The sequence below is a fragment of the Grus americana genome, chromosome 6, assembly GCF_028858705.1.
Source record: "Grus americana isolate bGruAme1 chromosome 6, bGruAme1.mat, whole genome shotgun sequence".
NCBI classification, from domain to species: Eukaryota; Metazoa; Chordata; class Aves; order Gruiformes; family Gruidae; genus Grus; species Grus americana.
In genome coordinates this window covers 40,398,320-40,680,795 of record NC_072857.1, presented here as the reverse complement: position 1 = coordinate 40,680,795, position 282,476 = coordinate 40,398,320, and the positions used below count along the sequence as shown (strand labels likewise).

Here is a 282,476-nt window from a genome sequence, read left to right as displayed (position 1 = left end):
TTAATGGTCGTGCAAAGAGGCGCTGTGCGTTTGCTGCCGAAGGAGAAGGGTCCCTGGCCGGTGTTTTGGCTTTGCGGCTGTATGAAGCGTGGGGAGCCACGTAGCCGTTGGGCAATACGTTCTCCATACCTGTGTGTCCGATGCCGCAGTGCGATGTGACGGGGGGAATGAGGTGGGGGAGGTTAGAGAGGCTATAAAAGCTGGTGGCAATGGTTGAACTCTGCTTGTGCACTTCAAAGGGAACCGTGCTGTCCCTTTTGGGGGGTCGCCCCAGTCGGGGGGTGTGCAGATCTTCCCCCTTTGGCTCAGAGATGGTTTCTGTGGTTGGCAGCACTCTAAAATGGAGCTGTAAGTTTTTCATCAGACTCTACTTTCATTTTAACTCCTAAAGAAGAATGCTTGCTCTTGTCACACCTGTCATCTTTTTTTTTTTTTGTCCCCCTTATTTCCCCACTGAGTAAGTGGAAATACAAGGAATAACCTCCGTTCTTTCTGGCTCTTTCTCCAAGGGATACTTTCCTGTGTTTTTTATTTTGGGGGCAATGATCTAAATTTATAAACTGGCCTGCATGTATATACTTTTTTCCTGGTGTTGACACACAGTAATACCACAAAATTCAACACACTGTATTTATAGCTGGCCCCTTTTTTTCTAAAAGACAGATCAGACACCCAGAATCCATCGGCATCTAATTTAAATTGTTGGCAGATACGTAGCAGACTGTATATCCCCCTGTGCAAGTGCTTCATTTGAATTATCCATGGACAGTTTGAATCCATGGATAATTAAATGCACTGTACATAATTAATTTGTAATTGAAATTTTATTAGCTTTGCTGCATTCAACAATTTGTTGGAGTTGCCAGCAGATGGCTCCTTAACCCTTCTAATACCGCGCTGCAAACCGCGCTCCCATGGGTTACGCAGGTTTGATTTGCTCTTCAGGAAAACTGTGACGGGAGGGGGGGAAAAAAAAAAAGCCTTCTTGTCCTGCTGTCTAGCAATATTTATCAAAGATCAAATGGGATTTTTTGAAAGCCTTGGGTTAAAGTTTTCAAAGCTGAGAGCTAGAGTTGAATGGTTAAATGGCTACGCTGGAAAATACAGGAACTTGATTTTTTTGGAGGGGATGTGCACAAGGCTTCTCCAAACTTGAAGGCTTTGATGGAATTTTTTTAAAAGATCCAAGACTAAGATTTTTCTGGAAGCTCAATTTGTTGCTGAAAACTGCTCAATGCTCTGCAGTTTATATTCACGGAAATGCTCCAAAGCAGCAAGAAGCCAAACCCTGTCATTAGACCTTAAATGTGGGAGCCTCACCAGGCAAATATTCTAGTGCTACGGCAATGATGCCGCTGTATTCTGGCTTGCTAGGCAGACAATAACTATAAATACTGTCTCCAACAGGATGCATTTCATTTTTTGACATTAGAGTAACGCAGTGTAAAGCTGCTTTGTCACAGAAATAACACTGTATATTTGAGTACTGGCGATATTTGACGCTTCAAGGGTTTAGGCTTTTCTAGCAGGCTGGAGATAAAAGAATTGCTCTGGGATGCATGGAAGAAAGGCTGACTGTACTGTTCCCAAATTTCCATTGCAATGGAAGAGTCTTTTGTGGCACGGAAGTGCTGAATACACAGAGACTTCTGGCAATGTACTTGGGTAAACTGTACCTGGTTCTTCAGACTGCCAGAAAAATGACCTGAAGGGACAATACAGCAGTGGTTATGCATAAAGGAACCTGATTGAGTGGAAAAAATATTGCTGGTAAGACTTCACAGTTACGTCGCCCCGAAATGCTGGGATTATATCACTTAAACTCCATTGTATTCCTTTTTAGTGTAACACTTTCATAGTCCCCTCTGAGTTGCTAAATAGCACAACCAAATAGCCTGATAAGAGTCGCCCAGCAGCGACAGCGTCGAAATATTTCTGCAGCTTGCTGCTCTGTAGAGCTCCTTGTTCAGCGGGGCCGGCTGCGTGGCACACACTGAGCTGTTGATACACGTAGGTGTCTTCTCCGCTGGTATTTCCTCCCGGCCACCTCTCTCCCAACCTTTTAGCCTGGTCAGTGTTGCACTAATAACACTTTCCCATGTGTGGTTTCTCGTACAATGTGCTTTCTGTGCGCTGCTGCGGCCCCGGCGAAGGACCCGAGAGGGGTTGTCTCGCTCTGGTACTGATTAACCTGATGGCTGCCTTATGGTTCCTAATGGAGGGCCTTGTCATTTTTATTGCCTCGGAGTTAAGCCTTATGAACTACCTGCGTTTTTCCACCTCTGTGTCACGGAGTCGTGCCTTCTACCTTCTCCCCTCCATCCTTTCCGGATTCGCTTTTGTTTCTATGCGTCCTTCGTGATCTTTCTTTGCATCTCTTACGAAGCTGCTGTGCTGCGGCGGTGCTTTGTGCCTGGATGGCAAGAGGGGCGAGCCAAGCCATCGCCTGGTACACGCTGGCGGAGAGCTCGGCCGAGTTCGGGCTGGCTCAAGACATGGAAAATGTGGCTTAATTGAAATATTCCAGCGTGTTCTGGTTCACGCTTGAAAGATGAGTTTTTGTTCTGGGAACTGCTGGGAAATGTTTCTATATTAGAGACAGATCCTCTCGTTTTTGCTCCGAAGCAGAGCTGACCTGGCAGGCTTTGCTGTGTCTTTATGCAGAACACAAGTGCTCAGGCTTGGTGTTCGCAGCTTCTTTCAGTAGTCTTCCTATTTAATATTAATCTTCCTTACATTTCCTTTGAATAGGCAGATTGAAATGTCGGTGTTTTCCTGCTCTGGTATGAGAGAGAAGTCATTTCCTCCGTATGACATTTAAAGTGCCTGCTTTGAGTAACACACAAGCCTCTCTTTTCGGATCAGGGCTGGTATGTCTCTTGCAAGTCTCCTCCCTGAAATAAGGGAGGGGGGGGAAAAAAAGAATTTGGCTCTTGCATCTGAAACAAATTAAAGTTTCATTTTTTCCAATGCTATTCACTTGTTTAGGGTGTCTCCCACGAAACAACTGCCAGCAGCCAACACTTGGTTATGGACGGAAAGTTTCCTAATGGTCATTTTATGCTCTCCAGAGTTTCCTTTCATCACAGAAACTCGGCTGTCTGCAGATTCGATAGGTAATCGGAAGCGCAAGGTTACTTCACCTTTATCCCAGAGCACCATTAATTCTTATTTACTAATTCTTGGTGTTTCATGATGGTTACATGGATCATAAGACACCAGAAAAAGAACTGTCATGTTTCCTGTCATTCACTTACAACTCTAAGTGGAAGGTCTGTATTCTGCTTGAGTAACTCTATATAAAGGCGCTTTTGGAAAGCTAGAGTAGCGACTGTGACTGTCAAGCAAGCTTTCTGTTTGCAAAAAAAAAAAAAACCCACCAAAAAACAAAAACCCATGACCAGAAGTGTCTGATTCTGGAGATGTGGTGACTTTCAGTGATCATCTGCGTGCAAAGCACTTTAACGAGGTGTACGATGGTGTGTGAGATAGTAGAGTGAGAGCTGTGAATATTAAATATACATGTCAGCTGCAAGATACCACTTGCTTTCATGGCTTGTCTGCTCTATGTGCCACTGTATATTGTAGTTGTACCATAATCCAAATATGTTTACACCTGACTTTTTTTTTTTTACCGTGGTGAAAAATAAACTTTTTTGGGCAAATACCAGTGTTCAGCTTCCTCTGAAGGAATTTGTTTTCAATGTGTGTTGCCCTTGTGTTTGCTTCAGCTCGGGGAAACAGCAGATTCCTGCAAATCAGGATATAAAAGATTCCTTATTCTTTGATTCCTTGTGAAACTCTTTCCCTAACATAAACAATTTCCCTTGCTGCAGCTTGTGTCCGTTGCTTCTCGTCCTACCACCGCACAGCTCTGGGAGAAGTCTGGCTCCGTTCTCTGTATCATCCCCTGAAAACAGCAGTTAGACTCCCTCTCACTCCAGCCTTCTCTTGGGCTGAAACAACCGGATTTGTTCGGCTTCTCGTGCGCTCCAGCCACCTCATCTTCATGGCTCTCCGCTGGACCTGCTTGCTCGTCAATGCCTGTCTTGTAACAGGGTAGCGCGATATTGGACAGAGTGTCCAGCTGTGGTCTTAAGTGCCAAATAATGGGGAATAATTAATTGCTTTAAGAGGCTGGCTATACTCTTGCTGATACAGGCCAGTATTTGGCTGACTTTGCTGCGTGGACATGCCGACTTGTGTTCAATTTGTTGTCCTTCGAACCCCCAGCCCTTTCCTGTAAAGCCACTGTCTTGCTGGTGGGCTACAGCCTGGACCTCTTTGTGCTGCTGCGTGGAGTTACTCCATCCCGGCTGCAGGACTGGATGGGAGCATGGGATGTTGTGAAGAAGCAGCAATGGATCTGGCAGGAAAAATGGGGTTGGATGGTTGTGGCAGGGACTTGAGAGTGCCCAGAGACAGGGAAAGTGAGACACATTTGGCATTGTGAAGACCCAAACTGCAGAGCCTGTGTGGATGGAGGTTTGCTTCCAGCCTGGCTCTGAGAACCTACAGGATCTCGAGCTGAAATCATCAGCAGATTGGAGAAATCAGTGACTCGGCTGTGGGGAAAGAAGGTGTCAGGGCGAGGTGAAACCACCAAAGGAATTGGGAATGGAAACGGAATGTAGTTGATTTGACTGATGCTAAGACAGGCTGGTGCTATGTCAGTGAGAAATGAGCATGCAGATGATGTATCCCTTGGAAAGAGATCCTCTGTGCTGTGCCGTTTGCTGTTTAAGGAGCGGAGTTTGAAGCAGCACTGCTGTTGCAGTTGGAACAAGTCACCTTTTGATAAGTAAGTGCCCGGACAGCCCTTATTCCATGTGATCGCGAGCAACCTCCATCCTGGGAACTCATGGAGGTTCACCAGAGTGTCACTGCTGCTTTTGTAAGAGCTACAGCGGAGAAGTAAGCTTGGACCGCTCCCCGTAATTCTGGGGGAGGTGTTGGGTAACGTTTCCGTTTGTTCTTAAGTAACGTGGAAAAACGCAAGGGGTTTTAGATATCGATCTTATGTACGTATATACATGGTGCATGTGTATATATACTTATCTGATGTGCATAGATATGTATTTTATGTATGTTCCAGTTAGCGTATATTATATATGGTGTGTGTATGAACCCTCTTATCTTTAGCTGGAACCTTCTATAGGAGTAAAAAAGCCTGCCCTCCTTTCTCCTGTGTTTAAAGGCCTCGTGCCCTAGCAGGGACTGGATGATGGAAAGGACGGGGCGTGCGCTGCGCCTGCAGCCAGACGTGCGCCCTGCCACTCACGAGGGCGGAGGAACTAAGTGGAGAAGGGTGAAATGTACGGAGCGGAGGGAGGAGAAGGGAGTATTAGCTCAGTCTAACGGCACTAGCTTGTGTCAGGGAGTGCTAGACCCAGTGTTAGTGTTACGGCATCAAAGGTGCGTGATCACAGCGTCCTCGCTGTTCCTTAGGCGCTGCTCTGACCAGCAAGAAGCGGGGTCCTTGAGGATTGCTTTGCTTTTAACTGCGAAACCTGTCTTTTCTGGGGATGTGGAGGCACCTGTCACAAAACCTGCTATATAATACTGGATTTAATAAAATACATCTGATAAATCCCAGGGCGAGCCAATTTGAATTCAGTCTTTTAGTAGGCCTCTGGCACTGGAAAAATACTGTATTTGGCTTTTTCTCGTGCATGTGCTGTGTTTTTTTTTCTTTCTAAGAGTATTTTGTCTGGAACCGTTTACCAGCTTCCTTCCTTAGCAGAAATGCTGAGGACTTTAAAATGTGGAAGAAATCCTGCCAGGATAGTGTCTTTTTTTTAAAGAGGATTTGGGATATGTTCTTCACAGTTCATATGCCTTCTTTCATTTCCAGACTTCTCATACATTTCTGTTAATGCAATCCTGAGGTAGGATTCCCTCTTTTGAAAAGCTTGCTGATAGGTAAACAGAGAGCAGTATAGAGGAGAGCTGGTTTACAGCAACAGTCCCAGAGGAAATTTTTGACCACCCCCAGTCTAGTATTTGATTAAATGCTGCGTGGCAAGCATTCCTGACTGATGTGCATATAAACAGAGAACAGCGTTTTCTTTATCTGTGATGCTTTTCATACTCAAGGCAACACAAAGCTTGCACAAATGTTAATGTGAAAAATATGGCTACTACGAGTGATTTCTCGAGGGGCATTACATTCTCTACAGCGGTGCGCGCACTGGCTGTCAACAAGTGGTTTTGAACATTTGAAAGCAGGGAGGGAATTCCAAATTGGGTTGGCAGTCCTTTCGACCTTGGGCAGCTTTGCCCTCGTACAACTGGTGTGTGTGTCGCTCGGTCTGGAGGAACTACAATCTTAATTCCCTGTTTGTTCCACAAAAGATGCGATTAACTGAAACCAACTTTGAGGAGTACACAAAACGTAGTACCTTGAGAACCATGTGAAGCATCATTTGCAGGCCGTTCTTGCCTGGGTATTTCCCAGCGATGTTGGAAGCAGATAAGTTGAAGAGGTTGGCTCCTGTTTCTGTGCAGATGGCATGGACCAGCATTTTCTTTCCAACGCCAGCGGGTCCGGCTAGTAACAAGGCTTTCACCACAGGAGCCTTCTCGTGGACCGTTTGGGAACCTGTAAAAACCCATAAGGCACTATCATCGCTTTCATTTAAGTCTGCTATAAAGGTAACAGAATGATTCTAACTTTCTTTTTTTTTCCTTTGCCATAAATAATTTATAACATGAATTCATTGTTTCCTTAATACGGCACAAGTACTCGAGTTCAATTCTGTATAACCGGAGCTGTGGCCGCAGCACGTTTGAGTTAACATCCCTGTTTGTAACAAAGCTCACGCACCCTTGTTTGTACCTTCTGATGGGCAAACTTCAGCTCTAAATCTGTGAGCTAAAAGACAGCTAATTCATCGGTAAATTTTTGAGGACTGACCCAAGATAAGAGCACTGATGTGAAGCTGCTGCTGGCGGTGCACAGACAGGCTCTGCATGGGGACAACCGCCTTCCCCCAGCTGTCAGGCAGAGGTGGAGTTAGAGATGTACCCGTGGCTTTACGCTTTGCGTTTGCTGCCAGAGCAGGTCCTCGCTTTCTGCAACTGGACAAGGGCGTAGATTCATCTTGCACGTAGGACTAGCAGCAGAACTCCTTCCTCCTGCTGTCTGAAATGACGCCTTCCAGCTTCCCCATCTTTACAGAAAACAAACTAACGGGACTATCTGTTGGAGCTGTGTTTGTCAGTGATTTTGAAACCAGATGTTACCATAGGGGGTTTTTTTTCCCTCAACTTCTGCATGCACCTCCCTCTTTTTGGGTAATTTTTCCTCTTAAATGTTGTTGCTACGTGTGCCTGCTGAGCGTGGCGTTAGCTTATCTGCAGAGCAGCCAATGCTTTTCCCCAGTCTGGAACGTGGCAGCTGCACATTGCAGAGTGGGTATGATGTATCTGCTAGGAGAAGGAGGAGTCTTTTCTGTTCCCTTCATTTTATTCGGGTGAGCAAATGCCAGAGTTGCTATGCTTCACTTGCTCTGTCGGCAGCGACGACTGCTCAGCACTTCTAAATCCGTCTTTATGGCTGTGCCAGGTAAATACATTCTGGGCCGTAAGAAATACGCTCCGTCACCTGGGAAAGCCTAGCAGAAATGCCTGTGTTGTGGAAACAGAACCACAGAGAGGGATTTAGGTGGCTGATGGTGATAAACTTGTCTTCTCTGCAGCTCTGTCACTGTGTGAATTAGGTACAGGTGAACCTCCGGAGATGGAAGTAGCAGGAAAATGCCAAATGCTTTATCCATATCCCCTGGCAGGCCAGTAACATCGCTGCCTCGATGCCTAAAAACATCCTGGGTCAGTAGTGGTGGGTGTTAAAGTCAGATTTGACTCTAGGTGAGCATCCACTACTTCTGAAGGTCTTTGAGACCGGTGTCTATTGGACTGTGGGGGAAACCAGCCCCAAAAGTGACGGGCTGTGGAGGGAGCCTATGGCTTAGCCTGGAAAAGTTCTCTGGGTTAAGGGGGACAGCTAGGTAAGAATTGGATTTGCTTTTAAATACCATCAGGCTGCCTCTCTGTGTCCTAATGGTTTAAAGTGCCATTTATTTGGGAATGGACTGAGTGCTAAGATGAATGCCGTGATTTCAGCACTGTGCAGGATGTAGTGAAGTTGTCAGCCACCCAAGCTTTATTAATATTTGGTCGTTCCATACCGATCTATTATTATTACACATAGATTTATTATGAGGGGAGCAGCAGACTCCTCTGTGGTTAAAGATGAAGTATATCTTCTACTATTACTTCTCCTTTCAGCTGCTTATAATTTTCTCAGTGCCATTTAAGCTGGAGCTTTCCTTGCCATCAAGTGACTATTTTGAGAAAACCTTTCACTTCTGCAGGTACACAATTGTATAATGATGAACTGGTTCTGAGGCCAATTAAGGAAGGAAAATGTCATCCATAAGATCACCCAAAACCATTCCTGTGCCTTTTTTTTGGCTCATGCACTATATTTTTTTTTTTAATCAAAGGCATTTTTCAAACTGCTATTGCAAATACATTCTGTTTGTTTAACTAGTCCAAGGTCTCTTCTCCCTAGATTTTTAGCCAATTGTATAAATGGCAGAAAATTTATGGGTTCTCTTTCCTCTTGCCTTGGGGGTGTCTCAGGGCTTGATTTCACTAGATTAGATGGTGTTAAAACATAACCTTGGAGGAGTTATCTGATATGGGAAATAGCACATTGCAGTCAGTGCAGACAGGGATAACTGCTGAGCTTGGTCTCAGCTGATTGCAGTTCAACCTTGCAGCCAGCCCCTGGGGGTTTACCCAAAACCAGCTGAGAGTGTTTTAGATGGGAAAGAACCCCACCTAGGTTGAAGGCAGGGATGCTGGTTGTTAACCTGACTCTTCAGGTTGAGTGTAGGGCGGAAGGAGCACTCTTCTCTTCCTGAAACCCAAATGAAGCAGACTTGTGCACTATCGCACCGAGTTTTCTACAACGCATCCAGCCTGCTCTGGGGACGGGGGGAGCCAGGAGATGCCGGAGGAGAGCTGCAGAGAGCGCGTACGTACAGAATAGCCCGAGCGCTGGCCTTTCTGGAAGGCGTGCAAAGGGGAGGGAAAAGCAGAAGCTCCGCGTCGTCTCTGCTCCGTTTGTCAGAATGGGAGGCAGGGACGCATCAGTTATTTTTGCCCTATAAAGGGGATGAGCGGACAATGACACAGCCTGGGGGAGGATATGCCTAGTTAAAATCTCCCCGAAATCCACTCGGGAATGGAACAGGATGCAAGTGAAGTATGAGTAGAGGCCCTTGAGACAGGCACTTCTTGCAATCACAAGAGTTTGGCTTAATGCCATTCCCAAGTAAAATATGGGATAAATTTTTATATTAAAAGCAAACAACCTGAGCCAGCAAAGCCTTGCTGGATATTGGCTAAGTCTGGCATTAAAACTGCAAGGGCATTTAAAAAATGTTCTCTCTGATGTACAAAATGTATTCAGACTAATTCCTTAAACGATTGCATTGTTTAGTACTGAGTAACATTAGCCAGCTTGTAAAAGGTAAATGGCAACCTTAGCCCTTCCCTTAGCTTGATTAATTTTGATCACTGGAGCTTGTTTTAGCTATTATCTTTCCCAAGTGATTTCCTTTTATGTGCTGCCATTCACAAACTGTTAACATGCAAACAGAGACGGTATGGAAATGCAATACCTGACAATAGCATGTGCGAGCTCCTTTATGCACTATTAAAATGATACGGTCTTCACTCAGAAGGCTTAATTGAAAAACAATTATACTGCAAAATGCTTTAGATTACGATTAATCAAGCCCTGTCAAAGCCAGTAAAAACGCATGTTACTGACAGGAAGCAAAGCCATTGTAATTCTGCCCTCTAGTAATTTCTGCTGTGCTCTTACCTAATGGCAATATTCCGTACAGCGCTATTAGCTGTCTGACATCTGCGAGAGAGGGCATTGGCTCTATATCTACCTGACGAAGTGTGGTCCCCAGATAGCTGTACTCGCCTGTAGGGAGGAAGCACGGGCTTAATAAATGCGACACTGCATTGTTATAAAATGCATAACTCAAGTAATGAAAAACGACCATAGAATACCAATATAACGTGCTCTCAGCAAACCCAGTACCGTCAAGGGACGGGGATTCGAACGGGGCAGTGTTGTTGTGGAATGTGGCCCTGAGAAATTGGAAAGGTGAACTGTAAAGGAAAATGAAGTTAAACATGCTGTGGACTTTTCCCTTCCAGGCTGCGGAAGGCGTTCAGCAGAGCAGTCGGTCGCGAGTAACCTTTTAAAGAAACTTTGTGGAGAAGAGTCATTAGTAGCACCATAAATCACGCTGCTGGCAAAGGATTTCTAGATTTGGGATTTTGCAGGGCTGGAATCCCAGTGAACCACGCTCTATCAAAAGGATTTCAGAGAAAGGGGAAAAGATACTTTAACAAGCGTTTCCCCGGCTGCATCACATTGCAGCTTCTCGCCATGCTAGACATTTAAGCGTGTCACCTAATTTGGTGGGGCTTTTGCTTTGCAGGTCTTTTTTGTTCAAAAAAAAAAAAAAAAACCACCCTCTACAAAACAACCCAAGGAAACTAAAAATCCCTGACGTGAACTGAAACGATCTAATCTTTTCTCAGCTCTTGTTACAGAGCCACAATCACATGGCTTGCCCTGTCAAGGTCCATACACAAGACGTGTCGGAGCACAAAGATCCAGAAGGATGGGCCACAAGCAGGAAAACTAGTTGTGATGAGTTGATGATTTTTTTTAGCGTAAATTACATGTCATTATGGTGAATATTACTGAAAAATAATAGTATATTATGTTTTATTGGAGACAAAAAGAGAGAGCGTTGGAGCGCTCTGGAGCAGAGGTGAATTAGCAATGGTTAAGAGAAAAAGCGGAGTCGTAATTTGGGGGCAAAAAGGCAGACAAGCCCTAGTCGCAACTGCCCCTCTCCCCTCAGAAGACTAAAATTCATTTCAGGTTTTATCTTTTATTTAAGGAGAAATCAAAAGAACTGGATAGGAATTAATCTTCACAGATTTAATTAGAAGGCATCAAAGGGTTTAATTGCAACTGAACATAAATCACAGTGGATATTCTCTGACTAATTTAGATAAGGTCACCAAGAAAATTAGTTCAGCGATGCCGGTTTGTCATAGAGGGGGGACATTTCAGTGCCTTTACTCACTGTGTAGCACTCTTCTGCTCTTTGCCCTTTTCCCAGGAACCGGGAGTAAGTGACCTTCCTTAGACCTCAACCCTGTAAGAGCTGAGTAGATGAGGACTTATTTTTCTGCAGGCTTTGACTGTGTCCTTGGACCCTTAAAAGGGAGGGTTTGGGGTTGGGTTTTTGGGTTAAAACGAAAAGCGAGGTCCAGATCCTAGGCCAACTTTACCTTCTGTATCTTGCTCTGGCAGCTCAAGAATCATGACAGAGTACCGAGTACTCAGCCTGCTTCCAAGTTTGATGTTATCAGCTCTTAATTCTTGTCCGCTGGCTAAGATGTGCTTTCGAAACATCTGTGGTAGGGAATGTCTGTTGGACACCGGTGACCTTGATGGTACTGGCCAGGAGAATGAAGGAATAATGAAACCCTTCTATTACTTTGTGATTATTTAATGAGCATAAAATGGATGGAACACTTGTTAATTCAGCCTTCAACACAGTGGGCAAAGACTCTGAAGGCAATAACTGGTGCTTCTAGGAGTCTATATAAATGTGGCATTTGGAGGTGACGTACGATACGCACTGTACTAACAACCAGTGGCATGGTGGCTTCTGGATGTCTGCAAAGTCAAATAATGGTGGCCTTTGAAACAATGGAATTTTGGGGGTTTTGCTGCTAAGGTTGCTGTGACCTTACTGTGTGTCACCAAAAGCTTCTGGAGATGGTGTCAGACCCCTGTCCAGCCTGCAAGGGGGTGTGTGTTGGTTTTTTCCCCTCTGTGTAGAGCACGAGCAAGCATGTCTGACTGCAGCTGCAGGTAACAGGAACTGGGCGAGGGGACTATGAAATGCAGAACTAGGCAGAGCTACATCCGAGCCAAAGGACGGGCCAGACATGCCTCAAAGCACTGCTTGATGCGCAGGGGCAGTCAGGGAGGTGGCGGGTAGGGGGGGTGAGCGTTCTCTGCTGAATGAGCAGGTGGTAAAGGTATGTTGTTTGCTGTTTTCTGGGAAATATTCTGGATGGATTATGACCCCAGGTCTGTTAGATTTGCAGTGTCTGGCTAAGGCCTGGCCAGTGCTCCTTTAAAGGATGACCTGGTTTCTACCTCAGAGGGGCTTGTGACATCCAAAAACATTCAAGGCTTCCAGGTGTTGGTGCCTGGAGCCGAGCACCGGCTTCACAAACAGGTCCTGGTTTCAGCAGCAGAAGTGAAAGGCACTAAGCACCCTGCAGAAACAGACTCGATTTGCATACACGGCTCTAGATACTCAAGTTTGAAAGTCCTGCAAGTGTCATTACTCTTGAACTCACTCTTGACTGGAAACAGGGGTCAGTGAACATTGAATGGCTGGAGGTTTGGTTAGATTAACCACCACATTAGCTGTAAAATGTGTACTTTACCAACGTAATCGGAGAGATTCACGGTCTTGGCTTTTATTAGTAATCCTTCTTCCGCTAGTTCTTGGTACAGAGAATCGATGGTCCTATGGACAAGAGACATCACTCAGAAATTCTAGGGAACTGCAAGTAAAAGCTCACTCGTTCAATAACCAAACTAGCTTCAGAGTTATTTATGCTTCCTCAGCTTTATAAAATTATTTGGTAGCTCAGAGGTAAAGGTGATTAGCTCCATCAATATGAAATCAATAAGTACTGTTTTCCGTGTTATGGCAAGGAATCTCTTTTACTACCTCACACACCGCGTGGCTCCCTCTCACACCGATCCTGTTACCCGTTTCCAGGTGATGCAAGATCAGTTATGACTTGTGTAATAGACTCATTCATTAATATCAATTACTGGGAAATTATTTTTAAATTATATAACAGCAATCCTAACACTACTATATCTATTCACTTAGCTCTCCAATTAGTAGTAATTCATGAATTCTTCCTGGAATTTATTCTGTTTGCAACAGCCAGCCTCATCTCACAGGAACGTACTGGGAACGGCTCGATTGGAGCAACCAGTGGTCCGTCTGCAGTGTTAGGGTGATGTTGGCCAAAGCAGGATTTTGGAGAAAAAACATACAGTGGAAATGGGAATAACTTCTCCAGTGGAATGGTTTCTTCCTATCTCCATCAGCGGCTGGAAATAGCTCCCACTAAGTGAGGATTTAATACGCTTACGTTTGTATCTGGCTTTCTATTGCTGTGGATGCTCTACTTGGTCTGTCTTTTGGAGTTCTGTCTAAGTATTAATTGCAATGACATTTTTTGGCACTTGGTTCTACAGATTGATGCTGCTTCAAGGATTACACAAAATAAATAAGCCTGTTGGTAATTCTTGTTAATCATTAGTGTAAACGACACTGATATGAACCCTTCTAGGTTTTCTACTGTTTGTGCACTTTTCATGTCCTCTCCCTTCAATGTCTGAGCTTTTTTTTTTGTCTTTGTTGCCTATCTTAATTGGGACATTCTGGTATTGTTACAATAAAAATATTTAATAGTAACTCTCAGCTGGCTAATAAAACCATATATATATAATTGGAGGTCTGTAGCCTTTTTCCATTTCAGCTGGGAAGTTTTATGTTTATGCAGTGTTAGTGGCACAATTAATATAGGAGTAGTAATAAGGAAATAGAAAATTTAACGCACCTTCAACAGCGTTGATTTTGCCACTCTGACTTTTGCTTTCATTCTCAGCGATTTTTTTATGTTGAGCATGCATCATAAACCAAGCAGAAGGCAGAATGGGACTAACCTGACAGTTCTGTTGGGAGCATGACTTCTACTTCTCCTGTCTTATTATTTTTACTGTGCAAGCTTAATGATGCATGCCCGGAGTCTCCTCCAAGTAAGTGCAATGTGATCAGTCTCTGTTGACTAAAGCCCCCTGTGCCCCCTCTGCCATGCCAAAACAGAGATGAACCTGAGCTTTTCTTGGTTATTTCTGAAATATTTCTGAAATACTTCCTCCTTCCCTGCTCAGCAGGGCAGAGCAAAGCATTGGAGCCAAAATACCACATAAACTCTGATTTAAAAGCCAGCTACTATAAAAAGCTCGTGTTCTTAAATGGCTGTATGTTGTGTTAAGTTTATATATAAAGAAGCAGGTATGTGCAAGAGTAATTTTAAAAGCATAGAATATATGTGTCCTTGTTAGACTTTGGCACTGTTCTTGTAAGAGAGGTCATGCTCTGTTATAATTCATGACACATTGATTTTAAATATTTGCTCGGAGAGTGCTTTTTTATTTTTTATTTTTAAAGCAGGTAAAGAGATCGCTGATTGTGTAGCGTTAGCACCCAAATGATCTAGTCCAGGGCTTGCTGTGCGTGTCTCGTATAAGTGGATTTGTGGGGCGAATCCCTGGTGCTTCCTCCTGCAGTGATTGAGTGTGTTTGTCTTGGTGCCGTTCTCCAGCCCTGCTCTCTTGGGAGCTGGGTCTGCTCCTGCCCTGCTGCTGGGTCAGCACATCCCAGCAGTGATATCTCTGCGTAGGTGTCTGCACGATGTGTACAGGTGAAAAATGACCAGATTATCAGCGACTGCATCAGGAGCTCGCTGAAAATGTAATGTCAAAAGAAGAAATCCTCTCCAATCCTTCCTATAAAATAGGGGTGCTTAGAAGAGCAAGGGTACACAAGAAATTGCCAGATCTGCCAGAACTCTTAACGATAAATAAGACTGATTTATGACATGCATGTTATACCTCAGACATGAAGGGTGATTTATAGAGTACAGGGGCCTGTCTGCAGCCTCCCTTATCAGTTTAGCTGGGATGGAAAATCTGACAGTCAACAAAACTGCCAGGTGCTCCTGCACCTGCAGAGAGGATGGGAAAGGGGGAAATGGGGCCGATTGTCTGCCGAGATGTTACGTGTGCCTAGCTCTGCGTACTGGACTTAACCTGACCCCGAGTTAATGGAGACTGGGGATTTTAATTTGGATGCATCGTTGAAGATGGGGGGGCGAAAAACAAGGTCTGTGTCTGTAGCATAAAAGCAAGCACTGTTTTGTTGTCCTGTTATCAGTGGTGCTGGGAAGCCATCGGGTGGGGAGAGAGGCAGTGGGAAGGTTGTGGTGTTCACTGGGAATGCAAAAAAGACCTTTTAACTAAAGTGTAAGTGCCTCGAGTTTGTGAAAGATTTTATCATCTAGGCTTTTCATGGGTGTTTATAGCTGTTAATAAAGAGGGTTTATTTATTGTGGGGCTCCTGATGCTGGTAAGCACCGCAATGTTGAGATGCTCTGTGTGTAATTAAAAACTAAAAAGGGTTGATAAATGCAAAGAGGATGCAGTCTCATTGTCTGAATCTCGGGTGAACAGGTCTTCTCCTTACCTGTCAGGAGTTAGGTCTTCCTCCATCTCGGGTATCTTTTTCCTCATGGTTGTCTTCTTTTTCTGCAGACCACAAACCAGGCAGGAATTAGTGACCTTAGTACAGATATATATATATATTTTTGAATGTGCTGAAGCAAAGCGAGGGCTAGAACAGCAAACATTTTGGTGTCTGAATGTGGCCCTTGTTGCTGAAGAACCCAAAGGGGAAAATCCTATCCTTGAATGCCCTGAGGGAAGGAAGTCATGTCCCCATTTGTAAAGGCACAGGAGATGTTCCCATTGTTAAGTGCTTCACCAAGGCACAGGAGAGGTGAAGCACCCTGGGCTGAGGAGCTGTGTCCAGCCTACAAATCTCATGCAGATCCTGTGGCAGGTGCTCTTGAATTTGGAGTCTGCATGAAGCAAAACCTGCTGGTTTATTCTTTCTAGAACATATCTGCTCGGGGAGCCTCTAGACCTCACCTGTGTCTGCCACCTCCCTGATAAGTGCCCAGAGCATCATACTTCAAAGCAATCAGTCCTGCCCCTTCTGGTGGAGGCTGCATACAAAAGAATCCCAGGGTCATTTGCCCTAACAGAAAACTCTTTGCTCTTTCCTGTTTGGAGCAGGACTTTGTGGTTGAGTGGGTATGGTCCTTACCCAAGAGGGAAGCAGGAAGGAAAAGGGTGTGAGGTCCAAGTAGCTGCTCCAGAGCTTGTTCATGCCTTTTGCTTCCCCCCTCATTGGGGTAAAATATATAAGCAGTTTCCCTGAGGGTCACGCAGGGTGCTTACAGCTGGACCAGGACCTGAAACCAACCCTCCTGAGTTGCTGGCTGGCCTCCTAACCATGAGACATCCTTCTGCCTTCTCTCTCCTAGTGCCTCAGGGAAGAAGCTTGAAAAGGTCAGAAAAACATGACCTGCTCTTCTCTTGATACTTCCACTATGGGAAGATTTTTGACTTGTGTGACTAGTTTCTTTACATATTGCAATAAGCCCATGGAAAACACAAATGAGAGACATGTGAATCAGTAATGTCAAGCCCCTCCACTAATTACAGCTCACAAGCCATAAATATGGTTAGGGATAATTAGTAGTGGAGAAGGCATCATTAATCCACGTTAGTGCCCACCACTGGTGTCCGTGCTCTAGTTCTGCAAAGCACTTTAGAATTACTTCGGTGGAACTATTTACACAGCGACATTTGTGCACCATGGGATTTCTTCAACAGCTTAAATTTAAGCATGTGCTTAAATGCTTAGTTGATCAAGACAGCTTATTCTTTCCAAAAGTTTATGCTTGCTTTCCTGGGAATACAGTTGTTTATTTTTTTTAATAGCGAATACTTCTGCAGAGCTCTAGAGGCTATGTTGTTGAGTTAAAAAATCCTATCCAATTATCTGGAAAACACTGAGTTTTTTCCTAGAATGGATTAGCAGTGTTCAAAAATATATCAATTCTAAGTTTTCAAGGACAGTCGCAGTGTCAATCACCTATGGTTCAATCACCTGTTTCTGTTCACAATGCAACAAAGATACTCTAGCTAAAAATGTAAACTAAACTCAGAACTATATGGATAAGCAAACTGGGAAGAGGCGATAATGTGTGTTAAATTTTGGGTTAGAAGCATGCAAACAACTCTGTATCTGCAGAACTACACCTTGGATTTCTTTACTTAAATAAGCTTGGCAGCAAATACTTGTTAGAATGTGCCAGTGGGGTTTTCTTTTAAAGAAAAGGAACAGGAAGAACAAAGCATATGCCACGCTGTTTTAACAACTGAGGAAATACTGAGACTGTCAGTGGTTTATTTTTGGTGTTCCTCCAGCTTTGTCTCTTTAACCTTTCTTCCAACAAGCTAGAAATTACATATCATGGGGTCTGACTGGGAAGAAAAGCTCATTTCTACCTAGTAAAGACACTAAGCATATGTTGAATTTATTGCCCAACTGGTATTGTCCTCAAGGCAGCTTCACCAATAAAGTAACTCAAGAGCAAAACAAAAATGAACGATGCAGGGGAAAAATGTGTTTTCCTAATTAACATCAGCACTTATGGGAAATTTGGCAAACGCTGAGATGCGATAAGGGGAAATATGAATTGTAGACAGTGGCTTTCCTCCAAAATGTCTTATTGGGAACTGCTTTTATTTCGAAAATGATAATGTGTAATGAATGTGAACATGCTCATCATTTATAATGGAAATCTCCTTGTTTCTATCTCTGAAGTGTCAGTCTAGCTTCTGTGTAGCCATCCGTTTACTCAGTTATTTTCCGCTTTGCGAAGTCACGTGTAGTGAGCTGCGTTAGTCATTAGCTGGCGGATGACAGAAGACTGTCTTCATGCTCAGTGTGGCACCTTGTCTTACGGCGCGGGCTCATGGAAATGTTTTGAGTAGCTCAGAGGTTGCTACGAGCAGATTCCAGAGCAGAGTGTCTCTGGCACCAGAAGGGAGAGGGTAGCCAAAATCCCTCACTGAGGGAACTGTTCCACCTCGGAACCGCAGGATCCGCGTCACCCTTTGGCTGTGATCGTACAAGTCCTGCTGCCATCGGCTGTCTGCGGCTACTGCCACCAAGTACGTGGAAAAGTAAGGAGAGGAAAGTAATTCTGTGGTGTAAGGGAAGAGATGGTGTAAAAGCAGCAGTCTGTGAAGTGTCTGAGTGGACTCCTTGGATCGCGTGGGAGCCTGAGCAAGTGCGGATTTGCACTGTATGCGCATCTGCTCTGGACTGAGAAGTCTCTTCTGGCAATGTCAAGATAGAGAGCAGCTTCTGACACTTGCACTGAACAAGTCCTTAGACAAAGATGTTCCCACTGATTACTAAGCTCCTGCTAAACGAGGGGCTCTGATCCGTACTCCCTGTTGGGTTTAGCTACAGCATCCAAAGAGGTTACAGCCCCCGCAGCTGGTCGAGAGCGCTGGGTGCTCATCTCCATCAGCTACAGAAAATCCAGCAGGGACTGTGAATTGCTGTCCTCAAACCCAGCCTCTCCTCAGTTCTGACCCAGCCTGTCTCCTGCCCTTATTCACTATGCTCTGCTCCGAGCAAGTCTGGAGGCTGACGTCAATATTCTTGTCGTAGCCATCGCTATGGTTAACCTCTTGTGGTTTTCTTTGCTTCTGCCCGGCTGCATCAGAAAGGGATACCCAAAGCTGCGTGGAGATGCTAGCAAGGCCTGTTTCAGAAGCAACTTTTACACACTTGAGTTCTCATGTCCCCTTTTTCTGTTTTTTTCCGATTTCTGGCCGTGCCTTTGTGTACGCGTGGGTGTGTTCACTTGCAACGGGTTAGTTTTACCTGCAGTTGGATAGGAAACAAATTCTTGGGGGAGCGGAGCAGGAAAAGCAGCACAATGGGCTTGATAAGAAGTGCTCTAAGTACTCAAATGGAACTTCCAGGTCAGTAACTGCAGAGAGCTGATCTGTCGGCTCTTATGTTGGGTGGAAAGCCAGATTAAAGAAGCGAGGTCTGTGGTGGTTTACTTGGCTGCAGGTTCCGAAGAGAAATGCCCTTGGCTACTAAGACCTCTGGTACTGTGGTTGGGTACGTGGCATCCACCTAAAGACAGACTTGTAAAGCTGGTGGGTTGTGTTGAGCCACCCAAATCAGAAGCTTGGGCCGTCAGCAGAGAGGGGTGGGCTCTGAATAACAACGTTTCACTAAAAAAGTCAGTGCTGGCAGAAGGATTCTACCGCCTCTTTTAGAAATCAAATACTTTGGGAAATGCTAGCCCTTTCTCTTTCACTTCAGATGCTTTGTAACGGGCTCCTCTAGGCTGGGTGGGGACTTAGACCTTCTGACATCCCTTTGCCAGCCTTCCTAGACATCAAGGCTGTATCCCTCACTAGGAGGCAATCTTCCTTCAGATCTTTCTTCAGCCTGTTTTCACACGGGTGCTTACGATCCCAGCTTTTGGTGATCCACGGCTGGGCAGGTGACAAGCTGCCACTGCGCACAGTGAAGAAAAATGCAATTTGCAGCGGAGCTGAACCACGTTGCTTTGTTTCTGCGGTATTCTCATCCCCTCCCCTGTGACAGTTATCAGATCAGGAGCTGTCTGGAGCAATCAGAGTCCAGCGCAGTGTGTCTCTTAACGAGGACACTTGTGCTCTATACCCTACCAATGCTGGACCCTAAAGACAAGCAATAGTGGGACAGTGTGGGCTGAGATGCTTCTAACACGGATAGAGGCACAGGATGTGTGCCTCAAACAGCAGCGTGGCTTTTTGGTGTGTATTAGGTGCAATCTAACTAGTTTAGGTATTTTCAGACCAGCCTACTGGTCTGGAGACCCATTTGTAAGGGGAAGAACAATTTGCCTTTCCACCCAAGATCATTCTTCCACAGAGGTGGCAAATGGGCTTTTTATCTTCAGGGACAGTAAGAACAATTCTCGGTAGGGTTCAGTGTCAGCTCTTAGCATGAAGCGGTGTTTGAAGGTTTGGGAATCGGTGATAAAGTTCAGCCTAGAAAGTACAGTGCATGGCAATAAAGGAGCAGCCTGCCAGTATGCCCGGAGCTGCTGAATTTTGTTTACCTAAGACCTGAGCTATCCGAAACGCTGACCGGCACGGAGCAGTTAGCCTCCTTATGCCTTTACAGTCCAACTCCAAAATATCCTCGCTGAATTCCCCAGCAAAGGGACTTTCACACAGGATTTCAAATGCCAATTATTTTCTGTGGGTGGGGCAGGTTATTTTTTATTTGAATATGGACTTGACAGAAGTTTTTAGAGTTGTAAACTACTTATCCTAAAATGTGCTTGAAAAGGCAGAGGACGTCCGCTCCTGGGTAGCGACTATTCCCTGACAATCAAAAAAAAAAAAAAAAAAAAAGCCCACTGTGATGTCTTCCTGCAAAGAAACTAGAAGAAATCCCTCCTCACAACAGATGGGATGGCCAAACGTGGCATCGTGAGTTGGGGGGGGGGTAAGTGCCCCTAGACACAGAAAACTCCACTTAGAAGAGCTCGCTTAAAGAAATTACCCTTACTGCCCATTCCCTGCTGACAGAGTGCAGAAAAAGGTTTGTGTTCTCTGAAGAATGGTGAATTCTCCTGAGAATGCTTGTCTCTGCAGAATATCCCTTTTTAGGAGAGAGAACTGGTTTACATCGTGCTCCAGATGTGTTCGTGGGTACAATGAGAATCCAAACCCACTGTTACTTCATTGTATAGTTCAGAGGGCGGATGTATGGGACCCAGGATGTGGTAACACAAGCCCTGGAAATATTAGAGTTTTGCTGAATAACAAATTAATATGCTGCTTCCAAAACATTCGAGATCATTTTATCCTTCTCAGACAGGATAAAGCAGATCTGAAGTCTGTGTGCACAGGTATGCACACAGTGAGTTGGTTTATGAGCTATTTATGTAAATACTCATTAGAAAAAGCCTTTACCAATGCTGACTGGATATTTCAAATAGCTTTGCAAAGGGAAAGATGTGTTTTGACTAAAACTGGATACCTCCTTCCATTCCCCACCCCTAAAATAGAACTGATTTTTTTTTTTCCAGAGGAAAAAAATCTTTAGGGAATGTGTATTATTTAATTAGTAGTACTTTCCCCTCTACTCCCCTCCCTCTCATTCTCTCAGGCTACTGGCACAACTAGGGAAAACACAAGTTAAATAACTTTCCTCCACCCAAACCCATTCCAACACTATACAGAAGGAAAATGCCCAACCCTAACAGAAAGCTTTATCATTCCAACGTGACATTTTGAAACAGTTTTGACCAGCTGATCTAAATGCATCTGCCCGTGACATTTTTGGGAAGACTGTTGCACTATTTTGTCTGTGTATCTTAAACCTCCCTATTTTTGAAACAGATTTAGCAATCCAATTGGTATCAGTTTTCAGAGTCGCTCCAGTCTTGCGTTATTAAATTGCCCCTGCACCTCTGTCAGGTGAAAGAGCTTTTTTTAAAGATCATTTGAGTAGAAGTACTGCAAAGGCAAGTATTTGCGTGCTAAAGGGATTATAGAAATGAAATACAATGTGAGAGTAGCGTTGGCTATTTGCCCTGAGGATTTGAAGCGGGTCTGCTGATCGAATGGTAGGGTCTGTAAGCTTAGAGTTATTTTGCACTGACGTGATCTATAGTTTAAATGCTCGGGTAAGGAATTCAGGGAACCGCGAGCTGTGGAATTCTGCACATGGTAATGCTGTGAAATTAGATGTGAACATGACGTGGGCTGCGTTTCAGTGGGTAACGCACGTTAAAATAATGTACGGGTTTAACCTATTTTATATGCTTAAATAAACTTGGCTTAACTTGTGAGTACCCAAACCCTTCAACAGTAAGCAGTACCATAGTTAAACAACGTGTACCTGGCTGTACGTGATTTATGTGTTGATACAGATAAATGAGAGGTTACAGCAAAGACATTCAAAGCAAATTTTTTTTGGTGTACAGTTTTGAAACACATTAACCAGTGCTCATTTGGAAGAAAACCAGCCAGCAGTTGAACACACCCAGATCCATGCCTGCCTTGGAAAACTGTATTAATCTGAACCTGTCACCTTAGAGAGGGACTGCCTGGATTTTCCTGTTTGGCTGGATCAGAGGATTTCAAGAGGGTGTGTGTGTATCCCTCTTGCAAATCTGATCTTATCTTGTAGTGACTTATCTCTGGAATAGTTCAACTTGTCCTAAGCAATATTTATAAAGGGTAAGGAATAACAATAACTAAAAGAAAAGGCCTTGAAAAAAACCGCAGGTGAATAGATTTTTTTAAATGCTTCTGACTTAAGATTCAGTAAATGTTTAAAGTGGATGTTTTGACAGTGGTATCTGTGAGACTAGGGTTTGCACTGAATACCACTGTATCTAGGCAGCGATCTGATATTTACCCTGAAATCTCTCAACTGGCTGCTCTTACCTTTTCACTTTTTCTTCCTTTTTTCTGTTTGTCACTCTTCTCTCCATCCACAGCCAGTTTGAGATTCTGCAGTTTCTGTTGCATCAATTCATCGACCTATCCAGACACACACAGTTGAACTTTTCTCAGTCTTCTGTTCTGCCACTGCATCTTGGACAGATATTCAGCTAAACAAGCGTTAAAGCCAAGAACAGACAGTAGGGACTCTGGAAGGAGGTAAGGTCTATGCCAGCACCGCTTCTTAGAGCTGTAGAGAAATATATACAGGCAACGCACGTTATTAGTGTCCTCTTACTAGTGGAAGCACACCTGCGCTCTGATCTCTTCCTCCACTTCTCCCCGTTTCTCTTCTTTGATCAGCTCTGGGTCGTGATCCTGGAGAAAATCCCATCGCTCGTCTCTGTTCTGCCAAACGGCTGTTATCCAAAAGGAAGAAGAAAGGGGGGGGGGGAAAGTTACAGGAGCTATTGGTTTCTCCAACTGCTTCTGGAGACAAAAAATAGGTAGTTGTAGGCAGCTTTTATTAAATTATTAGCTGTATGAAAGTAGCAGGCTCTAGGGACCCTTACCAAGTTCAGAGCCCTGTTGTGCTAGGATCTGTAAATCCTGAGGTTAACTTTTCTTGGCCTTGGGCTGTCAATTGGTATCAGCTTTCAGGAGGATAGTGGGACATGGCAGTTATCATTTTCTGGTTGTAAAGCTGAATGCCTGGAGCGTTGCTCATCTTCGAGGGCAGGTAGTGCAGTATCGGTTGAACCATACTGTGCCTGATAGCGGTGTTCTTTCTCTCTCTGCTTAACAGCATCGTGTCTAAATATTTACTGTGAAGTCCAGAGACGACTCCTGTCTTGAGGAGCGTGCTCTCTATGCATGTCTCTTGGCTTGGGGACCAAAAGAAGGTGTTTAGTTTAAATTGGGAAGTTTTCCTCGTCTGCTGAGTTATCTAATGCTAAGTTAAAGCTGCCGCGACCTCGTGAGTTAAGTTAGCCTTTGTAATAATTCACGCGAGGCTGAAATCTGGGCCAGGAGCACTGGAATACGCATGAAAGCCTGCGTGGAGAATGTGGAAATGGAGGCGTTGAGGGGACAGCGAGTCTGAGCGATAACCTGTATCCAACCCACAAGTGACATATGGTCACACAGTTTTAACTCTATCTGGGGAGTTTTAAGCTCGATGTAGTAATTGGGAGGTAGTTGAAGTCTTTTTCCGAAAAGAGACAAGGCCCACCTGATGCAGCACCTTTATTTCTTCGCATCACGCAAAGGATAGGCAATAAGGAGACCAAACTCCAGGGAGAAAGCAAGCTTGCGCAAACTGATGATCAAAAAAACCCCGCAAAACCCATTGATGATAAAGTAGCTAATGATCCCAAAGTGCAGCTCTTTATTTTTGTTGAGGCAAACTGCAATTTGTTCTTCAGAAAGCAAAGTAAACGAAGTCTGGCAAGCTCAGTGCATATCTGCATTCTTTTCTATTAGCAAAAGGTGCTTTTTTTTTTTTGTGGAAACGCCTCTCTCCTTTCTACATTTTTGGAGTTAATTTAAAGGAGGACAATTACTGTATTTAATTTCCTTGCATTTTAAGCCCCATAGTATCTTTATAAATGACAGCTAATCTCCAGCAGTATGTGCTAATTCAATTTCCAGATGATTTAAAATGACAGCTTTCCACTTTTAAGACATGGGCTCCTTTATGAATCTGTTTTGTACAGGGTACTCTTTCCTGTACCCACTGCTGTTTCTAAGGCACTATAAATTCAGGAAGGTTTTCACAGTACCCATAGGAGATCATTCACGTTTTAGACCAGTTAATATAATACTGGCTGCTATTTCCATCCCCTACAAATTTTCAAAGTCCGATTACGTGCAGAGTATTTGTGGCTTTCCACATGGGGAATAGTTTTTGCAGGTGAGTAGTCTTAATTTCACAACTGAAAATGGTAGAGGTGGAGGAGGACAGTGGATTTTTTTTGGTAATGAGGAAAGAAACTCAAAGGTATAGGCATTAATTTCTTTAAATTACTTGCGAGTCATCGGATGGCGTGACAGATGTCACGTAATATTTCAAGAGGGAAAGCTGATTTGCCCTAGTTAAAAGGTACCTCCTCCAGGGTTACCAGCCTGGAATTTTAGCCCTGGGGAAAAGGGATATTACATGGGAGTTATGTGAATTTTTAAACACTTTCCTGACTGGGTCAACAGGTTGCGAGTGCTATGTTTTCATAGGAGCACCAGGTTTTAGATACTTATTTTTTTTCATAGAGGTGTCCATAGATATTTTTCGTTCTGTTATTTTCATGATAGTTTATTGTCATTTTGTAAATTGATTAGTGGTTAATAGCCACTGCGGGCAAACCAGTGACAATCCGCACAGCTCGGGCAGCCACCTTTGACATTACCTGGCAGCGAGTGTTCCGAGTGCTCTATTAGCCACTAGGTTAGAGGTCCCTGATTTTAGGAGAGAGATCAATAACTCATAGGTGTTAAATGCTATGTTGGGTTTTTATAGATCAACAAAATGTTTCAAAGTTATTTTTGAAGCAAGGTCAGGAGGCTAAGGATGTTATGTTTTCACTGGCTGGTCAAAAGAACTCGGTATTTTCTTACAGACAGGGTCACCCAGCCACAGGAGCTATTTTTGCACGTGTGTGTACGCAGCGCAATTTATATCACCTCTTCTAAAATAGTGCCTGCTTATTTTTGGATTATTTTATATGCATATCTCTAGCTCAGGACTGAAAAGACGGGCCAGGATGCTAATGTGACTGTTAACATCACTGTCACAGTGGTATTAGCTTTCACTCTGCAGACCAGTAGGTAATTCCAACATCCCTGAATTTCAGAGAACAGCTTGTGACTAATAATTGAAATATATTTATCTGAAGCATGAAGCTTTTTTTAAAATGACTGCTTTCAACCTTCTGGCAAAAGGATTTGAATCTCTTGATGTCTGGTTAAAACCACACAATATCACCTTAAGGTTTGGGCCATGGGGTATTTGGGTTGAATTATTTAAATATCCTCTGCAACACCGAGCAAGTCAAAAATATCAACTGGCCATCTGTATAATGGGAGAAATAACATGCTGCTGCCTCACAGTACAGGGGACTGCAAAAATAAAACCCAGGAAGATGGAGGTAAGGATTCAGACCGCTTACATTTTCCACATCAACTCTTGCTATTCCAGTGTAAAAGTGGGCGTCACACAGAAACTGCCTGTGTCCAACAACAGTTTATAAAATAAATGTTTTAGAACTTGGCAAATGTAGGTTGGCAGCTAGCAAAGCTGTCAAATGCTGCTTTAGGAGAATAAAAGCCTTCATGAATTCTAGTGAAGTTTAGGTAGTAGTTCTAGCTTGATACAGGCGGTGGGGGAATAAAATTGGGTGGAAAAATCTGTAACTGAAATGCTTAGGTCTCTGTGAAAACCCATCTACATCTTTTTAAATACTGAAGTAACCTAAAAACAAAGCAACCAGTTTCAGGGGATGGGAAAACTTTCTAAATCATGTTTGGGGGTGTGTGACTAAACAAAAATGTTTGTTGTTAGGCCATCCATCATTTGTAAGCTTTAGACACAATCATAAGGGTCTTCAATGGAATCATTTAAAGACACCTGATATAACTGTTTCTTAACCAAGCTCCCTTACTTCAGTGGTATTTTAAGCTTTATTCGCTAATAAATTTGAATTTCTCTGCAAATTGTGATAGTAACTGAGGTATTTCCACATAAGAATAGAAAAAAGTTCTTAGTGTAGAAAAACCAATCTCAAATATTTTTTTTTTTCCCCTGAACAATTCTACTACTGAAATGAAAGCAGGCTAAAATTAAAAATACAAGAAACTGCTTACACTGTTCTGGTTGGAAGTTGTTCTAGATTTGATTCTGGAGGCCTTGAAAAAAGAACCTTGTCCACGGCCAGATTAAAAGTAAAATTATTCTGAACAACCAGCAGGTAGTCACCATTGTGACAGTGTCCCGCAACAAAAAGCACTGAGTCCTTGTGAATGAGGCAGGGAAGGGTGCTGCATGGGGCACTTAGCAGCTGTTTACTAAAAATAAATATGATGTCAAATAGACTTGGTTCACTAGGAGGAAAAAAAAAAAAAACCCAACCCCAAACCCACCTGCAGTTTAACTGAGCAGCTATAGACTCTTACTGTGCGTAAGACAGAACCGCAGCTATTCTTTGAAGGTGGCAAGAGAACTCGTTGCGCTCTGAGGATTCCTGGTTGCGCTCTGTGCAGAAAATGGTTCCTCCTTCTGTGCCTTTAGAGCCAGGCCAGTAGCCATCAGCTCTGGCAGGACGGGTTGGAGATGAGCATCACTGTTTCACTCTGAATGCCGGGCTAGAGTCTTTATCTACCACAAAAAGGATGCTGCCCGTGCCTGACCTACCTGAGCACGTTATTGTAGCGTACTGGTGGCAAGCGCTGCCGGTACGTCATGGGAAGATGGAGGTACTCCTCACGCTGACTGGCTCTAGACATCCAGGTCAGGTGTCTGTGGAGCCTGCGCTCCTGGTCGGACAGTTAACAGGCTGCTGAGCTGCCCTTGGCAGACGTACAGGAACACAATGCCCCTGATTCAGTGCTCATCTTCCTGTAAAAGTTAGCGTGAGGAACCCCCAAAAGTTTTACGCTTGCAGAGCCCAAAGCAGGTATCTCGTTAACAATGGCACTGCTGGTGCTCAGACACACGTTGGGTGACAAGCATGTCCCCAGTCCTCTCATAAACCCCCTGACTTGTTACTACTTGAGATAACTGTGAAATTTGGGACTCTTTATTCCTATTAAACTAATCTATTGACCTCTGTGGTGTTTTTATTCTGAACGCTGGCATCTGCTGCCGCGCTGGGAAGCACCGTGGTGAGGTTACAGCCAAACGTGTTTCCTACAACCTGGAGGAGAGTTATTTGCACAAATCCAAGGAGGTAGTGAATTTTGTAGTTCAGCATTGCATTGAGGCTTCAGCAGGGGAACTGAGCAGGGGAAAGTACAGCTACTCTATCACCTACTGATTAGCGGAGTGCTGGATGAGCACACGTAGCACTGCAAAACCCTCCTGCCCTCTTTTTGTTACTTTGCAACACGTAAGGTCTCTACGCTGCTCCTTCGTTGCTCTTGGGACTTGCTGGATGGGAACCCTGGTCTTGCTATTGGTGGTTTTGAGTTAAAAGATGCCTTTTTGTCCTGAGCTCCTAGAAAAGCACAAGTAATGTTCTTGGCCGGTTAAGGAAAGAAGCATGGATGAATTTGATCCTTATCTAAAGCTCCTGCTGACTTCAACAGGGTTCTGATGTAGCTTTCAAGAGTAGAATCTGGAATGAAGAACTCCTCTTCAGCCATAAAACTGCTTTGTGATTTATCATTTGTAAGAAAATCCTAATTGTTAGAAGACAGAGAACAGGAGAAACTGTACTGATGCATATTTAGCAAGTAAGTTGTACACATCTTTCTCTGCAGCCAACCCAAATTGGGCAGAAAACTCGATGCCAGTAATTTGTCAGCAGGAGGGAGTAATGGAGGATTTTCATATGAGGAATTTTAGCAAGCCACTAACTTGGCAAAGTGGGGGAGCAGAAAAGATATTTTTAATAATTGAGAATAGAGCCTGCATGAAATATAGCAAAAATAATCGTGAAAGCTTTGGGCACGTTGTATGACCAAGGACTTCAGTTTGGCTTGTCTGGCTTTGGAGTCCTGTCGTGCCGTTCACTTCCAGTTCATGGGACAGAAGCTCCTTTCCATTCCAGACAAGTGTGGGACTTCCCTGCTCACTTCCAGGCCCGGCACAAGCGATTGCTAACTCCCTTGTGTACCTACAGTACGGTGTTTTTCAATTACTGCTATTCAGCTGCCATTTTTGTTGCACTTGGAAAATCTAAGCAAGCCCTTGCACGTACATTAAAGCACTCTGGTTCTAGCTTGGCCGCTGTCACTCGTGGAAATGTCCCTTCCTGTACGATTAGCTCAATGAATTTGAGAGACTCCTAGGAAGACTTGAGGTACTGAAAGGACCACCTTCCTAAATGGCATTTTTATCTAATGTCCTCATTTCTATAATGTTGCATAGTTTGGGCAGCTGCCCAGCTTGACCTTATAGGAATGACATTCAGATTAAGCTAAATGAGAAGAACATTCCAGCTGTAATTGTTATCTTTTCCTACTGACCTTTGTATTGACTGCTTCCTTCTTCCATTATTGAAAGGAAATTACTGGGACCCATTTTCCAGCCTTCATCCTCTTCCTGGATTGGGGGGAGTGCGTGAAAAGAAAAATCAGAATATTAATAGGTAGAAACTTCAAGTGTGAAAAAGTGTCATATTTGTAATTGAGTTTTTAAAGCTTTCTTTTAATTTGAGGAGTTAAGACAGCATTGTTTCATCAATTAAAATCTTCCAAGCGGGATATAAGGAAGTTTTATCCCCTTGAGAGAGGGGGTGTCAGTTCATCAGTTGGCCTACTGAGGCCACAAGAATTGAACGTAGGCTTGTCTGAACGTGTAATATAGGTAGGAGACTTGCAACGTGTAAATGCAATTACCTTGCTGTTTTTTCAGTTACTCTTATTGTAAGGTTTCTCCCCCCCACCCCCTCAAGGAGTTCCCAACTTGTGAGTAATTCCAAGATGTTGAAACCTCATTTTAATGTGTAATCAGAAAGAAAAATAGTGATCTTGGTGTATTTTGCAAAACAAAATACTTTGTTTCAGCTTTACCAAAACACTTTCCTGCTTTCCTGTCTAAAGTAAATGACACTGACATGTTCCTGAAAGAGTCTGATTTCACTTGAACCAGTATTTCTGATGGAAAAAAACCTTGTCAGTAAATTATCAAAGCTTCTTCATATTGTATCAGTCGTAAGCCTCAAAATGTTAGTAAGGTAATAGTTATCAGTGGGAAATCAGATCACTGTTTGGGGAAGAGGTGAACGTGGATTTATGTAAGACAGCACAAGGTGTATCAGGTTTTGCTAACCAAGGTGTAGTCTGGAAGCCACTGGTTATCAGCAAGATGGAAACCGCAGCTCCCGAAATAACTAAAACTAAACAAATCCCCTAAATTAGATGCCATTGCATACCTGCTATTGCCAGATGTAGTTGCAGCCAGGTCATGTGAACTATTAAATATCTGTTTTTAATGAAAGTGTTATTACAGTAATTAAAGTTTGGGCCCAGAAGGACATGCAAAATGTAAATACATTTATCGCTTCTTACCCTAAGCTCTACAGATACATTTGAAAGAGATCTAGGAGTTTCTTGACTTAAACATCAAGAACTGTTTGGTTAAAGTATAACAAGACTTTGAGACTTTGACACCCAGAGTTCAAATTGCCAATTACTCTAACGTATTCTCGGTTTTTGCAGGGTGCGGCATTTTGAGATTCATCCTTGGATCTTTTGCAGTAGGCAGAATCTATTCTTTTAATGTTTTTCCATGGTATTTTATAGAAAGTGATTTAAACATGGTGCTCTAAGAGGAAAGCAAGTGCTAAGTATTAAAAAACCCCAAACAACAAATCCCCCCCCTAAACCAACCTAAAAAAGGGTTATTCACTTTTAGCCTCTTAATGGCATAGGACACATTAAGGTTTCTTTTATTGTTACAAATAAGCCGCTACATCACTTTAATTACTAACTTCAATGATTTTATACACTGATATAAAGAATATTGTTGTATCAATTTAATGGATTTTAATCAAAACCCCTGCGTGTCTAAAGGACAGCGGCCGAACGCTGTTCTGTTTTCCCTCTTGCCTCTATTAACAGCGTAGGAGTCAATGTAATATAAAAAAAACTTCCTCTGAAGTCAGTTGATGTATTTTTTTTCCTATGTTCAGTTGATTGATTCCATGCTTGCTCTGTGGTAAGGCACCTTGAACCAACAATATACGTTTCAATCTAAGCAGAAATATGGAAAGAAGAGTTTGAACGTACTTCTGAAGCTCTCCAAAGCTTGGCCCCCACTAGGCGATTCTCATTCGACAGCAGGGAAAATTTTGAATGGAGTCCATTGTGCACTTCTGCTATGGAAATTTTTCTAATAGGTTTCAAGAAGGACAAAAAAAACCCCCAAAACATATCTCGTTGTTAAATTTCTGGATGAAATCTAGGGATGCACGCAGCCTTGCTCGTGTTTGGTGAGACAGGTTGCAGCATGTTACTGGGTGAAGCAGTCCAGACTGGTTTAACGCGTTCTCCAATTGAAAAGAGGGATCATATGGTGCTGAAATTTTTATTTTTTTTCTTAGGTGCCCAATGGGAAATCAAATCAGCACCTTGCAGAGAAAAGAAAACGGAGTTACTTTGATATCAAATATGCTTTTTTAAAGATTGCTATCAGGCTTTTCAGAAATATTTAAATTTCCTTCTGGGCTCAAACTTTTGTTTTCTTTAAGAACTGAAGTTAGGAACAGGGCTTTTTTCTGCCTGCATTGCTATGACTTACAGCCTATACTTATTTTAATAAGGGTCCTGCTGTTAGAAATTTTCCAAAAACTTCTCAACTGGTCTTAGATACTATTTTTTTCCCCTGTCAGTATTATAACCTTGGAGAGAATGTTCCCTTTGTTCTTTCTCAATGAACCATACAGAACCTGATACAATGGCTCAGAATTTTACTCGACAGGACTCGTGACGGCTGAAGAGATGAGAGCGATGTGAAGTTATAAAGACCTAGAGCTCTACATTGTTATTTTACCCCATTTCAAAACAACCTCGTAGAGACTGTGAGGGGATTGAGATTCATTTTTGGTATTGTTGGTTCTTATCTAATGAAACGTGCAAAACCAACAAGGAATCAAATTCATCCTGTCAGAGTCAGGTTTTTTAAGCAGATGAGTGAGTTGCCATCCAGTTTCAGAAGCTCGGGTTGGGTTTAGCATTTTTAGCGTGACTGAAGCGTCTGGAACAGCCTTTCTCCTTGCCTGTGCGAGACCAGAGGTATCACAGGGCTTTGTTCTGGGAAGGAGCAAGGACAAGGGCAAAGCCATTAGAGGACACCCTCCTGAATCCTCCCGAAAGGAACCGGTCTGTCTGAGATGCTACAGGGTTCTACGACTGTGAATGAATGACAATGCTCTTTGAAGTCTCTAATTTCAAAAGCTTTTCTAAGTAACTGCCTTTGTAGGTGTACTTTTATCTGATCTTTCTCACAGAGTTCTTCAGTGCACATGCCGATTTGAGGGGTCACAGCATGAGCTGGTCCCGCAGAGCTGAACTCAGCACTAATACAAGTCTTACAGACAACAAACAACTTGGGATCGGTATTACTTGGCTTCCGTCTGCAGGCATTGCACTCCTCTTTCTGCTCTCTTGCTGCCTTGGGTTTGGTTTGCTCTGCCACTAAGGTACGATGAAGTGGTACCAGTAATCACCTTCCACTACTTGGAGTATGAATCCTTCACTAGCGCTGTGACGGTGCGCTCTATGATTGCGTCACCCTGACAAATGAATGCCTGAAGATGTTCCAGGGTAAAACCCCCAAAACCTCTGTTTTATATGACCCAAAGAGTGTTTTCATGTAGCAAAGATGCTATCAAAGTTACAAATTAACACTTAGATGTCATCTGCCAACTAGATAGACTGATGCTTCCTAAGTTCATGTAGTTCGCGTTCTTGGCTAGCTGTTATGAGAGCTTTGGCCAGATTAATGGATGTTGTCCAAGAAAAGCATCTTTTTTTGTTATATGGTTGTTCCAGGGTTAGGACTTAAAATTAATTTGTGTAAAATTTGCAGTGAGGAGTCAGCTTTGCCCCAGAAAACTCACCCTTCTCCTCCACATACTTGGTGAGAGATTAATGACCCTTATTTAAAATAAAATAAATATACCGTTTCAGCTTTGTTTATACTATAAAGTAAATGAGAAACAAAATTTGCTGTTGCAGCACAAGCACACAATTTTTGTTGCATAGCTTGCTTCTGAAGATGCCCTCTGGTCACTATGCTGTTTCACAGGTGTTATCCTCAGCAAAGTTGCTCCTGAAATAATTTGGAAGCATTCCTTCTGTGAAACCAAGCCAGAGCATATCAAAGATTTCAGGGAGTATATCATATATTAAGTGGTGTTCACGGTGACTCGAAGCAAAAAATAGTTCATACCCTAAGAACATGGACTGAAAATGCATGACTGCTATTTACAGGCTTACAAAATATTGGCTTGCGGTACAAAAGACGCAGCTGGCCAATACAGAACTGTACTTATAAATTAGTTTGAAATCCACAGAAGCCCTGGGGTGGGTATCTGAGTGAGAATAAGGTTGTTGTGCGAAGGGGTGGCAGTAACTAACTTGTGTCCCCTGCGCTGAAAGCGGAAATGCTTGGTTAGACAGCTGGGCACAGCGTTATCTGCACAAAAAACAGCAACAGTGCTTTGAAAAGTATGTGCACACTGTCTTGGCAACAATGTCAAAGCCACAAAATGTGTCATTTCCCCCCCCCCCCATCTGTGCCTCTGGCAGTCTGCACCTCCATCAGGTCTTTTCACTGAGCTGAGTCATGGCCATGCAAATGGTCATTCCCTATAATGTGAGAGGTGAAATTCAGTTCCCCAGAGTCATCGAGGTAATTGAAAGGCTGAGAGGGACTGGCCTCAGCCAGTTCCTCTGTCTTCTGAACCCAAACCTGAAGCCTGGTGACCCCTCTAATGTAAATTTAATAGCCTCTGCCCACACGTGGCTGGATAAGCTGGACTTTGGCTCTATTTTTATAAACTAATTGTTTTTACTGTAGGAAGACTTACTTTCTTTCCAGTTTTCTGTGTTTTTTTCCCTTTTGTTTTTTCCTTCCCTTCTTCTTTTTCTTTTTTCTCCTTTTGGGCTTTTTTCTGCAAAGCCATCTCCTCTTTGGCAGCCAGTTCCGCAGCAACCTGAAAGAGACAAAAAGGAACATGAAGAGCTGGTCAAATACTTTCACGTGCAAGGTGTGTTGGATATGTGTTGGAGGAGTTATGAACCCATGTGTATTTTTCCTCTCTCGCTTTCAGCTTTTTCCAGTATTGAGTAAACATGATATCCAAGACATTGCTTGGTAGCCCTCTACAAACTCCAGAGCTGTTGATCATTACAGAGAAATCCTGTGAACGTATGCTGGTGGCACTCCTACCTGCAAATTTTGGCATAGGTGTTGACTTTCCCAAGACATCGTTGGGAAAGAGGCAATTTTTATGTCCCAAACAGCGAGGGCTTTTCTGGAGTGCAACCAATTCCCGAAACCGCCCAGAAGCACAATATTCTAATGACATACAACTTAAAGCTCCCTCTGGTCTTGGACTTGGCTTATGAATTTGTCCTAGCGTTTCTAAGGCAGGTAGATTTTTATAGAGATGGATTTTGAGAGTTTGCCCTGAGGCATGTCTAATTTCAATATGTGGCTGAAGACTGAAATTGTTCTAGTGAGCAGAGAGATTGTGACAAACTCTGGCAGATATACATGGTCTGCCCAGCATTTTTATCCCTGCAAGCCAGTAGCAGCTGATAACTGGGTACAGCTTCATCATTTTTTGTAATTTTAGTTCCTGGGTGTTTATACCTTATGAGAAAAAGGTGGAGGGTGAAATTTGTTGTTTCTACCCTTCTCTTGTTGCCGGGTGCCTTTCATTGTGTTCTTTTGTAAGATCATCCACTGATGAGTGTAAATCAGAAAATCTGTGGCCACTGAAGTTTATTAATGGACCATTAATATTGGCAGTACTGTGAAAGAGTAGAAAACAAAATTTTCAATTGTAAGACCTGTTTGCTGTAACAGTGAAAAATATTTGTTTTCTAAAGAATGCCTTTTAACGCATTGAAGATCGGACAGTGGAAGGGAGATGAAGACAAGGGCTATACTTTGCAGCCAGTGAAATTTCATTAGTAGATTTCCCCAAGCATTTCAGTATCTTACATTTAATTAAATATGGTAATTCAAACCCCAAGCACCATTCAGTCATATCTTGCGGTGATAAGCAGTGAAGCGTTTCATTCCCTGGGATAGATTAACAGATTGACTAGAGTTCAAAATAGGTTTTTAGTGTCCCGGCAGGCCCGTTGTATCCAAAACCAACAGAGCTACTCCAGACGTAGCCTTTACTATAGCACTAGTACCCTGCCAGAAATGCAACCTTGTCACCTCCGCCAGCCTACCAAAGGGTAACCGTAATGGTTTCCAGCAGCTCGGGGTGGGTTTATCCGGCAGGATACCTGTAAGCACACATGGGATGGACAAAAGGTTTTCATTTTAAGCAGTGTTTTTGAGTTCTACTGGTGATATTTTTAAGTACATCCAGACTCTGACTGAAATGATTTGCTTTGGTGTTTTTATACTAGATGGATGATAGTGGAAAGGGTTACGCAGAGTTCCTGTTCTCATGAACCTGCTATAACGGGACCAAATTGTGGAACTGTCCTTATCCTTCTGTCTTGGCTGCTTCTGTCTTGTAAGGTGGCAGAAAACAAAGTCTGTTTACTACTTTCTGAACTGCAGTGTGAGCCACGGTGCCAAGTCTTGAACTAACCCCTCATATAGGGAACAGAAAAACTGCAATTGCAGTCAGCACCGAGTGAAACGTACAGTCACGCAAGAAGCCAAGTCTAGACGCGCGCACAGTGACTGTGGGCAGAGGTTGTGCGCATCCTGGACAGTCACTCTCCTGCATGCGTTGGCAATGTATGTGCAGCCTGAGATGCCAAGAAGTTTTGGTGAAATGCTCTGAAGCAGCTGGCAAAGCTGTCAGCATGCAGAGCCTGACTTTTTCTGAAGTGGCTCTCTGCTTCCCAAAAGAGAATGAGAAAGCAAATAAAACTTTTCCTTTTCCCTGTCAGATGCACCTTCTCCTCCGTACTCCTTTGGTGCAGCTTCTCCAGCTCTGCTTTCACCTCTGCTCTAAGCAGCTCCATAATTGCAGAGGACTGGGAGCTGGGGTGAAGCTGGCTGTGTATCTAACCTCGGGTGGTTTGTACTCTTCTACACAGACCAATTTCCCTTCCAGCTACGAGATGCCTGAAGAATCTGACAAAAGAGGAGGAAAGAAAGGGAAGGGCAAGCGAAGGTTAGTTTGAGATATTAAGCAATTCACCCACATATTATAATACATTTTTTTTCCCCTGAAGAAAACTTCACAGTGGAAATGAAAGCAGATGTATTTCTAAATTATTTTTGGACCACCCTCTTCTTTGCTAGGTTGCCTCCTTTTGAAACGATGCTGAAAGCACTGAGAAAACTCTTAATATTGGGGAAGAGAATGTGCATCAGTAAGAACCGATGAATTTTAGTCTCCTTTTTTTCCAGTCTTGCTGTAGGACTCCTGTCGTGCTCATGATGACTCCTCTCCAGTAACATTTTCTTCTGAGGCCGAAAAGACATTTTTATCTAAACTGATATCCCAAAAAAATCAAATTAACTTTGCTGTTCATACATCAGTTCAAGTGTGTTTCCAAGCTCTTGTAGTGCAAATCCCCTTTTTTTGGGAAACAGAAGGGCATTAAAACAGAATGCAGCCTATGTATAGAAATACCTGATGTCGGTTTTTGAGCCAAGTACGTGAAAACCCCCAACTGCCAGTAGGACTCACTCGTGTTCGAAGTTCCTCAGCCATAGAAAGCTTGGTGGTCGCTCAGGCAAGCGGATACTCGAGGCAAATATTTTTCCTCAAGAATAAGCTCTTCCCTCTTCCCTTGAAAGAAAGACCTTACTCGAACTTCCCGTCTTTATTAGTGCTGTGGGCATAAATGGAATGCAGGGATAGAGTGAGTTTGGGAATTCTGGATCTCCAGCTGCAGCGGGTGAGAGACAGCCTCAGCCTTGTAAATCTGGCTCTGAAACCATTTTGAACAGAAACACTTTATACACAGGTAGCCTAGTGTTCCTGGAGAGAAAATGTGCTTTCTTTGAGTACTACCTCTACAGGAAGAAGCTATTTTGAAATCTAAGCAAAAAAAGAAGTTTCTTAAAGAGAACAGGACTGTTTGTGATGGGAAGAGATGCCATCCCCATGTCCTAGAGTAGCGTGCCAAACAGTGGATTGCTCATTTGCATCACTTGCATGTAATATGCAGTATAAATGTACTTCTCCCTGTCCTAACACCCCTAGCTTGCGGACTTAATTACAACTCTGATTATTCCCGTAAGGTGGTGGTGGTTTTTTTTATCAGTTGGAGGAGATCTTCCCTGGCAGTGTTCAAGGCCGGGTTGGATGGGGCTTTGGGCAACCTGGGCTAGTGGAGGGTGTTCCTGCCCATGGCAGGCGGGTGGAACTAGATAATCTTTGAGGTCCCTTCCAACCCAAACCATTCTATGATTCTATAATTCTATGTTATTTTCATCATGGTGGGCATGGGGCTCTGTCTCATCGAGCCAGCTGAGGGCCAGTGATCTGGATTCATTCCCTCATGCAGGCAAATCCATTTGTGTAGCTCTCAATAACGTAGCGTTCTCCTGGCAAGGCACTTCTGAGCCTTGTTTACTTTGGGTGTGCACCTGCAAGTAAAGCTTAAGCTGTTAGAAACAGCCCCGGTGATCTCTTCCTTGCAGGAAAGAATTCAAAATGTTGGGTGGGCTTTCATAGCTTTATGGGATCTTGCAAAATCTTATGGTGGACTTTAATAGACTCACACATTTCAGTCCATGATCGATCCATGCTCTAGGGTTGGGGTTTTTTTTGCCCATCTGCCAGATGTTTCCCAAATGTTAAACACTTGTGTTTATCTTCTGGCAAACACTTCAAAATGATAGTCTCCATTCAATGTGTTTGTGAAAATCTCTTGGCTTTGCTTGGCATAGGGTTTTTTTTTTTTTTTAAGAAAGGTGGGTGTTACAGGTGAAAAGGGGTTGTTGATCCTGCCTGGCTTTAGGTATTTGACCTAGGCTACTGGCTTCAGCCGACAGAGATCGTATTTGTAGGCAGTGGAGAGCTGCTGGACTAGGAGTCTGCCTGCGGAATGGCTTCGCTGCAGAGAATCATCTGGAGGTGAATACATCTGCCCCTGGTGTAGCTTAACAGAGACGGAGTGCCATTTCTGTCCTCCTGCCTGATTAACTGGAAATAATCCGATTATTTTTAAGGCTTTGAGATGCCCAGCTCCAGCTGATGGTACCATGCGTTTGGCACTTTTGAAAATCCAGCCTGATAATTTCTAAAAGGAGCATCCAGAATAGCGCGGAACAGAGGAAATAAAGGTGAGCGTGACTGTAGGCATCGGCTTCTGTTACTGAAAAGTACGCTCGGTGTATTTGCTGTCAGGACAAAAGCATATTTGCACAATGCTGGATACAAAAAAAGTACAACTCCAGAGAGCCTCCTGAGTCCTCCTCTGACACTTTAAAGCTATTTGTGATACATTCATTTGGTAGAATTGAGTAAGAAATTATATTTGTGTGTGTGTGTGAATATTGCGGTATTTGACTGCATAATTGCATTTTACTGTCCCTACCTGGGAAACAGTCAGGCTTACTAATTAAACACTAACTATTGGGGATCTCTTGCACTGCTGCTTACAATCAAAGTGATTACTGGGATTGGTGGGGATCTCTAGCTGTTGGTAATAATGAATACTAATTAGCAGGGTAGTATTGCACGGAGTGCCAAGCGAGGATCAGGAGCATATGTTTGCACAGCAGTTAACACGTACTTTTTCTCGCCCCTTCTCTAGATACTGTGATTACAGTAACGTGGAAATGACTTTGTCCTCCACGCAGCAATCGAATGTACAACCAAGATCTCAGTAAGTAAATATCTTTTCTGATAAGTTATTTAATATTGGAAACGAGGGGGAGCTGGGAGAGGGGGGATATGCCTGCTAAATGGCAACTCTCTTGGCTTGTTTTCATGGCGATGAGATTTAATGAACGACAGGAAGAGATCGTAATTTTGTTGGCAGCAGTATAAGGGCAAAGCTAAAAATTGTCACATCTGATGATTATCTTTGGAGCAAAACATAAAAAAAACCATTAGGGAGAGGCCTCTGGAACAGATGCCGGGAGATTACACTGATGTCCCAGAATCTTAAATTTCTCTTGAAGAGCGTGTGAAGTAAAGAAAAGCTTCTCTTCAGTCAAGGGACGGTACATATTTTTCTGACTAAACCACCACGTACTTTGCATCGGGACCTTCTTTGGCATATCTTTTTGAAAGGTATTTGTAAAATGTCGTGAAAGCAGTTTGTGCAGAAGGCCAGCTACGTTGCAAAGTCAGGTAAGGTCAGAGTTGTCAAAGGAGAAAGAAATATAGAATGTATAATAATGCAGCAATGGTTCGTGAAGTGATTAATTTGTATTTTATTTTCCCCAAAGTGTCTTTACCTAAGTCTTATAAAATGCTCGGGTTTTTAAATACAGTTCGGTCCTGATTTTTCATGGAGTTTAACTTGGGAGTAACCAACCCCTTCACAGCAGGTAATATATACAAGAGGTGAGATCCTGTCTCCCCTGAAGTCAAGGACGAAACTCCCATTAACTTCAATGGGGCCAGGATTTCATTTACTATGTTGCCCAGTAGACCAGTGTGGAACAAAACCAGTTGCCTTGGGGATTTTTAATGTGCAGCTGACTCGGTTGAACAAAAAATGTTTTACTTGTCTGACATTCAGGTAACATCGTGATCGTACTGAACTTTCTTTTGCCAACTGCATTCTGGATATCTGTTAAGGTTACGTGACATCTGTTCTCGGTTGTGCTGGCTAAAAAGGGAGAAAATCTTTGAAAATCAGATAATCGCTAGTGAAAATTTGTTAGGAAAACAGATGCAGCTTTTTTCTTCTATTTTTTTTTTTATGCAGGGGAAAACAGACAGTAAAACAATCTCTCTAGACTTTTGGTTTCCTCTAAATTTTTTTAAATGCGAAGAGAAAGCAGATGCCCAGGAAAGACAGCAAAATAGCTGAAGGTGGGAATTCAAAGCTGGGAGTAGGACAGGAAGAATGTATTTCTCCAGCATCTACTACCATATCCAGTTTTGCTTAGTAGAATTTTTTTTTTTTTTACTGAGTTGTGTTTATCCTTGTTGGTAGCAGGTCTAACTAGCATTGTTGTTCCTCGATGGCTTCTCCAGCAATAAGCCGTACTTTCTGGGTGGCTCTCCTGCTCAGAGCAGCCAACAAAGCCTTCTCGACTCTGGCATGTGTTTCTACTTTAGAAGCCGAAAACTTAACTGATGGGTCTCCTTCACTCTGTCCAGGACCGAACAACAGTGCGGCTTAGATACAGAGGCCAGCAGGGTTGACCTTTGGAGTACTCCAAACTTGGCTAAAACTAGGAGCATGCCCTAAGCTCAGTTTTAGTGAGGCATGGAGAGCTGTTTGTAGCAGCTTTCTTGTAAGTTTTTGTGAGCAAGCTTACTAAAGGTTAGAGTACTGTCCTTTATGGTGAGCTAGTTTGTATTTACATCCTCTCCAAACTATATAGATGCTGCTAGTGTGTTCCAGGAAGGACCGAATCCAAAATGTTATCTTACAATACTTGTGTTAAATCAGCTTTTGTTCCTAGCCTACTAGTAGCTGCCACATTTGGTTTACTCAGGGGCCAAATCCTGCTCCTGTGTGCAGGGCTTCCTATTTATAATGTCCCTCAACAGCCTCATCATCCTGCTAAGATTGTTGTGGTGGGTGGAAATGGCTCTGAGTGCCAGCCACTGTCTTCACTGCTTCAACTGGTCTTAATCCCTTTATGTGACTCCCAGGTAATCAGAGGAAGAGATTATTAACCAGAGAAGCCAGGAGAGGGTTTTTACCAGGAAAACCACGTGTTCATTACAAAGATACATAGGTAAACATAGATACCTCCTTCACTTGAACGTACCCCTTGTTCAAGCTCGCTTAATTGGCAGTAAATCAAGGCTTAGGCCTGCCTGCATAAGCACCTCTTCTCTGCTTAAGCTAGTTATCGCTAGACTGTGCTGATACTGAATGCAAACACACTGGAACCAATTTCAGCTTCTGGGGTAGCTTTGGATGCCTATTTTAAACTAAGGCTACTTTAAACTGTCTAATATATATTTCTGTTAGTAGCTGGCACCAGTCTAACTACATGGATTTTGCAAGAGGAGAGCAACTCTTTGTAGCTGAGCCCTTTCCTCTTAGCTCCCTCAGATATTTACTAATCTGTCTGTAACTTGCATGCCTGAGCACCTTGCACCGTGCCTAAGTGCCTGCCCATCCTGAAAGGGAACAAATTTTGGTACGTGACTTCAGTGGTTTATCTTGGAAGAAAGCAATCCTTTTACTTGCAGCAAAAACCTTCTTAGTGATAAGGTTTCTGTAGTGCTAGAGGCTGTTGCTATGAAAAATTGCTACTTAAATAGACAAGTTTTGTGGCAATTCCTTCCCCAATCCCATTAACCTTTTTCATTAGACAAGTGACAGTACCTGCTCCGGAGTTTTTTCAGAAAGAATAGCCATTGAACCTCCTGCTGCTTCAGTAGGGTAGTCAGGAAACTTGCCTATGATATGCCTGTGTGAGAAACAACAGCGGAAAAGAAATGAAAATCCATAAGTCTTTATCTGGTTGACAAAGATGTTAGATGGTGGGGATGCATCCTCTCCTTCACCTCCTATTAAAAAACAGAGAGCTGGACCGCTTCCTGTGACAGTGGCTTTTCGTCCAGGAAATTCATTAAAACCACTTATGTCTTTTGTCCCGTGGCCCATCAAACATTGAAAGATCTTAAGGAATTTCTCAAGACTGTAAATCACTTCCCAACCGAGAGACTTAGCTTAAAGCGTTTGCATTTATAGCTCTGCTCTCTGCTTTCAACATCCAGGTTTTTTTTTAAAAAATATTTCAATCAGGTTTTGATCTACAAATTCCAGATTGTATTTCTGTTTGAGGATCTCCACCCTCAGAAGTTTCCAAGGTTCTTGTGCAATTGGGTGGCGATAGAAGCTGGAGAGGGGGAATGAAGGGCTTTGTGGTAAGGCATCATGGATGGCCTGGATAACACAGGGTGCATTCAGAAAGAGATTGAAAGACATAAATAATAACTACAGTCCAAAGGCCATTTCTATATTGATAGGACACTCTAACTTCTTTTGTTTTTGTTGCATTTTGGGTTATAGCAGTAAGATTTTCTGTTTAGTAATATCAGGAAGATTTTCTGTTCCAAAGAAAATTCTGACACTTCAGAAAAATACTTGTGCTACTCTCAAATAGACTGGTAATGTTTCCTCTAAATGAAATTAAATTTCCCTTGAGAAGAAAATAGCTCAGAAAGGTCAATGTGATTCATAAAAATTGCTTTCATTTTTTTAAAACAACTGGTACCTTAAGGGATTTTCCTCATCTACTGTTAAGCAGTGGACTCAGTTTTAAGCTGAGATCCTTGGAACAGAGCATCAGTTACATTTCTATAGTACCATGTGTACGGTTTGGATCCCTAGCTGGTATTAATGTAATACCAATTACGAAAGAATAAACAAACATTCATCTGTGATTGTAAGCTCTGACTTGCGTGTGCAACAATTACTAGTTCTGTATGCAAACAGATGCAAAACTCTGGTCGCTGCATTCCCAGAAACCAGTTTGCATGAACAAAGGGCTGTCATGGTTAGGGCATTTTTTTTTTTTTTTTATAAAATCTAGTAAGAATGGGATTTGGGCCTCAAAAACCCGCATCATCTAGTTTATTTAATGTTAGATCATGTTTCATTTTTTACAAACAGCCAGAAAATAGCTCAATTTTCTGTTAAATGCAATCTTGTTTTAAATGCTGCTACAAGTCTGGCTTATGGCAACAAATTTCTCAAAATCCGATATTAAGGCTGTTGCTACTTTACTAATGCCAGCTGGGAGGAAGGAAAGGCAATATGCACTGCGGGTGAAGAATCAGTTTGGAGTCCACCGCCCACTGAATCAGTGGTATCAGTGCCAGCTTTCAATATTTATTAGTGTTAGGCTTGGTATTTGTATTAGCTTTTCACTTTTAAATCATTCACAGCTTTCAGAGACAGAAATATTTACCCTTTGGATGTGTATGACGAGTGTATATCTGAGTGTTGTAGAAATCCTATCAAATTCTCAAATTTGGAAGCGGGTTCCAGTTTGTTTATAATCTGCGTTATCTGAGTGATTTTTCTGCTCACAGCTGGTGCAGCTGTTCGGGATGATGTGGCTCATCTCATCTCTTTGCAGCAGCTACGGCAAGCGCTTACGTTGAAAAATAACTCAAGGGGAAGAGACGGTAATGCCGATCTTTTCACGCAAGCGCGTCAGCCGTCGACTAACCAGCCAGCTCTGTGGGCGCTGGGTCTTTGGTTGGGGGCAACGCAGGACGTGAGTTCCCATGGCTGTCGGTGACCCTGAGAGCAGACAGCTACCGCACGTTTCAGTCATGCTAATTCTTCAGCAGCATCTGGTTTTTTTTTCTTTTTCTTTCTTTCTGGATTTCATCCTTTCCTGTGTACTGTTGTTTAGCATATCAATCGTTGTCCGATGATCAGGGAGCAGTATTCTTAACTCTCATTCCCTATCTGAACTATTGTGGGTTTTCCTTTTTCTCTTCTAGGCTTAAATGATTACAACTTCAATCCTGTAATGCCTGGAAAGCATGCACATGCATGACCCCTATAGACAAATTCCTCTCTTTAGGAAACCCTCTGAGTTCAGAGGTTAAACCAGGGATTCATCTGGCCTGTAAATCTGCACAGAAAAATGCAGTGATTGATCTTCCTGGTCAAAAGTCCAATTTAAATGTAATAAATCTCAATTTTTATTCCCCGTTCGCTTCTTGGCAGTGTCCTACTCGGAACCATTGCAATGGGTCATCTTGTGCATTTATTGTAAGATGCTAATTTGGATTCAAGTGGACCTAAACTATTTTGTATAAGCTTGTTTTACCATTGTGGATAACGGCAAAACATGAGGATAAAATGAGCAGCCAGCGTGCCCTCCATGAACAGCCAAGGGTATTCCTATATCTCTGCTCCAGCAGATATGCTACACATCACCTATAGATCAAGAGGCTTTCACCAGGCATGTCCCATGTTGAACAGGTAACAGCTTGTGAATTAGGAGGATCTTCCAAACGTGTAGAATGATTCTGAGCTTGCTTTATGATAAGAACGGTTCAAATAATTTTAAACTGCCCTCCCCTTTTGCAACTTCCTAGAAACAATGAAGTATTCAAGATTAGAGCCAGTTCTAAGGCAGTAATACCAAAAGAAAATTAATCCAGATGATGTAAGAATTTGCTCCAAACTCGAGCCTGGAATGCTATTTTGTTTTGCTGGAGCCAGGAGTAGAGGGCGGCCTTACTGTGGGGCTCCTTGGTTCCACCTCTGGAACCAAGGGCACAGCCATGCTGTAAATCAAGACTTACAGAAGGTGGAGCTGCAGAGGTTCCCATCATCAGCAACTCGCCCGAAATGGCACTGGGGACTAGAGGAGCATTGTACCTGCACCTGCGTTGTTCATTGGCTCCAAAAGTTGAGCTGCAACTATAGTCACTGTAAGGTTTTAGCCCGTTAGAGATCACTGAGTGTGAATTTCAGACTGGTGTTGGTTGGATTGCTCTCTTGGTCAAGTGAAAAAAGAAAATTACTCGGTCTGCATTTCCTCTAATCTGCCCGGCGTTTATTTTCAATATTCGTAGTACTTTGACACTTCCTTTGCATGTCAGTCGCTACATCTAGCTGACAGCTCGCCCGCAAAGTTCACACACCCTGATGCTTTCTCTGCATCTCACTGAAAAGGGAGCGCTATGCAAAAACTAGACCGGTGGTCAGGCAAGTCTGAAAGTCTTGTTGCATGTTGATGGGGAGTGGAGAATGTAAAAAGCTTAAGCTCTTGGTACAAAGAGTACTGGAGCGTGTAATATATTTGAGAGACGTGGTACATGTCAGAAACACCTGGTTCCGAGGCAAGTCAAAGCTCAATGAATCTGTTACTTATTATTGTCTCAACATTTGCAGGGGGGAAAAAAAAATCCGATTGTGCTTTTCCAGCATCTCATAAAAACGTGCAAATGCCAGAACTGGAAGAAGCAACTCTTATTTTCAACGCGATTGCTTCATTGGTGAGTGCTGACAATGTGTAAAGGACTACAGGCAAAAGCAGAAACAAATTCTATTGGATTTCACACAGATGATGCGGTTCTGGTAAAACTTTGCCTGAATGAACAAATGGAACCTGTAAAAAGTACGGCTGCTCGGTAGGACTAGACTTGGCAGCTGCACAGAAGCAAACAAGGTGAGATGGAAGGGGCAGGGCTAGGAAGAAACCTTCACCTTGAGACAAACTTCAGCAGTAGCCTAGGGAAGTCCTTGTAAACTAAGGACCCCAAAGCCTGCCGCTTCCCAGTCTGCAGGCGAGGCTGAGGGTGGTTCTTGGGGGTGACCTGCTCCCCGTCGCGTATTCGCAGGCCACTGAACAGGAGCTTGTGTTTGGGAGCCTCGCTTGCGCTGCCGCAAAGCAAACCGATGAGCGCTGAAGAGTGCACAGTAGGCAAAATGTCTTTCTTTGGGTCCGAGCCACTGCTTTAACAGAACTACTAAATGGTTCCGTGCCACAGAGGATATTGCTGAAGAAGGGACCTTTAGAAGCTTGTGGTATGTGAGAAATCCATTATTTTTCTGCAAAGCAGTGAAATCCTGTCAACGGGAACCTAGCATGGGTTTGGTAAACAGCTTTACAGAAAAGCTATCTAACTGGAAGGAATGGGGGCCCTAAATCTGAATCAAACCAGCTCAACTGGAAGAGTAAGGGGATGAACAAAGATGGAGGGGTGAAGAGAGATGTTCTTCCACTCCCAGAGAAGAAAAGGATCTAATCAGATTCTTGTGCTGTTTCTTGAGTTACGTTATGTCCTCTGGTTCACTGTTACTGCTCTCCCCTTTTCCAAATTTATTCCTCTTATAGATCTGTCAAGTGTAATTGAAAAAGAATGATCTTTTATGGTCTGCAAAGCAAACCCTTTTGTCTCCGATTGCGTAGCACAGAGTTCTGGCTCTTCTGGGCTCAATTTTTGTTTTAGCGCACAACCCACGTAAGTGTCCGAGTTTTAACTAGGTTTGAATGGTTCTTTAACATCTCCAAATCACCACTAGACTCGGTGTGAGTTGGTACAGTCTCTGCTCAGCCCTGAAACCTGCAGCACCTCAATTCTGACCTATAAAATAAATTCTTTGCCTGGGAGATGACCCTATGCTGGGCTTGCTTCCTCCCCTCCTTATTTCAGGAGCATCACCATTTTTTCCCCCCAGTTTTTTCTCTCTATTCCATATTGCTCAGGGATGGTTATAGTTAAGGCTAAATATGGCTGTTGATTTATGAGAACACACCATTGATTTAAACGTTTTGTCTGGTAATAGACTCAACAAGTTACTACCTACTCTGTTCTCTGGCATGATTTTACATGTGGTGTTCTTTCTTTTTGGCCATGGCTTCTCTAGCTAATTGCATAAAAGGCCTTGTCAGGAAAAATAAAAAATTGTTCTTTGGAGGAAAAAGAGCGTTTAACTCTCAGGGTAAGAAAGGATGTGGGCTGTGTGCAGAAGAAAAGGCATGAATGATGGCTGTACGCTCTAGGCAGAGGGGCAGCAGAGTGTTCTGCACAGAAAAGGAACAAAACCGAAGGGTGTGGGGAACCCTTTAAAGAAATAAACCCCTTGTTGTTTTGTAGTTCTTGCCTGTTGCTGTAATCTCACCTGATATGAGTTCTCTCAAGCTACTTAAATAGCAGCAGCGGTTTATTTTAGGTGTCTTTGCTTGCGGCATTTTCTCTCCTTTTGTGTGTGCTTTCTTTAGCTCTTTGAAAATCACTTCCAGAAAAAAACAACCCATACAAATATAGAATTACTTATAAAGCAAGATTAATTTCCATAGGCTTCTTGTCATCTTTAATGGGTTTGGACACAGGCATATTACAACTTAGGTTTTATCTAAGGTCCTGATCCTCCAAACGTTCGCTCGTATGTCTGATCGTTATGCATGGAAGTAATTCAGTGGAGTGACTTGCAGGGAGATGTTTTTGGAGGATTGGAAACTTTATTGTTCTGGATAAATATTCGGCTTTAAAAGTTTTAAGATCAAGTGTTGTGAGACCAGCAATGTGCAAGACGAAACATTCCCATGGAGGAATGAGTGTGAAAGGTTTGTGGGGAAAGGTGATATCCTTCATTACGGTAACTACCATAATTAGAAACAATAGATGGTCTTTTGGGTACCTAGTGCCTGCCTTAGATCTGAAATGGTAGAAGTGAGCTTCAAAGCCAAGTAATAGTTGGGAACAGTTGTTGGGGGGGACAGACCTAAATGTGGAATGTGGTAATTCTCTCTGATAGTTTTATTGCATGGAGTATTATTGGCCAGGAAAGGTAGACCTTTGGCTGACCCAGTACAGTTGTTTTTAAGCTTCTTGTGTTCTTACAGTGAAATAGTCTGGTCTGCTTTGTCATAAAGTTATTTTACCTTTTCGGGGATCCTTCTGGTCTTTTAAGGATAGCATTAGGCAATTAGTGTATGGGAAAAAGGGAATCTCTGTTCCCCTTCAGACAGACTTGGGCATGAGTTTTCTCTGCCAGGACTCCTGGTTATCCTGCCTCCTGCTGTAAACTACAGGGGAAAAGGAATTTTTTTTTTAACTAATGTTTACTTCAAAGTTCTGACAAAAAAAAATATTCCTGGCTTAAAATGGCAATAGTTTTTCTTCCTGAAATGAATTAGAGATGTAGGAAGGCAGCACTGCAAATTACTGCTAAGTTTTTGAATAGAAATGAAAGGTAATATGGACATGAATAATGCCAAGGAGAAACAAATGGGTTTATCTTACAGTTCCAATATTAGCTTTAAAAAAAAAAATATTGGAAAAATCAGAACAAAAATTTGGCGACATCAGCACTGACAAAATGTTCTAGTACTGCTGAGTTTGCATGTCCCTCCCTACCCCTAAGAAAAGATTGCAAAAAGTTTTCTCAGGGCTCAAATCTGAATTAACTCCAGACTGGGAGAGGTGACGTGCTAACCTGAGTACCTGAACAACTTTGCAAGAGTTAATTACACCCAGCCCATACCGACAGCTTAGACAAACCTAGAGAGGATGAGTATTAAACTGACCCACCATGGTTGGAAATGGAAATAAGATTAAAGGGGCTGGAAAGCAGATTCCTGTAAGGTAGTTTGGTTTTTTTTGCTTGACTTCTGCCATGCAGAACAGTCTTGGGCAGAGCTGCTGGTAAGGCCAGTGTGAAGCTCTCTGCAGTAACAGTGAAGGCACCTCCTGGTAGACCCAAGGACAGCTGGATGTCCTTGAAGGACTGCTCTCCCTTTTTCACAGTCAGACTGTCCCCAGGCTTATTTCCAAGCATCAGCTTCCTGATGACTGTCTACAGCCTCTCCAGGAATGCGATCCTGTCAACCCGGCTGGAAGGAGAGTGGGTTTGAGCAATCCTTCCTGCGGAGGAAGAACTCCCCTCAGGGCTCAGCACCATGTCTGGGGGACTTGGCTGATGGGTGTACTCTGGAGCGCACCAGTCTCATTAAACTCTCATCTGTTTTTATCTTCTTCTATCTTCCCGTTCTCTTTAGAGCGAGGTCAACAATACAGAAGCTGGCTCAAAGAAATGCCAGGTCAAATTCCCCTTGCATTTACTGAATTCCTTACCTTTGGTCAGCTTATCCTGCCTTCACAGAATGCTGAATCCTGGCTCAAATTGGCAATATTTCCTGTGCTTAGTATTAAACTTAAGAGACTGAAACAATTATGGCCAGTTTTAAGCAAGATTACTTTAACTCAGACTAGAAGCTTTGCGAGAATAGCTCTCCTGCAGAGTCAGCCAGAGGGAATCAACAGTACTTTATTAACACAATATGAATTCTGTAAGGAGGAAAATAAAGCATGTGACTCTTGTAGCAAGGCCAGCCAAAAGAAATAACTTGCCCTCCTACATGACTTGTTTCTTTGGGATTTGGAGTGAAATGGAGTATAGAGAGCATTTTGTCTTATTGGATTTGTTTATGAGAAATTCAAGCAATGACTTTTGCTTCTTAGAAGTCAAGGTGTTAGCAAAACAAAATGCATCTCTACGGAAGGGAAAGAAGGCTGTAAACTGGGCATGGCTGCTTTAAATTGTTTTTCCATGGCCCATCACTTTAACCTGAAGATAATGCTTTGGGGAGGGTTGAGAAATGGTGGCCTGGACAGGTTGCCCACCTGGAGAAGTGCCACTTGCACCCAAGCTCTGTGTCAGCTCTCTCGGGACTTTGCCGTCCTCCTTGTTCTGAAATCTTTTTGCGTAGGTTGTATTTCTTCTGCCACTGCCTGACGGTGAAAGGTACCTGAAGTATTTCAAAGGTATTAAAAGCTCTTCGAAATGACGGCGCTCTCCCTGAACCTATTGCTCATATGCTGGATGGACAGTTGCGTGCATGCATAATAAATTCGACGCACTTGGGGCACATCAAACTCCCTGCATGTGCTATGCAGCATATGCACCCTTTGTATCTGTCCAGAAAATTGGGGACTAAGACCCTGAAAATGAACAGAGAAGCTTTGTGCTTTGATGTACTCGTATTTAAATACTGGAGTAAATACGGCACGGCATGTTAAGAGTAACGCGTAGACTGTGTCAGTGGTTAAAACAACCTAGCCTACCTGATGTAAATGTGATTTTTTTTTTTTTTTTTTTAACCGGGTTTGTAACTGCTTGCACCACTTCACTGTGAAGAGGATGGGTAAATCTGAGGCGATGGTGAAGGTGGCATCAGGCACATTTCAGTAGCAACATCTCCAAGTCTGCCTATGGTATCAGTGCAGAAATACAGTCCAGCCTGGCTTAACCTAAACTCGCCTCGTTTTTCGCCTCCCCGCATTAACATGATCTGTATGTGCATACTGTCCTCTTCGACCACTATATCACGGCTGTCCCACTCAAGGATCGCTGTCCCTCTGACCTGCTGCCTGCCCGTGATTTGACTTTAAGCATTTGTAAAGAACAATGGGTAATCAGCATCTGTCCAGCATCACATTACTGCTTGGGAGAGTGGCTCGCTACTTCATTTGAGACCAATATTAAGTGCTATGACAGGACTTGTAGCTAAGACTGCACCTCCTTGAAAAGCGCTTGTGATGCAGAAGGAAAACTTCAGTGGGGGAGTGAGAAGCTGAAAATGGCAATAGTATGTTCCGAAGTCTTAAAGGCAGCAACCAAAAATGCTGCTCTCGTTTCGCTGCTGCTATTGTTCTTGTCCCCTTCAAGAGATCCAGTTCTCTGTGGTTTGTAGGAATGTTTAAATGAACTATTTAATGATAAATCCGAGGCAATTTCATGCACATGAAAGCAGTCACAGTGCTTGATTTTTCATTGTTCATCCCAATTGGCTTGTGCAGCCTTATTTGAATAAATTGCAATCAGGTGTACGTACACAGAGCGTAAAACCAGGAAAAAACTGAGATGGCTATTGAAGAATAGTGGGGAGAATCCATATATGAAGTCAGAGATATTTACAGACTCCTGGTCAATGCTAATAATCAAATAGCTCAGCAGCAAGAAAAATAATTCAGAATCTCTGCTTTGGCAACTTAAAAAAAAGTGAGGAAAGAGAAGGAGAAACACTCCAGATGAGCTCAATTAGAAGCCAGTCTCAGGCTGGTGTTAAGAGCATCCATTTATCAACAGTGTTAATTGAAAAACCCAGTCATCTCTGCAGTCCAAGAAACACATTGTAATGCCTTGAGATGCCAAGTTCATTAACCCTCACCTTTTAGTTTTGTGAAAGAAAAACTGCAGCGCTGTAATTTTGTACCTGTTTGGTGCATCTCTCTTGTGTATATTCTGTAGTTTCATTAAATTGGCTGAAAACGTGGACAATCCTGGAGACTGATAAATAATTGAACGTGTTTGTAGAACTTTGGTATTGCCTCTCTAAATGACTGAGTTCTTCCCTGGAATGCACTTGAATCAATTAAAAGCACAAAATGGAGGGGTTTTTTGTTATTGTTTGTTTACATGATGGCTTAATAACGTGCTTTTTGAGCACCTCTTTGGTAGGTGAGGCCACTGCTGCAGAGTGTTGCTGTACATGTGGCAGAAGAGGCGGACACCTGGCTGGAGACCCAAGGACGGGCATGGAGATGTCCTCTGGGAATTTGGAACTGGACCTGCAGCCCACTCGTGGTAGAAGCGAAGTGCCCAGATGTTGGTAATTTCCTTCTACCAAAGCAGCGTAACAGGTAAATTGGTGTGGGAAGGTTCAGACTTGAAGGACAAGTTTACTCACTTACTAAATCTTAGGGCTCTTCTGCATATTTTTTTTTTTGTTTTCAGTAGTGGAGACCTAATGTATTGCTTCGTGGGCCCATATAGAGGATCAGTTGTCTGGAATGGCCTTATTATAGGATAGCGGAGCTCCCCGGGGCAAAGAATGTAAAGATTAGGTTTGGACAGGAATGAAATACAGGCACGTATGTGGGAGAGACTATGATCAGCTGCTCCCACTAGTTCCCAGGCCTCCCACAACTGCAAACCTTGCAATACATAAAGAATAAACCCATGCATTATACATGATTTCCCAGAAGAGAATGAAGGTGAAATGATATTTTGGGCATAGTGTTACCCCCTCTGCAGCAGGTCTCAGAGCTGAGCCAGTGATGGGAAGCACGTCTATGCAATACGAAAGATGGCAGAGCTCCGGCTCTGGAATTTGTTCCCTCGGAGCAATTGTATTTTGACTTGGAATACTTTGAGGACTCCTGCAGCTACACAGACTGTAGCCTTTAACTTATAGCCACGCTATAAACTGGTATCTTCAAAATTGGTTGCTGGATTAGATGCTTTCCAGAAAAATCTGCAGGAAAGAGCCAGCCTCCCTGTGTGATGGGGAATATAAAAGGAGAGAGTCAACTTCCTTTCCAAGCCACCGAAGGATTACTGCGTCAGTGAGATGCTCTAAGAAGAGAGAGGGGAGTATTTGAACAGGCTTTTAGTTAAGGGTAATGCAGTTTCCTGATATTACATAAATATCTCAGTAAATACTGAACCAGCTCTTTTATGGTTCTACGTTCTTTGCCCATGTCGAAAAATATTGTATTTGGTAGGGTACCTTACTGGATGGTACTATGTTGATATAGTTATTTTGTACAAGTAGAGTCTAATGAGAACTAGCAAGCTCCCTTATATGCGCTGTTAAATGTCTCTTATTCAGCCTAGGATGGCAACTCTTAATACTGCTCTTGCCTAAGTCCTAAAGATGCCTGATAGGGCAGACAAAATACATATAGCTAGTTTGTGATGCTAATAGCTGGGTGTGTTTAAAGTAAATTACTATAAATAATTAGATTTTCTGTTGTATCTGCACAGGATTGAAATGCAGCATGACTTAAAAGCCCTGGACTCTGACCTGGATAATAAAAACAACCTGTTTGATGGAATCTGACTAATCTCCCCTGTGCTGAAATTCTCAGTAAAACTGAAACATATTGACTCTGGAAGGAGCGGATGAGACTCAGGTTTCAGGCAAGTTCTTGTTCTGCCCACAGAAGTACTGTCTTCAGACCTTTTCAGTGTCAAATCAAGATTCAAGCCAAGTATAGGATTTGGATGGAGCAACTTTAACTCTAACTTTGCATTGGGAAGAGTTTACCTAGATGCTTGCCAAACCACGCAGCACGCTGCCCACCTAGCAAAGGGTTAGTTTGGGGCTCTCAAGGGAAATAATCAGCTCGGTGGAAAAAAGATGCCTTGCCTCACGTGCCCTTGAGATGCTTGCCAACACTGGGATTTGTAGTTAGTGTGCTGCTGTCTCCTGGAGCTGGACCAGCTAGTCCACTACGGAAATCTAGAGGCTGATGGGATAACCTGCTTCTGCCTGTGTCCTCCTCCCCCAACTCCCCATCATTTCTGCTTACCCCAAATTGAAGGGCATAAACTCATTCTATTTAAATGCCTCTGGGTGTTTTATTAACCACCGAAGAACCTACTTGGAAGCTGTGCTCTCAACCTTAGTGATACCTTATGGCAGCTGAGTCTAATTGTGTATTTGCTATTTGACTCCAGAAGAGATGAGCTGTTTTGTCCAAGGTACAGGCGAGGGATGGCAAGGAGAAACAAGACTGGAGGGGGAAGCGCTCTCAGCGGTGCGTAGATGTCACGCCGATTTCCAATATAAGCCTGGATTTTCTATGTGAGATGATACAAGTCTCCCGGGTGCGGACTTCACTTGAAATTCAGCACTTGAGTAACTTGTCAACAGTTAAATAAACATGCTGGCATACTGAAGCCGCAACGTCCTGAATCAGCCTCACATTACGTCAGGCACTCTGCTGCTAGTCCCCAGTATGTAAACTCCAAAAAAACCCCACTGCCAGTGAAAACAGTGAAACAACTGTATTTCAGAATTAAATATATTTCTCTTGTGAGAAAGAATAACAGGCTGTCGTTCCCAGCCATAACCTGCATGCCTTCATTGTCTCCATAGTCAAATCTGACTTTCTTTTTTTATACATCCACCTGAGCCTGCTTGCTGGCATACGTGTTTGAGGACTGCTCTTCTGTCTTTGCATTGGACACATTTAATATTTTGCTATCAGTTTTTGGTTCTAAGTGTCCCTATTTTTCAGATTGGTAACTTAGAGGGTTTTTTTTTTCCTTCCGGTTATACGCCTCTTTCATCCCTCTTCTGATTCTGCCTCTCCAGCTCCTCATGACTGCTTCTGCTACCCCTTTGCTCTGCTTGTGTCGGTCCATGCCATGTTTCCTTTTTTTTCCCCCCACCTGTCTCCTTTCTTCTTTGGATTCTACAGAGCCAAGGCTGAAAATGTCTTTTCTACCTCCTCTGCTTGCTTCTCCAAAGAGATCGTTCTGTGGAGCAAGGGCTGTAGCTTGGGAGCCACTGCTCTGTCCTTCATGTTCCTTTTTATTCTTCTTACTTCTAAGCTTTTCCTTGGTCTTTCTCTTCCCAGAATATCCCTCAAACACCTCTCCTTTACCAGCCACTGGCTCTTCAGTGCCTCTCTGTCCTTCCACCAGGCACCAGTGGGACTCCTGATTCTTTTTTCTCTGCCTGTTTCTTGTTCCTGTATCCCAATGTATCTTCATTCACTTTGCTGTTGGAAATGGGGAAGTGGGAAAATTGGTTCTTCCACCTGCTCTGTATTAACTTGCTGGAGAAGGTACCTCTCCCTGTCACAGTAGAGTGAGAAAATAGCTGGGCTGGGTCTCTTCCTCTTCCCCTTGGGATTCATTCCCTTCTTCCTTTCTCATTGATTAGGACTATGCTAAGGCGGTCAAACCAAGAATAGATCAGATGGTAGAGCCTTTGGGCCAAGCACAGCAGGTACCGAGCTGGGTTACTGGAACAGAAACCAGCTCCGAGGTAAAAATCATCCCCCAGCTATCAGTGTTAAAACACCCCATTTGTCTGTTCCTGCCTTCAGAAATCCCATCTGCTGCTTTAGGACTCTGCTTGAGAAAGGAATAAAGAAAACGCAGTGTGGGAGAACTGCAACCTACCATAGCCATTGAACGGGGCACACTACTGCAGCGTTTTCCAGAAAAAGCCCGATCCAGTGTTTAAAATGTGTAGAGCTGTATTGTAATAAGCTGCTGGCAAGTGTGAGTCCCTGAATGTAACTGATGTTTGTGTCTGTGTGAGTATCTATGACAACAAATAAATCTAATGTTTGGGAAGTGTCCTTGAGAATACCAGTGGGGGGTTTGTTGCATTCTGTTGGTAACACTTAACATTCTCAGACTTTTAATTCCTAAGTATTGCTATAGATGGGAATGAGTGCTTTAGGAAAATGAACTAATTAGTTACAAGATTTTTTTTCTTGTTTGCAAATGGGACCAACTCAGAGTAATGCTATTTATTTTAGCTGATTCCAGACTTTTTAGACATATAAAGGAGTGAATATTTTTAGGAGCTTTAATGCTAGGCAGGAGGCTTAGACTCAAGGTCAATGGACTGTGGGTATCTGTGGGTCACTTTCAGCCCTTTGAAGAAGGTAGAAAAGGGAATCTAACCTAAATTTGTTGTAACGGTCGGTGTTGCTTCTGTAGTGCTACAAATCAAAGAGTAGGAAGCAAATGAAGCTGGGAATTCATCCTACAGAACAGTTCTCAGGATGGGCATGCCTATAAGAACAGGGCTAGAAGTGGCGAGCAGGATAGGACAGAGCAACTTGCCCTTGTATTAAAAGATTGTGGTTTTGGTTCTCTAATTTTTTTTTCTTGCTGAATAGCAGCTGTATCGCCAAATAGACTGAGGTTTATTGCTTTGGCTTTACTTGTTGCATCTATTTTACACCCACGTCTCATCCTGTGCTCTTAGGAATGAGAGAGAGAGAGAGTAAAGAGCCGTCCTGTGTGTACGTGCAGAACGACACCTATGGCTAACACACCGTGCTAACTGGCTGGAACTGAGCCTGTCATGGGGACACTATGGATCCCTGTAACACCTCTGGAAAAGTTATGCACCAAAAATGGGACTCGGAAAGCCCGGTCATTGGCAGCGCTGTAGGGGAAGGTGGTGCAAGACCTGCTTCCTGTCATCGATCGGTGCCTTATCTGGGGCTTTGTGGGGGACGTCTGTCGTGTGCTCAAGAATCTGCCTGCTCTTGTTCCTCTTGCGTTCTAACCTGTGATGATTAACCTTATCCCGGCTCTTGTCTTGTGTGAACAGCTGTGCACTCTGCACTGGGCAGGGACTGACAGCACCAAAACAGCTGTACTAATTTTCCACTTCTGGTTTTAGCACTTTCTCAGTGTCACTGCCTGATGCTATCCGTTATAAAGCTCGGTTTCTCAGCTGATTGCAGATTTGTCAAGCTATTAACCATTTGGACTGAAAGTTTAGATGTTGAGCATTCAACTTACAATATACAGATCTGAAAATACTGGCTCAAATGATTCAGGTCTTTCCAAGATGGAGACTAAAGACGTCATTTTGCTTATGTTAAGTAAAGGAAAATGTTTAATTGGACCCATCCTCGTGCTCCCAAGATTTAGAACCAGGAGTTTCATCTTGCCCTTTGGAATAGAAATGTTTTTGCTGTCCCTGTAAAAATCCTCCCTCCATGGGCTGAGCTAGTAGGCTCTGGACAATTTTGCCTTTGGTCTACAGTCACCAGAGTGTTTAGAGCTTTACAGTTGAAAACTGCAGAGACAGAAACTGGGACTGTGAAATTGGGCAGTGAGAAGGTTAAGTCTTTCTGGGCAAAGTGATTTAGAAGCAAGCAGGTTGAGGAGAAAAGTGGAGGAGGAGAGACTGATCTGAAGAAGAACCATGCTCGTTATGGCTTTGCTAATGCATGACTGAATGAGCTTTTAATGTCGCTAATGCATAATTTATATGCAAGCACGGCAAGAGGTGTGCAATGCAAATCACGCCTGATGAAGAGACGAATATGTGCTTGCAGATACTTGAAGTTCTGAGCATTCCTGCAAGATACGGAGGAAAAGCTCCATCGCAGGCAGAAAGCTTATGATTGAGCTTTCCACCAGAAAAGCCCAAAGTGCACTGAAATAGTTTTCCCTGATCTTACGCTGGTGGGGAACTGCCTGGGGAGCATGAGTATGTGCTTCTACCTGTCTGTAACAGATGGAAAAAATCATGATTTTGATAAACTTGCTCAGAAACAAGTGTCCTATTCCATGAACCCCTCTGGAAGTTGATGGGAGTCTGCTTAGACTAAGGACTTAGCTGTGTTAAGTAGTATCAGGACCTGACCCTATTTCAGTAGCAGAAAGTCAGTAAGCAAACTGTCAGGGAAAAGGGAGATCATCCAGCTAACAGCTTTGTGATTTAAGATATCTGAATGTCTATCTGGAAGGGAATAGTAGCGTTTGGAAAGCTGGTGAAGATGTGCTTCTGTGTAGCGTTGGTGCACTTGGTGATGGAACCGTAGCTCGTGAGGATGTCTGTTGTTGAAAACCCCTTGGGAATCTTGATTTGCACCTGAGATTTTAAGAATGTTCTTTTTGTTCCTTACTTATTTCAAACTTTGGAGAGTTCAGGGAGCAAAATTAAGGATCAGCAGCAGTGTCCTTTGCATATGTTTTTAATCACCGCATAGGAGGCGGCAATCATAAATTGAAGTGTGAATTCAAGGAGCCTTACAAAACTGGAAAGGCAACATATTTCAGAGTTTGTGGTGATTTAGAAAGCAGAACTAGCGATGTTATCAATGCTTCTCTGGAGGCCTGACACCAAGGTTCAACTGGTCTTACTGTTTCAGATACCCGCCACCAAGATTTATTGGTGTTTCACCAAGTATGAGAAATATATGAATCCAGGGGCTTCTGGCTGATCCCCCCAAAAGCCATCAAGCCGCCTCCATTAATGTCAGCACACTCATAAATTGTTTAGCATGCACTGAAGTAGGCAACTTCTGCCACTGCACAGAAGCTTCCAGAGGTGTCCCCTGCCTCCTGTAAATCCATGGACACCCAATAAAGTAGATTAACTGCAGATGGACTTAATAACAGTTGTCCCTCCTTTGGAATTAGAGGGGTTCACACTTTTTAAAAGGACATTGTGGTGTTCCCATAAGCAAGAAAGGAGGACTGAAGGTTTATTCTTTTTTTTTTTTTTTTTTTTAGATGACTGTCAAAGCTAGATGGTTGATTCCAATCAACAGGAAAACAGTTTGCAGAACTGTGGGCGCTGCTCTCCCCCCGCCATACGCAAATAATCCTCTTGTTTAAGATAACTTATTTTTCCCTCTGTTCAAAGAAACCCGGTGGGCTGTTTGCTCTGGTACTCCTCCGGTAAGTCAGCGATGCATTTGCATTCCATTCCCTTGCTCCCTCCAGCCCTAAAGATGTCTGCCAAAATTAGTCAATAGATAACTACTCAGTGGAAGCTTTAAGAATGTGTTAGGAAAGGCTCGAACATTACCCATGAATGTTTACAGCTCCTAATTATGTTAATTAATCAGTCTTAGAGGTTGTCTCACTCGGGAGCCCAAAGGCAGGATTTTAGTTCCCACAGATGTACTTTAAACTCAGTGGCACGGCTGCTTGCAGCGAGGAGCTCAGCATGGTCTAGCTGCCAGAATATTTATGCGGGGCCCCGGACAGGTAGTGCTGTCAGATTCACGGCCGGGTTTGTTCCTGTCGGATTTTGAAGCTAGCTTTGACTGTCTACGCCACGTACAGGCAAACATCTGGGAGCAGGCTGAGCCGCGGTCGGGAAGACTGACGTGAAATGTAAGCTGTTCCTGCAGAACGGCCTTTCGGCTGGGGAGAAAGGCATTTGGAGAGCACTTTGTACCAGCACTAATTGTTGTTACGATACAGAGATGACCGCCTCTGCAAAATCTGAAGTTGTTAGCTCTGTCAAAAAAAGAGGTGAAACCATTGATAGAGAAAATGGACGTTGTCTCTTCTATCCCTTTCTTGGAGGCTTTGTAAAAGACAGGTTTTGTCCCAATGTGAAATATGCCAGCTATTCTGGGTCGGTTGATTTAGAGACCAACAGGAAAATCTCCTTTGTGGGAGAGAGATTTTGGCTCTTAACCCCCCCAAAAAAACCCAAACCAAAAAAACAACCCCCAAAACAAAAACCACACACCCCACCAAAACAAAACCAAAAAACCTCAAACAAATCTGCCAAAACTACTTTTTGTCTTTTCCTGAGCTTGCTTTCTTGTCTGCAGCAGGCCTGATGAAAGAACAACATAGAAGTTTTACTAATTAGCCAACATCTAGCAAGGTGCCCCCTTACTCTAGTAATGTTTCTGTAGTTTTGCAGGAAAACGAAATATCCGGGCAGAGGAGGACACCCAAGCCTGTGCCATCCTCTTTCAGAGCTTCATCTCCACAAATCACACTTTTCTTCATTTTTCCGAGAAAAACGACAAGATTGAGAAGATACCCAACCCAGACTGGTTGCAGAGGGATTCAGAAGAAGCTTCTACTGGTTTTGTGCTACTTCCTAAAGAATTTGGTTTGTGTAGGCTCTCAGCGTACAAAATACAAGAGGGTAGAAGATACAGTCAACCCCAGTGAACGGGTAAGGACAGGAGAAAACTGTTGTGCAGAATACAGATCTCTTTCTAATTTAGTTCAGCTCCTCATCCGGTGGAGTTAGCAGCAAATCCCTTATTTATCCCCATTTGCAGAATATCTTGATTTTTACATTGAGCTCATAGGTGCTTCTGGCTGGTAATTATGGCTCCTGAGTGGAATGTCGCATACGAGTGGCTTGTGAGTGTGTGACAACCCTTTAATGATGACAAGGAAAACAAGTAATGACAATACAGACTAGGTGAAAGAGAGCTGCTCATCACCCATCTATAAATGGCTCCTGTGGGCAGTAACTCCTGTCTGTGTTGGATATAAAGTACCAGGTAGCAGAGAGGCATTTTTTGGTAGGCTCCTACAGGAGAAATGGCCTTACGGGGGTGGCAGGCAAGGAGGGAACGCATTTTCCGGACTAACGGGGCATAGTATGGAAAGAGGACTGTGATTTAAGGGGCTGGTGATATCTCCGGTTGGTTGTGTTCCAAGGATTTCCAGACTGGAGCTTGCTCTCTAAGAGAACTGTCTGCCGTGGAGGTTTGTTGCACTAAAACTGGTTATTAAGCAATTTTCCTATCAGCTGTTTTGTGAACTGTTGCCATATTGCGTAGAGCCTGTGCTCCATACTCCTTGGTTACTTGGAAAGTGCTTCTGGCAGGCTGAGGGTACGGATGATGAGCCAGACAGGACTGAAAAACCACCGTGGGTCCAGATGGATTTAGAGCGCCGATCCCTTCGAACCAGAGGTTCGGTGGTACGGGGAGGGGATGTCACCGCTTGGCACTGCCGAGGTGTCATCTGTCTCTGTCCCGTTGGCGAGACTTCAGCTGCTGATGGATTGCCTGGCAGCTTTCACGCACGTTAACATGAACTTCATAAAAAGCAGTGTGTACAGAGTGTGAAATGCGATACGGGCAGTGCCTGACACAAATGAATACTTTCCCTATTCTGTGGAATTTCACTCCAAAACCTCTCTCTCCATTCATCTTCCTCCTGCCGCCTCCTTCCCCACCCCCTGCTACCTAGGGAGCCCCGCGAACAGGCGTATTGGCAGTAAACTCAGCTCAACAAAACGGCCTTGTGAAAAAGGGAAATATAACATGATCGCTTCCTATTTCTTTCTCCTTTCCTCTGTATCAAAGCCTGGGCTGGCTGTCAGGAATGTTCAAAATGAATAAATAAAGCGCAGGAACCCCCCGCTTCAGAAGAAGTCTCATTCACTCACCATGAAGCTCGGCCAATTCTTTTTCTGACAGTACTCAAGTCAGCAGGCAGAGCGAGAAGATCATTCAAAGCTAATCAGTAAAGTGTAAACCTATTATGAAAGCACATTTACCCCTCGCCGCCTCCTTCCTCCAGAAAACCAATCCCCAAATCTGTGGGAATAACGCATAGCGTAGATAAAAGTCGCTATTGCTTTAGATCCCCTGTTATTAGGTCAGCGATGCCACTGATGAAATGCTCCCCAGAGCGCTGAGCAGCGGCATATAAATCCTCCAAGAAATTCACAGCGTAATTTGTTACAGCTAGAGGGCATAAGACATGTTAGAGCAAAGCCCTGTGTGTTAGGCTCTCCCCTGTGATTCTTGAGGCTATCTGTGGTAATAAAAACCTCATCTTGATTTCTTATCCTTCGTATTGATTTCTGTCAGAGAAGACTTTTCTTAGACAAAGATACTACTGTATTTCTCTGTATAATATGGGGATGCTTTGCCCCTCTTCTCCCCACCCTTTTTTTTTTTTTTTTTTATTTTAAGGATGACTCCAAGGAAGATTGGTAATTTGGGAACTGTTGGTATGTACAGTGGGTAAAGAGCAGAGAAGACGATGATGACAGGTTTTGCATATGTAGTACAAAAACCTAAATGTGAAATTGGAGAAAAAAAATGTTTCTGGGCTGGAATAGTACAGGAAATTGAAAGTTAAATCCCCAGCTATGCAATTGTTATATTTTAATACAAAACTGTGTTATTAATGTAATGGCTGGAATCTGTGTGAGTCAAGCGATTAAAATCCAGACTCGGATGTATATAAGCATAGCAACTGTTAATTTTGGAACATTTGTACTCCTGTTCTATCAATCTTATAGCTATATTGAAAAAATGGAGGCCTGTAGGTATACTGCGTGATGCTTTTTAAAAAAGCTTTTTTTAAAAAAAAAAAAATCTATCTTTTTCTAGTATGGTGCACAAGGGCAAGGCCAAATAAAAATCTAGAAAGCTTTATGTGAATAATTGGCAAGCCGAAGAACAGCAGCTCCACTGAAGTCAATACAGCGAAGCAGAACGACGGATGGGTAAGGCTGCAAAATGGAGAATGTTAAATAAAAAATATTGTCTTCTCTGCAGTGGGATTGCTAGAATCAACTGCAACTTTTTCATTTAATCTGTTCCTTTGGGTTTTGCTTTATTTTGCCTTTTTTTTAGAACTTATCTTCGTAAGAAGCTGGTTTGGGTCTTGAAGTGACTGAAGCTATGCCTGTTCCCTTGTGCAAAGGAAGTGGTGAATATTTATAGCAGATCGTACGAGCGGAGAAATTTAATATGGGCTCATTGCTTTTGTAATCTAATAGCAGCTGTGCTGAAAGACAATACCTGCTAATTGTATCTCCTATCAGATCTTTTTCCAAGTGAAGGATAAAACGGGCCAGTTTGGGGTTTTTTAGTATGTTCAGCAAAAATTATTCAAAAGAATCTTTGTTCCCCTTTAGCTATCTGTTTATTTAATAGACTATGGAAAATTGTAAACTCTGTCAAAGAGTCTAGTTAAAGAATAATTTATAAGCTACATTTAGCTGTTGATTTTTGCAGCCTGGCTTAGTGGAGAGCCAAAATACATCCTGGCAGGTAATAATTAATGTAAACCTTGACGCTTCAGATCTGGCCACTGTTCAGCAGGCCAGGCAGAAGCAGGACACAACTCCTGCTAGTTCTGTGGTGTCTCTGGCACGCACCATGCGGAAAGCTTGGCTCTGCATGATGCACATGCTCCCCATGTGTAGAAATCTGCTGATTTTTTTTTTTTTTAACCTATTTTGGCTGCAAGCGAATATGTCTGTGGGGAAAATTATTTTGGTCACTTAAATAGAGGCCTCCTGTGAAGAGCAGGATGGCAGACAGCTCGCTCTGACCCCTCTCAGTCCCATAAATCACTGCATCACTCAGCCCAGATTGCAGTGGACTATAATATTGGGTGATGTCCAGCCTTTGCTGAAGGTGATGGCAGCTCTCCCGCTGGCTTCACTGGGGGCAGAATTTTATCTACTGCACTGCTAAATCACCAGAATATTTTTTTTTTTTATGAATGAGATTTGACTCTTCTTGGCTGAAACATGCCTTACTGATTTTTAGAGATGATGATGGATGGTTAATTTAAGAGAGTAAGGGGGAATATGAACAAACGCCCTGCTCTGCCTGCCCCAGGTCTGTCGCTACCCCTCTGCCATCAGAGGTGACCCCGCGCTCAAGCACACCACGTAACTGCACGTGCAGCGTCTCTTGAGTGCTCTATCAAAATGGTCTGATTTAGCTCAAAACCGCTTTTTGGTTAATTGTATTTAACACGGGACTGTTTCAGATGGGTGGGCAGAGAAGCAGCTCTGCCTGTGGATATTTTACAAGGTTGGAGGGGAGCTGTTTTCTCAGTCTCTCAGCTGCAGCAGAACAACACGTCTGACTAAAGGCTTATCTATAAGCAGTGGTGTCATTGATTAACTCTCTGGGGGGGTATATCTTAGTCCTGTTTGATATAATCACTTGCTCAGGAAAAGTATATCCATAAAGCTATCTAAGATCAGTTAATGTGGTGCTTATATTCAGACATCTGCTTTAATCTTTGTTCATTTTGAAGTCTAGATGGGATTCAAAGCTACTGAACCTGACTAGACCAGACCAGACACCTTAAAGGTTAGTTAAAGAACTCCTTAAACTTGTTTAATCACATATTTATATGCTGGGATACTGACTATGGCTGCCTACAGCCTTGAAGTCTCACCTAATGTTGGGCCCCCGGGCACGTCTGGGACATAAATGTAGCAATGAGGTCCCATTTCCCTTGTAAGGGCTACTGAATAAGAAAGCTCAGCATTTACATTCCACCTTACATCTTCAGAGTATTTCATGGATACACGAGACTGAGGTCGCTTATACATCAGGCAGCAAGGGTTTCGATGAACTCCTTGTTCAGCCATTCCTCTCCACCTCCCTTGATCGAACGATGGCTTTGGCTTCTTCCAAATGATCCCTTGGATTGGTTAAGTTCTTGGGTGGCTCTGCTGTTAAGTGTCTCCATGGAACCGATTTTACTTCTAATGATGTCTCGTAACTGTCTTTAAAGAGGTTTATGGCTCAGCCTTATTCTCTGGGAGATGGACTGTTCTCTGCTAATCTCCTACAGAAACACCGTTATTGGTTCACACAGTATTTCAGTTAGTTCTCCTCAAGCTCTAGAGTCAAGTTAATTGGACGTGACTGACCCGTGTTAGAGAATTACTAGTAGATGAGTAATATTAAGCAAAGGAAATAAGGAGTTTCTGTACTTCGGAAAGCGCTGGGAGTTGTGGGGAGCGGCAGGAAATGGCAGCTCAAGAAGTGTGCAGACCCGGGCCCTGGAACAGGGTTGATTTAGGGAGCGGGGAAGTGCTTTGTAATAACTGAGGTTTGTAAAGCCCGCAGTCCTTTCTAAAGGAGAGCTAGATGGGGTAAAAATATATTTGAGTCTGGAGTGGCCACAAGAGGCAGAAGTACAAGAAAGAAGAGAAACAGGTTGTGGCAGACCTGTGAGAATGCTATTTTTATAATTGCTTTTTTCTTTTAACGCTGTCATATAGCTAAGAAAACCTGATTAAAAGTAGTCAAGGAATAAATAGAGCAGGATTTCATCAGAACGCATTTGTGTTTCCAACTGGAAACTGCAGGTGGAAGGCAGGTCCAGGACACTGAAAAAACGCCGAGTGATTAATGGCCATGATACTAGTCCACAAGACAAATAGGAGTCCTGTAACATCCCCGAGCAGCTCAGGGCACAAAACCACTGGCAGTGTTTTTGCAGAGCAGCTGAAACCTCGCTGATAAATCTTGGAACTCTTGGGCACTGTTTCCCAATTTGCTTTTACACACGAACCTACTGGATGGGGGTAAACCCAGGAAAAACTTACCTGTATCATAAAACCAGCCTATATTCTGTAGTACAAGGCTTTACAGTATTGCCGTATTAAAATTGCCAGTCTCAAAACTTCTTCAGCTAAAGTAAACTTCCTGAGAGAACTATAGGTGTCAGCACTCAGTTTAAAAACGTGTAAGTACGTGCTTAACTCTACTGAGACGTGAAGTTTCACTGAGATCAGCAGCACTACTTCAGTCAAGTTACATCTGGGGGAGTGTCTTGAAGGTCAGGCCTCAAGTACGGCGGACGTACTTCAGATTCATGTCGGCTGCTGGATAATACCAGCAGCGGGCACCTGGGTTGCAGCACCGGTGACGTGATGTGATTTGCTATAGCAAATAATTATACTTCTGTCTCATGGAAGACTGCATTCTCTCTCTTAAACCTTATGTATTCGGGCAGGGGAAAAAAAAGTCAGCGTGCCTAAACTTTAAGCCTGCTTCTAATTAGAAAGCTGGAGCTCAAGCTAATATGCAATCTGAATGTGTCCTTGTTTTAATCTCTGTGGACCTGATTCTGCAGTCAGTCTTTCAAGGCGCACCCCTGATCCCTGCTGGACTGTGCAAGCAGCGATGCACTATTCCAGTTTCCCCAATTTGAAGCCCTGCTGTTCAGGAACTTAGTTCTGCAGCTGGGACCGGGATCCCTACTGTAAGATGGATTTTGCAATTTGTAAGAACTGCAAAATCTGGCTCCTTGGGGCAAACGGACTTTGTAAGGGGCAAGTGTTTATCCCCGCTCACCGGCACTCGATGAAACACTGGCCAATCTGATCCTGGAGAGTCTCCTTGATGTTGAGCCCTTCCATTTCTCTCAGCTTGTCCTTGATGTCCTCCTCGTGTCTCTCCTGGGCCTCACTTCGCAGGGCATTTACTTGCCCAGCATACATCTGCGAAACACTTGTTGCCTTTAAGTGAGGAGGCAGGCTCTGAAAATGACAAGAGGAGAAAACAAAAGGTATGAATGAAAAGAAGCTTAATATAAATTGGAATGCCAGGTTGACAGTGAATCTGAGCTTAAGCCTTAATTTATTTGCGGGAAGCCAGGAAAAAAACCCCCTGTGCTCATAAAAAGTGCCTGGATGCACACAATGGTCTATTGTTAGTGTTTCAGCATTAATTAACAACATTGCAATGTACAAAAACAACCCTTCCAGCGTGGGATCCTGGGATCTCAGTGAGACAGGTGAGAAAGCTGCTGTTCTGCAAATGCCAACTTTATCCATGTCAGAAGGGTGCCAGAGATTTTTTTAATTGAATTTTCAAATGTTTGGACTTCCCATTGGTACTTTTTAATTAGCCTGTATTGTTTTTAATTTGTTCGCTTGAATTTTTATATGCACTGCTTGGTCAGTGGTTTCCTGGTATTTTGTTGCAGCTGGTCATATTCCTTTAGGAAATCAACTTCCCTTGAGGAACAACAACAACAAAAGAATAAACAACCCTCCAAACGCTGTAATAAAAATTATAGCTCCCCAAGTTTCCCATAATTTGATAACCTTGGCAAGAAGGACTTCTAAGCCAGTTTAAAGTCTTACAATAACTTCTGCTTTGATTGATTTTACATGTGTACTTTGAGAGAGAAAAATGAAAGTCTTTCTGGTATGCAAATACAGAAGCATGAAAAATACCATCTGCGTGGGTGGTCTGAAAGTTTGCATTTCTTAGTTTGCAATGGTTGATAAGGTTAAGATGTTCTCAGTGTTTTATGAGCTATTTCTCCCTTGCAAGTGTAGAGAAAAGGTATATTTTAAAAATGAAGTTGTAAATTAGCGTTGGTTTTTTCGCAATTCTAGAACGAAGTATTTTCCATGTCCTCGGGAAGTAGTAATTATTGTCTGATAGTGTACGCCAAATTTAAGGATGGAAAAGAGGAGAAAACACGATGATTGGTTTTTGTAATATGATGTGGTTTACTCTTCAAAGGTAGTGACTATCTGACATATAGGTGGCAGCATATGTGAACAAAAGCCTGGGACTGTTGGTTTGCATGAAAAAACCCCCCACCCTATGCTATTCCGCTCTGGCCTTCCACCCTCAGAATGTATAGAAATTGTTCTTAAATCAGCATGACCAATTTAGTAACACATTCTCCTTGCTCTGGTGATGTATTTTCTAGTGTGCTCCAAGTCCTAATTCCAGAGGTCTCCCGCAAAGACAAAAAAAGCTTCTATCAAAGGTTTGGCCAGTTTATATTTAAGATCCGTTATTCGGTGTTCTTCTATGCTTCGACCAGGTTCCAAAAATCACTAACAAGTGCCAAGCAATATTTGGTTTCAGAAAGTACACAGCAGGATTGCAGACTATCCAAAATAAGCGCAGAGGCCCCGTTCAGGAAAGCAATTTACTGCCTTCCCTGCATCTGCAATGTGTGACTCGCACTGTGCAAAAGGAATCGGTCAAGGCCACCAGTGAGAAAATATTCAGGAGGAAACAAGAGCAGCAGCGTGCTTTTGAAAGGCGGCTGCACATGCTCTCATCCTGAATATACGACCCAAAATGTTGCCTTTCACCCCGAGATGTTACCTTCACTCAATTCTTGGTTTCCATGGAAGTCGAGCGTTTCCAATCTTCACCTCCACCGGCACCTATCAGCACAACTAATATTAACGCTATGTATTTGGATTCCACCATTGTCTGCCTTACTAATATTAAATGAATCTCAGGACAGATGTGACGATGCTTTCTCAGGGTGGCTCATTTGGAAACCAGAGGAGGACCCAGGAGGCCTGCTTCCCAGATTGAGATCCGGAAACCAGATCCACGTCCCTCAGGCAGTTTCCCCCTCAACTTTTGCTTCCCTACAACGACGCTCAAGGGAACTGCTTTTGAGAAGTTCCCATCAGAGCACTACTGCCTCGAGGTATTGGTAGCAGGGCTGCTGCCAAAGAGATGAGCCAGCTAGAGCCCACCCAACTCTTCCATTTCTTTGTATACTGCTGCACCATGGTCTGAACAGTGCAGAGGACAACCAACAGATTTCCTAACTAGATAAGTCACCAAAGGAAGCTGGGGAAGGGCTGTTTGATGTAGAAGTATGTTTTCCAGTGTTTCCTGCTGAAGATATGCGAGAAGAAAAGGGATAAAAGAAATCTAGGGACTGAATGAGTATTTCCATGATCAAAGACAGCTGTGGCGAATGCTGAAGATGTCCTGCTGGGTGGCCAGAAGGACTGCCCCCCTCCTGCCTCCTTTGGGAAGCGACAAAATCGACGTTCAGGCCTAGGCAACTCGGTGCGAGGGGCACAAGGATATCTCCAGCTTTCTCCGTCGGCTGCGGATCAGCCTCACTAAAGACAGGCTCCTCTACAGCAGGCTTGGGGGTGGACTGTCATGAGATGGCTCACCAGATGAACAGTGCTTTGGTGCTGGGAAGGGGCAGCTCCCCCTCCACCCTAACTGCTGGACGTGTGGTCCCTTCTCCTGCGCAGGCTCTGCTGGTGAACCAGTTCTGATCTCAAAGTGGAAAATAATCCCTTTTGTCTTTTCTTCCTCCCTCTCACCCCCTCAGGTTAATTGTCTCCTGGTATAATGAGGTGAATCAGCGAGCAAAGGAGGCAGCTGAGGGCCGGAGCCATAGCAAGGGAAGTGGTGGGTGGGCATGGGACCAAGGTGGAGAGGAGGATTGCCTGTGCAGCAGCACAGACAGGAGAGCTCCTCTTTGCCCTCTCTGAACCTTTCCTCTGCTCAGCTCCTCTGAACTGCTCTCCACCATGTCCGGAGAGAGCTGTTGACCAGCTACTTGTCACTGTGAATTTACTGTCAGCATGTCTTTCATCAGCACCAAAGCCAGACGAGGTAAGAACTGTTTGAACTGGCAAGAACGTGCCCACATGAGCAAGACCAGAAGTAGGAGTTTCTTATCTTTAAATGAATTAATACAGACCATATCTGTGCTTGAGTCCAGAGTCAGAAGCTGGTGTGGACACAGTCCAGGTAGCTCTAAACCAGCTGGCACGGATGCTGATAGCAATAAGGCTACAGAACACGGTCTGGTCAGCAAACTCCAGCCAAGCCCTGAGTAAATGTTTGTGCAGCTACCTGTCTGAGCACCACACAGTTATCAATATATCTGCTGGTACTAGTTTCTGAGCTGCACTCAAAGCCCTAAGGCTGAAGTACAAATATAACCTTGTAGAACAGCTTAGGAAAAGAAGCTCTGTTGTATTTGCCCTTCATATTTTTTCTTTCTCTTTTCAAAGACTGTTTTACTACAAGAAAACAAAAGAAACAGAAACCAATTCTACCAACAAGAGTTTAGCTACCCACCTTTGGTAACCCACTAAAGAAAGGAATGAAAGAGAAAGGGAAAGCCGGTAAGACCATATGCTCGTTTGACTGTCTTTTTTTTTTTTTTTCACCCAATCTTATTGATTTCTGGTTATTAATATTTTCTAAATATGAATAACATGGAAAAGAGTCTATGTGGAGGAAAAGGCCATTGCTGATGTGCAACGTGCTGTTGCTTGATGGTTTCCATCGCTGGGGAAGTGGTGCTGGCTCAGACCTAGATGGCCAGATAAGCTGGGGAGGAGGGTTAGGTGTTGGAGAGGAGACAATGAGATAGGATGACATGGCAGGTACGGAAAGATGCTTGATCCGAGCCGGAGTCGGTGCTGCCAGGCAAGCTGTTGCGATGAGGAGATACGTTATTAACAAATGACATCCTTTGAAGTTGGGCTAACGATGGACAGACGGTTGCCAAACCAGGGGCTCCTGCTACAGTGCAACAGCTTTGGCAGCAACACGCTCTAGCTCGGGTGGGTGAGGAAGAGCATGAAATGAAGAGCAGAGCTGGGTGTGACAAATGGGTCCCGAAGGGTTCACGGCTGTCTAATGTGGAACATACGCAGCGTGCCCTGTTTGAGTGAAGACCTGGAGGCCGGCACGTGTCAGGAACTGAAGGCTGGCTTCTGTTCTGGGGGAGGAGGAGGAGGAGGCGAGCTCTGAATGGCAGTGGGGAAATCATGCCACAGTTGTTTGATTTTTAGGTAAAACATTACAGGTGAATGTACAACTGGCCCGACTTTCCGTTCTGTTACTTTGAAATCAATGCATTTATGTCAATAAAAAAGGAATTGCACACCAGGAAAACAAGGATGAGGAAGTACCAAAAGAACTTATGTGTACGTGGGCTAACAAGTAAAACAGAGAATATCTTATAAAACTGCTTCCCTGGCATGTAAGAACTGATCCAAGTGTACTTAAGGGCACAAATGATCAAGAAAAGCCATCGGTTGGTAGAGCATAGGTAGAAAGTGAAAGATGAACTAGATGAAAGTTGAGTGTGGAAGCAGTCTGGGGTCTTCAAAGGGAGAGGGAGTCTATGTGAGAGCCTTGAGAGTTTGTGTTCCCTTGTCAAGGAGCAGACTTCAGAAGAAAGTACATCTGGAAAAGCTTTGGCCGTGTGAGGATGCAAGCTGCTTTTATAGCCCTCTACACTTAATGTAGGAAGACAAAAGCCAATTTATTTCTAACATCGCTTCTCTCAGCGCCTCTAATGTTTCTGCTTCTGAATCAAAGGGAGGCATTCTACAGTAAGACACTAATAAATAGCTTTTCCTTGGGGGAAGAAGCATTTTCCCATCTTCAAGAAATTTCTTTGGCCATGTGAAATTCAAATTTGTTAACGTGCCCTACAAACAGCAACTCATTTAGAAACAAATTACAAATATTAGATGGAGACAGTGAACTTGATAATGCAATGCTGCCACATCAGTTGTAGAATAATGCATCTTAATGAAGGCTTCCCATGTGAATAAACCATTATATTTACAAGCTTTTCACAGTTAATGACCCAGAACTGGATAACGAAACTCACATTTTTAGTGTGGTCCTCTGTCAGCAAAAGTATACATATTAATAATTGATGTTGCTGTAAAAATAGGACATAATATGAAGATTCCGGAGTTTGTGGGAAAATAGGACTACATGGTCCATTAACTTAAAATGCTTATCTAATGTTTGATGGGCTTTGTCTTTAAAATCCTTGTTTAAATTAATAAGGCAAAATGGACATTTGTCTAAAAGAGAATTTTATTCCAACTCATCAGTCACAAGTATGCTGATGAGAGCATCCTTTACTCCTTCTCCCCTTATCCTCCCCAAAGAGAATTTAGGTTTTGTGAAAGTGGAAGACCCACCAGTAGAAGGAAAGAAGTTCCTTGCATCTCCCAGGTAAGCCAACGCGATGAAAATTTCTGAAGTTTTTCCCTTTTTTACTGAAGAACTCAATTGCGCAGATGACTCTTTCCTAGCCTGCCTTTCTGCTTAGTCAGCTCGAGAGCTTTTTCCACCGCAGACTGCTTTATTGTTCATTATAAAACACTTAGAGGTGTGCAGGCTGGCTGAACATGCTTAAGGCTACAGCTCTACATATAGGAGGCCCCGTGCTGTGGAACTAACTGCTCTTCAATTGTTCCATTACGACTACGCTTACAAGGAAAGATAGTCTTCATTTCGGTGAAATAAATACATTTCATTTTACTTCACGTTGTAAGGCTAACATTCGTATTAGGCCTGAAAGGTAGATTTACTGCAGCTTTTATTACTGGGTACTTAATTTAGGACGGCTTCCTTTCTTGGACCTGAAACAGCCCAGCTGAACCACACACTGAATGGTTTTATGGGACTTCTTCAGTACAATGTTCTGCTACAGACAGTATTGTCCGTAATTGTAATCTTTTGATAGGTGTAGTAGTTGGGTAGCGTTTTGCTGTAGACTGCTCGTTTTAGGAAGTAGTATGGCTTGCTTCTCTGAAGGGCTTAATTTCCAAAGTAAGTGTTTTTAACGGTCATTTATTTTCACCAGTAGTGAAACCGAGAATTTTTTATTTTGTATTTGGACTAGACAGACAAGTAACTCCTTACCAGTAGACTAAAGGAGTCTACCGCTTAAGCAACCGAGGTCCTGTACTTTACTCATGACTCTTATTCTATTGAATTTCAAATGGTGATCCAAATTCTCCTTAAAAGTTTGCTATTGCAGTTCTTGCTTTCTCATTTCCTCAATGTACTTTGTCTGGCTGCAGGAAGAATGTATTTTAAAGATGTCTCTCGTCTTACAAAGATTGTATTCGTATACGTTCCGTGGTACACAAACGGTGATAGCTACATCAATTATATGGCTGCATTCCTAAATTAGGCACAAAAAAGGAACTACTAAGCAAAATATATTGCATTCATTAAAGCTTCCCTACTATACGATTCACTTCAATGGCTTTGCCAATTAAAGTAATTGTCAAACGCATTCAAACAAAGCAGTTGCAGTAAGAGGCCTTGTTAGAAAAATATTGAAAATGTCCGGTTTATAGATTTGTGTTACATATATATATTAAAAAATATTTACATGCAACACTTTTTAAAAGAGGAAAGAAAAATTAAAGCAGAGAAAACACTTATATTTGTGACCATATAAGTTTATATAAATTTGGTTATGTTTATTTCTGATATTATACCTGGGCACGCTGTCAAACTTCTACTAAAAATGGCAAGTATGTTTTGGACTCTGAAAGGCAGTGATTTCATTGTTAGTGTGACTCTAGCCAATGAAAGCCAAATTATTTAACGGGCTTCTTGCTTCCCAGCGTCCTTCTATTTCAAGAATAAGCAGGTTTAAAAATCCTATTGAAAACAGAACAGATTAGTTATCAGCGTTTAGATGTATATGTATGCCAGGTGAAATAACACACAACTTTGTGCTGACATCTAAACATCACCTAGGTTGCAAGGAAAACAAAAGTAATTTTAATGCTTGATAAAAACAGACCTGGTGTGTGCCACCACTGTAACTGTTTACCTCTTTTTCAAGAGCTGAAGAAATATTTTCAGTTTCACTTATGAAGGAGTTTCCAGTTTATTAAATCCCATACAATATTTATTTAGCCATAGCCTATAATGTTTACAGAGAAGGCTATTCTGGGAAATGCTAATTTTTTCTTTTCTTTTTCTGACTGGATGGAAATGAATTATATTTATCAGGAATTCAAAGAACAAGGAATGTTTGGCAGAGTGTTTTCTCAGATATAAATAAAAGCATTATCCAAGACAACATGCCTAAATTAGGGTATATTTAAAAGAGGTAAGGAGAGAACTGTGTTTTTATTTAAGACAACACAGATCCTTTCATGTGAAAAGGATTCAGAAGAGGGAAGAATGGCGGAAATACTATATGAGAAAATTGCAGATCAGCACGTATTGTGCCACTAACCCTTTCGTAAGGGCTGGAATTATGGAATAGAACAGCGTGAGAGCGTAGATCCACGGCTAGGCTTGGGCCAGTTCACACACCCGGTTACACCAGACTGATAGCTAGTTTGCGCTGCAGCAAGATGAAACGATCACGGCAACCTCCAACTGTGGTGTTTAATGACAGGGAACTTAAAAATGCCGGAAACAGACAAGTGGAATTACGCACCAGTTTAAAAAACTGGAAAAAAAGTACGTTATAATTGGGCTGTAATGGTAAAATAGAGTACGAAAATGCAGGTTTGTTTGGACAACGCGTGCATGTTTTCAAGACAATCTAATGTGTTTTCTTGCAACGTCAGTGTGGTCGGTGTGGCTCAAACAGACCTGTGCCTGGAACACTGGTTATAATGGTCACGATGGAGCTGGTAGCAAACAGGGTCGTGGCAGCAATATGAGGAAGATCAGGAAACAGGTCAGGATACAGTTATCAAGATATATGTGCTCTTAGTGAGGCTTGCTTCTCTTTACAAATTAAACCGGTATTGCAAATTGTGATTTATCAGAGATTGAGAAAAACATGTGCTAAGGGAATCATGCTGTTTCTGCAATTAAGTTTAATAAATAATAATGAGCCTTTACTTTTGAGCCAAGAAAAATCTCTGGAACATAGGCTTCTACTCTGTCATCAAGCAAAAGATGAAACAATTGAATTCCGGAAAAGATACATAAATTTTTTCTGAAGTAAGTAAAGAAAATAATACTGAACTAAGTAAGAGACTGGACACTTCCTGGTCTTTGCACACATTTCGGGTTGTTTTTTTTTTTAGGCCAACACAACCGAATTAAAAAAAATAATCATTATTCAGAACTTCAAATGGACTATCTCTTTTTGCAAAGCAGCCTTTATATGAAAATAACATAGGCATTTTTAAAATAGCTATAATTGTAAGAGAAGTTCTATTTACTGCAGTAAAAGTCAAGTCTCCTTTGGGATGGACTTGGAGTAATGGATGGCTAGGTCTTCTAATTTATCTAAGTCGTGCAGCATTAGAAAAGCAAATTAAACATATTTACACATGAAGATCAGTGGTCATTTTTTAGAGGGCTGACGTGATCATACATCAAAGGGACTTGACCTTTGGAGCTCGCTGCCTATCTATCAGTTTGAACCAATGTCTGCTGGCCACTTGCTTCCTTTGGAGACTGCGGAAGGGAATGCAGCATGAAAAGTAAAAGGGAAACACAAATGGGGAATATAAAAACACTAGAAAGATGAACAGAATTTTGGGTTTTATTTAGAGGTATCCATCTTTTTCCTGCATCCTTTGATTATATACTTGATAGAGTAATGAGTCTGAGTGCAGAGTTGCAAACATCAATTCTCTTGCTCCTAAATGGAGGTCAGGAAACGAATACACCGTATGTGTTTGGCTTTAATTCCCTTCATCCCTGTGATCATATAGATTTCCTCCCCATAAACTAAGCTATTTACATCCTAGTTATCAGTTACTCCTACCACTGGCCACCATGAAAAGAGTCCTTGGCTGTGAACCTTCTGTGAACTGATACCAGCCTTAGATTTCCTTCCCAAGACTCTAGTTTTAAGATTTGACAGAAACTGTCATGGGATTTGATAGGAAATGATGCCTTGTTTTGCAAAAGGTATAATTTCTAATTCATTTTCAGTACATCCCAAATACTCACCATTTTAGGTTTGCACTAGTTAAAATCTCTGGGAATTGCCCCTGTCTTAAACAGAGGCACAATCGGCCCCCGAAGCTCTGTTTAGCTATGCTGGCTGCAATTACTGTTAATGACCAGCAGTTATTAAAGACAATAATTCATAGGGTGTTACTGTATTTAACATGGCAAAACTTTTGGTAAATGTACATGTTACTTCCTAAAGATGAGATTTTTAAGGTGGTTCTTAACTGATGATACATGTTAGTCAGGGGTACGCTAGAGGCACAATTAGTTTTCATAAACCTGTAACATAGCTAAGGACAACTCCATTGCTGGGTAAGAAAATCATCCAAATTGGGATAAGAAGGTGACATGTTTTAACTCAAACTTAAATGATGAGTTTACAAATTATCTTTCTCGGGTACTGGCTAGGAAGGAAGATGATGGTGGGAGGAGATGATGTACCTTCTCTGACTGAGGTTCCTCCTTCTGGAAGGGGTGTTGTCATTTTTTTGTTCTTTCACCCCACACAATCTAACTGATCCTGGAGAGCTGTTCATTTTCCTGTACTACTGCAGTATGATGTGAGGAATGTTTTGCTTATTTCCATATGGAAATATTGATATGGCAGTTCTAATGTCCCTTTTCCCTACTCTTGACATACATATGCACTGGCTTGCAAAGGGGTGGGAGAAGACTTTGCTGCTTTAATTCTACTTCAGGAATGAGGCAGCTCAAGTGTCTTGGAATTACGAATTAAAAACTGATTAATAAAATTTCCTTGCTCTATCGTGCCTGGGTCAAATTCCCTAGAACCTGGGGCAAGTTCTACACCGCCTGTTTCCACATCTGCCGTATACATCGGACTATGTATGTATAGCACAAAGGCATGCGGCATAAGACAGATTGTGCTACTCCTGTGCCATCTATCATTCCAGTTTAGTTCTGTATTCCTTAGAGACTCCTTTTAAAATAGGAAGAATCTTAGAAATTAATTTCTCATCTGCTGCTAAATTACAAAAGACTGAAGAACAAACAGATCTGTGGCATTTTACATTCTCTAGGCAGCACTACTTACCATCCCCAGAAATATCATTTCTTCTTCTCTCATTTTTACTGTTTTCTTGCGCTGGATATATCCACGCCAAACCTGAATTGTAAACAAAACTCTAATGAGATAAATGGGCCTTGTTACAGCTTCCTTTACTGTGGCAGACACAGGAAAAAACAAATAGAGGAAGGAAAGGCACAATATACAATTGAAACTATTACTCTTTAACAGGTTGCCATCTGCTATTTTTAAAAGAAAGAAAATTCTGAGGTTTGTTATCCCCTCACACTGGTATATCTAGCTTCTAAAACACAACTTCATCAGGGTTTAAAAAGCGTTTAGACTTAAGATTTAGACTGAGCTGCTGTTCTCATCAGCCTGAATTGTCCGAATATTTCATGTGCGAGGACTTTTGCTGGAATTTAGCAGTGGTGTCCCTTTCTCATCTTTTTCAAGATCTGGAATGAACTCTTTCCCTGGAGATCACAGGAAAAGGCATGAATTCCCTGAGATGCACTGGATTCCAAGGGAATGCCACAAAGAGCAACTGAGGTCATGAAAAATCAGAATGGAAAAACATCATGTAGGTTATAAAGTCACCCTGCAGTGCCAGTGCAGGACTGTTTCCGTTGATCTCACATCTAGGGTCCTGTCTCATTTTGTGAAGTGATTTAAATGACGTATTTCACCTCGCTAGACACCCTGAAAGCTATCATTTAGGAATGCTTCCCTTCCTATGAGCTGTGTTTCTGTCTACTGCTGTTTTTCTGTACAAAGCATTGTTATTTGGTCCTGCCAGAACTGTTGTTAAATCAGAGATCTCACCTTTTGAATGCGAGTAGCAGCAGCATCTGGATTTGGACCCATCTGGACCTGAAGTTTAGTTTGTCTTTCTCTCTTCTCTTCAAGGTAAATTTGCTTCATGAATGCTGCTCGACAACGGCCTTGGCGAGCTCGTTCGGCAACCTGGATTGCTTTAATGGCTTCTTCAAATGTCATGGCCTTGAGAGGTTTCTTCAATGGTACAGCCAAAGCAAAAAGGAATGGACAAAGCAAAGTATTAGTTATGTGTTTTGTTAATTGCCTACCTCAGCAAACAAAACAACCAATGAACTTCTTGTGGAAACTGAGACAAAAAATCCCCGTCACAAGCAGTAGAGGCTCCTGGTTCAGTGCTATCTTGGAAGTTTGATATCTTGCTTTTTCTGAGGACCTTCAGGAGAAAGGGAACCTGAGGTGTTGATGCGTGCCAAGGAAAGCCTGATGCTACAGTGAGGAAACAACAGCAGCTCTGTATGGATTATGCGTCCTGCTGAACTTTATCCATTTGAGAAAAAAAGACAAAAAGAACCACAGGGCTTTGTCCTATTAAAAGGAGGATTTCTTAAGCTATGGAATGTCTTCCTCTTACATTTCTGGACATGCTGCTGGGCCACCAGCTCTCTTGCTGAATGGAAGGGACAGGCTGTTCTGAGCCAGCCCAGGCCTGGTCAGCCCAGCCTAAGTAGAAGAAGCTTGGGAAAAAACATGTCAGAACAGTGCAGCTGGAGAGAGGGACTCCCCCTTCTCACTCCTGAGAACTCTTGTTAACCCCTCGTGCTCCCCGTGGAAAAGCTGAATTATTGTGCTTTCTCGATGTTAATCCCCCTATTGGAGACAGTTCATATTTGATGCGCTTTATATATATATATATATTTATATATTGCGTGGAGCTCGCTATGCTGCACTTTCAGCAGGGCTTTCTATAACAGAATTACATAGAAGGACAAATGATCTGCAGAGCAGACTCCTCTGATTAACTCTGCTGTTTTTGATTTACGTTAGACCGCTTGTAACTGCACTGCCACGGAGGAATACAGCGGTCTGTTACGCAGCAGTTAGGATTTCCTGAGCGTACGTGGCTTGGAGGATGCATGTGGAAGTGCTGACAACCCTCAAGCAATCCCAGCGGTGATTGAACTGGAAGTGCAGCGCAGGGCACCGGATTCATACTGTGTGAGATTATTTTATTCATGCTTATTGAATCCTGTGCCTCTCTTGTGGCATCCTGGCAAGGGAGACCCGGACCCTGCCAGGGTCCGGAGTGCAAGAGCCTGGCGCTCCCAGGTGAGCGGGCTGCACACCAGATAATCTCATCTGTTACGGATGCCACATTGAAAAGGGGTGAGAGCAGAACTGTGGGAAACAAAAAGGCTTCAAGATGTAATGTGCCGAAACAGAAGATCTCTGCAGGCCGACACCAGGCCGCTAGAAGAGCAGGGAATTTACCCAGAGATTTACTGCGGAGGCCGAGAGGACTGCAGCTGCCCATTACAGTAATCTAGCGGAGAGCCTGCAGACTGCCTCTGCCTGACTGCTGCCGCTTCTGTCCCTGGGAACCTTCCCTCGTTGCCTTCTGGGATCCAGACCTCCCCCACCAGCGCAATCACCGGTGGAGAATTCAACGGTTGGGGCGGTGCAGCACTTTGACTAAGCGGTCTGTTCGGGACTGTCTCTTACGGCTATACCATCTATGAATCTAAGTCGTCCAGATGCATAGGCACAGTTGTTTATTTCAAGAGGTTAGCTACAACTGCTTGTAGGCAATGCTCCATTTCCAAAAGGTCAAAAGTATATCAAGTCCAGAACAGTCTTCACTGGAGCACTCACGTATCGACTCTGTAATGACTTCTGCTCTGCCAAAACTCAATTTTCTACTCCTCCTAGCAGCTGCAGCTCTATAGCTGTAGAGAAGAGACTGCAGTCATTGTTCAGAGGTTATGAACAACTGAATGCTAACAGTTGTGCTGACCTGAACTCTGAGTTTTGCCTATTCCAGTTAGGAATCCCGGTTCAGTAAAACTAAAGCTTGACTTGATTTCAGTAGGACTAATTATGTGATGAGAGTTAGCTAGGCAAATAAAGCACCTACTAAACTTGGCCAGTGCTGCCCTTTCTCTGACATTCTCACACACATAAAGCAGAGTCCATTCATTTTGGGCTTAAGCAGGCTCAAGATGTGACTGGATAGTGTTAGACAGGAAAACTTAATGTTACTTTCTATTTGTGCCTCATTTATAAACAGACTTTTACTTCCTAACCGCTATAAAAGTACTTTTCACTTCAGTGGCTCGTGTGTTCAGACACGTGTGGCTATAAACTAAAAAAGTTAAGCATGTTATTACGTAGGTATGTGGTATGCTTACCTGTATTTGCAATCCAGTATTAAGCAAAATCTGATCGAGGATTTTCTCCCTCTGCTGCAGGACTTCCAGCTTCTCTTTAATGAAATACCTTGGGATAGGTACTTCTATGTCTTCCTAGAGGAAGAAATAGTCACAAGATGCCGTTTAGAACTGCATTAAAATCACATTGTTTATTGAACACCTTCACAAAGCAATTAAATTGGACTGAGACTGTTGAATATTTTGGAGTGTTGGGGAATTTGACCTCTGTAACAGCTGCTGAGCTGTTGCTTTGCAATTACTTAAGGCCTAATTCAACAAAAACAAATAAATCAACCCAGTTTCTGAACCATGGCAGCCCAGAAATTTTTCTTTTTATAATGGCTCAATTATATTATCAAACTGTTAAAATATTTGGCAGGGTTGCTGGAAATCTAAACATGATTTCCACCAAACTGAATACCTCTGGTTGTATGATCATCCCACTTTTTTTTTTTAATCAACATGAAAAATAGATCTGTTCTCTTGCATTTTTTTTAACCATTACAAGGAACCAAAGCACAATTCTGTTTGTCTACAGGTAGAAATACCTGCAGTCACAAGACAGTGCCGGTTAGTCTACAATATCTCGGTCACTTCTCAAAATCAGGTGGGATTAGAAGTGGCTGCCTTTACTTGTTTCTATCATTAAAAAGATGTAACCGATTCACATTTCTACTGATTTTTCTCCTGTAGAATTTCACTCTTGTTGAGAAATCAAAGAGACACAGGCAGACAAAAAAAAAAAACCCCACCCCAAAAGTTAAGATGCTGTGGAGTGGCATAACTAGTTCTTTGTATCTATTGAAGACTAGAGATAATCCTCCAAGAACATTTACTGGCAAGTGTATATATATATATATATTAATTTTTTGGGGGGCTGGGGAGGGGAGGTGGGGGGAACGTGTCTTTGTAGGTCTGGTTCATACTGGTGCCATGTTCCCTATAGGCTGTTTCAGGAACACCTTAGAATATCTCCTCAAACAAATGGTTTACCCAGAAGGAGGGATGGGGGAGACAGGCAGTAGTTACCCTGTGGTGCTGCTCCTGAGGAGTTGCACGATCGAGTTACACAACAGTTTGTCCCCAGGTATATGTGAACACTTGGTCCTTTTCCCCAGGGAGCCTGTGGCAAGTACCAGACTTGATGCTGTGTTACTACTGCTCTCTTTTCTGTTTGCTATGGAAACTTGGTGGGCTTTGACCTGCTCGGGGAGACCTTTGATTCGATCCTTTGCAGCCTTGATGCCACCTCTGGTGCGGACAGATGCGGAGGAGAAAAGTGCTGGCTGTAAAGAACAAGCACTGCTCCTGCCCTGTCGTAGGCGTGTGGTAAATGTGCTGCTTGTGAGCCTTCCAATATCTAGAGCAAGAATTTGCAGGGAGAGCTGTGGCCAATGCAAACAGCCCCTGTGAACTGCCAACTTTAAGATTTCATTGCTAATTCCCTCGGTTGCACGCTGTGCGGACCGGGACGTCCCTATTATGGCAGCATAAGAAAGCTTCCAAGTAGGACTGTGTTTATCCCTATTGATTTTATCAATGCAGAGGTCTGGTCTGCTAAAGTTTCTAAATATTTGTCTTGTTAAGCTCCCTGTTTGCACCTTCTAACATCCTTGACTGTTGATGGAAATGATTATACGTTGTACTTCAAGAGTGCAAATTGCTTGAGGCTGGATTACAAATCTGGCTGGTTTCAGGTATAAGAAATCAAGCGGTTTCTCTGGACACCCTTGCACAGGATGAGAGGGCTTTTACACTGTCGCGTAGCAGTGCAAGTCAGCGTAGGGGTGGTGAGTGTATCTGATGCCTAATCTGGGCTTTAATTACAATTCATTCTGGACTCTGACTTTTACTGACTGTAAAGGTGAGATCAGAGCCTGAACACTGGGACTGGAAGGGGTGGGGAGGAGGGAGCCTGCTCCTCTTCATCATCTCTTTTTGGGGCTCAGCATGGAAAAGTTAGGCTTGTGATGTTTATCCTCAAGTCAAATTTGCAGCTTTTTAGCTACTCCTGGCTCCAGATGGGATTTCTGTATCCAAATACCTTTACAATTACCCCAGGAAATAGAGTGACTGAGTGTTGGAAAGCAACCGTACAAAAACATGAGGCAGAGAACTAAAGACAGACGAAGCTTGGCCTTACAGTGACATAGCAAAAAGTATGCAATATTATTGCGTAAGATATAAAATGGGACTACTCTGCTGTGTTCTCTGCCTGCAATCATGCTGGATTTTAGCCCATAAATAATATGAAAAGAAAGACTAGAGAGATTCTTTGTGGACAGATTCTTTAAGAAACAGAAGTCATTTGTCAAGTACTGGCCAGTAATTTTGTTTTGGATCTAAGAACATGTGACTATTCTATTAAAAAAACCCCAACAACCCGAACCATAAATCTGTATTCTTATCTACTATGGAAAACAAAGTTTGCTTGAAAAAAGCCTGAAATCTCTTCAGTACTTTTTTTTTTTTTTTGTGGTAGGTATGTCATGCCTCCTTAAAATTAAGGTGTGGTGCTGGAATCTGAATTTATGCTTGTTTTTTAATAGATGTCAAGCATGACTTTTCAGGCTTGCCAACTTTTTGCTGCAAGTGGATTTACTGATAAGTCATGAAAACAGCACTGCTTAATAATTTTAAAATAGGATTTGAAGGATCAATTTTCCTGGAGATGTCTTTATGCTCTCCAGTTTGCCTTCTCATAGTTTAAAATAGTTTTCTGCTATGACTAATGTCAGAAGGTGAAGAGCTGGTGAAAACTCATGGCAATTACTATCCTAAATTTGCAGAGTGAAATACACATGCAATTGCAAACAGAAACATGTTTGCAGACCTCAAAATAATGCTATAAAGACATTAGGCAATTTATCCTGTGTTGTAACTGGGATCCTGAAAACAGCAGTAATTTAAGCTCCAACTTTTTTCTTTAGAAAAGCTGTCAGCAGCGGTACCTAAATTTGACAATAGGTGGAGCTGTCTGCGAGAGAAGTAACCACTTTTTGGCAGCTAATTTTTCATACTGCTTTTAGAGCACAGCTTCAAGACTTTGCCTTGTTGTCATATTCATGTGATTTAGTGAGCTGTCTGTCAGGGGGCTGCTTTGACATCAGGAAATCCTCAACCCTGGATGTTGAATACGCTCCCAGCTCCCGCCTCCTTTGCAATATGAGACTTGTCTCAGATTTCTCATTTTAGTTTAGAACTAATAGACCAGGCCATGCAGCTTTTAGCATTACCTGTAATCTCTGGAAGATTACAAAGGGCAGACTGAAGCGGACTGTACTTTCAGTTGCCTGTTTTCTGTCTAATCCCACAGTGAAATCAGGCAGAGTCAAGCTGCTGTCATTAATAGCGAAGCTGTCTAAGCTAATGTGACTTCACGTTAGGACATGTGCAAGTGAAAGACCTACAGAGCCTATGCTGCTATGGAGAGGCAGAAATGCAACATATTGATCAAGTAGATCAGCTTTAAAATCTTACTCTTGATCTATGATGAGCATTAGGTATTAATATACTCTGATCTCTAATAAAAGTGCTATAATTAGTTCACTAGTATACTAGTGAACGTGCAGGAAGTGAAATCACTTGGTGGGACTTCACAGGCTGCGAGTAAATGTGGTTATCCTTAAAATACAGGATAGGCAAAATTCCTATGAATTTGCTCATAGTAGAGGTAGACCTACCGGGAGAAGCTTTAGATCTTCCAGGATATTATCAATGTAATGAAACTCTGAGTTCTCTAGCTCCACCATTTCTTTTTTCACCTCCAGGATCCGGCCAATCACGCCATCTAGTACTTGCCGAATGACCGCCCGTTTCTGCCGGTGAACGAGTTGGTCGTGGGCCGTCTCCAAGTTACGGAAGATTTGCATGTATTTGATGTAGGAAGTGGCTAACATCTTGAATACTTTCACGCGGTCCTTCTCTGGCTGGAGGAACTCTTCTCTTTCTCTCCGGAGCTGGATGTCGAGGTCTTTCTGGGCATCTGTCCACATCTTATTGTAAGTGCTAATTGAAAAGAGAAGACTGTGTTAACCTGACATGAAAGCAAGAGTTAGAGCCCTGGCGTCATTGTGTGCTATGTGTGGATTTCTCAAAAGAGCAAGCCTGGAAATGTGAGCCATTATCTTTTTATAAAGAGATTGTAACTACAGCGTATTTTAAAAACCATTAGCAAAAGTTTCTCTTTTTCATTATTTTAAAAATAGGAATCTTAAAATGCTGTTTTAATAACGAAAGCTTAGAAAGCTAAAAACTTTTCAACTTTACCCTTAACACGCCTGAAGCATCCTTCAACTGCTTGAAGCTACAAACCCCAACAGTGCCATGAGTTTCACTCGATTGTGCTAATTGAGAAAATGGTCTAATAGAAAAGGTGTCTCTCCCCAAAGCCCTTACGATGGGCAAAGGTCTCTTTTAGGTCTCTTCGTGTTTGGGATGAGGCCAAATCCACGTTTCTAAAGTGCGTGTTGCTTTTCTGCCTTTCTGAAGTGGTTGCTCAGAGCTAATTGTGCAGGGTAAAGGCTGTGTCGGTGCCAATGCTAAAGCGTAGCTGTGGCTGCTATTTAGAATGTGAAGCGAGGAAAATAATTTGATTCATGTCTATGGCAGCAACTGAGCTCCAAGCAATTGCTAAATGTCTGCTCTAGTGGCTAGAGGACTATGTGACGTGGAAGACGTCACCTAAGGCCAGGTTAATTTCCAGAAGTGATAATGCTGTTTACTTGGTAGGTTTGGTAGGAATAGGTGGAGCTTTGATGCGAGCATGGGCTGGCTGTCAGTGGTAAAAGCAGATCAGTGCAGCAAATCATGGGAAATCATCCTAAAGGAGCAGGAAAAGGACTCTGGGCAGTGAGGCTTTTATTCGGAACAGCAGGTTTGTCACTGACAGGTGCTAACATTTGTGGTAGTGAAAGACCCTTTTAGGTCCTGTTCTACTTTGTGACCTCTCTTTGCCAGGTGGAGACACTCTCTTGGGAGTGACAGGTGTCAAAATCTTACATCTTTGAAAATACTTCTCTACCAGCAGCAGAGCTAAGAAATTTCTGCTGCATGGAGATTTGGTTATGCTGGGAGAAAAACAGTTTCTTGACACGCGTTGTCAGGTTTGCAGGAGGAGAGGAAAACGGCGGGCTAAGGTAACAGAGAAAGCTGGCTTTTTTGTTTCTTAGACCTAGAAAGAAAGGCTGTTGGCCTCGATGGTGCAGTCTAGACCGATCCGCGTGCTGAACCTTGCTCTGGCTTGCTGTTCCTAGAGCCTCTCGAAGGATGAAGACAGTAAAAGGCCCTGCCACCATTAGGTGAGCTTTCAGAGGAGACCTGAAGACTCCACAGGGAGTGCTTGTGTATTAATTCTGACAAGAAAGCTGGGCAGCTGTTAAGGTTGCTTGTGCTTGGTAATAAAAGCCTAAACTGGAGCTCTGTCAGTTGATCTTATCATTCCCTATCTCGGAGTACAGACTGATTGCAGGCTTGTGCTGCAAGAGGGACCAGTGGGGTTGACAGGACAAACTCCAGCCCGCTAGTGCCTCGAGCGCGGGGCGTGTGCTGCAGGTCCAGGATGCTGCTGGGACTCCCTGCAGCCGTCAGCAAAAACACCAACAATCTGAACCCTGCTATTGAATTTGCACCATTAGCTTTTTAAAGTGCATATTATACTTTTCAGCTGACCTGGGTTTCTGCAGGATGCAGCTGGTCTTGCTTTTCCTAACGCCTCTGCAGCCCACCCAGGTCTTTCCCTTTCCTTTTTTCCAACTTCATTTACATCCCATTGCACCACCCGAATCCCTCAATTGCAGCAATTAACCCGGGTGCAGGAGATAAACAAAATAAAACCAGCAGAGTGGAGAAGATTGGTGCGAACAAGACCAGCGTTAGCTTTGACCTAACAGCTCTGCTGGCTGATGGATGGGAATTTTGCACGCTTCTGCTGAAGTCAGGACACGGAAGAACGTATACTGATGTGAGGTTCACGGGGTTTTCCAGCACAGGAGGAAACAAGGCAGTATTGTACTTACTTAGCTGTGCCTACTCAGACTATTTGATAGTAGAGAGGTTATAAACCTCAGAGGAAGCCTGGTTCTGTAGGTTGTCCCCAAAACCATACCGTTGATTTATGAACAGCGGGTATCCTCGGGCTAAAGCGTTTCGAATGCAGGTTATTGCATGGAGACAACAGATTGTACCGCAACGAGAACCGACTCCACGATTGTCCACTCCAATTTACAATAATCTCCCTTTTTCCCTCCTCTGACTGAGGAATGTCAAGTGGTTCCTCCTGCTGAGCCAGCTAATATCCAGTTTCTTTTTATATTTTGAATGACTTTTTGAGGGAGGAAGGGGGACAGAGTGCTTTAGCCCTTCAGAGTACGTTAACATAAGGTAATAGAGATGGAACGTAATTGCTTCCATAAAGCATTAGTTTATCAGATAAGCATTAAGATGATTGCAAGCATGTTGCTGTGGGTCAGATGTTAAGACTATGGATATTATGGTATGTTTGTAGCTTTTGCAGCAGCGATGGTCTGTGCAAAAGAAGGGACAGGCCCGCTGGAAAATGAAGTGTTGAAGCAGAAGATTGATGTGGAACTGCTAAATTTTTAGCTGTGGTAAGCTGATAGTTCCTGCGTCCCCGTTGCGGTCAGGGTGACGGACACCCTGGGGGGACCTGGCCCTAGCGCTTCAGTTCGTTAGGGATGTGATGGGGAACAGCAGATACTTGATAACTGGATAGTGCCAGCAGAAGTGCGATTTGAGTGTCTCTCTGCTTCACCCTGATTAAAAACTGCAGAACACACGCACAGCCATTTGTTTCCCTTCCCCAAAACAGGATTAAAATAATTATTTCGGGTTTTACTAGTGTCCAAATGGGAGCCCTTCTGGACTAGTTTGAAGGATCAGATGTGCTTGGTGTTTATAGCCCTTTCTGGGGGACTTGGCAGGGCTGCTATAATCCTGAGGAGCCCTTCAGCTTTGGAGACAAACACGTTCAAGGGTAGTCAGGAGGAGTGATGCATGTCTTCAAGGTTACGCATTAAAAGCAAAGGACAGGACTGATTGTCCTTGCCTGTTAATCAGACAGCACGCAACCCCTAAGTCCCTATTTGAATTTTTGCCTATTTACTCAGTCTCCCTTTGCATTAAGTTGTAAAGTCCCTCAAAATTGCTTGCATGACGCAGCTCTGGGTGCGCTGGCTTTTAATTTACTGTTACTGGTTCAATTTGTAGGCTTGTTTCTGTTCTGTAACAGGAAGGCTGCGAGCTGTATCCCTGCCCGAGGATGATATTGTATCGGAGATGGATTAGAGCATCTGACTTAAGGGACTAGTGGTGGTAACCAGCAGGACAGAGCATAATTTTCCTACTCAAGGTATGAGGTTATTAAACGATGGAAAAGAAAGAAGTCTGTCTCTTGATCTTTGCGAGTGTATAGCAATATAAGGAATGCTGCAAATTGTCATAGCAACTACAAAATAGGAGTGTTATGGGGAAAATAAGCAACGCTGTAATGGGATGAGGAAAAAAAAAAACACATAAAGTGACTTAACTCCAGAGCCCCGAGAGGGCTTTCTGGCAGCTTATAGCTTGGAGGGAAGGTCAGGGTTTTACTGTCTAACCGATGTCCCTTCTCTTTGCTCCCACAAAGTAGAAACGGAGTCTAAAACAAGGGCTTAAGATGACTCTTCTGCCATAGCATGACTTCTAGTCCGAGTCTCACTTTTACTGCTCAAAATAAAGCCTGATCTGCTTATTTAGTGAAGCTTAGAAATATGTTTTTCTGCTCAAGTTATAAAGAGATGTTTAAAACCCTGCCAAATTATGCATCACCTCATTTTAATATTCCAGGGTCCTCTAACTCTGCCTGTTTGCTTGACCCATCTCTTCTTGGAAAAACGTGTAGGTTTTGAGTACAGCTGGGATTAGCCTGCTTACTTGTGTTGAATTGGTTTGGAGACTTAAGCATGCCCTTCTTGGAAGGATTTGTGCTGAGCATGCAAACTGTCCCTCAGTAGTGGAATCTGGCATCAGTGGGGTTACCTTTGTGTGGTTTTTCCTTTTTTTTTTTTCCCCCTCCCCTCCCCAAAGTGTCTTGGTGTTTTTGCTTAGCTGCCAAAGGGAACACTATTTCTCTTATTCCAGGACATGGCACAGTTTGTACTCCAAGCTGTGGCTGTTTCTGGATTTGTATATGGGTGGCTTTGATGCCTGGTTTTTCTGGGCTGTCCTCCGAGGACAGAAATATCTCACACTTTCACGTGCCAACCGTGCAAATGCAGAGTGTAGTACTGCATGGGCCCTGCTGGTTTTTCTGATGGATGGGCACATGTGAAGAGATGGACAGGACAATATTTGATTCTGACTTGGCCCAGGTCCCTTCACCTAATAGGGAAACTCCTGTTTGATTAAATGAGTGCTAAATTCTGCGTGTTTTCAAACATTTCTGAAGCATCTATGCCGTCATTGTAAACTACCTGCATTTTTCCTTTCTCAGAAGATGAAACCGCGCTGTGTTGGGCTAACAGGGAATGGAAAAAGCACCGGCAGGGCTTGTGAGAGCGAGGGGATGCGGAGGGCATCGACAAGGAGCCCAGCATGTATCCACCACCGCGCAGATCGAGCCAAGAGTCACGGAGCAGAGGAGAGGCGGCCGAGACTTGGGTCTAGCGACAAGGAAGTGCGTGCAGGGGCCAGTCCTCAGGGTCTCCTCTAGATAGTTGGGGCTTGACAGGTCAGCCATTGTGCTAAGCCCTGGGCAAACACGGGGGGAGGGAAACCCTGCCCTGCAGCCTCTGTAAAATAAAGAAACAAGAGACAAAGGTTGGGAGGGGAAAGTGAGGCCCTGAGAGGAAAAAAGGGGCTTGCACAAATACTGCTGCTTTTCTTTTTTTTTTCTTTTTTCCCCTTCTCTCTCTCTTTCTACAAATCACCAGACTTAAACTGACTGCTGGCTTATTCAGGTCAGCGGTTACCTGCTCCCTTGCTACAACCTGCTCGGATATTGCGTGGAGACTGCAGGGCTAAATATGTTATAGGAGTAGCCCTTTTCTTTTTTCTTTTTTCTTTTGTCGTCTTATAGACAAAACACTTTTGGGGGTGGAGAGGTGCAGACAGAAACAGAGATCAGCGTGGCCTTATGACACAACCAGATTGACTGAAAGGTTGTCTGATTCAATTCCTGATTTAACAGCCTTTAGCCTGCAGTCTGGAGCAGCGTGGAATTGTGGTTCTGAGCTTGGTCGGATCTGCCTTGCTCCTAAAATACAACTAGCCTTACAATTAGGCCAAACTTCTTAGCTGCAGGTGAACATAATTCTGCCAGATGACTTCTTTTAAGTGTACTTGCTCTAGCCGTGATGTTTTACAGGGTTTGGGAGCATTTGGGGAGAAGAAAGGATAAACATCAATAGGCTTTGGTTTGCGATGGGGGAAGAAAACATATACAGCCTGCTGGCGTTGTTAACCTGAACAGCTCTGTGCTTCTGTCGTCTCCAATTGCAGCCTTTGGTACTATGACAGAAAGTGAATAGGGGATAAAAGATTTTTGTGGTGTAGACATAATGGGAAACTTGCAGGGCAGGCGAGGAAGCCTGCTTCGCTAGGCACTGGTGGCAACGCTGTGCCTCAGCAGGTCTCGAGCACGCCTGCTCCAGCCAAATTCACGAGGCTGATTGGAAAAATGGCTGTTTTCTTACAGGAGGATGTTAAGAAGTGATTAAGGTAGAGGAGACACTACTCTAGGCTGAACTCTGCTGTAGCACGCTCCAAGGGCTGTCCTTCTGTCTGTCAGGCTGCAATCCCGCCTGGGCTGGAGGCTGCCCTTCGCTTTGAGAGGTGAGGAGGAGAACATCAGCCTCCTCTCCTCTTGCAAGCAGTGTTCCTCCTGGCCAGGGAAGCATGAAAGGAAGGGGAAGGAGAGCGTTGGTAACGTATATCCAATTACTGTGCAGCATCGCTGCAGCAGATGCTATAGCGAGCTCTTTGTTGAGAGATGGATGGCCAGAGCCGAGAAGACCCTACCTACTCAAGCTCCAAGCAGCATTTGCTTATACCATGCTTTACTGGGTGTGGTAATGAAGTTTATTTCAGCGTTAGCCATCCTATGTGTGTCATGTTCTTTTTTTTTTTTTTTTTAAATTCCTTAGAAAAGGAAAGAGCAATTGCCTGTCCAGCTGCCTAGTTGATGCATAAAGGGCAAGTGCTATGTCCGGCTGCTGCTCTACCCTTGCTAGGTTCAGGAGGCTTTAAGCTCAAAACTAACATGGTCTGCTCAGCTTCTTGAGAATCATAGCTGCTTCTTTCACTGCTTCCTAGCAGAAGTGCTGCTGGGATATTTCCACTGATGATGCTTTTCCCAAAGGAGACAAGGTATGAGTAATGCACGAGATCTTTCCCTACCTGCTCATTAAGAATGGAGGCATGGGAAGGAGCTGCAGCTTTGAGTCTTAGCTGTGATCACTTTGATTCTGTTTTCCTCCTTTAATATAAGCAGGATGACATGCTAATGCTCACCAGGGGTGGAAAGAGGGGCAAAGATGAATCTGTGAACGCTTGGGAGATGTATGAGAGAGAGAACATGCTAGGAATGCCCAGGAGGAAGCTAATAATTGTGGTGTTTGGATGGAATTTGAAGAATATGGCCTGGGGCCACACGCTGAATGAGGGGATAAGAAGAAATATTCAACAACAGCCCAATCGCTGAATGGGGCTGGGGCCCGGTGGGAAGAAAGTAGGATGTGATCACAACATAAGAAACTGCATCGTAACGCAGCCATGTGAAGTGGGGGAGAGAAGAGAGATTCCAAGTTGCCCTGACATTTTCTTATATTTTGGTTTTGCAACCTTAATTTTCTTTTAACTGAGCTTTGGGGATGTAATATAAAATACACAGCTCTCCTTTGGTTGCTTCTGTCGGAAGCAGAAGGGGAGATCCTAAAGATCTTGTCTTAGATTAATGTTTAACTACTGACTTCATATAAATTCTATTTGTGACATGAGATTAAGTTTTAAAGCTTTTTGATTGTTTAAAGCTCCTTGGTGGCAGTGGCAAATGTCTTGTAGCTGATTAAAACCTGGTACAAATGGTAGCAGTGCCAAGACTCAGCTTTGAACGTGTCTGGACTAGGGCTGTTAGGGCAAGTTAAGAAATTACTGGTCAAGATCCTATAGGCCAAGTAAATGGTAAAGTCATAAAAGAGGAGGAAACACAGCAGGAAAACATAAATGCAAAAACATCTATGTAAATCTCCTGTTTAAGGTCTGGAACAAAATGTACATCTGTGTGGAAATGCTGGGGTTTGAGTAGTTTAGGAAGTGCAACATGTCCAGCACTTCTTCATCAACCCTACAGCAAACGTAATGTGCTCTCTCATGAGCGCTGCAACTGTCCTCAGAAAATGTCAAATGTGTCTGGACAAGCTGAGGGTGTGTGTTATTGTTTTGTTGGGTTTTTTTTTTTTTGCTGGCTGCTGGAGCTTACTGACCCAAACGAGAATATAGTTGAGTGCTTTCTCTACCCTCATACAAAGCTTACTAAAGCTTCTGTGAGCTTTACCCCCACATATCCATTAAAATCACGAGGCCTTGAGGATGGTGAACATGCCTCATAAACTGGAAATACCAAAATCCCAGCCACGTAAATTGTGTGCAGCGCGACTGCGCTGCAAATGTTGCTGGTCTGACCGCTCCGACTTGCAGTGCATTGCCAGACAACTGCCCTGCGTGCATGCTTTACTACAGCTAGCACATCCAACTGGCCGCATGGGACGTGTGCAATTTTTGTGTGTGTAGCAGCTGTTCTTCCAGATGTCTAAAAAGCAGCTGTTTACCTCAAGCTCCAAAAAAAAAAAAAAAGCTATGCACTGTGTAGCATTTCTATACAGGACACAGGATGTGACTGTACAGTATGGAAAAATCAGTATTATAGACTCGGCTGTCGCTTTACTGGTGTGCCTACTTCTCTGTAGGATGGAGTTTGTTTTCTGTGTGATTTGGCAAGATAGGCAGCCATCCCCATTCCCAGGCAAATAAGGTCATGTCCCCTAAAATACTTTTGCCCAAAGTATTTTTGCAGGGGTTTTCCCAAAAAACCCTGCATTATTAGCTCTTTGCTTCACTGCCTTCAAGTTAAGGTAGTCTGTTGTAAGATATTTATATATACTTTTAATTTAGCATGGTTTAGGGTATACAGCCGGGATAACCTCGCTACATAAAATCGTGTAACAGTAGCCTCGGTAACTTACTTGAGAATTAACTTAGCTGAACCTTGGAAAACAAGATAGGCTAGGACAAAAGGAAAGCATGCTCTGATTTCCTAACTACTGGCATTGATTGCAACTCAGCTCTGTGCTGGGGAGGAATGCACAAGGCTGTCAACAGTAAACATTAAAATAAAATTTTTATGGATTTGCCAGCAGCACGGTCAGCCCCAACCACTTAAAAATCATGAAATTAAACCTCTAAAGCCACATATATTTAGGTAAGAATTTAGTACTCTTTATTCTCCTGATGGTTTAGGAGCATTGTTGATTCACACTTCTGGTTGGATTTTTTAAATTATTATTACTTATTTTTTTTAAAACAAATGCTGAGATTCTCAGATTATAACCTGAATCCAGTTGCTGGGGCAATAAAGAAAAGCACAAACAATCCAGAAAAACTTGGTACATTCACCGAGGTGTAGAATAAAACTCTCCAGCCTGTTACTTAACTCAAGGTTGATGAACTGGTGTATATTCAGACTTGTGTTTACGAAGGCCTGGATTAGCCCAGCTGTAAATGCTGTGCACACCTATAGGGTGATTACGAGCCAAGTAGCATCAACATCAAACCGGAGTCCCTTACCACCACCTCCTCTTTCGGAAAGAGAACCGTATTTATTTTTGTCATGTGGTGTGGAGATGTGTATCGTGTTTATGTGGATTTGCTGTTCCGTGCTGGCAATGCGATAGGAAATGCTAAGGAGCCCTGTCTCTGTTAAAATTAAACTGAGTTAAGCCAAACAGCTGAAGCACAAGTATCTTCCAACTATACTCGACTTAATTCCTTTGGTGTTAATCTAGTTTAAATAGCAGCAGCCATGGTTCAGGCACTCAGGAGGAATGACAGATTCTGAGGGCGCACGCTCGGGAAGAGGTCAAACAATATTTTTGTGGGGTTTTTTCCTTATTTTTTTTTCCTTTTACACAGTGCAATTTAGCTAACTATCCATTACTTTGTGAACTTCCCTTACCTGAGTCAGCATGCTAGTGCAAGGCACACTTAGTGCTGTTAGAAGCCAAGCTCTGCACTGGATTAGCCAGGGATCTGAGCAAGCTTTCCTCAAACTTAGCGCTGCTGGAGGCTGTGCTGGGTCTGCGTCCTTGGACAGAGCCCCCAGACAGTCTCTGCTGTGTCCTTGGTGGTGATTTTCTTTATTCCTCTCAGCTCATCCTTCTCTCCTGAGCCAAGGAGCAAGGAAAAGGAAGCTACAAAGCCAGGAGTTGGCGGTGGTGTGTCGCTGGGACTGCAAGTCTGTTGAGGCAGGAGGCTGGGCTAGGGGAAAGCCGATGTGGAGGTGACAAGGAGAGCTGCTCTAGTTCTGAGGCTGGAAGGGTGTTTTAGAGTCTGAGGGGGTTCTACCTGGTAAAGAGTTGGAGTTCAGAAAGATGATACTGAGCAAAAGAAACAGGAGGTGCTGAGGCTGGTACTGCTGACATGGAGAAGATCATGGGTAGGAAGACAGCAGTTTTTTCTTTTTTTTACTTTTCTTTTTTTTCTTTTTCTCTTTTTTTTTTTTTTAAAATCCCTAATGTACTATTATTTATTGAACTTGAGCAAGCCCCATCCAGCTCAGCCCTGGGAACAAGAGCTACCCCAACCCTTGGCTGTGCCCAGGGTTTCATGCTGCTGGGCCCGGAGGCAGCAAAGAGCAAAATACTGAGGGGTAATGTCACAAATGACGCTCACAGCTGGTTCCCAACTTTGTAGCAGAGCAATAATAACACTTTCTTAATGTCCGGGCTTGGTATCTTAGTAATGTTTCTGGAGAAATGAGCACGGCTCCTTGCAGGCACTTTGATCCAATGCCATCATCAGTGTCTGGTTATTGCAAATAAACTTTTAAAGGTTTGTATTGTGCTGAAGGCATGAGGAGCTCATTAGAGGGGGGGGGGGGAAAAAACCCCATTATGGTGCACATTTTTGTCTGTAGGAGAGGAAAAAGTGGTTTTTTGCAAGCAGAAAAGAGCCTGGTGTCTGAGCAGGAATAATATTAACATTGGCTAAGCGCTGCTGAGGTGAGCTGGTTACTCTGGGGGCCGCATCCTGCCCTGCCCACAGCACCCCTGCGGCTGCCTGCCCTCCGCCGCCGCCTCAGGGGCCCGGGCCGGCGGACGAGGCCCAGCGGAACCGGTTGCACCGCGTTGGTAGCGGCAGGTGTTTTGCTCGGGAGGTACGTGCTGGATTTTAGCCACCCACCCCCCCTCCCCTTAAACGCGGTTTCCTCCTGGGCACCTGCGGCCCCTCGCCCCGCCGGGCCCCCCCAGCGCTACTTACGCCTGAGACATGGTTCGCCGCCGCGGGGGCTGCTGCTGCTCCGCCGCGGGGCTGGGCCGCACGGTACGGCGCCCTGATACCGAGCCCCGGCCCGGCCTGTCCTGCCCCGGCTGGCGGTGTGTCCGCGGCCCGGGCAACCGTGCGCCCTGCGCGGGCCCTGCCGTTACCGCGGAGACGGGGCGGGGGAGGCGGCTGCGGGCCCGGTGCGGCTTCAGGACCGGTCCTGGCAACAAAGTGAGGTTCCGTCTCTTCTCCCCCCCCCTTTCTCCCCCCCCCTTTCTCCCCCCCCCTTTCTCCCCCCCCCTTTCTCCCCCCCCCTTTCTCCCCCCCCCTTTCTCCCCCCCCCTTTCTCCCCCCCCCTTTCTCCCCCCCCCTTTCTCCCCCCCCCTTTCTCCCCCCCCCCTTTCTCCCCCCCCCCTTTCTCCCCCCCCCTTTCTCCCCCCCCCCTTTCTCCCCCCCCCTCCCCCCCCCCCTTTCTCCCCCCCCCCTTTCTCCCCCCCCCCTTTCTCCCCCCCCCTTTCTCCCCCCCCCTTTCTCCCCCCCCCCCTTTCTCCCCCCCCCCCTTTCTCCCCCCCCCTTTCTCCCCCCCCCTTTCTCCCCCCCCCTTTCTCCCCCCCCCTTTCTCCCCCCCCCTTTCTCCCCCCCCCTTTCTCCCCCCCCTTCTCCCCCCCCTTCTCCCCCCCCCTTTCTCCCCCCCCCTTTCTCCCCCCCCCTTTCTCCCCCCCCCTTTCTCCCCCCCCCTTTCTCCCCCCCCCTTTCTCCCCCCCCCTTTCTCCCCCCCCCTTTCTCCCCCCCCCTTTCTCCCCCCCCCTTTCTCCCCCCCCCTTTCTCCCCCCCCCCCCCCCTTTCTCCCCCCCCCTTTCTCCCCCCCCCTTTCTCCCCCCCCCTTTCTCCCCCCCCCCCTTTCTGCCCCCCCCTTTCTCCCCCCCCCCCTTTCTGCCCCCCCCTTTCTGCCCCCCCCTTTCTGCCCCCCCCTTTCTGCCCCCCCCTTTCTGCCCCCCCCTTTCTGCCCCCCCTTCCTGCCCCCCCCTTTCTGCGCGCCCCCTTCTGCCCCCCCCTTTCTGCGCGCCCCCCCCCCCTTTCTTCCCAAGTTGTTCTTCCAGTTGCATTGGCATTTTTCCTCTATTCCCCCTGTTTTGTTTCTTTCCCCGAGTACCTATTAATCAAGTGTCTAGTGGCTTCCCATTCCCTTACCACTTAAAAACCAGTTTATTATTTTTTCCCTTGCAACAGCTGGAAACCTGTCTCATGCTGTTGTATTTCTTCCATTGGTTGCATCCACAAACCGAGCACATCTGTACACCAAGGGCAGCTGGGGACATCTGTCTCCATCCCACCTATTTGGCATTTCATCACTCCTAGCAGGATTTGCTTTTTTGCTTTCTTCCCCCCCCCCCCCCTTTTAAATTTTAAAGCAAAAAAGTAAGCCATGAGGGAAACGGGAGCACATTGTGACGCAGCCCGTAAAATCGTAATTTCTGAGCCCTGTTTGGTAGGAAGCTGGTTTCAAGAGTGATACAGCTGTTTTGACTCCTTGTAAATGATGTCTAGCTGGTAGTGAAGCTGGAGTTTTTAAAGAATAATTGTTTTAATTTATTGCCTGTGTGCAGAATGAGAAGCATCTGTTGCAGAACATTCAAAGGTTCCTTCTTAAAAGGGGGAAAATCAAAGCTAGAGAGACAGGATTGCAGCACGTCACATTTTTTTGGGGAGTGGGTGAGGAAGGGAAAAACCAGCAAGTTTGGGACATTGAGTGTTTCGCCAGCAGTTGCGATTTTTTGCCATAAATCTCGGTATCTAGGTTCCTTTGCTCCCCCTGCTTCAAGCCCTAGCTCATGTAATTAGGTGAGACTCTTGGCTATCAAGCGTTCAAAATAAAGTTCTTAGCCCCCATGGTTTTGGAGAAAAAGCTTGAAGACGTGAACCTTGAAGGATCAAGACCGTAACAAAAAGCACCTAAGGTGTATTATTTCTCGAGCCGTTACGCTGGCTGTGCCCGTCGTGTGATTTCTTTTGGTGTATTGGATCGGTGGGTTTGAGCCGTGCAAGTAGGCAATCTGAGTACCTGTTGCTTTTTTCTTTGGTGGAGGTGTCAGAAAATGGTGTAAAATCGGCTTGTAATTGGCCGTGCTAATCTGAAAGTGGTTCTTCAAGCTGATGCAGTTGACATGGGAAATTTGTCTCCTTCCTTTCAGCGCCTGATTCTCATCCGTCTGCGGGTCAGGGAGCTCTCAAAAGCACTAACTAACTTGTATTTTGTTCTTATTTAATACCTTAACTGAGTCTTTGCAGCCCGGATGGGACCCTCCTATTTTTATTTCCATTAATGTGAGCGTTTGTACATCAGTTTTTTGCTGAACTATTTTTTTTAGCCAAGATTTTTACCTGCAGAGTCGCAGCAGTGCTGTCTCTATCAGCGTGTGTGGTTTTAAGGACCGATTTGGCCGTAACCCCTAAGCAATATACCTTTTCCCGTAGACTTCAAGGTGCCGTTCCCAAATCTCCAAGAGAAAGGGAGTAACGCTTGCAATTCAATAAGTAAATTCAAGAATTGGAGCCAGAATAGAAAATTACTTTAGTTCTTTTAACTTGCAATGCATTGCTCAAATAGCTTCTAAAATTAATAGCTAAGTAACCCATTGCACGTGTTTGGGATAAAGAAATAGGAAGTTTTCTGAAGGAATTGAAGTGAGAGCAACAAGGTTGCCTGATATGATGCGGATGTTAATTATTAATCTGAATTTTTTGCCCTCTGTTAGCACCTCAGTGCCACGGTGCAAAGGATGGTCTTTATTGTGTCGGAAACTATATTAAAGTAATGCCCATTGCTCACTTCCTCTCCTCCTTCTCCACCCCTCAAAAAAAAAAAAAAAAGTTGGAGGAAAGCAAACATCTTCCTTTTAAAAATGGGAAATTAAGCCACAAGAAAGCGACGTGCATGAGAGCATGCAGGGAGCCTGTGTGCGAGCTGAGGGGCTTTTTATTTTCAGCAGTTTGTAGGGAACTTGAAGAAAAGAAATAATCACGTTGCTGGGAAAAAGTCATGCAGCAAAATTAATTATGAAATAAGCAGAGTTGATATTTTTTTATGGGAAAAGAGCCTGCTTTGTAGCTGAAATGGGAGTAGCATACAACTGAGAATAAGTAATTGGTTTAGCCTAAGGAAATGGACGTTTATAAACAAGCTGGGGAGTCTGAGATGTTCTGGTTTGCTGTAGGTTTCCGGTTGAATCCTTGAGCTTTCAAGTAACTTGAATTGAGAGGACGCAGGTTTGCCTGGGCTGTTTGGACAGTGCTATCCTCAAAGGACTGCCCTGTGATATATTTTTCTGCTGTGGCTGCATCTACGCTTTGAGTTCGTCACAGCCACTCTCCATCCCTATCTCCAGCTTTCTTCTCCTTTTCTTTCCTTTACCTCCCTTCTCGTCTTTTCCCCGGCGCACTACAGCCCGAATTGCAGCTGAGGTCCAGCAGACCATTGACAGTCAACGCCACGAAGTATCTCGCTTTTTCCAGCCCAGGATCACACGTCTCCAATAATCCCTACAGGCACCAAACCATCTGAGATCTCTAGATACCTCCAGAGATTAAAGGGACTTGTAGTTGCTACTCCGCGTATTGTATATTACAGAGCATCGATAGCAGTTTCCTCATCCAGATCACGTTGCGTTAAAAATTAAACCGTGTTATTTACTCTATCCAGCAGGAATAGGTGATGGTTTTTATACAGCGTGTCCCTTTTGGCATCGGTAATTCCTTAGGTTCTTGCAAATACAAGCTTAAAAATTCTACTGCCTTGGAAACTAGGTGCCATCATTTTTTCAAAAAAAGTCTTTTATTACGAGCTTAAGAGGCGACTAGTGAGCTTACAAGGGGGTAACGTATAAAACTGGAGGGCCTTGTTCCTCTAAACGCAGGTCCTTGGCAAAGAGCTTAGTGCACCTGTCCCTTATTGCGTAGGGGCTTAAGTAAAGCAAGGAACAGAACAGGAAAAACGTTTTGCCTTTGCAACTCGTATTTCAAAGCGCTTAAAGGCCTGGATTGTCCCTCATGGCACAGGACGGAAGGAGGAGTAGGGTTTTTTTTGCGTGTTGCTGGCCCAAAGAGCGTGCGGAGGCTGTGGGTCGGGGCTTCCTCCATCATGCGGGATGGATGAGCTGAGGCTTTGGTCCGCTGCTTGGGAGTCACGGATCCTGTTGCTTGCTTGGCCGTGGGGACAGGCGTGAGATATCTGCGTCTGCCTGGGGTGTGGGATGCAATGTCTCTCGTTGACATCAGAGGTTGTCGAAGGGGCCTGTCTGTGTGCTGCGAACGAGCTGGATGAAGCTGGGGTTGTGAAGAAATGTCAGGAGGGTGCATTTTGCTGCGCTTTGCTCCACAGCCCTACCCCAGAGCGTTGGTGTGTCTCATCCTGGAGGACTCGATAGAGGATCTCTCCTGCAAGGGACAGCAGCTGTGACGGCACTTAGAGCAGGACAGCTGTCCCCAAACAGGGACCCGGTTGCAATCGAGATGCACAGCAGACCTGTGAGGCCAGGGACGTGAGAAGCAGGACCTCCAATGAACAAGCTTGGGGAGATGTTGCTCAGGGCTTCCTTGCCGGTGGGCGTTTAATTTTCCTTTAGGCTTGGATCAAAGTGTGTAAAGGAGCTCTGGGTGGCTTTTTGCTGTAAACTTGGGGACTTAGGTCTGCCTTGCGCCTTCAGTGGTGGCTTCCAGCTCAGGCTGAGACCCAGGAGGGACAGCTCTGCCAGCTGGGATGCGCTGGTCAGTTCACGGAGCCTTGCAATCGGTCACTGGGCTATTTTGCCAGTTAACTACTGGATCTACGGGAGGTCTGCTGCTTACTTCAAGGCTAAGCGAAGGGGATTTGTTGGCAGTCAGGTCTGTTAGACTTTGACACAGCACCAGCATGTTCATCAAGCCTGAGCGTGGTACATGGAGGAGGAGGATTGGAGCAGAATTAGAAGGTATAAAGTTCAAATCTAATTTAAAGAATTTTCCTCTATCACTTAAATGTGGGAAACGTTCCTGTGGTTTCAGGTATAAAATGTCACACTTCATAAGGAGTGTGCGTTTTAAATCTCAGCCAGATATTAAATGCCATGCTACACTCCACTTCTCTCTTTGTCAAAAAGTAAAACCCCAGATCATCTCTCCTGAAATAATGTTGTTCGATAAAATTAAAGCTTTCAAAAGAAGCCGGTTCAAATAGGATCAGCTCTCTGTCATTAGGAAACATTGGGGAGCGTATTGATTTTATTCTGTATTGACAATTGCTCGTCGGTGTTCGGCCATTTAATTATCTGGGATGCTGTTCTTAAAGATGCCTACCAGCATAAATCTTGCAGTCGATACAGATTGACAATTAACATGCACCAGATTTTTGGTTTTTGATTATTTTCGTGTGTGAAAAAGAAAGAGAAAAAGAGATCAGACTTGGGCTTCTGGCAATTATCCAAGTAATTTGTTAGCAGAGATTTTAGAAAACTGGTTGGCTTGAATGTTTGGCTTCAGCTAGCAAATTTTTAATAAATTAATGCAAACACTGTGTCAAGCTTTAGTCACTTAGGGCAAAGGTTGCTTCTACATTATTCTGCAAAACAAATATTGTAAATAAATAGCATTTTTTTTTGGTTGTGTAATGCGAAGATGTATTCAGCATCATATGTGAAATGGCACTTCTGGATGGACCCATGTCAGTTCTTTTAAGATATACGGACCCTCTAACCATTTATTCACTTTATAGACTCACCAGTCAGCAATTTAAAATGTTGTATATGCTTCTTGCTTATGGTTTTGATGGAAAAATGACAAGAAGTTTGATCGTTAACGCTGGCTACATGTACATTAATCACTGAAAACTTCAAAAATTCTCACTTTTCAAGCAAATGAGGAGAAAATGCTACATGACGTAAGCTGCTATCTGTGCCTTTCGATTGTGGTGGGATTTTAGCTGAGCTGAGCCCCCATGTCTCATGCCGTGGTGAACGGGCAGGAGGTTTGGTGGGACCAGCGCCGGGTTGGCGAGAACTCAGAACAGCAAAGCGCCGCTTGTGTTCCATGGCGGAAGGAGGATGAAGATGCTGGTCTCCGATGTGGTCAGTTTATACATGTGCTGTTTGGTGTTTCTGTTCATGGAAAAAAAATAGCTGTGAGGTGTTATCATGAATTTATGGGGCAACAGTTTTGGCTTCAGCTGTCCTACTTGATGCATAAGATAGAGAGGTTGTTGGAAAGTCCTTTGCTCTCTGGCTGGGGAGCTGGTGTTTCTGAGGATGACCAGGGTAGAGAAGACGATGAGCAGGGGGCAGGGGAGGCAGCTCAACGCTTCAGGGCTCAAGTCTGGATTAGGAAGATCTTCCAGTCCCACTGCCTGGTCAAAGGGAAGAGTTTGAGCTCTGGGACGCGATGTCTGTAAAGCTAGCAACTGCGAGTGGCTTGGGTCTAAAGGAGAAGGGGATGTTAACCATCTGCTTTAGCAGTTCATTGCCCAGAAGAGGAGGAATTCATCTGTTACTCGTGCACGTAGGCTGTCGTTTCATTGTGTTTTGTTTTGTTTTCCCTCCTGCTGTCCAGAAAAGCACCTGTTGATTTAATCCTCTTTGATTCAACTCAGAAGCAAGGAAGTCGAACTCCTTGAGAGGCCAAGCAGCTCAGCTCTCGTTTCCCCACGTTTCTGGGGGAGGGCTCTAGCTGGCGTGTTCTGAAGGCTTCCAGAAGCGAAACTATCAAAGCAGGGAAGGGAGGATATCAAGGGGAGGGAATACTTAATTTTGCTGGACATAAGGATGACTTGAGTCAAGAAACGTTAGCCTGGGAGGGAGGGATACTTTGGAGCTTCCCAAGTTGTTCTTGAGGATGGTGAGAAATGTTCTAGAGGTTCCACTGACAACTAATTTGATTTAAAAACCAAGCAAACAAAACAGTCTCTGACTAAATTGGATGCATCCTGCATTTTTGTGTGTTGAAAAGCAAGAAGCAAGCAGAGCAAAATGTTGCAGAAAGTAACCCGAACATACAGTGATTTTTTTGTAGGGAGCCACAAGCCGTCAGCAGCTGAAATTTGGTGGCAACCTTTGGTTCTGCAGATGTGCTTGGTGCAGGGGAAGAGATTCCTCCCGAGGGTGTCTTGGGAAGGGACCCTCTATGTCTTCTCTAAGGTCTGGAAGAGCTTCTCCCCTGGCCATCAGGATCCAACCTTAAGAGCTGAAGGCTAAGGTGGATGAGGAATTTCCTCGATCCCTCCCCATAACTGCCCCTCTCTTTGTGTTTAGGCTCTAGGGACATAATATCCAGTATCTGGTGACTCAGTTTCCATCTGGAGTGCCCCAGAATGAGTTAGGTTTAACTAACATGGTTGTATTAACAAAGCAAAACCAACCACTTATGCCCAGCTAATTCATTAGTGACAGCAAGAGCTCAAGGGTTAAAAAGTCCCACCTAGAGCTTAAGGAACAATACAAGCCGTCCGTCCCTTCCACGTTGCACGTGCGTCACTTCTGCGTGGAAATGAGTGTGAAACAACTTTTTTTTTTTTTCTTTTTTTTTCTTCCCTCCTCCAGGTTCAACTTCTCGCGCTATAAATAAACGGCGCAGTGTGAGAGAAAAATGAATAACAAGGGGCTGTAGTTTTTTAGGTGCCTGTGGCAGGATGTTTTCTTGATTATCCTGTTTCTTGTAAACACTGGCGATGGCTTTTGTAGCCCAGATGTAGAAGCAGCCTGCGTTCATTGTTTGAACACCTGCTGTCCTTTCAAATGGACCCAGTGCCAGCCCATTGATAAAATTCAGACTCAGAAACCTGCAGCACCAGGCTGAGCTCCTGTAGATAGCTCCAAAAAAAAAAAAAAAAAAAAAAATCCTTGAGGATCTGACATCCGCCCTGGGTTTTGTTGTTGTATTTTTTTTTTCCCATTATATGTGATTGGGAGGGGAAGGGAAGCTCAAGATTATTTTTTTCCCCTGCTCTCGTTCTCACAATAGCAATAAAAACAATACTTGCTGGCTTCGAGGTGCTCAACGGTGAGAAATAACAACAATAGTTCACTATGCAAGGGCGCAGCCAAATTTATGAATGAAACTGGCGGCTGCAGTTTTAGTTTCCAGGCCTGTCTCTGCTTTTGGTATGATGAGATGAAATAAAAAGGCCAGAGAGAAAACAGCTCGTAGCTATCACAACGTTGTAGCTGGGAGTGAGCACAGGGAAAGATTTTATCTCTGTTTGAAGGGTAGCACGGGGTCTTTCTGCTTCCTGCATCGAGATCAAAGCATGAAACAGGTGAATTTGCTCAGTTAAACAGAGGCTTTGCAGCATTTTCTTTATCTGGCACTAGCCCACGGTGGTGTAATGCCTTTGAGACTGCAGTCTCAGCTCTTCCCTACGTAGGGTAAATGAAGTCAGGTAGACCCTTGCTGGGACAGGTCTGCTTTACAAGGTGCACGATAATGCCACCAGCCCTTGGAAGAAAGGGGACCGAAGGCACCGAGTACGCCTGTTTCTGCAGGTATAGGTCAGTTATGCACCTTCTGCACACCTGAATGTTTCGTTGGTTGGGACTTGAGGGCTAAAAGCTGCTTTTTGGGGAGAGGAGACCCTCCCAGGCTCTGGAGTGAGAGGTCGGAGGGATGAGGTGGTCAGTGAGGGCAACATGTGGTTTAGCAGCCCCTTCTCGGATAGGAGACTTGTTTTCCACAGCGTTGTTCAGAGCAGGAGAGATTTTTCTGGTGTTGAGGTCTCTTCTGTACTTCCCCGCTCTTCCTGCGTCCCCCACCTGTGCCTTTGGCTGCACGAGCAGATGAGACGTGCTGCGATTTATTTACTGCTGCTTTGAGCGGGGGAATTGGACCAGATGGCCTCCAAAGGTCCCTTCCATCCTCAACGACTGTATATTTATCTTGCCGAGAGAGTCAGATGCCAACAGCGAGTCCTTTACAAAAGCGCTTAATGGGTCAAAGGCTTTCTCTCCCCACCCCTAAAAATGAGATCTGGGATTAGAAAGAAAGCAGTCCAGCTCCAAAATAATAATTTTTGTCTGAGACAGGTGAAATCGGGAGCCAGACCTGCGTGTGCCGTGGCTTCATGCTGCTCGAACAGATGTGGCCAGCCCCAGATGTTGTGCAGAGCGGAGGGCAGGGTTTGAAGGACTCCTCGCTCCGATCATCCCGCGTGTCCTCCTGCACTCCCTGGGCTCTTAGGGGTGTCCTAGGAGAGAGGACACCGCTCCATCTGCAGGGTGAAGCCATGGAGAGACCCGTAATCTGTTGGGGAGGGAGCCCACCCTCCTGCTCTCGCTCCTCGGCCCCCAGCCTGCGAGCGGGGTCCCAGGGAGGAAAGCACCTAAAGATAAACATCCGTGCAAACCGCCCTTTGCATCTGCCTTTCATTAAGCCACATGTTAAAAAAAACCAACAAAAAACCCCAATGTGCAAAGCGTTGTGTTGGCGTGTGTGAACGTCCACATGCGAGAAGAGCACACGCTGTCCCTGGACCGCGGAGCAAGCGGCACGTAGCGTGCCTGTTGTTATTTGACTGCTGGAGGATGCCACCCCACAGGCATCGCGGGCAGGAGAGCTGCCACGAGCCAACCTTTGCTGGAGCACGGGGGGCACAGGGACCCTCCTGGGGTGGAGGTGGGACACGATAACCTCTCAATAACCAGCACATGGGAGGAATTTGTGTCTTAAATCCACTTGTAGCTGCAGAGCGAACTCTTTTGTATTCCTTTCAGGATGTGGCTCTGTCCTTGCGAAGTCCTGCGTGTGCAAGCCTTTCCTTTTTACCCGGCGTTTTGGTTGGTTTGAACCGTCTTTTTACTGGTCATGTTTAAGAACAAGATAGCAAGGGGTTGGAAGGTGCTTAAATGTCCTCAGCTTGCTTATGCACGTGCTTTCTGAGCAAAATGCCTGTTTGCTGATATCATCTCGCACGGCTCCATGTCAGAGCTCTGCTACATTTACTAAAAAAGCTGCACTAAGCGCATGAAATGCTTACGTGAATTTTTCGAGCTTGCAGAGGGAGGTGTCCTTGATGACCTTTCGCAGTAATTACAGCAGTTAGGAGATGTTTGCCCCAGGCAAACCTCTCTTTAGCTCTTCAGCTTGTGCATTTAGAGACTTGGTTTGGATTTCCCCTTCCACGTTCTTCTGCAAAACTGCATCCTGGCCGCTGATGTCTTAGTTTTCCCCTAAAAATCTATCAGTTGCTGTTGGGAGGCAGTGAAAGCTGCTAGGTATTTTTACAAAGAAACCCAATATGGTTTTAAGGAAGCGTTTATATTTCCTCTTTGTGTTTTGCTTTTAGACCCTGCCTTCCAGAAACCCTTTTTGCCCAAGAAAAATGGAGACAATCAGACTAGTATTTCTTTTAAAATGAGTAAGAGATGGAAGATGAACATCCGTGAGCAGCAAGTTTCCTTTCAAGCGATTCTGAGCAAAACCAAAGCCTTTTTGAAGTGGTTTGCTGCAATCGTAGCTTGCCTTGCTTCCTGCTTATGCTTTTGGCAGTTCATTTCTTGGGCACACCTCCCGGCACGTTGTGTGTGGTTACGGGCGGTTGGGGGAAGTTGGAAGGCCAACAAGAGGCGAGGGGGCTTTAAAACCTTATTTATTTCCTTTTCTGTGTAGAATGCTGCTAACGAGACATTGGCGTTTTATTCCTTCCTACCATCAAGGCGCAATATCTCCCCCAGCGTCAGCACCGATGGAGGCAGGGAGGGGTATGAAAGAAATGGGAATAGGAGATTTCATGCTGGATGAGCCTCCAGTTAGGGGTCCAGACTGTGGGCAGTGTCAAAAAAGCTTTGTTTAGTCTGCAGTCGGTAGCTGGTGGTCGCTCGTAGCGTGAGCCCTGGGAAGCGAGGTGTCCTCCTTCTCAAGCTGGTGTGATTTACAGTGTTGGGTTACAGCTCCAGCGCAGCTGCGGGATCGACGGAGCCAAAGCAGAGGGGAAACGTGTGCTGGAGAGCTTGTCTTGGTGCCAGAAGGTGAGGTGTGAGGACAGAGCTGCTCCTTCCCTGCGCCCACGCTTGCAGGGACATTTCTCTTGATGGCCAGTTCTTTCCTTCCCGCCGCCCTCTGCGATATCTGGTCCTTGTGCCGCCCCGTGGTTGTGCTGGTGGAGCTGTCTGTGGGGCCTCGGGATGCACCGGCTGAGGATGAAGGAAGATGAAGATGGCTTTGGAGCCGCAGCCTGGGGCGCTGCTGCATGGTGGGGATGTAGCAAGTGATGAAGGCTGAAGACATCGCTGCCCCACCAGCCGTCCAGCCGTCTCTGCGAGAGCAGGAAGCACCTACGGAGCCCCTCCTGGCCTAATTTCTTCAATAAATGTGTTCTCAGAGCAGGATTCCACCAGCTTGGTGAAAAGCTGTGACTTGAAGCAAGGTTGTGGCTTTGTATCACCATGGTCATGCCAGCTCCTCCAGTGGTGCAAACGATGTTTTTGCCTGTGCCTGCCGTGCTCCATCCCTCTACACCAGCGGAGCTGCTGAACGCCTGAATTCTGCTTGGCAGCTGTTTCAGAGCAAGATGCTGTTCTCTTTGCTTGATCAGCGTGCATGTTAAAGTGTCTGATTATGTTAATGCAATCTGATGCTGGGCTCTTGCAAAGACCTCCTCCTGCTGTTGACGATGGTGATGGAGACCCTCACTGGAACGAGTGATGAAGCAGCGTATGTGGGATCAGAGGGTGGGTGGGAGATCTGGGTGCATCCAAGCCATGTGAAACATGCTGGATGGTGAAGATCTGTCAGCTTTCTGATGTCCTTGTGTGCGTGTGGAGTCATGTCAGCGGTGATGGTCTCATACTGACCTCGCATCGCCTTGCGTGGCTGCAGCTGGGAAACGTACCTTCTGGCAAGGCTCCTCATCCAGGTCTTCACCATCCCGTAGCAGAGTACCTTGGTCCTGGCCACGTGTGTTGTGTGGACAGGCTGTGGACCATTTCATTCCTGCACTGGTGAGGAGGAGTTCCCATAACAAGAGGAGAGGGGACCACAAGAAATGGTAAATGCATAAATGTTGGGTGCTGCGTCACAGAGAAGGGATACTAGGCTGAGGCGGCCGCGTCTCCCTCTTGATGTGTGAAATGCGGCAGGTTTGTATCAGTAGTGTGGGTTCCTGGCTCTTCTGAGCTATGCCTTGGTTAGATGTGGTTCCTTCCCCGAGTCTCCTGTCTCATGGGCAAGGTCTCTGGGTTTAATTAGAGCCTTATTTTCTTTTTGGATCATTTAAAATGCACTGATAAAGAAGAGCAGCCTTGATGCTATTTTTCTCATTGGCTCGTGGTGTTGTACACTATTTCCGTGCAGATGGTACCTCCAGGCTCCGGTGTTGGCGCAAGGTGCTCTCCCGTCCCAGCACGAAAGGACCACTGGGCTCACAAGTTAAGCAAACAGGCTTTTGCTCCGAATCCGGAGGTTAGCAAAGAGCATCCCTAAGAGATGCAGCTTGCATTGCTAAAAATGCCTGGAAAACTGGATAGCAGCCTTTGCCTCTTACTGGTACCTGGCCTGAGGAGGAGCAGGATTTAAGCACGTACTTAAATTTCAGCACGTGCTTAAGTGTTGTCCTGAACGGAGACCCTCTCGAGCTTTTGCTGAAATGCTTTTCTGAAGCGGGGCCAGCAGGCTGTGAAAGTCATCTCTTGTTTCTACCCCACTGCGTAGATGCTTATTGCGGCTCACCGGCTACTTAGGCGAGGAGAGAAATCACTTTATTTAGTTGCAGCTAGCTAAGTAACTGAGAGCAGGCAGGTTAGGAGAGTTGTACGTGAGCCGGGGCGAGACATCTGACCTTGTCTCTTGTCTGTCTTGTTTCTATGATCCTGATTCTGCTCTAAATTAATTCTTTTGTTTAGCTGCTGGGTTGTTGTGTTTTGTTTTGGGGTTTTTTTTTTTCCTCCTTTTTGTTTTCGCATGAATGCTTGTCTCTATATTTAGGTCTGCTGGGGCGGGATGTTATGAATAATTGTTGATTGATATTATTAAACACTAACACGCTTGGCTGTGTTGCACTAATGGTGGGGCTTTGGGGATATGCAAATCAATTAATTGCAGTAATTGCTGTAATAGCTGTTTTGGAGGATGCTGTTGAAGAGCCCTTGGGAGGGCGGACAAAGAGGGAGATATTTGGAAGTGTGAAGAAAGGGGTGCTTGAGAGTCACTGGGGATGGCTCATTCAAGCTGCTGATTTGTAAAGTTGGGTTTGTTTTGCTCTCCAAAACCCATTCACACCAAATCTTGTTTCAGAGTTACCCCAGCGTGGCTACTCCTGGACTTTTCCCAGGGCCGCTTCTGCTGAGGTGGAGCTGAAGAAGCTCACAGATGTGACAGAGCCTTTTCCAGGTAACCTCTCGACTTAGAAATGTGGGACACCTCCTCGGAAAACACTCAAGGAAAAGAAATGTTTCCAATATTAGAGCTCTGCATTGCTTCGCACTGAGCGGTTTTGGTTTGCTGGCTGATTCCCATTCACGACAAGGCTTTTTCCCCTTCCATGGCAGCACCACGGGGCCTCGCAGTGGGCACAGAAGGGACGTGAGATGCCTCAGGAACCATTGTGGGACCGCTGCGGAGGGAATGGGATTTGGGTATTGCGAGGATGGGGAGGAAAACATCTCTTCTGGCTTCTTCCCCATCCTATATGTGCTCTCCCCTGCCTTTGTGTATTATTGTATATTCTTTTGTCTGGGTTTCTATATGCAACGTGCTTTAGTCTCCGTGCTCTGGGGCGAACGTTCAATGTGGTGCACAGATGGTGCTCCCAGAAATCCCGTATTTGCTAATGGGATTTTGTGCAAAGCGTTTCCACTGTTCTTTTCAACAGTCTGCGTGTTTGTGTAAATATGCCCAGACCCTCATCTTGCTGAGACACCCTCTCCCATGCAGCTGAGAAACACGGCTTTATTTTTCTGTTTATCTGGATTTTTTTTTTTTAATCCCCGAGAAGGATGTCAGACCAGCTTCTGTGGCAGGCAGTGGATGTAGGACGTGAGCGGCGCTGAGGTCTGTACCTGCACGATGTCACGGATGTCACAACCCTGCCAGGTGGCCTGGCCAGATTGGTTGAGGCACTCCGCTCTCGTGCCCTTGTTACCTTGCTGGTGGTCCCGTCCTTACATTTTTGCACTGATGTATGGTTGAGATAAGCTTATCTACTCAGCAGCTTCCCCCCGGGTCCTGCAACATTCCTGTAATGCAACGTTCAGCTATTATGCTGCCATTCCCCTCTGCTCCCTCCATTCTTCAAGTAGTGCTCAAAATCATGATATAAATAGCAAAAGCCTAGAATACGTTGCTTTTATCACCAGAGGCCTTTCAGAATAGGTTAGACGTGTGCCTGATGGGGATAATACAGCGCTGACTCTTCCATGGGGCACAGAGCTGGACTAGCTGACCTCCCGAGGTCTTTTCCAACCCTTATTTTTTCCGTCGCTGCGTGACATTCGCCGCTAGTGTTGAAATCGGTAAGTGGAGCTTTGTTTTGCATCACGCTCGCTGGAGGGGAGGTCAGGGCTCGGCGGCCGTCGTGACTAACAGACAGTTACAGGGTGTGTGTCAGGAAGTTCCCTGTCCGTTTGCGTACTCGTATGCTCCTCATCCTGCAAAAGGCTCTTCCCCTAAATGCTTCTCAGGCTCTTCTGCCATGGGAAGGTGAGTCATACAAGGGCAGAGGTTCTCCTTTAGCTGGCCAAGGACTCCAGGTGGTTCCTCTAGAGCTGAAAAATCTCACTGCACCCCTGGTTTGGAAAGTACAAGCAGCCCAAGGCAGGAAACCTGCCAAGGACCGTCCCGGGATCAGGGGCTGGCGATGGCTTGCCGACCAGGCAAAGGAGAACCAGCTGTGGGATACTGCTATACGTAGATATAGGATTGATGCTTACAGCCCCGCTGTGCTTTTCTGAACGTCCAGGAATGCATTGTCCTGTGAAGTGGGGTCCCGGTCGCAGGAAACCTTCATCTCCAGCTGTGTGCCTCTGCCAGGGTCCAGCCTGGAGCTGGGGAGGTGTGTGAAGAAAATAAGAGCTGCAGTCACCTCCGCAGCACCTGGATCGGTCTCCGTGTTTTGTTTGGACATCATCGCACCTATTAAGTGTCTGGCCAATGCGGTGTCTGTCCAAAATTTAGGAGCCACAGGGGATTCTGGAACACAGCCCTCTGCATCTTGAACCCCTCTTTCAGCAGCAGCATTTGGGAAAAAATGTTTTTTAGGTCTGCAAAAGATGCCAGAGAACCTGCACAGACACTGATCTTCAGCAACGTCCCACTGTGATCTGATGTCCTCTGTGGGGTGGGATCTCTACGGGGGAAACAGCTCTTGAGAGGTGTTGCCTTTCTGTGCCCATCATGAAATACCTCCCCGGCTTGTGTTTTTGTAGCCTCTCAATTTTGCTGATTTTATTGCCCTTCTGATAAGGGTGATTAGATCTGATTTGTTTCAATTATAGCCTGACGGCTTTCAGCTCTCACAGACACAACACTGCCGTGCTGGGTTCATACCAGCTTGTGTATGGGGGGAGAGCCTTTCTCCTCCTCGGATAATAGCTAGCAGATGCGATATCGTTACCAGGTCAAGGATCTGAGAGCATCAAGCAGCAGGAAAAAAGCCGTGCTCGGATGGCACTTTAAAGCTGGAAAGGGGAGGATGTGGCAGAGGCTGAGTCATCCCGTGCTCAGCAGCACATCTGAGCGCTGCTCTGCAAGGTTTCACAAGCTGTGGTATATTTAAGTAGTCCTGGTTTGGTGGTTTGGCCCCAGGAGCTATTTCTTTAGGTCTGTACTAAACCGTTACCGATTTCTTCTTAAAAGTCAAGTCTGCCCATGGCTCGTTTATGTCTTGGGATCTGCGTGCAGTCAGTTTGTTAGTGTGTCTTGTTTTTCTGGAGGTGCGATGCCCCATTTTTTCTTTTTTTAGAGGCTCCTGGGCCACTAGAAAGATTTTCCCCCTCTAACCTGGTTTTGTCTGAGGTTGGTGAGCCAGGCCACGATGCACAATGTATTAAAACCTGGCTCTTCTGTGTTATTGGGAGGGTTTTGCTTTTTTTTCCTAAAGCCCTTGCAGTAGCTTTCCAGTGTAGTTCAAAAAATCTGGGGCAGGTCAGGCTGCAGCTTACTACTGTGCCCTTGTGCCTTTGTCCTGTGATCTCGTGGCTGCGAAAGCCTGAAAAAAGACACGATTCAGCCACGCTTTTGGGGCCGTTTGGGGCTCTGGGAGGGAGGCTGAGTTCTGTAGGTGCATCTTCTCTGCAGGGCCTGGCCAGGTGCACCCCTGGGTCTTGCCCTCCTCATCCGCCCCCCCAATCTCCTCTGCCAGGTGATGTGAGTTGTGGCAGCAGATCCTCCTAGGATTGGTATTTAGAAAACAGGCTCTGCTTTAACTCTGGCTAGCGGTCTCGGTGAAAGCAATATGCTTTAAAAGCTGTGTTGCAGTCCTGGGCTCCATACATCCCTTGGAAAAAGAGCTTCCCAGGTTTTGGCCGAGTGTGGTCATCAAAGAGAAAGCGGTTGTTCCTAGTGTGAGGCCGGAGAGCTGCAGGAGCTTTAAGGAGAGAACTGAGTGTGCCTGCAGCATGGCGACAAAGAACAAAATACCTAAAAGTACAGGGAAAAAGTCTTGAAGAGCTGCTCTGGGTAGGACTGAGCCTTACTTGAAGGTGGGTGACTTGCATCTTTGAGGGCTTCCATGGGGAGGAGGTATGGGAGTGGGCTGGAAGGGAGGATGTGGCAGCTTCATCTTAACACGGAGGTGTGTTTTGGGGAGGAACAGCTTGACCTAGGCTATCTTTCCATTACTGCTATGGGTGGCTGTTACGTGCTGTAGTGGTGGCTTCATGGTGAAAAACGTGTCCCTTTCTCATTCCTCGGTTTTTTTTTTTTCCCCCACTGCTCCCCTCACCTCCAGCAAGGTGCCCTCCAAGTGAACTTGAGGATAAGAGAAGCAAAGTCCACGCGTTTAACTTAATGCCCAGGTTCAGTCCATGCTGTGTGAATGCAAAGCAGGGGTTGTAAGTGCAGCCAAGAAAACGCCGTGGGGACGCAAATGTGTTGGGAGAGGTTTATAAATGGGTGTACAGATATGCACTATATTAGATTGTAGCTTGCTTTTCTCTTGTGCCGGTGGCATGTTTTCTGGCAGGGTAGATGGCAAGCCCTCCGATCTGGTATTTGCCAATATCGAGAGCTCTTGGGAACTCTTATGCCGCTGCTATTTGCCATCGAACGGACACGTGAAGAAAACTGCAATGCTTCCAGTGCGCTTGCTCTCTCCCACCTCCCCCCTACATCTTCTTCCCCAGCTGATTTGACCAGGTCACTCCCCATCTTTGATTCTTTCCTCTTATTTAAAGACCTCCCGTGGCTGCATTGTCTGGAACAGCTCCGGTAGAGGCTTCAGAGCCGTACTTCCCCCTAACTAGAGAACACGCTCTCATTAACAGCCCTCGAGGAGGGTGAATATCGCCGCTGCCTTCAAAGGGAGAGATGGAGGTGCAGAGCAAACTCCTGGCCCTCAGTCGGATGGAGCTCTGCCGAAGACATCAGCAAGATCAAAACGTCAGCTGGTGAGAACAGAAGTGATGCAGGTATTCCTCTATGATGCAGGAGCTGCGGTGGCTTTGTGGTTCCTGGAGACACGAGGTGAACTGGCTTTAACTAGCTTTGGTACCGATAAAAGTGCAGCAGCCGCTTGGGCGAACGGCCCAACTACTTGCTTAGCCTCTCGGGAGGGTTTCAACGCACGCGCTGAACTCTGCTGCCGCTGTCAGCAGGGACAGCTAGTTATCTCAAAGCTAGCTTAGGACTGCCCGCGCCATCTGCAGAAGAGATGTACCCTCAGTTGCTGTCAAGTGAAACCGTGCTGAAGCTTGGGAGCCAAAACCCTCTTCCCAGCTGTTGTCTGAACACCTTTGCCAGGCGCTCAGTCTCCTTCCTCAAAGTTGCACCTCGATGGATGAGCTCCAGATGGTTGAGTGGGATCCTTGCCAAGCATGGAGGGCTATCAGCAGTGTTATGGATGACTGTAGGCTTCCTGCTAGGAAGTATGTAAAGATCGGCTGGCTTCTTATTTTAGTCCCCTAAAACAGCGCGCTCATAACTACTTTTGGCTTTCCTTTTAGCCTAATGAGTTCTTCTCCCTTTTCCAAAAAGTCTGAGGTGAGTCAGTCCTAAACTATCCACAGCATCTATTTGTCTGATTTCCCCCTTCTCTGCAAGCGTATCAGATAAGCGCGGTGGGGTGGAGGTAGGTTGGACTTTGGCCATCCTTTGGCTCCCGCCACGACTGCATAGACTTTTATCTTTTCAATGTGACCATTAAGGAGGGGGGGGAAAAAAAAAAGGAAATTAAACCACAAACAACTGCATTAAAATAATAATCAAAGCCTCATGAAAGCACACAAAAACCCAGTAAACTCTCTGTTCTTTGAAACTTGAATCTTATCTCCCTCTGTTAAGGTTAATTGTTGCTGGGTTCAAACCATGGACAAGCTTTCATTATGGCTGGAGATCTGAGCTGTGGCTGGGCTAGGTTCATCTGCTGGGTGGTTTGTAGCGGGGTTGAATTTGGTCCAGTCCGTTAAGGAAGAAGTTTCATCTGTAGCTGCTCATTTCATTATATTTGTGGATTTAAATCTGACCTTTAATGTTTCTTGAGTGTCTTCTCCCAGGGTTATAACCTGCGGAGCTATTTTAAAGGTAGTCACTTTATTTCTTTCCATATTACGTTGAAGACTACAGTACAGCAGCGTGGTGAGATCTGGAGGGCTTAGGAACATAAGACGTCCTTCTTGTTTATGTGGTGAGGAGCAAATAGCCTGTCCTGGGAAGCAAGTCCTCCTTGTTTCTCAGTTAATTAACCTACCAAGAGCTGAAGCCTGATTTTTTTTTTTTTTTTTCTCTCTTCTGGTTGTGGTTTTTGCTCCTGCAGCTCATGTTCTTCTGAAGGGGGTGCTTGGAGGACATGGGCTATTAAGAGCATTCGCAATGAAAAAATACTAAATTACATCACAGTATTAAAAATACATTAATGAAATGGGCATAATGAGTATCGGAAATAGTTTTATACCCCCTTGAGCGAGGAAATATACGTATACTAAATGACAGTTCCCCCCTGCCCCCCACAGAGTCATATTTTCAACAGGCTACGTTAATTTGGGAGACTATTTCACATGCAAATAAGTTGGGATTATGGTTCTGCTTGGGTAAATCACAGAAACTGTTCGATGCCTCAATTTACTCAACCTTAAAAGGGGGTTATCGGTGTTCTCGTCACCTCTGCACTGTCTGCTGAGATCCACGAGCACAAAAGGAGGCGGAGGAGATATTAGAAGAAAAGAAAATGAACTTATTTTCTCGCTTTCAGCCATTTTTATGAGGTGGTTGAGAGTTGCTTGTGTCAGTGCTGGAATCTTCACTGGTGTTTGTTAGAACTAGCCGTGGGGAAAGCAAGCTTGTTTTCGACATAGTTTTGGGTTTGTGGTTTTTTTCTTCAGGAATTTTCATGACTTTTACCAGGACTTTCCAATTTCTTAATACCAAACAAAATGAATTCATTCCTATCCAAACTCCTTTCCCAGAATTGCATAGCAACTTTGTGAAGCATCTTTGAAAGCGTTGATTTTACAGGACTGAGCCGTCGGTGGTTTGTAGGTTCTCCTGGTGCAAAGCCACGGAGCTATGGGACGTGTGGCCGCTGGATGCCGATGCCTCGAAGGAGCCTGTGCCCAAGAAAAGAGCCCAAAGTGCTGCAGGACTGAGCATGCTGGATTCTTCCTTTCCTACAGAGATGCAATTTTGACACGAGGAACCCTCAAACACGGCTAAGAGGATGTGTCCGGCCATGACTTGACATGGTTGCTTAGCATTACATCTCCATCTTTTCCCCCAGCCCGCTTCTTTCCTGTGGCCTGTTTTCATTTCCCTGCTAATTCAAGCGTGTCTAATCTTAGCACGAAGACTTTTTGTATGGTGCAGATAGGTCAGGGAGACCTGACCGAGGCTGTGTTTTACAGGTGACGTTCATATATACGTGGTGGGGGAGTAGGACAACAGAAAGGTCATGGAGATGGGACCTGTGAGAAATGCTATTGCAGGTGGCGGGGAAGTCTCCGAAGTTGAAATGCATAAGGATAACTTGCAGCGATGGGTGAAATGAGGTTAAAACACTTGCAGATGGGTGCAATCCTTGGGGATTTGTATTACTTTCAGCTGTCAGAGAAACAGGAGTGCCTGCTCCCTGTCTTGGGGCACCAGCCTCTGGCACGGCGTGCCATCACGCGCTGTCCTTGGCCGCCGCAGAAGTGCTGGTGATAAGCAGGTGTCCCTCGCCGGCGTGTGGAAAGAAGAGTCAGCTTGCCTTCCAAATGCCTTCCCCAAAGACAGCTTTGCTCGTCACGTTCGTGGGGCTTAGCCCGTTCGCTCTTGCTGTGAATTACAGAAACCAGACCTCTCCTTTTTGTGTGGACTGTATCCACTAGCAACCAGCTGGTGCTGGTATTTTATATCAGCTGGGAACCCACTCAGGAAGCTTTGATTTTCTTTTTTTTTTTTTTTTTTTTTTTTTTAAATTTCCACCATCTTCTCAGCCTCGGTCTGTCTGGTTCATCCACTTACGCGTGCCCCAGCAGTACGCCTTGGGGTAGGTGTGAGCTCTCCTGGCACGGGGACCTACGCGGTGCCAAGCTATAGGAACTTCCCTGATGAGTCTCGCTTTGGGCAGTCTGAACTCAGCATCATTTCTGTGGAGCTGGAGAAAAAGGCTGCGTAGCTCTGAAACAGTTTGGTGGTGGGGTGTTTGGTTTTTTTTTTCAGACTAGAGCATTTCCCTGTCTGAAAACGGGTAGATATAGAATTTATTGGAAATAATGCTTAGAAAGCTAAGGGCTGTAGCTTTTAAATGTCTTGTGTGTTTATTTTTATGGAAAAAAAATCCCATGTTTTCTCCATCAGTGAATAGTGTTTATTTTAGGAACAGCAGCAATCTGATGTTGAGTTTCAAATTAAGTAAATCTCCATTTATGAAAACCCTAAGTGCCTCTGTTTCCAGATCTCTTCACGATGCATTTAGGCTCCGTGTTGGAGACTTAAAGCTCAAGTCTGAGCTCGGATCTTTCAGGAAGGGATCTAAACATCAGTCTGACCTTTAGGCTGTATAAAAGGCTGGTGCCATAGAGGGGTGTGAAAAGCCTTTCATGTGGCCGGAGGACGACCCTCCAGAGGCCAGCCTTGGTGGAGGAAAGTCTAGGAGCAAGGTGAAGACAGGAATCCAGCCGGTTAGAGGCACAAGATAAGGTTTCACTTCTGGGGGTTGGTTCCTTTTGCTCTAAAGCAAACAAAACCTTGGTTTTGACTTTGCTCGTTTGGTTTTTCTTTTGCTGGAAATGTATCGCTTCATCAAGCGGTGCAGGAAGCCTCCAAAAACTTGGTTTGCAGTAGGACGCTCGAGCAATTTCTTCTCCTTTTAGATGATTTCTGTGTGTCAGATCCAGTCAGCTGAGGACCGACCGCTGGACCCTCTTACAGATTTAGCAATTGAGGCACTGAGTGTCACCAACAGCGTCATCCTGCAATACGTTCTGCGCGGCGGCCGTCGCTTTACCCATGAGAAAGCTGTTTGACGTGTACGCTTGCTGGGTCAGGACTGGAACACTGGGCATTTTGCAGGATGGGGTATGAACGTGCTGCTCTCTGGTTTATTAGCAGTCTCTGGGTAATGAAGTTTAAAGGAGAGCTGGCACCTCTCTCCAGCGCCCACCACTGTTGTGCTTTCTAAGCGGTGTGTCCAGCTCCGTGTGACTGTGTGCCTTGCAGCAAGGATCGTTAGCAGATAATTGTCCCCTTCGGAAATCAGGTGAAGCCTTTGGACTTGTTTTTGATTTGTCCAGTGTCAGAGCACTGTAAGATCTCCCTCCTGTCCGGAGGTGATTAGTTCCCAAGGATCTCAGGATAAGAACTGTGAAAATCTGTCCTTTCTCTTTTTCCAGCGCTTGATGCTGTATTAGGGTGGATGCACCGCTTTTAGAAGAGAGGAAAGCAGTTGCTCTCTACTTGCACAAGCAGATTCATCTGCTGTACCCTTCTGCGGTATTCTAGTGCTGGTCTTACATTAACTAGAGCTGGTATTAATAAAACTGCTGCTGTTAGGCTGTGCAGGGTCTTGCGTCCCGATGCCACGGGTGATGGTCGTGAGGAGCTCTGCCCTCGGTTCTCCTGTGTGGAAGCCTCCCCGCAGCCGTCTTCCCGTCCTGGAATAACGAGGCACGTTCTTGCACCTAAACAAATCATGTTAAATATCACAGCTTCTCCCCATCTTCTCTGCCAGGCAAAACCCACCCCAAAGTGACAGGCATTCGTGTAAGCAAAGCTAATTCACTAACTTATCTCCAGTGTACCGTATAATTCATTTTATCAAATAAAATCTGTGTAATAAAGGTTTGGAATTTAAGGGAAGGCTATAACTTAATTGTAGTTCAACCAGGAATTAATTTCTTGTTTTGACAAGAAAACAATTTCTGCTTGTTGGTAAGGGCCAGAAAGGCTGGAGATTTTACAGATGTCGATATCATCTCTATCACTGGCATTTCATATCCAGATGAAAAATGAAAGGAAAGTTTTGCAGGTATTTTTTTACTTGGGTCAAAATAATTGTCTAGCAATGAAGAGCTTTAGCCCTGCATAAAGCTAAAGGTGTTTTTTTAATCTGCAAATTTTTGTTCCAGTTCTCTCTGTAGCTTCCCCTGAGCACAGAGTTAGGGAAGAAATGGATTAAGGCTAGCTTTTTTTATGGCGTCTCCATTTCAGAGATGCAATAAAAATTTAAAGCACAATGAGAAGTTAAAACGCCAGCCCTATTTTACTGAGTGAAGATGTTTAGGAAATGTTTTGGATAAAACCTCTGCAGTGAAACCCTGCAGTTATTCTAGCTGATAGATATTTAGCTTTTCTTTGTTTTCAGTTCAGAATAAATGCCATATCCAGGAGGAAAAAGGAGGGATTGGACCACATTTTCTGGGATGCCTGGGTAGCTGGGGGAGTGATGGATGCTCTAGGTGAAGGGCTGTTGCAGAGGCATAAATTCCCTGTGAAATATATGCTGGGGGAGTCCAGTCCATCCAAAATGCAACGTGGAGGTTTTTCTCTAGATGGAACTGTTTGCCTTCCGGGTGATTCCTTTAGGAATGGCTTGGATCCAGCCAGTGGGTATGTCAGCTGTGACTTCGGAAAGCTTTACAAGGCTGGTTCTTTCAAAAAACCCTTGATTCTACTCCATCCTCAATTTGTTGCTGCTTTTCACGATTGGAGCAAATGCAAGATATGTTTTGGCTACGTAATAAGCCTTAGGCTTTTCAGAGGAAGATGCTGAGGGGAGTGATGAAGCGAGAACTGGCGTCTCCTCTCCCTAATCTCGTTAGCCGTGGGATTTCAACATGGGCCGAGTAAGAGGTGGCTGCTTAAATGGAAACATCATCTCAGTTCAGACAGTATGTCTTGCTGGAGCACTAGCTCCTGTCCAGGTAGGTTGAACGTGCCAGATGCAGCAGCCTGGCTTCAGTAAGGATTTTTTTTTTTTTTTTAAAAGCAGTCGTTTCATTGCAGGCTTCTTATTTTAGGGATGCCCCCTGTTTGTTCTGCAAGCTGAGAGATTGCACAGATCAGGAATGGAAGGAGCAGGAAAAATGAGCGTGCTATCCAGAGGCTTAAATTTCCCTCATCGACCATCCACCTTGTTCTTGAGCTGACCTCCAGCCCACGTGCTGCAGAGCTGGGCTTCGCAGAGATACTTCTCCTTACTCGCTTTGCTTACACAGCTGGTTTTTAAGTACGCTCTTGAAAAACATACATTCAGTACAAATATTATCCCTATATGTCCTCCCCCTGTTATTTCTTGCGTGCAGGATCAGCAGTTTGCAGTGTGTACCTTGAATCCCATAAGATGCTAGAGCTACCCTGAGAAACATCGCCTTAAAAAAAATAAAAAAAATCTTTTACTAGGCCAGTGAAGAGGAAAATGGAAATGGTGAGTGAAAGGTACAGCGTCCCTGGGCTGGGCGGTGTTCAGCCAGGTTGTGAAAAGGCGGTGGATCCTGAGAGAGGTTTTGGTCTGTGTGAAGAAATGGGGAGGTGTGAGATGGCTGGCTTTGTGCAGCTCGTTACACTCCCGTTGCCGATTTCTAAATGGAGTCCCGTCGCTGAGAGAGACGGGGTTTGCTTTTACTAAAAACATAGGGGTGGGTTTTTTATTTTTCTTGTACCGAGGTATGTAACTTTAGATGGCCATCTCTGTGCCTGGTCACCTCTGAGGTTTTTTTCCCCACTGACATTCACCTTGACGAGCTACAAAGAGGTAAAAACTACAGTGGCTTGCCGCGCCTTGACTAGTGTCTTGCTTTGATATAAATCCTCAGGGTAAAAAAATAAAACCACCTTGTGCAACGAAAGCAAAGGCTGAAGTAGCTTTCATGAGGCAGGCTTAGTTCCCCCGGAGGACTGACATCCGCATTTTTGAGGCTTAATTGCGTGAAGTCTCCTGTGATAATTTCTTAGACAGCGAGGAAAAGCGGCCGGAGCCAGCCTCCGGCATCGCGTGGTTCAAGCCCAGCGGGTCGGTGTAGTGTCTTATAGGGAGCGAGGAGATCCAAAGACTTGAACAACGGTGATCCTGTTGGATATGGTTAAAGTTTTTTTTTTTTTTTTTTTTTTTTTATTCATTGCTAACACAGATTCCTCGGATTGATCAATATTAAAATGCTTCACTTCAAGGACCGTTTCCTTTGCAACTTGTAATGATGTTTTCATGATAAAGGCGTGCTCTTGTATTAAGTGATTTGAGCGGAGGCATTGCTTGTAAGAGTCGTCGGTCTGACACCGGGCCGATGATGTCAGCTCGGTCACGCAGGGTTTATTGCAAATACCCACCAGCAGCGCGTGCCTTTGTGCCAGCCCGCAGGGACGGCAGCCCAGGCTCCCCGGCGCTACCCAGACCTGCAGCAGTAACCTGGAGGTGCCGTGTTAGCAGCTCTCCTCCTTTGCTCTGGGTTGCGGGAATAACCAACGCGTTATCCCGTGCCGAGGGGAGACCAGCTGCGCCTGGGGCCACCAACATATCCCTTCGTTCTCTGCTTTGTCAGTGAATATAATGCTACAACCCCCTGGCTCAGCTTGTGGCGGTGCGTGGGGCATTGACTTCTGTTTCACAGAACGATGGCCTTCAAAGGATGGCTGGGCATAATGAGTTGGGCAGCTGCCGATAGCTCTGTGTCCCCAAAAGTCTATAGCTCTCCATGTGTTAAAGCTTTCCTGCTCCTCAGTAGTTCAGATGGCTTTGTGTCTGTAAGAGCAGGCACAATTTCTCAGGTTCTTGGGGTGCGCCTACATCTTCTGAACCCTTTTTGAAGCTATTTCTGCATTTGATTTGACAGCCTGAAGCCCACGGAAGAGAAGAACATAGCTGGTTTGTAGGCATGCAACTCCCACGTTTAACTCGGACATCACAGCCCGCTCATAGACCTGAAGTAACAGCTGTTTTGAAAGCCCTCTGCAGTATTGATTTATATTTTTCTGCAGCATCACTTTACAGGACAAGGGATTTTGTAATGCAGTTGTAAATTATTCCTATAAGTATCTTAAGTACTTCATGGGAGTGCATGATCACTCAAGATGTTTTGTAATTTATTTCTTGTTATGTTTTTCAGCTGTGCAATAAAACATTTGTAAAGACCCAGGAAGGAGGGTCCTTACAGATGGCACTGACATGCACCAGGCTCGCATGAAAACCCTTGTGTCATCTGTGGGAAGAAAAGGAAGATAGAAATGGTAAGTCTAAAATTTTCCTGAACTTTTGTGGCACTGAAGCTCCTGATAAAGGTTATAAACGTGGCAGTTTTGCTTCCTGGATCCTCTTCCTGGGGTTCCCACTGGAATCTCTCCTTGCTGCGTTGTGGCTCATGCTCTGAAGTTAGCTGCTCTCCTGACCTGGTGAAAATCTCAGCAGGTGCAAGCCAAACTGTTAAGACTAATTAGCATCAGCACTTACATCCCCCCAACGTGTGCTCATCTGTGCCCTGGTGATGAGGTACAGGTGAAAGACTTAATGGCCCTGCTGCTCCTCTGAGAAGCAGAGGGCTTTGTGGAGAGGACTGTCTCTGCCAAGTACAGCTGCTGCTGGTGGGACTCTCAGCCACAGAAGCAAAGAGCAGCTGAGTGTTTTTCCCTGCAAACCTTGGTGAGCAATTCCTTTTCTCAGAGTGTCGTTCTCTGTGGATGAGATATCACTAGGGAATAAAAGTGTGTTTGTCCAGGTCTAACCTTGGATGGCTTGGGCAATAACTTGTGTTATCTTCAGCCTGTTTTGACTCTCAGTAACGTTGCTAGATGCTGTGATAGAATCACAGACTGGTTTGGGTTGGGAGGAACCTCACAGCCCATCCAGTTCCACCCCCCTGCCATGGGCAGGGACACCCTCCACTAGCCCAGGTTGCCCAAAGCCCCATCCAACCTGGCTTTGAACACTGCCAGGGAGGGAATCCTCTTTCTGATTAAGTACTTGATGGGCTGTTTCGTGATGGATTGGTAGCATCAGGTCCTAAAGGATGTCAACAGCGACTGTCCCAAAGTGTGAAGTTTCAGGTGTGACTCAGAGAAGACCTCAGTGAACAAATGTATGCCAGGGATGAAAAGCCGCAGTTGCCTCTTGCTGGTGAGGGAGGCTTATGTCACCCTCAGATAACTTCTGAGGGTAAATAAATGGCTTTTTTCCATTATTTGAGAGAAGCCCGGCATGAAATTTCCTGGAAGAGTGCTCCGTTGACTTCTAAAATGACAGGGGCTTTGCTGTGCCAGAGTCTCGAAGCTCGGCAGCCCTGTGTAACAGCTCCCCGCGTTACCGACCATCTGAGGCTTTGAACGAGAGCATCAGATGCGCTGTTTTGTCTTCAGTTCTTTCTCTAAACTGCCGCTTTCCTTTTCTCAGTGCTCCTTATCTTTATTATGTAGCTTTTAATCATAATTTAATCACCTTGAAAACACTCATTGCCACTTAATCTTGCTGCATTCCCCTGTTGAAGTTCTGTGTTAGTCTGGGTGCATTTGTTATGGGGATGTAAATGCTGGTGGAAATCTTAGAAGGGCATGTTTTTCTTCAGTGGGGAGGCCAAGAGATTGCTGGTCAGTAAGTAAACAAAGAGAAATAATCTTTATTTCTGGCTTGACATTGGGATTTCTAGCTAACCGCTCTTCCAGGCGTGCTTAATGAATGCCAGCAAATTCTTGCAGGTAGGGCAGGGCATGGCGGTCCTTTGACAAAACAAATTTCAAGGGGTCTGAGATATCATCGGCATCCTCCCCCCCGTCTACTTATATTAACTGATGCAGAACTGGTAATGGTTGTATCACCCGCGGCATAAGGTAAATACCCGTCACGGCAGAACGTTGATCTCTGCAGCAAAGGAATTGTTCATGGCATGTTGACCTGCCCTGAACTCCTGGGCAGTCACAAAGCGTTGTGGATGGTTACAGCACAAACGTGGTAAGCAGTACCTTTTGCTCTGTGTTTGTGAGACCAATTATGAGTCCCAGGGAGTGAAATTCGCTTCTTGTTTTGCTTTCGACCTCCCAGTGTGTCCTCGCTTGTGCAAGAATTTGTTCTGAAGTGACTGGTCGTGGGCTCCAGATGTTTGCCCCGCCGTGGCTGGCTGTCCCTGCTAACCAAACACCTGTCTGTGCTAATAAATACTTCATGCCCAAATCTTGAAGAATAAAACAAAATGCTTGCCCTGAAAAACCAGGAAAGCTCCAAAAGCGTGTGTAACGTCTGTTTCGCAAGACCAATCATCCTTGATGTGTGGGCCTCTTGCCTTGAAGAATTAACTGCTCGGTGAAGATCTTGCAGACCTATTGGAAGTGCCTTTTGACCCTGCTTTCATCCATCTGGCCATTAATAGCTTGTTCGGGGATCCAGAGGATTTAGACGGACCGGCAGAAATTGCAGCTGGCCTGGTAGCAATCCTGCTGCTCGCAGCTCTGTCTCCTGGCTTCGTGTAATAATTCATGAGTAACCCTCCCTTGCTTCTGGAGCCAGTCGTGGGTGTGTGCCGATTACACTGCTGTGGTTGACATCAGCATCTTAACTCTCATCGTTGCAGCCTGGCTTAAAAAACAAACGTATTTCTTCTTTTTTGTGTCAAGAACTTGATTAACTCTTCCTGTTTGTGTGCAAGAAACACGATGGGCTCATGCAAGAAAAAAGTAATCCACTTGGAGCAGCTGTCTCCATTCTCCTCCGGCCGGACTGTGTTTCTCAAGATACAGGAGGGATGCCAATGAAGCAATGTCTCTCCTGGGAGAGAGTTGGATGAATTATGCTGACGGAGCTCCAGCAGAAAGCTTCACCCGCAAAGGGTGGGGAGTAGCAGTTGATCTAGACCAAATGATGACTTAACCTTGCCTGAAAATTAAGATGTCGTTCCTTCAAATTTTTTTTTTATTTATTTTTTTTTTTCCTGCTGGAAAACTGAAATATTTCCATGAAACCCAACACAAAAACTTCAGTGGATTTTGGGTTTTGTTGGTTTTTGGGGTTGTTTTTCCTGTTCTTTTTTCTCTCTGTGCAAAGCCTGCCTGTTGGAATGCTCCCCGCCAGCTCTATTGGTGGGCCAGGGAATTTTCCAGGGCTAGCCTGAAGTTTCCATTAGGCAATGCAAGGTGTTGTTGGGGTTTTTTGTTTGTTTGTTTGAAGACAGCCAAGCAAAACAACTGCTGGTGAGAACTTTAGTACCTGATTCATCCTTGTAAAATTATCTGCAAAGCAAGAAGACGTTTTCCAGAGCCATCTGCAACTTGCTTTTAAAACTGAATTTCCTCTAATGCCGTAAATAGGAGTTCAAACACGGCTTAGGTGTTTGTTTCATTTTGGGTGCCCAATCGGTTTGCAATTTGTTTCAGATGAGACATATTATATTTTACAGGGTCACGGGATAAATTTGATCTTTTTTTCCATCCCTTAAATAGCCACCCTCTCCTTTCAAACATTACTTTTTGTTCACCTTCCTGGCGTTCAGTTTTAAGTAAATATTTTAAATTCAGAGGAGCGTGGTTCTCTGCTTTCTGCTCGCCTGGCTTCCTTGAGGACGGCAAGGGCTTGCACCGATTTATCTGATGGACTCGAAATCAGCTCCTTGCATTTGAAAGCTCTTCTGGTGGAGAACCAACTTTTTTTTGCTATTCAGAGAGTGGAAAGGAGCCTCTGGGAGCCTGTTTTTTCTCTTTGACAAGCGCCAGTAACATCACACTTGGAAAACAATTACTTTTCTTTTTCTTTTCTGCCTCGTGAACTTGGTGCCAGCTGAAAGGTGATGGAGCAGACCCTGGAAATGAAAGGTCCTGCAGAAGGAGGAGAAGATGGACCAGCCTGCCTGCAAAGGGTGGAGCGAGGTGGCTTCTTTGGCTCTCCGGTAAATCGTATGTAATGCCACCCATCAGATTCTGTGGATGACTTCAGACGGGCTTGGGGATGAAACACCACCAAGGGGGATGATGTTTTACTTGCGTTTTTAAAGCTCTAGGCAGAGTCTCTGGTCCAAGTCCGGTTGGTAGCACGTCAGCACGCAAGGGAAGGCTCGTAACTGAGCTCGTAACTTTTTATGTTTTTAAGAGGGAATGCTTGGCTTTCACTGCTTCACTGGGGGTTTCTTCGTGTGCTTTGAAATGTGACTATCCGTGAGGTAGCACCGGGGTTTTTTTTCCAGCCCCTTTTCCTTAGGGACTTCCCTTCTTTGCATTTCTTGTCCTGGTTCAGGCTTAATTACACCGGTCAGGAGAGATGGAGTTGAAATGACCACAGCTTTAAGTTGGAGACTGTTTGTTCTGTTAAAAGAACCCCCTATCATAAGTTTGTTGGAGAAGGAGTTATTAAAATCAATAATTCTCTCCCTCTTCCAATTAGTTTTATTGGTGCTGGGCACCATGCCGTGCAGAAAGGGCTCAGATACTTTGACTGTAGTGTGCTTGGTACCTGGGCAGGTAATGGATAAAAAAAGACTCTGCAGGTCCCCTCCTCACTGTGACTTCTGCTGATGGGTGGAAAAACTCCAGGATTGGTTTTCCTCATGTTTTTGCTGTTGTAGGTGGAACTGACTGTTAAAAAGGAGGGTTAAGTTGGTCCTGCAGACAGACATCTTACAGGGATTGAGAAATAGAGGGGCTGTGGTAATAGATGTTTTTTGTGAAGGAAAAAAAATGCTTGTGCTTCCATGTGTATAACCCCTCGACCCGTCCTCAGCAGAGCAATCCCCACTGCACTGCAGGTTAGATGAGAAGCGATCGTCCCGGAGCTCCCCGAGATGACCAGTAAAGCCACTGTGGGGAGACTGGCCCGTGCCTTTCTTCTCTCATTCCTGATCTGGAGGAGACACGTATGCCTGGAACGGCTGTACCAGAAAGCTGCTGTTAGATGGCATTGGTTGGCTGTGAATATTCATGTGCGACTTGTTTTTGGAGCAAAAACACGAGGAGTGCTGTGGTACTGCTAATTGCAATTGAAAGTGTTAATTTTCACACGGCGGTTAAAAGAAATCCTATTTTGCGACGATTTCACTTGAGTCAGGGGTGAAGTTCCTGACGCTTTTAGTGGGTGCAGATGTGAAATGCTGAGTCTGAATATTTGAGCCCCTCTTAAAATACTTTATTTCATCTGAAAGATTCCCAGGCGCTCTCAGTGTGTTACTTTGTTAAACTCACCTTTTTTTTTTCCTGGAGAGGTTGGAGTCTTGACTTACTATTCAACTTTCTATTGCAGCTTTGTTTAGTGGAGTTTATGCATTCTTAGATCAAACATTATACAATCTGACCAGGAATCGTGCAATCACAGTGGGAGATGGGAAGAAGCAGCATAATTTATTCTATAAACAAAGGGCTCATCTACATTAGAGCGCAAGTTGGTTAATAAAATGGGGTTTAGTGAAATAAAAAAAATAAATACGCAGCTTCCCCTGGGCTGTGTTTAGAAATAGTTGCACTCAGATGGGGAACGTGGCGTTCATGTCTTACAGGGAGATGAAGCCAATCTCTGTGGTTAAGCAGCTACCCTGGTCAGACTGGTCTGGAATGAGATGAGTTTTGTCTTGTCTGGGTTGATGCGTCCTTGGTGAAGCTCCCGCCCTCTCCATCTTGCCAGGGCTCCTGGGCACAACCTCGTGTATCTCTGTCCTGCAGTGAACTGAGCTGCTCTGCGTCTTCCTTGGCGAAGGGCAGGCAGAAGGTGTCTTGGTCCCTTTGCATGCTTGAGAGAAGGGGATGATGGAAAGGCGCTGGAAAATCTAGAGGGGTTTGATCAGATCCTTATTGCAAAATAGGGTGGATAATGAATGCCAGCGGAAGGACCAAACTACATTTAATTTTAATCCTGAGATGAGCCAGCTGTTCTAGGTTGGAAATGTGTGCAAGCTTGAGCTGGGGATAGCTCTGAGGACGCTCATCAGGCACAATAAAAGGTAACCACTAGACCTAAATTCAAGGACCACTAAACCTTGTTACTATCCCTGACTCGTTCTGGGGTTGTATGCGTTGGATTCACGTAGGACAGCTTTGCAATCAAAGTATTAACTTTGGTAAAATTACCAAATTACTGTGGTTTGACTGCTGGGTGGATAGAGGATCCCTCCTGAGCGTTTGCTGGACCGCCAGCAGCTCCATCCATGTTGAGAAGGTGGAAAACTTAATGAGTGGGGTATGTGTTAGAGGTCTGGGCAAAGGGCTGGTGAGTCCAACTGCTGCTTCTGGAGCTGCGGTCTGGGGTGGAGGAGAGTCGGAGGAGATGTGCTACTTTTTTCTGAGGATGTATTGCAGCGTGGGTATGGAGCATCTCTCAGGCTCCCTGCGGTACAGACCTGGGATGTATCAGCTGGTGGAAAAATTGCTTCAGTCAACAAACGTAAAAATAAAAAAAAGCTGCTGGAAGAAGAGAAAAATCTAGCTTAAGTGAAGTTAATGGTACAACTTCCCTTAGCACGAGCCAGGAGCAGGATTTCTTCTTGGAGCTCCAATGAGTACAACCGGCTTTTCTCCTGGACCGTAAACCGAAAGTTGCTGAGAGTTATTACGCACACGTGCACACAATAGTGCTCAGAGCCCGTCGCTGGGATCTTTCCTTGGGGATCCATATAAAATACCTCTCACAAAAGCTGCCCTGTGTGCGAGCAGAGGAACTCCATCTAGTGACGTTAAAAAAGGAAAAAAAAAAAAGCCCACAAAACCTTTTTCACACACATACACAGTCGCGTACCTCTTATCTTACTGCCAGTCTGTTGAAGATATCAGCACAGCTAAGCAGCACGCACTTACCATATGGACGCTAAAAATGCTGCTGGGGAAGCGATTTCAGTCCCTGCTCTGAATTCTGCCAGTGCAAAAAATGTCCCCTTTGTCATGGTGGTGAATGAATTTTCTTGTTCTCCTTTCTCCTTGGATTTATGTTAACCCTGGGTTTCAGCCGAGTTTGATCTCCTCGCTTTATTGTATTGCAAACAGTAGTCAATAGCTCTTCAGCTTGAGATCGCCTGGATTTATTTTCAGGTCAAGTCAACTCTCCTTGACCCAAGTCTGAACCAAAATACATTCCCAGAAGATTCCCCCACAGGATATCGCATCCAAAGACAGAGTGACATTGTAATGAGTTCAAGGTTTCAGCTCAGTACAACGGAGTCCCTGTTGGCGTGCGGAAGGCGACCAAGCCATCCCTCTTATTTCAGCGCTGGGTCCTCTCCTGGGGCGCCTCCCAGCAGATTTTGTCATCCACCGGTCCACTTCTCGTCATCGAACAAGGTCATCGATTGCATTCGTGGTGTTCGTGGTCTGAAGGGAAAAGCCGGTCCCAGCTCTGTGTGTATGTGTTTGCACGGCTCTAACATGCGTGCGTGGAATTGGTGTGCAGGCTTTAAGCAACTGATGAGATGATCTGCATTTGTGCTCTCCTCTTTTTTTTTTTTTTTTTTTTCTTTTTTGAAGGAAAAGCGGGATATCTTGTGGGGACTGCCTGGTGCAGAGGCAGAACCGACTGATACTGCATCATAATGTAAAAACACTGCTTTGAAAACCGGAATGAACTCATGAATTTATCCTGGATGATAAATCTTCCTTCAAAAGAAGGCAGCCTTAGTTTAGTACAAAAGACTGTTTATTTCTTCTATGGAGAAAAAAAAAAAAGTAGTAGTGTAATTGGATAGGATTAACTTTCCAGGGGCCCTGGACAGAAGCTAGAGCACAGGCTGCCCTCCTCCTTGTGCTCGCATTGGATAATTTGAGTAGTCTAAGACCTCTCGGGCTTCCTACGGCGTTGGGCCATGAGCTGCCGCCAACGTGCCTTGCGCCTAAAGCCTATATTAAAGACCCCAGCAACAAGGATTTCTACAGAAGGTAAAATCGTCCAAGTGTTTGACTAGTATAAACTGCTTGTCTCAACTGGGAACCTGGCCCAGGTATGGAGAAAAATACAGCCTTATTAGTGCTTTTCATCTCGAGCAGGTAGTTGAATACATTTCTGGCAAATACATAAATAACGTACAACGGGCTTAATGTTGCATTAAGAGTCTTCGTGGTTTGTGCGTGCTGACTTTGTCGTTTTGACTGTTCACGGTTAATGTTGCATCAGCCCTTTTTATTTTATCTAGTCATTTAATTACCTAGGAACAGTCCTGTGTGCGCTTTTGTCGGTGGGAGCAATGATGCTTCAAATTTCACACCTCATTGGGATGGATGGGAAAGTTTTTAGCGAGATAGCTGGGTTGGCAAAAGGAAGGAGAAAAGTGAGAGTCCGAGTCCTGCAGGTGTTTGTAAATATACGTGTGCCCTCTGACTTGTGCAGAGAGTCCCACGCAATTCAGGTTGATAAGCAAATCCCTTCTTTTCTGATGGGCCAAGTTGAGTTTCCTGTGCCTGAGCTGGTTAAGAGCGTGACGTGATCGAACTGGCACGAATTTATGGTGCGAGAGCTGCTCAACGGTCACTGTTGTTTTGTGCAGTAGAATCACAGAATATCTCAAGTTGGAAGGGACCTACAAGGATCATCGAGTCCAACTCTCTGCTCCTCGCGGGACTACCTAAAACTAAGCTGTATGACTAAGTGTCGTCCAGATGCTCCTTGAACTCTGACAAGCTCTGACTACTTCCCTGGGGACCCTGTTCCAGTGACCGACCACCCTTGGTGAAGGAAGCTTAAACTATGTGCTCGCCTTGTTCTCTGGAATAAGCTACTTCAGTGAGTTGTCACAGAGGAAGGACGTGGTCATGTATGGTAACTTCTACGTGTGATGAAGACTTTCCCGTAGCTATTATGAGAGCAGCCACGTGGCAGAAGAACGATGCTTGGGAGCGTGCTTACGGTGCTGTGTGAATCTGATCTGAGCTCAGGTCTGCGCGTGTTTTTCCTTCTGTGATCCACAGCTCTCTCATGAGAGGAGATGTGGTCCAAGAGATAGCTGGGCTCGTCGGGCACTTGAGTGTCTGGAGAACATGCACTGCGGGCAGGAGTCCTGTCCCAGTGTTTTCCACGCCTGGAGCCAAGCTGGAGGAGATTGGAACCTAGATTGCCTGTGGGGCTGCGCTAACCACCACGCTAAAGGTACGGATGGAGAAAGATGGGGAGGGATGCTCCCATTTGAAAGGAATACACAATTTGTGGGGTCAGGAGAGAGGTGGCGAGCCCAAGGTGGAGCGTGACTATGGCTGCGAGACCAGTCCCATCTACTTGTTGCAAGGAGATGTCATCCGTGCGCTGTGGCTGGCTGTGTGCAGGGTGCTCCTAAAATGCCTGTCAGACCTCAGGGGAGGGAGGTGTTTACTGGCCTCCATCTAATTGCAGTGTAGGCAGGAGATAGGTGTCCATCCGCTGCAGGTGCTTCTGGGCATGTGCCACAGTAGGACTGGAGCCTCCTGGAGAACAGAGACCAGGGTGGCACGTAGGGAGCTTAGACCAGGCAGGAGCTGAAGCAGGGCTTTGGCAAGCCCTTGTTTTGCAGCTGGCTGTCTGGTTCTACCCAAATCCTGAGTGTCTGGCTGGACTGGGAGCCAGGAGAGCCCAGCAATTTCTAGTGCTGAGCCAGAAGCAATCCAGGAGGAGATGGCCAGATAGCTCCCAACCAACAGACACCAAATTCGTGGGGAACGCAGCTGTAACATTTTCGTCTTCTCACCTGCCATTGGTGTTTGCTAGCGGGCTAGACAGTGACCGTTCACAACGGGCCCAGTAAAAAAATGACCTTTGTGTTCATTTACTTAACGTTTTCAAGGAGTTGTGGCTAAGTGGGGATGACCTTCGTTCTCAGCTCCCATGCATGGGCTTAGTTCCAACAACTCCAGTCAAGCTATGCTGACTTTCGGCAGCTGGGACTTGGGCCCTGCTTTTAATGTCCCTTAGTCGGTGCTCATGGAGTCGGTTTTCCTTGCCAAGATTATATTTGCTTTCCTTCCTAAAGGACCGCTCTAAATATCATACTTTAAAACAATATGTCTTTTCCCCCCGCAGAGAACAATACGATATGCCACCGTTGAATTAATATGTCCATGAAAAGCGAATATAATCTCCCCAGTAGATCCCCTTTCCAAAAGATTTATGATTTAATGAATTTTTTTATTTCTTACCGGCATGGAGTATTTAGTCATTTTACACCTAGCAGGATTCTTTCCTATGGACGCAAGCGAAGGCAGGGGGGGAATCCCATCATCCCAATTCAAACTCCTTTCCTCCCTCTCCGTCCCTGGCGTGCCACTTGTAACCCTTGCTGCCGATGCAAAGTTATTCCGGTTTTCCGTAGCATGGCTTCTGTCAAAACCTACCCCCGGCACATTAATGTCACCTTGCTAATTTGAGACAGCGCTGTGCGGAGAGGAGAAGTTTATGAATGGTGTTTATGTAAAAATCAATGCCTCTGAAAAATCTTTGCTGCTGGCTGCTTAGCTACTCCAGGCAGGATTTCTGGCTCGGGGTCCTATTTTATCTTTCCCGTGGTCACGCTCCGGCACGCTCCCAAATAAATGGCAATAATGCCTACGACAGCGGATTATGAAGCCGCAAATAACATCCGTAGGTAACACCTTCATTTAGTTGAAGGGTGAGATGGAAATGAACTGTGAAGGAGAGAGCCATCTTCGATAATTATTAGCTACACGGGTAATATTCCTAATTACACCACCAATTGATTTCTCCTAAAAGCTCTCATCGCCTTGAAAATGGTAAATTGATTGCTCTGCCAGCCCTTTGCTCGACAGATCCTGCTGGGATGCGTGCCGTACCGGTGCTTGGCTTTTTGGGAAGCTCACTGGGAACGACGGCTGCAATTCCCTCTGGGATTGATGGAAAGAGCCCTGCTGGGTGGCTGGACAGGAGCGTTCACGTCTCCTGCTGCATCTTTTGGGAAGAAAAAGTCAAAGAATGGTTAAAATCCTGGGTGGCCCAGCTGATCGAGACCCACGTGAAGTGCTGCGTGCTTTGCGCTGTCTCTGGATCGGCGCTGTTCACCATCACTTGTCAAGAGGTAAATGCTGACGGCAGCATCCCCGGGCTCAAAAACTCTACTGGCAGGTTTTCCGAAAGCCTTTTGGTGTGCGGTGCTTCAAACCGTAGGTGCTGGAGGCCTGTGACATCCCAAGGAGCTCAGCGTTCGTGCTCTAAAATCTTCCTTTTAAATTTGGTTCTTATTGTTGCGGTGGAGAAGTTGAAAATAGAGCTTTGGAGCTGCAGCGTAGATGGAAATCAGCCCATGAGGGGCTTTCTGGGGAGGAAACAAAACCAAAAAAAAATCTCATGAACCTTTAAACTAATGGCTGGGTGGTATGGAGGAGAAAGGGAAGTGTCCCACACTACGATTTCTCTTTAATTGCTTGGTGTGGTCATTTAGGTTAGGGGAAGCTGGAGCCTTGCGCAGGATGGGTTGCGATTTGCCCTGGCAGCCTCTGCCTGCACATCTCTTCCCTTGCTCTCCAGTTTTAAGAGGTTGATTTCTTTCTGCTGCAGTATCCCCAGCCTTAAAACAGGGTAGCGCCGTGTGTTTGCAAGCATCGGCCCAGCATCCCACCCAGCACCGCCACTGTACCCCTTGCCTTTGCTTTCCCACCCTCCTTGGCTCCTTCAGTTTGGGGCACCCCGGCGCTCTCCATCCTTCGTGGAGGAGGACATTGATCTCCTCGGGACTGCCCGCGAGTACGAATGCCTTTCCCCGCGCTGCCGCAAGCACGAGTAGCACCTTTCCGTGGTGCAGCAACAAGGGGAGGGTGCTTCTCCCTGCTCTCTTCCCCTTGGTTTCTTCATCTTGTGTCCCTTCCAGACCGGACAGGACGGAGCTGGACAGGAGACCAGCTCTGCAGCTTTCCTGACGGCTGCCCGGGGCTGCTGACGCTGCTTTAGGCATGGTTTGGTGTTAAATGACTTGATTGTTTTCTGTTGGTAGGGGAAATGGAGCTGGGCAGTACCGCAGTTGCTGCCTGCTGGAAATTTGCCGCTCGTTTCCTTTCTGCTTGCGATTTCAGAGGTGACTCCTGATGTAGTCATCTATTTATCCCTTTTGTTAGTCCGGTGGCTCGTTCCTCCATCCATCATCCAACCGATGCAGCGAGGAACGTGACCGGGAGAGGACAGAGAACTAGCTGTCTTGGAAGAGGGAGGAAATGAGCGCTGCGTTTTCATCCAGCAGCCCGCTGGCACTGGCTCCCAGGACTGCAGGAAGCTCTTTTTTACCTTCGTACACTTCACGGATCACAGCCTGATTTCCTCCAGGGCTCTCCCCGGCTTTATCGTCTTGATGTGGGTGTTTGCAATCCCGGCCGGCACGTTGTTCTCCGCCTGCGTGTGAAGCTGCTGCTTTTGGACACCCGGTCGGTGATGCTGCTCCCGCCCCGCTCTTGCTGCACGCAAATCCTCTCTTGTGCAATGAGGAACGGTTTCCCTTTGTCCCTTTTTGATATTTACTGTGCTGTTGAAACGCTCCCCCACCCAACACATATATGCACTTTGCCTTACTGGCTTTCTCTCTCACCCCCCAAAAAAAATCAAAAATCTTTCTAGTACTTAAAGCTGCCAACTTGCATTTTTTTCTCTTTAATTTCTCTGTTGACTTGAGCTAACACCCAAGGGCTGGGTGTTAGCTCCCATCTGCCTCCCAGTTGGAAAGGGAAGCCTTAAGGGGAAATGAGGATGCTTTCAGCCCATGTTCCCAGTGCCAGCAGGGAGAGGCTGCGGGGACTGTGAGCAATTCCTCCTTTTCCCTCCCACCATGTTAGTAAAAACTTGTGCTTTTGGAGAAAAAAAAAAAAAAGATCTGTAGTTCAGGCAGTTAAACAAAATATAAATGCAAAACAATTGGGTAAGCAGTTAAACTAATAATAATCTGGCTTTCAGTGCCACGTTTTGCCCAGCACCCGGTGCCTGCCCCTGCTGCCGTACCTATCTCCGCGGGTCAGAGCTCGCCCTCACGTGTGTTTATCTGCAGCGCTGAACGCGGTGGAGCCTTGACCTCGTGCAGGGCCCCCCGTGGTCCAGGGAAAGCAGAGGCTCCTCGTGGAAGGACCCCAAGAAAAACCCAGCGAGGCAAATCCGGTGCCCCGTCTTTCCCCGGCGCGTTGCCACAGACTCCTCCGTAGCAAGGCAAAGAACTGCCAAGCTTTGCTTCCGCCCTTTCCCGAATATCTGGAGACAACTTGGTTTCAAGGAGCGATGGATCGCCTCGCCTGGATAGCTGCATCTACAAGGAGTTTCTGGTCTGAGATCACATCTCTTGGGACACCTGCTTGGACTGGCCGCAGATACCAACTAATCACGGCAAGCAGGTAGCATCTCGACCTTCTGCTGATCTTATCTGGGGTGCCCAGCTTCTCCCCAGCTCTTCTTGCTGTGTTTTAGGGAGGTGGTTTCATATCATGTGGGTTTTTTTTTTTTTTTTTTTTTTCCCCAGATCGTGTTGTTTTGCTTACCGCCCAAGTGTTTCATCCCTGAGCGCTGAGCAAAATCTGGCTTTCATAACGGAAAGGGAACGGGCTCCGTCTCTCCTGCGTGAGGAACGTGCTCGCTATAAAAAGATAGCTGGAGGGAGGAACCTGGAAAGGGCAACGAGGGCTCTGCTCTCGGTAAATGCGGGAGAGGGGAGGTTGCCTGCGACTCCCGGACAGCCAGCAGCTTTGTGGTTGCAGATGCTGGCCGGTATTTTTGGAGAGCTGTGGAAGAGATTGTCCTACTTAATGTTATTTTCTGGCGCGCCAAGTAAGGAAAAACCGTTCCGCTTGCTTTTTTGGCTAAGCAACTCTGGAGTTCTGCTAGAGTGCCTTTATTTTTTTTTTTTTTTTCCCCAGGATTTTCAGAGCCTGATTTAGCCAAGTGCTTCAGTACATGCTTATTTTTAAACCTAATCCTGTCGTCGTCTGAACTCATCGTGCTTCAATTCTGCCAACGTCCACGGCCTTGGGCGGGCGCTCAGAATTTAAGCGGATGCCAAAACGCTTTGCTCACTGACAGCTGTGAAGTTTGGAGGACCTCATTCAGGGAGAGGGGAGATGAGGTACCTGACATCTCACCCTCTCCATCCATGGGATGGCGAGACTCATCCCGCTGTTCTCCTCCTTCCCCAGCAGCGTTGCGAGCGTGGTGGTGGATGGGATGGTCCAGGTGGCCTCTTGCGGTCTTGCTGCAGGGTGACGCTTGGAGCCGGTGGCAGCCCAGATCTCGGTGGTGACAGAGGTACCACCAAATGCCTAACCGGTCGGGCCTTTCTCCAGCATGTTTCCCTCCCCGGTGCGGTGTCGGATGTTGGAGGTCTCTGGGAACGCGCGGGGCCGAGCTGGGAGGCAGCACGGGGTGAGCACCGGGAAGCTTCAGCGTTGTGCGTGGCGCTGCGGGAGGTGCAATATCTACAGCTTGATCCTCCCTTTGCTGGTGGAAAAGCTGAAGCTAATTGTGCTTCCGCTTGCAGGGGTGTAAATTTGATGTATTTGACTCTGCTCCTCCATGGGGGCAGAATTAAGGCATTGTGGGCTGAGAAATGAAGCACAGTTAAAATAGCAATCTCTTTTTATTTTATTCAGAATTAAGACTGCTCTGCTGGCAACTAAGAGTCCTTTTAACCCGCACCCTCGCTCTTTTTAAACGAGTCCCTTCTGCCACGGAATAAAATATCTTGTTTTGCCGCATCCCTGACTTGCTTTAAGCTTGAGAACTTGAGCTAGGCGCTTTCATAGGAAAACATGTTCTCTTTTTAAGTATGCCGTTTGCCAGCAGGTTTTAATGCAAGCTTTTAATTGCCTGTGACAACAGGATTAAGCATCTTTGGGGAAAACAAAATACGTGCTTTCTGGGGGTGTTGAAGCTCTCGGGTTGCAAGTGCTAAAATGTCTTGAATCTTCCAAAAAGTGCTGGTTAAAATGTGTTAGCGAACCTGTTTTCTCCTGGCTGGACAGTGGCTCAGGAACGACGGGGTGACTTGGGGGCTCGGAGCCGTATGCGTCGGGGTGCACCCCAGCACCAGGGTTTGGGCAGGGGGGAGCCAAGCCCCCCACTCCGGGTTATCGGGTGTTTTCGGAGCAGCCTGGTGGTACGTGCGTCAGATCCCTCGGAGCTGTCAGTGCCGCTGTCGGGCTTCAGCGAGTGGTATTGTGTGGCTGTTGTGCTGGCGGGTAGATTATCATCTAATCCTCACATCTTCCCCGGGACAGACAGACAGGCTGACCCCGCTGGAGCTGAGTACAGACCTACCTCCTTCCTCTCCACGGGCCATTTTAGTCACCGGCCTGTCCCGTGCTGAGGACAAGTGCGAAGGAATGGATTTTCAGTCTTAGTTAGCGAGTTTCTGGCTTCCTGTTGCTTTTCCGTGGCGTTAATTTTTATTGCCCTGGGTGAGGGAGTAGAGGTGAGACTCCACTGCCTCCCCTTGCCTTGTCTTCTCAGTATTTTATAGGGGCCAGGGAAAAAACAAAACAGAAAACAACTATATGTAAACCTACTTTTCTTTTTTCTTTTTTACTTTTTCTTTTTATCTTTTTAATATTTTTATTTTTTTATATTTTAAAATATTTTCCCCTTTTAAATTTTTTCTCTTTTTTAAATTTTTTCTTTTCCCTTTTTTAAATTTTTTCTTTTCCCTTTTTTAAATTTTTTTCTTTTCCCTGTTTGTAAATTTTTTTCTTTTCCCTGTTTGTAAATTTTTTTCTTTTCCCTGTTTGTAAATTTTTTTCTTTTCCCTTTTTTAAAAATCTTTTCCCTTCTCTTTCTCTTTTTCTTCCCGTCCCGGTGTCAGTCCCCTTTCCCTCCCTCCTGCCCCCGTGTCCCAGACCTTCTCTCCCCCCAACCCTCGAGCCCTCCTGTTAAATCCTGGCGGAGACACCCCCCCCCACCCCCCCCGCTCCCCGTTCCCCTCCGGGGGTGCAGCGAGGGCCGCCCCGTCCCCTCTCCCTCCCCGCGCTCCCCCCCCCGCGGGGGCCGGCCGGGGCCGGGGCCGGTGCCGCCCCCGAGAGGCGGTTCCCCGCCGCGGATATAAGGGGGCTGCGGGCGGCCCCGCTCAGTCGCTCGGCCGGCGCGCAGGCTGCGGGAGGTAAGGGCGGGCGAAGCGGAGCGTCCCCCTGGCCGGGTGTGGAAGGGGAGCGGGGCGGGGGGGTGCCCGCCGCGGGTGTCCGTGTTCCCCCCCCATCCCCGGGCCGAGCAGGGTGACAGCCGCCGGAGGCTGGAGCAGCGCGGCCGCCGCAGCCACGCTCCCTCGGGCCGAGCTCCCCGCCTGCTCCCTGGGTTGCGTCCCACGCTGTCTCGGGGTCGCATTTGGGGGGGGGAGGGAGCCTCCTCTTCTCGCACCCCACTTGGTTTTCCCGTGGCCGGGGTCGCGGGCTGGCACGCCTGGCCGTGGCGGAGCTGGGTGGCGTGCTGGGAGGGTCTGAGACTTCGGAGTCACCTGCGTCGGGCCACTGCAGCATCCCGGCAGCGAGCCCGCTCGCCTCTGGGTGCTGCTTTCCCCTGCCTGCCTGGGTGGGACCCAGGGCTGTGCAGGGCCCTTGTTTCTCCAATTATTACTATTTTTTTTTATTTATTCCCATCTCAGAACTGTAGAAGAGAGTTTAAATGTGCTGGGCTCAGTTTGCAAAGCCCCTTGAGGGCATGGGTGGCCTGGAAGGGCTGTCCTGCCCACCTCCCCATGCTGGAGAACCAGGGTGGTCCTTTAACACGGGAGGGGTGCAGGTGTGTAGGTGACAACCTGACCAGCTGCCCCAGCTTTTCCTGGCATAGCTCATTTTCTCCTCCACTTGGGAAGGGCAAAGTCCAGGTTGCCTGCACCCCGAGCTGCCTGGAGGCAGGTCTGAGTGCAGGCAGGACCGGGCTGCAAGAGGCTCTGGGTGGAAGAGGGGGTGCTGAGAAGTTCCCCAAAGTGTTGAGGGCTTGCATGCTGCCACGCAGTGCTGGGCTGCCCTGGGGATGCTCGTGCCTGTTTGCTTGCTTCACAGCCTGCATCTGGTCCCGGGCGGGAGGTGGGATGGGGAGGGTGCAGTCCTGTGGGCTGCGTCGGCTCCGGGGACACCTCTGGGCATCTGGAGCAGGATTTCAGGTGCAGCTCCTTTCCTTTGTGCCGTAACTCCTGCAAACTAGCAGGGACCGGCCACGACACACGTGCCTGCTGGGCAGAGAATGATGGCCTGCGAGAGCTTTGCAGTGCGGCGGACACAAAATGCAATTCCAGCTGCCTTCGTGAGTTTTTAGGATATTGTGCTGTCTGCAGAGAGCGCTAAAGGTATTTTTTTAGGACCACAGAGCGGCTTTATTGAGTTTGTCTGGTGGGTTCCCCCCACACCTCCCAGCTAATCTGGGTGGGAATCGGAGCTTGGGTTACAGCAGCTAATCCCAGACTACAGAGAGCCCGGCCTTGTAAGGCTGTAATCTCTGAATATAGCCATCCTCCTCGGCGGGGCTTTGAGCCTGGGAGGCCGTATCGCTTTCAGATTTTTATTACCGTGCTGGGGATGCAAAAGCGCAGAGGCATGCGGGCGGCCCCGGACAGATGGATGCACGTGCACGCAGCAGACCTGCTCGTGGAGTGGATGCAGGCTGAGGTTCGGGCTGAGCATCGTTTGTGTTCAGTAAGATCCCCGGGGTGGTTGTGAGTTGAGCAGCTGGGATGGTGGTGCCCTCTGCTAGCTGCTGTCCTCGACTGGTGGCCATGGTGTCCCCAGCATTGGTGTGAGCCCCAACTTCATGGGATTTTTGCTGCCCTGTTGCTTGCCTCCTTGCTCACCCTCGCTGCCTCAGATCTGACACCCTGCAGCCAGGTCTGAGTTTCTCCTCCGTTAGGGGATGTGCTGGAGGCTTGGTGGTGGATTGTCACGGCCCCGTCCTGGAGGTTGGCTTGACTTGGGGTCTTGAGATGTGGAATGAGCCCCACTCTCCTTGTTGGACCACGTGCCTTCCCAGAAGATGCTGAGGCCCACCAGTGTGACTTCTGTGGGGTGGTACGGGGGCAGCCTGGTGTTCCTCCCACTCTGCTTGCCTCGCTGTCCACAAATACCAGCAGGAGATGGTGGCCTGTGCTGCAGGGCCAGGAGTTCTGTGTTTTTTAGGGAGTTTGCTTTAGTTTTGAGATACAGGGACTTGGGGACGGTGCTGCCTCTCCCCGTGCTTGAGAGGCCTTGAAAAGTGTTTGCGCTGGGGACGCGGCGGCAGTGGTGGGACCCTGGATGAGGTCTGTCAGGAGACTCATCCCTCTCTCCCACCTGCAGCCCTGGGCTGAAGCAAGCATCCTGGGGAGCTGTGCCTGGGCAGCGCGCGTCCCTGCTGCCCGCGCCAACCGGGTGGTACGGACAGCTTGAGGGTGGGCTGCGTCTCTGCGGGGGGCAGGATCAACCCTTCTGCCCTGCGCAGACCGGGGTTAGATCACCCACGATGATACCAGGAGACGGGGTATCATCTGTCCCAGGACAGAAAGCTGCCGCTCTTTAGCCAGCGTTTTAGCAGAATCCACACTTAGCTTGGTTTGAATCTCAACTCTGTCTTTCAGCAGGCCGGCGGGATGAAAGCCTGGAAGGCTGCGTAGGTTTGAAGTGAGAGGTTAGATCTCCTCGTGGGGCCGATTTGGGCTCTGTTTGCGGAGAGATTTGATCTCCCCTGGATGCGTGCACAGCCCCCCTCATTGTTAGTGCCACCAGCTTCCCCTCCACTGGGACAATAGTGCCTAATTCCCCCCCGGTAATCTCCCCCCTTATCTCCCTTCTCTTCCGTAGCCTGTGTCCCGGGGAGGGTGGGAGGTTTGGGAAGAGCCAATTATGCAGATGGAGGAGCGAGAGGTGCTGTATCAACCAACATCCCTTTTTGGGAAGCGAGGGAGAGAAGGGGATGCTCAGCGCGGGAGCGTGTCCGAGCTCTTCACTGCTCGCTGTCCCCTCTGTGCTCCTGTAATCCCCACCAAGAGGTCCTACGGTGGGGTCGGGGATGTTCAGCGATACAGGTGGCTGTGGGAGTTGTTCGCCCCGGTTGCTCTCTCCAGCTGCTCTCCCCGGGGCTGGGGTGGCATCAGGGGGTACCTCTCGTGGCTGGGGTCATGGGGAAGAACAAGGTGGCCACCACCGAGGATGCTAGAAGCGTCCGTGGTGGGGACTATGGGTGGGCTGGCTGACCCGATGCTCCACCTCAAGCGAAGCCATGGGTGATAGGGGGTCCATCTCTCAGAAACCCACCTCTCCATCTTTATTTTGGCATGCCCCAAGCCAGAGCCCGCAGACACGGGGCTCCAAAACTTGCTTGGCTGAAGCATGGTGGTCACGAGCCAAGGCGGCCGGCTGCTGCTGTGGGTGGTACTGTTGGCCCTGCGGGGTGGGAGGGTCCCAGCGGGGGAGGCAGCGTTTTTGTGCCACCCCAAAAGCACAACGGTAATTAGCAGCCTGGCCTCGGATTTTGCGTAAGCCGTGTGGGTCTGCTGGTGAGGAAGTTAATGAGGAGCCCCTTGCTTTGTCTGCTGCGTGCTGATGGAAGAAGGCGATGAAGAGGCAAGAAAAGTAGATGTAGAAAAGCAAAAGGGTGGGGAGGAAGCAGTTGTTGTGGAGCCAGCTGTGATGGGGGAGTGTTTTGTAAATCAAAGCGCTCTCCTAAAAAGAAAACTTAAGCCCAGCAGATCTGCTCAGCGGTCAAGCTCCGACTTTTTTTTCTTTTTTTCTTTTCTCAAAGCTACGTGATAATCGTTAAACGCAGGGGACGCTTTGTAAAATAGAATTCAAGGGAAAAGGGGAGGATAGAGCAGGATTTAAATTTAAAATTGGACAAGGGTACAAAGCCCCTTAGTTCCCCATTTCTGTTTAACGCAGCTGGAGCTGGGCTCGACAAGATGCTGACCAGAGCTCGTGGTAAATGTTTTACGGTACCGTGTATCAGCCAGATCAATTCTACTACGCTTGAGGGAGTGCAGATAAAATAGCTTAAAGATTCCCCTGCTGAAAGCGATAGTATCATCATTTATGCTGGAGAAGACAGATTTAGTCGCCTGACATTTATTTGGCCACGGTGTACTTTGCGGATTTCACACCCGGGGACGATAGCCAACCTGATGATGTCAGACGTGAGCTGCAAGAAAAAAAAAATCACACACAAAAAAATCTAGTTCCTCTCTTGTCGACCAGATGAGCTGCTTTATGTGTCTGTTTTGGTCGTTTTACTTCGCGAGTCTCTTTAATGGAAAGTGCTTTACAAGAATAGGACATCACTAAACCAGCCTGTCCTGTGTGTGCTTTATGGTATGACGATGGCAGCAGAACCATCTCTGTTAACTTAAATCGATTCTTTTGATCCTATTTTGCCTGTAGGTCACTCGAACTCTGAACTGAGCAAACATGAGCGCACTTGATTTGACTTCCATCCTTGATTTTCTGGAAACGGCCAACTTGACTGAGATCAACTGGACGTGCAACAACGGTGACTGCATCACGGTTGATGCGACAACATGCCCTGGCACGCTCAACAAAAGCGCCCTGCTATACACCCTGTCCTTCTTCTACATTTTCATCTTTGTCATAGGGCTGGTGGCCAACTCGGTTGTGGTGTGGGTCAACCTCCAAGCCAAAATGACTGGCTATGAAACCCACCTCTACATCTTCAATTTGGCTATTGCCGATCTGTGCGTCGTCATCACCCTTCCGGTGTGGGTCGTCTCCCTCGTCCAGCACAACCAGTGGTACATGGGAGAAATCACATGCAAGATAACTCACCTTATATTTTCCATCAACTTGTATGGCAGCATCTTCTTCCTGGCATGCATGAGTGTGGACCGCTACCTCTCAGTTGCCTATTTCACCAATTCCAGCAATCGCAAGAAGAAGATAATCCGTCGCTGCATCTGCATCTTAGTGTGGTTCCTTGCCTTCTCCGCGTCTCTCCCAGACACCTATTATCTCAAGACCGTCACTTCCAACAACGAAACCTATTGCCGTCCTGTCTATCCAGAGGAGAGCTTCAAAGAGTGGTTGATTGGCATGGAGCTCATCTCCGTCGTGCTGGGCTTTCTTATCCCTTTTCCCATCATTGCTCTCTTTTATTTCCTCCTGGCGAAGACCATCTCCGCCTCCAGTGACCAAGAGAGGAAGAGCAACGGGAAGATCATTTTCTCCTACGTGGTCGTGTTTCTCGTCTGCTGGCTACCCTACCACATAGCTGTCCTTCTTGACATCTTCTATAGCCTCCACTTCATACCTTTCAGTTGTCAGATGGAGAACTTCTTGTACGCCACCCTTCACATCACTCAGTGTTTCTCTCTAGTCCATTGCTGCGTCAACCCCATCCTGTACAGCTTCATTAACCGCAACTACAGATACGAGCTCATGAAAGCTTTTATTTTCAAGTACTCTGCCAAAACTGGTCTCACTAAACTTATCGATGCTTCCAGAGTGTCGGAAGCAGAATACTCTGCTCTGGAGCAAAATGCCAAATGACTCCAACCCCGTAAAGAAACCTCCTTGACTGTTTGACTCGGGGTTTTTGTGTTGGTTTGTTGTTTTTTTTTTTTTTTTTTTTTTAATCCCCCTTTTCCCTGTGCTTGTTATGAACGGGGCGTGAATTCCAGCCTACAAAAGAGAAATAGCAAACTATAACTTGAGAGTTAGAATCAGGGGCAAAATGGAAGTGGTACCAAAATTACGCCTTTTGGTGGTGTGTTGTTTGATCTCCTCCTGCCCCAGCCTGGACTTCTCGACAACGCTATGCAAGTGGAAAGGACTTTCTAGCAGACAAAGCCATTGTGTACCGTAGATAACATGCATTTCCAGGATAAGCTTTTTCTTCCACGTGTAGATTCCCCTCTCGTCTCCTTGTATATGTTATATATATATAGTGTGTTGTATTTAAAAGCTCGAGACTTTATTTTCTGGCTCTTGGTGTACCTTATACAATTGTATTTGAAAGTTAAATATATTTTTATCATGTATTTGGAGTATATTGCTGATGAGTGTATCCAGAGTGCTGTAGTCTGAGTGTTAGATTGCCGTTTGGTTTAAACTATCGTAGGTGAGAGGATGCCGATAGTTAGCAGTATGGAAATGATCTCTTAGGTGCATCCTCCCTGGCCGGCACACTTTATCGACTGTAGCTTCATGTGGTGGTCATACCCGCGTGTCTGGAGCATGAAATGTATGTCCTGTAATATAGTTACCGTCATGTTAAAATTATCAGTATTGTAAGAGTTGGTAACTCCTACGCCCGTATTTCACAAAGCTGTATCCTTATGCACAGAATGAATGATCTTACTTCTGAGAGTTGTCTCTATTTGTAAGTTATTTTTGTAAAATAAAGATCTGGGGAGAAAAAAAAAAAAAATTATCTATGCCTGCCAGTGATTTCACTTGCCGTCCTCCTCCTCCTTAGGAGAAAAAGCCAAAAAAGAAGAAATCCCAAAGCTGCCTTCTCTCTTTTGGTGCGGGAGCAAAGGGGTCAGTCTGTATTTTCCTGGTGTTTGTTGACGGTGGGCAGAAAAACCCTCGAAGGGAGGAATGTGAGAGAGCACCGGTGCGTGGCGAGAGGGGAAGGGGTGGGAGGAGCGGGTCTGGGGAGGGCTGTGCTGTTTGGGGAGGTAGAGCTGATGGATTTATAAGGGGAAAGCTGTTGGGAGCGATGAAAGGCCGAGTCTGTAGCTTAGGAATAAACGCGTGGAAGGAAAATATGGAAGCAGGCAGATGGAGCGGATATTTGGACTAATCCAGGTTCAGTCCCTGCGGTGTTCGCTCGCGCTGGAATTTGGGGGTTAGCGGTCCTGACAGCATTAAATCCCTCTTTATCTCTTCTTCTCTTTGTTATGGCTTACGTTAAATTTGCAATGTCGTATTGCCGAAGCGTGGGGCAGGATTCGGCCGCTGCAGGATGTACGAAGTCGCTCTTTAAGCCAGCGAATTGTGGTCGCCTTCGTCTCGGGACAAGGTAACTAAGGATAAATCAATGTCTCGCAGCCATCGCTGACGCGCTGGTTTGCGTGTTTTGCCGCTCCGGCGCGGTGCTAACTGCTTTGCCTTGAAGGCTACGCTTAAATTCCTGTTAAATCAAAGCGTGCCGTTATCCCTCCCGGATCCCAACAGCCAAACGATTTTGTCATGACTGTATTTTGTTTCTTTCTGCACGTCGCTTTACTGCCTTCTCCGAGGTGATCTTACAAAAACGGATGTTTGCCAGCTTAGCGAAGTCTGCTGTGCCCTCCTTGTATTTCTGACGTTTCTCCTGGGTTTCTGAAAAAGCGCCGATCTGTCCCCAAACGGAGGAGCCGGTTGCAGAGGAGGGCTGCCAGAGTAACTGTCTCAGCGCCGCCGCGCGAGTATAGCGTTTTGTGCGGAGATGGTTATTTTGAAATTCCCGTGAGCCTTCCTTAAGGTCCTGCCGAACGGTGAGGAAAGTGCCGAGAGCTGAAATCGGAGGTGGTGCATTAATACCGAGAAAGTCACTGTTCCCGATTTAGCAGGGCGTTGCTTCCCGTGCCCCAGCACCCGTGCGCGTAGCTGTGTCCACCCCAGAGGTGCTGGGTGCGGCTCTGGCATCCCGCTCCCCTGTGCTGGGGTGTGCCTGCAGGGTATTTCTGAGTTTGTAGCACCGTAACTATTTCAGTTTGGGTCCCGTCTCGGGCAGCGTGATGTTCTCGTGCCGTGCTGTAGCTGGTTTGACTTGGCAGATGCTCACAATTTTTTTTTTTTTTTTCCTTCTCTCTGCAGTTGAGTACCTGCAGCATGGTCAGGACCGCAACCCTCGCCGTCTGCAGCTGCGGCATCACACGCGCGGGTCCTTTCCGGCTCCTCGGGTGGGAAAACCTGGGGCTGAGCACCCACCTCGTCTCCTTGTTCTTGAAGGGGCAGGTGGAGGATGCTGCCTGCTGGTTCCCTTTCCAGCAGCGCCGGGGCTCGGGAAGGGCGTGCCATGTCCTCTCCGGGGATCGGCTCTGCTTGTGTGGACGTGGGCAGCCCCGAGGTGGCCATGACTCTGGGAGAAGGGCGGTAGCGGGCACGTGATGGGAAATCAGTGGAGGGCAAAACATTAGAGGGACAGGAGGATGGAGTTTTGTCTGTTACTGTTGCGTGTTTTTCATTAGGACTTGTTTTTGCGCAGAAAATTCTGACAAATCGAGCTTTGGCAGAGGTATAATAGGAAAAACCCCACACGCGTATGTTCTAGGAGGCTTTCCCCGTGGCTGTGTGTGCCGCAGTACCCCAGTTTGTATTTGCACTGATGCCGAAAAAGGGGGTTTGGCCCCCTTGGAGTCTGATGGGAGGGAATGTATCAGCAGATACAGGTCCTCAGGTAGATGTGACAGTGACCTACACCTTGTTTGGCCAAATGTCCCCATCCTGGGAGCTGGGGATGTTACGAAGGGTCCCTGCTTCTTCCCGCTGCAGGGCTGTGGCTTTGGGGCTGGCTGCCCGTTCCTGGGGATCTCCCTTGTTCCTCAGACTCCTACAGATGTACGTAGCCGTTCAGATCTTGCCTTTGCACGAGGTCAAATTCACTGTGTAAAGGCCTCGGTGGAAAAATGAGTAAAAATCGACCGTAATCTGTGCTGGAGCAAGTTCTCCTGCTTAACTCTTGGACTTTACGGCTTGAAAGCATCCCAGCGCTGTCAGACTCCACGTGCCTCAGAGGCAGGCGCTGAGCAAATAAAAATACATCTGCTCCCTGAGAAAGGATTTTTTTTTTTTTTTTTTTTTAAATATATATAGAAAGTGCAGTCCTGCTTTATTGTTACTTAACCACAGATTTCCTTTTATGAGCCATAAACGACATTCAGGTGTAGCACAGTGACTTTAAATCACCTCCTCTGGCAACCATCTAAATAACGTATCGTAAGAAGCGCCTAACCGGCCCGTTTCTCCTTCGGCTAATTCACGGTTTCAGCGCTGCTGCCTTTAGATACTAGCCTTTGATGAGCTCACTGAGTGTGAAAGCCATTTAAAGTTCCCGAGAAGCAAGAAATAACTCAGCGGTGAGCAATATTTTAAGCACGTGGCGGCGGTGCCAAAGCTGGTGCTTTGGGACGGGCTGCGGGGCCGAGCAGGGCATGATGCAACGGGGATGGATTTTCGGGGGGGGAACTGATGTGTACGGAGCCCAGGGTTTGGTTTTAGCCCCTCCGCTCCGTTACGGTGCACGGGTGGAAGAGTATCTGAGCCAGGGTCCGCTCTGATTTACACCCAGGATTTGCAGCAGGATGGTGCTGCTGATTTCAAGGGAGCTAGCCAGGATTTATAGGGCTTTTTATAAGTAGGATCAGGAATTTTAGCCGTAATCCTGTGCAAATGTATGTGTGTTAGGTGCAGATGTGCGCATCTGCATCGCTAATGCAGTGTAATACCCACGTACAGCCGTAACGCAAAGACATGATAATAGCGACAAAACAGATAATAACGACGCGAGTTTGTTTTTGCAGGAGTACTTGCGTGACAGGGTTATAATATCATTCTTACCAGGCTCACAAAGATCCTGCGTGATGGATAATCCGGCTGTAACCCTAAAGCATGCGGCTGACTCTTCTAACACCCTCTGTCACGAGAAAAAAAAAATAAAAAATCAGTCTGCCTTCATTTTGGTAGTTGCTGTTTGAAAACAGTTTGCTTTTTTCATGTAGGTTTTGACCTGTTTTGTTTTCTGGGGTTGTGTGGAATGCGTCCAAGGTCTTAGCTAAAGGTCTCTAGCCTGGAAACGTCGTAACTTGGTAGTACCGAAGAGATACCAACATCCCGGTGATGCTGTGAATCCAGGGCGACCGCTCAATCCTACGGCTAAAATATTGAGTAGGGTGCTCTTGGTCACTGGAGTAAGAGCATCAGAATAAGGCCCCTCGGGGTATTTACCTTGCCGAGAAGGTATATATCTTTACGGGAAAGCGCTCTATGGAAACCCACCGGACCCTCTGAAGATGTCAGCTTTGACGTAAAGTATGAGATCAGCGCAACTCAACGGGTCCGCTTCAGCCGAGGGTCTGGGCCGCTGTACGTCGTAACGCTTCTTGACATCATCTGGTTTTAAGCCAGCTCGGATGACAGATGGGTTTTACCTCTCGCCTCTAGGTTAGGGGGGGAAAAAAAAAACAAACCCCAAACCCCTATCGCGTTTGCTGTCTGTACAGTGCTATTTCCAGACTACAGAAAAAGAGTTAAATTACATTTTAACAGAACAATACCGACAACAGCAAAGGTCAGGAAACTTTTAAGTAAGGTCACCCTATCAGTTGCAACAGTGAAAGGACAGACATCAAATACTTTGCCGTGAAAGGCTGAAAAGAAGTAAATTCAGCATGATGTATTGAAACCCAAGCCTCTTTCATATGTTGCAGAGCCTCTGACATAGCAGGTTTACTGTTCAAGCTGAGATATGTTGCCTTGCCAACATATATTCTGAGTTACCCAAGCAGATTTAATGTTTTTGCAGTAGTGACTTTTCCCTTTTTTTTTTTTTTTTTTATTTTTCTGGGGAGGGGGACACGCACTTTTCTTTCTCTTTTCAAAAAATTGTTGCAGAAGATTTCAAACCTACCTAGGAAATGACCTTAATCAATTTAGTTCCACCGACGAGTATAAAAACTCAGATCTCTCTTTTTGCTTTCTCTAAACATTGTCTTGCTTGCATTGAGTAGGGTGACCGAGTCACAGCTTGATAGAAAAGTGTGTTTTGTTTTTCAGGGTTTTTTTTACCCATCCAAGTGGCAGCTCTGTTTTGTCCAGAAGGATTGACGTGACTGACAAGTGTTTTGAATTTCTAAGCGCCAAGGTCTCCAAATGCGTGAAAAGCGAATGACACATGCACAAAAATGTAAATCTTTGGAAAACAAGCACCAACTACACACAAAAAATAACAATTCTGCGAAAGGATGACAGACGCTGCATTCATTCTTTTTTTTCTTTTTTTCTTTTTAAGAAGTCAGTGTTTCTGGGCCACCTACGGGCACATTTATGTCTTCTGCGGCGGGGAATCGGGATGCACAATAAGTCAAAGTCACGGTCGTCGTGCGTCAGGGTGGGTCTGTCTGCTCCCATCGCCACCAGCTCGCCGGGATCTGTTCCCATCAGCTCCTTATCGATCGGGGCGATGTCACGGGTCTCACTCCGATGGGCACGCGACGCTCCGATATCCTCGTTATTTAGGGCTGGGGTTGCAGGAGTCCCGAGAGAGCGAACCCATCGCGCCGGGCTGTGCAAACACCGCCGGAGGCAGTGCCCGTCCCACGGACCTCGCGTCCCAGCCCTGTTGACGACGGGTAAGGTGGGCTCTGAGGTGGGGGAGCCCCGCTGGTCCCAGCACTTGCCTGGTGCGTGCAGATCTGCGGGGAGGGGGGGGGGGGTGTCCCAGTCTGCGACTAAGGCGTCCCCTGGGCTGTCCCCAAAGAGGCTCTGCTGTAGGCTGTTTGGTTTTGGGTCTGCGGGATGCTGTTTTCCAGCGAGCAGAAGATGTGAGAGGGAAGGAAAGTCTGACTTCTGGTCTCCTGACCAGCGAGCTGGTATCTCCCTTCTTCCAAGCACCCCGTGGCAACCTTCTGTCACTCGCTGTCCTGGGCGGTGACTGGGGCAAAGTGGATTTGCTCAGTTCGGGGTTATCCGTGGCAGCCACATGAACCTCCTCTGGAGGGCATCGTCATCGTTTTTGCTTCCTTTCGTCAAATACCTGAGACCCCACCACCTGAACGCAGGACGCGACTTCACGAAGCAGCCCGTGAGCCCTCTGCGGCACGGCCGCGCGCCCTCCTGGCTCTCTTTTTCCGCGTGGCCTCGCTCTAAAACCAACGCAGGATGAAAGGTATGGGAATCCTGCGCTGTGCGGAGGATGCTGAGCCCTTGAAGACGTGGTCCGGAGCTCTCGTCTCTAAGCCGGCCAACTTGTTCCAATGGCTGGCTTGAATGTCAAGGTTGCCTTGTTGCTTTGGTGAGAGACGGGGGTGGCGGTTTTATAAAGAGAGCGGTGATGGAGAGAAAGTTGTTTTTTCTTCTCATTTCCCGTCCCGTCTGGCCCGGTGAATGCGGCGTTTGTGGTTGAGGAGTTGGAAGGAGCGCGGGAGGCAGTCAGTCGGAAACGCCGATTCTGCAAGCTCCCGAGAGCCACCGGCTGCTGCTTCCTCTTGGTTCGGCTCGACCGGTTCATCATGGGCCCGAGGTGGCTGCTTTAATGGGAAGTTGGCCAGTGAAGGAGAATCTATACCTTCTCTTTGCAGTGAATCAAAAAGCTGGGAGCGTTTCGGATTCCTCCTTCCAGGAGAGAATAGCCCCCATTGTAAGTCTGGAGAATCAAATAGCGCGGAGGGAGGGAGGGAGGGAGGGAGGGAGGGAGGCTCTTCCCCGTGCACGCTCCAGCTCTCCTGGCCGAGAGGCAGCTTCGCTCCGCACGTTTGGTTTTGGCATTACTTGAGGCTTCCTAAACCTCGCCCGAGAGTCGTGTCGACGCCGGGCGTTGTTTGTTCAATCTAGTTATGGGACGAGGGCGATGGAGCCTCGGACGTCCCTGGGAAAGGATGAAAAGCGGGTGTTTAGCGAGAAAAGCATGAGCAGCCCCGACGGCTTGCTGTCACGAGCTGTTCTCTGGGCACCGTCTCAGCCCTGTCAGCCCCGTTACTCCTTTGCACCCGGTGATCTCTTGGTCCTGCTTCTGCAAAAGACGGTTCAGGATGCGAGCCTGTATTTTGGGTTGGAAACTCTCTGACAGGTGAACGTCCTGAGCTTCTGAGAGGGGTAGCTGCTTGGCTCAGCCCCTGAAAGTCTGGATGCAAACCCAAAGTTCATTAAATCTTCTCCAGGGAGGGGAGTTTCACACTTGGAAAGCTTTGCGAGGTTTCCAGCGTTTGCTGCTTCCAGTCAGGCTGGAATCCAAAAGCGCAAAGGCCCGTGAAAATTATTAATAAAGAACAAAATCCGGACCCCGAGACAGGTTCAGCTCCGCGACTCCTCTGAAGTTGTAGGCTTGCAGAAGCCTCGCGCTTTACTGGGGTGGACTTGCTCTTGTAAAGCATTGGATTACGTCCCCGTCGCTCAGGAGCTAAAACTGTTTCAACATGCATGGTGATGGAAAAGGGAACTTTGAATGAACTGCAAGTCGTCAGATTTGTGTTACGCAAACGGTGCCTTCCTGCGGGGAGTCGTTAGCCGATTTAATCACCTTCTCCCCCTTCCATTGACAGCTGGAAGACGGCGAGGGAGACAGCTTCAAAACAAGACTCCGAAGTCACGCATCATCCCACGCCTCCTAGGAGGAGAAGGTTGGAGACAACTGCTGGAGGAAGAGCAGGGGGTGAAGACGAGAGCGTGGGTTCGGGAGGGCCAAGGAGCCCACGTTGACGTGGTAGGGCTTTGCACCATTTTTAGTATCTCTATCTGCTCGTTAACCAGCCTTGCGTTCGTCAGGATGGATAAAACTCCTCTGAGGTGTTCTGCTGCCTTGGCTTGACTGTGCTCTTCCTCTGCCTCGCGTGGTGGCAAGGGGCCACCTTCTCCTTCGCGTTCTCCCGCAAACCTGGGGTTGATTTGTGCCCTGCGTTTCCCCCTGTCCCGGGCGCCTTATCTCTGCCTTGCACCCAGGAGCAGGACCGTGTCCCGTCTCTGGCGCTGCAGGCGTTCTCCGCTCACCTTTTCCCTTGCAGGTCCCTTCCTGTTGAGGGTGGTGATGCTTTCTAAAAGCCCTTCTGGAGCCGTACCGTACGTGTGTTTCCAGCCAGCTTCCTCCCTGGCGCACTGATGGTCCTGCTGCCCGCAGTGCTCCCAGAAGCGAGGCAAGATTCATAGGAAGTCATATCTCTTGTTAGATTAGCCGATAGGTTTGGGGAAAAAAAACCCCGGACGAGCCATCCTTCGGGCTAAAAGCACATCTGTTTTTCCCCGGTTGTACCAGCGCTGTTTTTTCCGACGGTATCTGTGCATCGTGTACAGCCAGCTGATAACAGACACACGCCGCGGGTCCCGGCGTCGCAGGAGTTGTACGCCTCTTACCGGCAGCGACCTGTGATCTGGTAGAGTCCGGCTGTGATGGGTTTTGGTCCAAAAGCCCCTCGGTAGATGATGCCTGCTCGGCCAGGGGCTTCCCAGCCACGCTCCGTTATTCGGTCGCTTACGGAGACGCGAGGGTCTCGTCTCTCGGTAGAAAGCATCCCTGGAAGCGCGTTCCCCAGGCAGCCCCCTTCCGAATCCACGTTTGATGGACTGAACCGGCTTTTTATGTGACTCCTCTGAGACACTACCGTAGCTATTTGAAGTCACTTTTGTTTTATAGTGCAATTCGCTTCCCTCCCCCCGGCTCCAGTTGCAACAGCAGCCAGTTGTTTCCGTGCGAGCCTGATACGGGTTAGCAATATATCAGGGGGTAACGTTATAGGGTTTTCTTTAGTGCCAGACGTTTGGGAGCATCTGGTTAGATAGAGAAGTACTCGGCATGGATAAATCATGGTTAAAAAGCTTGTAATTTTTTTTTTTTTTTACTGCTTTTTGGTTTTTTTAATTTTATTTTTTGTGTGCTTGCACCTCCTGGGGCATCTCCCCAGCTGGAGGAATGATTGTCAGGGCAAACCCAGCCCAGCGGATGCTCTGCTGGAAAGACAAGAAAGCAGTGGAAATGCTCTGAATTCAGTTTTATACCTCATTTACTAGGGATTGCCTTTAAAAACTGATTCTTCAGCTAAAGCGGCTTTCCTTTCGCTCTTGGCAAAAGAAACATTTTGCGCAGGGCTTTTCTCGGACCATCTGTTCCCTTCGTTTAAAAACTGGCTTTTTAAGCTACGCTTTGTAAGTACGTGCTTCTGTAGTAATTCCCTGCTCCTCCTCCTGGTGGGATGCCCTTCTCAGTGGCACGTACCTTTGCCTGTCGAGACTGGAGGTTTCCACCTGAGGTGTCTGCCTTGGACTGAGTTCTTCTGGGGAAACACCAGCTTGGAGTCAAACAGTAATTTCTGAGAATAAGACTGTGGAAAACCAAATAATTGAGTCCACGTTGAGGCAAGCATGGCTCTTTCTTGTGGAAAAGGCAAGGGGAAAAGAAGAGAAAGACGTACGAGAGCTTTTCAGTTAATTCCCTGAATACGCCTGTGTGCGGACCACGTTTTATCTCACCAACGTCTTCCTCTGCACCCAGGAACAGGTGGCAGAATTGTCTTTATGTTTGTGTTCGTGCAAGCCCGAGGGCTTTGGCCTGAAAGAGATGGGTGGCCTGTCCTTTGGGAACTTGATCTCCAGGTGGTGGCTTCCAGCAGGATGAAAAGCAGCAGTTGAACTGGCTGGAAATGTGAGCAGTTTGCTTTCATCATATTTGAGACCTTTTTATTTTTAAAGACAGACCATATCACAAAATGGAAGAAGTTACATGGTTTCCAGAACACATAAAAATCTGGACGAGCTAATCACGCTGGGATGTGCCTGGGCCAGTCCATCATCCTAAAACCACCGGGGGTGCAAAGTTTCCCACCAGAAGGATGGAGCTGGCTTCGTTCAGGACCTGCGGTGGTCCCGCCTGTGTTTCGGGCAAGGAGCAGCACCAGTGAAGAACTGGTGGAGGTCCAAGCGCAGCAGATGATGGGCAGCTTGGACTGCTGGGCCACCTCCAGCCCGGGACTTGCAGTTTGGAGAGGAGAGGGATGAGCCAGGCTGTCCAACGTTTGCAGGTGGAAAGATCAGCTCCGTCAGCGTCTGCCTTTTGGGTTCATTTTCCTTGGTATTGTAGCAGGGGAGTCAAACCGTTGCTTATTAGAGACTCCACCCCAAACCGCAGAGATCCTGCGGCAACGCTGGTGTCTTTGCAAGCAAAATGACCGCGAATCGGTCAAATGCAAGGTCAGAGATGAACGGCGTGGGAGTCAGACCGTAGGTCCAGGTCTACTCTGTTTGGCCAGAGCCGAGATGCAAACCGCGAGCTCGCCCGGCAGCGAGCTTGGCTCCGGATTGCGGGCGAGCAGCCAGGCAAAACCCAGCCGCGCTGCTCTCCTGTCGCGTTCGGAGAAGGCGCCGAAGGGGGCAGCGGCCGTGGGACGCGTCCCTCAAGCAGCCCTGTCGCCCCGCGAATGGGTGCCAGCTGGAATCGTGCACCGCGTTTCCCAGCCTCCGATAGCAGCGATGGGGCGGTCGGGGCGGGGGGGCACAAACAGCTTTGGGGGTGCAGCGAGCTGGCTGCTATCCGAAAAAGACAACCGCGGTGTTTTTCTCTCTGGGATAGCCCTGAAAGTAAAGATATTCAAAGCTAAACAAAAAAAAAAAAAAAAAAGAAAATTACGTTTACTGAGCTAGAGCCTCGGCCTGTTGTCTGTCGGCTGACGGGCAATTAAACAGGTTGTGTGTCTGTGGGTGATAAGACAGGAGGGTGCGAGTGGGGTATTATTGATAGTTTCTGGACGCACCGTGACCTGGGGATTTACGCTGGGGAATGATGGAAGGGGGACATCTGCCCTGGAACACCCTTTATGTTCAGTTCCCAACCGGTTTGCTTTGAACAAATGAAGCCGTGCGTCACCTGTGTGAGAAAAGCTTGCAGAGGGACGGGGCACCCGACTTCAGCTTCGAGATCCGATCTGGTACCGTACGTGTGCGCAGGGCAACGGGGCGGGCCGGGAAAAAGGCTTTCTGGGTGGCAGCCCAGCTTCCAGGGAAGCCCCGCAGGGGGGCTGAGGACTGAAAACTTGCTGCATTAGTGGGTCCTGCGGGTCCGACTCGCTAGGCGAAATTTGAGCTGATATCTGCAGGGCTTGGTCTCAGAATGTGTGTGTCTTGAAGCAAAGAGCAGGCGAAGCCTGCAAAAGGCATCGTTATCGCTAGGCGTAAAAAGGGAAGTCGAGCTTCTGCAGCGCTGACCTTCCTGGGACAAAGGCAGGAGCGGTGGTTTGGTGGCACGGAGGATGGGGGGGAAATTCCTGAAGTTTGCAGAAAGGCACAGAAAACACGTGAGGCTGCGTGCACAGCACCCGAGCCATGGGCTTTCCTTGGGACAGGCGCGTGCCCCCGCCAGCCCCGAGGGTGCTGCCACCTCCCTTTGTCACGCACGTGGCTTTGGCGGGACGAGTTTGTGTGCTGAGCTGCCCGCAGCGCTTCTCGGGGTGTGTGTGGGGTGTGTGTGGATTGAATTAATCTTAGGGAGCGAGGTTTGGCCTTCCCTGCCTTAGGGATGGAGATGGAGGAGGAGGAGGAGGAGGGGAGCTTGGAGGGTCTTGCTCCCCTTGAGAGGAGACGGACAGAGGACGGGGGGGGCTCTGACCACTCTCCCCAGCTTTTGTTATTCTATCCCTTTCCATCCCAGCACCGACCGGGCGCTGATGATGCTGGCAGAAGAGGTTGGTACCCCAGCCGTGGTTGCCTCTGGCAACCTGTCGCCCTTGGCAACGTCTTCTCCTGCCCTTACGCTTGTGCCCTTCGAACCTGAGTTTGGTGGTGCAGCAGAGCGAAAGGCAGGTGTTCTGCTGGGGTTACTTTCCTTCTGTTTGAGCTGACTTTTCCCAGTTGTCTCTTAATTAACCCGTCCCCTGGAAATCTGTACGTACAAGGGCATTACTCAGCAGAGTACTTAGCCCAAGTACATTAGGGAGAGGCAGGAAGAGCTTCTGATTGTGCTGTATCTGTAGCATAGGTGTTAAAGATGTATTTGTGAGCCAGTCAGAGAAGAATGCTGAGGAAATCCTGTTTGGGTTATCTTGTTTAATTTTATAATAAAAACCAGATGGCTGGCCATCTGGTGCTTCTTGCAATCAAATATCTCACAATTAACAGTAATTTACTTGCCCTGAGACTTCCATGATCTTCATGTGCTTTTTTTTTTTTTTTCCTTCAACCTGAGTATGTGTGGTCCCTTCCTAGGGCAGTGCTGAGCGTAAGCCTCGAGCTGAGCCTAAGCCTGGAGCTCACGAAAGTCATGATGGACAGCGGTGCGGGGCTTCGGGGGGGCATCTGCTTTTCTCCTGGATCTTCCATTTACAGCCCCGAAAATAAAGGTAGGCAACATATCTCCTGCTTTGCTGACCCCGTAGGACCCACGTTCAGGATAAGCGAGGTGAATGAGCGTACGTACCTACGTATGCGTCATTGCGACACGTAGGACGGTGCCTAAGGATGATACGCAGGTTAGATGTGCGTTTTCCACCAGGCTATGGGATTTGTTCAGAGCTCAAAATGATTATAGCTAAGGCGGGTTTTCTCCAGCAGTTGAAGTTACTGAGTGTAATTAAACAAGGCGCAGGCGATCCCCTGCACTAGCGAAGCTTTCCGAGGGAATTAGCAGCAAAATGGGATGTAGAATAAAACCCACCGGGCAAATACGCCGTTCTTCCGTGCAGTCTTTCCTCCGGGAGGTTGAGACCCCCCAGGATTCATCCCGCTTCAGCTGCTCAGTGGTCATGCCAGGTGCGATGGGCAATTACCAGCTGCAGAACCAGACACCGCGTCCCTAGCGCATCTTGGTTGATCCCATGGATGAACGTGGACGTTTGTGACTTGCCGTATAATAGAGGTGCCTTCTGTTTCTGGTAACACTAATGACTTGGCAGACAGGAGGCAGAAGCATCCTGCCTTTCAGGGTGATGGGAGCCGTATCTGTTTGGTAACGCTGGATTTTTAGGTGGTGCTGGTGCTGCTGAAAATGGCATTTCTTCTTCTGAAACGCTGGTCTCCTGGTTCGGTTACGTTAGTTCCAGAGGCAACATCGGCGGCAGAGATCAGCCTCTTCGATAACTTCGCGTCTCTCTGGAATATGTCCTTCCCCAACCACCTCTAGTCTAACAGCACCGATAGTGAACGTGAATGAACAAATTCCGCATGAGAGATCTGCACGCCAGTAGGTCAGAGCTCTCCCAGGCATTCCTACGTGACTGCTAGCTGTTTACTATCCTAATATTTTTTTTTGCTAGCAGATGAAGGAAAATGCTCTTCCCGTCTTCCTCCCCAAAATCACTGGCTTTGTACGCGCTCGGTGTGCTGGTGCTAGCTTCGTCGGGGAATCGGGTCGCGGAGCTAAAAGATGTATTCAGATACCGGGGTACGTTGGGCTGCTGCTATGCTCACTCCTCCAAATTGTTTATTTAAATAGAGAGGAGCCTTCTGAAGGGCAAGAGCTCATTTTAACAGGGCTCCCGAAGGGGACTTCGGGTCATCGGTGGGATCGGCAGAGCTGGCAGGTTTCACGCTGCCCCGGCTGCCAAATGATCAGATCTTGGAGGTGCAGCTCGGGACTGGACCTGACATGCGTCCAGAGCAGCTCACCATCCAGCCTAGATAACGGCAGTTGGAAAAACAAGGTGATTAGTGGAAGGGCATGAACACGCAGGTCAATAAAATGGTGGTTATCGTTAGAGCAGTGGAAAAATGCTGCGTATGACCATCTGGGACCCGCGTATGTGAACGTTTCTAGGCAATTGCTGCTCAGCTCAGAGCAGACCACGTTTTGGAACCTCTCCACCCTGTTTCCCTCTCTCCTGGTGGGACCAGGGCAGACTCTTTTGTCCCTCAATGCTTATTTTCTCCCCCTAGTAGTGCAGTCTGTGTCTACGGTATCTTTTTCAGAAGAAGGGTAAGAATGGATGATCCATCGATCAGGACCTGTACCTGCAGGTAACCTCACAGAGGGCACTCTCTTTCTTTCTGGAGGACGTACCACTTTGGGATGTCACTAATGATGTGATTACAAGCTTTGGTCCAGACTCTGCTCCAGTTCAGGTTTGCCCACCCTCCCGGTTATTTACACGGAGTGGACGGAAGCCCTGGGGCTCTCTAGGTGGGATTGCTCCCACCTGAACGTCCCCCATCCTTGTTCCTGCCACCGGCACGGCACAAACCCACGCGGCCGGTGGATCCTGGCTCCGTGGGCTTGGTGTGCGTGTTGCCCAAGGGGCGTGCAGACCACGAGACTTGCTCAAGCGTGCTCTTCACCCTGCCCCGGGAACGCTTGGAGTCGTAGACCCTGCAGGGCTTGTCACCCCGTTGCTCCCGCTCACCAGGCTGGGGGAAAGCCTGAACGCCCAGCAGACCTCCCTCCCACGCTGCTTTGAAGGGTCTGTGCTATCCCTGCCGGGCAGAGGAAAGCCAGGAGGCACCGGGGACAAATAAAGGATGATGAATCAGCCGTGCCAGGAAGTGAACCTTGTTCTTTAGGAGAGCTGGATCTTGCCAGCACAATAGCTGGATTACAAAGCCATTTCCTCCAATTACCTTCGCTGTCAAACCTCCGTGTCGTCTGGCACTAGGAGAGCTCGGATCCAAATTCGTTGTGAATTGGGGCGACGACACCAGAGATTTCTAAATTAATATCCTGCCAAGAGGAATTGAGCTTGTTTTTTTCCAATCATGTCAGTTCTGATTCCTTTGCTTGTCAGAGGAAACTTTGGCTTGCCATCTGGTTTCAAGGGCACGGGTTAGGGAAATTGTAGGTTGCTCGGCCCAGCACGTTGAGTTTGCTGCGCAGCGGCTGCAGGGAGCTTTGTGCCGAAAAAAGAAAAAAAAAAAAAAGAAAAAAGAAGAAAAAAAAAAAAGAAAAAAGAAGAAAAAAAAAAAAAAGAAAAGGCTTTGTAGACCCTTCTCGGCACCTGTCAAAAGTCAAAGGGGGAGACCAGAGGCATGGGGTGATGGTGAGAAGGACAGAGAGGGCACAATCTTCTCCTTGAAACAGCGGGAATGTGCACAGGGAAATCTGAGTGTGGTATAGGAGTCACGTAATTCAGAAAAAATGGATTAATGGGCTGTACAGAAGATGGTTTTGTGGTGTGAGCTGAACCGGGGAGCATTAGGAATTGACTGGTGCAGGCAAGCAGTGTGTGAGCCCGTTCTCTGGCCCCCATCCGCTCTTCTGGAAGAGCAATACTAACGAGTTAAATAACGTCCAAAGCTCGAGGGGTGCCTCCAGCCAGAAGACAGGATCCCGCTCTAGCCACCCCCTTGGCTTTCTGCCTCGGCTCCCTTGGCAGGGAGGTCTCTGATGTCCCCCTTCTCCGCGTGCAGCTCGGTGCCGGAGGTGGGCTGGCGCCGAAAGGTTGGCAATGAGATGTTTCCGCAGTGACCTCCTCTCTGCAGAAGGGTGGTGGCACATCTCTCCTTGGTGGCTGCTCACCAGAAGTGCCTCGGAGCCCTTGCCTTTATTCGACTCCGGGAAACGAACAGAGTGTTGCGCTTACAGGGCTTTTGGAAACCCGCAGCAGAGTGGACTGGGATGCGTTACTGTCCTCTTTGGGTCTTCCCAAAGAAGTGTTCAAGGCCAGGCTGGATGAGGCTTTGGGCAACGTGGTCTAGTGGAGGGTGTCCCTGCCCGTAGCAGGGGGGTTGGAACCAGATGATCTTTGAGGGCCCTTCCAACCCAAACCATTCTATGATTCCCCGAGGAAACCATGAGCCGTTCTGGATGCATTTAAAGACCATGGTGTGTCTGCTCCGTAGGCTAGCTGAGATACGCTCAGCTGAACGTCAAAGGACTCCTTTGCATTGCAAAACCCACGGACCTTAAAATTTCCAGGAAAGGAGCGGCACGTTGACCAGCTCCTGCGCTGTAATGCCGCCTAACTGGGGTCTGGTGGCCGTGTTACCCCAAATACGGGCTTTTACAGGCCGGCCTGACCCTGGGACAGCGGTCTCCACAGCTGATGATGATGGCAATGCTGCGGATGCAGAAGGTAAGCTGCAGTGGGGCTGGTGGGAGTTGGGAGGGTCTGTGTGACCTTGTCCCATCTTCAGAAAAGGGGGGAGGCACAGGTTGCGGGGGGAGGACCACGCAGCGGCAGGGGACTCCGGGAGCAGATTTGGGGTGCTGGCGAGCTGGCCAGCTCCATCAGCAGAGCACGCTGGTGTCTCTTGGGGGGAGAAGGAGCCTCGTGAGGTGCTCTGAGCGCTCTCGGCTGCCGGAGAAGCACGGCTCCTTTGTCAGGGCACCGGGCGTTGGCAGCGGGTCGCCTCTCCACACAGGCACGGTCGGCCCTGGGTGCCAGCGTTCCCGCCCAGCCGGTGGGAAGGGGGCACCTGCTTCCCCCCGCGCATCCCTGCCGTCAGCTGCCAGCGCGGGGACCGTCCCCGGGGCCCCGTCCCTCCCCTCCCGGCCCCTCGCAGCCGCAGGAGAAGGGTCTCCTCCGTGCACGCGGCATCTCGGGGCGCGCAGCGCTACCACTGCCGGCCGTGCCGGTGGGGAATTTGGAGAGATTTCCAGACCCCGTGAGCCATTTGTACAGAGCCATCTGCCTGCACTCCCCCGTCCCCCCACACTGGGTACCGAGCCCGGGTCCGGCACGGCCGTGGCGGAGCTGGAAAGACGCAGCGATGGGCGACGTCCCTTTTCCCTTAACATTAAACCCCCGTCCTGCCTGCGCTTCGTCCTTACAAAAGGACGAGAAACACGGGCGGCCTCGTGCTCTCCGGACGAGCCAGCAGCGGCGGAGGTGGCGGTGGTCAGCGCGGGGGCTGCGTGACCAAACACCCCGTTTATCATCTCCCAGCAGCCGCGGCTCCTTATCTCTTCCCAGCGCTGGCACGGCCCGTGCCAAAAGCCAGAGCAGAAGAAATCGGTCTCTGTGTCGTCTCCGCAGCTTTTTTTTTTGCTTTTTCTTTTTTCTTTTTTTTCCTTTTTTCCTTTTTTCCTTTTTTCCTTTTTTTCTCCTTTTTTCCTTTTTTTTCTCCTTTTTTCCTTTTTTTCTTTTTTCTCTTTTTTTCTTTTTTCTCCTTTTTTCCTTTTTTCCTTTTTTTTCCTTTTTTCCCTTTTTTTCCCCTTTTTTTCCTTTTTTTCCCTTTTTTCCTTTTTTCCTTTTTTCCTTTTTTTCCCCTTTTTTTTCCTTTTTTCCTTTTTCCTTTCCTTTTTTTTTTTTTCTCAGCCGGTGGGTCCCGTCTCGCAGCTTGCTGGGTGCTGGTGCCCTTGGGTGCTGCGCCCTTGGGTGCCGGGGTGTTTTTGGATGCTGTGCTGTGGGAAACGCTGCTCGCGGCTGCTTCAGCGAGGGGCTTCTGGGGGCTTTCTCGCCCACGGCTTTATAAATTCGAACAGAATGTGGTTTTTGAAAACTTCAGCTCTGAGGCACGCTCTCTTTTTAAATGGTTTCAGTGGAAATTTGCACTTCAGTGGACGTGTGGAAAAGTGGTGTTTTCAAAGTGAAAATGAAATGAAAACCAGCCTACCCTCTCCTCCCCCCCCTTCCCCCAGAGAAACGTTATTTGGAAAGCGGGGCCTCTGTTTCGAAATACCCGAAGCACAGACACATCCTTTTCACTTCCTCCGCTTTGCCGTTCCTTTCTTTGCTTCTATTACCCTCGTTTTCGTCACGCCTCGCCTCCGTCCCCAGCCAGCTCCCAGCTCCCCTCGTCACTCGCGGGCCGTCACGGGAGGTCTGCCGAAGTGCCTCGCGTCCCTGTTTTCCAGGGGGTTTTTGGGGGTTTTTTTGGGTTTTTTTTTGGTAAAATGCACTCAGAACCGCAACTCCCTATAGAACCGTTGTACTCTTTACATAAATTAGGCTTTATAATTTACGCCCACTTCCCTGGGGCTGTGCCTGTGAGCTTGGCCGCCGTGGATCCTGCCCGTGCACGGGAAGGAAAGCGGGTGGCTTCCCCGGAGCTGCTGCTTTACGTGCAGACGGGGACCCCATTTGCACTGGCAGCTTGCTAAAATCCTCACGTCCCACTGCGCATCTTTCCCTCTCCGACTGGGGAGACAATGCTGGGTGCTGCGGTCCCGTGAGGCGGATTTAACGCGGAGGGGTTGTGCTGCGTGAGCTCGTGCCGCGCGTCAGCTCAGACGCGGTGACCTGAGCATCGTGTCCGAGAAAACTTTCTTATTTAGAGGTTGTCCCCTTTGCTGGGGAAATCTGTGCATGGAAATAGCTGGTAGCCATGCCTAGCTCTTCCTCCAGCTCATCGTCGCGCGGCCGTGCAAGAGGAACGGGCAGCACATACAAGGAGGGGATGTAGCAGGGTGACGGAGGCTGCGGTGGGTGACGTGACGTCGGTGCGTTCATAGCCGGCTAGACGGAGACGCGAAGGGCGCGCCGGATGCCGGCTGCGCGTCGTGGAGCCGGGCTGGTGGAGCTGAGACGGGAGGGATGCTGCCGGGCGCGGGGGAGGATGGACCCGGCGCTGCGGATCGGTGGCGATGAGACGCCGTGTCTGTGCATTGTACGAGGAGCTGCTCACGTGGTTTCGGTCGAGCCAAAATATGCTTTCAGAAAAGAGAACAGACCAGATGTCTTATTATTGCCGCTCACAATGCTGTCCTCCGGGTACAACGATCCATCAGGGGGCTGGGCACAGCCCGACAGAAAAGTCCCTGACACGTTTTTACAGCAGGGCCAGGTTCTCACCACTTGTGTGCATTTGTACCCCTTGACAAATAGCTGTTTGACTTCGGTTTTGTTCAAAGTCGCGGTGGTGTCAAGCACAGGGCTCCTATTCAAGTGCCCACCAACGGTGGTCTGCAACTCGCCGTTTCCTCTTCTTTTCTTGCTTTGTTTCCTCGTGACAGTCACTCGGGAACTTTTTTTTTTTTTTATCTCACAGGGTTTTTGAAAGACAATCTTAAAGGATTTATCCACAGCAAAACAGTGCCTCGACTAAGGACTAAAAATGGCTTGAGATTATATGGTGTGAGGAATTCCCATTTGCATTGATATGTTGCTGACATGACACTTAATTGCCTTTTTTTTTTTTTTTTCTTCTTTTCTTGGTAATTTTCCCAACAAGCTGATTTATAGAATTGGCTGGCAAAGCCTTGCGTACATTGAGACGTGCAGCTCTTTCTACAGTGGACCGGCTCGTCCTTAATGAACGGTTCCTCTTAAAACTAGGAGATGTGCTCCTAACTGCTCTGAGCGCCTTGAGCATGGAGAAGAATTAGCACCAGGTTACGAGCTGCGGCGTTTGTCCTGCCGTACCAACCTGCATCGGTAAGGCGTTGGCTTTAAACTGCTTTCTAAGTCACGTGTGTGCCCGAAGTTGCCTACAGAGAAGGGACCCCAGACGTGCCGCGGGCTGTACGAACACGTAGCGCAAGGACATCCCGGCCTGCGGCAGCCGGCAGCAGCGCGAGCTCCCAGCGTGCTGCTCACCCCCACGCAGATCAGTCCGTGCAACCCTGGCTGCACAGTGCCAATATAACGTTTTTCCCTAGGTCTCCCGGTTATTAAAAGTTTGGTTTTATAAACGAGGAGTTCTTTGTGTTCTCCAGAGTGTGACTTTGCCGTACCTCTCTAGCTGAAGTTCCCCTTTGACTTCAGTGAGCATTTTTGTGTGCTCAGACAGCATTTTCCATCACTTGAGCCTGAAAGGGAAGAGGATTTATGGAACGGGGAGCGTGAGGCACCAACTCAGCAAATACCAAAGCGTGTGTGTAAGCGTTTGCAGGTCGGAGACGTAAGTACACAACTGGTCTTGATCTTCAGCCACCGCGTATTGCTGGGTCCAAAGGCTGAGCTGAGAACACGCAACACACACTGCATATCGACGTTTTGGGATGGCTTTTCTAAGGAGAGCTTTCTCTCTGCTGCGATCTTGCATCTTCTGATCACTCTCTGTCCCAGCCTGTTTAGTGGACTTACAGCTACTCAGCACCCTCGGCAGATGCTGAACGTCACATTGTCGGTGCAGTAGCTTCGTTATCATCTTATGGTCTTAGTCTCCATTCTCTTGGAGAATTTTGGCAAGTACGTTGTGATGTATCTGACCTAGCATTGTTTCTCTCCTCCTGACCTGTTGATGTCCCCCAGCTACGGGTCATCGTTACGGAGGTCTTTGGTGGCCCTTCCCATGCTCTTACACCCCAGCCTTCAAAGTCGTCTCTCAGCAGATTGCTTCTTTCTAGCTGGGCAAAGCCTGGGGGGGGTCTTGTGGCAGATAACGTGAGCGTCTCAACTGGTAATTGTGAAGTCAGGATCTGTAATTAATTTTTCTATAAAACTCTCTCAACCTTAAGGTGAACCTTTATCCACCTATTAATTAGCACAGGGAAGGGATGCACTTGTCTAGAAGCAGAAGGTAAAAATAGGAGCAGGGAGGAAAGAGAATTGGCTCCTTTGAGTGATAAATATTGTTCCCTTCGTGTCTTAAATAAAATGAGAGTTTGGCTAAAAGCAGCGTGGCTTTAACTCTCACAAACACAGACTTAAAAAGGATTGGAGAAAATAGTCCTGGAACAGGCACCAGAGACCCCATCCAGCAGATTCCTCTCGTTCCACGGCAAACTCAACGATACCTGTGTGATTCCGTGTACGCGTTTGTTTAACCTGTTTCTGGGACTGTCGAAATGTTCTTTCTTTGCAAACACGAGGCTCAGGAGCACACACAGTCGCTTGGGTTCTCGGCTTGACCCCCGTGAGTTGCGGCTTTGGGAAAAGCACCAAATATCGCAAAAGCTGTTAACACTTCATTATTTGCATATATTTTTTTTTTCTCTTTAACGGCAACATGGAAGCAGTTTAAAAATCCTGCTGTGGAGGGCTCTGTCAGAGAATAGATTTTACTTCCCCCCCCCCCAACAAATCTTCATGCGGAATTGATTATACAGTCCTATGTGCTACAGCCCTCTGTGGAAGGAGAACTTGATGTACCTCCATCCACATCTGCGGGCGGCAGGACTTGTTCTGCCAGATTCAAAGGAAAGAGAAGAGTCCCCTAAGGATGAGAGCAATATCTAACAAAAGCAGATCGCGTCTGACAAATCGTATTAATAGTGAGGATTCAAAGTCTGCTGAGCTGGAGAGCGTGGCAATACGTCCCCGTAGTAGATGGTAAGGAGACCTGCTTGAGGAGCAGGCAGCTTTGCCAAAAAAGAAATGCAGGTTAAAGAGAAGTCAAAGTAGATAGTCAAAATGTTTGTTGGTTGGCTGGACTAGCTTAAAAAAAAAAAAAAAGGCAATTTCAGTTGATTCTGTTGAAGGCTTTTCTCTTGGGAGGAAAGGTAGAAATGCTTTTGATCCAACATCTTTCATTTGCCCTGAAGAACTACATTTTTTAAGACTAACATGCGAAAAAAAAGAACCAAAAACCCAAACCAACCACAACGGGGTTGTGTTTTGGTTTGGTTTTTTTTCTATAGGTAGAAAGTAGCCCATAGCTGTATTAGGTGTGACCGTAATCTATCGCTAAGCACAGCCCGGGGTGGTAGGCTAACAGCAGCTCAAAGAAACGCCGTCTCCACAAGCGATGGCAACCTGACTTTCCACCTCCCCATCTGGGCCGACGGCTACCTTCTGAAGACCGTCGCGGCGATTAAGGGATGCACTGCTAGTACATTCCCAAGCCTCCGATGCTCACGTATCCCACTTAGAAAGCTAACGGGAGAGTGCCGTGTTGTAACACCGTGAGCTGCTTTGGAGACATTTAAGTGTAAGTGCATTAAGATGAGATTTATGTTCACCGCTGAGCCTTGAGATTTCTTCCAGGAGATCGCAGCGTGCTTGTATGTCTTGGCTCTGCAGGTTACAGGGATGTTGAGAGATAGCTGAGCTATCACGGGAGGTTCTGATTTGTGGGGTTCCTCAAGGCAGGCAGCTTCCCCAGTGGGTGCGATTTTTTTGCGTGTGTGTTTTTGGTTTGTTTTGTTCATTGCGCAATTCCTTGGCATAACGCCTTTCACCTTGTCTCCAAATGATTGTTTTTCCTCTTCGTCCCACTCGGTGACTCAGGTCAAAGGCATCTTATTCAGTGCAGTATGTTTCTTGGGTTCTTTTTTTTGTTTTTGTTTTTTTTTTTTCTTTTCCAGATGTGCGTGAGCTCTAGGACGATAACTGGAATGGAGACAAGTGTTACGAGTGGCTTTGGTGCTCAGCTGCAGTTCTCCCAGAAGGTGAAAGAGGATGAGGCTTCGATGCAGTACGGAGGACCCTCACTTTCCATCCAGGTGCAGTTGGTGACTCTACCCCTTCGGAGAGGGACCAGGTGGCACGTAACCATTGAGCTGTTTTATTCTCTAGCAGCATTTCAGATGGATCCACCACCCAAGCAGTGGCTTCGGTGTACTCTCTGGAAGACGCAGTGATTCAGCACAGATCCTCTCTAGAGACGGCCTCACGAAATGAGGGTTCAAAGTCCAAACCTGGAAACTGCACAGGCCTCCCTACTCGCCTCCCAGCTGTTGCTGTGAGTATCTCTACTCAACCTGGTTGATCTTAGAGTCTTTAGGGTGGCTTCAGGTTCTACCTCTGCGTTGGTCTCAACCACCTGGAGTCTGTCTACTGACCGAGGATGATCAGGACAGAGAAATCAGGTACCTGCATGTCTCAGTTTGAAGGTTCAGCTTCCCCGGTATAAGCTCATGGGATGAGACCTCCTTGTAAATCCAGCTGTGGCTCCATGCATTCGCCATGGAGCTGCAGGACTTGGTGAGCCCTCCCTCTCCCCCTGTAAGGACTTGTGTTGAAACACTTGCCCAAGGGAACAGGCAACTTGGGCCACTTGCTTTTTGTTCCCCAGCCTGAAAGATCCCCACCACAACTCCACCTCTGAAACAGCGCAAAAAGAGGTGGCAAGGCTGATGGGCAAGGAAAGCAAGCGGCACCTCCTCCTCCCACCACCTGGAGCACTTGGCTCTTCCTGGGCACTATAAGGGTGCTGCCCGCTGGGTCGTGATTCCCCTTTGGAGAGCCCAGCACCATCCATGTCTCCCTACAAGGAGTGTCCAGGATCAAGCCACACAGATTTCCAGCTTGGATTCTCCACAGCCAAAGCAAACCAAACTCTGAAATACTTCTGAACTCTTGAAAGACCCTCAGACCCTCTGATGATGAGCCCAGAAATGCTTGGGTTATTAGCTGCTAATAACGGTGGAGGTATGCCAGCGCTGGGAACAGTTCATGCTGTCATCACAACACGGGGAAGAAAGGCTGGCTGAACAGTCAAACACCTTCACGTAGATGTTTCTGAAGAGCCTGGGCTGATGTGCTCAAAATGGGGGGTTTAGCTACAGGGTTTTCGTGTAGCTCCTACCAATTTCTCATCCGGCTCTTGAAATCCTAGCCCGTATGGAAGTCAAGCTGGATTCATCCAGCTCGCGCTCTGCTCTACGGCGGGCAATGCCTTATGCTGAAGCGGGAAGGAATGCGCCTCTGGTATGCCGAGACTATGGATTTCTGATGATATCTTCTGAAAATGTTTCTGACGGGGGTTCTGGCCTCTTGCTTCCTGGGATACGTGTTTCACTTTGCGCTGACTTGCAGTGAAAAATATGCGATGGCAGTTTGAAGAATTGTGCTTTCCACCCTGCTACCAAGCCAGATGCATTTCCTCTAGGCAGATCTTTTTTATTTTTTTCATTATTTTTCTCCCCAGGCTAAGGTTTTAAACTGAATTCCTACTGGTAGAGTTTCCTCCCTTTCGTGTTGTGCAAGACCCTGGCAGTGGGGTCAGGACTTGGAATCTGCAGATGGTCTGAGGTCTTGTGATCCAAAGCTCCGTGAAATAAGTTGGAAATGGGCAGGGGGAATTTCTGTGTGTTGCAGAAGGAGCAGGGTCTGATGTGGCAGCACATCTGCTTTCGTCTGAACTGAAGTCCGCGCAGACACACCCCTTCGTATTTGAATTATCATGTTAATTAGGCCTGACCGGGAATTTCCCAACTTCGATATACAGTGATTTTTGCAGATTGAAATTTCCAGCTGAAAGCACCTTGACAAACTGGAGAGATTTTGCAAAATGATGGCTTTAAAGAAAAAAACCCCATTTCAGCACGCACCTACCCCGACTTTGCCATGCTTTCCCCAAAGTGACACGCCCAAGGTCCCCCAAGAAGTCTGTGGCGGAGCAAGGAGCAGGAACGCTGCTTTTTTCCTCGGACGCGCATCTGGCGTTACAGGATCCCTTGTTCCAGCTGGAACGACCTCAACCAGAGCTTGGCTTCACCGAAGCAGGGTTAGCGCTCTCGGTGTCCTCACCACCAGTGCTTCCACCAGCAGAAACGGAGGAGGGGGGCGGGAAATGGAGCTGACATCATGTAAAATGATCATTACAGGAAAAAGAGACCGAAACCGCATCCATTTCTGCCCTCCTGTCTGTGACTTTTCAGCTGTCTGTGAGTAACTAGATGGCTGCTAGGAACAGCAGGAACCCGACTGTCATCTCTGCTGTTCTTTGTCAAGACGAGGCAGCTCTGAAATAAGTTAGAAATATGGTTTTGTTTGGGGTTTTTTTCTTTTTTTTCATCTTGTTGCCATAAGAGCTATTTAAGTTCCTCCTCTCTGCTCTGCCTTCTGACTGTCGGTGAGGTGGTTGCCATCTCGCTGCTCGTCTGGCGTTTCGTTACAGTGCAGCATTGTAGAGGCGGGAAGAAGCTTCTTTAGGTGACACCTCTGTAATGGCCTTAAGAGAACCAAATCGTTAAGAAGCCCGAAGAGCTGCTTCGACTGATCAGCGTTTCTAACTCACGTTTACCAAACGTGCCGTGCCATCTCCTCTCATCCAAGGCGAGAAAAGGCTTAATGGGCTATGCGAATAGCGAGGTCTTATTTGTACGCCGCAGGATATCTGTAGCACCAGACGCTGGTTCATGCGCTAAGCTGGTACCGCTGGGTGCTGTAAGTGGGGTGTTACATCATTACCATAGTTCGTGCTTGTCACTTAACCGTAAGGAGAGCTTTAGACACTGCATGCATTTTGGTTATAGCTGCTACAGATGTTCATAACCTACAAAACTGACCTTTTTGCAACTCTTTGACCTTTAGCACGGGAGTAGCAACGCAATCTTGGCAGCGCCTTGCTTTTCTTAGCACTTTGGACGTCATAAAATTACAGAGCATTCCAGGCATCTCAAGAAAATGTAAGTCTTAATTTATTCCAGCCTTGAGAATATTCTTAGGCCGTTTTGCTAATCGACCCTTCAAAGGACATGCATGAATCCTCATCCCGCCCCCCTCCCACCGCCCCTAAACCTTGGCTTGGTGAAGGATGCTTGTCCCATATTAAACTGTCCCGAACCTTGAGCTGAATCAATGTTCCTTACCTTTCTGCGGATGATGATAATGACTTTGCAGACCATGTACTCCTAATGTTTCTCACATGAAAAAAAAAGTCACTGAAGTCTGGAGAGAGTCTCCTTAATGTTTCTATTTATAAGCCCAAATGAATACGGGCCCTGTGGACATCATTGCCTCCTGCTGCTTCTCCAGCCTACGTGTCCCTTGTCAGTCTTTGGCTTTCCTTCCACTTTCTGGGGCAGCTGTCATGCTGCCCTGAATGTCCTCGGATCCTATGTTCTGCCCAGCACAGGTTCTCCTTGGAAAGTGTTTGCGCGCTGCAGATAATTTAGCAAATTGCTGGTTAAAGCAAGACCCATGTGGACACTCTGGCATCTCTTCTGCTCCCAAAGAGGAGCTAAGTTTTCTTGCAGGAGTTGTCTTCTCAGTGGTGCCATGGGTCACGGCATGAAAAAATGCAAGCCAGACAGGTGTGTCCTGAAGACCTGCTGTTGGCTGGCCAGAGATAAGCCATACCCAGACTGCAGCCCCCACCTCGGCTCAGAACAGGAGCTTAGGTCTAAAGGAGGCTCAAATTTGAACTCGTTCCTGGTTCAGGTTAGAGGCTTTGCTGTGTCGTGGTGAATCCGGGGAGCTAAAAGCAAGATCGTGATTGCTTCATATGTAACCTGTAAATTTATCCTGGATAAAAGTAGTGCTTGAAATCATCTGATGATGTTGTCAGGACAGGTCAAAGCAGGGAGGGTTTCTCTGTGGCAGAGCTGGATGGGTAAATTCCTCCTATTTCATGCGATTTCTCACTGGCAAATGTGTGGAATCAACTGAAGAACCCATGTTGGTACAGGCAGAAGCCTCCTGTCACCCTGCAGTGGTGTACCCTGCAGAAGTACCTCTGAGCTGAATGACTTCATCTTAAGAAGTCAAGCCTTACACACTGGGTTTGTTGTCCTTAGGCGCTTTCCCCTGCCACCAGAAAAGCTTTGGGACTCTTTGCCGCTTGATTGTATCTTAAATTCTTCCCAGTCCTCCCCTCTGTGTGTAACCCTGACTGGTCACCAAACAAAGGGTGATTTTCAGGCTTTTTTTGGTCTCAACCTACAGTTTTGATGGCTTAAGCAAAGCCTTTCGGGCAAGGTCAAAGACAAAGATCTGAGGAAGGATTTTACTGCGGAGGATCAGACTTTGGTTGCTATCTTGATTAAATTAAACTAAGCGTTATGCATGATGAACTTATGTAAATATCATGCTCTCGGCTTCCCTCAGTGCTTTATTAGGTGTTTTAATTGCTTTACACCCTTTTCTGCATGTTGTCTTAGACGCGCTTTACATCAGGGACTTTGTCTACCTTTGTGCCATGGTTGGTGGTGGGATCTTGGCACCAGATCTCTGCTTTGGGAAATGTATCAGACCAGCCCCACGAATGGGACAGAAGCTGTTGATGACATTGCTTTGCCCAGAGGCTGCTGTAGCAGAGGAAGTCTAATCACAGACTTCAACAGGCTTTGTCAACAGGTCAAGTCTACAACAAAGCTGTTCTGAGACGATAGCGTCAACATAGTGCTATTTCCTGCAAAACCAGCTTAGCTTGGGGCAGGAATCACAAGATTTCTCCTTCAGAGGGCTCTAATCAGTCTTTCTCTTCTCCTTTGGGCCTGTTAAGTGGGATCCAGCCCCTAAGCTCTGATTACAGCAGATACCAAAGACCCCTGTAAGGGCTGAATAACTCCTTTTGTTTATTCTGAGCGTTGCTTCAAGTACAAGGTTGGTCAAAGTAGCGCTGGTGGTGGAAGAGCAAAGAACTTGTGCCCCTCCACATGGAATGTTACTTCAATTTCCAGCTACTTCCTACTCGGGGAAATATTGTTTGCAGATGGTGCGGGCGCAACATGGTTGTACACAGCTCCGTTATTATCAAGAAGGATTTATTGCTGCGGAGAAGTCGTTCTGCTATCTTGTTTCCCCTCCTCCCTCTCCCGTGGTTCACTCTGCCCACCGATGTGTGGAATGGTTCTGCTCAAAATCCATCCAGTGGCAAGACGCAAAAACTCAACATCTATAAACTTGACAGACTGGTTTGCTGTTGTTTTCTTTAAATCCCAGCCTAGGCTTGGCGTGGTGGACAGAAACGCCTGCAGATATTTAGTCCTTTTGGGGCCGGATAGGGAGGCAATCCGTTCCTTGCAGGAAAAGCAGTTGTCGTGGTAGGTAGCAGCCTTGATGTGAGGTCTGTCAACCTCTGTCACATCACGCCTCTTGGCAGAAGATGCTCAGAAGAGATGCTCCATCTCCTAGCGTGGCTGTGCCCGAATGGTGTCAACATCTGGCTGTGGCTTCCCTTGAGGCCACCTCTGAAGGCACCCATTTTTAGGCTCCCATCAGCCTGTCTTGAAAGCTGGGACAGGTCCAAAAGACCATTCTACATTCAAGCCAGCTGGCACACGTCTCACAGGTGAGATGAATTTCCTCCTGGCCTCCGTAGTGGAGAAAACCCAAAGTGTCCCAGAGCACCATGACTCTGAAAGATCAATTCTCTCCTTTTCCACCCAAAGCAGAGGTCAGGCAAACAGCAGTTACGCAGGGTTAGAGCCCCAGGCTGGGTTGCGTATCTCGAGCAGGTTATTTCCGAGTCTGTGCGGGTCTCCGTGCCCTGGTTACGCTCTCTTACGTTTCCAAACCTTCTTGGCTAGCAGCAGTATTTTTGAAACGGCATCCACGGAAATTATGGTCTTGCTTCACTGCACACGCTTGGATGATAGCTGGTTATGGCTGTATCTTATCTGTAGCTCTTTAAATCTAGTAACCTGCATTTAAGCGCATTTAATTTATTAAAATTAGGTGAAACATATCTCTTTCCATAAACTAACACTGGTTTTTCTTAAGACCTGCTCAGTGATTTCATCTCTTTCTTTAATTCCACATTTCAATTATTTTTTTTTTTTTTTTAAAAGGAGTACGTACTAGTTATGTGCGTACAGACCGTATTTGTGTGGGTTTGGTGCTGATCGGCTGCATGTGTGTTTACAATAGCCCTTGTGTTATCCCAGCCGGCAGCCTAAAAACACTTCCAAATTATTCCACATCAGAAGCAAAGAGGGTTTGGATAGACTCCTAGGGGAAAGTCTTGAAGTGGTGCCCAAACCTCAGTCCCAGTGCTGTAAGTCAGGCACGTGGCTGATATTTTATCCACCCCCAACTTGGACTTTCGCAAGCTGTTTTGTTTGTGGAGGAAACGGGAACTTGGGAGCAATTTTAATCAGCGATTTCTTGGAGGTGGGCTTCTTCCTTTGTCCTCTCTGCCTCTCTCGACACACGTGCTTGCACTCTGCCCGTGGTTTCTAAGAAAGGATGGAAAATATGTGCGCGTAAGCGCAAGGGCGAGGCTGTACTAAAGCAAACCCCTCGGTGGATGGGGACCGACCTCATTACAGTTTGTGCCTTCGGAGCGGGTCTGATTTTATGCCTAGTTGGATGAGCACCGAGGGATTTCGAGTTCAGCTCTGCCGCTAAGGTGTGGTGTTTGCTGCTGACCTCAAAGTGGGCTGGCAAGTTCAGACCTGAATGGTGCTGTAATAAAAAGCTGGAAACTCTCCGGTAAATGCTCCGGGCTTTGTCATTGTGTCATGAAGGTAATGATCAAAAATGTTTAGATTGCTGCTTTTGTGAAGGAGAAATAGGAGGAGAACTGATGCTCTTTGGGTCCCTCGGCTCTCGGGCAGCTTTGTTGCACAGCTGTCCCGGGACCGAGCACTGCTGTATTTTCCAGGTCTGAACTTCACAAGCAATGCCCTCGGACGTGGTGTCCTGAGTCAGGTGTCTCCCAGCCAAGCTGAGCTCCGCAGCTTGGAGAAACAGCCGCCCTTTGGACCAGACCACCCACCCCGACCTCCCGTGACCAACCCCAGATCTGCAGTGGTCACTCAGGAGAACATGAGCCATAAGTTTCGTAGCTGTGTCTCGGGCCAGTGTAGGTCAACAGTGGCCAAGGGTGTTGGGGGGACAGTCCTACATCATTTGGGAGAAAAGCAGTATTTTGTTGTCTCAGAAACAACCCCCTACAGTGTGATTTCAGGTCTAGAAATACTGGAGTTCTTTGCTTTTTAGCTGGACTACAAATGACATTGTTTTCCAAGAACGTTGGCATTACCGTGGCTTGGAAACTCAATACCTGAGCCAGCTCTGGTCTCGGACCTTCAGTTACTCATATAATACCCCACGTTACTATTGGAATAAAGATCACTTTTAAAAAATGTAATTTAAAACCGGTGCACGCATTGATTTAGGAATGCAAAATGATTTTATTACTATCTCATCTCAAAACCTTTTCCTTGACTGCAATCCTGAATTGCACAATGTATTACAGAAACACATCTGTCATGCTTTATAACGTGAGATAAGACATGCTATCGTCGTTGTTCGCCTCAAAACCCAAAATTTAAAAAATCCAGAGCAATGCAAGAAAAACGTGTACAGTGTCAAAGCTAGAATCAGGTGCAGAACATTTTTGCCCGCCCGAGTATCGGCTAGGGGGTTGGGAGGAGGACGTGCTTTGGATGGGATGGACTAAGAGGTGTCGGTCTTAAAGAGATTGGGGATTCCTTTAGTTGAACCGCCTCACAGAGGTCATGCTCCGAGGCTGCGAGAAAGATCTAAGCTTCTCCTTCCTGGGTGGTGCAGAAGTTCACAAGAGTATGAACGATGCGTGTCAATCACTTGACTCCAGGATCTGGAGCTTTCGGACTCTCGTCTTTTTCTTCTGCAAGTTTATAACAGGAATTCAGGAATCTGGCGACACCGAATGACCTTACAGAGAAAAGCAATAATCGCTCTGGAACTCGGCCCAATCCTTTTACTCATTAGGGCAGGGAAGCTTTTATCGCTCTTGCCGTAATGATGCATTTTTAAAGCGTTTCACACCTACTTTAAATCTCAGTAAAGGCCATGAAACTTCTTTGGTCACGGCCACCCGGTATCTATTGTTAAGCAGACTGCTAAAATGAATCAACCCAGATTAAGCAGCCAAAATTACCACTTGCTATCACTAGCCTGAATCTGTTCCCTCAGAGACAGCCCTGTAAAGACCCTGAACGCTGATTAAACACTTCGCCCGAGTTTGAAAAATTCTGGCAAGAATTGCCTCTAGAAAGCACGGGGAAAAAAAAAAAAAAAATACGAGATGTAAAAGGCTCGATGCGTCAGGCTGCTTGAATCCAAACCCTCCCCTGCCGCAAAACCCTTCGTTAGCGAGCCTTCCATCTGCCCGATGAGAGCTTCTGTATCCCGGACCCAAATTGCCTTGCTCTCTCCCCAGGGGCGTTATCTTGTGAGTTCATTATTACTGCTGGCTGCAATTCACACTCCAAGACGCAGCGCTATTAGCAAAAAAAAAAAAAAAAAGATTGAAAAAATAAAAAAAAATAATGGGTAAATGGCCTCGATTTGCCTTGAAGCTCGGAGCGGAGGCAACCATCCAGGGCAGGGCTGCAGGAAGGACGGTCAGCCCACGTGCCTTCAAATGCACTTGCTGGCAGCGGAGGGCAGAAGGATAAGGAGCAACTTCCTTGCGACCTTTCCCACCGGGGTACTCAAACAGAAGCTTCTGACCCACCTCTCAAAGGTCTATTTGACCCCCCCCTGCCCGGGGCAGGCTGGATCCTGGAGTGAAAGGGTGCTGCGTTGTGCAGGAGGAGCGTCTGGCTCCGCAGCCTCCCCATGAAGCTGGTGGCTTGCAGAAGGCTGAGTGGAGAGCAGCCGTCCTGCTGGAGAACCTGGCTTTGGAACCACCTTCCTCTCCTGGGCAGGTTGGGCTCGAGCCGAGGGATATACCGAATTGGGACAATCCGCTGCGTTACTGCAACCCGGTTCCAAAAAAAACCCAATGCAATGCTTTGGTGAGATCTTCAGCCTCTTTCCCCCCACTCTCAGCATTTCTCTCTGCCCCCCTCTGCAAGCGCCCGTGCACGGGGGAGTCTTAAGGGAGCAATCACGGTTGTTCGCAACGGAGGAATTTAATCTCTCCGGTAATTATAGATGGAAAATCACAACATTGGGAATGTTTTCACTTGAACACAGGGGCATTCCTGCCAAGACTTGGGTTGTCTTAGAAGAAGTAGAGGGCTGCCAGGATCGTGGGATGCTGAGCTGGAAAATTCGGGGGCCAGATCCTGTGGCTGGAGAAAGCGGGTGCAATGATTTTTCTGTCAGCTGAGGATGCAGCTCCCGTGAAACCACGCTGGGATCCTGAGAAGTGTCGCCTGCCTTTCAAAACGCGGCAGATGATGCCTGAAACCCTGTTTAATATCCTGTACGGTTCCCCTCCACCAGTGCTGTGTAGCCTGGCCCTTCACTCCAAATGACATCTGGTGTCAATAGTTGCTTTTGACTGTTTCTCTAGTTTTTGTTAAAGGCAAATAACTTTCATGCAGGGCTTGCGGAGGAGCCACCATCGGAGCCGATGGATGTGCCGCGCAGCCCAAAGCTAAAGAAATAGAGTGAAACACAAAAACTGTAGAGCCGCACCGCTTACAAAGCCCGTCATCTCACATCTGTCAGTAATTTTCTCTTTTTTTTTTCCTTTTTTTTTTTTTTTCTCCCAGCAGAAACTCATCCAGAAGCTGGTCTGAGCGGGATGTAAAACCCTCGGTGCCCAGTGCGTCGGTCTGTGAGATCAACCCTGGCTTCTCCTGCCCAGGTCGCTGCCACCAGCTCTGCCCAGCCCCAGGGCTGGCCCCAGTTTACCCAGTGGCGGTGATTGAAACGGACCCGGCGGCAAAGTCTGGGGTGGCTCCTCAACTGCGCTTACGCCGGAGTCATTTATTTTGGTAGGTCGTGGTTTTTTTCCTGAAAACACACCGTATTGCAACGGGGCCCGCAAGCGATGGTGCCGCTGGGGCTGCTGAAGACGTGCGGCCGCAGAGGTTGCTGTGGGTCACGCGGTGCCCCCTCGTTTAGCTGCATCAGTGCAATTTGTGTGCTGCTTTGCACCTGAATATTGAGAATTTTCCTGTTTGCCTGGCTTCGTCCATCAACTCCAGTAACCGAGGGGAAGGGGATAGCAGGTGAAGGGCGTTGCAGATGCGCGGCAGCCCTCCGGCTGCTCGTCTCCATCCTTTGATCTGAGTGCCTTTTTGGGAGGCGTGCCAAATAAAATTGGGCTGACTTGGCACGAAAGCGGGAGAGGAATTTCACGTGGGGGCTTTTGCCTTTTTTCCGCCGCTCTGGGCGTTGCTGTCCTCTTCTCAGCAGAGCTGCTGTGGTTTTGGGGGAAAGGCTTTTAAAGGAAGAAGGGATGAAAACAGGCAAGGAAAAAAAAAAACAAACAAAAGGATGGAAACTGCTCTTCTCTAGGGTGTCACCTGGTAGAGGAGGACTGAAAAGCTCTGCTCCTGACAGCCGGTACGGACCCTGGCTGAACGGGATCACGAATCGCAGCAGGATGGTGGAGGTGGGAGCAGGACATCTTTCTGAAGACAGAAGGCTTCAGGGGCTCAATAGCCTTTGAGGTATTTTTAATTGCTTTTAATAATTCGCCTCTCCTTTGTTAGCATCAAGCAAGTTGGAATCCAGAGAAAAAAAAAAAAAAAATCTCATTGCTTGGCAAATTCCCTGAGAGCCTGCCCCGGCTTTTTGTCCGAGGACACCTGAAGGCTCGCTTCCTCCCTCCCATCATCTTTCGGCGGGAAAAAGCGGTGATGGAGGAGACGGGCCATCACCTCCATCGGCGGGGCCACCCGGCAGGTCCCCGCGCCCGGAAACCAGGGCAGCGCTTGGGGCTCTGCCTGCTTTGTGTTCCCCTCCCCGATCCCAGGCCTCCTTCTGGGCTGCGCAGAGGGGCTGGAGGGCTCCCGGAGCCTGCGCGCCGTCTCCCAGCGATTTCCGGCACTCTCTAGGGCTGCTTTGCCTTTCTTTTTGGTCACGCCAGCCCACCCTAATGAGCAATTCTGCCTTGCAGTTGACTTTTCTTCCAGGCTGCTCGATTTTGGAGGTTGCAAAGAGGCAGAAAATCTGCAAAAATTTACTAAAGAGGAAAAATGTTTAATAAACCCCTAAATCGATGCAAATTCTGTGGTGCTCTGGAAACGCTCCGCGGTGCGAACAAGCGAGGATGGGCTAGCAAACTCTGGGCACCTGCCAGATGCCATATTCTCTTCTAACTCCGGATTTTATGAATACAACTTCACTCCAGGCTGAATATCCCAGCAGAGCTATCGTCTTATTAACTAGAGAGGTAATTCCTCTGTTCCAGCTCTCTGCAGCTGAGCTTAGGGAATTATTCAGCGACAGCTCTGCTCTGCAGTCCCACGGCACGGCAAGTGAGGAAAACTGGAGGAATACTGCAGTTGGGTAACTCTCACCCCCCCCCAAAAAAAGAGGTAAATAGAGATAAACAGGTGCTTGGTAATTTATATTTTTATTTTCCAGATAATCACCAGTTTTCTCTTTATTTCTTCCAAGCTCTGCCTCAATATCTCATATCCTTTGGAACTCGCTTTGCTGGTTGCGCGTCATTGCGTCTCTTTTGTGGCGTTGTTTTTACCTGTTAAAAATAGGGTTTTTAAAAGCGGATTTTTCTTTTTCTTTGCCTGCTCTTCGCCTCGTAAAAGACTCGTTGCCAAGTGTTTGAACCTCTGCGTCAATCAACAGTATTTTCTGCATCTGAAAAGGAGAATAATTTGAATTCAAATGTGACTTCAAAACTTAGAGTTTTGGGGTTCCCCCCCACCACCCAGGGTTTGAAATATATGTAATTTTAAGAGCGTTTCTTATAAGTACTTACGTCAAAGTAACTTGTAACTACAATCTTTTTTTTTTTTTTTTTTTTTAACAGAAGGTTGAAATTAGTGATAACGAGACTTCTGGACAACTTCACTTGAAACGTCGCTACTTTTGAAAGCTGTGGAAAAAAAAAATCCGGGAAACGCCGTCAACTTTTTTTAGATGCTTAATTAAAAAATAACCGTGATTCCGGGTAGGGCCTTATCCATCCCTAACGCCTTATATTGTCACTGGCGATGGAAACCCATCCTAGGCTGCTGTTGTCCTCTTCTCCTGGACCTTGCTCAGGAGAGGACTCGCTTCTGGAAGTTCTGCCGCACGTAACCAGAGCTCGTGGCTCTCCTAACTCACTCGGACACAGCCAGCCTTGCGTTTTCCTCGCAGGCTAATGCCGTGCTAATTTAAAAACTGCAACACTGAAAGGCAAACAAAGAAGAGGATTAGACCAAACTAGTTCCAGAGCACACGTCGTACATACTAATGTCTTGTTGAAACAGAAGGAGGCTAAAAAAAAAAAAAATAAAAGTACTGCCCGTGTGCTTTAACGAGGATGCAAGCTGACTTTCTGAAACCCTGCCTCCTTTTGCCGATCAGATAGGTGGGATTCTGCATTGCTAACGGGGCCAAGGTAATGAGATTATGGTTTATCACTTTGGAAAATAAAGCAGTACCGCTGGAAGAATACAATTTATAGAGGAATTGGGCTAAAGCCTCAGTACGATCACTTGACTCTCCTCCTCAGGTTGTTTTGGGGAAGGCAGTGAGCCTTGCAAACGTTTCCGCGTAGACAGCTCTGCGTCTCGAAGCAAAAACCTTCAGCCACTTCACGGCCTGAGTTTCATCTCCGCCAGACGACAGCCCGAGCAAAGTCGGCTTTGGCGAGAAACAAACACGCATGTTTCGAATGCAGCGGCATGTCACAGATCTTCTTGACCCAGCCGGGCAGGCTGCGTGGCAGAAAACGTGCGTTCCTTAGGATTTTCCCCAAATCCTGCTGCCTGATCGCTCCGCACCAGCAGGAACAGATCGTCTGCAAGCAGAGGAGGAAAACCTCCGCGGTGGTCATCCTGACCGACGCCGCGCACGTCCGTAAGCGGAGCTGTAGCATCCGCTTGTGTTTCTCGCCTCTGCAGCTCCGAGCAGCGACCGCTCTGCCGTGCGGCAGCAGCACCGGGACCCCGAAAGGCGCAGGGGTTAAGGGATAGGAAACGCTTTTTCCGGCTCCGCGCCTGTTTCTGGCGGGTTTTAAAAGTAGTTTTACAGTTGCGTTTCTTTATCTTTGCTCCCTACGAAATCCCCCGCCATGCGGAGCGGACAGCGCTGCCGGGAAGAGAAGAGAGAGATCGATCTCCGCGAAGGAAGAGCATTCCCCCGCGGCAGTTGCTGCGAGGTAGCAGAGGGGCTATCTCAGCCACCCTTAAACTACTATTTCAGTTGTTGGCATAACGTGCCTCTGCGGCGGGCTCGGCGGGTGAGGATTTAACCCTCCCCGCTCGGTTTCCCTACCGGCACGCTGCAGGTCTGGCTTGCAGGGACGCAGCAGCAAGCCGAACTCAGCCTTTAGCAATCCTTTCGACCCTTCCCTCTCCTGTTTTGCTTTTCGCAGGCGGGAAAATATTTGCAAGAGGGCATCGGGCGAAAGGTGGCTTGCTTTCGCTCTGACGCAGGCCGTGTACGCGGCTCCTCGGGACTGGCTCCCCGGACCACCAAAGTCAGTGGTGCGAGTCCTGCCGTCACTTAGGGCTTTGCTGGACTTGCCGGTGACCGGAGGATGCGTGGGCTGTAGCGTCCGCGCGAGAAATTCCGGACGCTTAAGGATTTTTGACTGAGTGATTTTTGGAAAACGTTAGCTACGGCTTGGCATCCTGCCTAATCGCTCCTCCTGGAGGATCCGTAATTTGCTCTGTTTGGGGAATTCGGGGGCTTCCCCCCTCCCATGTCCAATTTTTATTTACAGAACCTCGTACCGATCTAAGAGCTGACGGGTGGTGCCAGCTTTCCATTAGCAAGCTAACGGTAATCCCCGCTTCTCGCTTTATCCAAACAAACCCGGTGCGCCACATTCCTCCTGTCTGCTGCCGCGGTGGAGACGCGGTCCCGGGAAAGCCGAAGCGCGATGCGAAAAGAAGCGAGATAGGAGAGAGGGGAAGAGCTGGTGCTCCGGTGCAAACATCTGGTGATACTGGTCCTGCTGCTCCCTTGGGTGGCAATTTGAGTGCAAACGCTCTAGTGAAGCTCTTGGAAACTCCTTTTGGGGTTCAGGGTTGTTTTGAATCCCTTTTGCTCGTTTGTTTTTTATTTTTGATTTGCAGCACGTTAAAGCCGAGCCATGAAGCCCCGGGTGTCAGCTTCCCCTTGGGGGACTCTCCTGGTCTCCTCACCCTCCGCTCAGGAGCAGCGTTTAAAATCCCGGAGGAGTTTTAAATACGAACGCGCGTGGGTTCTTCCTTTTCCAGTTCACAGCTTTCAAAGAGGCAGGGTGGGTTTCCCCCTCCCTTTAGCAGAGAAAGCCAGGCTTCTCACCCGCAAGTCAAGAACAAAAGATTTTAAGATACAAGTATCAAAGCAGAGATTTGAATTAAAGGGCTCGGCGCTCAGCGCTCAGCTTTTCTCCCCCTCTCCCCCATCCTCACTAGGTCTCAGATGAGGCACTTGGGATTTCTCAGCATCTTCCCGAAGCCCGAGGCTTTCCGTGGTTTATCCTCGCCAGCCTCACTGCAAGCACCACTGTCCTACTCGAGCATAAATCCCCGGAATCTATGAGGCGGGAATGGGATTTGGGGTCATTAAATGGCGGGTAGCTGCTAAAACCAAACCTTGGCTGGTGGGAAGCAGGTAGGGCTGAAGCATCTTCCCCTCTGGCCCGCAGGCGCCCGCGTCAGTTGGACGTGCCGTCATTGCGCCCTGCGTCCCACGGTTTGGCTGTCACCCCTTCCATCTCCCTCCTGACGAGCGGGGGGTTGCAGGGTGCCCGTCAGGGCGGGATTTGCCCTTTCGTGTCAGTAACTTCCCCGACGGCCTTTTTGCGCTTTCATCTCCTGGCTGTTACTGCCGATTTATGCAATTTGGGGCGCCGAGCGATGCGGCAGCTGTGGGGAGGAGATGAGAACCAGAAACCTCACAGGCTTCCTAGGAGACTTCTCCAGGGATAAATCTGGGATGGAGGAAAGCCTGCCCTGATCCTCTGTGCGTGCTTCGGTGTGTCGGGAAAGGACCGCACACCCTGACGACGCTCTCCAAAAGGAGACGTCGCCTCTTTGTTTCTTTCCTCCGCGGCTTTTTGGGATGCTGGAGCCTTACGACCGCGTTGGCTGGAAGATGCCATTGAGTCGACGCTCATCTAACACATTCAGCTGTCAACGGCTCTCACCGGACGTCATTCTCCCTCCGTCACGCATGAGCACTTGCATGTCGAGCTCCCCGGGCACGGGCTGGAGCCCACGGGGGATTACAAAAGGACCGGGGATTACAAAGAAATGTGGTATCTGTCAAGGCGGAGACTGCGCGGCTCTGATCAGCGATTAGAGCCACGCGGTGCGAGGGGCCGTACAAATTGCTGCCGATGGAGATGTTCTCTGCCCTATACATTTTTTGCGGTGCTTGGCTGTTAATCTCACCGTGGGGGCTCCAGGGCGTTTCTGCCATCGCTGTTGAAGGCGGGAGATGTTTGCTGAGTTATTCCTTGTGCGGCATGAGGGTGAGGGCGACGGAAACGGAGGGCAGGGTGAATTTAGGGTTGGGTTGCCTGGCGTCTCCTGACGCTGTGCCTAATCGAAAGGTGTGCCCCGGGTAGATCGACAGGGTGGTGGGATGGAGACCGCCTCGTCTTCTCCTCCTAACAACACGAAAGGGGATGAGGTGCCTCGCCAGGCGGGCCTTGACAACTCATCTATTTTCATTATGTAAATGAACCAGGAGGACAGCAATAATGTCCTTTAATGAAGAAACACGCTGACAGAGCACAGCAGAACTAACGCCAAACAAATCAATTGTCGCTGTGACAACTCCCTTTCCCATTTCAGCTGAAATACCTACTGAGCACTCGCTAAATCTGCTTGCATGCTGAAATAACCGAGCAATGAACCTTTTTTTGCAAGGAAATGCTTTTTTGTCTTTTTTGTCTTTTTTTTCTTCTCTAAATTGGAAGGCCTTCTCCCATTTGTGGCTTTCTCTATCAGATTACCAGTTTGCTTTCCCAAAGGAATTCCAAGCTATATACCAAAATCTCTACCTAGGGCAGCAGATACACAAATGAAACCTGCAAGGTATTTGAATTTTCAATGGGTTATAATAAACTGTAGGAAAAAAAAAAAAAGAGGAAGGTTTTTTTAGGGTTTTTGGGGGTTGGTTTTTTTGGGTTTTTTTTGGTTTTTTTGTTTTTTTTTTTTTTTTTTACAAGCTTCTTACTGAGGGCACAATCTGGTTTCTGGCATCTGAACTTTTAATGTGAACAGGAGAACCTGCAGCCGTTAGCACAGAGCCTGGTGACCCCCTTGCTTTCCCTCCTTGCCAGTGTTGTAGGTGTCTCTTTGCTCAGCTCCTCACTCTGTCTCCTGACACTTCCCCATGGCCTTCTCCAATTCTTTCTTACAAACGAAGAGATTTTTCTCATAATTTTTTTTTTTTTGAGTGAAAAAGCAGTTTTGTCCAAATGCCAGGTGGACGTTTCAAGCAGGACCACTCTGGTGAGGTTCGTGGGAAGGGTTTGCTCTCCTCTGACAAGGAATTGCGATGATGTTGGCGAGGAGGGGTTTGGCTTCATCTCAAACCACCCGGTGAAATCATCTGGGTGTGGAGCGTGGGGCTACCTAGGGCCCAAGCCTGTCCTTGAAAATTCTGGTGTGGGTCTGGTATGTGCGTGGTGGTCCCAAGGAGACGAGGATAAAACCTACATCCTAGCTACAAACTCCCTACCGCATCTGAACCAGGTGGGGCATCTGTACGCGTGTCTATGAATGGTGTGGGGATGGCCAGCCTTGTGTCTTCTCCTGCCGTCTGGTGAAGATCAGGCGGCGTTCATTGGGATTGAGCCTTAACACCTGCCTCTTGCTCGAGATTGCTCAACTCATGCTTTAGGTGTGGCTGCTCGTGGTCTGTCTCCTAAGCAAACCTTCCCTTGTGCTGTCAGAGCAAGGCTGGAGACCTTGAGAACACCCCGCAGAGGCGTAGGGCATCTTCCAGGGCACGAAACTCTTGTGCTTGGGCAAAGGAAGGAAAATACATCTCCTGCCTCCCGCGTAGGAGCTTTGGAGGTTCGTCAGTAGAGTTCATAATGCGGTAAACTATCGGCTTTCTCTGCTTTTCTACAGCTGGCGTGGCTTCAGTGCGTAAGTTGAAGTTCAGAGTGAAGCAGCCACGAGGAGATAGTGCCCTGCTGATTTCTGGTTCCGGAATGCCTGCGGTCTATTCATTTCTGGGGGAGAAGAAAAAAAAAAAAAAAAAAAGAGAGGTGAGTCAAAATGAAGAAAACTGGTGCAATCTTGCCCGGGCCTGGGGAGCCGTGTCCCATCTCTTCATGTGATGCCATGAGGCAGATATGGCTCGTCCATCACTCCGAGGCATGTGTCTAAGCCTTCTAATTAGCGAACATAACCGGAGGTTTGGAGCTTAAACTGGTTCTGACCTGTATTTTTTAATTAAGGCTTTTTTTTAATATAACCCCTGCTTCAGGTCATCTGGTAATTCTAATCTGGACAGAATGCCTAACCTTCTTAACCCTCGATTGTTACGTCTGCGCTTTTAATGCCAGTCTTAAAGAAACATTGCCCCATAAATTAGACGCCAGGTATTAAAGAGGAACAGAACCGCCTGCGAATTAAAATGCTCTTCAGGAATAATTGGACGGACCCTGAAGATCGGCTCCCAGCTGACGTTCTCGTAAAAGCACAAAATACTTGTGTTCCCCTTGTTAACGCTGCCTTGCTCTCGTTTGGTCTGCTTGCCCGTGGGGTCAACAGAGGGGGGGGTCCCGTCTTCCTATTGCCTGATAACGACTCAAACGGGGCAGGGTTAGTATCTCCAGATGCTTTTTGGGATCGTTTTCAGCTGGCTGATGGCCACCTATTCCACTTGTCTCTTGGAAAGAGGAGATTTTTTGATAAGCCTAAGAGCACTGCAGAGGAGACCCTCGTTCCTATCAGCAGACGGGACAACCGAGCAAGTCGAGGGATTAACGAAAGAAAACCAAGCGCTGCGCAATTTTATGAGCGCCTTTTTATGGGTTTTTACTTATCCTGTATTGTTCTGCGTGTAGCAATATCATGCTGAGAATCACAAGGAGAAATGCTAATTCAGTGTTTTTATATAGGGGAAACAGCATGCTAAGTGCATTCCTTAAGTCAGTCCAGAAACCGCCTCCTGGAAAAAAAGTCATGAAAAGCACATGTAACGCCTTGTCAAGCTCGGCTCTTTCATCTGGGATAGCTAAAATATTTTCACTGGGGGAAGAAAGGTTGCTGGGTGGTTGGTTTGTTTGCCTGTTTCTGGATAAAGATCTTCTGAAGGTGGGAAAGCCCCCGTCTTCCATCTGACAGGCGGGAAGGTGCTCTCCAGTGCGGCCCCTGGGCATCGTTTGGGCTGTGATTTCCTAGAGGAGCCGATAACAAAATATAGAGAGATCCAGAGAGAGAGGGGCACAATTTCTTTCCTTGCTTACTAATTCTGGTAGCTTTCTTACGAGTAAGCAGCATAGCGTATCAGGCAGAGGAAAAACTTCCTCATCTCGAATGTCATGAAAAGAAATTGAGGAATGGAAAGAACAAACAATTTGGGTGAAAGAGCCTCCTAACTCCAAACCATCCCCACCAGTTCTCCATAGTACAGCGTTTCAGCCATTCACAGCTCAATTTACCACCTATTTGATGGGGGAAGTGTTTACGACACATTCTCCGCATTCCTTTACCAGAAGTGCTGTAAAATTGGACTTTCCCCCCCGCGCCCCCCCCCCCCCCCCCCCCCCCCCGCCTCTAAATGTGATGCAGAGAACGACTCGCATCTGGAAAATTTACCTTACAGCTCGCTACCGAGCTCTTCTTACAGCAACTTACCTAAAGGGGAAAAAAAGAATCAGACGTGACCCTGCGTGTTGCTGCCCTGCAAGAGTGAGCGTGCAAATGTGCCTTTGTACGCTTAGGGTTAGTTCGAGTCACGGTAACAGCGGAAAGGGAGAGATATGGGCTTATGCGGAGGCTCTGTGGGCTCTAGCGGGGGAAGAACTGGTTAAATCAATGTTAGGTCATGCTGAAGGGCGTGTTTCCCCATGGTCGTGGCCATCTGTACCCAGCGTGGCAAGAGTGGGAAGGAGAAATGTGATGTGCCAGTTGATTGGGTTGTCTGGAGGCATGGAGAAGGTTGGACATGTGCTCATCAGGCAAGGCAAGAAGCACCAAACACAAGATGTTTGTTACCTGGGCTCTAAGGACATCCAAGGGAAAGACAGCAGAGAAGCGTGGTTGGTGGCAGTGCGGTGTGTTGAGGTCCTTGAACCAGCACTTGGAGGTGGAAAGATCTCCGAGGAGGACGCTGTAGGAGGGAGCAGTGCTGCTTTTAGCTCAACAAGGCGCTTGGAAAACGTCGCTGGATGTCGCTGCGCTCGTGGCTCCGCAAATCTGCTGCCTGGCATAGCTGCTCGCACGTCACCGAGCCTTGGCTGCAGAGATGTCCTCAACTGAGCAGGAGAAGAGCCATCCAGGTATGGTGGCGGCAAGCTGAAGCCATAAAATGGCTATTAGATTAGCGCTTTTTACACGAGAGGGTTTTAACTGTTGAAATAGATGTCCGAAGGATCTGGTGCGTTATTTTTTTTCTCAGCTTTATCTCAAGCTTATATCCATCGTGCGGTGGCAGATTCCTCCTCAGCCCTGGGTTATGGGACTTGATGGAGGAATTTGTGGGTGAAAAGCACAACCTGCTTTAACGCAGGAGGCCAGGCTGGGTGTTCCTAATGATTTCTTCCTGCTTTCCAAGCTCCTGATTAAATCTGTGTCGTTTCCCACAAGTTGGGAGCCGAGCCCAGAGGGTGAAATTCCATACGATTCACCGATTAATTCCACCGTCATTCCTGCACGCCCGGGGTCTTAATTGGTGCAGAAAGGGGAATCTTTCCTTTCCCAAATACCTTCAAGACAGTAGGCCCAGCTTTCCCATCAAACCTGCTCCTACAACGCAACAGCGCTGTGACTGCTCTTCCCAGCTCGAGTGGAGTTGCTACCGTTTCTCCCGATGATATACGAGGGTGTCATGACTTGTTATGTCACGTCAGCCGGTGCGGTGGGGTAATAAGAGCTGATGGGATGCGGCAGCAGTCATTTTGAAATGGAAGGAAAAAAAAAGGGTTCTCTGTGCACCGAAGAGCACATCTGGTTTGTGGCATAATTCAAATTAACTTGGGGGAATTCACTACATCTCGGGTGTCTTCCATGGTGACATGCAACATAGAAATGCAATCCTGGAAAGCTTTTATGAAAGCTCAGCAGCCAGAGCGGTTTTAAATTGCTTTTTTTTTTTTTATTTATTTAAAAAAAGAAAAAAAACCAACCTGATGGCAATTTCCTACTCTTGACTGATTCTACCTAATTTGCGCTTGCCCTGATTGCAGTTTTATAAACAGGAATTCCAGGGCTACGTATCTCTCCCCCAAGGCGGGGGATGTTTAGCTTTTCACCTTTCTCTGGACGAAATGCGAATCGCCTGCGTTAAACCTCTCTGCGTAGGGTGATGCTGGGAGAACAGAGAGCGGCCGTGCCTGCCGCCGCCCGGCTCAGGCGGGAACCCGCCGGTCCCCTTTGCAGGGACCCCCAGGAAAATCCCATCTATTAACTCCCCGTGCCCTGCTCGCACCCAGGGGAAAGCGATTCGGGGGTCGATGAGCACGAATGGACCTCGGGACCTTCCGGAGGGAAGCGAGCGTGCTGCGGTGCAAATTGAACTGCACCATCCAGCAGCCAGGCAAGAGGCATCTCCTGGGGAATTAAAACTTTAATCCCTAAGGACACAGCAGAGAGATTATTTCCAGGGCGAGGAAGCATGAAGCGGCGGCCGTTTAGGCTGCAGTGGTATCTTCAAGCCTGGTCCAGGTGATGGCCCATGCTCGCAAAGCTCACCGCCTTCCTCTCGGAGACGAAGATGGATGGAATAAGGGTGCAGTGGATGGCTAATGGAGAGGGTTTCGCCCTCTGAAAGGACGTCCTGGTGCTAGCCAAATGCGCGGTTCCCTTAGCCGTCAGCAGGCCCGTTGCTATTGGGAGCCAAAATCATCCCCTATGCTGATAAAGAGCTCTCCAAGTACTTATTTTTTTTCCCCCCTTAACCTTAACTGAAATGTATCTCTTTTCCCTCAAATCTGGAATAGAAGTTTTGAGCCTCTCTGAGCTTTGTAGAGGTTGCAAAATCCAACCAGTCCTCCCTGCGGGAAGATCTGGCAAAGAGGAATCCTCACGGCTTGATTGGGGGGCACTCCGCTCGGAGCGGGTCCCCGCCATGGGATGTTCACTACAGGCAGCTGCAGAAAATGGCCCTGCCTCTGGTCTTGTGGGGCTCAGATTGGACCATAACTCTGGGGAGATGGATTCTCTGCCATGGGCCAGCTGGATGAGCAGAAACGGTCATGTCACCTCCTGTGCCTCGGTTTCCCCAGTTGTTGAAATGGCAGCAATGATGTTCTTTCTTACGTGGCACTTCAAGACTCCTGAAGGAAAGGCTGGGAGGTATGGTCACACTCTTCCTTGGAGCTGTCAAGGGGCCGTGCAATTAAGTGCTGAACCTTGCTAGCAGAAGTACGAAATGTGTGACTTCTTGTTGCAATTAATCTCAGATTGTGGTACTACTTGGGAAACTGCGTGGGCATTACTTGAAGGAAAGATACCCCAACCCTAACCCAAACCATGTGTGGCTGGTGGAGCTGCCCCAAGGCAAGGGACTTTGCCTGCAGTTTTGCCTGGCATGGCCACTATGGGTGCTGACCGTGGGGCTGCCCCTTCAAGGGGAGTGATGGAGCTGAGCAAGGTGGGACTTCATCCTAACGATGGGGTGGAGCTGCCTCAGGAGAGGATGTAGGGCAGGAGCTGAGCCAGCAGCAAGTCTGGGAATGGGGACAGCAAGGGAGGAGAAGGAGGATTTAAGGCTGTTTGCGTTCCTATGGGGCTATTGAGGACATCAGCTGAACTTCTTGTTCTTTGTGTCTCTGTCTATGCTGTCTCAGCTAGACCACACATTGCTTTCCCCACCTGGGTTGATAATTAGCTATGGAGAGCAAACATCTGTGGCCCCCGAGGCAGGCAGAAAGCCTCGATGCAGTGGGGGTCGCCTTACTTATTGTCCAGCCCATGGTGTGTCTGGTCACCTGCACGTAGGAAGGCTCTGTGTGCATACGCAAGGTAAGTCTGAGCGCGGTGTAGAGAGCAGGGATATTGCTGTGTTAGGAACTGGGGGTCTTTTAGCAATGAGAGGAACCTGTACAGTCCTAAAACCCACGAGAAAAGAGGCCTTTCTGGGTTGGGTCCTGGTGGTATCCAAGACCTAGGTCAGGAGAAGTTGGTCTGAGAGATGCTCAGTACTAGCCAATGGCCCTAGGTGTTGGGACCAGGTGCTTTAAGACCTTTAGCCTCCCAGAGGAAGGTGATGAGAACAAGACAGAGTGCCTTTTGCCAATCAGTAAAGCTTTGGTCCTCCTGGGTCTTGGGCATCGAGGGCACTTCTTGCATCTGAGGAGGAGCATGGTGGGGTTAGGTAGAGGTAAAATGGTGGGAGGCAGGCAGTTGGAGACTGGAAACGTGGGATTTGCTCGGTCTGGAGAAGGGAAAGGGGAGATTTGCAAGATCACAAAGTCAGCAGGAAAGGGAGATGTGGGCCTGTCCTTCACCAGCCCCTGTGTGTGCTAAGTGGGTCCACCTGGTGAAACCAGAGGGAGCCCGGGAGGAGATACAACCTGCTCCATCTGCTCTGAGAACATTTTTCTTATGCTTTTTCTACTTTATTTTTGAACTTATTTCACTGTTTGTCAATTGTTTTTATTTTGCCTCTCTCCTGTTCCACCCACTGTCATGGCTGATGCTTTGAATACACAGCTTAGCAACTTTTGTTCATGGGAAGAGCTACGCGAGAACATCTTGTCTACACGCCACTCGGGAAGACTTATTTTATGCTGAGCTGTCATGCACGTGGCCATCAGAACCTGGAAGAGGAGTAGCTGTTGGATTCCTCGTTCCCTCCATGGTCCAGGAGCCCCTGCAAGACCGTCTCCATCGTGATCATCAGATACCAGCCCTCTGTAACGCGTGAGTAGGTGCCTGGGGATGTTTCGAGAGGGGCCTTCTAGGGTTTCCTGTGTTCTGTTTCTGAGGGTTAACCTGAAAAAATGCAAAGAGCCTTCTGCTTTTGGCTGGCTGCTTTCTTCCTCCCATGGACAGAGTTGTAGGCTGGAATTTGAATCTTGAGGCCAAATGCAATGGTTCCAGAAGGCCTCTTCTTTTGTGAATGCATCTGCATGGGCTATCTCTTCTAGCTGGCTTTATCAAGCTCTGAGGCAGCCCAACCCAGAACTTGGTTTTTGGGCAGGTTGTATTTTGTTCTTTTTTTCCTTTCTTAATCCTTACGTTTACTGCATGGTGGTTTTGGTAGCAGCTGGCTGTTTCTTGCCCTCCTGGAGCGGGCTGTTTTCCCACCACTTTCAAGGCAAAACATTGAAAAAATTGTCTGTTTTTATGCTTGCCAGTAGTTCTAACAATTCAGCTCGTCCTTGTTGGTTGGTTTCCTGTCTTCATCGTGGCATGTCGCACCCTAGAAATGCAGTGGATGACTCCAGGTTTCGTATCAATTTGTGAAATTTCCTCCTCTCCCCTGTTCTTTCCAGGCTCCCAGGGTTTGGGGGGCGGCTGGAAGCAATCTAACAACGCGCTGCCTTAAAAAACCATGGAGGCTTCCCTTTTTTATCATCCTTGCTCTAGTCCTGCACCCCCTCTATTTGCGTTGTTGGCAAAAGTCCTGTTGGCTTCAAAAGGGAGCGGACCCAGGGCAGGACCCCCAGTGTGTGGGGGTAAGTCCTTCTGGGTTCGTGGTGGTCCCCCTGGTCCTTTCCCTTGCTCTTCTCCCTCCCTCCCTCCCATGGCACCCGTTCTTCTGTTCCTGGTGTTTGGGGGTTAGGGGGCAAGAGGTCCGTCTGCCCTGGAGGCATGTTTAGCCTTGTAGACAAGAGATTTGTCTTAACAGCATCCATGTGGTGCTTGACTTCTATAACAGCCAAGGTCTTCCCCCGCATCCCGTGCTTTGGCTGGGAGAGGAACATCTCCAGCTCCACCTTGAGCTGGTCTGCAAAGAGATTTTATCGATCTATTTATTTTTAACTACCATATATTTGTTTCATCCCATATATTTTAACTACCATATATTTGTTTCACCCCATGGAAAAATACCCCAAAAATCTTGCATCTATTGCTCAAAGCATGGGCATGTCTCCAGCGGCTGGGTACCTCAATGCTCTGCAGCCCCTGACCCACCAAGGGCGTTTTTTTGAGCACGGGGGAGCTAATCGCATTGTTCTGGCTCTTTTTCCCTCTCTGCTGTTACTGCAGCGTGGTCAGAGGGTTTGAATGAGGAGGGTTACGCTAATTAAACGGGAAAGGTTGTCTCGCTGGGCTTGCGATCTCTGTCGGGTGGCTGGACCCAGAGGAAAGGGGTCTTTGCGCGGCACAGAAACGGGGCTGAATGGGTGCAGCTCGTGTGTTGGCAGGGAAAGGATTTTGTGCGTGAGTGTGCAAACTGGTGGCAGGTGGAACCGAGTAGAAAAAAAAGGACCCTGCTCCCCATGTGGATGATTGCATCAGGAAGGTCCCTTCCTCCTAATAAAGAAAGAGGAGGAAAATTGGCAATGAACAAATAGGTTTTGTTTTCCTGAGGGCCTTTCCTGGACGGAGTATTGCAGCTTCACCTTCCTCCTGATGGCTGTGGGAAGGGACTTCAGCAGTCTCCCAGGGTTCGGCTATTCAAGTTTTCCAACAGAAAAACTTTGCTTTTTTCAGGACTACTTTCCCCCTTAAACAAAAGGCATATTATCCAGGGAAGGATTTTGATTTTTATGCTTTTTAAGTCAGAAAGCTTCTCCTGCAGAAGCTTTCTAGCTGGCTTTCACAGCGAGTTTGCTCTTGCCACCTCTCTGGGGGTGCTTGGCCGTGGCCCCGCGCACAGCGAGCTACACCCCCGGTAATTCACGTTAGTCTGGCTAGCTTACGAGAGCAAACACTCTGCAAAATAACCCTCAGACTGCAGCGTCCGCCCTGTCCCTGGCACGCGTGTTCGATGCCGAGGACTCATGGCGCATCCCGACGTGTTGCGGGATAACGGACGTGTCCTTTCCGGGCTCTCGTGGAGAGCTGTAAGAACACACTAAAGAACAACGAGCCTTATAGGCGAAACGGTTGTGACAACAGCTACCGTGTTTGCTTAGCTCATCTTCCGGTCTGCGCTTTTAGTAGACCACCCAACGCAACTTCATTGCAATGGTTCTCTGGGGTAAATGGAAGATGGGTCTTGGGCTGGGACCAAGAGGGTCAGCTGCAAAGCAGGACTATCATAAGTACAGATAGTCTTGTTTGGGTGGTGGTTTTTTGATTGTTTTTTTTTTTATTCCCACATCTTTGCCCCATCATATGCTTCCAGACAGCCTGGAACAGAAAGAGAAAGCTCAAGCTCCCCTCAGAGGGATAATGGAACGAAGGAGGAGGCCTCGTTTGATTTTATTCCTGGGAAAAATGGCATGCATTTCTCATCCTGCAGAAGCCCAGTATAAGTTAAGCTGCCAGACATTTATGATAGGAATTTGCTAAGCGTGTATGATTCATGGTTTGGATTGCCGCTCAGCCCCAGCAGGGATTTCTGAGCGGCCGCGCTGGAGGCTGTCCCCTGCAGCTTGATGCGAAGGAAGAGCGTTGCTTCCATGTGGCTTGGCACCACCTTCCTAAAGGAATATCTCAGAGTAGCGGGAGATGTTTGATATCAATCTTTTCCTGCCGCCTAATCTCCTGAAGGAGCAGTTGGGCTTGAAGTCAAGCTGTGAGAGCTCTCCGCTTCTCGGGGTGCAACGCGTACTTCAGCCTTCGCTAATGTAACCTCTGGTTCTGGCGGTGGCCCTGTCCCTCTGGCTGATGGCCATCCGTTTTTCCTGTCAGGCCGCACCAGAAGCCATCAGACGTTGAGATATTCAGACTGTTGCTGCCCTGGGCAAATCACCTGGACCTGCCCACGTCTCCGGTGGGGGATGAGTTGGCAGGACGGTTTGCAGGGGGAAAGGCTTAGCGGGGGTCGGTGGTGCTGCTGCCTACAAACCCCTGTGCTGAACTACTTCAGCCCTGCGTGCCTATGGGCAGCCCGGAGCAGTCAGTTTACAGGGAGCCACCCAAACTCTTCCAGCGTTAAGGTCCTGCGAGCATCAGAAGGCTCTGCTGGGTGCTGCCTGTTGGGTGCTTTGCAGGTGCTGCCTGACAAATAATAAAGGAATGGACCAGGGACCCCGGCACAGGTGATGTGGGGGAGCCCCGCATCCGCGCTGCTCTGGGAGAGGTCCCTCGAGCGCAGTGCTGGTGGATGCTCCAACGTGGCGCTTGACTTTGGGCCTTCTCTGGGCTTGAGTCAGAGCAGGAGGCAGGTCCCTGGGCCATGGAGACCACCTCCATGTTCTCCCCTCCAAGAGCCCTTTCAGAAACCAGTTTGGTCCGGTTCCGCCATTAAAGCAGTTGGGTTTTTTCTGCCTGCTCCTGGAGGGATGCTGTCCTGACACTCAGGAGCTGCATGTTTCAATCTTCTCCTGCTCCTGGCAATGCACGTACCCGTGTCCTGTGCTAACACGGCTCCTTTGCTGTAATGCAGCTTCTCCTTCCTCCTCCTTCTGGGATTTTATTTGTGTGTGTGTATGTGTATTTATCTACTCGTTCTTCCCTCCTCTGCTTTTCTAAACATTTTGAGCTTTATTAAGCTTGATGATCCCAGATTCCCTCCATGAGACTATAAAAAAAAAAATAATGGATAAAAGGATTGAGGCATCTCCAGGCATATTCAGATACAGTCATGAGATGGTGCCTGAGGGCAGAGGGAGAGAGATCCAGTGTTGGCGATTAAACGTACCTCTGGCTCATTTTGGCTGAGAGGTGTCCCCAACCCTTTAAATCAACGCGGCAGAGGAGCAGCGCCCTAGCAGATCTTTGCAGCCCTGGCAGGCAGAAGCCGCAGGGGGGGTGTGGGGGGGAGCACAGTTGGTGCTCCTCATCCATCCAAAATCAAGTGAATACCCTACTACCAAAGCATGACTTTTCTGTGCGGCGTCCGTTTTGTGCTCGCGACCACTTTGGCTTGGCTGGAAGATGATGGGCGGCAGATGTTAGAGACCTCGTCTCGGGGGGGAGGAAGGGGGAGACACTTCTTTAAACAAAATCCTCTCTCGTGTCCTGCAGTTTCCTAAAAGTGCTCATTTGTGAACTGCAGATATTTATCTATCCCCTCGTGTGTGTGTGTGTGGACATTATAAATATGTGTGGCTGTAAACATACTTATATATAGCATGCTTTATTCCATTACCAGTACATTCATGTTATTTCAACTATAACAGCAGTACTGGGGCCAGAAAATGCATCGTTATCAGAGCTTGCAAGTATCGTAATTTTTTTTGACGTCCAAAAATTAGTGGCTTCTCTAATGTCTTGTAAGGACCCTTGATGCTAGCCATCCGTATTACCTCATCCATATGCTCACCAGCTATCAAATTAACGTGCTTTGATTTTCGTGCTTTTTAGCCCACGAACAGAAACCACACGCCTGTTTCCATTAGAATCGCAGGGTGATTTTGCAGGTACTGAAGGCTGGGCCAACAGTTGGGTGGGAGAAGATAGAACCAGCTTAGCCCTCTTGGGACCAACCTGGGCACCTGTGGGGCAGCAAACGTGGGATGGAGCAGAGCAAGGCAGGAGAGGCAGCAAGGAAAGGGAGCTTGGAGCTACAGATGAGCAAGAACGAGCTGGTGAGAAGCCAGCAACACCTCCATAAGTCTGTGGGCGTATGGTTTGTGACATCCTGGCCCTGCTCTTTTAGCAAAGAAAAATTGAGGGCTGGCTCAGAGAAGTCAAAGCAGATGCCAGATCAAGGCGTTGCCAAGGGCATTCTTCACATCTGAGCAGCCTCCCTTCCTGCTGGGGAAGATGAGGGTATTTTTACCCCTGGCTTCCCCTCTGGATCTGAGGTTTGCTCTTGTGGGTGTTGAGGCAAGTTTGTTTATTGCAAGTAATCTAAATATTGCGTTGTATGTGCATTCAAATCTGTATGCAAAGCGACAATTCCGTGCCTAATCTATTTTTTTTCTCCTGCAAACAATTTGCTCGCTCGCTTCAGTATAAATCAGGAGTATGTTCTCCAACGTTGATAAATTCTGGGCTCATATAACCCCAGTGGGGGAAGAACCGGGCTCTATGTGTTTATAAACAGTGAGAGAAAATATGTATCTCTGCACACAGAGTTTACATTCCATGTGGGCTCTCTTGCCAGGGTGTCCAATAAAAGAAAAGACACATTTCTTTTCAAAAGGCGCTGGAAACATCTGGCTGGGTGGCACCATCGCTGAATCCCAAGCGTGGAATCCAAAGGAGGTCAAGCATGATGCAGCAGCCCCATTAATTCAAGGTGCTTGCTAGGGACTAACAAGCTCTGGGATTAAGTAAAATCAATCAAAAGCAGGAAAACCAGGCCCTGGGACTCTCAGAAAAAGGCTTTGTTGGGGGGCGGACGGACTTGTTAATTATTTTGGAAGGTGTTTAGAAGTGTCTTTTTGTCATGGGTGTCTAGACACAGTTGTCATCCTATGCAATTCTTAAACTCATTCAGAAGAATTTTGGGCAAGTTCCTAATAGTCTGAGATTCAGGGAGATGGTTTTAATAATTAAATATTACTGTTGCCTGCTCTCGTGTCGCAGTGTTTTACTGTTCCTTCACAAGGTGTGCTGCTTCTCGGCAGTGATTAGAGCCTGGCTGGAGATGGGGAAAGAGAACTCTATTATCTAGGAAAACGAGAAAACAAACAAAAAACATTGCGTAGCTCGTGTGCGCGTGGGCTTCTGCGCCTTAAGCTAACGGTTCTGCAAGACCCTGCTGTGTTTCTGATGTGGCATGTCTTTTTTTTTTTTTTAAATGTAACATGAAGGCGACATCCACAGTGCACTGTAAAATACCCAAATTAGCCAAGTAACTTCTGATTAACTTGAAGGATGAAAGGCAGCCAAACAAATCCAATTCTGTGCATAAAGTCCTTTCTGGTCAAGTGTTGAAGCGCTCTTTCCAGCAAAACCAGGTGTAAGACCATGTAATAGACTTTCCTGAATTATTTTTGAGAGCAAGTGTTGGAAGGGGTTGGAGAAAGGACATATCATTGAAGCCCCACAGGGAATTTTTAACAGTCAACAATTGGTTGTGTAGAGGACAAGCTTCTCTGTGCCCACCCCAACTCCTTCTTCTAACAGGATCATTAAAGCTACGAACATCAGAACAGCTGGCTCTTTCAAACACCTTCTCTAAACGGGCTGGACTCAACAGTCCTTGACCTTGAGATTCACAAGGAAGAGAAACATTTTTAACAGATTTCCAAATCTTCGAAGCTAGCAAAGGTATCGGGTCTCAAATTCACCTTTTTAGGCAATGGGTAAGATCATGATAATCCTTCTGGGTACTGCAGCAGTGTCTCTGCCAGCACAGTGACAGGTTAATTCACTTGTACCTAACAGAACTCTCAAGCCTTTTTTTCCTTTCCTTGCATTTCTGCAAAGATAAAAATACTTGAAGGGTGTGCGTGTGTGTGAGTATTCATCTTCCATCTCCCGGGACTATTTTTCTCTGTAATCCATAGTTTGTCTCCTGCCTTTTCATGGTTCTTCACTGCTCTTCACTGGCACGTTGGGGTGGCTACCTACAGACCCGTCCTTGGAGATGCTCAGTGGAAATCTGTTTGACAAATGAATGAGGTGATTGTTCCTTCTTCTGTCATATCCTCGGTTTGGTTTGGTTTTAACAAAAAATGGGCTGGAGAGAAAGAAGAGGCTGCAATTGGTACAGCCTTCCCGTACCGTCACCAGCTCCCCCTGTAACGTCTTTGATAAATGAACCTCGGTGCCAGTTGCGGGCCGTCCTGCCGGGATCACTGACCTGACCACACTCTCCCTTTTAGGAACTGAGGACAAAAGCAAGATTTAGAGGAAGTCACCAGACTCGTAATTCTTCCCACGTTTCCCCCCATAGCTGTTAAACGTACGTGGGGCGTGCTGTCGGTCATGAACCCTACGGGCTGGTCCTTGGCTGCAAAGCTCCCTAAAGGAGGAATTTTCCCACTGCTAATCTTTTTGGCAAGGAGTGTAGCCTCGCTCAATCCAATTGTTATTTTTATCCATCGCTGAATGCTTTGCAGCTCAAGCTGGGTGGTCTTTAAGATGTCGTACACAATTAACGTGGGCTGAGTCGAGGGGCGGAGAGGTATTATCAGGGAGGAACGTGCAAGCGTGGGACCAGCTGAATTCCTCTAACGCTGCTGGGACAGTGGTGATGGCTGATGGTGAGCTGAAGCTGCTCCTTGCACAGTTCAGCAGAGGGACTGTCTTGTTCAGAGGTCCATGTCTATCTGTTGTCCCTGTCCCGGCAGGATTGCATCAGGTCAACAAATCTCACTGGGCTGGTCTTGTCAGAAATGCGTCTGATGGCTTTGTCCTCAAAAAGCCCATCCGAGGAGTGCTGACTAAACTCATCTGTCATGGGCAGAGCTGACCAACGAGGACTTCTGAACCTGAGGCAAACTGAGGGGGAGGGCTGAAGGGGTTGACTTCAGAGCATGGTCTCTGGTGCAAATTACACCATGTCTTGCTGAGAGCCCACCACAGCTAGTGCTTCCTTGCTGGGCAAAGCCAGAGGGAGATCTCCTGGCCCTCAAGGGTGACTCTTTTGCCTGCAGATGGGTTGTGCGTGACCGGTGGGATGGGTCAGCCGCAATGGCATTGCCCGATGGAGTTTGGGAGCCTTCTCTAGCAGAGAACGTAGAGCTATCATCAGCGGGACACACTTCAAGGATTTCCACTTCCCCAGGCATTTCTTTAAAAGAGAACTGACGAGGAGATGGGGTGGAAATTATCTTCAGCAAGGGACTGCTATTTTTCCAGCTTTTTTTTCCCTGCTACTGAAAGCATTTTACAAACAACTGATTAAGTTTCGTATCATCCCATGGCAGCTGTAACTGGTAATAGATCATTGCGTTATTTCCCTCTTTATTTCTTCAGTCTGGAAACCTCAGCTAGTCATCAGCAAATCAGGAGGTGCAGAGGGTTAATGAAACATGTAATTGAAAAAGAAGGGAAAAATAAAATCTCCGTATGCGTGAAAAGTTACGGAAATCCCCATACACTGAGAAATAGATCGGCGACAAGTTGCAAAAATCACTCCGGTTGCTTGGTGGTGTCTCATGGATGGATGCGGCAGCCGTCACCAGGTTGGCCCAAGAGCCGTAGGCAGCACTAGCCTGTCTGCTGGTGGTGCGTTGCCTTGTCTGAGGTGGGAGAGTCCACCCCGCTGATGCGCTGGAGGTCGACTTGGTTGAGTTGCACATCCCATCTTGGGATGAAGGCCAATTGGAGGTGACACCAGAATTTAAGCTGGGCTGATTAGATCCTGCCTGGTCTTGGACTCAGTCCTTAATTTCTTTTGCATGCACTTCTCTTGGGAAGCCCTGTTACCCTTTAAATCTAAACCAGCAGTTTTCTTTTGCATCCAGGCAACCATCTTCATCATGCTGTGGGTTACTGTGCATCGTCAAAATAGCGCTGGCCTCCTGGGGTTGGCGAGGGCTTGCGCGCGTGTCCCGTCTCCGGGTGTTCTCTGTGTCCAGCCGACGCAGCTAGGACGTTCAACAGCTGCCGTCGTTTTGGGACGGGGGGTCTGCGGGTTGGATGTTTGCCCATCGTTGGATGGAGACCACCGGCTCATTTGCTCTGGGGCAACGAGCTGCGAGAGGCTTACAGCCGCCCGGGTTTCCACAAGGCAGTATTTATCTGTGGAGGGATCCAACTCGCTCTTTCCTCCCCTTCCTCCGTCTGCGACCTCTGCCTTTTTGGTTTAAACCATCGTACTGCAGGAAAGCCCAAAGGCTGCAGCGCGAGCAGGCGTGCAAATATCTGGGTCACTGCAGGGTGAGAGGCTTAGAGGGATGAGGTGACCCCAGGAGAGGCACGGCAATTCAGCTCTTTTTGATTAAGTGAGGGTTTTGGGTTTTTTTCAGGTTTTCATGTGGAAAAAGTATTATTCTAAATAACACTTTTTTCCTTATTTTCCTCCCACCTCCCATATAATTTTCCATCTCCCCACCAGAAAAAGGGGAAGGGCGATTTGTGAGAAAAGCAAAATAATTTTGCTTTTGGTTCCATTACATCCTTTAAAAACTGGTTTGTTTTCTTAGTGGGGAAAACCAGAGAAAATCAGTGTGGAAGAGGAAAATATGCTTTTCCCTCAGCTATAGGGATGCTCCTTGGCAAAATACTTTTGACAGAGCAACCGCCGGGGACTGAAGCGTTGCCAAACCCATCCTTTTTGTGAAACCGAAGTCCCTGAACGTCCCCACGTGCCAGGAGCTGCCAGGACTTTGTGGAGGCTGCCGAGTGCTTTGGTGCTGTGGTGTTGTCCCTCCAGAGGTGACATTTCAATTCCAGCCGTAGGGCTGCGATGAGCGCCATTCATACGTCCAAAGGATACCCAAAATGGGGGAAACTGGGATCTTTGGTATCTGTGGCAGAGAACTTAAGGGAGATGGTAATTTCCTCATCAACCTTTAACTCTTTAACCCCAAAATGACAATCCCAGAGGCAGGTTTCACTCTTTCACCGTGTCCTCCCACGGCAGAAATGTCCAGCTTTACGCTTCCTAAGTAGAAATACGCTTTCCTGAAATAATTTGCGACACCGGCCCTGGCGATGGTTATTCCCAGATGCTGCCTTGCATGGTGGTACGACCGGGAGCGGTGACGCCTGGTTCCCTTCCCAGGAGCTGTTTGACTACTCTAAGAGTTGGGAGAGCAACCCTGAGGGTATCTGAATTACATCCCATAAATTGATAGGAACGCTGTCACCTTGGGCAGCTCTCCTATGGCCAAGCCAGAGGGAAACGTGATGGGAGCGGGGCCGGCAAAGGGAAGAAGAGATGATGAGGAGCTCGGAAAGTCCTCTGGAGGAGGAGGAGGTGGGGGGGTTAAACAGATTAGAGCTGTTTAATTTAGCGAGGAGCAGAGTAAGAGGTGTCTTGGTAGAGTTTATGAAATAGTGAGTGGTGCAGAGAAGGTCAAGAAACCACCGCTATCTGCCAGCATTTATATTTTACAGGACACTTGATGCTACTCAAAGGGAGGGGTGGAATATTGAATAATATTTATATTAATATATAATATTAAACCAAATGCTTAAAGTTGGGGGGGGAAAGATGTTTTGCAAATATACGTCAGTGCTCCAGCTGTTCTTGAGTGATGCTGTTAGGACAGATGGACACAAAAGGACTGGCTGGGGTTGGGAGTGAGAACCAAGGGTGGTTGGGCACGGAGGGGCCGGTCCCGGGGAGGACCTGCCCCCCCGGTTGGGGGGTGCCCGAGGGCTCTGGGAGACGAGCCACAGTGGCATACAGCCCGCGGGTCAAGGGCAGCGGGGTGTTTGCTGTAAAACTGTCGTCATCTGGCCATCAGGAGCTGCGGCGGTGGTTCGCTCTACAGGCTAGGGAGCGTGATTTACTGTCTGGAGCTGTCTTTCAAAGGGACAAATGAAGTTAGGACAAGCTGTGTCGCCGGATCAGAAGTAACCCCGTGGTTCCCCTGCCGCGCTGATTTACCCCACCGAAGAGCTAGCCAAAAAATATTATTTGCTGCGTGGGGGTGTCTTGTGAAAGCGGTTGGGGCAGAGCGGTGATCAGGTCGTTGCGGGTGGTGTAGGGGCTGCTGGCATGGCGAGGGTCCTGCAGCTCTGGGATGGAGCTGGGACCCCGCCGTGAGCCCCTCATGGAGGGGCTGGAGGGAGAGGGGCTTCCCAGGCTGGTTCACCCAGCTTTGGATGAGGGAGCTGGCGTGTGGTGCCTTGCCCTGATAACGATGCTGCTTTGACCCCTTCCCATGTCCCTGCTGACGCTGGGGACCCTCTGCCGTGCTCCCAGCTTTGTTTTCATCTTCAGTAATAACGAAAGAAAACAAACCGATGCTTCGCGTTCGCCCCGGTCCGGAGATGCTCGTTAGATGGGGGATGAGAGCTGGGTTTTTCTCCAGCCCGTGTCAAACACCTGCGTGCCAACAACTTTGCTGGTTGTTGCTCTGAGATCCGTGTCTAATGAGCGCTCCCTGGGGAGGGATGCTGAAAACGATTAACCAGGAGCTTCTTGGAAGGAGGGGGTGTTTGGTCGGGGGGTTGCAGCAGCAGGGCTGGCAGAGGAGCACGGGGATGGGTGGGCTGTCGCAGCACCACGCTGGCATCAGTGCTTTTTCCCTCTCTGGGAAATCACCGTCTCTGCGGGATCGGGGTGCTCCGTAGGTTACCGAGGCTTTTAATGCAATGCTGTGTAAAACCAGGGTGGGATCAGAGGGCTGGGGCCGCTCTCCCAAAGGGTGCAAGTCGCCATGCTCAGAGCCCGAAGACCACAGGGAGGGTCTGGCTGGTGCAGCCCTTGGGTGAGAAACTGAGCTGTACGGGGAAACTTTACCCCACGAGCTGGGACCTGAAGAGCAACGGCTCCGCTCTGCCTTGGCCTTTCAAGGGGCCCCTCCCAGTTCAGTCGTTCTCACGCCAGAGCAAATATTTTAAAAAGGGATAGAGAAGATGTAGTGGTTTCTCTGCAGCTCCTGATGTGAAATCTCTCCCTCTTGCCCCTTCCTTCCCCGGTACGGCTGGCATCTGCTGGCCTGGCAAGGAGGGATCTCTCCGTGTGGTCGCTCTGTTGCTGTCGTTCCCCTGGACACAAGTGACAGCAGAGCATCCCACCGGAGCCCCAAAGGAGCAGGAACGCTTGGCAGAGAGCAGCCAGCTGGGGAAAGCCCCTCAGCCCCGAGCCTGCATCCTCCAGGCAGCTGCATCCTCCAGCAACGCCGGACACCCAGCAAAGCGTGGGACTTAATGCGATGATAAACACACAACTGAGAATGTTTCTTTTACAGGGAAACACTAAAAAACCATTACCAAAGTCACAGCGAGGGGGTTTGCCCATGGGTTTTAGATAAGCTGTGAGATGAGGCATCCCTCTTCCACAGGACCGGGATGCTCAGACCGCATTCCTCCCCTTCGAAAGGGCACGGCGGCAGCAACATCAAAGGTTTTGGGTGGATATTTTTCAAGCGTAGGACGGCTGCAAAAAGCTTAAGGCGGGAGAGTTGATCAGAAAGTTGGGGAGCTGCTCTCTCCTGTGCTCTGGCCAGCGAGGAGCTGGCTGAGCTCGCTCTGTCCCCCCCCGCAGCAGCTTGCAATGCAAACAGTACCTTAGGTGAAGGGAGTCGTGGTTTGTGCCGGAGAAAAGTCCTCGTGTCACCAGAAATTTCAGATGTGCTTTAATGTTTTTTTTTTTTTTTGCTGGTGTTGCGCCCAGCCTCCATAACAAAGGTTTTAAATTTTTTTTTTTGGGGGGGGGGTAAGAGCATCCCCTTTGCCAGCTGCGCATCGGGATTTAATTCCCGTGATGGTGACGGTGCGCGTACCTAAGGCTGGATGTAAACAGGGCTATGATATACAAACGGGTCCTGCCTGGACAGAAAGGTCTGAAGGCAAACACCCTGCACGGTCCCATCGGGGAATTACGCCGAGCTCTGATCCCCTGCCGAAATACGTGTTCGCGGTCCCTGATGCTCCCGGCTGTCCCTGCGTGCAGCCAGCCCTCGCGCCTGCCGCCCTTGGCTTGGGGTTGTCAGACGGGACCGATCCGGTCATCTCCGTCAGGAAGATTTATTCTTTCGCCAGCTCGGTGCTGAGGGCTCGCCCTCATTTCGCTTTCTGCAGGGGGCTCGTCCCGCCTCGCTGCAGGTTCAACCCAAAAAACTGGGGCCGGGTTTGCCATAGAGATTTGGATGACCATCTCTGAGCAGGTTTCATGAGCCCGTGGGGGTGATGGCTGGAAATTATTCTGGGTGGGTGACGGAGAGCCGAGAGATCCTCTTTGCAGGAGCGCACAGCTGACTTGCTTTTTTTTGCAATGTTGGTAGAAAAGAAAAATCATATATATGTGTAAACCGCAAGAAGTCGGTAGCGCAAAGACCATTCAGGTCGAGTTAGACTGAGCATGGTATGGCCTGTCGGATAATAGCTTCTCACAAAAGGCAAACGTAAATCATTTTGATGCAAGTATTTGAACCGCCTAGTCCCGTTGCTCCCATAGCGCGGTTAATCTGATGCTGGGAAGTGAATAACTCAGCCACGTTTCATCTCCGCCGGTTGGAAAGCTCTGCTCCCTCCCTCTTCCCCACCGAGTTTCGTCAGGAGCAGAGGGAAAACACAACAGGTTGGTCCGTGCTGACCGACCGACGATTGCTTGATCAGAATCACAGATTCTGTGTTTAGGCACGTCTTTCACGGCAATTTGTCTTTTTTTCCTACTTTATTACCTGGAAAGGCTTACCTTTGCTCAGGGGATGCTCAGCTTGCTTGCTTTTCTGGTTAGAAACGACAAAGGTCACGCACCGCAGTGACAAACGTGCTTTTCTCTAGGTCAGTTGTTCACCAAAAAGCACCGGGGATAAATTTTTTCCTATAAAAGCCCAAAATTCTTCCCTCTGGTCTTAAACACACAGAGCCAAATTTAGTTATCTCAACAGCGCCCTGCCTTAGATCATGGGGCGGATGTTGGCCTTTGGTGGCTCCATCAGTATCCATCCGTCTTCAATAGAAAGTGTTGAGTCGGAAGAAAATGTATGCACATTCTTATAGCGACCCGTGTTTTGTTTAAAAACAAGGAACATGTGCAAAGTGGTATTTGTTATAGTAAAACTTTCAAAAAAAAAAAAGAAAGAAATGTAACCGAGCCTTTGAAACATCAAAAAAGTTGTGGGATTGTTTTTGGCAGGAAATGAAAAAATTTGCTTTTCCTTCATATTCTTCTATTTTCTTTTTTTTTTTGTAATTTTTCCGAAGACGATGTAATTTCCTGACTATCCCTAATCTGAGCTGTATAATCAAAAGGAAAGGAAGACAAACCGGGATAACTCCTTCCTATAAGGAAATGCTTTCCAATCTTTATTTGAACGCGCTATAGCTTTGTGAGCCTTATCCTGCAGATAGAGCTAAAAGTATTATTTGGCAAAGGTCCTTGTTGCACAGAGAGGGGCTGGGGATGGAGGGGAGAGAGGTAACGGCGTTATATGCAGACATCCTTAAGGATATTTAAGACCCACAGCTGGAGAGGAGGCTCCCAAGTAAATTTTTCTTTGTATTAATGCGCGTTCATTTAATCCAAACTAGTGCTTTAGGTTCGTTTTTTGAGATCAAACCCTGGCTCGTGTATTTGGGAGCGTGGTACTCGGGGCAATTGCTCTCGTTATCTGATGAATACGGTTGGCTCTTCCCTTCCAGGCCAAATGATGGGAGTAATTAGAACTTGTTCGGTTTGCAAATAGGAAATTTGCAAACCAGACGGGAACGTTAACGGCGGTAACTGGAAGGAGAGCCAAGCAAATGAAGGAAACGCCTGTCTCCAAGAACCATCTTTCCAAAAGGAGCTAGCCTCCAAGAAAGCTACGGAAAGCTGCCGTGGTGTAGTTCGGTTGGGAATTAGGTTCCAGAAAGGCTCGTAACTTCATTGAAAGATGGTCCTGGACTTGACGCTGACAGATTTTGCTAGCGGTACTCGTGCTTCTTGGCTCAAACCAAGACTTGAAGCCATTTTGCAAGCAGGAAGACATTGGAAGATCTGTCACTCGCATGAGTTTTCCAGCCACATCTGAAACAGTATTATGAAACTGGTCTGACTTGGGTTCCCACATCAAAATGGGAGTCAACTGATCCAGATTCAGGGCGTCTCATCCAAACCGCAGCTCAGTTTTTAAGAGGGTTGGATTTGCAGCTCAAGTTTCAGTCCGCTTCTAATGGGAACATGACTTTAATTTTGGATGATCCCCAGGAATTTCTCTATCTTGCAAGCCGCCGATTTCCAGATCTGTGCGTAGCGTAGAGCCGGGGGGGGGAACCTGACCTCTTTTCAACTCCTATGTACGTTCTGTGTAATCCAATTGCTTCTGCTTTCGTTCAAGTCAAATTTACTGCTAGAGAAAAGTGGAAAATTTTCCAAAGAACGCAGGCAAACGCAAAGAAATTTGCGTATGAGCAAAGCCCCTCTCTTACGAACTCCCAAAGAAACCCTCTGTTCCCAACCAGAGGGTCCACAGCATCCCTCCTAGGCTGCGAGGACCATTTATTCGAACCCTGGTTCTCATTATCATTTTTAGCCACAGAAATTTCCCCCTGCTGCAAGAGTTACGGCCCGATCTAAAGAAAAGAAAATGTAATGCTTGCGTAACGTCGTAACAACATGTTTTTTCGGTCATTTACTTGGGGTTCTGTAGCGTTAAAAAAAAAAAAAAGAGCAAACGCTCGGGAAACGTTTGCTTTAATGCCCTTGTGGAACCACGCTCCTGTCCCTGGAAAAAGCCAGCAGCAATTAATACGCGTTGCTCGTTTATGAGTGCAAGCAGGCTGATTTAAACAGCGTGTTCAATACCGGTAGGCGCTGCAGAAATACAATATTTCAGACTAGAACGATTTGACTTGTAAAACATCGGGAAAACGTTGAAAACCATTCTGGGGTCTGCTAGGGGGGGAAATAGAGGATTTTGAGGACGTATTGGGATTTTTTTTTTCTTTGTTGCTATAACAAATGGCAGATTCTAATGGGAATATTCGAGACTCGTTGGTATTTATCGTTGCCTTACTGAAAGATCATCTTCAGGTGCTTTAAAAAAGCAAGGGGACACAAAAGAAAAAAAAAAAAAGGTTTCTGGTTTAAATTGGGGCCTCAGAGTGGCAGCTTTTCACAGGAAGATGTGACAATCTTTTTTCCAGCAGAGAAAAACAGGTCAGTTATCGGTCCTGAGCCCTTTTGCTCCGATATGGCACAAAGAGGTACTGCGAGCAGGGTTCCCCCGAAAAAGCAGGTGATGGATAAGCCCGCATCCTCGCCGATGTGAATCCCTGACCCAGTTTCCGTAGCAGACTAGCTCAGGAGCGTGAAAGAGCTGTCAGGGATGGAGAAAACGCCTTGCGGGCAGGCTGGCCCTTCCGCGCGCACGTACGTGAGGTAAGCATCGCCGCGTCGGAGCGAGTCGCTGGGCGCGTCGCAAACGAGCCCGCTCAGACCCGGTCCTCCGGGGATCCTGCCCCGAGACGTTGCCGCACAGCTCGAGGATGGCTTGATGAATAAAAATCCCAGCTGATGTGCCAGGTGGGGAAGAAAGTCTTGCAGTCACTGGCTGCGGAAGGAAATGGGTGGTGGTTTGTAATATTTTCCACCGGTTCCACTTTTTGAAATTATTTTCCCACTCTTTTCCAACTGCCAGCCCCCCTTCTACTCTCTGCCCATCCTCATTCCCACGCGAGAGTCTCGATGTCCACCGGTTCGTCCCCTGGGATCGCAAAGCGCTGGCGCGTGCTTCCACCCGTCCCGTTTTGGGTTTGGAAAACAGGAGATCGGTGAGATCCCTGCCCTCGCAAAGAGCAGCAGCTGGGCTGTGGCATCCCCATCCCGCCAAAAAATCTCTCCCCAGGGACCCACCGTGTTCTGTTGCGTGGCGGTGGGGTAACGGGAGCTGGTGCTGGTGCTTTAGCTCTCCCCAAAGGCTGGGGTGAGGACTCACGGCATCCATAGGAGCTGCTCCCTCCACGGGGAGGGCTGTGAGCCTCCTCCAAGCCAGGGTGCACGGAGAACTGGAGCGGGGGGTGGTGTGTGAGCCGAAATGTTTTTGGTAGCGTGATGTAAATAGCTCCTGAGTCAGCTGCCCGGGGGGGCTGGAGGCTGCTCCGTCACTCGAGATCACTTGGCTTGGTGCTTGATGTGCTCTTCCAGACGTAATTGCTAACTCGGGGCCGGTTTATTGGGTTTTGCTGTGTGCGTTTGCGCAGCAGGGCGGATTAATTCTCTCTGCTGCAGGGGTCACTGGACGGGGCTGCGCAGAAGGTCCCTCGAGGACGAGGGTTCAGAAAGGCGCGGGGATGTCGGACACCCATCTCCAACGTGAAAGCGGAAAGGGAAATAAATGCTTTATCCTGCTCCCCCCCCGCCCCCGGACTGCCACAAAAATTCCAATTTACAGAAATATGCGGATGCCTTTTAGCCTCTCAATGAACAAATCTACGGTCTTGCCAAGTGAAAATACTCCTTCAAGTGCCCGGCCGTGCTCTAGTTTGTCCCATCCAAGTGTATTTCAGTCCCAGCAGCGATCTCTTCTCTGGCAAGGATTTAATATTAGGAGGCCGTTGGCCCTAATTCAGCAAAGCGCCAGGTCGTCGGCAGTGCTCGCATGTTCGTGGCTTGCTCTCTCCTTAATATCGCATCGAGCACATGTTCCTTGGGAGATGAATGTTTGGAGCGAGGAGACAAGTTGGTTTTGTTCCTGTTGATTTTGTTTCTCGTCCAAATTAATAATAGGTTAAAGATGTCCCGCTGATCAGCCATAACATCCCAGCAGCATTATTTGTTCTGTCCCAGTTGAGACTGGGGTCCTGGGGTGGGAAGGAAGGAAGACACCAACTCTGCCGTGGAGGTGGAGAAAGGAGAGGCTTCTGGTCTTAAGAAAAGGGGCGTCAGTGTTAAGTTGGCCTTAAAAAAAGAAAAAAAAATGGCTCGTGGCTGGTGGTGTGGATTTCCCTGGCTGACGAGAGCGAGATGGCTGAAAAGCAAATATGGGGAAAATTATAAGTGAATTGGAGGTCTTGAGTTAAAGAAGGAGGGTGCCCAAATGATGGCGGTGTTTTATAAAACCAAGTGGAGGCGTCTCCAGGCATCTCCTTTCCATGGGAGTGGAGACGGCAAAGAATTTATGTCTCGTCCATCCCCAGAACCTGCGCTCTGCGTCCAGGTTAGAAAGTTCACATCAGCCTATCCAACGCTTCACGTCCGCCCTTCTGCTTTCTATCCCAGGTCCTTCCCTGCCAAACTTGGGGGTATTCGGCGTTCCTCTCTGCTCCCCAGCCCCTCGCCGTCCAGCAGCGTGATAGGAAAATATTGAAAGCTCTTTCTTGCTCAATATCTATCTGTATATATTTTTGCACACCTATATAAACTGGGTGTGTATGTGATATATATAATATATCTATAAGAGAAGCTTGTCTAGAACCACAGCATGCGGCTTTTCTCTGTCAGCAGGCTTTCCATGAGGCTAGGCTTACACGTGGGGACCAGATGTGGCCGTCCAAAAAGGTCTGTTCACTTCTACACCCTCTTTTTCCCTGTCCTACTTAAGTACAGCATGAGACATATGGGCCAACCATCCATCTGAGGCTAAGCGGAAACCAAGGGTGATTGCTTACAATGCCATAAATAGCCATTTTCGTAGTAAACAGGGATATGTGAATTAAGAACGAGCTCTCCAAGCAGTTTGTAGACATTCCAGTTTCTTGTTTTAATATCTTTATGTGGCTTTTCTCCCCCCCTCCTCTTCTCTTAGTGGGAGGTGACACGTTTAACAATGCTTCCCATGAGCAAGAGGCCCACTCTGGTTATCTAAAGCAGAATGATTTATTTTTTTTTTTTTTTAAAAAAAAGGGGCTAGAGCTCTTCAAAAGAGAGTTTGAAGAACTAGAGACCTCAGGCGTCTTGGGAGCTGTATATTGAGTTCTTTGAGGGGACCCTGGAAAATCCCATCCCCCCGATACTGGCAGTGGATGCAAGGATTGAGGGGACGCGTTGCCAGCTTAGAGCTTTTGTATGAACTTTCAAAGCTTTCACGAGCTGTCTCAGCCAGCCACCCTTCTTCCTGACAGCAACGAAAGCTGTCCAGAAAGTCGAATTCCCGTCGCATGGAATGAAATTTTCCTGACGTTTTTCTATTTGCTTTTGTTCCAGATCAGGAAGAAAAGTCAAAGTTGGTTTTTTGTTTTTTTTTTTTTCCCTGAGCGGAAGTTCTTGTGAAATGCAGAGTCGGAAACATGGGAGCGACCTTCTTGAAGCGGACCATTTAGTTTCAGTCTCAACACCAGGTAAAGTGATATAAAACCCGGGCGTCGGAGCGAAAGGAAAGGCTAGAATAACCGACACGAAAAAGGAAAAATGAAGCTTTTGGTTTCAAACATAAATATTTCTGAGGTTTTGCTGTCCAACTTCTTCAAAATCAAAATTCTCCTGCCTGTCAAATTGTTTTGGATGAATCAGAATTTACTGTTGGAAAACTGCTCGGGGAATTTTAGCGGTTTGCCCCAAACACAGCTTCCTCTCGCATCTGTGCTCCTCTTTACAATGCGGAGTTGATAACCACACGCGAAACTTGGGATCCAGCTTTGAGGCTGGCCCTGCTTTGAGCAAGAGGTTGGACTGAAGAGCTCCGAGATGCCTTTTGACCTCAGTGATGCCCGCAGTCTTTGCCACGGAAAATAGTAACTTTGCTCAAGAGATAATGAGGGAGGAAGAAGGGGGAAGGGGAAAACAAGAGAGGAGGGGAAAAAAAGCAAGATAGCAGAAGAAAAACAGAGGTAGAGGAACGTGCTTCTCAAAACCGTGCCTAGAGGGGGAAAAGCACGAAGAGTATTTGTACCTTTCCAGGCTAAAAATTTAAAATTCCTTCCCCGCTTTTTTTCCAAAATATCTCCAAAGTAATCTCCTCCAGGCAGCCTGCAGACCTGATCCCAGCTCAGCAGTGGAGGAGGGGATCGTCCCAGGCGCGTGAAGCATCTTTGGGAAGGTGACATCTCCAACCGCGGGGAGCATCTGCTTACGGGGAAGGCACAGGAGAGTTGGCACGTTAAGCTATAGGCAACTGTCTTTAATTTTACCCACTTTTACTTTACAGAGAGCAAACGGCAAGCAGAAACACCAAATCATACATCAGGAGCCGCTGCACGAAGCAAGAGAGAGGAGCGGTCCTGGTCGCTGAAGCCCAGCACCCCGTGGCAGAGGGAGCGCTCGACGTATGGAGAGGTTTAGTAAGGTAAGGAGGAGCATTTTGGTTATCCAGCTTCTCTGCAAGTCTGGGAGCTGCATAAAGTCGCTCGGTAATTCTTGCTTGTGCTGCTCTTCCTTGAACTCAGTGGGTTAAGGGAGCGGGAGCCTACAGCCACCCTGACTTGAAGGGACGGTGGCGTGGGAGTGACAGTGGACTTGGTTTGGCCACAGCACCCGGGTGCCTGCTGTATTTTGGCTAAGTAGGTCTGGTACTAAAGTGTTGCGAGGTCGACGGCGCGAGTCCTGCTGCAGAGAGCCGTCTCAGAGCCCCGCAGCGTGCTCCATAGATAGGTTGGACGTTTGGTGTCGTAATTCCGACAGCGCTCGGTATTGGCTCAGCTCCGCTTGATTCAAAGTCAGCGGGAAGCACTGACGGCGAGCCAGCACGGCTCTTGCAACTCCCTTCTCTCACTAATTACTTCTGGCTGCCGTGGAAGCCCCGAGGACTTCAAAGGGATGACGCTGGATTTGCACGAGGCTGTCTCTCTGGATCTTCTATCCCGGTTTCTCAGCCCATGGTGGTCCGTAAGGCTTCAGAAGGGGACCCACTAAACAACTGCAGAAAACATTACAATATATTACGCGTTCCCACAAATGCGCATTCCCACACAGACAAAGGCAAGGCAAATGGAGAGAAATCAAAGCGCGAAATGAACAATTGAAATGCAGCTTTTTCTTTTTCTTTTTTTTTCTTCCCCCCCTCCCCCCCCCCCCAATTTTTCTTTTTGGCTGTAAATGAGAAGGCATGTGCACAAGATGGAGTTTGGTTCTCCAAAAGGTGAAATGGTTCTTGAATAAAAGGCACACAAGTGCACACCCTGCCCTGCATCAAGGGCACTATGGGATGCTGCAGAGGTGGTCCAAGGCCCTGGGCACCGTCCCTCGGGGCAAGTCCAAGCTTGAGCCCTTAATGTCACTGATCTCTCGGTGCTTTTAACATCTCGTTCTTAACCAGCTGCACACATCTGCTAATGCAAGACCAAAGACAGACCACTCCAAGCAGATCTGTTTGGTTTTCTAAAATTATTAATGAGTCTTCAAGGAACTTCATACACCTCACACCTCAGCAATTGTATCCCCGGCGTTTTGCCGCTCCGTTCTTGGGGGCCGAATTTTGAAGCAAGATATCCATGTACCGACTTTGCCGCAGTGATGCTGCTTTTCCTTGGGTGGCGATGTGCCCTGCTTCTCTACGAAGGAGCAGAGAAACCCCGAGGTGAAGTAATCTCTAACATCCACAGCCATGCCAGGACACCCACCAAATCAGTGCAATCCTTCCCCCTCTCTCAGCACCTGGGTCAAAGAGGAGAAGTTCTGGTCCAGGCTGAGCAGAAAAAGCACTTTTTGGTCTATGGTGGAGGTTTCAAGGAGATGCTTGTGCCAGGGATGTCAGCTCAGGGGGACAAGGGAAGGCGGGCCTATGCTCTCCGTGTGCCGCAGAGGGGCAGCGAAATGCGGCACTGAAACCACAGCAGCGAATGTGTCGGAGGCTTCTTTCTCTCTTCCGAAGCGTCGCCCACCTTCTCGCAGCCTTTTGGGCTGGAAGAGGGCTTTAATCAGAGGGTTCGTGTGGTTAGGGCTGTTGGAGACATCTCCAGCACCGCTGCGTATCCTAAAAGAAAAGGAGAGATGGATTTTTTTTTTTTTCCCTCTAAATAATCAACCCATGGCTTTTCTGGGCAGTTTCCTGCAGGGGGGCTGTCTGTGCCCAAAGCCTCTGCGCAGCCCCTTCCTGGGGGTTCACCCCCTTTGCCGGGGGGAGGTTCGGCCCTTGGGGCACAGCGGTGGCTCTTTCCACCTGGGAAGGGGCCCTGAGCCCTGCAGGGTTTTCCAGGCACGATGCTTGAAAAAACAACATCCCAGGCTTGGGTTAACAGTGGCCAATCTGGAGATGCTTTATAAGCAGTTTTCATAAACCAGGGAAGGTTTATAACTAGTCAACGAGCTGTTGGGACGGCTCTGGATGAAGCAAACTAATAGCATCATCAGACAAGTTTAAGTGATTTTGGCCAGACTCTTCTCCTGGACAAAACCAGGCTGGGTCCGTTTGCTGCACTCCTGATTTTCACCCGTTTCAACAAGGGCAGAAACAGAGGTTTCCACTAAAGCATTAAGAAAGCAGCGATTTCAAAACCAGCCAGGCAGATCCGACCGTGCTCATTCGAACAGGCTTTTAGTAACCTTCAGAGACCGGCAATTCGGGTGGTAAACCCACTTTATGATCTGTTATTACCTGTGCTCTGCTCAGGGGCAGCAAAACTCATTACAGGCGTAAATGGTCGGAGCGCTCCCGTGAACCCGTGCGAGCGACCTTTAATGCTCTCCCTTTTCCGGCTTCTCAGCGATAAAAATACATTATTGGTAAAAAACAAAAGCCACAGACTTAGCCGCCGGTTTGCTTAGCAGTTCAGGCTTCTGTGCTTGAGGTTTTATTTCATTGCTGATGTCCCACGGATGGCTGTAGGAAACACACTTAGTTTTTTAGGAAGTCAGCCGGTACGGTGCGCTTTCTGGTTTTTATTTAACTGCACGTTAAATGTTCCCCTTTGCCCCAAGTTTTATTAAGGAGAAATTAAAAAAAAAAAAAAAAAAGTGCCTCGTTAAGCTGGAAATACGGAAGGAAAACAGTCCATCCTGCTGGGCCAAAGAAACAGCCTCAGGATCAACCCTACGACACTAGCCCAGTTCTCCAGACCCGATGTAATTACGAGGATGGCAGTCTGCAAAGGGCATGGGAACCGCAGACGTTCCTCTTGTAGAAAACTGAGGAGAAACAGAGGCTGAAAGGGACCTCAGAGTGCATCAAAACTCGCGGCTGGTGGGCGTCGGTGCAAGCCGATCACGTTGGGTGATGGAGATCCCTTGACGGCCCTGCGCCACCTCTCCCTGCTGTTACGTTTGCCCTCGAATAGAAAACGCTTCGTATCTCTAGCAGGCAGAAATACCAGAGTTGACCGATGTCCCAGCCAGCTCTCTTGGCTGTGGGATATCACTCCCGAAAAGCTCAAGAAACTGGTGCCATTGAGGAGGCCTTCAAGAAATGATGCACCAGAGGGTTTCCAATGTGCTGACAGGTCCATTGGCATGTGGAACGATGTCCTGAGTGTTGGGCCGTGCTCACGTTCCCCACTGCCTTTGCTTCTCCCATCTCTCCTAGTGCTTTGGCTCAACACCGCGATACAACCAACATCCCACGCGTTGCATTTGGGCTTGAAGGTGCATGCCGGCGCCCGTAACCCACCATCGCCTCCAGATGCTTCAAAAACATGTTTCTGGTTTTTGGACCACGTTATGCCTGGGATGAAGCCACGCAATCTGGCTGGTGCTCTAGGAAAATGCAAAAATCAGTTGCTCTTGGTGGTGTTTCTCCACACCCCACCTGTGCTGGAGTTTCTCAGTGGCAGGAAAAGGTGCAGATTAACTTGGTATTAACTAATACCGAGAGCACCATCTGGTGGGCTGCGGGGCCGGATAACGTGGGCGGTCGGAGCCAGGGATGGGTCTTGGGGCCTGAAAACAACCCAGAAGTGCATCTGGTCAGGGCCATCAAGTGGTTGTGGTCCACCTGGTCCGGCTTCCCACAGCCACCAGCTGGCAGCTTCAAGGAGAAGGTGGAAATAAGCCCCGTGGCAGCGACTAACAAACAGCATTTCTTCCTGCCTTTGGGTGGATGGAGCTCAATGTGCTCCTTGAAGTGCAGAGAAAGCCCTGGCTGGGATGACGAAGCCTCTACCATAAGTATCCATCCTTTCTTTGAATACGGATAAAATCTTAAAATCAGTTATATTGTGGCAATGAGTTCCACGGGTCTGTGATTGTGTGTGTTTATATATGTGCGTATATATATATTTCTTTTCCATATATATATAAACATATATCCATTTTAATTTGGCTGATGTTCAACGTTACCATCTGTAGCCTTTCCCTGTGAGAGACGGACTTAGCAGAGCCCAAGTTACTTGGACCAGCCATGATATTGCTGCTCCTCATGATTTTGTCCAGAGCCCTGTGATACCCTACTAACTCATACAAAGACCCTCCGTTTGCCATCGCTGAACAAAACCTAGAAAAAGTGACCTTCAAAAAGCAGACAAACCCTGTGCAAATCATGCACCATTTAAAAAAACCTCAATCTTTTCATCGATCCTTCGGCACAACCCCCGCGCTCTGCGTGCTTTGGGGCAGGAAACGTCCTCCCAAGATGTTACGTGGCTTTTGCCAGGCAGCTGATCCTCCTTCTACCTGTATGAAAGCGAGTCAAAGATGCTCCTTAGCATGGGAGCTCCTTCGCCTGCCCCGTTAGCTGCTGGCCATGGGTCTGATCGAGAGGTCCCTCCTTTACCGCATCCGGCACGGTGAGGGATGAACTATCCCGGGCACTTTTTTAATGCTGATATTGTATAAATTTTGATTTTTTCAATGCGTTTCCTATACGCGAGCTCTCAGGGAACACGTCTTTCTACGTGCTTGTGCAATTTGGGGGCACTCGAGCAGGGCTACAATATGAAGAGTCCAACAACAGTAAAGATTTTGTGAGGTCTCGAGCTGTCGCCAGCCTCAGGGAGAGAAGCTCCTGCTTCTCTGAGCTGATCTCCTATCCCCAGACTCAGGCCATCTGATTTCCACTAAAATATCCTCTGAGCAAAGGTGAAAACAATCAGGGTCATTAAGTAATTTTAGCCCAACCTCAGCTTTCTGCTTCCCTCGCCCATGGGGTGCCTTGTTGGGCTGGCAGCAATGGGTGGGTGATGGCAGGGTTGGGTTTTTTGTTGTTTTTTGGTTTTTTTTTTAGAAAATAAACACAGGTGTTTGCTATGGTCTGCTCTGTTCCTGCACCTGCAAGAGGTGAAGGAGGTGTTGGCACAAGTTTGACTGGAGGCATAAGTGAGTATAACCCACAAATTTGTTATGTCTTGATGGGATGGTGTTGCTGAACATGTGCTGTGACTGTCTCTGGGGCTCTGCAGAACAAGTTGGGTGATGTTCTCTAACACGCTTACGGTGAATTTTATCGTTGTTACTTGTGGTGTTTCTACGTAGCCATCAGATACTTCATCGAATCATAATTCATGTGAATTGTTCAATAATGGAGGTAGCCCATGGTGTTTTATCCTCAGCATCGGTGCTGGTTTTTGTTGCAATGAGCTTAGCTCAAACATAAAGAGAAAAATGAGTACCGAGGGAGTTTGCAGTCGTGCCTCGCTGGGATGCTTTTCCGTCGGTTCTCTGTGCTGCTCGGTTCCTGGAGCTTGCTGCTCCACGCTCCGCTTGTGTCCTTCCTCGGTGTTTACCCTCCGTATGCTCTTCTCTCAGCTGAGGCAGCGTGGGACCGGTTCCCATGATTTCTCAGAAGGACAAAAAAATCTCACAAGAAAACACATGAGATTTTTCTCATAGTTTTCATAGTGCAGCAGGTGGAAACGTGCAAGCGGGGTGGAAAAAAAGCCAGCTGGGTGAACCCAGCTCTGTTGTCAAAATGTCAAAAGCGAGTTAATAGAAACTCCTACTGTTGCTCTTCTCGAGTAAACACTCCCAAGGGCTCTGCAAACAAGTCACGCTCGAGAAACACTTGTCAGCGAGAGCCTCGGGCAGATTTCCTAACCAGAAGGTAGATGTGGGCTTCTCCCTTTGGGTTGAGAGTCCTGGGAAGCGCTAAAAGTGCCTTGCGGAGATTTTCAAGTCTTTCCTCTCTTGCAAGCGGAGTCCCAACCCCACACAACCCACCCCTGCGTTTGCTTTTCCAAGAGTCGGTGACCAGGCGGACTTTTCCTTGCGGGTTCTTCCTCCTTTTCCCCAAGCCCGTGCCAACGCGCCTGGGCTGCCATCGCCGTCGTCTGTCCTCAGCGGCCACGCAAAAGCCCTGCGTGCACGGCGCCGCGTTTTCCCAACGCAAAGCCCCTGGTAAGGTAAACCGCCCCTACGCAGCTGCGCTGCTGCAGATGCTGCCCACCGGTGTTCGCACTTGCTCGCTGCAGCACGGCGTTGACCCCGACGTGTTTGGAAAAGAACGGAAGGGATCGGAGTCGTGCTCCACACCGGCGTCTCCGCCACGACCCCTCAAGTTGTTCTGTGCCGACGGTCGGGTATCCTTAGAGACGTACGTGGGAAAATGCACCCGTTTGCTCCTGCAATTTGCTCCCGCAATTTCAGGAGCCAAACTAGTAAAATCCCGTCACGTCGGTGAGTTTTCCACCGTGATGTTTCCCTTCCCACCCCATCTCCTGCCCTTTTCCGTGGGCTCTGAATCGCAGCACCTGCTTGCTTCAGCTGCTGCCATTAAAACTGGAAAAGAAAGCGATTGGCGAGGCTTGCTTTCTTCTCCCCAAACAATACCCAAAATCTCCCGAAACTGGCACGCTCTGTCCAATTTGAATCGAAAACCTCCGCATTAATAAGCGTGCCTTTGGACCCTGAGAAATGTCTTTTGTGTGGGGTTCTCCCTGAATTTTAATAAGCCTGGCTTTTTACAAAGACCCCCCCCCCCCAAAAAAGAGAGAAACAGACACATGCACAAAGACAAATTTCATTAGGCTCTAATCTCCTTTCTGACAAATACGCTCCTGCCGATCTCTAAGCCCTTTCAGCCCAGCAATGCTTTTTCTTTTTCTTTTCCTTTTTTTTTTTTTTTTTTTTTAATCTTGTTGTTGTTTTGTTCCCCACCAAAACTAAAACTTATCCCGGCAGGGGACCCTGGTACAAAATGCCAGCTTACCAGCATTAAGCGCAGCGATGCTGAAATGGGTAACACCACTTTTTAATTTTTTTTTTAATTTTTATTTTTTTTTCCTTCTTAAAGGTGCGAAGTTGTTAATGAGGTGTCCTACTCAGTAGAAACCCAGAGAATCCTTTGATTAAAACCAGTCCGAGTGGCAGAGGCTGAATTATTTGTACTCGGTCTCTTTGAGGGATGGCGGCGGGGAGAGGAGAAAAAGATGAGGAATAACATATGCCGGGCAGTGGGTCTGCTTAATTTGGCAGCGCAGTTTAAGATAACGTCAAGAAAAGGGAGGGGGTTGTTAAATGGCATCAACGCTCGAGATACTGTATGAACAGAGGTGCTGGCAGGAGGAATCGCTTGGGAACGCAGCGGGTTTTGATGGGGGGGAAGCTTTTAGCAGGGGATCGGAGGCCGGAGTTGTGGCAGCAGGGCTGCGCTGCGCTCTGGCAGGGCCGATTTTGCGTCGGGACGGAGGGACGTCAGGGTGTTAGTCCCCATCGTCCGTACGGCACCTGAAGTCACGTCTCCTCCCTTGCTGCGGGGCGAGGTGTAGGGCAAGGGCTGGGTGAATCAGCGAGGGCCGATGTGAATTCCCTCGGGAAATCGCTCCGAGTGGGCACTCAGGGTCCCAGCTCTGAGCTCAGAGCCGAGGGTTTGGCTTTCTGTTGTCGTCTTCTCTTTCAGTGAGGTCCCCAAATCCCGTGTTTTCCCAAGGTTTTGGCTGGAAGGTCCCGCACCTATCGTCACGCCAAGGAGCACGGGAGGGCTGAGCTTTTCCTCGCTCTCCGCTTTGCATTTACTTGCCTGCACAGTACGAGCTCTTTAACTCGGTTTTATTCTCACTTTGATCACTGGAAATGTGGGTCCATCACACGCATCTAGGATCCGCAAAGAAGGGACGCGCGTGCTTGGACTACCGAGGAGCAGAACCCAGGCAAAAAAAAAGAAAAAAACAAAAAAAAAAACCCCAACCCAAGAAAAAAAAGAAACTGTGATGGAAGGAGCAAAACACTCAATTCAAACTATCCAGCACCGCGTTGCCGGAGGAGTTTGCATTTTTGGCCGGCAGCCCACCGGAGCATTCCTGGCATAGCTGCTCCAGCCCCAGGGGGGTTTAGTTGCTTTTTTGGGTCCAGGCATTTCAGCTGGCTGGGCAGGACCACTCCGCTCGCAGGGTCCAGGCGGGGCGTGAAGCCCGGTCGTGGGTGTCCGGGCACTTTTGGGGGAAGCGAGATGCCGCGGCTTCGGGATCCTGAAGGCTGATGAAGAGTCGGTACCCCGTCCCGAAGGAAATGCCACCCAGGCGCCCTGGAGCAGGCAGGGCACCGCGTACCCTGTGGCAGCTGCCGGCCCGAGACCGTCGGTGGGGACGGAGCCAGGGGAAGGAGCCAGCCTCGACCAGCTGTCCGACGGGAGCAGCCGGGCAAGACAAACGGCCCCTCTTTTCCCTGGCCTTTGGCTGGCGAGGCTCAAACACACTCAGCAAGTTTCCGAGCCTTAGCGGAGCGGCGGCGGGTGCCGGCAGCTGCCTGCACTCACGTGTGTGCGTGTGTGTGGGTGTCCCCCGCTGCGTGTCAGGCTGACAAAAGCTTTCGGGGGGAGCGGAGAAGGGCACCGGGCACGCAGACATCCGACTGCCGCGGTGCCGTCGCTCCCGTGGGTGCTGGGGGGTAGCTCCAGGGTCCCCCTGGCTCGGTCGCCGGCGGCTCAGCTCCACGTGGGTAATACGGCGGGTAAGGGCTGTCACGCGTGTAAGGGCTGTCATGCCGGCCCTCGCTGGAGCCGAGCCATCCAAGAAAGCAGCTCCCCGCGGGCAGGGGAGGACAGGAAACATCGCTGCTCCATCCCCACCCCCTGCCCACCGGCAGGGCTGGCGTCCGCGGTCCCCAGGGTTTGGCAGAAAACGGTTTTCATGCCCTGCAAAAACGTTGTAATTGCAGACGGTCTGTCCAGCCTGCGAGGAATTCACGGTCTGAAAAATACCCGAAAGAAGAGGGAAGGCGCGTGAAGGATGCGCGCCCCCGTGGCTGCACCAGTGCCGGGCTGCGCGCTGGCGTGGCCGCGGGGAACCTGAGCGATGCCGCGGACTGTAACCGGCTGCCTGAAGAGCCGGGCAGCTGGGACGGGTGCTCAGCACCGTCGCCGTGCAGGTTAAAGCCTATCTGTAGCCCCCACAGCCCCTTTAAACGGAGCCAAGAACCGTGCGGAGGCGGGTGCTGGTCACTCCCTGCTCTGACAGCGTTATTCTCCTGATCAGAGGGCGCAACAACCACCGCCTTCTTGCAATGCTTGGGAAAACAGCCCTCGTCGATTCACGCGCTGGAAAGCAACCCCCTGCGTGGGGGAGCGGGATGACCCAGGACCCCACCAACGCTCCCCTGTGTTGCCGCTTTGTACCCCCTCCAGCCCCGCCGGAAAGGTGCAGCAAGGCTCTATCCGACCCCCGGTTACTTTTCGCGTTGCTTTATTTACATTATAAACCCCAAACTAAAACAGAAAAGAAGATTTAAAAACTCAGCCAGGACTTTATAACTACGTAAAGAAAAATTGGGGAAAAGTCTGATAACTCCAAGTATTTTTGAGCGGGAACTTTTTTTTTGGGGGGGGGGAGTTTCATTCGTGTAGTAAATATTTGGTCACCTAAGAGATTTCCTGCACATCGTTTGTCTTCTGATTGAATATTCTGGCTTCGTTCCGTAGCTGTTAGTGAACGCAGCCGGTTTTCCCTTTTTGGGTCAAAAAGCAGTAAACAACCCAGCCGTGCACCTTAATATTTCTATGCCAGCTTAGAGGCGGGCTTCTGCGCAAACGAAAGAAATCAGGGGATGCAGCGAGTGGGGGGGGGTCTTAAAATTTGCCACATTTGCCGTAGCAGAGACTCCTGCAAGCATGACAACCAACTGCTAGCAAAAATTTTGTCCGAAATCATTTAATCACTGCAAGCAGTGGAAAACTTGAAGGGTGGGGGGGGACCAAACCCCACCAACTAAATAATCCCGTGATTTTTGGGCGAACGGTCAGGCGTAAGACTTGCAGATGGACTTTTGTGCTTGAAAGCTCATCTGGTTATTTTACCCAGTGACATCGTTTGGGCTAATGAAAGATGTAAACGCTCAACGCTCAGCTTTTCAGGCTGTAGCACTGCTTTAAAGGTGGAAGGTAGCAAAAACTTCCCAAGATCGTAGTGAACGCGTTTGAAAAATTGGCCATTGCTTACAAACCCGAAAACTTCTCTTAAGTCATCTGTTAAAAAGAGGAGGAAAGATTTTTAGGTACCTTCTTCACCTCCCCGCAACCCAACAGCGTGCTCTCCTTCGTGCAGATCCGTAAACTGGGAATTAAACATCAGAGATGTTTTGGGAGAAAAAAAATCCCGGCACCGAACATCTGTTCCTGGGTTTCGCGTGGCCAGAAGGGCTAGGTCAGGCTCAGCTGGAGTCAAAGAGCATTTTGCATCCTGCTCCTCCGCGCAGCCCTGCACAAGCTCGGCTTTGAGCGGGCGGATAGTCCGCGCTCTTCGGATTAAACACACGCAGGAGCTCTGCCAGGCTCCGCGCGCGAGGTTTTGAGCGAAAGCCAACGACGGGTTCTGAGCCAGACCTTGAAAAACGAATAAATAAGCTTCTGCCCTGATGGCTGCCTTTATATTTCAGGTGAAGATGAGGTGCAGAAATGGCGCATTACTGTGCACAACTGTTGCTATCAGGAGAAAATAACTACCTGTCCCTACCCATCTACTAGGCTCGGTTTTAATGGAGCCTCTGTGGGGAGGTCAGAGACTCCTCGTCGGAGAGATTATTACGGAATAAATCAGAGCAGCTCCGAGCGAGCAGCTTTTTTCCATTAGCCAGGGCACAGCAGAGAGAGATCGGGTATCACGCGCTCCGTCCTGCCTTGCCTGCGAGGGAAGCTGAAGGAAGAGCGCACCGAAACGTGCGTCTGCTCTGCAAAACTGTAGTGGAGACAGAGTTTAAAAAAAAAAAAGTTATTATTTTTTTTTTTTTAGCTAGGTTGGAGGGAATGATTTACTGAAAAATGGGCACTGGATGTAAACTTCTGTCCGCCCTGTCTTATAAAGTGATCGTTCGTATGCTCATCTTTGGGAAGGTTTTATGAGAACGTATTGCAGCCGGGGCTTTGCTCGCAAGTCCGTCACTGCAGGGATGGTCGGTGTCCCTTCCTCCTCAAGACGTTCAGGAGGGAAAGAGAAACAGAAATTCCTCGGTCCCCGGAGAAGCCGGGGTTGTGCTGCACATCTGCTGTGGCATGGTGGGCGTCGGGAGCCCCTCTTTGGGGATCCCAGGCAGAACGTCATGCTCGAGTGGATAGGTGCCTTTATCTTGGGTTGAATTACCCACTTTAAGGGGTCGTTTAGGCTGTGATTCAGGAAAGAGCGATTTGCCCTTTGCTTTAGGCAGGACCGAGGTGGTCTGGTCGGAGGCGCAAAACTGCTCGCTGCTGCCGCGGGGTGCTGGTTTCCCTGGGAAAGCTGGGGTTATGCCGTGGTCCTCGGGGAACACAACCTAAATTGGAAGAGGAATAGACTGTAGGAACAGTAAAAGCGAGGGAACGGAGCGAAGGGTAAACAGAGCAAGAATCACGCATAACGTTTCCCTGAATCTGGGTCTGAAAGACATCTAAATATAACAGATGCTGAAAACTTTAATCCTGTCCAGTATAAACAACAACAAAGTGTTTGGGGTTTGGGTTTTTTTTTTTTTTTTCCTGCCTGGCAGAGAAATAGGAAAAAATTCCTTTCGGATCCCACAGGCAAATTGAGGACAGGATGGAAACCTGCCCCATGCAGTGGCATGGCCCTTCTGAACCTTTCTTCAGGATGCTCTGGGCAGAGGCTGGATATGGCCCCGCTGAGCCCAGCTTCCCGCTTCACACTGGTTCCGCTGGGATGCGGCTTGGGAATATCTGACCATCTGCAGAGCTGCTCTTGCCAGCACAGCCTTGAAGGAGCACAGACCCAAACCCACCCTGTATCTTCAGCAGACCTTTTTACGGCTGCAACTCAAGCCAGAGTTTTCCCCTCACCGAAGGAGCACGGGGCTGAGGAAATCTGCAGCGATCACATCTGGCTGCTCTGACCAGCTGCAAGATTTTTAACTGTATGTGGTTGTCCATGAGAACTGGAAAGACCCTGCTCCGAATTGTGTCGGCTCGGAGTTATAATAAGCATTTGGGGGTTTGGTGTTTTTTTTTTTTCATCATCCTGAGGAGGGCAGTGGAGGTAGAGCAGGTGTCAGGAAGGGCAGCTGAAACCCCGGAGGGGACGGAGCCCTTCCAGGAGGGACTGGAAACACTGGGGCTGCTCAGGCTGGAGGGGATGATGGAGGTCTCCAAAATGGCAGTGGGAGAAGCCAGCGGGGGAATGTTGCTTCCTCGATGGATGCAGGCAGGAGCAGGGGCTGCTGGAGGCATCCGAGGGGAAGGGCAGCAGAGAGAGCCCGGGCTCACGGACCACCCAAACCAGCGTCTCCTATTGCCACGGGAGACTGAGCGCTGGGCTGGCAGGGATCAGCAGGGTATTTCCCGTGCGGTTAAGTCCTCAAGCCTGAGACAGCCTCTATCTTTTCGAACGCTGAAGGTCTTAGCGCTCATTTTCCAAACTTCGCTGGTTCTTCTTCATGTTTTAAAAGCCCACCACAAAGCCCTGCAAGGCATTCATGGTGCTGTGGTGGGTTAATCTCCCAGTATTGTGTACGGGGAGACAGAGATAGAGGCTTCCCCAGGCACTGATTCCCCTGAACAAAGCCTTTCTCTGCATATCCCTATCGCTAATTTTAGTAGGTCGTTGTCTGGCAAAATGCCTCCCAGCCTTCATCCTCTTCCTCATCCTGCCACCCCTGAGGTATTGAGCTGCTTAGTCCCAAACTCTCTGCTTTGGGACTGGGCTCTGTGACCCCAGCCTAGGGCAAATAACGGGGTGTAGGTCCTCCTCGTGCAGCCGATGGCTTTGGGTACCAACGTGCAACGCGTTGCCCGTCTGCAGAGGGTCTGGCTGGATGTCGCCGAGGCTGAGCCCGGCTGACTCATGGTAAACGCAGAGGAGAGGGGATGATTCGCAGGGAGGAATTCTGTGTACGGCTAACCCACAGTAAAGGTTAAACTCCTCGTGCTGTGTGGTTAATAAAAACTCCCTTGATAGAGGCAGCGCTTAAAAATGAGTCGGATTAGATTGCAAAGACCAAGAGCTAATGTGAGACAGCAGAATGTGGGGGTGGAGAAGCAGGTCCCTAGCTGGTAAAGATGGGAGCGCAAGAATAAGATTTTACACTCGAAATTTCTTCTCCTGTCAGCTCAGAAGTTTTGACTTTTGCAATAGCCTTCCTCCTCTAAGGCCAAAATTATGCAAAAAAAAGGAACTGCCAGCAGAAGCCCGTGACCTGCTGTGGATTCAGCTGGGCCAAGGAATCCTTCAAACACGAACGCAGGAATTCGAGGGTCTTTTCGTGTCATCTATTTCTGATGTCCCAGAGCTGACGGTGGGAACGCTACCTTGATATTTCTGGCATATCTGGAGTGGGGAAGAACGTGTTTAGGAACAGATGAACTGCTGCTGTAAAACACAGACCGTCCCAAATGAATCATGTTTGCAATAGTGCAGATGTTGGTGTGTTAATAACGTTGGAAGAGATTTATAACGCATGTAAACTCCTCATTCCAGTAGGATGAATTCAGGCTTGGAATAAACTACCAGGTAGAGATAAACAGCCGACAGCCAAATGTAGGCTGATCTTTGCCGTGCAACGCCCAGTCAGGCTGCGGATTTGTCCTGCGATGGGCTGCAGTTCAGTTCAGTTTCGGTTGCTTAAAACAGGTTTGGCTCCTTGGTGGGAGGGAAAGTCCCACTTGCAGTCAAAAGCTAATAGCAAGCTCCTGGACATCAGAAAGAAAACTTCCTGGACGAGTGGAGCAAGTTGGTTTGTACCTGAAAAGCATGCATCGCCTTAGGTCTGGGTCTGAAGGAGATGCTGCTGGTGATGGTTAGAGGCAAGGGGTTTGCAGTGGCACGGGTTTGGGGAACAAAAGAGTGGTAGATAGGTGGAAAAGTGGGAGTTTTTCCAAATACGTGGCCAAGATGCTAAGGGTAAACAGTGTTATCAAAGCAGGGAGCGATCAAAGGATGTCGATACGATCTGATTTCTGCCAGTATCGAGGCAGTTCCCTGCCACGCGGCCGTGGTTTCCTGTTTATACACCGCTTGCAGAAGAGAGAGTCACAACAAAACCTGCAGCAATTGGCGCCTGTAATTTATCTCATTTCTAGGGCTAAAACCAGCCCCCGTTTCTGCAGATGTGATGGAGTGGTGGAGTTCTCGCCACCTGCTGTGATTGAGCATAGGTGATCGGGCATCAGTTCGGGTTCCCAGGTCCTGTCACCTAGCCACATCTTGTTAGGATCTGAAATCATTCAGTTAATCTCAACGAGGGAGAAACTGTCACATGCTTGCAAGAAAAAAAAGACAAGAAATTAATTGTCTGTAATTTTTGTTGCTTCTTGTTTGACATGCGATGACAGGCGTCTCTGGAGTCAATCTTAGGAACATATGTACAGAGCTGTTTAAGGGGAAATTCTGCCTTATCATCTGTAATAATTTATACTCCCAAGGCTGCTTATCTTGTGCCGACTGGTGGGACCACTGTGTGCAAGCTGAGCTTCTGTAATTAACCTTCTTCCAGAAGACGGATACTTTCAGTACCTCCGTTGGTGCTCTTGATGGGAAAAAAATCTAGATCAATCAGTCGTCGCTCCCCTCTCCCAGCACGGCGCGAGGGAACCTGCACAGGTCTTCGAATTTCCCTGCTGAAAGAAAGTGAAAACCTCACGTAGTTTTGGCAGGGGAGACTTGAAAGAAAGAAAGAAGAGAGTCTTTGTGGGATTATGGCGATGCGAGGGCTCGCAGAAACACCCAGCCCCAGTCTACGCTACCGCTGCCGAGGTTGGTAGGACTCGTGGGGATGGCCGTGAAGGGGTGACGTTACTTTTAAGGCATTATCCCACAAAACCAGCTGCTCTGGCTCTGGTAGTTGCTCTGTATTTACTAACCCTCAGCAGAGCCCTCGTTGCATGAACCTGGCCAGACCTCACAGCGTGACCACTGTGCGTTGCAAGTCTTTAGTGCTGAGAGGTATGATGGGACATGTGGAGTTAGGCACTCCCCAGACCTCTCCCGGCTCTGCGGCCGGTCCTTCTCCTCCATCTGCACATGAACCGTTGCGCAGTCCCTCCCGGTCGCACCTTCCCCATGCAGGATTTCCCAGGAGGGGGTTAGGGGTTACGTGCTTAAGGAGGCTCTTTTTGGCTTTTACTGTCCGGAAACTGAACGGCATAGGCGATGGACCAAAGATGTTACAGGAAGGGAATGGTCAGAAACTTGCTCTTAAAAAAAACGTAAGAAGAGATTGTCGTATGGGTCACTTTCTTGAAAACGAGAACTGCCACAAAGTTTGGCAATGCCTTTATTGGAGCAATGAAGGGCAAAGTGAGGAAAGATGAATCCGTTGTACTTTAAAAAAAATGAGTTATTTGGTGAGATCTGCAGTAATTCTTTTTTTTTTTTTTACATAGTCCATGTTTTGTTTACCTTTGTGTCAATCTAGTGAGGATTTTGACTCTATTTTAGTGGCACATAAAGAATTTCCTGTTTGTTCGTATTTTAAGGAACTTGATGAGTATTTCCATATAAAGAAGAAGGTCTGAAAGAGAGAGTTCATCTCAGGAAGGAGAACAGTTTCCATTTTCCAGGATGCCCTGAGATGATGCCATGCACGTAACCACGGAGATGCTGGCTTGCGGAAGCGCTGGTGGCCAGGTATGGACGCAGGCCGAGTGATGCTCTTTCTGCTGAAGCATCCCCGCTGCTGCTCACCTGAACAGGAAAAGTCAAACCTTATCCCTGCCAAGTGGCTTTAATACGATATCATCAATCCATACCGCAGAACAATGAGCACTGCAGCATTGCGAGGCGTAGCTTTGACAGGTTCATTTATGAAAGTCAAAATCCGGAGAGGGAAAAAAAAAAAAAAAAAGCAGTAGAGCTGTCAAGACACCCCAGTTTCTGTTTGTTCCACGACAAAAGCCAAGGTTACGGTTTGAGCAATGGATTAACTAATATATAACAGGCACAGAAAGCCCTGGAAAAATGAGGGAGGAAGGGGTTTCCCTCCCACCTTAAGAAGATCTGACATGGGGCTGCTGGGCAAGGCAAAAGCTAGGCAGAAGTCACCTTCACCAAGGAAGGCTTTCAAAAATTGGGGAGAGCTTGTGGGAAGGGTCTAGGAGAGAAAAGAAGAGCTGGAGGGATGCTCGTCCTCAACCTCGGCTGCTCTGAGAGTCACCGGTCCACGTGGTCGGTGGGTCAAACCGAGTTCAGCAGCTCGTGCCTGAACGCTGCCCAACGTGACTCCTTGCTCTTGCGTACGCGTTGGCTCGCGGTAATCCTTTCAGTTTGGGTTTATACAGCACAATTACTTCCCTGCTCCTGGCCTCTCAGCCAGCATCGCTGCTGCCTTTCTCCTCACCGAGACCAGATGCAACGGCGGGGGCGAGTCTCAAAGCCAGAGCACGAGTCCCGGCTTCGCCATCCTCGCAGCCGCAAGTTCAAAGGTCTCTTTCTTTGTTTGGCGTACGCCGTGTTAATTTGTCAAGTTTTATCTATTTCTGCTACCCCAGCAGCTGCGCAAAAATACTCCGCCAGCTTTGGGCTGGAAAAGCAACAAAAGCAGAGGCCCGCCGCCTTTTTCATGTAAATGTTTGTTCAGGGCGTAATTGTCTCGCAAACCCAACCGAAAGCCCTTAAATTGGTTTAAAGGTTTGCAGTTACATGCCTTTGACAGCCGCCGTGACAGCTCCAGCCATACCCAGCTTGTTCTGGTATTCATGGGCTCGTCGCATGGATTTTTACTGTCGAACGGAGCTTTTTTTTATTTTTATTGCTTAACATCAGTTAATAGGCACTTAAGATGAAGTAATTTCCTTTTTATTTTCTTACTTGGTCTCTGCTGATCAACGTGGGATGAGATCACCTGAATTTTATTTGGGGAGTTAAAGGCAAAATTGGCAACATCTACCTAGGGCTTTTTTCCCCCCCGCCCCCCTTCTCCTTTGAACAGGGTGGGATTTCGGCAGAACAATTGACATCCATTTGCTAAGTGGTTTTGCAGGCGTGTTTATGAGAAATGCAAATACCCCAGGACTACGATGAGTTTGTTTTCTAGCCTTCACCTGACTTTAGCCCCTGATCCCGCAGGTTTTATGTGCACGGTTAAGTCTCAGCTCATGCTCAGGCGACTGAAAGATCGCATGCCTGAAGCCGAACATATCTGCAAACCTCTCTAAGGCGGAGGTGCTAAGATACAAGAGATCTTAAGCTTTTTGAAAATGCTGTCCTATCACAGCTTAAAAATAGAGGCAGTTTAGGCCTCTCAAGGTGTCATGCAAGGGAATTTCAGTTGGAGGCAAGGAGCTCGAAAATACCACGGTCCCAGCGGATAAAGTGGGTCTCTCATGTTTGCTTTCCACTAAGATAACCCAAGGAAGCTGACGCCTCCAGGACTGTATTGTTTCACATCAAACCGTCTGCTTGGCAGAGCAAATGTGATAGCGGGGGTGTTGATTTATGAAGTGGTGGCTGAGTTCCCAACCAGAAGCGGCAGAAACGTTTTGCATTTGAAATATGATGGCTCGGAGGCGTGAGGTCTGCCTGGGGTCCGTCCGTGTGTTGGGTTTCTCAAGCCTGGTGAAAGTCACCCACTGATCTGGGGACATCAGATGGGTTTCTCTTGCCTCTCCCCGGCTGGCTGTTTTTCATGAAACTCGTTGGCACTCTGTGCCAACGAGACCTCTCTCCTTCTGTTAGGTTTTGCACGAGGTTGGCCAACACGTCCAGTAATGATTAAGGGAGGACAGGCAAACGCACGTACGCTTTCCCTAGGAAATGAAGCTAAAAATGGAATTACACCTTCCCAACCGGTTAATGGACTTCAAAGAACAAACCCGACTGGTGGCTTGGGCTGTGGAAAAGATTGGCAAAGGGTGGAGAGAAGGGATGAATTTAGAAGGATGGGACAAGCCAACCTGAAGACCCCCTCCCATGTCACGAATATAGCCTCTCGGGGCATTCACTGGGAACGTCTCTGCTTAATTACAGTCTAATTGCTGCTCTGGGTGCAGTTCTCATGCCTTTTGAAGATGTCTTGAGACTGGCCAGTGGAAAACTGCTCTAAAACATGTTTTTTTAAGATATCAGGCCAAGCCAAAGGAAATATGCCAGGGAGCCGTGGGTATGATTGGAGCCTATCAAGATGCAGGGATGAGGAGATGCATATCTTGTTCCCTCAAGTGGGAAGAATTAACCGCATGTGAACAGGGATAATGCGAGTCCTGGAAATAGTCACGGGGACAGCAGCAAACACAGATATAATTTAACCCTTCTCCTGTTATCCTCCAGACTTCAGAGCAAAGGAACTTCTGCTGCAGGGCTCACCAAGTCAGAGGTGTAATACTGGGGCGGTTCAGGAATGACCTTTCATATACTAAAAAATATTGATTGAAAATTAAATATTAGAGGAACACGGTGCAGAAGTTAGGATTTAATGCAGAGTTTTAAACTTGATAGAAATGGAAAAACTCATCCAAAGGACCCGGAAGAAATGCCAGCTGATAAGAATTATGGTGGATAACTGCTTTGGTAAATGGATGTGTTCAAGGGGAACACACAAGAGGTGGGCGAAAGCTTCGTCGGTCTGTGGCTGACTGCCTAGCTTGTGGAAAAAGAGATTCCAAGGGGAGGAACGGCCAGGGCTGCCCAAGGGCAGCGGCAAGAGGATCCCACCACGACCGCCCAAGGGCTGAGGATACCGGAGCTGCCACCTGCGAGGCAGCGGCTCGGGCTCCGGAGTTTGGCGCATTAATAAAATCACCCTTGTTCAAGGTTACGGCGCGAGTTGATTGCTTCTGATTAGGGATTTGTATTCAGTTGTGACATCCCACAATTTTTATTACCTTTATGGTAATAATTGCAAATAATAAAATGACAAACTACTGTAATTAAACTTTAATTAATTACAAATCCATTACTTTTAAGTTTATTCATGGTCGGCACAATGGTACTGAAAACAATTCATTAAAGCACTTGGTACGTAAATTGTGAAGTAAAGCATTAATATCGGGCAGCTCGTGTATTCACTTTCTGCGTAGCAGTCGAGAATTTGTTTTAAGGGCAAGGCAGCTCCCCTGGCTGATTTTAACTACTTACTTTAGGGAGCAGAGAAATACCGGATGCTCTCAAGCTAAAATTATTCCCCAAGTCAGGTTCTGCGTCCTCTAAACCGAAACACTAAACATGCAAAAAGAGGGATCCCTGCCGGGGCTTGCTACTTGTGCACGGCTAAATCACTTTAACAGCCGCCGGGAGACGTGGCAACGCCGCAGAGGAGTGGGGAGGAGGGCAGTCCCCTTCTCCCAGTCCGCGTGTTTTACCTCTGATGGGTACCCCTACGCACGCGGCGCTCAGGGAGAGGGTCGGCATCGCTCTTGTACCGCCAGGCAAGCAACGTGCCCTTTGCTTCGGCTGAAAACACCTGCCCGCCTCCCCCAAAACCGCTAACTTTCCATCCTGCCGACTGGTGCTTCTCCGGCAGGGCAGCAGACACCTTATCCTGCCTCTCTAAACTGAAATAATCTCATTTGCGACGGTCTATTTGTCTTCGGCTTTTGCTGACTTAATTCGATGTAACGAGCCAAGCTGGACTCTGCTCCCCCCAGATAACCCGAGCGCAGATCACCGCGCGTCACCGCAGTAAAAAACGGTGCGTGTCGGGTACGGGATGCTAATTGCGCACTCGTATCATGCCGTTCACGCTCAGAAAGCCTCGTCCTTGGCTCTAGAGCAGCATCTTCTGCAGCAAAGGTGCCGGCTGTGACCTCTCCACGTCAGCTCCTTGTCCCCAGGCAAGGGGTACGAGCCGTGGCTGCTGGGTCGTGCCACGCGCTGCGGTCAGGCGGCGCCTGGGTGTTTTATTTGCCTTCTCTGCTCTGTGGGAATGGGCTGCAGTCTTAACATGGAAAAGCTAAAGGAGTGAGAAATGCACAGGAGAAATGCCCCGGGGACGGTCAGCCCTGGAAGGCGTGGGCTGCAGGAAGCAAGAAGTGCCGGAGGGATTTGTCTCTGCTGAGAGCATCCTGCCCCGGCAGCGGCAGTGCTTTTTTCCTACCGTCTCTCGCGTTTAGCAGCTTTGACCACCTCCTTCCAACAGCCTGGGGCGTGCCGGCCTGGTGGAGGTCAACACAAAGCATTTTATTCCCCCCCCCTCCCCGCCAATGCAATTTTCAGGTGGAGGCATCAGTGCTGCGTTGGGAAGCACGGAGTAATATTTGCATTTTGCTAAAGGGAGCCGGCGTTTTACCACAGCACCCGCCGCGTTGTCTGCAATCCGTGTGTAATTTTACCTCGCCCTTGCCAGCTAGGGAAAGAAGAAGGTTTCCCGTCAAGGGGGAAGGCACGAATAGAGGGGAGACGTGATCAGACAGAAAGGCACCTCCAGCTCGGACAAGGAGAGCCTAAAGCAGGGAGGCACACCCAAGGTTAATAACACGGTGCTCCACCAGCTTCTATCTAATCTTGGAAAACGTCCTCTGCTGCAAAGAAAAATGGGAAAGTGATTATGTGACTTGAAATAAGGTCTTGCTCTACTGTCTAGACAGCTTTAAAAAACATCAAGCCGGGGTGTTCCTATTTATGAAAAATGCAGCTGTACTTCTGCCTTCCTCGAGCGAGAGGAGAAAGCGGTGCACTTGAGGTCATTTGGCTGCAACGCGCTCGCCAAGCCCGTCCGCGGGAATTTATTCCTCTCTCTCCCTTTCTTTCTTTGTTTTATTCCTCGCGCTGCATGGCTTGCGCTCCCGACCTGCCGCCTCCAGCCCTCTGGGGCTGTGTCCTCGTGCGGGGAGCGAGTAGGGAACCGGGGGCTGCCTGCCGAACGAGCGGCCCCGTGAGCATCCACGAGCCGGAACAGCTGCTGGGTGCTGCTAACCCGGGCTTTTTTGTTACCAAAATATTGCGATAGGGGTGACTGCCCAGAGCAAAACCGCAGGCGGCTTCCAGGTCCTTAATAGAGTCTCTTATAGAGTGGCTCTTAAATTGGAAGAATTTTATTTGCCCTAAATGCAATCTTGGCAAGTCCCTTTGTTTTTTTTTTTTCTTTCCCCCTAGTAAATTATTCATCGGGTTTGACCTTTTTTTTTTTTTCCTGGTGGGATCTAGGCAGGTGGAATCTGATGCCCAAATCATCTGGGCAGGATTTTCAGCGATACCCAGCACCAGCAAGAGCCCCGCTGCTCAGCATCCCCTGCCAATCGGACCCCGCACCGCATCGCTGCTAAGGTTCCACCCTGAAAAAAACCCCAAAAACCCAAACCCCTATTGATCATGGGGTGTCCTACAAAAGGGAGAAATGGGTCAGCAGATATGTTAATCCCAGCTTGATCTAAAGTCTTCGGGACAGGTGGCAACCTTCATTTAATGGAACAATGAGATCATTAGGAATTCGTGATGAACTGTACCGCAGCCATGAAAGCAGGTCACCCCTACCCCAGGAACACTTCAAAGGGAGCCTGTCCCCGTTCCTGTGCAGCAGCAGAGATGGCCGGGGGCGGGCTGGCAGCTCTGCCTTGGCATTTGCTAACCAGGTGATTTTTAGGAACAAAAGGGGGCAATCGCTACGGACGCAAAATGAGTTATATTATCCCAAGTAGTAAGATGACTTGAAAAAATGGGCTGATTCAGTTTTAGGTGTTGAGTATCGCCGGCCACTGGCTGTAGCCCTGCTGCTCTGGATGGGCTAGGAGGGTGGTCAGTTTGGGAAGAACCAGAGTCCCAGGCCATGGATGGTAACCAGCCAGGAGAAAAAGGGAAGAGGTCCTTCCCTGGTCCCCAAGGGAAGCTTGGTCCATCTCCAGGCATCGCATAGGTAACCCTATTTCCACCTTCCTTCCCAAAGGTCTCTCCTCACCGCGTACCCTCCAGCTGTACAGCAAGACGTGGGACCTCCATTGTTGAGCTTGAGCCATTTGGATGCTTTCTCTGCTGCCTTCAGGGCTGAAGTTCGGGTGCTTCTGAGGTTAGTGTGGTGCTGCTCCCACGTAGGGACACCTGCGTAGCTAGCCCAGACCCAAGGGAAAAAAAAAAAGAAATCACCCCATGGCCCTTCTGTTACGAAATCCAGCCCACTCCCAATGTAGAGCTGTCTGATAACTGGCAGAGGTAGAGAAAACAGAGGTCTCCCATGCCCAGGACACCCACTTCAGTCCTGCCCGAGGTCCCCAGCCTTGCCAGCCAGATATGCCGCATGGCAGTAAACCACCTATGAACTTTTTCCTTCTCTCATTGACCCCTGTGGATAAAAACCAAGTGCTCATGATAGGACTACAAATTTGAAAAGTTTCTTTTCTTCCCTCCACCTCCTTTTGCTCCCAAATCTTGACATTCCTACAGTCCTACGTAACTTCATTAACCACCAAGCCAGCAGTCTGCTGCCCTGCAGGAGGAGACCAGGCAGCAGAGAGGTTTGCTCAGCTAGCGAAAGCCCCAGGGCTGAAGATAGGAAAGGTTAAGAAAATATTTTTCTAAAGATGCAATAAGCCGTAGTAGGTTTTGGAGGGTTATTTAGTTTTATTTTTTTGAAAATGGGGTATTCAAAGCAAGCATTTTATAAATATTTATACACAAGAAACTGTGCTAAAATAACACTTGAGGGGTGGTTTGAACTCCTCCAGGAAATTGAGGCGGCGCGCAGTCACCATGTGGACCTCGTGCGTTGCTCCCGAGGCTCCTTATGTCACGCTGCATTTCCAGGAACAGGGTTCAGCCGTTGTCCGTATTAACCACAGCTTTTGCCATTGCACCACCATGGTTGTGTAATGCCAGGTGATGGCGGGTGCTTGAGTGACCAGCCTCCCCCAGCTCTGCCCAACGTGCCCTGGGCACCCGGTGGGCTGCTCGCCCCATCCTGCCCAACCCACCCGTGCTTCCCAGCATGAACCTTTAGGCGAGGCTCTGTGCAAAGTGCTGGGACACCTTGAAAATGCAGCAAAACTCTCTCTTTTCTGTGCACACCAGCACCACCACTAGCACCACCACCAGCACATGCCCAGCCCCAGAGCAGAGCAGGGAGAGGAGCTGGCAAGCACCTGTGTTAGTATGCATTGTTTTCAAGGGAGAGGGGAGCTAACGATCCTCACACTCCCCCTAATTAAGGAAAGAGCAGCCTATTTCCATTCCTAATTGTTTTTTCAGATTCACCGTTTCTGCTCCAGCTTGTCTGCACCTGAGATGTTAGTCCCATAAATTTAGCAGAAGGCCCCGTAGTCTTGCCTCGCGGCTCCACAAGAGGCTATTTAAAACCCAACCCATACCACTGAAGACTGTCATTGCTCCCTGTGAGCACATCAGGTGACCAGGCATGCCACAACTGGCCACTGGGCCAAAAAAGTAGGTCTCCTTTTGTTCCCCTTCACGGGGAAATGCTCCACAAACCCTCCCTTCCCTCCACAGCTGGAGGTGGTTGTCCATGTTCTCTCTCTCCTTCTGGGCACAGGTGTCTGTAGTCTTCATGAAAGCATAAAGCTTCAGCACTCAGGAAGGGAGAGGAAGGAGTCCTCCTCTCCTGGTTTTGCTTATGGTTTTTTTTATGCCTCTACTCTTCCATGTACAGCTTTGGGCTTTCTTTTCATACGTGCTACGGTGTTGTCTGAGTTGCTTCGTGAAGACTTCCTGCTCGATGGAGTCTGGAGATCATCTGCTGGACTAATGGGAAAGTAAACCAGAAAATGCTTCAGGTTATCTCCTTCCCCCACCGCCTCCCTGCAAAAAACCAGCTCTAGAGGATGACTTTGCGGAGGACCGTAAAGATCTGTGGTCCTGGTGGGGCTTGGTGAGAGGCAGCATCTCTTGAGAAGGTAAGCAGAGGGACTGAACCACTCCACTGGTAGCATGCTCAGCCAGGGTCCCCTGTCTCAAGTGAGCTGGCTTTGGGGGGAAGAGGGACACTGGTGGGTGAAGTGTTCTGGGAAGACGTATGAGGGTGAAAAGGAAAATGAGCGTGGGAACTGTTAAAGAGAGGGATGCATTTCCCCGCATTAGAAGGGGCTGATTCCTTTGTATTAGTTGGGAAAGGGCAGCCTAAAAGGGTACCTGCTCCAGCCACGGTTCCTGTGTGGCTGAGTTACTTTAAAAAAAAAAAAAAGTCTTTCTTTTTGGAGAAGGCTAGAGAAGCTCACGTCTGTGTGTCCTTGGCTGTGTCCAAGGCAGGAAGACTGTGTTGTGGTAATGTCAGTCCCTCAGCCCCAGCCCTTCCTCTCCACTCTCGTGGTTCTGAGTAATTAAATAAAATGCAATATCCATCTTGCTATGTAATGCAAACATTGCACCATGCCAGGCAGCTGATAAGAAACTACCTCTTATTTCTAATGAGGAAACTTGACATAACCTTAAAGAGCGTGCAGGAAAAAGGAAAACATCTCAAAGAGTGCTTGCAGTGGAACATTCCTGGTACTTGAAAAGGCACAAAGCAAGTGTGGTTCATGTCAGTAAACATTTTCAGCTTCCTTTAAAAAAAAAGTGTAACAGCTGTAAAAATTAAAGCAAAAGATAAAACCTTTCTGTAAATGTACAATGACTCAAAGAGCAGTTTGGTCTTGAAATGAAGTTTTCATCTACTTTACCAGCAAAGCAAGACTAAGGTTTGAGGGGTTTTTTTCCCCTCATGATTTAGCTTTAAATATCCTGAGTGATCAAAAGCAGCAAGCCCTCAGTAGTGTTTCACCTGGTGCAAGGAGAGTTGATGACATTGCAGTGGTTCTTCAAGGTCTAGCCAGAAATGCAGGTCCTGGTGTTTGATGGACTTCAGCTGGATGCTAGTCGTGCTTCAAGTCAACGCTTGTATTGTTGGATTCTTTCCCACTTTTCTCAACAAACTGTGCATCCTGCTGGGATGCAATGGCATTGTTGGATTGCGTAGAGATCTTCTCTTGAAGTTCTGATGTCTAAATGGAGAATGCTATTGAAAGGAGAGGATTAAAACTGCTCCGGTACCAGGATACCAGGGTTTCGTGGGAGCTCTCCAAGGTCTGCTTGGAGAGACCAGGTCCAACCTTTTGACTGCCTCTTAGAATCATAGAATGGTTTGGGTTGGGAGGGACCTTTGAAGGTCATCTAGTCTAACCATGAGGGTTGGACTTGATTGAGAAGCTGGAGACCCTCACTGGTGCCTCTCAAACACATTGAAGAGCTTATAGCTCAATGCAGTGGAATGATGCCAGTGTGCTATTCTTAGCTTTAGAATTGTTTATTTAAAAAGAAAATAAATCTGGAGGATATTTTTATAAATATGCAGCACTAATTCCTTGTGCCTTTCTGCTAGAGTCTTCAGAAGCATCTGATTTTGGTCCTACCCTGATAACATAGTCTCACAGTAATAAACCTTACGCCTCCAGGGAGACAAACAGGTCACAGTGGCCTTGCTGGTGGATCAGAAGGTCTGGATTCGAATCACACACTGCGAAAAACCTCATGTGTGGTCCTCGGGAGGAGTCTCTTAGCTTCCTCTTGCTTTGTCCACCTGGCCAAATTCTTGTTTCGTTTTCAGTGAGTGTCGATGAGACACACAGAGGAGACAAGCTGTTGTTCCACAGCTTTGCCACTCATGGTGGTTGGAAAGACGATTAAAAACCTTGAGTAAGATGGGAAGAGTTTTATAACAGACAGTGCTGATATACAGCTAAAGCTGCTTCCAAAACACACACGCAGGAGGGTAACTCCGCTTATTTATCTCATGTGAAATTGGCAGGTTCTTAATATTGTTGCTGAAGCGTGTTTCCTCTTTGCATGCACACGGAGACTTTGAGCGATGCTATCTTACTTTCTTTTGCGTTCTGGCACTCCTCCTGCTACCTCAGCCCCTTTCTAAAGATAAAAATTGGCAGCAGACTCCAACGGCCAGTCTGCTGGTGTGGTGGGAGTGGGGGCTCGGGACTGTGTTTTCTCATTTCTGTTTGTTTGCCTTAGACTTAGCCTACCCCCCCTGCAATCACTCGGACCCTCTGTCCTCTGACTTTAGAGGGTGTTGGGTTATGCCCATTTTCCTTGATCTAAATGGTTTCCTATCGTTCATCTCAGTCATTTATTCTAATGTTAATCACGAGTAAAAACCTCGCTTGACGGGGAGAGCTGTAGGGGGTGTTGGCAGAGCTGAAGTTAGCGTTCCCTGGAGAGATGGATGTAGTGCACCACCTGGGTAGGTGGCCAAGCCAAACTGGAAATTCCTTGCTTTCTTTGCAAGAAAAGGAGAAAGAAACTTTAAGTTGCTCAAAACTTTCTGTGCAACCTAGAGTAAACCATTTTCCTTTGGTGTTAGGGTTAGTTAGTCTTTCTGAGTTTTATTTTAATAGTGTGTCAGTTTAGGAAGAAAAAAGACTTTGGAAAAAACAATGTTTCCACTTCCCCAGGAATGTGTTTCCCTTTATAACAAACAACCGGTTGACAATTTCAAGTCAAAGGCCTAAATAGATTCCATCTCCAAAGCGGACTTTTCCAGCAAAGTTACCATTTTCTGAAAATATCTTGCCTTATGCCTTATTTTTTACATACGCTATACGTTTTGGAAGCCATCTTCTCCAACAGCCTCTAGATCTCATCAGATATTGAGCAGTCTACTATGTATTCTGGCAGTAGAGCCTGGTTATATTTCTGCACAGATAGTGGTGAGATTTAATATAAATTCATAATTTATAGGACAGACAGGACATTTTGTGGTTCTCTTCAACGCTTTTGATGTCAATGGGAATTCTTCCTCCGTGGGCATTCTGGATGAAAACATTAAAGCATTAAAAGAAAAAAAGTATTTTTAAATGTTTACATCTGGGGACATGTAGTCAAATCTAGCTTAGATGCACATTTTATTAACCAGATGGTAACATCTTATTTACATTTCCCACATAAAACCATCTGTGCTTGAAGTGGGGAGATGCTGTCTCTTGCTACAGTTGGGAGTTTGGCTGCAGGGGGTGTAGCGTCGCTTTTGTTAGTATCCAATTTTCCTCTCTCGTCAGAGCTGAATATGTAACGCTAGTTTTATTTAACCTTGTTTTAATTAGAGGGTTGCAAAACTGCACTTGGCTCTTTCTGCATCAGTTAGCTGGCACTCTAGATTTTGCGGCCTTGAAACAAAACTCAAACCTCTTGCCTTGTTTTCCCTTGATATTGAACTTGCAGTTTGCCTCCTCTATTTTCACCCCATGGTTCCTGCATGTAGCCTTCTCCACCACTAAATAATTCCTCTTCCTCCTCGGTGTGAAATCCTGGCTCCACTGAAGCCAGTGAAAAGTCTTGACATCCGCTTCAACAAGGTCAGGACTTCTCCCCGGGTGTTTATTTTCCTTAAGCGCTCGTGACCTCTTACTCTGTCCAACCTTTCCTTGAGCCAAGTTCAACACCTCCATCTCCACCATCCCTGCCGCTCTTCTGTGACCTTCCTCCAAATTACAGTGTTGGGTGCCCAGAAGGGAACATGCTATTTCAGGTGTCGTTTAACCAGTAACCTCGTGGAAATACTTTTTTTTTTTTTGCTATTGGCTTCGTTATTTCCCCCCCACTCACCACCACTTTTTCCTTGTTTTACTGGCATATCACGTTGCATTTTCATGTCATTAATAAAGATGTAAAAAAAATATCAGACCTGACGCTGACCTCCCAGTGGAATCCACCAGCTCTGCCAACAGTATACTCTGTTGGTTGCCTTTTTGCTTTTTCTCCCATCTAGTTCCTAGCATTCATGGACCGTTCCCATCCAAGCCAATTTGAATTAATCTTGTGTGATGTGAAGAGACACCATACCGAAGGGTTCATCATGGTAAAAATCAGATACATGTGGGAACCAGATGTTGTCTTCTATGAAAATTTTCATAATTTGAAGGAAAATTTGTTTCCTTTCCATGTCAAAATGGACTATCAAATTTGCCCGCAAAGTGATTTTTTTTCATGAGGAAAAAAAACATTCACTGGTAGAAATTGTCTGAACTGATCTTTTTATGTTAATTTGAATTATGTAGGTTTATGCAAAACGTAAATGAAAAAGACAAAATCCTCAGATAAAATCAAGCCTCTACATTCTGATAAAATCAAGCAGTATTGACACAATGCTCTCAAAAAGCAAGGTAGCTTCACAGAACATCATTTCCCAGGAAAAAACGTTCTGATGAGAACAGTATTGACTAGCATCGATAGCCTACGATACGTAATTTCTTCCCCCAACCGAATGAGTACCTCTTACTTCCCGGAAAAAGCACGTTTGCAGAGTTGTGTAGCGTTTCTCATCTTAAGGGTTTTGCTCTTTTCAAATCTACTCTAGAAAATACGAGTGTGTGTGGGAAGGAGGGGGTACAAACCAGGCTACAACTGTCCGATGTTCAGCACGGAGCGTGGTTTCTTGGAGCTTTCCCATCTCACGGACCCTATTTGTATTTCAGGGTAATTCAAGATTCTCCTTGGCTTGCTTGAAGAGGGTTGCGCTGGGAGTCTCAGTTGGGGTCCAAGCAGCGGGTTTGCTTTGGCACACGTGGCGTGAGCGTAGTTAGATGGGTGGCTGACCGCTGCCTTTGCTCCGTATGATGTGTGGATGGTCTTGGGCATTTACCTTGGGTGATGGCCAGCAGTTCCTGCTAGACTCATGTTACAGGGCCGTGTTTGAACTCATCTCGTCATCCCAGGCATCCAGATGTGTGACACAAGCACCGCGCTACAGATGCTGTATATTGGCTGCAGCTGAGATAAATATTATTTCTATATCACAAGGAGGGTGAAATAATATCTCTGGAGGATTTGGAAGAGAGACGGAGGAGACTCAGTTTGTCGTGGTCTGCCCTTGGGCTCCTTTCCTTTTTTCTTTCCTGAAAACAGGAGGGGAAAACCCAGCCTGCTAGCGAAGGGGATTTCGACTCTCACTCGGATGCCGGTTGGGAAAACAGAGCACGTTGTTTGTGATGGCAGCCTCCACCAAAACTGCTCAGGGGCCACGTTAAGGTTAAGGAGGAAATTCAGCCTCTCCAAAGATGAAAGGTCTGCGTGCTTTCTCCCCTCGCCTCTGCCGGTTCCCACGCGTGCCTCGCTCTCTGGCCGCGTCGTTGGCAAGGCAAGGAGATACTCCAGGGCTGGTCACCATCAGTGGTTCAGCGTTGAGCTGTTGATTACCGATTACAAAATGTTCTTTAGTGGACACGATGGCTGGGTGTGTGTTTGGGTGAGTGGTCCCAAGACCCAACAAGGGGTGTGACAAGGCTGAGTGAGGTGTGAGCCCAGAGAGACACGAGGACGCTGGTTGGTGGTGCTGGTGACCGTAGGGCTGCTCAGGGAAGTGGTTTCCCAGGCTGGGTGGCACGGGGCAGATGGACGGAGAAGGAGAAGATGAATTGCATCCACCACAGCAGATCTCGGGAGAGCTGAGCTCAGATTGGCGTTGGAGCTCAGATTGGCGTTGCAGCCCAGGCGTCTCTGCAGACCTTAAGCCCACGCGCTACAGCAAAGCGATAGCAGCACAGCCACGGCGCTTCAATTCAGCCAACGTGTGGAACCCCTGCTTTAGTGACCAAAAAGCCTGTGACGTGCGTGATGCAAGCTCTTGTTCCTTCTGCTGGCGAGCCTAAGCCGGGGGAGCGCACGACTGCTCGTTGTCACTTTTGCTGGCAGGGTGGGTAGGTGCAGCCCCTGCCCCTCTGTCTCTCCCTGCTGCGGTGGTCCCTTCAGGACAGTGTGGTCCCCAAACAGCTTGAGCTCTGGGGAAGGAGGAGGGAAGCAGGCAGGGATGCTGTTTCTCAGCAGCCGGTTTAAGACACGCTCCTCCGGCACCCAAAGCCTGCGTAGCCCTCGTATCAGCTCAGGTCGATGGCCCCGAGTTACGTGTCTCCTTACCTTGCGCAACCTTTGAAACGCAGCCCAGCATTATCCCCTCGGGAAGACGTGGGGACTGCGGGCACCCCAGGCGCTTACAGGAGAGGCAGGTAGCTTACTCGCACACCGAAGCTTGTTCTTGAATCCTACCCAGCTGCTAATCCCCCCACCTCCAAACCGGGATAATATTTCCCTTTTCTCACCCTTTACTTCGCTGTTAGGACAGCTGCCTGTCCCCCTGTGCTGAGCTTTCAGCTGCGGTTTACGCAGAGCCCGACACCGGGGCTCCTCAGCCTGGAGGGGAGAGCAGGAACACACAGACTACTCCAGTTGGTAAAAACCCTTCCACAAATTAAAAGTTCAGGCGCTCAGCTCGTGTTTTTTAAACTCTAAGCACATCTGGTTTCTCTGCTACAGACCCTCGCTGCAGTAGGAGAACTGTAATTACCTCAAAATCCTATTTGATGTGGAAAACAAGAGAACGCGTGGCAGGAGTGTGAGGTGGGTTTCCATCGTATTTCTCGCCCCATGCCTGGCACCACGTGATGTTGAACCGCGCTGCGGGAAGGCAATGCTGCCAGGCTCCCCATCGCTGCTGCGGGATTGCCCGGTGCCCCCCGGGCTCTGCGTGCCCCCAGCTCTGCCCCGCGCACGGCCTGGGGCATCCCGTGGTCATGGGCAAGACGACGCGTCGTAGGGTGGATGGTGAGGGATGGATACCCAGAGCGATGACAATGTGCTGTGACAGGTCCCTTTCCGCTCCCCTTCCTTGGCGTAAGCCTAAAGAATTGGGTGTGACGTCCGATGCCAGGTTAGTCAATAGGGTTTTCTGAAAGACACGGGGAGGTTTGCCGTGCAGTAAAGGCAGCCAGGGTGGAGGGGCGGGCGTTTTGTGGTTCCCCCTCGCCAGATGCACTCTTCTCCTCTTTCCAGTGTGTCCCTTCCGTGTTCAGTTACCCGGGGGGGAGTAACACTACTCCTCACCTGCATCTTTCCAAAAAAAAGAGGAACCCCCCCCCCCCCAAAACCTTCCTGAGCTGCTCCCAGGCATGCCCGCCCTTTAAATAAAGCGGGAGAAAGTCAAATCACTGCGCTCTGACTCCTTGCTCTTATTTACAGCCCTGCTACCAGAGCTGGGAGGAGCCCGAATTCTCGCAATCCGGGTGGTAAAGCATCCTTGGTGTCACCCTCTCTTTCCTAAACCCCTGATGCGCAGGGGAGGCTTTTCCATACCTTTTTCCAGGAGCGACAGCTTTGGGGAGGAAGCATTTCTCTGGGGACTTCCTCTTCCAGCCAGACAATGTTTTTGTGATGAACCGCCAAAGCTCGACACGCCGTGTACTTGTGCGGGCAGGCAAGCAATGCTCGGTGGGACCCCTCTCCCAGCCCCTCTCATTTGACGGCTTGATATTTTTTTTTTATTTGAAAATACTCTGTTTGGGGGAACTTTCAAAATTCAGCCAAACTTGCAAATAAAAGAATTGAAAAGAGCTCAATAATCAGTTTTGAAACTGAGCTGGAAACCCCCCTTTTGGGCAGATCTGCGTCCCAGCGTGCTTACTACAGTTAGTAATCTGCACTTTGCTAGCCCTGATCATCTTAAAATCTCAGGCAATTTGCGATACCATGTTTAGCAGGAACCTGAAGCAGCCAGGTACTTCCTATCAAAATGATTGCTGCTAGAAAATTTTCACTATCATTGTTTCCTGCCTGTAAGTGGTGTGGTTTGTTTTGGGTTTTTTTTTTTTTCCCCCTTTTTTAGGTCCCATACCCCTTCCTGTTTAAAAGGAGTTGGTAGTACAAATACTCCCTCATCCTCAACCCGAGCATCTCAAGGGCTGGAAGGCGAAGGGAAAAGCCCTTCCGTGAGCTGTGAGGGCATCTTATCTAGCTTGGGAATTGCTCACAGGCAAAGCGATGTTCACCATGTCCGTCAGATGACGTGGAAAAGATGTAAGGCAGCAACAGGCACAAATCAGCGTCCCAAAATCCAACACCCCCTGCTGCGTGTTTGACCCCATTACCTGCGAGGCTCTTGTGCCCGTGGGTTTTACGTTCCTGGAGGTTGTGGCTGCGGCTTTGATGGGCAGGTCCTGGGAGGCTGCCCTGACGTCCCACCCCGGAGACACCAGCCGAGCCACCCCCGCGAGGTCCCTCCCAGCTCTGAGATCATCTATTTTGCTGGCGTCCAAAGCTGACTCAGTGCTAACACGTGCTGCTGCTTGGCCTTATTTATTACTGTTACATGACATCCAAAATAAACAACGCCTGAGGCTCTTATACCCCTTACCCTACACGGGGCTTCAAAAGGGAGCTGTGCTTGTGCTGGGTTGGGGGGAGGAACCTGTACTCCCTGGGCTCCAGAGATGATGGTAAATCATCTGGCACAGGCGATGTCTTTCAGCCGAGCCCTAACCTGTTTAGTCTAACGGGCAAAGCGAGCCCAAGCGAAGGGCTGGTTGGCAGCTCCGGTTTAAACCCCGCGACCGAGGTATTTCCCCCCCCATCCTCCTCTGCAAATAAATCACGGTGCAAAGGAGCTGGCGTCGCGGCAGCTGGGATGTTCGGCTAGAGGATGGGGGGGTGTTTCCGACACATCCCTCGCCCCTCTTAAAACACAGAAGGGGAGCGGGGAAGCCGTCAGGAGTGGGTCTCAGCCCTGGGTGGGTGTAGGGCAGGACTTGCTGGAGGGAGGAACAGGAAAAGCGATGGGACCGCGACTCCGGTTTGCTGGGGTTTATGTCGCTAATCTTTCCCAAAGGGCAGCTCGATAGAGTTCATTTATAGCTACTCCTGCCCTACATAATCTCTGAGAAGTGCCACTTTCAGTTTGTATATATTTCACTGACGTGTATTTAGCACTCATTAACCACTTACCTTGGGCTAATAATTCAACTTTTGTTCCAAACTCTGAATTTCCTCATTTCCGTGAGTTCTTGGAGCCAAAGAGAATGTTTCTGACAGATTCATTTCAACTTTGTCTGAAGGTTTGCTATAGCCTTTTAGTTTATTTGAACAATATTTTCCATAGGGCTTTTTTTTTTTAAAGATTAGTCATGGTAAAACCATCTCATTGCTTCAAACATGTACATGATTCTTACCCATTTCAGGTAAAAGCAAATTCAGAACATCGGTTGCTTTTTACAAGGAAAAAAAAAAATCATTCCATCCAAGTGCTTTAGACAAGCTGACCGCAATTAACGTTGCTGTTTCTGTCCAAATTCTTTCCTGCTCTAATTTGTGGGTGCTTTTGTTGTTTTGTCCTAGATACAATGGCCCAATGGTTTATTTTCCATCTATTTAACCTTTGCCAGCACATAAACTTCCAGGAACGACAAGACCTGAAGCGCGTAGTCCTTGCGCAACATCCTTTGTCGTGGTTGTTTTAACTCAAGTACGCTTAGGCAGACGCTTAAACCCGACTTCGGTGCGAGCTAAGCCTCCGCGTCAAATGAACGCGGGCAGGATTAGGGCTGTTTGCTGCAAAAGCACCTGGTGCAGGAGGGGTTACGAGCGGGAGCCGGTGCAGTAGTGGTGGGGAATACCCGAGCATCTGTGTTCCAATCTGCTTCGCCGTGATTTCCTGCCTGCGCAGAAAGTAAAATCGATGTGATGAGTCAAAGCAATCGCAGACTGAACCGCTGGGGTTTCCCCCGCCCGGAAGCGGAACCTGAACTCAAAGAGGATCGCAGCCAAACAGCCCGGTTCGCAGCTCAACTCAAACCGGAACCAACCTTTGAAGCGCGGTAGTTAAAAAAGACTTTAAATTGCTTTGCAGCGCCCAGATCCGCTCGGATGGGGAGCCGTGTCGCTCGTGGCACGTGGGGTGCCCGGGAGGGGAGCTGGCATCTCCCCTTCTTGGCTGCTGGGCAGGTGCCACCAGGCTGTTTGGGCAGGAACCTGCCTGGGCGCTGTCAAGGTTTCATCGTCCCACCTTGGGGGAATGACTGCATTTCAGTAGATAGGCACGTTTCTCCAAGAAGTGCTTTGCTGTTGGGTTTAGTGTTTTGGGGTTTTTTATTATTATTATTTCCGCTGCTCAGCTGTAGAGCGAGGGATGTTGCACATGTACAAGAAATCCTCCACGGACCACGGGAAAACAATAAGCAGCCCAGGCTGAGAAGGAAGTGGATGGAAACCCAACCCAGAAAAATGAGAAGTGAAGCGTTCAGCCTTGGCTTGACTCTGTGCCCAGTGGTGCTGACGCTGACTGCAGCAGGCTTAGGCCAGACTTGGGAGCCTCTGAGAAACCCAGTCCTAGAGCAATGCTGGGCTTATTCAAGCCCTTTCCTCCCACCCAATTTTTTTTTTTTCTTCCATTAAAGCTCATTTTTTTCCAGGCAAATTCCACCTGTATGTCACATAATTCCCATTTTAAATAGCTGTCCCAGTGCCTCCAACTTCCCCATTCAGTCCAAAGGTTTTTTCCCTCCTTTCCCAGGAGCTCAGTGGCAGGCAAGGACATCCTAAAGGCGCGGGACAACAATCTTTTCACAGTCCTCAGATGCAACAAAAATAATGAAAATACGGATTTTATTTTTTTGACTTGTCTATGCAGCAGTGGAACAAAACACAGCACCGGAGCAAGCGGAGGAGGAGGAGGGAAGATTTCTTCCTCTGGTTTAGGTTATTGCCTTAGGGGAGGAGAAAAGCTGGAAGCAAAACTCCCCAATCTCTGGGAATGGAGACACTCGAAATCAGCCCGCTGGGCTGCTCCACTCCAGCTTCTGCTGCAGAGCTCACCCCCAGGCTGCATGAACGTCGCTGCCACCGGGACCCCGCCTGCGGTGCGTCTTTGCGAGTCGTGTCGCGCTAATTTGTCGTTTTCAGGAGGAACCGTTGGAAAAGAGTAGCAGTGTGAATCCAAGCCAAACTTGCTAATTTTGGTTGGTTTTCCTTTTTCTGGATTCCCATTGCTGTTGCAGTTTTGGTATTTTTTGTTTAAAAAACACGGAAACTGGGGAATAAGAAAAAACTGAATTAGGTTATGAAGATTTCCATTCACTACTATGACTATAACTTGGTTTTGCATAGCTCTGCAAGGACAGGATATCCTTCTCCTTGCTTTTTTTCTGATACTGAGTTATGTTTCATAGTGATTCTGGATTGAAGAGTAAAACAAATAAACCTGAGTATCGGGCACCCCAAAATTTGAATTTAGTCAAATTAAGCCTAAGATTAGCTTCACGTTTTGCATGTTGAAAACCAACCTCTACCTGAGGTCAGCTGCCCCCTCATAGGAGAAACCCCAGCATTTTTAAACTCACTTTACATTGACATGGGGCAGGAAAATATTATTTGTGATTTTTGGTGCTGATACAGCCCCTATTAAATAAAATAATGGTAATCCTCGCAAGCTCTGAGGTGTTTATGAGAGCTGAGGAACTCATGCTTGACCCATGTCTTTTTTTTTTTTTTTTTTTTTTTTTTTTTTTTTGGGGTAGGAGTTACTGATTTTGGTGCAGACTCTGATGCCAAGCTTCCCTTGCCTGGAGCATGGACTGCTGGATGGATGTCCCAGGCGGTGGGCACCTTGGCCAAGCCACGGTGGGTAGAGGTCCACGGTGTGGTGCCCAGCGGCGCGGCGCAGGCACCGAGACGCAAGCTCTGCTGCAAAACCGCAGCGGCTGAGCGTGGTGTTGGTTGAGGTTAAGGCTGCGTCTGCTCATTGAAAACAGATTTAAGAAGCGGACGAAGGATGCAGCGAGATGACAGGAATATCAAATCTGTTTGCTCAGGGAAGGGTCATTTTCCATAACACCTGCTTGTTATTGTCTTCTGCTCAGCGTGGAGTCCTTTTACAACCTTGCGTTTAGGGAGCTTGGCTGGGCTGCCAAAAAAAATCAGAGGGAATCACTCTTTTATGAGCCATCCCTTCCTCCCTTTCATGTTGTTAGGAATTTCCCCGTGTGTGTCTCTTTCACAAATTCCTGTTAATTATGTTGCATCCAAGCGAAAGTAATCCATCCCAGTTTGGCTTCTCTAACGCTAGCAAATGGAGCTCTCGGTCTCTTCTCTCGTCCTTTTTTTTTTTTTTTTAGCGTTTCCATCAGCCCAATGGCCGGCAGAAGAAAAATTATCTCAGGTGAGAACCAATTATCACGGCTGCCCGTTCTGGCTGGAAGGAAATGTTTACCTTGAATCCCACTTAGCCGTGGGGTTTCGATGAGGAAACGGCAGCACATCTGCCGAACACGCGCGTGAAACCGTGGGTGAAGCGTAATTGCACCCAGCCTGGGTTAAAGAGCGTCTTCACAGCCAGGGCTGCAGGGACGTAGGTCTACGGGTGAGAGAAGGGGTCAACGCAGCAGTGACTTGAAAGTAATAATAATCCTGGCATCTCGGCACCGTGTTGCTGCTCCATCTGGGATTGCAATAAACACAGAGCCGGGGAAAACAAGAAGTGGTTGAACGCTTTCCAAAGGAATTGGTTTTTTTTTTCTTCTCCCTGTGGTAAACTCCCCTTTGTCAAAATGAAAACTTTTCAGGAGAAAAAAAAATCAGCTTACAAAGATTTTGGTCGTGTCTTTCGTTTGTTTGTTTCCAAATGTCTTTTTAATGAAGTCGTAGAGCCGTATCAGATTTTGTAAAAGTCAGAATGAAAACAAGATGTATCCATTTCGCCATTAAAACCAGAGCTGGAAAGGAAGATTATACAGCCCGGTCCCCTGCCACTACGTGGGATCAAGTATTTTCAGGATACAGATAAACCACCAAGAAATGTTGACGGTCCTTTGCGTTGCTTTCGTCCCCTTCCCCAAACTGCAACCTCCCTTTTCCCGTCGCTTTGCTACTGCACGTTAAACGTCCTCTGCTCCCTCTGGGTTTTAGCTGGCCCGCGTTAGAAATGCACAATTGTAAATATAAATTATATATTAGAGTATCGCATCCCCGAGCACAGGCCCTTGCGCGAGGTGCCGTCCGATGGTTTTCCCCTGGTCCTCGTCCCAGGTTCCTGTCCTGCTCCGGTCGTGATCCCGCGCGAGATCCTGCCACGACCTTCCCACGGCATCTTTGTCACCTCCTTTCTAACCAGGCTTTTACCAGACAACCTAGGAAGTAATTTATAGCAATGCTGGAGAAAAATCCTTTATATCTATTCGATGTTCAAACCAAACCCACGCTGCTGCTGCTGCTATTGGATCTGGCCAAAAATGGCAATTTAATGAAATCCAAACATTTGGGGAGAATGTATCAATTTCACCTATGGTTTCGACAGGAAATTATGGAAACATTTCCATCCCGTGTAGTCAAAACGTTTTCCGTTTGACCACTGCGTCGGCTGTTTTCCTACCGCGACTGTAACATGCAAAGCAGCCGATGCTCAGGTTCCCGTCTGATGTTTTTTAGTGTAAAAGTCAAACCAAACCAAACGTTTCAGCCTCATTGGTAATTTGCTCTCATTTGTATTTGGAAAAAAAGCGAGTCACATATTTATATGCTTGCTTCCCTCAAGACAAATGCTTTTGAGGGCGCTTTTTCCTAACTTTAACGTTCAAAAGTGTCAAGGAAATCCAAGTCACTTGCCTGCTTGGCATTGTAAAGAATAAATGGGCTTCTCAACCCCTTGGGCTGTTTCAAAATCCCAGCCAGAGGCCTCTATTAATAACCCGGCGAGCTCTCGCGTGACACTTCCTTATCCCCGTCTCGCAGATGGGAGCACAGTGTGGTAGCCCTTCTCCAAGGTCACCCAACAGTGGAGTCGCGGTCAGAGCCCAGTCCTTCTCCCGCTGCCCGTTGACCTACTTGAACCGGATAAAATGCATCATCCTCTTACACAGCAGCTTGTCCGTGAACACACCCCAGAAAACTAGGGATCTTCTCATGGAAATTTCCATGGGAAACCCTCGCTTTCCCGGTCAGAAGCGTCTGTCTTGGGAAATTCTGCTTTTTCTGTAAGGAAGATTGAAAATGCAGGGAAATGGGGGTTACCTTTGAGTTCTCCTCCTCCCCCACATTTCCCAGTTAGAGAGGAAATGTGTACGAGCAGAGCTACCTGTGCGGCTGCAGCGGGTTGGTTATAGATGGCTTCTGCAAATACATCACCCAAGGCTACGAGACTCACTCGCACGCTGGCGGCACTGACTAATGCTAGCGAGCGCTAGTAAAATCTTCAGGCTACACCCCGTTACCATGTGTTGTTGCAAATGCCGTGGAGTATCCTGCGTGGTTTGAGAATTGCAAAAAGCCCGATGAAGTCACCTTTTCAAACTCCCCTGACCGAGAAGTCTTGTGCGTTAGCCCTCACAGACCCCGTCCCCAAAGTTTCAGAGAGATAACGAAGAGAACGTCACCATCATGCTTGAGAAGGCGAGTTCCAAACCCCGTTCTGAGCTATCACCATCAGGAGACTCGGGTCTGATTTCTCTCTGCCAGCTGTTGGAAGATGCAAGTTTGCAACGTGGTGGTGAGCACGGCTTGACTCATAGGGAAGACGGGAGATGGCTCTGGGGGATTTCTGTTACTGCTTTTTGAGCAGCTGCTTGGGACGTGCTGCGTCGGAACGAGCAGCTGGGGTGGCAAACAGGACCAGCACGTTACAAGCCCTGATGTGGCCACGTTTGATTGCGCTAACCCAGCACGAGGGTGGTACCAGCTCGCAGCCTCTCTGCAGAACCGAGCGGCCAACGCAAAGACCACGGGTTGAGAGGACTGTACGGGGGGGAGAGGCACCGAGGGAAAAGGCGGAAGCTGGAGAGAGAGCCAAAGGGGGAGTTGGGCTTTTTGGAGCGCCACGACAGCCTCGTGGCTGTTGAGTTATCATTTATTAACGGAAAAAAAATCATCCTTCCAATGTGCGCATTTTCGCAGATGACGGTAGATGCAACAAACCCAGCGGGTCAGGGACGCTGGTGTGACCTCTGAGCGTGATGGGACCCCATGAACAGGGACATCCTTGCTTCACCTCTCCAGCCGACCAGTCTCTTGGTGGCCGCCAAAGGACTTTGTTTCACAGAGCAGAACGCCACGTGAAAAGCACCAAAAAGACAGTTGTGAGCATGCTTGAGCGTAAGGCTGCCAAACGAGCCGCCGGGAGACCCACGATAGCTGCCCTGGAGAAACTGTGGCACGAGCGGGGCTCTTAGGTGGCCGTCTGGCTCAGCAAACCCTGTTAGGGCAGCAAGGGAAGAGGTGGCTGCACCTCACCCAGGTGCTCTGCATGAAGGCAGGGCTGGGCAAAGCCCATGAGGCACCTGCAGCTGCCTGTGAAAACCTCGATGGGCAGGGGGCTGGCTGGGCGAGGAAGGAAGGAAGGAAGGAAGGAAGGAAGGAAGGAAGGAAGGAAGCAAGCAAGCAAGCAAGCAAGCAAGCAAGCAAGCAAGCAAGCAAGCAAGCAAGCAAGCATTGGACGGACGGACGGACATATAGGAGTAGGTGGGTGCACTGAGTTTCTCCTGGATTTTCTCCCACTTGCTTTACCAAAAAATGCTAGGCAGGATGCTGGCCTGAGCCAGGCTTGAGCAGATGAGGGTGTTTTTCCACTGGCAGAGCTTTTAAGGACCTTAGGACATACAGTTATGGTGGTGGGTCTCTTGGGGGCGGTTGGTGGCTGTTTAACGTATGGGCTGCTTACTGCTAGTTAGTAGCTGAGCGGGCTGTGCTGCGGGCTAGTAGTTAGTGAGGTTTCTTTTTGGCGTGGATGGAAAAAGCTGCTCTTGGTGCAAACTGCTCTCTGATGGCTTCTTCAGCAAATGCTGTTAATGGAGCAGTCTGTTCCAGAGAGCAGGCAGGACTCGTGTCCCTTGCATCAGGGATATAGACTACAAGGGAGAGTGGGGGGGTTTTTTTGTGTCTTAGAGTTAAACTTGAATGACCCGGGTGCTGACTTGGTTTCACAGAGGATGATGGGGAAAGAAGCGGCAATTAGAATAGGCGTGTTGCCTTGTATTGGTGCTGGGCACCCAGGGATGCTCCCTGGGCTGTGAATCGGCGTAACGTATTCCCTCACCAAAAGCAGACCTCTTAGCTCTGCCACGCTGGTGGCTAACCCAGACTGACCGTACGAGGGGAGTCTCCCAGGGGAATGCTCATTCCAGGATAGGAATAGAGATCTATTTTAAACTCTTCCAAACTGAGATCATCTGTATGGAAATAGGTATTTGTGTACCAGGATAAAAGTGCCCCTGTGGGAAGTCACACCAGAACATCCAGATGACTGAGAACTCACGTCCTAGGTCCATTGAACTCATCTACGTAGGCAAGTCCACAGCGCAGAGATGCCATCCCGTGGGCTCTGTTGCACGTTGAATGAGGCTACCCACATTTGAAAAACGGGGTCTTGTGGCTCCTCTTCTTGTTACTGGTTGCTTACATCATTTTAAATAACGTTAATTTCCTGCTTGGCAGCCTGCGGGACCAGCATGTGATTCCTACAGCGTTGCCGTCAACTGATTTAGACAGCCTTCTTGAGGTTGTGGGTGTAGCTAAATGCAATAAAACAGTCTCTGTCCCAGCAGTCCCGTGGTTCGTGGCTCTTTGCCTCGCACCTTGTCGTTCTGTATCATTTAGCAATTAGGAAATATTGGGAGCCTCAGGTTTAACGGGCTCCTTTGTATCCCCAGGCTGTAGCAGACAAGGGCTTGCAAATCTGACTGAATACCCGCTATACCTCGGATTCCTGGGATATACTATGTTTGTCCTCATCCACGAGGATCCCAGGTAAACAGGGCTCTGGAAATTATCATGGGGAAATTAATTCAGCCTGAATAGCAGCTCATGAATGGCACCACAGTAAAAAAATTTTGCAGATTCTGGTTAATGCGAAACGGATAAAATTTAGCATCTCGGTTCAACTTCACAAACTGCGGGGCTTTCCTCCCAAGGAAGCTGAACTGAAATGAAATACCGCTTGGCTTGCGGGGTTTTTTTGTTGTTTGCTCCCGAGGGCAAATGGATTCTCCAAAATGATTTCCTGCAGAAAACTCAGCGTTTGCAGAAATCGCATTTGCCTGCTCAAAAGAGCTATTCCAGCGGAGAACTCCCAGCCAGCTCCGAAGCTCGGTTATTTAGGGGTGAGCCTATGTGGAGATGTCAGCGATGCAGCCAACTATTGGCTAAGTTAGCTGCAGAATTTGAGCTCTTACATATTTCTCTTTAATAGAAACGGAGCCATCGACAGACAGAGTGGTTATTTGTGTTTCAGATCACTCCCTGCCCTCGGTTTGGGGAAATCTTCATTGCTCCCTTACGCCTGAGGAATGATTTCTTTAATGCAATAGTCTCTCCATCTGAAGACTACCGCAACATACTACGTCGAGGTGGCAGAGGCTGTATCCGCGTCCTCTCCTCGCTGTGCGGTGCGGTGGGACACGGCCCTAAATCGCGGCTGTTTGGGCACAGCGTGGGGCAGCACATGGACACCCCCACCCCCACCCCTCCTGCCCCCGCGCCGCCTCTCCTCGAATTCCCCAGCCGTGACCTTACTGCAGCTATTTCCACGCCTGTAAATCACCGTGTCCGCGTGAGGCAATGCTGTTAATTATGTCATGCGAAGACAAATTTACAATATGGAGCAACAGTAAAAAAAAAAAAAAATATTCCTGCTTGAAGTGACGCGAGATCCGCACTCGGCGGGCTGTCTGTAAATCACAGCGGCTCCGTGCACTGGGCTGATGGGCTCTTCCCACCCACCGGCAAAGGTCATGATGGGCCAAAAGAAGTGAGTGTTCAGAGCCTGAGAGCTAACCTACATCACTCCAAGTGGATGAATGTTTTCAGCACCTGAAAACGTTATTTATCTGGGAGGGAATTTGCCCAGGATGTGTTGGCTGAGGATGGGGCGATGACTTAGGTGCATGGTGGTCTCCAGCTCACCGTCCGTGTCCCTCTGCTTCTCTGGGTTCTCATCTGCCTTTAGGCATCCCTTGTCTGGAGAGGACCAGGATGAGTGATGGTGCTGTGGCTCAGGCACCTGGGGGTCACCCCTGTAGCCTGGGGACAGAGCCCTCCCCTTTTGGGGGTGATCTAGGAAGCTCGAAGGGGAAATGGGAGGCACGTGGTGACGCTGGCATTTCCTTAACAGAGCCAGCAGCTATGGTCAGACCTGTAATTTCCCGAAGATCAAAGGCGCAGCTGAAAGCAGCTATTTAACACTGAGCCAGAGTATTTCAGCATGCACTTCCCATACCAATCTCATTTCTTTCCAGAGAAAAGGCAGACTGACCTGACGTGTCTCCTAGGGCACCACCAGCGCTGGGCTGGATTAGCATCATTTCCCAGCTGATGGCTTTCCCTTCCCTCTTCCTACCACTGTTGACCTTTGTAGTTCAGCTAGAAGGAAAGTCAAAGCAAAGTTTCCAGCTGAGGAGATGTCAGCCAGATGTGGAGGCATCCTGGTGGGGCGTGCCCGATGGTTGGGCTACCCATGGCCCAAGGAGGGAAGTCCAAGTTCAGCTGTCCAGGAGCTTCTTATGTCCAAGAGACACTCAGGGTAGGCTCCCAAGCCACAATTGGGGAATATCTTTATCCCTTTCTGTAAAAGTCTTGCAGTCAATGCTCTCAGTAAGTCTGGGTTGGGTGCCAGGGAAGTGCTTGCTAAGGGAAAACCAATAATTCATGAATGATTGGTTTAAACAACAAAGTGAAATGCCCACCTTGGCATACAGTCATTTTTCCATTTCCTGGCTTTCCAGTCATTTCCAAGGCTGTTGCTGTGTAAATCCACTGAGCAAACATCTCACGTTGCCACCCACTTGCTCACTCTATGGCATCCTGGAGTCTGGACATCCATCCATCCATCCATCCATCCATCCATCTCCCTTTCGGGTCCAGCTCTGCTGGCTAACCCAGCTATAAGGATTTTTCAGTACATAGTAAACATCCCTCACGAAAATGTATGGCGATGCATCTCTTGGCTGTATTCAGTGCAGGCTTGTGGGTTTTCTTTCTCAGAACAGGAGAGAGCATCCACGACACCCACAGAGAGCGCACCAGTGGGCAAAAGGCATGCCAGAAAGGGCTAATCCTCCTCCATCTCGTTGAGAAACGGTGGCAATGCTTGGGAACGTCGGCCTCCTTCCACCACGTTCTTGCTGAAACTAAGTTTCTAGCTGACTCCGTTGACTTTCAGCAGAAGAATGTCACTGCTTTTTCCAGGTGGCCCCGTCCCCCCCCCAAAAAAAAAAAAAAAAAGCTGGGTCTGCTTCAGAGATGCCATCTGCCTTACCGTATGGTGCTGCTGGGTGGGCACGCTTTTGGCGAAGCGGTGTGCCCTTGCTGCTGAGCTGGGGGAGGTTTCATGGCCAAGAGGTGGTGAGGACAGGTGGGACACCAGTGCTGCAAGGTCAGAGGACATCAAAAGACTTGTTGGGATGCAGAAATTGCTCCTGGGGCTTTGTAGGTGGAAACCTTTGGCTTTGGAGGGCTCTCATGGTTTCCCCAAGGCAGGGCAAGTCCAGAGAGTCTCTGTCCTCTTTGCTGTGGACACACGTGATGCCCCTGAGCACGGTCCCACAAGCGGTGGGAGGACCTGGTGTGTCCCCACGCACACCCCATCCCACTGCTTTGCCAAGGCACGACACCCCTGGAATCAACATCGGCGTGGCCGTGGTGGGCTCGTGTGACTGTCTCCCCTCTCGTGCTCCTTCGCGTGCCTGACGAGACAGCTCCGGTTAAAATTACCGCGGTATAATGCCTTGGGGCTTTTATTTTTGACACTGCATATGGAAGGCAGCTGTCAATTAGCAGCTGAAAAAATAGCCTGCAGTGCTAATGAGAGCAAATCTAATAGAGACCTCTTCCAAATTGTTTCCATCCATTTTTCAGGGCTTTTAATTGCTGTCATATTAGAAGGATGCCAGAAGGAAAACACAGGGGGAAAAGCCCCATTTGGAGGTAGATGCTTCTCTGCCAGGACTGGCTCGGAGGCAGCCGCCTTCCCTGAATGTCACGTGCAGGAGTTTCTCACGTCGTTTCCAAAGTTATGTTTGGAGCCAGGCTCTGGCCAGCTCCTGCAATCCCTTTTTCCCCAAGCAAGGGCAGGACCGGGATGATATACCACCCGCCGCAGCCGGACTGAAGGCTTGGGACAGATTCTGCCTCCCACCCATCCCCAGTGCTTGATTTTGGCTTTTTTTTTTTTTTTTTTTTCCTGGAAGGAATGCAGTAAAAAGGGGAATATTATGTACTGAAACAGCAATGGTAAAATACTTAATATTTCTAAATTCTTACCAAAGAAAAGGCTTCCTGATTGTTGTGTTGGTAAGGGCATTGCTGGAGCCCCGTTGCATTCTGGCAGCGGATATATTTCCCCGAGAGGCTTTTCCTAAGCTCACCGTTTGAAATGAGGGATGAATAGCTGCTCTCTCATGGCTACAGCCGCTTTTTTTGCAGCGGGATTGGCACTCCTCGCATGATGCGAGCGGCCTGAGGTGTATTACATCACCCAGCATTCATTTTCTTCCTCTCAAAAGCTTGTGGCTCCGTAAATATTATCATCTACCTGCTTGTCTGCCTTACCTTTGAACCAGGATGGTGATGCATCTGTCATCTGAGCATCTTCTCCTGCGGTGTCTGGTCTGGTACGGCCGTTTGCTTCTGGATCCAAGCCGCCGTGTTTTAAACGCGCTTGGATGCGCTTCGTCCAGCCCTTATTAGCTAATAGAAAAGCTGCAGGACTGTGGAGGGCGGGAGAACGCGTGCCCTTCAAGATACCGGAGAAATAAGGATTAAAAGCAGGCACTACATGGAGATACAGGGTTGTACTCCGAGCGTTACCCTGGGGTGGGCTGCAGGAGGTGCTTGACTTGGTAAATAGGCTGATTAAACCAAAAATAATACAGGGGTTATCAGAGGAGACATCTGGCTGGCCTGTTGGGCTGATACCTGCTCTTCATGTTGATCTTTTTCCCGGTTAATAAGGTACCCGAGGGTTGGGCGCAGGCGTGCTTGAGGAGACAACAAAGGCTTCCTCTAGATGAAAGCAGCATCAGCCCCATGCACGGGGTTTATAAATATACCCCACTAACGAAATCTTGATTTTTAAAAAGGTAGATTTTTTTGCAAAAGGTTGGGCTAAGGGTGACGCAGACCGGCGTGTCCCGACACAGCCATTAAAAACACGTTAAAAATGACCTAGAAGGCTCGTGAAGGCAGCCACAAGTCCACGCGCCGTGGTGGCCCCAGCACCAGGAGCTTCGTGCTGCCTGCGCCAAGCAAACAAATCCACCTCCCTGCCAGTGCCGAGAGCGCGACGCTTCCGCAAGCTCTGGGCTGCGAGCCCCGAGGGATGCTGCAACCGGTCAAGGGGTTTCCCAGGGGGGGTGCAACGTGTTTTGCTCAGCCCCGCCGTAAATCACACGTTGGACGGGAAGGGAGGGGATGCCGTTTCCCGATGCGCTGGAGCCTGCTGGGATCCAGTTACATTCATTAAAGCCTGATGCATGGTTTTAATCTGCCAGTGCCAGAGGCTGAAATCCCACCCGGGGAGGCTGCCGCCATGAATTTCCCAGCACGGTGCTCGTCTCGTGGGCCTGCCCCTTCCCGGGGACGTGGGGCCAAGCCATCCGCACAGCGGGACACAGCCCCTGCGATCAGCCGCTCGGGGTGCTGGGGTCGGTGCCGGCAGCGAGGATGTGGGTGGTGGGTCTAAGATGCAGCAGCCCTAGGGGCAAAGGAGCAGCGGGTCTTTTTGAGGCTCGCTTAGCAAAAAAAAAAAACAACCCCAAACCCCTGAAAACCAAACCAACCAACCAAAAAAAACCCCAAACCAAACCCCCAAAAAAGCATCTCCTCCTGGCTTTGCTGTGATGCTTGGCCCATCCTGCGTTGCACCAGCGTGACTCGAATAGGGGCTAATGCACCAAGTGTGCCTTTAATAACCTTGGGACAGTAGCAGCTTAGCAAAATAAACTTTCCCCAGCTGCACTGGTCTGGAAACGAGCCTGCCCAGCTGCTTCCCGTGCTGACCCCTCTTTCTGGATCCGCCTTGGAAATCTGGGCCAGGCTGGGACAAAACAGGGATGACCCTGGCCCGGAGAACACGCTGTCCGGGGAACTTTGGGTCCTGCCGCAGGGAAAGTACAGGGTCAGTGGTTTTGTCTTTGCACACCCCCCCCGGAGCCAGCACGCAGAGCTGCGTGGCACGGCCGAGGGTCGGGCTGGGGAGCCCTGGGCATCTGGCCTGAGGGTGGATCTTTGCCTGGCTGGAGTCGGACGTGCTTGCTGTGGAACACCAAGCTCAACGGCAAAGGGAGAACGGGGGAGAAACTCAGAGGAGGTCCCCTCCGTGAACCTGATGCCGCCCAGGAGCACACTACCTTCACGTCCCTCCCTGGAGACTCTTCCAGTGTTTGGACACCGATGACTTTCAGTGCAGGTGTGAAACATCCCAGCTGAAGCTCTTGCATTCACGTAAAATAAAGCCGCAGCGTGGTGGCTGCTTGCTTCACCTCTAAGTCCTGCTGAGATGAAGCCTGTTTTCCCCCCCTGGATTCATGGAGTACTGGATGCTTGGCCACCACGTGGGAGGCAGGAACTACCTGGAGTGTCCATCCCTCCGTCCATCCCTCCGTCCATCCCTCCAGCTTCCGCAGGCTGCGCTTACCCAGACCATCTGCGAGGTCGTGAACCCCCAACGCTGCCGCGAGCCCACGTGCAAGGGGCCGTGGCGGGGATGGAGCGGTCCGAGCGCCGAGCTGACCATCTGTTTCGTGAAATGCCGCGCGTGCCTTCTGCTTTTCAGAAGGGAACAGGGCCAAATGACCCCTCGTGAGATAATGGCTCGCAAAGTCCCGCGGAGTCAGCTCCATCGCCGCAGCGTGGCTGGGGGTGAAAGTCAGCTCCGCACGGCCGGGGAGAGCCGGGCACACAAAAACGGGCGCCGTTTGCCTTTCCAGGACAGGCACGGCCCCGGATAAGCGGGGAAACGGCGGGAGGGGGCTCCAGGCTTTATTTATGTTTAATAAGTGCCGAGGAGAAGCGGGGAACAGAAACCCAGGGCTGGGGTGGGTTCAGGTAGGCAGCGCAAAGGGACAGGGAGATGAGACTCAGAGAAACCTTAGGAGAGAGCTGGGAGTGGAGAAGGGTTTCAGGTACACACTGGTGAGTTTTGTGCGTTGTGGGGGTTTTTTTTGTTTGTTTTTTTTTTTTTTTTTGCATGGGGTCGTGGAATTTTTTTTGCAACTGTATTTCCAGTTTTGTGCTCAGCTGTCTGCTTTGCAAGGTTTTATGCCTACATGTGGTCGGTGTTTAAGGTGGACTCAGGTGGTACCAATGAGCCGGAGGAGGGGCAACGTTGTCCCTGGGTGCCTGTAAGCAGCACAACAGGTCTTGGGGCAGCAGGACCGCTCCCCACTGCAAAGAAGGGATGCCCAGGACGTTGCATCCCAAAGGGCACTTGTCCCCGGGGACTCGAGCGCTATGCGGGTATGCCCAGAGGTGCCCACATCTGCACGGGGAGCCAAGATGTGCAGGAGGGTGCGCAGCAGGCGATGAGGGTGCGCAGCATGCGATGAGGGTGCACGGCAGGCGATGAGGGTGCACGGCAGGCAATGAGGGTGTGCGGCAGGTGATGAGGGTGCACAGCAGGCGATGAGGGTCGGTTCATCCACCCCCAAAAGGAGCCGGTGTGTCAGCCCTGTTAAGGACTCACCATGGGACTACATTTTGTCCCTCTTGCCTGCTGGAAGGGGTGTTGGATTTAAGCGAGGGCTCCTCGCTCCTGTTGAACAGAGTCGAAATCCCTCGTTTTCTCAAACTGAGGCGAAACGAACGTTTTCTTCAGCTGAGCTCTTGGCAGCTTTCCTGGGGGCAGAGGCATCAGCCCTCGCAGCCCTCCGTCGCAGACAGTCCCCTCGCCTGCAGAGCTGGAAAACAAGGCAACCAACTCCTTCGCTCGGCCACCTCGCCTTCGGCTGATGGGACGCAAGGGAGCTCGGCCCCCCCCGCCCCGGCCATGCTCTGCCTTCACACCGGGGACTGACATCAGGGTCGAAACATCTCGTGGTCGGCGCAAGGCAAGGAATTCCTGCCGTGCTTGGGGTCTGATGCGGTCCGGAGGAGACGGGGACTCAGAGCAACGGGGAGAGGCAGCATGAAGGATGCTTTTGTGTTGATACATAAACACACCCCCATCTTCTCGCCTTCCCTCCCTGGGGATTTCTGACCCGTGTCCAAATCAGCATCAGGCTTGGACTAAGCCTAACCCAGCGCTCATCTGCGGGCTGAGCTCCCAAGGACTTAATAGACCCTTAACATTGCTGGCAAACGTAGAGGAACGGGCGACCACGGCCACCCCGTGGAGGAGGCAACTGAGGCAGTGCCGGTCCCCTGCAGAAGCCAGCACCTTGGAGGGCTTGTTTGAGGAGAACAAGGTTTCAGTGCATGGGGAACGTGGGCTGGGTGAGCTGGGTGGTCCCACTGGAGCAGCGCCTGGGCTCCCGTGATTGCCGCCACCCATGAGAGCAGTCTTCTCCAGAACTGCTGGAGGAGGCATCTGCCCAGCATTTTTTTTTGTTTGTTTTGGACAGACATCATCTGGGAGATGATGATCTCCCATCATCTGAGACACCTTCCTCTGCCTTTTAAGATTATTCTCTAAAGAGGACTGCTCAGTATCAGCCTCGGGTAGTTTCAGAGGTGATGGGGAAGACTGTAAAAAGACCTGTTGGTGGCTTAAGCCCATGGCAAAAATTACGATGTGTCGGAGAGATGCTTGCACAGGGAGTGGGACTTGTTGGGAGATGGCCGTGCCGTGATCTCAGGCACTCCCCATCCTCCCCGCCGCCCGGGAATGGCACAAGGTGTTCATCCCTCCACCCGTCCTCCAGGCTGAAGCCTCTGCAGGTGTTAAAGACATCAACTGGCCACCCTCCTGCTGGTGTTTTTCCATCTGCCTGTGCTCAACAGCTCATATTTTTCGAGCTGTAGGATGTGTGTGAAGAGTAATGGGGCATCACTGGGGCACCCGGAGACCCAAATAACCCACAGGTGGGATGGAGCTGGGTCTGGGAGCGCGCGCTGCTGGGATCTTCCGAGGCATGGGCATTGGAAGTGACAACTCCAATGGTCTTAAGTGGGGGGGGGGAACAACGCAGCGAGCCCTCCAGGCTTGTGTCAGCAGAGCAGGAGAAAAAGTGATTTCTTCCAAGAAACCTCCCTTAAACTTGCAGTCCAAAATACTTGCCATGCCTTTGCTGCTCTACAGCAGACCAGCATCCTCCAGGGAAGATGGTTTTCTTCCCGAGAAACGCAGCGGGTTCACAGGGAAGGGAGGGGTGTGGATGATGGCCACGTTTTGGGGGTGTTTGCTAAGGGGCCGGGGTCTCCGTCCCAGCCTGAAATCTAAAAACCTCTTTACCCCCTCCCACACAAAATAGCCTCCCATCGCTTATCCCAAGTGCCCTCAAGCTTGCCAGGACCCTGAGGAAGACTACGTCAGGGAGAGATGACAGTTTCTTGCACCATCTCCAGACTCCGGGACACCTTCACCTCAATTTTACGCGTGCAGCGAGCGCCTTTACATCTCTTCTGAGCCTGGATCCGGGCTTGCGCAGGGGCGGCTGTGTTCACAAAAGCCTACGGGCACAGCTGTAAATCCCCCCACGCTTCACGAAGGGCGTAGGCGCGTGCTGGAAGCCAAGTGGTGGTGGGTGTTGTCCACCTCCTTGAGTCAACGAGTCCTTCTGGAAAGGTCTTGGGGTTACGTCTTCTCCCTTGGCTGAGTTTGAGGGAGCCCTCGGCTCTGGGTGCGCTTCGGTGAATCGGCTCTATACGTAAAAGAAGAAAGGAAAAATGATAAATGACGCACAACGTTAGCCAGCCTGCCGGGGTAGATTACTCGCAGGCACCGTGCGTAAAGTGACCTTGAAAATAAATCCCAGCTAAATTCTTTTAAAAAACTTTAAGGAGTTGGAGGTGGGCGGGGGGGCGGAGAAGTAGATTAAATTAAGCTTAAAATTAACGCTCCCAGGCTTTCTAGCTCCTATCCAGCAGAAAAGGGATAAATTGGTCCCATGCGTTCCCCTGAGAAAGAGCAGGAGGCGATGTCGATAATCGATATATATCACCTGTGAGGGCTTCCAAAAGCAATCGGGGCTCACCAGCCCTCGGAGGGTGTTTTCCAGCCATTCGGAGGGAAACTGGAAGGGATACGAGGGCTTTGGAAATCCAGCTCTAGCAATGTGCTTCATCAGGACAAAGCAGAACTTAATTAGGGCCGGCTGGAAGGTTCTTTCTCTGCAAAGTTCCTCTCGTGCAAAACAGATCTTTTGGTCAGAACGGGAAGATTATTTAGGAATTTTAGAAACGAGGCGGATGCTGTCATCTCAAATGCGTTCTTCAAGAAAAAAAAAAATTAATAAAACAAAAAATGCTCCTTTGGGGGCTTTGAAGTGATTCAGTTATTTATTCATTCGACTGTCTATGAAACTTTTTTTTTAAAAAAAAACCCCAAAACCAGAAAATTGCTCTGGAAATGGCGTCTTTCCAGGCATGGTGGGGTGATGGATGGATATTTTGTCTGAAAATCAGTTAAAATTTTTCAGCCTCCCATTGAAATGGGAGACTTCGATTGCTGGCACAGCAGTTGATCAATTCACCCTCGTGCTTTAAACTCACCAACCTCCGGTAACCTAATAACGTTATATTTTAAATATATATTACTGCTTATATGCAATTTAACAAATATATTCCTCCCGCTCCTTTGCCTTTACTTTCCGCAGAAGACATTTTAACAGCTTGAGTGATGTTGCTTTTATGATGCACAAGTCATTTTACTAAACAGCATGAGAAAAGTTTGTTCAGGCAGGAATTTCATTAACGTCGGGGTCCTTCTTGCGTTTAGCGGCATCGGGCTTGGTACGCAGGAATAATGGGTTCCAGGGCCTGAAATTTCCATTATTTTCCATCCAGTTTATTTAAAAATCATTGGATGGATTATCAAAGGCTGCTAAACAATGAGCATACTGTTGTTTCTTATGAGTTGCTGCTGTGCCCAGACATTTGGTGTTTCAGGGATCCCTAGGAGCACGTCGGGGCGCCGCGGAGGGAAACGCATCCCGTAAAACAATTCCGAAATCTTAGGTTTTTTTGTCCTCGTAAAGCGAAACGCCGAGTCTTCGCGAATGGGATGAAACAGCAGCAAGTTTCTGCCGGAGCCGCCGGTGCTGCTGAGCGTTTGGTGAGCGTTTGCGTCGTGTCTTTCGTCTACGGGGCTCTGTGCAGAGCGGGACCATCCCGCTTGGCAGAGGGGGGGGAAACTGAGGCACGGCGAGGAAACCTGACATCCCGCGGTGTCAAATAAACCCCGACACAGGACTGACCCTTCTTTTCCATCGCCAAGCCAGTGTTTTTCCACGTGCCGGCTCCATCCTGAGGGATGTCCATCACCGAGACGTGCCTGGCATCTCTTCTCCCCCAGCTTTGCATGCCCGGTGGGAAGGGGTGCGATGGGGACCAGCTGGTGTTATACCTCCCAGCTAGCTCCCACCCGTGGGACGGACCTTAAAAAAAAAAAACAAACCCCAAAAAACCTCATCTAAATCAGCTTTGCTCCCGGATCGCATCCCTCTCGGCCATGCGGAGCGGGGGTTTACGGAGGAGGGACGCTGAGGATGTTGTCGGAGCCCAGGGGCTGGCTCTGCTCCGCTCGCCGGCCTTCGTATGGGTGCCTGCTCCGCAGTTGGTGTAAATCGGGCAAGGCTGCAAAATAACTAGGCTGCTCCCGCGCTCGCCAGCAGGTCGTGCGCGTGGGGAATGCCACGGGCTGTAAATAACGGCTAATTAAAGCGCAGGGTTCTTACAGAATAGATAGCTCCGCGGCTTAAGTTAAATAAGTAAGCGGAATATGGAGATGCTGGGTGCATCCCAAAATATTCCCCCCCCCCCCCGAGAAAAGCTCCTGGAGAGTCCCGTCCTGAGCAGCGGCGGGGCCGGTCCTCCCTGCCGCGCTTGCCCCAGCCCTCTGGAAAGGACGGACGCGCTCGTAGGGCGGTTTCAGCCTGGTTTTGGACACCTTTTTGATGAGGCGGTTCCCCGTTCAGAGCAGTTAAGTGCGACGGGGTGGGTGCAGAAGGCAATCCCCACCCGGGGAGCGCTCCCGTCTTTAACAGGCGTCGTCAGAACGAAGGTACGGCGGGTACGGCGTGGCCGGGCTAAACGGCGTCAGGGCGGCGAAAGGCGGGCTGACGCAGGGAAAGCCTTGCCCAGCAATCGCGACGTTCCTGGCTGGGAGCGCAGGGATTTAGCAATGATTTGCTAAGACGCTGCAAAGAAGGGGAAACAACAACTTTCCGTTTCATCGTGCGCGGTCGGTTTTCCATCGGCGTTGCTCTCCGGGAGGTCTTACGAGCCGAAAAGTAAAAACGCAGACCCTCGGCGGAAACGTTTGCGCCGAAAGGTAATTCCGCTCGCAGCATTTGGCGGGTGAAGAAGGGGTTTCGTTTCTCAGCCCTCCGACCGGGAGACATCTCCTGTGACAAAGCGGAGGCTCGGAAGGCGTGAGCTGTTTTTTTCCGAGGGCGGATGGGCTTTTGCGTCGTGTTTTTTTCCGGAGGTGAAGCCTTTGCGCGGGGCTCGTGCGATGTCGTGTGCCAGCTCGGAGGCAGAAATGAAAGCCAAATTTAGTGATCTTGTTTATTGGTCTCTTGCTCCGGCTTTTAGTCTGGAAACCATTGGAGGAAAATTGATCGAGCATTTATATTCTTGACGCTGTTATTGCCACACACTCTTCCAGTTCCTCACTGAGGGAGCGTGCATGTCTTTTTTTCTGGGGTTGTTTTTTTTTGGTTTTTTTTTTTTTTAGAAAATTATTTCAATGCTGACTGATACTGCTTCAGTCTTTTAAACAACCGGCTTTCCTTCATTGATTACGATATTCCTTTTAAATTTGATGATAGCCCAAAAAATCCTGTACACACATCTTCCCATCAGGTCAATTAGAAATTACTAAGAAAAGCAAAGTCCTGACTTTGGAACAAGCTGAGCCAGCGGCTGTGCCTCAGTTTCCCCCCCTTTTTTTTTTTTTTTGGCACATCCAATGCCACGACGAAAATCCTGCAAAAGCTTCGGATCTTGAGAAAAATGTCAGGAGGAGGTGGAGGGATGGTCCTGCATCACCAGCATCAAGGATGCTCCTGCATCCAGGGATGCTCCCGCAGTATCGGCAGCGACTTGTAGAGCAGCATCCCCAGCCCCGCCGCGGTGGCGTTGGTCCCGGTGCACGTCCTGGAGCAGGGTCTGCCCAGCACGTGGTCTCTTTCACTCTCCTTTGTCTTTTTTATTTTTTTTTTTTGTTCCCCAAGAAAACATCATTTTACATAAAAATCATGATCCCGCCCAGGACCAACTGGCTGGCCTGTCCTTCTCGGGAAAAAAATTAATATAGACTAAAACCCGATTGTGCCACAGATAAAGGCATGTCCACGGAAATAACAGGCTTTCCGGCTTCGAGGGGGAGATTTGCACTTCCCTGAGATAGTGCAGAGGATATCGCAGAGAGCAAGGAAGAATTCCCAGCTCGGCACACAAAACACGGCCCCGAAGAGCGAGGCTGCTTGGGGAGATTTTTGGGCTCGCCCCCCCCGCATCCCTTGTAACGGGGGAAGATCCCACGTGGTCGATGGACGGCTTGCTTTTCAGCTAGACAAAACCTCTCCTGGAGCGCGTTCGCCCTCCTTGAGATACAAAATATTTATTTAAAAAAAAAAAAGAAATGTATGAAGTTTGTTATAAATCCCAAACTTCTCTAATGAAAAGCTTTTGCTGTCCTCCTGCAGCCGGTGAGGAGCATCGCCCCGGGCAAAGGGCGGACGGGACGCGTGGGATGGAGATGCCACCCTTCTGCACCAGGCACCCAGTGAAAATCGTGATGGATCATGGTAAGAAACGGGGGTTTTCCCATCAGTGGAAGGTGTCTTTGTCTTTCCTTCTTGGATTCCCTTTCTTCTGGGCTTTTCCATGAAAATAAAAGAAAAAAAAAAAATAGAGAATGGCTTTTGGGTTTTTTTTTTTTACCTGGGAAATGCTGCCTGCAGCAAATTTTAGGGGGCATCCTCTCCTGCCGGCGCAGGAAGCCACCGAGCGATGGGAAGCGACCTCTCCGTCAGAGGGGCTCGGACCAAAAGCCCGGGGCGTGCCTGCCTGCACCGTGGAATATTTATTCAGTCCTGCCTCGTTCCAGTAGTTATGGGAAGTATGTGGCAAAAGACCAGAAGGGGTTTTTTTTTTTTCCCCCTTGTCCTTGTTTTAGGAGGTACTTCCCCTCGCCGCCCTGCCGACAAAGACCCGTGGAAATTAGGGATGGAAAGGACCCCTAGAGGTTGGATTTTACGCTCCTGCCAAAGCGAGACTTCCCAGCGCTAAATTCCGTTTTACCGACGCTGGTGTAATGCCAGAGAAATTCTCTTTGGGTGAAAAACCCAAACGTCTTGTCCCGCCGTGTCCCTCTCCAGCTCTCAGCCTGCAGAACAGAAGTTGGGCCACCGGCGCCCCAGTTCTGCTGCTAAACATGGCTTTAATTTCCGCTTTCTCGCCACGGGAATTGAAAGAGCAACTGCTTGCAGGCCAGGGCAGCGCGTCCGTGGACGCAGAGGGGCTGTAGGGAACAGGGGAGTAAGCGTTCGGTGCGATGCATGGAGCCCGGGAGGACAGCCTGGGGTGTTTGGTGGGGCCAAGAGCCCAGGGGGGGCTGCGATATACCCGTATAATCTGGGAAAGGCAGAGAGGGGTGAGGTCATGTTGAAAACGGACAGCAAACCGCCGGCTGCGGCAAGGCATCAGCGTCTCACTCTTGCTCCTTCCATACCCAGAGCTGCCCCGGGGTGGGGGGGTCTGATCTAACGATGCCCCTGGGCATCACGGAACCATTTTCTGGTTTGCTGATCCTCCTCGTAGGATGCAGATTTGATCCGATCCTTGGAAATCAAAGAGCAAACACGTTCCCTCTTCCAGCGTCACGCGAGCGCCTCGTCAGAAGCAGCTTTACTCCTCCATCTCTGCTGGGCCAGCCCTTTAACCGACAGCATCCTTGGGCGGGACGCGGATCAGCTGGAGCGGGGGCTCTCCTGCCCACGCGGGACGGGAAGCATCCCTCCCTCGGGGTCCCCAGGGTTGCTCGCAGGGGGTCCCCATGTGCCGACCCGCGTCCCGGCTGCCTCGCCGCTCCCTCGCCTGCATCCCGGCACAGCTGGATGGAGAAGCCAGCTGTTGGCAGGCAGGGCTGCGGGAACAAAGAACCCATTGCGGCGGGGACTTTGAGTAATGGAGAGCAAAGCCCAGCAGCTCTCTCGGAAAGCGTTGGGGCCGTGAAATCCGATTCGCGCCCCTCTGCTAGCGGCGACGGGGAAGGGACCCCGAAGGCAGCGCGCTTTGGCGGCGGGGAAGGACAGGTGGCCGGGGAGAAGGGCCGTAACGAGGCGTCACGGACACAAGATCTTCTTTGTTAGGACGTTACCGATGGAGAAGAGTGACTGCGGGAGAGGTTTCGGCACAGCTGCCTGAACTCCTTACCTCCCGGAGATCAAAGCCCGCCTTTCTAATTGCGTCTTTTGTTACACTCACCCGAACCCGCGCCCGGTATCCCGGTGGCTTTGCGGGAGGGGTGGGGGTTTGGGGGGGGGGGGGGGGGGCGGGGAACAGGTGGTTTTTAACACGCGTGCGATTACGGGAGATTAAGGGATTGAAAAGCGCGCCCCGGGAGACGCGGCGATGCATCGTGCTCCCGTTAAGCTGGGGGATGCTGGAGCGGGACGGGGAGGTTTCTGCAGGAGCATCTCCCTCCCTGCCACGGGAGGCTCGTCCCACCTCACCGGCGGCCAATGCCATGGGACAGCTTGGGGCAGAGGGGTGCTCCTGGCCAGCCCCAGCCCAAGCTGGGAGGCCATGGGGCCCTGAGGAAGCCCCCGGGCTCGCGGTGCGAGCAGGACCCCCGGGATGCCTTGCGCATCCCACCCTGCCTCTCGGTTGGAGAGGGGCTGCAGCCTGCGGAGCACCGGGAACCCCCCGCCCCGTCCCCCAAACACCCCAGATCTTCCCACGCCACGTCCCATGCTGGATGGTCAATCCCCCTCCCCCCCCAAACATCCTACACTGGACCGAGGATCCCCCCCCGCCCTGCTTCACAGCATCCTTCATCCCCCCCCCCCAATTTGGGAGATTTTAGGGAGTTCCAAGCGAGGGAGCAGCGAGGTGGGGGAGGCAGCGAGGAGCAGAGCTGTTACGTTGCTCAGAGGTACCGAAGGTCTTCACCGTAGAGGATTAAAATACGTGGAGACCAAGAACCGCTGGCCCAGGAGCCAGGGAGGGGACAGAGACTTGGCTGAGGATCCCATAGAACAAAGGAAAAACAGGAAAATGCACAGACGTGCCTAGAAAGTCAGAAAAACAAAGTTTAGGTTAAATACACACAAGGTCTCTTTTCCCCGCGGCAGGTTAAGAAAGGGCAATCTTTGCCTCCGGAGCTGCCGGCAGAAGCCGTCACCCTTTGCTTCTTCTCGGGGAAAACAAGAGGAGGTGGGTGGAGGTGCCCGGGGTGGGCAGAAAGGGGCCGCCTGATTTCGGGGTGGGGGTGTGTTTCCTTTAATTATACCACCGTGCTGTAGTGAACACCCATCTGACCGAGACCTCAGGTTGGAGTTGATCAAACGAGGAGGAGAGAAGCAAAAAAAAAAAAAAAAAAAAAAAAAATCCATCTCCCCCCCTGCCGCCCCGAGAGCTTCTTGTTTATTGGAGTTGAAGGCAACGCCCCTATCGAAATGATAAAATAAAAATTGTTTGGGAAAAAGAAATGATGATTTCCCATCCGCCGCTCGGCGTTTCCTTTCGGCTGGGCACGACTCCTAAACCCGAGGCGTCCGTCGCCTTTGATGGCTGGCGTAAAGCGAGCTTTGATGTCACGGAAGGAAATAATGTATTTAGATCAGGCGGAGCTGATATAAATCAGGGTACCGAGGGGATCGGGAAGGGCGTGGAGATGTTCGGCTTGACCCTTTACCACCGGTTTCTTTAACTTTCGCATTAAATTAACTTCCCTATTGTTCCATACCACCGCGTTACAGCCGCCTTTTCCCCGTCGTGATTCGATCGTTCCCCCGCAAAGCTTTTGAAGCAGATGAGAAAGGGAAACCTCTCGTAATCGTCTTTCCAGAGGGCACCCTCCCGACCGCGGGCGGCACGGGGAAACGACTCGGAAAAATAAAACCCTGGCGCAACAGTTCTGCTAATCTGTCTTGGAAATTGCTTCGGAAAAAAAAAACAACCGATGGCTCGTTGGGACCATCCAGGATGGCAGAACTGGAATCCATCTCCGTCGCCACGTGAAAATCCACGCAAAGCACGAGCAAGCTGATGAGGTTTTTTTTTCCGTGCCGTTGTCACCAGGAGCTGAGTAAAAAAAATTAAAAAAATAATTTAAAAAAAAAAAAATCACATTAAATTTTACTTTATACTTCTGCAACAGCTAGCGGCCACGTCTTAAAGTGCTTTTCAAGCCCGTGGGCCAAAGAAAAATCCGGATCCTTTCAAGTCAAGGAGCTTTCCCCTTAATTTAACATGGTTGGCGTTGCCAACGGGACAGATTTTCCAACGTGAGCAGCTGTTTTCCGAATCTGGCCTCTTCTTTTGATGCCTGAATCGAAGGGAAGCTCCTGAATAAAATAAATGACCCCGTGATTTCCCGGGATGCTAGCTTGGCTGGTCTCGGTCGCTGTCTGGAGGTGCTGGATGATGGCACCGTACAGGGGCCGAGCTCGTCCTGCGCTGGCTCTGGATGACCCCAGGAACAGCATCCAAAACCTCTGAGATTTATAATAATCTCAGAAATATGACAGATCTGCTGTATTTTATTTTGGCGATGCCAAAACTGTAAAGCATATGCCAAAAAAAAAAAAAAAAAAAAAAAAAGCAGCGTATTCCCTTCTAGCGTGTTCCCTCCCCGAAAATGTTATCACAGCCTTAAACGGCTTCGGGAAGGGGGGGAAGAAGAGAGAGGGAGGAGGCAGCATGCGCGTGCAGAAGGGCAGGTTTGGGCTGAATTCATGGGGTTTTTGGGTTTTTTTTTTTTTTCAAGAAACTTTCAGCTTCAAGAGAAGCTGTTCTCCATGGGATGGGAACGGTGCCGGCAGGGCGGCGGGAGATCAGGCTGCACCGCGCGGCGGTTTCTGCTTGGGAAGGGCCGCGCTCTTATCTGCAAGAAAAAAAAAAAAATCACTCGGCCAGGGGGGTGATGCAATGGTGTCGGGGTGCTGGTGTCATGTTTTGAGGTACGCTTGCTGGTCCTGAAGCCCTGCCGTGCTCCGGGCTTTGCAAAATCCAGGCACAGGGGTCTGGAGGTGGGATGGCCAGAGCGGGAGCTGGTCTCTGCGGGAGCGAGCAGCCGCGGTTCGCCCAGGTTCCCCAGGAGTCCCCTTCTTTGCAAAGGGCTTCGCTCTTGCCATTGGTCAGAATTCAAATTTTCTTAACGAATTTAGCTCCTAACGCCGGGACCAACGCACCGGTGACACCCGGCTCCGCCGCCTTGCCTCCCTCTGGCTGGGGACCCGGTGCCGCACTCCCCGATTAACCCCCCCTAGCCCCTCCCAAAGCAAATATTTGGGCTTTTGGCACGTCCCCGGCAGAGACACGGGTTAAAGCCCTCTGCCACCAACCTCTGCCCCGGGGCTGAGCCCAACCCTGCTGGCGATGGTGCGGAAATCGCTCTTGCTCAGGATGGGAAGGCGAGAGATGCCGTTAGAGCATCTCTCTCGAAGGGTTGACCTCCCAGCCCCGACGCTCGGTTTCCTCTTCGCTTCCACAGCAGAAAAAGGGTCTGAAGAACCCGCCAAGCTGCTCTGGCATCATCGCCAGCTCTTGCCACCACGGGGTTTGCGGTTCGCGCACGTGGAGGAAATGAAACGCCCTGGTAAAGGCGTGGCGGGGCGCTGGAATTGGTGGCACAGGGCAAGTTTCCATCAGCGGAGGGGGTTTTTCGGCTTGGTAGCACGGAGCGGGGCGAGCGCAGCAGAGACGTCCCCAGGGATGTTAAAGAAAGGCGAGCGGAGAGGGATGGAGGGAAGAATTAAAAAAAAAAAAAAAATTAAAAAAAAAATAGAGGAACCAGCTTTTCCTGCTGCCTCCCCCCGCCCCCACGCAGAGGCATCACTTCCGGAGAGGTCCCGGTGGCTTCGGGAGGCTCGGCTAACCGAACTGGAAAGCAACGCTTCCTTCGTTGTCCCAAAAAGCTTAATGAAATCCTCCTAATAAATATATATATATATATATATATATATATAAAAAAAAGCCTAACTGCCCCCAAATGGAAAGTTTCCCACATGAAAGGGACAGCGGGATGTTTGGCGGCAGCCACGGCCCCCACTCCAATTTTCTTGGCGTTTTTAGGCAGTTTCTCTTGCAGCTGGTGCCCTCTCGCGGAAGCCTCTCATCTGCTCCATTTTTCCTGCCTTTTTTTTTTTTCCCCACCCCCCCCCCAAAAAAAAATGAACCGATTGCCTCGCAGAGGGAAGGAGCACGCAGAGAGGCTGCGGTTCTGCCCCAGCCCACCATGGTCAATGGTGCTGGGGACCACCTCGTGCTTTCCCACGCCGGCATCGGGAAGGAGGATCGCGTCGGGATGGAGGATCGCAACCCCACGATGCCCCGCCACGAGATGAAACCTTCCCAGACCGACGCGTTCCACGGTGGCAATCCGGCTGTGGGCCGGGAAGGATGTTTTGCACCCCCCAAACCCTGCATGCGGTGCTAAGGGAAGGTCACCCACCGGCAGCATCACGAGCTGCCACCTGCTTTGGTCCCCTCCCTGCCTCCCAAAAAGCACGAGATAATTGGGAACGGGAGCAAAAGGTGAGGACGACGTTCCCCTCAGATGTCTGAATGTCAAAGCGACGCCGGCAAGGAGCTGGGGGCAACAAAGGGCCGGCGGGATCGATGCGGGATGAGAGGTCGGTGGGTTGCTGGGAGAAGCGGAGCCCGAGCCGGCGGAGCAGCAGTGCCATCGCCTGGAGCCCTCCGCCAAGATGCTCTCCTCCGGGCAAATCCCAACGCGAATGCAAACACACGCTATTTTTATCTTTCCATCCCCCCCCGGAGCACGGGGGCACCCCAGAAAAGGAGTCAGCCTTCCTTTATGCCAAGGCATTGAGGGGATTGAACATCCCTATTCTTTTTTTTTTCAACCCAAAAGCATCAGGGAACACCTCCGGACCACCCTGCCGCGGCCGGGTCAGGCTTGCACCTAGGGCACCCTAATTTTGGAACGAGGTGGTGCAGCCCTTCAGCAGGGGACAGGCAGAAACTCTCTTGTAAAGGGCTGGGGGGGGGCCGGGGTGTGTCCCCAACTGAATACGAAGAATGGATGGTTTGGGGGATGGTGTTTGGGGCAACGCTGGGGACGGAAGGTGGTGGAGGAGCACTGGGGTCAGGGCTGCAGGTGATGGTGGAAAGCGAATTTGTTGTACCGGAAAGCAAAGGTTTGCAGAAAACGAGGCCTCTGGGTTAATTTTACCCCCCCAAATTAAAGAGTTTCTGGGTGCGGTGCCAGTAATAACAAAGCTCTGGTGACAATCCTGCCATTTTCCACCGATCTCCTGGAGCGAGGCTGCGCTCCGTGCCGCGCGCGTTCCAACCTCATCCTTCGGGCATGGATAAGTAAAAAAAAAAAAAGAAAATACCCGGTGAAGTCATCAGTCGGGGTCCTGAGCCCGCTGCCGGGGAAAGGCGGGCGGGACAGGGGGGTCCCCGCAGATCAGCCCTCAGTATAAAATAGCACAGACGTTACCTATAAAATAGCGTACAGGCTGTTCTGTGCCCGTTTAGCATACGACGTGCTGTGTTAGGGGCTACGCGTGCCCGAGAGGTGCTGTACCGTGCTGCACGCGCCACGCGTGGCCAAGGGCGCAGGCGTCCATCTTACGCGTCACGCAATGCGCGATAGGTGCGAACGAAAAGAGGAAAAAACCAAACCCTGAGCATAGGCCTGTGTATTGCACACGGACACACAGGAATAAGGGCGGGAAAGGTTTAATTTAATTCTTCCTTTAAAAAAAAAATAAAATAAACTAATGCGGGGCTGACTCACGCGCAGCCCGGATTCCCCGGCCACGCCCCCAGCCCCATTGGCCACGCCCCCAGCCCCAATTGGCCACGCCCACACATGCTGGCCGCGCCCCTCACTTTCCCCGCCCCTCAGTCCTCCAGAGCATAACCAGAGCGGGGGCTAGAGCGGCTCAGCGTGGTTTAGGCCGCGGGCGGAAGTACGCGCTGTTCGGGGCGGAAGTGGCGTCCAGGCGCTGCCGCCTCCTCCTGAGGGGAGGCGGTTCTGTGTGGCGGCGGCTGCGGCGGCGGCGGGGAGCCGTGAGGGGAAGATGCCCGTGGCGGTGATGGCAGAGAACTCCTTCAGCTTCAAGAAGCTCCTGGAGCAGTGCGAGACGCAGGAGCTTGAGGTACGGCGGGGCGGAAGGGTGTGGGTGTGTGTTCACTACTGGGACGGGCCCGCGGGTGCCGGCGGCCTGGGCTGAGGCCCCCGTGTGCTCCGGCGGGGTTCGGGGCTCGGTGCCGCCCCGCAGCGCTGGTGTGCTGGGGTACGAGCGTTTCCAGCCCCTGAGGTTCAGAGGATGTTGCCCGAAAGCGCTGTTTTGGGACTCGAACCTGGCCCTGCAGGGAAGGGTGTTTGTTGGCGGCTCCGCGCCTGTCTGTGTGTGTGAGGCCGGTGAGGGTTCGGTGTTTAAACTTGCCGCTTTGTGCAAACGCCCGCCTAAACGCTTTTCAGAAGCTTGCGGAGCTGCAGACAAATAAATGCAGAGTGCATTTTAGTATAAATATTAGGGTCTTTTTGGAGAGGAGGTGTGCGTGTGAAAGAGAAGTTCCTGTGTCTCCACGTGTCTCCCGTGGCTGAGAAAAAGAAGGTATTAGAAAGGGGAGTGGGGCGCTGGGTTACGCTTAAATCAATGGTGCACGAGTTATGGGAGCGCACACTGGGAGCTTCCTCTGTGCCCTTTTAAGTTCTGTTGCTTGATGAGTTTTCAAGTCTGACCGTGTGCACTGTTAGTGTGGCAGATGTGGTAAATCAAGTGGCACCACGTTAATATTAAAAGCTCTTCCTGGGTGACAGCCATAGACCCTCTCTCATCGTGCTTTTGTAAGCGTGAAGCTCATGCATCCCGCTGTAGCCGTTTGAAAAAAAGGGAAAACTTTGAATTTTCTTCTTTCATACACTCTTTACTGATTCTGCTATCAATTGAAGGGAGAGAGAGCTGTTCCTGTGTGTGCTGTCTTGCCACAGCAGAACTTAAGTGTTGACAAACCACTCAGCTTTGCAGTGGAAAATATAATCCTTAAATGGAAAGGGTCTCTACTTGTGGGTGTGCATCATCAAGCTTCAGCTGATGTTTCTGTGCTGAGCCTGGGTGCCTCTCATGATCTCAGCAGGGTGCTGCAGCTCCCTGAATTCTGTAGAAGGGGGTTATGGAGCTGGAGGGAGGTTGCTATGTGGAAAATATGAGCTACCTGCTGCCTCAAGTGATGGGCATGTGAGCACAGAGAAGCAGGAGAGTGCCCTTGTACCCTGGGGGAGAGTTGAGCGTAGCTAGCCCTTCCTGCTGGGAACGGTTTAGTACTCGCTTTGAAGGTGTGTTCCCATCCTTTAGAGGAACACACGTGTACAGCACCTTTTTATTCCCGTTCAGATTCAGCAAGCTCTAAAACAGTGTTTGATACTTGGTCTGGGCAATCTGTCAGAACCTGACTCGCAATGGTGCTGGCTGCCTTTTTGGCCTCTGCGGAGTGATGGGAGGGTTGTGTCAGGGGTGGTGCCCAGCAGGCTTTGGGCTTTGCTTCTGTGGCCATCTGAGGAAGTTTAACGTATCCTCCTCGCTTCCCTGCTGCAGAGTGTGTGGTGTTGGACCTCAGTGGGTCCCTGGGGGCTCTTGTAAAGCCACTGAATGTAGACACAGCAGAAACCTTGAGCAGAGCACAGTCTGTCAGCAGAGTCTCCTAGTGTAAATGGCAACAGATGCACCACTGGCAAACTGTTCCCAAATGCTTTGTCAAAGTCGCTAAGTTCTTTGCTGTGCGTGTCTGCATCCACATCAAGATTCTTGTGGGCGCACTAATACCTGCCGACAGCATTTGTGTTTCAGATTGAGTTGATAGGTAGGCTGATTTTTTTTTTTTGCAGGCTAGATGCAGTCACAGAGTTTCATTCAGTAGACTGTAAATCTAGTGGGTCTGGTGGTAGTTAGCTTTCCCTTCTGTTCCACTAGTCTCCTGGCAGAGAAACTAATTAATTTTCTTTTTAGTACAAAGAAACACCAAAGGTTGAACTTACGTGGTTCAAACAGGAGCTATTAATTAACCTGGCTTTGTTTTACTGGGCATAATCCAAGGAACAGTTGCAGAAACTGTTGTGTCTGTAGGTAGGTGATGAGCCCTGGAAACAGTGTAAGAATGGCTGGGGCCGATAATCACCTGCTTTTGGCTTAGATGAGCCTATAAATTGCTCATGTAATTAAATCAAATAGCTGTGTAAATGGCTTCCTGTGAGTGCTTGCTGCACTACCCTTTGATAAATTGCTAAAACCTTATTGGAAATCTTTTCACCTTTTAAATGATGATAGACTTCCAAAATTTTATAACTTTATTATAATTCATTTTTTTCTACTTGTATGATCTGTGAGGTCTGCTGAAGTGTGGCAAGTGTCAAAGCTTAGTTTGGATTTTTAAGAAGGGCAGTTCAAGTGAGTGAAGAAACTTCACTCTGGTGGAGTGCCCTGAATTGAACTGAAGTTCAGCTCAAGACAGATGAAATTGTGAGTGCCTAAAACCAGCTCAGTGTGTGTAACTGTAAAGTGAGATGGGTTAATACTTTCATGAGCATAAGCTAGAACATTAGAAAGATGGAACCTTGCTTTATTCGTGCAGCAAAACAAAGTTTTCTAAGTAAAACTTCTGGCATGTGCAAGTTAACTCTTCATTGTAAGATATAACAGTATTACTATAATATTGCAACTCTGACACTTTGTCCAGACCTATTATGTGGTGTGAAGAACATTAACTGGCTTTGAATGTTCAGATTTCATTCAACTTGGCTACCTGGTGTATTTTGTAAGATATCTTGTTCTTAAAATATGTAACCCAATTATTGGTGCTTGTTTTTTAGGCCCCTGGAGGAATTGCAACACCCCTTGTTTATGGCCAACTTCTAGCTTTATACCTGTTGCATAATGACATGTAAGTGGCTTGTATTAATCTTTAACTTCAGATACTGAACTTGTCGCTATTAGCTAGGGCTGTAGTTGCCAGAATATTAGCAATTGGTTGTGTGACTAAGAAAATCCATATAGGCAGTGCTGTTGGTTTTTTTTTTAAATTCATATAATTAAAGTCTCTCTCACCCCTTGCTCTCTCAGAAGAATTATTCTCCTTTCTTCTTGCCCTTCCTTTTGAACTGTAGGAAAATAGATTGGCTTTAGGAAGAAAGTTCCTTAAATAGTGAAATTGGCTGCTTTGGAAAGTGTTGAACAATTCAGTGTTTTGATTTGTAGCTTTTCAAGGCTGCATTTGTTTTGAGTAAGATTGCTGCTCCTCCTTGTGTCTGCTCACAGCAGGATAACTCTAAACTGTTTGTGTTAATGAGGCATGCTCTTTGCTTGAATGAGCTAAATCTTCATGAAGTAGTAATCCTTTGTATTTGGTCTGGTGGATTATTACCATTCCCTGTGTGAACTTGAACTTTGATATGTTTAGGGTTTATTGAGAAATGGCTGATTATTTATTCAGGCAAAATAAATGAGATTGCTGTGTTTGAGTACCAAGCCAAAGTAAGCATTGGTGTGGGCATTTGAAGATTTGAGTGTTTTCTTGCATTGTAGATGTATATTCTTTCAGGGCAAACTCCCTGAATGCTGATACTGAGTATTAGGTTTAATGCAGATAACCTTGGTTCAGAAGAATTTGAGGTTTTAGGATTGTGGAATTTTAGAATTGTACTTTAATGAAGAGCAGTGAGTCTTTTCTCTGGTTTGCATTTTAAATCTTTCTGAGAATTTGAAACCATTTCACTTTGACTTCTGTGCTCTAAAGATCAATGGCTAAATGTTTCGGTATGTCCAAAACTCCAGAATGCATGTGACAAAGCTGGTTTGGGAAGAACATGCACTAAACAGTGTAAATCTTTGCTATGCAAAGTGAGGTGTGGGCACATGAAGAAAGTATTTTTATGCTATTAATAAGTAAAATAAAAATAGCTTTAAATGGTGTTTGTTTCATCCTTTTTAAGTTCTGTCTTTGTATACTTTATAGTGTACATAATATATCAATACAGTCCTACATGTATATAATTTATAAATACATACATGTATTTATACATACTGGGGGTGCATGCTCAAAAATGTTTTTCTGTTAGAAGTGCTTGATCTAAGTTTGGAGACCACTGATCTAAACGACTGCTGACATCATGAAAAGCTGCTATTTGTACATGCGTTCATCAAAGATGCAGCTATTCCAAAAATAAAACTGCAAAACTAACTTCTGTGCAGTGCTGCCTAGGGGTAGATAAATGGGAAACCTTTTCTAAACTGGTGTTAAATGAGGCAGTTAATGAACTATTTGTTGCATTATGGCAGTCATGTTGTCTATTTGAGAGTGATTTTGTTTTTCTACTTCAGTAGACAGAGAAGGAATGTTTTAAAGCACTGAGACTGTTAATTATAGCATCTGAACAAATCTTCCTTGTAGCAAACATTCGGTTACTGAGAACTATTTTTAACAATTTTTTTAAGGAATAATGCGCGATACCTTTGGAAGAGAATCCCTCCTGCTATCAAATCTGTAAGTACTTCATAAAATGCTGTTTGATACTAAAACAATTTCATATAAGCTTGCAAATAGTGACTTTTCCCCCCTTAAGGATTCCGTTTGAGTATCTTTCTGCTCAGTTCTGTGCTGTGAACCGCTTGCCCAGCAGATGGCATGTTGATCTTTAAGATCTCCTAGCTACTCATCTGTTACCTCTTTACCTTCCCAAATAATCTGGTGCAATAGAATTCAGTAAATCTGTAGACTTTTTAGTAGAAAGCCTCATGATAAAGGGCCGTCAGCTGGAGGAAGGCAATGGATCTGACTCTGGGACGGGGCCACGTTCCATGTGAGGGTGCAGAATACCTTGTGCAGTGAAAAGCGACTTCGGATAAGTTGCATCTTCAAGTCGATTAACTTTCCGAAGGCAGAAACTTTTTTTGCACTGCATTTGGATCAAAGACGCAGTGAGGATTTAGCTAAATGTAATACCAGAAATGCTTCCAGACTTTATTGTTGTTAAATTTTTTTAGTTTGATATCATAATTTACAAGGAAACAAGTGTCCTGTATTCTTCTACTAAGAAACCTCGTGGTCAAGATGGGACCTGTCAGATGGTTCTGAAATAATTGTCTTTCTCTTAAGAAAATAATTGCATCAGTTGAGCCAATAGTCATCTGGACCAAATTTTACTTGGCCTTTTTCTGAAACCTGTATTTGTTGCTCAGCAATATTCTATGAATAGTCTGGCTTTCTTGCGTTTCATGTGAAGCATTGTTCTTGGTGGGGGAAACTCATTCCGTGAATTATTTTGGGAAGGTTATACCTCAAAGCATAGTATTTTCTTATGTGTGTGTGCTGATGAATCTTCTACCAATTGAGTCAAGTAATGATTGGTATGAGTCTTAACTTCAGAAACAAGTCGGTGGTTCTTACAGTTGAAAAATAATACCTTTATTGCTCAGTTTGGTGTTTGGTTGCTGTTCTGACAGGCTGTTCAGTTGACCAGATAATGTGTAACACAGTACAAGCAGCTCTTAAAACCAGTAGTGGGAGAGCAGTTGTAGTGAGTATGGCACCATATTAAGTGTGACCTGTTGTCAAGATTGCAAGATGAAATTTCAAGTGGAAAATTGCCTTCACTGTGCAGACAGCCTCTGCACTTTGCAAAGCCTCTACTGAATAGAGGCAAGCATTACTCTAAGCAGAAAATGAGCTGTGCCTGTCCTTTTGTAACTCCAGTCAGTAGCCTAGGTGCAGATGATCCTCCGTGATTGTTTTAGCTGGTATGTTGGCCTGGATTGGTATAACTGACATGGGAGCAGACTTTGCTTATGTGGGTGAGAAAGTTTTGGCAGAGGATGGATCAGGGAACTTGGAGCAGCGATACCTGCTAGAACGAGATTTCCCAATGCTTGTCTGTTTGTCATTGCAGGTATTGTGTTATACTCCAGCAATGGGAAAAGGAGGGGAGTGGAAACAGGTTTCTGCAGAATAGTCACTGTAGAGAATACGCCATTCCGGATTAACTGCTGTTTTTCTGTCACAACAGGCAAATGCTGAACTTGGTGCGGTTTGGTCAGTAGGACAAAGAATCTGGCAGAGAGACTTTCCAGGAATCTATACAACAATCAGTGCGCATCAGTGGTCCGAGACGATTCAACCAATCATGGAAGCACTTCGAGGTACAAATTGAACCTTTTGTAGGTAGTGTGGAATTACATGGTGCCTTAAGTTCTTTCTGTGTGCTCAAACAGAAGTAGACAGATGACTACTTAATATTATGAAAAATTGGAAGTGGTCAGGAAGATTGCCAGGTTTTTGTGGGTTTTACTTAAAGGAATTTAGTTAACAGGTGTAAAAAAGAAGTTCATTACCAAAACTTGTGGAAACAAATGGAAATGTTTTTATTAATTAGGATTGTGTGTGTGATTGAAATGCCAACATGAAAGAAAATACCTACACTGTATGTTTCATTCCGTGACAGCAAAATAGACCGCTAGCTCTCCAGTTTTATCAGACTTTTAACCAGTAATCTAGAGAGCTTGACTTAGCATTTCAGAACCTTGTGACACTTCTGAAGAAGTTTTTCTTTTAAATGGGGCTTTAGACAAATATTGTCATTATAGACTGTGCAACAGTAATGTGCAAAGTCTTGCTACTAGAGGGCAGCACAGACCGCTGAAAAGCCTTCCGAGGTCTTTTGCAATAACAAATTCTCTGTAGCTTTAGAAACAACTGATTTGCAGATGCCTTGGTATCAAAGCAGATGTGGTTAAAAAGGCATGAATAGTTTGACACGTTGCTTTTTTCCTAATTTTTTTCTGGTTTTGAACTATTTGACACACAAACTTATTGCAAATGGAGAATGCCATCAGAAGCAGAGTTTCCTAAACTGGTTTACATACTGGTGGTAGTACCCAAGATGCTGCAAACTGCCTTTGGAAGTTAAATGTGGTCTCTGAGGGGTTTTGTCCTGGCATAGAGCAAGCTGTTGCCTCTGGCTGTTGGCTGTGGTACTTCAGCGAATTGTGGGAAGGGAGGGGGAAATTCTGAAGTGCGGTAGTGGTTTTCCAAGTGTGTTAGAATTGGAAACATTTTCTCTTATTTCTTAGTTACGGAGATTAGTCTACTGTCTGCTTACAGTGTTTATCTCCTCTTAGATGCAACTAGGAGACGAGCCTTTGGACTGGTTTCTCAGGCATATACCTCAATAGTTGCAGATGATTTTGCAGCCTTTGTTGGTCTTCCTGTAGAAGAAGCTGTGAAAGGTACTCTGCATTTATTCACCGAATAGGTTTTCTACAGATGATTGAGTTCAGAGAGCTGCAAGTGCTGGTAAATAAAGATGTGTACAAATTCCGAGTCTCTTATGAAAAGAAGTGATGGAGATAGAGAAAAATGTCTTGGTTCTGGATAAGTATTTGATTTTTTTATTATTATTTGCCACTAGTAACCATTGGTTATCCTCCCCTTCTATATGTGGAAGTGCTAAAGCACGTCAGCAATGAGGGAAGACCAAAGGTAGAGGGTTAACCTGGTTTTGTGCGTTCTTACTACTTTCATGAGCTTATCTGTTGAACTAAATATCTAGATGCTTACAGAAATGTCTTAGAGTTGTGGCATACATGCAGTGTATTGAGAGGCTTTTCTATTGGTCTTAATGTGCATCTTTATTTTGTGTTTCTAGCCATTATATAAGACATTTGTTCTTACAAATGTAAAAATGCCTTTTCCAGGTGTACTAGAACAGGGCTGGCAAGCAGACTTTTCAACTCGTATGGTAATGCCTAAAAAGCCAGGTAGGTGGAGCTGTTACTTGACTTAGATGTTGAGTTAGGCATTTTCTAGTAATGAAGTGTTGGGTTTTAATTAAAATTTTGCCCAGTATTCTTTTAGATATTTTTATGGGGGTTTATGCTGCTGTAGAACATGGAATGTTTATGAAATGTAGTGGGTTTGGGTTGGGGTTACAAGTAGTTTGGATTAAACTACATCCTCAAATTAACTTGTTTAAACAAAAGTAGACAGGATATGCTATGATTTCTCCTGCTCCTTCTCTGCTGCTGGCTCTGACTCAGTGGAACATAAGTTGGATGACCTCAAATGACATGTCTTAATCTAATAAAGATGAGTAAAAATATACCATTTTGAACCTGAGAATTTTTTCAGGAGAAGTAGAGCTTTTTTGGGCAGGGATCTCGTGGATCTTTGTGTTCTGAGGAGCTCAAGTTGTTTGTATAATTTCCTTTGCTTTTTAAAACTTATTCTACTGGATCTTTTTTCACTGTTATGATGTTGATAACAGAATATCTGTTCCCGCAAAGCTCAGCCTGCAAAAATACTTGGGGTTTTTTTTTTTGTTAAACCAGTATCTTTGGCTGACTGAGGCAAAAATAAATGTTAAGCTATGAAGGCAGAGATGAGATGACTGCTCTTGAACTGCGCAGTGCAGCTCTGGAAGAAGGAGCCAAATTACAGTGTATGTAAAAGGGCAACATCTATTAGGCTAAGAAAATATACTGTTTGTATGGGCACAATTTTTAGGTGTTCAGAGCCCAGAACATTATAATAAACACATGCCAGGCAAGGTGTTGAAATTTATCCCTTGGGGCACACAACCAACGAGAGTCCTGAGCTTTTGCATGTGATCAGGTTTTTTCATGAACTGGTTGCAAAATATGCAGTGCTTTACAAGTACTGAGGGTTAGTTACATGTGGTTCTTTTCCAAAGGCTAGTGCAAGGACTATTTTAGAGGCAAAAAAAAGTGGCTGGAGGTTGTCATCTATTTTTGAAGCTGCATGTCTAACCAGCTAAGCCTTGGGTATTCTGCTTTTTAGCTGTGAAGTAAAACAAATAAATGAGCAGGCTTAACTTTATTTACCTCTTAATCCAGTTTTGGCTTGATGTATAGAAGTGTTTAAAATTGGCCCACTGGGATAACTTCTATTGTGTTTTTCTTCAGGTGTGCTGGAAGCTTCCTTTAACAGATTTATTCCTTCATCAGGTACTTTCTCTTTATGTATAACCTACTTGCATATATCTAAACTTGTGTGATTAATATAAACACAATTTCACCAGCAGCACAAAATGGGACTTGGGTCCTAGAGAAGTGAATGTTGTCATTCCCTCCTCAAAAAAACCCCACCCCAATCAGCTGTTACAGAAACATGTTTCTCCCTCTGTCTTTCCCTCACCTTTTAAGGAGAGTAAGGAGCAGATTCCAAAGCAGGGGTAGACAGCCCCTGTAAAACAAAGGATTTTGGTGAAAACTTGCAGCTTTTTCACTAAGCAACTCTGTCAGTTTTATTGCTTTTGTGATATGGGGCTTCTGAAGTCTTCCCTATATAAGAAAGCGATCTGCTGGTTTTCCTCAGAGCTGAACTCTAGATTGAGGTGTAATATGTTGTGTCATGCTGGTTCTCAAAATGCTGTTGTCTTTAGTTCTCAAGATAGTGACAGCAGATCTGAATTGGTGGCTTGCTAACACAGTTGCCAAAAGTGTCTTAAATTTGCAGGTTTAATTCCAAGCCAATTTCCAGAGCTGGGGTCTTGCTTTTTGAAAACATTCTTCTCATTGTCAGCCTCCTCTATCATGTACTTGCAGCCCTTAGCACTATGTCTACTCAAACCATATCCTGAATGCTAGTCTTAATTCTTCAGGGAGAGTAAATGCAAATTTCCTGCTGTTTTTTATTTCTGATGATTAATTCCTAATTTATCTCCCTGGTTTTAGTCACTTGTCTTCCTACCTATTGTTAAACTAATCTCAGGTTAGTTGGTGTTCTCCTGCATCCCGTGTGGTACTTGGTCATGTTTTGTTAGTCAGATAACTAACAAAGAGATTTATTCTGGTATCCTCAGTATGGCAACTTGTAAGAAAGGGAGCAACTGCAGGGCTCCAGGAGCTTTTTTGTCAAGTGGAAGTACTGTCAGTCTTCATTATTCAGATTCTAGTATATAAAAACAAAAAAGAACCTGGAGACTGCTGACAACTGTTACAGTTATCTTTGCTGTTAGTAACTCTTGGACTACTTAATGGTGCAGATAACAAAAGTAATGTCAGCTAAAGCTGCATAGGTAGAAGATACAGTTAAGGTACAGCTCCATAAGACTCTCTAACAGTCTGATGCATTTAATTTTTTTCCTTACTTTAGTGATGGATGGTATTGCAGATGGATTTGTTTTCTTAATTTCATTAATGATGCATTTGTTTTATCTTTGTAGAACCTGCTCCGGTTCCACCAATTCCAAATGAACAGCAGTTGGCCCGATTGACTGACTATGTGGCTTTCCTTGAAAATTGATTACCCTGCTCCTGTATTCAGAACAACTTGGGAATCCTGTGTACTGACATTTTTAGAAATCTAGGATTTTTTTTCATATCTGTTAAATGTTGCAGCGTCCTCTTCTCAATTGTGTGTATACAGTGTATGTTAGCCCAATTTGTGTTTTGCCAAAGCCAAGATAGCAATTGAAACAATCCTTTAACTCTTGTAATATTCAGTAGGTACACAGCAGTATTACATACTAAGTTTTTTTTAATTGACTCATAGCAGAGAGGCAGAACTTTTTTCAGGTAATTAGAAACAGAGAAGAAAAGATGGGTTAGGTTAACTAAGCAGGTTAACTGTGTTGAGGAATTTATGCTAGTAGGTTGTGTACTTCTGCAGTGAGTACTGCAGTGCTTATCACAGATCAATTGCATGTTGAATTTCAGAACAAAGAGTGGAAGACTGCCCTACCCATATCTGCAGAGGGAAGATGTTTTGATGAAACAGTAACTTAAATAAGAAAATAATTTACAATTACTCTTTTGCAAGTATATTTCTGGCATACTTATAATTGATTTCTTTCTTGTTGGTCCTTCTGGATTGTTAAGTCTTCTTGTTTTGATGTGAGAAACTTCACATTGGGCATATTTTTACAGCAGAATAATTGGAGTCATTTAAGAAAGGGAAATTTTCACTTTGAGGAAGAATTTTTACTTCTGGAAAATTTTGAGTGACATAGGACACCAGATATTTTGCTGGATAACCATATACCTTCTTGAGGCCTTTCATGTCTTGATTCTTTTCAGTACACTGGGCCAGGATCCACAAGAAGCAACAACTCTTACCTGTCTTTAAGCTTTATGGATTACCTCTGCTGTTATTGGAGAGGAATTAAAAATTAGAGTAGATCTCCTTGAGTAGAGACCAGTTGGGATGGGGACGATATGTTATGCTGCAATGTCAGTTTGAGGAATACATTTTCTGTATTGGAGCACTGCTGTGTTAATCTTTGAGAGTGGCTTTTAGAAGCAGAAAGAGGACTTGTATTACCAGGCTTCTTGTTTGTATTATGCTGGTAAAAAGGCTGTGGGAAAATAGTGGTGCTTTAAAGGGCAGTGCATGTCTTGATTTGCTTCTCTCCCCTTTTCAACATCATATTCAGCGGTTTCATCAAAGATGGCAAGTGTGCCGTATGTTGTGATTGTTTTTTCAGTGTGCACTACCTACTGTACATTCTCTTGTTGGAGATGTGTTAGCAGGGAGGAATTATAAACTGTGCACTGCTGCTTTGAGAGCTCCCTTTATGCGTAAACACTTACTCAAAATGATTATTTATTTGAAACCCACCTAAGACTTGGATTTCTAAATTTATCTTCAGTGATATTAAAGAACGTGTTTACACTGACCTTGTGTACTTGATTTTTTTAATTTTCCTTGGAGTACAGCTGTTCTGGTTTGACTAGTTTTTAATGAATTCTTGTTAGTCTAATTTGGGCAGAGCTGGTTAAAGATTAGTGTAATAATTATGCCTAGGCAGGTATTTTGAACAGCTTTGTGTGCAGCTATTGTATGGTTTATGTTAAAAACACTGGTACCCTTCAGATGTCTTTTAAAATATTCAAAGGCATAAAGTACTTGAAGAGCTAAATGAAAATTTCCCCTTCTGTGTATGTATTGTGCAACTCTGCAGTTGTTTGTAGCACACAGACAACCCTGCTTGCAGCCATGAAAAGTAGACATGATGAAAGGATTACTAGCCACTTGCACTTAATGGTAATAGGAGAGGAGCAACGTGAGCACTGGTAATCTGTGTCTATCTCCAAGCTAATATTAAATCTATCAATGTAAGCTTGACTCTTCTCTGTCCAGTTCTAACGAGTTTGTAATTTTGCAATCTCTGGTCTGCTGTAAAATTTAAGCTGGCTTTTAGGTTTGGGTATGGCATTAACTCCTAACTTGCCTTGAGTACTGTGCTCCCAGCTGTGCTTTTTTGTTTGTCCTGCTTTGGAATCCACACTATTTCAGATCTTTTTCATCCTCTTTGCCCTTTATCATGGTTTCTGGTTCACAAATATCCTTTTTCAGATGGGCTGCTTGTTGCCACTCTTGCTGGTTGTGTAGTGGACATAGCATGACTCCTAACAGCAGAATATTTTCTACTTCCTCCTGATCCTTTCTAAGATTGGCTCTGTTCTAACATCTCTTGACTACTGCCCAGTTCTCAGTGTAGTAATGACAATGACTCGAGCATCTTTCATCACCAGTGTTAACTAGGTTGGTGGGCATCACTGCATGTCCTTATTCAGGATTTTCCCCTCTGGTTAGTGCAGGTCACACATGGATAACAAATAGGTGAAACTTCAGTTTTGGAAGACACTTCTTCGTAATCAGGCTTGCTGTTGACTTCTTGAATTCCTTTATAATCTTTGCTAACATAAAGAACTTTATCAATGTTGAACATAATAGGTATTACAGTAATTTATGGTAGCCTCCTCCACTATGAAAAGTGACTATCTGCTACTTGCCCTTGGCCACTCCTTTCCCCTTTAGTCTACTAATTTGTGTAGTTTTAGAAACATCTGTTGTATATGAAGTAGATTACTTAATTTACATTTGTTGATTCCTTGTAGAAAAAGTTAGTGGATTTGAAGCTGCCTACAAAACCAAACCATACTTCTTCAGATACTCTCCCAGGTATTTTTTATTTCTCCTTTTTTACTAATGAAAATGCTGCCTGATTCCTCTGTCTAGATGCTTGTCTTGGTTTTTTAGGTTTTAAACTCAGCCTGTTCCTCACCTGCCCATTTAAGACTTGGTAAAGGAGCTAGAGGTATTAAATCTTGGAGAAGTAGGGTATTATAGCCAAATGGAATGCTGTGCTTTGTGTCTGGGAATGGGACAATTGCTTTATTGATGTTAATTTGAAGTAACACTGGAGCAAGTCTCAATCTACTGCCATTGGTACCACTTACTACAGATGGCTTTGAGGGATGTTAACTGTCACGAGACTTTTAATGGGCTGACTTGATGTGTATTGAGCTATTAAAGTCAAATTTTTAGTTTTCAAAAATTTTCTTAAAATTAGTGAATGATTTTATCCTGCATCAGGCTGTCAGCTGGTTCACAGTACCTATAAATAGGAAATCTACCCCCAGTGGCAAGTTTGTTGTAGTTCTTTGTGGAGATTGTGTGGATACATTGTTATGATTGATTTGGTTCCTGGACTGCAGTGTGCCTTGCATCCTCAGAACAGGAATGAGAGCCTTCTCAAAGTACTACGAAATGATGTGCTTCTCTTTAAAAATACTGGATCAGAAAGTTTGGAGTTACAGTAGGTCACTAATGAAATTCAGAATTGGATTTAATGGCTGAAGACGAATGCAGCTTTTTCCTCCCAGCAGAGGGTTGCTAGGTGGAAGGACAGATGTTACTGTATAACATAGTTTAATTAGATGAAAAAGACTTAACCAGTCTCTGAAATGTAGAGAGAAATCTGTCCATAGAGCTGTGGTTAACCTAGCAAGCAAAGATCTAAGATGAGCTTGATAGAAAAGGTAGGAGAGTTCAGCTCTCTTGAAGGCAGTGAGTAGTCTCAGTATGGGAGCTATTTTTAGGCTTACTCTAACTCAGGGTCTTCCGCTGAGTGTACTTCGATACTATGGAAAAGTGTAAACAGCTTTGTGACACGTGGTATTACGAAAGCCAAAATCGGACATATTTGTAGAAAAGTGGGTTTCTTTTCTTCTGGCTTGGGCCTGTCTTGTGCTAAAATATTGCAGTCTCAAAGGGGTCAAATTCTGCTGAGCGGAAACGTTAGTCCGTTTGTCAGATGTGATCTGTGTTAAAGGATTTCAGCTTATGCTTTTACTGCTCTGGCAAGCCTAGCATAGCTTTGTGCTTCCCTGTCTTGGTAACCAGACTGTGTAAATTATTTCCTAAAGTGAGATCTTTCAGCATTTGAATGCTTACCTGGACTGCTTTAACCCTGTGCTTTCAACTCAACAAAGAGGAAGTAGTTTTGTGGTTGTATTTGCTTTTTTAATTGAAACAACTGATGTTGGTTTTGGAGTTCTTCCAAATGCTTTTCCGTCCGCAGTGCTGGAACAGTGCTGGAGTGGGAGGACCTTTGGGTTAAGAAACCATTAAGAATTCAGTTGGGAGCAGACATTCTTGAAGGATTTGAAAAAAGAAATTCCATTTCGAGTTAGTGTTTTCCATTTTCATCTGCATCCCACATGGAATTGAAGATTGTTTCTTTGCATTTTATTAGCCTCTCCTCTATAGGTCAGTGATGCTCATTTACCTGCAGTTTCAGTCTCTGTAGAGAAAACTGTTTCAGCTCAAAGGTGGTTAAAAAAGGAGAAACTGGGTATGGAGGCAGAGCAGTAGAGTATGCCTCCCTGATGAAGATCCTCATGGAAACCTTCTGTAGGCTTTAGTAACAAAGCCTAGCAGATTTTCCAGGATCTGATCAGAACTGTCAGTAATACCTTTGGATTCTGCTGCAGATACTGTGCTTAGGTAGTATTCTTCCTTGTTTTAGTAATCTGGATTCATTCTGAAACCCATTGGAGGTTTTTGGGCATTGCTAATCTATAAAGTATGTGCAGAAACTGTCCAGTCCAGTTTCTGAGCATTTGAGAAGCTCCTTTTAAGGGTAAAAAGGGCATCAGCTCAGCCTGGTGCTAATTATTCCTCTGGTGGCCTGAGTTTATTCAGGTGACTGGCTACTGTAGTAGCAGGCACAAGATGTAAAACACTGTGCTTTGTACATCTCCTTAGCTTCTTTCCTCTCACCATAAATATCTTGCAGGGCTTGCAAAATGAATGCTGCAGAGGAAGAAAACGAATAGTGTTATTAAGTCTGTACCCTAGCAGCCTAGTGTATGTGCAATACTACACCTTGTGTAGGACAAGGGGGGAAATGTGGGGATAGATCTTGGGCGGGTGGTTTGTTCTGCCTGTGTCCTACCCTGCTGGAGTTGACTGGGCTGTTGTCCAGATGGCATCTTGGTGTTTTCTTACTTCTAGGAAGGACTGTCTGGGCTGGCTGGCTTGGCCTTTCCAGTTCCAGAGCCACAAGCAATTCAAAGCATCTGCTGCCCAGAGCCTGGCTTCCTGCATTGAGAGAAGCAGTCCCGAAGCCTTTGTAAAGTGTCTGAAAGTATTTATTAGTATGTGTTTGATAAAGTTTGGGAGTGACTAAAATATAAGAGGAAAAAGAAAGGGCTCACAAGATTATGCTCTTAAGTAGGCTTAGCTTTGTGAAGACTAGGCCTTGTGAGTCCCTGTGAAAGTCCTCAGTGAAGCTTTCCTCTTCAGGTCAGAATTGACATCAGAAATCTGTTCTAATGCACTCAAATGCTCATCTTCTAATATGTAATCTGTTGGAATTGCTTTTGTAATATAGTAAATGATTGGCATGCTTCCTGCAGTCTGCTTAGGAAAGCTAAAATCAAAGCTGAGGTTTGTTATAATTCAGAATATTTGTTTGTCAGCAGCAATGGAAACAAAGTAAATGATTAATCTACCAAGATGCCTCAAGGTACCTAAATATTGAAGTAATAGTCTACTGTACTTTGCAGTGATTTTAAATCTGAGAAATACTTCTGAATGCTGATGGTGGGCTTTGTGGGTTTAAATGTTGGAGCTGGTGCACTGGGAAATGATGTGAGTTATTGGCCACCTTTGGCAGCTCAGTGCACTGAGATTTTGTAGTTTTACCTGGCTAGCTGTGGACACTTTTTGAAAACAAAAACAAACCCCTAGACCCAACAAACTTTTGCCTCTGCCTAGTGCCAAACAAAATACAGTTTTGCAATTGAGTCTCAATGGACAAGTGAAAGGCAAATGAGTTGCTGGTTTGTGATGGGAAGCAAACTGAGAAGTCTTTTACATTCTTAGATCATACCAATTAACTTGAAGTTTGCAACTTTTTTAAATTACTTGTGTTTAGCAATGGAAAGGAATGTGCATTCCTGGTTTCCTGAATTCAGGATTGGTGCTAGATTCTTCTGTGCTTTCAGAGCAAAGAACTTTAGGTGGGATGGTAGGGCTGTGTGGCACAACTCGGTGTAAATAAAGTCAGAGAATATGTTAAGCATTAGTAATCAGGGTGCTTGCAGTTGATTCGAAAGCATTGCAGTAAATATGGATAACTTTCTCTTGATGTGTTCTCATGTAATAAAAGTGTGAGATTGGGAAGGAATGAAGACTTTTAGAAGTAGGAACTCAGTTGGCTTCTTCCGTGTGAGCCTTCTGTTATGCTAGGATAAGTGATAGAACAAAGTGCTGAATCATGACTGGCATCTTGCTTTGTATTGTAACAGCCTGTCAAAGCTGAGGTTGGTGTAAGAGTATGTGATGAGAATCCATCTGAGGTGACAAGACTTGTAGATCACTGACTGCACTGAGAACAGAACTTGGCCTCTGATTCGCAAGGTAGAGCACGCTCTTGTAGGTGTTTAAAATCCGACAGATGCTTGAGGTATGAAACTTGTTTTATTGCTTTTTATGTGGACTTGAGCCTGTCTGAGGTAGAGCATACCAGCTCTTACGGCAGTCCTGAGCTTTATAAACTCAGAATAGGAAGATGACACGCTGTGCTTTCCTATGCTAATTGGGATCTGGTTTTAGACTGAGTTTATGCATAAATATGTGGGGCTTAAGTACCAGACACAGTGAAAGTCCCACTGCATAACTTAATTCTACAGCAAAGGGAACTGTATTTAGTTCAAATGTTTTACTGTAGTTCCAACTCATGTGTGTTGCGTTTTCAGCCTGTCGGTACAGTGCAGCTGGTACAAAGGTAAATGGAGTATTCAGCTTACCCTGTCCTTAAAAGAGCTCGTATTTGGAAATAACTGATAAGTTTGGTATATAGATTTTTACAAATTGGTTAGCTGCATAAATCCCAACTGCTCCCAGATATTTGATGTTTAATGCTGTTGCTGTGGTAAATCACAGTGGCAAATGGGTTCAGCCTTGATCTGATGCATCAGCAGCG

General features: G+C 47.4%; 5 protein-coding genes and 1 long non-coding RNA gene across 24 annotated transcripts in view; 5 read left to right on the top strand and 1 right to left on the bottom strand.

The window, feature by feature from the left end:
- The window catches only part of IQCA1 (IQ motif containing with AAA domain 1), a 105,829-nt gene extending 13,539 nt beyond the window's left edge, over positions 1 to 92,290 (bottom strand). Inside the window, exons 1-15 of one of the 2 annotated variants that reach the window (XM_054830759.1) lie at positions 92,077 to 92,290; positions 81,228 to 81,552; positions 77,524 to 77,637; positions 75,164 to 75,352; positions 74,366 to 74,437; positions 64,159 to 64,343; positions 40,667 to 40,751; positions 33,073 to 33,198; positions 28,505 to 28,580; positions 22,640 to 22,746; positions 22,331 to 22,426; positions 15,462 to 15,523; positions 12,577 to 12,659; positions 9,899 to 10,006; positions 6,402 to 6,601 (exon numbers count right to left, since the gene is read on the bottom strand). In XM_054830759.1, the coding sequence (XP_054686734.1) occupies positions 6,402 to 6,601; positions 9,899 to 10,006; positions 12,577 to 12,659; positions 15,462 to 15,523; positions 22,331 to 22,426; positions 22,640 to 22,746; positions 28,505 to 28,580; positions 33,073 to 33,198; positions 40,667 to 40,751; positions 64,159 to 64,343; positions 74,366 to 74,437; positions 75,164 to 75,352; positions 77,524 to 77,637; positions 81,228 to 81,552; positions 92,077 to 92,087 (1,839 nt within the window). In that variant the 5' untranslated portion in view covers positions 92,088 to 92,290. The remainder of the gene's footprint in view (positions 1 to 6,401; positions 6,602 to 9,898; positions 10,007 to 12,576; positions 12,660 to 15,461; positions 15,524 to 22,330; positions 22,427 to 22,639; positions 22,747 to 28,504; positions 28,581 to 33,072; positions 33,199 to 40,666; positions 40,752 to 64,158; positions 64,344 to 74,365; positions 74,438 to 75,163; positions 75,353 to 77,523; positions 77,638 to 81,227; positions 81,553 to 92,076) is intronic. The other variant, XM_054830760.1, reaches the window with a different exon arrangement.
- Positions 65,457 to 75,910, top strand: LOC129208291 (uncharacterized). Its single transcript, XR_008577768.1, has 4 exons — positions 65,457 to 67,212; positions 67,617 to 67,730; positions 69,525 to 69,591; positions 75,248 to 75,910. It is a non-coding gene; the product is annotated as an uncharacterized LOC129208291 (long non-coding RNA).
- A 3,985-nt stretch (positions 92,291 to 96,275) lies between the features above and the next one.
- ACKR3 (atypical chemokine receptor 3) lies at positions 96,276 to 180,075 on the top strand. 16 transcript variants are annotated; one of them, XR_008577765.1, is made up of 9 exons: positions 96,276 to 97,046; positions 117,762 to 117,882; positions 151,327 to 151,460; positions 161,177 to 161,314; positions 161,388 to 161,553; positions 170,978 to 171,199; positions 171,726 to 171,880; positions 173,206 to 176,850; positions 178,463 to 180,075. XR_008577765.1 is itself a non-coding variant. In XM_054830761.1 (3 exons), exon 3 carries the CDS (start codon positions 137,893 to 137,895, stop codon positions 138,985 to 138,987), a length of 1,095 nt encoding a protein of 364 aa, XP_054686736.1. In that variant the 5' UTR covers positions 131,182 to 131,308; positions 131,398 to 131,603; positions 137,866 to 137,892; the 3' UTR covers positions 138,988 to 139,867. The 16 variants fall into 16 exon arrangements, 8 of the variants coding, with proteins under 8 accessions (XP_054686740.1, XP_054686738.1, XP_054686736.1 ...); XR_008577762.1 differs by having other exon boundaries at positions 96,282 to 97,046; positions 151,327 to 161,314; positions 171,726 to 176,850; XR_008577763.1 differs by lacking the exons at positions 96,276 to 97,046; positions 117,762 to 117,882 and adding an exon at positions 149,160 to 150,053 and having other exon boundaries at positions 171,726 to 176,850.
- A 62-nt stretch (positions 180,076 to 180,137) lies between these two features.
- On the top strand, positions 180,138 to 257,850 carry LOC129208289 (uncharacterized). Of its 3 annotated transcripts, none has more exons than XR_008577766.1 (8): positions 180,138 to 182,857; positions 184,217 to 184,426; positions 202,515 to 202,568; positions 203,214 to 203,347; positions 204,154 to 204,291; positions 226,035 to 226,154; positions 227,748 to 227,991; positions 257,689 to 257,850. XR_008577766.1 is itself a non-coding variant. In XM_054830770.1 (6 exons), the coding sequence occupies exons 1-5, from the start codon at positions 182,472 to 182,474 to the stop codon at positions 204,285 to 204,287; spliced, it is 918 nt and encodes a 305-aa protein (XP_054686745.1). In that variant the 5' UTR covers positions 180,138 to 182,471; the 3' UTR covers positions 204,288 to 204,291; positions 219,697 to 220,034. The 3 variants fall into 3 exon arrangements, 1 of the variants encoding a protein (XP_054686745.1); XR_008577767.1 differs by lacking the exon at positions 257,689 to 257,850 and adding an exon at positions 238,416 to 238,443; XM_054830770.1 differs by lacking the exons at positions 226,035 to 226,154; positions 227,748 to 227,991; positions 257,689 to 257,850 and adding an exon at positions 219,697 to 220,034.
- Positions 209,908 to 211,185, top strand: LOC129208290 (uncharacterized). The gene is made up of 2 exons (XM_054830772.1): positions 209,908 to 210,485; positions 211,102 to 211,185. Exons 1-2 carry the CDS (start codon positions 209,918 to 209,920, stop codon positions 211,134 to 211,136), a joined length of 603 nt encoding a protein of 200 aa, XP_054686747.1. The 5' UTR covers positions 209,908 to 209,917; the 3' UTR covers positions 211,137 to 211,185.
- A 7,286-nt stretch (positions 257,851 to 265,136) lies between the features above and the next one.
- Positions 265,137 to 276,875, top strand: COPS8 (COP9 signalosome subunit 8). The gene is made up of 8 exons (XM_054830472.1): positions 265,137 to 265,344; positions 268,059 to 268,129; positions 269,680 to 269,728; positions 271,248 to 271,380; positions 272,359 to 272,466; positions 272,935 to 272,997; positions 274,162 to 274,203; positions 275,424 to 276,875. Exons 1-8 carry the CDS (start codon positions 265,267 to 265,269, stop codon positions 275,501 to 275,503), a joined length of 624 nt encoding a protein of 207 aa, XP_054686447.1. The 5' UTR covers positions 265,137 to 265,266; the 3' UTR covers positions 275,504 to 276,875.
- The last annotated feature ends 5,601 nt before the right edge of the window (positions 276,876 to 282,476 follow it).

Bases quoted from the DNA above. Each gene is read 5' to 3' on its own strand.
- LOC129208289 (XM_054830770.1), top strand. From the start codon at position 182,472: ATGTATCTCTTTTCCCTCAAATCTGGAATAGAAGTTTTGAGCCTCTCT. The intron at 182,858-184,216 runs GTATGGTCACAC...TTGAATACACAG, and splicing joins CCTGAAGGAAAGGCTGGGAG to CTTAGCAACTTTTGTTCATG. The intron at 202,569-203,213 runs GTCTGTTCACTT...CTTTTGTTCCAG, and splicing joins AGATGTGGCCGTCCAAAAAG to ATCAGGAAGAAAAGTCAAAG.
- COPS8 (XM_054830472.1), top strand. From the start codon at position 265,267: ATGCCCGTGGCGGTGATGGCAGAGAACTCCTTCAGCTTCAAGAAGCTC. The intron at 269,729-271,247 runs GTAAGTACTTCA...CTGTCACAACAG, and splicing joins TCCCTCCTGCTATCAAATCT to GCAAATGCTGAACTTGGTGC. The intron at 272,998-274,161 runs GTAGGTGGAGCT...GTTTTTCTTCAG, and splicing joins GGTAATGCCTAAAAAGCCAG to GTGTGCTGGAAGCTTCCTTT.
- ACKR3 (XM_054830765.1), top strand. From the start codon at position 137,893: ATGAGCGCACTTGATTTGACTTCCATCCTTGATTTTCTGGAAACGGCC.
- LOC129208290 (XM_054830772.1), top strand. From the start codon at position 209,918: ATGTGGGCTTCTCCCTTTGGGTTGAGAGTCCTGGGAAGCGCTAAAAGT. The intron at 210,486-211,101 runs GTGAGTTTTCCA...TCCTTCTTAAAG, and splicing joins AGTAAAATCCCGTCACGTCG to GTGCGAAGTTGTTAATGAGG.